This window comes from Bombina bombina, chromosome 2 (assembly GCF_027579735.1).
Source record: "Bombina bombina isolate aBomBom1 chromosome 2, aBomBom1.pri, whole genome shotgun sequence".
Lineage (NCBI taxonomy): Eukaryota > Metazoa > Chordata > Amphibia > Anura > Bombinatoridae > Bombina > Bombina bombina.
The window spans coordinates 817,396,155-817,670,568 of record NC_069500.1 but is presented as its reverse complement, the minus strand read 5'-3'; the positions used below and the strand labels follow the sequence as shown (position 1 = coordinate 817,670,568).

The window sequence follows — 274,414 nt, the reverse complement described above, 5'->3', positions numbered from 1 at the left end:
CATTATGTTTAAGAGGTCAGACAGACACTGAAATACATAATTTTCAAGTTTAACATTTTGTATTTATATTTATGAAATAAATTCATGGGAAATGTACAAATTTATATATGTGTTTAAAAAATATGTTTACATGTAGAAAAATGTATTATATATCTATATTTGGAGAAAAAATATTCAACCCCTTTAGTTATGAAAATGTGTCAAAATAAATATATGCTTCAAAAGGTATTTAAGTTGATTGGTATGGTCTGGTGTATTTTTGGTTCTAGTGAGTTTCCTTGTATTATATAGAAAAGAAAGACCAAGCACTAAGGGAAGAAAAGTACATATAGCTCTGTACAAATGGTTACCTAGCTAACCAGTAAAAGGAATAGAAAAATGGGGTTGTGTAAAGAGCACCTATATATGAAGGCTAAGGTGACTAAAATACAATATATTTAATAAAATATATTTCAAACATAAAAAGTACAGTGGTATAAGCGAATATGAAAACATCAAAAGTCAATGGTTAAAATAAATGAGCAAAACATGAATCCATACATAAAATTACAACATATAGGTGTATGGAAAAAGTTAAAAACACTTAAAACCAATGATTTCACAGTGATATCCTGATAAATTCGATGGTCACTATAAGCAATACTGCATGAGCGTGACTTGGATTGTACACTCCCAGTATTATTCTAAGTGTTGCCAACTATATCGCAGAGATAACCCTAAAAAAGACGATGTGGCTATAAGCAGTACTGCATCTGTTTGACTTGGAATAAATGCTCCTGTTATCTCTCTAAGTAAACAGTGTTGTAACAAATGTGGTGAAATGGGGCTTTGTGCACCTAACAACAGATCAGTGTCCAAAGGTAGTGTCCAAAAACATATATCCGTGGGACATAGATATATGGAATCTCTGAAAAAAGGATGAGCCAGTATGCAGTCTCTGGTGAAAAAATTGAAATATAGTGAAAAAAAGAAAAATGTGTACACAAAAAATCAGATCTATATCCAAATGTAGAAAACACAAAAAACGCAAAAATATGCAAAAGTTGTGAATAAAAATAAAAGTCAAACTTGCTGTGCCTCTGTGATGCAACTATGACCGAGATGATCCCTCTGGTGTACTAGGAATCTTTGTGACAATCTTGAAATATCCTGTGAAAATAAATTACAATAGTGCAGAGTGTTTCCGAAGTTTGTAGTGATATTAAAAATGGGCTTACCAGTTCAAAGTCAACGCGTTTCAGCCTTTATACATAGGCCTTTATTAAGGCTGAAACCTGTATATTACTGGTAGCCTTATATAAAATTAGTTTTTGTCCTTAATTGGCTTGTTTGAGTGCCAAAAGTGTCCGGAGCCGCCCCCTGCTCATCCGGAATCATAAGCTTGAGCGTCACTTTCCTTTTCTACTTATAATTTGGTAAGCAGTTATTTATGGGGATTCCATATCGTAAATTGATGGTTATAGTGGTTCACACATCTCTGGACTCTTCCATATGTTTTAATACTATATGGTCTGAATTTTTCAGATAACAGAGTTTACCGTTAGTGTTTATATCAAATCAGATATCACGCTTCGTCATTTCCGGTCTCCTGTGTATGATCATAATTACAGTGAATGGAAGATATGAGCCTCATTCCTACATTATGTTACTGAATCTATCCTTGTAATGGCTGACATGTCAGAACATATTGCAAACTAAAAGGTATAGATTGGACTAGAAAGTCTAATGTTGTGAAGAGTAGGAGGCTCATTCCAATATTGTGTTGCTGATTATTTAAAACTAAAAGGTGGGAGGCTCATTCCAATATTGTATTACTGAATGTATCCTTGTAATGGATAGCATGTCAGAACAAATTTCAAACTCAAAAGTATAGAATGGGCTGGAAAGTTTAAACGTGTATTTGAGTGTAAAATCCAATTAAAAGAAATTAATTTGATAGTAAAAACAGAATGTAAATAGACGTAAAAGTGTAGCGATTTCTGAGGAGCATAATAAAATTGTGACGATCTCTGAGGAACATAATAGAATTCAAATTCAAATTAAAGTTAAAATTAAAACCTGAGAGAGGACTTATGGAATAAGGTTCTAAGGAGAAGGGAAAGAATATAATATGTTTCTATTAATAATAGAACCGTTGTCGGAAACTATTAATACACCTAGATATATCTGTCATTAATCTATATGAGAAGTTTGGGTTTTTATATATGCATAATGGAATAAACCGATCTGAGAGTCGGTGTGTGAACCATTTGCTAAATTGGGAATTTGTTTCTAATGAATCGTATATTTAGAGATTGGGAGAAGAGAGATTTACCTTAATTTTACAATTATCAGTCTCTACAGACGTCTAACGATTTGACATAGACTTTTGTTTTAGCAAATCATTATATAGAGACAGTTATCAATATAAACTTAATCTAATTGTATTTGGCCTACAGACTGTGCATCTAGTTTGCGATACATGGAATAGTCCAATTTGCAAAAGTGAAGGTATCTAAAATTAGAACTCTCTCCCTATTGTCCAAAGTTAGAGTGTATTAGACAGCTTAGGGCTAGATCCTAGCTATTCAGCCTACGGTCTGTGTGTCTTGTATGTTATCTATAGACCAGTCCTGTTGGGCAATGTGGATGTGTCTAGAAATGGGACTTCCTCCCTTGTAATTAGGATGTGTTAAACAGCTTGGATCTCAAATCTACTTTCATTTTCATCCTCCTACTCCATTAAAAGAGGTTGCCAAATAACTCTCCATGAGGACTAGTATGGTGATCATCGGGGAGCTATATTTGCTTTTTATGTGTCTGGTTTTTATATCTTCATATTTAGGAGATGTGATAGGTCCTCTTTATTATTGACACCTTTAGGGTGTAAACAGTCCAAGTGGAATATCCATTTTGATTCTGGATAAAAAAAACAAAAACTGCTCCAATCCTGATAAATGGGAAGAACAAGCTCTAATACTTAAAAACAGATTCATAGAAAGAGGGTATGAGGAGGACATACTAAATCTAAAAATTGATGAAGTAAGAAAGATTGAAAGTAAAGAACTTAATAAGTATAAGGATAGTACCTCGAAAAAGATGGTTGAGGAGACTATAAATGTCCCTATGATCACAGAATACAGTACGAACAAACATATCATCGAAAAAGATATTTAGAAAGCACTGGTCTTTACGTAAAAATGATGATATAATAGGAGATAAACTGCCCATACAACCAAGGTTTATTTACAGAAAAACAAAAAATCTCAAAAACAGACTGGCACCCAGTATACCGAAACAAAAACCACTGGGAGTAAGTGACTTCAGGGGTAAAAAAAATCAAAGGCTTTTTTCCATGCCTAAGTTGCAAGGCATGCAAACGTGGCAAAAAAATAATAATAATTTCTTCTAAAGATTTGGTGAGTCCACGGGTTTATCTTAATTACTGTTGGGGAATACCACTCCTCGCCAGCAGGAGGAGGCAAAGAGCACCTACAGTAAAATTTGTTAAGTATCACTTTCCTACCCATAAACGCCAGTCATTGTCTTTGCCTCTATGTGCATGGAGGAGGTGAATTTTTTGTGTGTAATTAAAATTATTTTTTCAAAGAAGATTGAGTCTTCAATCAAGCTACAGGGTATAACCTAGCCCACGTTAGTCTTTGCAGGCGAACTGTGGTAATTTTAAAGCAGTGGTGAACTTGCAAAGGGGTGCTTGCTCCATTTCTCTACCTAAGCTGCCCTGATGTTAGATATCTAAGTTTGGTACTTGGCTATCGATATTATCCTAGTCGCTGTGAGGAGAATGTGTCCTCTCGTATTAGGAGCTGTCATCATGTCAGACAGCAGAACAGGTAAGTGCTGTTTTCCTTCCTATGGGGAGGGGGCACTTCAGAATATCTGTTTTATTTAATGTAAGGGATGGATAATGCACTCATGGGATGGGTGTTATTATTAGACATGCTCGCAGGCACAGGTTGAAGAGACATATGAGACTGAAGAGTCTCAAGGCTAATTTTATTGTTTGTGTTTTTAGCTGCACTGCTTATTTTGGTTAAACCGTTTGTTTTTTCTTCAGTTGCGGGCAAGTTTTTAACCACGCCCACCTCCTTGTTCAAACCATGAGAGTGTTTTCGCGCCTTCTGACGTTAGTGACGTCATTGGGCCTGCGCATTCAAGCTCTGTGTGAATTTCTTGCTGCGTAGTAAGGCAGGTTATACATTGCAGAGTTGATCCGCTACAAGTGGTGGTAAGAGCACCTCAGTATACTGAGGTGTGGAGGGAGGTTATTTCTGAGGTCAATTTATTAAAAGTGTTTTTATTAAAGACTTATTCTTTTGAATTGTTTAATTCTTGTTGTTTAATAAATGCTAGAGAGTTTGAATAAATTATAATACCAGTTATGTCTGATATGAATTCCACTAATTTCAATTCCTGTTTATTGTGTTTAGACACACAAATTGCAGCTCCTATGCAGTTCTGTTCTTCCTGTGTAAAACAGGCATTGCAGGGTAAAGACAAGTTTTTTAATGTTGAGCCTTACGTCTCTCTCAGGAGGATGTTGTCCAGGTAATGCCAGGGCCTTCCCCTATCTCATCCCAAGCCTCTATGGCAGCTAACACTGTGTCCTGTGGTTCCTCTTTAACTCCCAGTGGAGCATTTTTAAAGGCAGAGATTGCTGCACAGGTTTCCTCAGCGATATCTGCAGTCTTAGCCAAGTTTCCCAGATTTTCAGGGAAGCGCAAGAGGAAATCCAAGTTTTTAGAGACTAGGGTATCTTTTTCTAAAGCTGACCCTTAGGTTTCTTTAAGATCGGAGGATGAGGAGAATTCTTGCTCAGAAGGTGAAATTTCAGATTCAGACAGTATAATGCCCTTCTCTGATAGTGAAGACTCTTCCTTCAGGTTTATGCTAGAACACCTCCGGGTGTTATTAAAGGAGGTTTTAGCTACTTTGGACGATTCCGATTCTCAGGCAGTAGTAAAGCCTAAGAAGTCCAATAAACTTTGATTGATTCCTTCCTCTTCAGAGGTTTTTCCGGTCGCAGATAGGGTTAAGGAAATCATAACGCAAGAGTGGGAGAAACCAGGAGTGGTTTTTAATCTGTCTCCGGTGTTTAAGAAAATGTTTCCTGTAGATTCTTCCATTACGGAGGTTTGGTCTTCGGTAGGTAGAGGGTGCCATTTCCACTCTAGCCAAGAGGACGACTATACCTATTGAGGATAGTTGTGCCTTCAAGGATCCTATGGATAAAAAGATGGAGGCTTATCTTAAGAAGATCTATGCACATCTTGGTCTCCAATGGCAACCAGTGGTTTGTATTGCTACGGTGACTAGTGCTGCCTCGTACTGGTTTGAGGCATTAACAGATTCTCTACAGGAGGAAACGCCTCTTGAGGAGATTCAGGACAGAATCAGAGCTCTCAGGTTCGTCAATTCCTATATTGCTGATGCGGTCCTCCAAGTCCTTAGATTAGAAGCTAAGGCTTCTGGTTTTGCTGTTTTGGCCAGACGGGCTTTATGGTTGAAGTCTTGGTCAGCTGATGTTTCATCTAAGGCTAAACTAATGGCTCTTCCTTACAAGGGGAAGACCTTATGTGGACCGGGTTTGGCTGAAATAATTTCTGATGTTACAGGAGGAAAAAAGTATTTTCTGCCCCAGGATAAGAGTAGCAAACCGAAGGGACATCAAAGTAATTTTCATTCCTTTTGCAACTTTAGAGGAATCCTCCTCATCTTCGTCCAAGCAGGATAATAATAGGCCAGCCTGGAAACTGACTCAGTCCTGGAATAAGAGTAAACAGACCAAAATGTCAGCTACAGACTCTAAGTCTGCTTGAAGGGGTTGCCAAAGATCCAGGCCTGGATCTAATTGGGGGCAGACTCTCTCAGTTCACTCAAGTCTGGTTCAGAGACGATCCAGACCCATGGGCGGTGGAAATTGTGTCTCAGGGCTACAAGTTAGAATTCAAGGGTTGTCCCCCAGGTTTCACCTTTCCAGGTTATCTACAGACCTGATAAAGAGAGAGGTGTTCTTGAGGTGTATAGAAGACCTCTTGGCCCTGGGGGTGATTGTTCCAGTTCCAAAGTTGGAACAGGGTCTGGGTTTTTATATAAACCTGGTCATGGTTCCCAAAAAAGAGGAAACTTTCCACCCGATTCTATACTTAAAATATCTAAACAAATGCCTCAAGGTTCCATCGTTCAAGATGAAAACCATTTGGACAATTCTTCCTTTGATTCAAGAGAGTCAGTATATGATGACCATAGACTTAAAGGACACTTACTTACATGTTCCCATCCACAGGGATCATCACAAGTTTCTGAGATTTGCATTCCTGGATTGTCACTTTCAGTTTGTGGCCTTGCCTTTCGGCCTGGCCACAGCTCCCAGAATATTCTCGAAGGTTCTAGGGACACTTCTAGCGATGGTCCGGTCAAGGGGTATAGCCGTGTCCCCCTATCTGGATGACATTCTAATTCAGTCTCCCTCCTTTCCAAAGGCAGCATCTCACACAGAATTGTTACTGTCCTTCCTCCAGTCACACGGGTGGAAGGTAAATGTGGAAAAGAGTTCTCTGGTTCCAGCGACAAGAGTAGTGTTCTTAGGAACAATTATAGACTCTGTTCTGATGAAGATTTTCCTGACAGAGACCAGAACAGTTAAGTTCCTATTGACTTGTTGAGTCCTTCAGGAGACACTTCATCCTTCAGTTGCTCAGTGTATGGAAGTAGTTGGACTGATGGTAGTGCCTTTTGCTTGTTTTCATCTGAGAGCCTTACAGTTATGCATGCTCAATCAGTGGAATGGAGATTATCTGGACCTTTCCCCAAAGATAGTGCTGGATCAGAAGACAAAGAATTCTCTTTAGTGGTGGCTTTCTCGGGAGCAACTGTCCAGGGGCACTTGGGTTATAGTGACTACAGACGCCAGTCTGGTGGGCTGGGGGGCAGTCTGGAAATCCCTCAGGGTCTTTGGACTCAGGAGGAGTCCAAACTACCGATCAACATTCTGGAGTTGAGAGCAATTTACAATGCCCTTTTAGCTTGGCCTCTGGTGGCCTTGAACCAGTTCATCAGATTCCAATCAGACAACATAACATCAGTAGCATACATCAACCATCAGGGGGGAACACGAAGTTCCCTAGCAATGAGAGAGGTGTCTCGGATCATTCAGTGGTGGAAGACCACTGTTGTTGTCTGTCAGCCATCCACATCCCGGGAGTAGACAACTGGGAAGCGGATTTTCTAAGCAGGCAGACTTTCCATCCAGTGGAATGGGAACTCCATCCGGAAGTGTTCTCCAAACTGGTATCCAGATGGGGGATGCCGGAGTTGGATCTCATGGCGTCCCACCAAAATGTAAAGCTTCCAAGGTACGGTTTCAGGTCAAGGGATCCTCAGACCTTTCTAATAGATGCCCTGGTAGTTTCCATAGGACTTCTAGTTGACTTATCTGTTTCCTCCGTTTGCCCTCCTGTCTCGGGTGATTGTCAGGAATGAGCATCAGTGATTCTACTTGCCCGAGCTTGGCTTCGGAGAATGTCTAGATTTAGTGGAGATGTCAACTCTACCTCCATCGAAGCTTCCACTGAGAAAGGACCTTCTTCTTCAGGGGCCCTTTCTTCATCCAAATCTTATTTCTCTGAAGCTGACTGCTTGAAGATTGAACGCTTGATTCTATCCAAGCGGGGTTTTTTAGAGTCATTGATTGAGACACTGATACAGGCTCATAAGCCGGTTACTAGAAGGATTTACCATAAGATATGGAGGAAATATCTTTTTTGGTGTGAAGCTAATGGATATTCTTGTAGTAAGGTTAGGATCCCAAGAATATTATCCTTTCTTCAGGAGGGTCTGGATAAAGGCTTGTCTGTTAGTACCCTGAAGGGTCAAATTTCAGCCTTATTAGTCCTCTTACACAAACGTTTGGCAGATGTGCAGGACTTTCAGTCTTTTTGTCAGGCCTTAGTCAGAATTAGGCCAGTTTTTAAGGTGATTTCTCCTTCTTGGAGCCTTAACCTTGTTCTTAAGGTTTTACAACGACGTCCGTTCAAGCCGATGCATTCCCTTGACATTAAACTTTTGTCTTGGAAAGTTTTGTTCTTGTTGGCTATTTCTTCTGCTCGGAGAGTATCTGAACTCTCCGCTTTACAGTTTGATTCTCCTTATCTCATTTTTCATGCTGATAAGGCTGTTCTTCGTACTAAGTTGGGTATCCTACCCAAGGTTGTATCTACTAAGAATATTAATCAGGAAATTGTCGTTCCTTCCCTGTGTCCGAAGCCTTCTTCAGACAAGGAGCGCTTGCTACATAATCTGGATGTGGTTCGTGCTCTTAAGTTTTACTTGGAAGTGACTAACGACTTTTGTAAGTCTTCTGCTTTATTTGTTCATTTTTTTGGGAAGTATAAAGGTTAGAGAGCGTCTTCCTCTATTTTAGCTCTTTGGTTGAGGAGTGTGATTCGCAGAGCTTATGAAACTTCTGGGAAACAGCCTCCAGAGAGGATTAAGACTCATTCCACCAGAGCCATAGCCTCTTCTTGGGCTTTCAAAAATGAAGCGTCCATGGAGCAGATTTGCAAAGCTGCAACTTGGTCGCGTTTGCATACTTTTTCAAAATTTTACAGATTTGATACTTTTGCCTCAGCTGAAGCAGCTTTTGGGAGAAAGGTTCTTCAAGCGGTGGTGCCTTCTGTTTAGCCATGCTGGTTTTTTATCCCTCCCTATTCATCTGTGTACTCTAGCTTGGGTATTGGTTCCCAAAAGTAATTAGGATGAACCTGTGGACTCACCACATCTTTAGAAGAAAACAAAAATTTATGCTTACCTGATAAATTTATTTCTTCAAGATGTGGTGACTCCACGGACCCACCCTTTGTTTTTTGGGTAATTATTTTTAGGTTTTTGACTAAACCTCAGTCACCTCTGCACCTTTTGCTACTTTCCTTTCTCCATTTACTTTCAGTCGAATTACTGGGGTTTATGGGTAGGGAAGTGATACTTGACTGTTTTTACTGTAGGTGCTCTTTGCCGCCTCCTGCTGGTGAGGAGTGGTATTCTCCAACAGTAATTAAGATGAACCCGTGGACTCACCACATCTTGAAGAAATACATTATTTTTTTAGTTTTTTAGTTTTTTATTTCTTTATTAGCTTTTAACAATACAAAATCAATAGATACAAATTGTTGTTTCATCAATTATGAATTCTATAAAAATTGGCTATGTTGATAGCAACCAATAAACTTGTCTCTGATCTTAAGCCCAAAAATGCCTAATGGGCTTTCCTTTGTTGACAGGGGGGGGGGGTGCAGCACACAAAAAAAAAAGAAAAAAAAAGGGGGTGTTGATTCTGTCGACCCTCCAGACCTCTCCCATCCCTGACGATAATTTCTCTAGTTGTTTTGAATCTTTACAATCCGATTAATTTGCTCTATATATTCCTCCCCCATAGATTCAATAAAGATCCCCCATAAATTAGTATATCTCTCGTTTTTTTTTTTAACTAAACCTTTCATGATCATATGCTTCCATTACTGCATCTCTCATCAGTGCCTTTTTAATCTGATTGACATTCGGGGGTTTGCTATTAATCCAATTTTTGAAGATCAGTGCTCTTGTTTTCAAGATCACTACTTGTACAAACAAACAGCTAGATTTAGAGTTTTGTCGGTAAAGACCCACGTAGCTAACGCTGCTTTTTTTTCCCGACGCACCCTTCCAACAACGCTGGTATTTAGAGTTGTCTGAGGGGCTGCGTTAGGCTCAAAAAAGGGTGCGTTGAGCCAAACTTAGCACCACTTCAAGCCTCAATACCAGCGTTGCTTCCGGTAGTGGTAAGCTGGAAAAACATGCTCGTGCACGATATCCCCATAGGAAACAATGGGGCAGTTTGGGCTGAAAAAAAACCTAACACCTGCAAAAAAGCAGCGTTCAGCTCCTAACGCAGCCCCATTGTTTCCTATGGGGAAACACTTTCTAAGTCTGCACCTAACACCCTAACATGAACCCCGAATTTAAACACCCCTAACCTTACACTTATTAAACCTTAATCTGCCTCCCCCGCTATCGCTGACCCTGCATATTATTATTAACCCCTAATCTTCTGCTCCGGACAATAAATGTATTAACCTCTAAAACGCCGCACTCCTGCCTCGCAAACACTATAATAAATTGTATTAACCCCTAATCTGCCCTCCCTAACATCGCCGCCACTTACCTACAATTATTAACCCCTAATCTCCTCTCCGCACCGCCGCCACTACTATAATAAAGTTATTAACCCCTAAACATAACTCTAACCCTAACACCCATCTAACATAAATATAATTTATATTAAACAAAATAATATTCCTAAAATTAACTAAATTATTCCTATTTAAAACAAAATACTTACCTATAAAATAAACCCTAATATAGCTACAATATAATTAATAATTACATTGTAGCTATTTTAGGATTTATATTTATTTTACAGGCAACTTTGTATTTATTTTAACTAGGTACAATAGCTATTAAATAGTTAATAACTAATAGCTACCTAGTTAAAATAAATACAAAATGACATGTAAAATAAATCCTAACCTAAGTTACAATTAAACCTAACACTACACTATCATTAAATTAATTAAATAAATTACCTACAATTACCTACAATTAAATACAATTAAATAAAATATTCTATAATACAAAAACAAACAAACACTAAATTACAAAAAATAAAAAATAATTACAAGCAGTTTAAACTAATTACACCTAATCTAAGCCCCCTAATAAAATAAAAAAGCCCCCCAAAATAAAAAATTCCCTACCCTATTCTAAAATACAAAAGTAATCAGCTCTTTTACCAGCCCTTAAAAGGGCTTTTTGCGGGGCCTTGCCCCAAAGTAGTCAGCTCTTTTGCCTGAAAATAAAAATACAATACCCCCAACATTACAACCCACCACCCACATACCCCTACTCTAACCCACCCAAACCCCCCTTAAAAAACCTATCACTAACCCCCGAAGATCTCCCTACCTTGAGTCGTCTTCACCCAGCCGAGCCGAATTCTTCATCCAAGCGGAGCAAGAAGATTTCCTCCATCCGGTAGAAGTCTTCATCCAAGCGGCAAAGAAGAGGTCTTCCATCCGGGCGATGTCTTCTTCCAAGCGGCATCTTCTATCTTCTTTCTTCCGGATCCATCTTCATCCCGCCGACACGGAACATCCTTCTCCCCCGATGGACTAACGACGAATGAAGGTTCCAAAGCCAATAGAATGCGAGTTCAATACGATTGGCTGATTGGATCAGCCAATCGGATTGAACTTCAATCTGATTGGCTGATTGCATCAGCCAATCAGATTTTTTCTACCTTAATTCCGATTGGCTGATAGAATTCTATCAGCCAATTGGAATTGAAGGGACGCCATCTTGAATGACGTCCCTTAAAGGAACCTTCATTAGTCGTTAGTCCATCGGTAGAAGAGGATGGCTCCGCGTCGGCTCCTTTGAAGATGGCTCCGCTCTGGATGGATGAAGATTGAAGACGCCGCCTGGATGAAGACTTCTCCTGGATGGAGGACCTCTTCTTGCCTCGCTTGGATGAAGACTTCTACCGAATGGAGGACCTCTTCTTGCCCCGCTTGGATGAAGACTTCTACCGGATGATGGACCTCCTCTGCGCACCTTGGATGAAGAATTCGGCTCGGCTGAGTGAAGACAACTCAAGGTAGGGAGATCTTCAGGGGGTTAGCGATAGTTTTTTTTAAGGGGGGTTTGGGTGGGTTAGAGTAGGGGTATGTGGGTGGTGGGTTGTAATGTTGGGGGGGTATTGTATTTTTATTTTCATTCAAAAGAGCTGATTACTTTGGGGAAAGGCCCCGCAAAAAGTCCTTTTAAGGGCTGGTAAAAGAGCTGGTTACTTGGTAATTTAGAATAGGGTAGGGAATTTTTTATTTTGGGGGGCTTTTTTATTTTATTAGGGGGCTTAGATTAGGTGTAATTAGTTTAAACTGCTTGTGACTCTTTTTTATTTTTTGTAATTTAGTGTTTGTTTTTTGTATTATAGAATAGTTTATTTTATTGTATTTTATTTTATGAAATTGTAGGTAATTTATTTAATTAATTTAATGATAGTGTAGTGTTAGATTTAATTGTAACTTAGGTTAGGATTTATTTTACAGGTAATTTTGTACTTATTTTAACTAGGTAGCTATTAAATAGTTATTAACTATTTAATAGCTATTTTACCTAGTTAAAATAAATACAACGTTGCCTGTAAAATAAATATAAATCCTAAAATAGCTACAATGTAACTATTAGTTATATTGTAGCTATATTAGGGTTTATTTTATAGGTAAGTATTTAGTTTTAAATAGGAATAATTTAGTTAATTTTAGGAATATTATTTCGTTTAATTTAAATTATATTTATGTTAGGGGGGTGTTAGGGTTAGGGTTAGAGTTAGGTTTAGGGGTTAATAAATTTATTATAGTAGCGGCGACGGTGCGGGCGGGAGATTAGGGGTTAATAATTGTAGGTAGGTGGCGGCAATGTTAGGGAGGGCAGATTAGATGTTAATACAATTTATTCTAGTGTTTGCGAGGCGGGAGTGCCGTGGTTTAGGGGTTAATACATTTATTATAGTGGCGGCAAGTTCCGGTCGGCAGATTAGGGGTTAATAAGTGTAGTTAGGTAGCGGCGACGTTGCGGGGGGGCAGATTAGGGGTTAATAAATATAATATAGGGGTCGGCGATGTTAGGGCAGCAGATTAGGGGTTGATAGGGATAATGTAGGTGGCGGCGGTGTCCGGTCGGCAGATTAGGGGTTAAAAATTTTTATTACAGTGGCGGCGATGTGGGGGGGCCTCGGTTTAGGGGTACATAGGTAGTTTATGGGTGTTAGTGTACTTTAGAGCACAGTAGTTAAGAGCTTTATATTCACACGTTAGCCCATAAAGCTCTTAACTACTGACTTTTTTTGGCGGTAGGAGTCTTGTCGGTAGAGGGTCTACAGCTCACTTCTCCCAAGACTCCAAATACCAGCGTTAAGCAGATCCCATTGAAAAGATAGGATACGCAATTGGCGTAAGGGGATCTGCGCTAGCCTGGAATCACGGTAGGGAAGTGAGCGTTAGACCCTTTCCTGCCTCACTCTAAATACCAGCAGACGGCCAAAAGCAGCGTTAGGACCCCTTAACGCTGCTTTTGATGGCTAACGCCAAACTCTAAATCTAGCCGCTAGTATTCTTACCCCAAAGTGCCGATTTGGTAAGGAATTTTATATTTACAGCTGATATTGAGATCTTTGTTTTAAGGATGCAGGTTAGCCAGTATCCTGGCTAACCTGTTTAGGGCATTCATATATAATATGTAATAAATCCGGGTTATATTTAGAACATTTTATGCATTTATTTTTTATTTCTTTATACCATTTCAGAACCCTTTTAGGGGTTAAATAGTCTTGATGTATAAGCCTGAGATGTGACTCTCTCATTACCATTGATCTATCTAATTTGTATGATTTTATCCTCCATACAAATAGGTAGGTTGCCTTCCCATTTAATATATAATTCCTCTACCTGTCTTTGCTCAAATGTGGATAAGAGTATCTCATGAATGACTGATAGTGAACCCAGCTTAGTTTTAGGGTGGTCTAAAAGTGGATGTTTTTTGAAAAATAAATCTGGATCGTCTTGAATAACTGATTTTAAATAATGTTTCACTTGCATAAAGTGAAAGCTATCTTTACTTGGAACTTGATATAGTTCTTGAATTTCCTCAAATTTGAACATTTGTTTAGTTCTCCAGTTACACAGATGTCCCAAATTAGTTTTGTTTTTAGCTTAAGTTCTCTCCATCACTGAAATAATTTGTAATTTAAGCCTGGTTGGAATTGGGTGTACCCTACTAGAGGTAACCACTTAGAGTTTCTAGTTTTTACTAGTAACAGTCTCATAGAGGCTCCCCATGCATAAGCATAAGATGTTGATATATTTTCTTCCCTAGTTCTTAATTAGATGCATGTAGAACAAATTCCAGTGCAAGGGGTTTACACAATCTTTCGTCTAGAGAGCATTTTGTATATTTGTTAAAATGGAATACCCAATCTAGCGGGGAATCTTATTAAAGTAGCATAATTATAAAGTAATAGATTAGGTAATGCTAAGCCTCCTCTAGTGTAAGGAAGGTGGAGTTTGCTTAACTTAATCCTGGGTTTCCTTCCCTGCCATAAATTTTGCCGTAGTGCTTTCGTGAAATTTCTAAGATCCTGATGTTTAATCAGTAAAGGAAACATTCGTAAAGTGTATAATATCTTTGGGAGAATAAACATCTTATAGGCTGCTACTCTACCTGAAAGAGAAAGTGGAAAGCTAGACCAGCTTTTTAAGTTGTCAATACAGTTGTTCAAAATCTTTACTATATTGTCTTTATACCAGCTTTCTGGTGAAGAGGACAGGTAAGTACCTAGGTATTTTAAAGTTCCTGTTTCTGAAAATGGATCGTCTATATTAAGTTTAGACTTCTTTAGCCACAATATGCTTGATTTAGAAAAGTCAATTTTATACCCTGAGACTTTTCCATATGTCTCTAGCTGGGTGACCACCTCCTCAATCTGATCATCTGGCATAGATACGCACAGTAGGAGATCTTCTGCAAACAGGGACATCTGGAAAATTTCCTCATCCATCTTACAACCCATCAGTTTACTCCTCAATTTTAAAGCTAGCGGTTCCAGTACTAAAGAAGAAATACATTTATCAGGTAAGCATAAATTTTGTTTTTCGATCATATAACACAAAAGAGGAATATGAGATTAAAAACCTCATAAGATGCCAGGACTGTAATGCTCGTGGTATATTCCACTATCAGACCAAACTTGGCCAGTAGTCTTCTTATCCCGGCGTCAAGCTGAAATTATAGGGAATAACCCAGAGCAGAGAAAGTTTGCAAAATGAGGTAAGCGGTACTCACAGTAGGCAGGGTTGTCTTTGGCGGCAACAGGAGGGAAATCCAGTGGCAGTTTAAGGATAAACCAATAGAAGGTCCGGAAACAGACAGGAATCAGTAACAAAGGAATCCAGTGATATAACAGTTCAAGGATAAACCAATAGAATGTTCAGGCAGGCAGAGTTTGGTAACAATATAGCAATCCAATAGTTCAAGGGTTAAGCAGGCAGAGTGGTCAGACAGGCAGAGTTTAGCAACAGTATGGAAATCTAGAACTTTAGGGTTTAAGCAAGTAGAGAAGTCAGACAGGCAGAGTTCAATAACGTTATGGCAATACAGTACTTTAGGGGTTAAGCAAGCAGAGAAGTCAGACAGGCAGAGTTCAGTAATGTTATGGCAATCCAGTAATTTAGGGGTTAAGCAAGCAGAGTAGTTAGACAGGCAGAGTTCAGTAACGTTATGGCAATCCAGTACTTTAGAGGTTAAGCAAGCAGAGTAGTCAGACAGGCAGAGTTCAGTAACATTTTTTATCAATCCAGCACATAAACATAATAGCACCCAAGAGCACACACAGAAACACCTATGCTTGGGCAGTGTAAGTATGACAAGAAGCTACTTACATAGACCCAGGTTGGCACCAAGGAGGTATCCAGGTGCAGAGAGCGGCAAGTGAGTCGAGCCGTGATGACATCACTGCCATGCTGCAGTAACACCGCCGCATCCCTAGCAACCAGGAGGAGTGCCTGCGTCCATGGCAACGGCCACAGCAGAGCGATGGCATGACAGAGCCCCCTCCTGAAAGGGTACCTCCGGGACCCTACATAGCCTTGGTGGGATGTGCATCATGGAACTCAGAGGTAAGAGAGGGAGCATGCACATGACGAGCAGGAACCCAGGAGCGATCTGCCACCGAGTAACCCTTCCAGTGCACGAGGTATTGAAAGTGCCTGCGTCTGTACCTGGAGTCCAGGATCTTGGCAATCTCATACTCCGGCTCTCCATGAACCAAGAGTGGTGGAGGAGGAGGTCTGAGTCGGGTAAATCTGTTCATGATGTAGGGCTTGAGCAGAGAGACGTGCATGACTGGATGAATGTGCAGGGCTCTGGGTAAAGTCACTTTGTAGGCAATGGGAGATAATCTTTTGAGGATCTTGTAAGAACCAATGTAGCGAGGACCCAATTTGTGGCAAGGCTGATGTAAGTGAATGTGTCAAGTAGAGACCCAGACTCGCTCACCAACGGCAAAGGCACGAATAGTAGCTCGATGATGGTTGGCATGTCTCTTGTATCTGAAAACAGCTGAATGTAACTGAGAGCGTATACGCTGCCAATGGGTAGCAAGGTAAGTGAAACAACAGTCAGCAGCAGGAACACCCGTAGACTGAGCTGAAAGAGGAAAGAGATGGGGTTGATAACCTGCTGCGGCTTGAAATGGAGAGCATCACAGAGATGAGTGCCAATGAGTGTTCCGTGCCAGTTCAGCTAAGGTCAAGAGTCCTGACCAATTGGTATGCTGAGAATTAACATAGGCTCTGAGATAGGCTTCGAGGTCTTGATTCATCCTCTCTGTCAGCCCGTTGGTCTGAGGATGATGGCTAGTAGATAAGGATACAGAGGTCCCAATCAGTTTGCAAAAAGCTCTCCAGAAGGTGGAAACAAATTGAGGCCCTCTGTCAGAGACAATGTTTACAGGTATACCATGAAGGCGTACCACATGAAGAAATAGATTTGATAACTCTTGGGCAGTAGGTAGCTTGACCAAGGGCACAAAATGAGCAAGTTTGGAGAATCGATCCACCACAACCCAGATAACCGTATTATAGTCAGAAGGAGGGAGGTCTACAGCAAAATCCATTGTTATGTGTGTCAAAGGTTGTTTGGGAATGGACAATGTTTGGAGTAAGCGATGATGCATGGATCAGGAAGTCTTATTGGCAGCCATCATGGTCAGACTTCATGGTAGGCCACCATACATGTTGGGAAAGAAGTTTAAAGGTTCTTGTCAAACCACGATGTCCTGATAGTTTGCCGTCATGAGCCCAGGATAACACAGGGGTGCGTAGGTTTGAAGGTACAAAGAAGATATCAGGAGCCACAGGTGCTTCAGGAGGCTTTCTAGACTGGGCACGTTGCAGTCTTTAATGCAGAGAGGTGTTAAATTAAGCAACTACACAGGAGGGAGTATGATGTGTTCAATAGGAACTTCAGAAGAGTCACTAGACTGAGGAAACTGACGGGAAAATGCAACCGTCTTTTTATTCTTGGTCCCAGGAAGATAAGAGACTACAAAGTTAAAATGGGAAAAGAACAAGGCCCGTCTGGGCTGTCAAGGATTGAGTCGATGGGCAGTCTCTAGGTACGTCAGATTCTTGTGGTCAGTGAGAATCTGAATGGGGTTGGCATTACCCTGTAGCCAATGATGCCATTCATTGAGTTCACGATTACTCACATCGTAATCCCTCTCTGCAGGAGTAAAGTGTTTGGAGAAAAAGGCTACAGGGTGCAACTTGGAGGTTAAAGGATCCCTTTGGGTTAAGACTGCTCTAGATCCTATTTCAGAGGCATCAACCTCTAAAGTGAACTGTAGGTCAGGATCAGAATGGCGGAGCACAGGAGCATGACAAAAGACCTTTTTCAGATGAGAGAAGGCATCCACGGCTTCAGGAGGCCAATTCTTGCGGTCTCTGTTCCGTTTAGTCAGCTCCGTGAGTGGAGCAACTATTTGGGAGAAGATCTTTATAAACTTGCTGTAATAATTGGAGAACCCCAAGAATCTCTGTAGTTCCTTTAATGAAGTGGGTTAAGGCCATTCCAGAACTGCGGTGAGCTTAGAAGGATCCATGGCAAAACCCTCCTTTGAGATTACATAGCCAAGGAACTGGATCTGAACTTGATCAAACTCACATTTCTCCAGTTTGGCTACCAGAAAATTGTCTCTAAAACATAGAAGTACCTATCTCACATGTTCATGATTCTCCTCAAGGGTGGAGGAGAAAATAAGGATATCATCCAGGTAGATGATGACAGTGTGATTGATGAGGTCATGGAAGACATTGTTGACAAATGTCTGGAAGACTGAAGGTGCATTACACAGTCCAAAGGGCATTACAAGGTATTCATAATGCCCTGATCTTGAGTTGGCGGTCTTCCATTCATGTCCTGGGAAGATACGAATCAGATTTAACGCCCCACGTAGGTCCAGCTTGGTGAAGTAGCGAGCATTCTGAAGTGAATCATAAAGTTCAGTGTTCAAAGGAATGGTGTGATGAACCAGGGTTATCCAACCCTGCACCAATCACTTATTTGGCACAGAAAGGGTTATTAGACCCCTTCTACTCTCACTAATATGTCACAATCTAGCCACAAAAGACAAGCTTGTGATTTAGTTCAGTGGGTGCGAGGGTTAACAACACTCTCCAGTGTGTACTAGACATAAAAGAAATGCCCAAAACTCCCCTTTAATGCCACCGACACTAAACTAACTACACTATCTAAGCTGCCACCACTTATAATTTATTAAAGGGATAATCCTAACATAAAACTCAGACTTACACATTAACTCTCTGAATACAATTTAGCAGAACATCATCTAAATTATACAGTTCTAATATTCCAGTCTCTTTCAGTAACGTGGTTCAATTATTAGACAAAGGCCAACACTTAATAAAGGAATTATTTATTATGCCAAAAATATTATGCACAATTAATATATATATTAATAAAAAGTTGTTACAAATACAATTACGCACAGCAAACAGGTTAAAATAAAATGAAGAAAATAACAGACCTAATACTTTCCTAGCTTATAAGTCTGCCCCTAGGGAGATGGGCAAGAGAAAATGGTCACTCACGCTGTGGAAGCCTCCCTTGTAGAATGAACAATCTTATAGTTAAAAACTAACGGCTAGATTACGAGTTTTTGTCGGTAAGGCTGTGCGGTGCTAATGCTCTTTTTTTTTTTTACCCGCTCACTTAAGACAGCGCTGGTATTACGAGTTTTCTGCAAGCCGGCGTTAGCCGCAGAAGAGTGAGCATTGAGCAATATTTAGCTCCACATCTCATGGATAAACATGCTTGTGCACAATTTCCCCATAGGAAACAATGGGGCTGAGACGGCTGGAAAAAAAACAAAAAAAAAAAATCAAAAAAGCAGCGTTCAGCTTCTAACACAGCCCCATTGATTCCTATGGGGAAACACATTTTATGTCTACACCTAACACCCTAACATAAACCCTGAGTCCAAACACCCCTAATATTACACTTATTAACCCCTAATCTGCCGCCCCCGACATCACCGACACCTGCATTATATTATTAACCCCTAATCTGCCAGTCCGGACACCACCGCCACCTACATTATACCTATGAACCCCTAATCTGCTGCCCCTAACATCGCCGACACCTACATTTTATTTATTAACCCCTAATCTGCTGCCCCCAACGTCGCTGCAACTATAATAAAGTTATTAACCCCTAAACCTAAGTTTCATCCAGGCGGCATCTTCTATCTTCATCCATCTGGAGCGGAGCGGGTCCATCTTGAAGCCAACCGACGTGGAGCATCCTCTTCTTCCGACGAATTTCAATGACGTCATCCAAGATGGCATCCCTTGAATTCCGTTTGGCTACAATGTAACTATTAGTTATATTATAGCTAGCTTAGGGTTTATTTTACAGGTAAGTATTTAGTTTTAAATAGGAATAATTTATTTAATTGTAGTAATTTTATTTAGATTATTTTAAATTATATTTAAATTAGGGGGGGTGTTAGGGTTAGATTTAGATTTAGGGGTTAATACATTTAATATAGTGGCAGCGACGTTGGGGACGGCAGATTAGGGGTTAATAAATATAGGTAGGTGTCGGCGATGTTAGGGATGGTAGATTAGGGGTTAATAATATTTAACTAGTTTTTGCGAGGCGGGATTGTGGAGGTTTAGGGGTTAATATATTTATTAAAGTGGCGGCGATGTCCAGTCGGCAGATTAGGGGTTAAAAATTTGCGATGTGAGGGGGAGTGTTTGCGATGTGAGGGGGGGCCTCGGTTTAGGGGTTAATAGGTTGTTTATAGGTGTTAGTGTACTTTTTAGCACTTTAGTTAAGAGTTTTATGTTACGGCGTTAGCCCATAAAACTCTTAAGCTACTGACTTTAAAATGCGGTAGGAGTCTTGACAGGAGAGGGTGTACCGCTCATTTTCTCCAACAATCGTAATACCGGCGTTAGGAAAATCCCATTGAAAAGATAGGATACGCAATTGACTTAAGGGGATTTGCGGTATGTTAAAATTGCAGAAAAAAGTGAGCGGTACACCTGTACCTGTCAGACTCGTAATACCAGCGGGCGTTAAAAAGCAGCATTGGGGCCTTTGTTGGCCCTTGTCAACTCCCTCCAAGGACTGTGATGCACTCTTTTACCTTGTCAAATGGCTTCAATATCCTTTTTCCATTGACTTACAATGGCAGACGGGAACAGACACTCATATAGCTACATGTAAATAATAATATTATCACATACATACACCAATCGATACATACAAACAATATACACCACATTACATACACAAATAAGATTTTGATTACGAAATAAATACGATTTAACTACTTTTTCACACAAGACCATGACGTCAATCACTTTACGCTCAAAACCAGTCTTGGATTTTATTTACACACACATTTTTCTCCTCCATTGACTTCTATGGGGAAGACGTGCTTGTGCACGTGACAGACAGATTTACCTAACGCACCGAAAAAGCGTAGACAAGAAAACTCTAAATACCAGCGTTACAATTGTGAAACTAGCTCATGTTTTCCTGCGTTAGTTCCGCTATGACAAATATATCACGAAATGGCTATTTCCCTATGGACTTAAGGCTTTTACTTCTGTGAAATTCACAACATCAAATTGTTTGATGCATTCACATTACATCAACTACAAATCACCATCACTAGTAACAAACATTTTGAATAATTGCATCAGATTTAAACGGACAGAAAAATTATTTGAACATTTCATGATTCACAAACAGTAGACTATTGGAAACACCTATCATTTACCTCTATTATAGCATTTCATTTATTCAACTCATATGCTTGCATGAACAGCATATCTACATAGGCTTAACACATGATCATTAATGGATGCACATACATTACTTTTAGCATTCACTCATACATGTGCATTGATATAATGGGGGAAAAACACATTACATTCTCTCTATGAATCAGGAAACATAAAATAAGGATTTTACTGTCCCTTTAACATCACAATTCACTCAGAATAAACCATTAGGAATTATGTACAATAAGAACATCATTAGAACAGATTACAGCTGTCACTTTTTGGGAAGGAACAACAATGCTATACTGCTTTATAGAAGTTAGCATATGTGGGAGACAATCACAATATATACGTATAGATGTACATAACACGCATCACGCAACCACAAAGCACACATTTATATTTTAATCAGCACACAATAACAATGTAGTAAAATACAACAACTCAATGAGGATTTCATAACTACACAGGTAGGTTGATAATATGATGACATCATTAGAAGCTTCAACCATACACATTATAGCTTTAGGACTGTACCGCCCCTTTCAGAACTTTAGCACTCAATACTACAATACAACATATACGTAAACGACAGTTTGGAACATCATTATTATGGCGATTTTAAAGGGATGCGTACAAATTATTGACAGGTCAAAAAGCAATAATATATACAATATTATAGATGTCAGCCGGAAGATCGTCATTATTATAGCGATTTTAAAGGGACGCGTACAATATTGACATCTCGCAAATCACTTATATATATACAATACTACAGATGTCAGCCGGAAGAACTTCAGTATTATTGCGATTTTAAAGGGACGTGTACAATATTGACATCTCGCAAATAACTTATATATACAATACTATCGATGGCACCCGGAAGATCTTCAGTATTATTGCGATTTTAAAGGGACGTGTACAATATTGACATCTCGCAAATAACTTATATACAATACTACAGATGGCAGCCAGAAGAACTTCAGTATTATTGCGATTTTAAAGGGACGCGTACAATATTGACATCTTGCAAATCACTTATATATACAATAATACAGATAGCAGCCGGAAGATCTTCAGTATTATTGCGACTTTAAAGGGACGCGTACAATATTGTCATCTCGCAAATCACTTATATACAATACTAGAGATGTCAGCCGGAAGATCTTCATTATTATTGCGATTTTAAAGGGACGCATACAATATTGACATTTAGCCAATCACTTGTATATACAATACTACAGATGTCAGCTGTTACTTTATCGTTTACAAACAATATTGCAGCAACATTGATCGATCAGATTCTATGCCATTATACACAACTATGCACTTTCATTCATGTTAGCGTGGACGTGTGCTTTTTACAATAACATCGCGTTTATTAAGTATTTATTACGCATATGAACAAACATTACGAAGGTGCACTGTATATGTTATATTTTATACTTTCACATTGCGATTCATTGGGGGAAAACAACATTGCAGCAAACACCTAAAAAAAACGCCCACTTTGAAAGCATTCGCGCCACTCACATACAAACAAGTGAATACAATCAGCAATCATTACGAACTCACTACCATTGGACTAATTGCGCTATAAATCCCCCAAACAACATGGCCAAAGCGTCCCTTGTGATCGACATTGTATCAATTTGCTTCTGTGTTTTTGCATACCTTGTTACTCCTTGTGTTGTGTTTGCTCTGCTGTTTGGCTTTGTGCTGCTTAGCTTGGCAAATATGGATGACGATTTGGTCGACGTTGCTGCTGGTGCTGCACAAGTAGAGATTCAGAGAATCAGGTGGGCTCGGCGGCTCCGAGTGAGACAAAGGGCTCGTGTCTACAGGGTGAGACCCACCTTGGAAAACATGAGTGACTTCAAGGTTTTTGACAAGTATAGGCTCAATCGCGAACAGCTCATTGGCCTTTACGATGTTCTTACACCTCATCTGGAGCCACATATATGAATAAGGACTGCTGTCCCTGGCATCACCAAGATGCTAAGTTGTATATACTCCCTGGCCTCCGGTAGTTTTCAATCTGGAGAGATGTACATGCATGGCCTGTCTCAAGGTACATTCTCGGTGGTTTTTGATAACTTTCTGGACGCCATGGTACGTGTTAGTAAGCGTTACATAGGATTCCCTCAGAATGATGGTGATTGGAGGTGCCTGAAGAGGGAATTCTTTGCAATCGCTGAATTGCCCAATGTCTTGGGAGCAATAGATTGGACCCACATTGCGCTGCGTGCTCCAGCCGATGATGAGCCCTTCCGAAATCGCAAACATTTCAATAGCCTCAACGTGCAGTATGCTTGTGACGCACGGATGCGGATTATGCACGTGTGTGCGAATTTCGGCGGGGCTTGTCATGATGCCCGCATCCTTAGACAGTTGTCCCTATGGCGGCCGTTTGAGGAAAGAGAGTTTCCCCCTGGGTGGCTCGTTGGTGAGTACTTGTGCACAACATGGTTAATTAGTTAGACAATTGCCACTGTAGTCTTAAAAAACAGTTGTGTTTGTGTAATGTGCAAAATGTGCAGCTATAGGATGCAATTTAACCATTTCTTTCTCTTTCCGCAAATGTCTAGTTTTAGCTCCAAACAGATATGTAGCATGTCTTAGCTTAAATAGGCAGATAGAGAATGCAATTTAACCATGTCATTATCTCTTTCCGCAAATGTCTAGTTTTACTTTTAAACAGATATGTAGCATGTCTTAGCTTAAATGTGCAGATAGAGAATGCAATTTAACCATTTAATTGTCTTTCAACAAATGTCTATTTTTAGCTCCAAACAAATATGTAGCATATCTTACCTTAAATGACCAGATACAGAATGCAATTTAACCATGTCATTGTCTCTTTCTGCAAATGTCTAGTTTTACTTTTAAACAGATATGTAGCATGTCTTAGCTTAAATGGGCAGATAAAGAATGCAATTTAACCATTTAATTGTCTTTCAACAAATGTCTATTTTTAGCTCCAAACAGATATGTAGCATGTCTTACCTTAAATGGCCAGATAGAGAATGAAATTTAACCATGTCATTGTCTCTTTCCGCAAATGTCTAGTTTTACTTTTAAACAGATATGTAGCATGTCTTAGCTTAAATGGGCAGATAGAGAATGCAATTTAACCATTGTGTCGGGTTTATGTGAAATACGCATATGTAGCATGTTTTAGCTTTAATGGCCAGATAGAGAATGCGATTTAAACATATAAATCTTTTTTAAGGAAAATGTTTATTTTAGGGGATTTTCGTGTACACAAATGAAAAGTATTTTAATATAATAATTATAAATAAATTATTAATATTTGTCATTTTGTTATGTTCATTATTTATAGGTGATTCTGGTTACATGAGCCGGCCTTGGCTCATTATGCCTATACGTAACCCCACTGATGAGGCCCAGGAGCGTTACAATAGGGCGCACAAGCGGACTAGGGCTGTAGTTGAGAGGATGTTTGGGCTCCTCAAAATGAGACTCCGATGCCTTGACAGGTCGGGAGGAGCCCTCCAATACAGCCCTAGTAAGGTGGCTAAGATCTTTATAGCCTGCAGCGTCCTGCATAATATTGCAGAGCGGGCTTGGATGCTGCAGGCCGTCCAGGCGCCCCAACACCTCCTCAGAGATGAGGAGGACGAGCCTATTCTAGAGGGGCCATTCCGGGACGAGGGGCTCAATGTCAGAGCAGACATCATCAACCGCCACTTCAGACGGTAAATAATAGAAGTTAGATAGGAGTATTGCCAAAATATGTGAATTCTAGGGAAATGACAAGTAGAGAATTGTGCAAATATGTTAGGATTATTCATCAAATGATTAAAATGTTTAAATTTATTACAATAGGTGATGCTCTGGTCATTGGGTCCTGTAACGACTTTGCCACCTGGTTTTTAAAGACAACATCAGCTGGTAAGTATAAATAATGTAAGGACTGTGGCTGGCGGAAATTTGGCACAAACAGACATCATATGTCATACATTTTACAAACTATTATTTATTTTACACATTACTTGAATTTTGGATACTCAGAAAGGGATCCTCTAGCAAGACTGTGGTTCAAAGTCAGATTCAAAGTCACACATTAGAGGTTAGGTCTGCTCAATATATTACTCATCTTAACACTTGATTGATATAACATAAAACAAGATGCTACACACGCTTAGTAAGCTAGTGTAATGAATCCACTCACTCAGAACCAACAAAATGGTATAAATGTTGCTCTTTTGTATTACTATTCCTGCAAACACTGACTTTGTTTAACAGAAAAAGAAACAGTGAGCAGTTAATAGCCAGTATGATTGGTTACAAAATAATCTCTGATTTTACTAAATCAGAAATCAGCTTAAGCAAAGTTCAGTGAAAAAGTATTTACTTCATAGTTTGCATAGATCCATAGAGAATGTTTTAGTAATTCAGTTTGCTTCACACACATTCACCCATAAAATATATACAGTCTCAATAACTCTAATTGCTTGAATCAGCCTTAGGTTTGTTCACAATAGATTCAGTCTCAGCTACACCGGTAACTATGTTCAGCATTGGTTGCTAATGACTCCAATAACATGTGTGGCAATAACGATCATTATACATGAGTCTTCTATTGTGAAAGTGTAGCAAGGAGAAAGCCAATTTGATATAAGCAATAAACAGCAGTTGGATTTCAGAGAAGTTTTACCTGCGTGTGATGAGAGGGGCTGTCTGTAGCAGGAGTGAAAGGCTTATGGTGAATGCGTGACTCACTTCCGGGTTGTTGATCCAGCGTCAAATAGCTGCAGCGGTACCTGTGTTCAGTGTCTGAGACTGACAGGAGCTGCAGAGGGAGATCCGTTGCGGAGTTTAACCAGAGAGGAAAAAATTAAGGTAGACAGCTGCTGGGCAATAGCGCTTAAGGTTGGATGGTAGGTTCCACTTGGTGTCAACAGGAAAAAAGGAAATAAACTTCAATAACTACTACAGATAGTTATGTATGAGACCTGAAAGAGAGCAATAAGAACAGCCTCAAAGCAATATAGCTTCACAATAATCAGGCGAGGAATGAATGTAGGAGGCTCCCTTTTAAAGGATCAGAGAGCATGCAGGGAGATACCTTAAAGGTATATCACATATCCCCCACCTTAAGGGTGGACATCGGGGGTGTTGAGATAGGGCTTCCCAGGATAACGTTGATGGAATGCGGAGAGCAGATCAGGAGCATGTACATCCCCATATGACTCCCAGGAGTTACTTTCAGGGCCATAACCCTTCCTTTGTATCAGGTACTGCAAGACTCCGCAACGTATCCGGGAGTCAAGAATAGACTCCTCTTCATATTCTAACTGATTCTGGTGATAAATCGTCGGAGGTGGATCCACCTGACGCAGTAAGGGGTTACCTCTGTAGGGTTTGATCAAGGAAACATGAAAAGTTGGATGAACTGTAAGATCCTTGGGCAAAGTTAACCGGACTGCATTCGGGTTCACTATTGCCTCAATTGGAAATGGACCAATATATTGGTTAGCCAACTTTTTACAAGGTACTCGGAGTTTCAGATACTTTGTGGATAGTAGAACTGAGTCACCTATGTCATAGGTGGGACTGGGGGAGTGATGCAAGTCATAATACTTCTTTTGATGTTCTTGTGCTTCCTGTATATGAGTCTTAAGCAACTGAAGTCTATCCTGTAAGGAAGTAGTGAAATCCGTTGCGCCAGGACAGTTCACTGCAGTATGAGATATTGTGATTGTGGTTGGGTGGAAACCATATGTGGCAAAGAATGGCGATACTTTGGTTGAGGAAGAGATTGAGTTATTATAAGAGAACTCTGCCATTGGGAGGTAATCAACCCAGTCATCCTGGAGATGACTTAGATAACAACGTGGAAATTGCTCCAATGTCTGATTCAGGCGTTCAGTCAACCCATTTGATTGGGGATGAAAGGCAGTGGTATATCGTGTATCTATTTGTAAAAGTTTACACAGAGACCTCCAGAAAGCTGAGGTGAACTGAGTACCTCAATCAGTGATTACAGTAGTTGGTAGCCTGTGTAGTTTTACTATATTATCCAAAAAGACCTTTGCAGTAATAATGGCTGTAGGTAAACTTTTTAGAGGAATGAAGTGACCCAGTTTTGTTAAGTGATCTATCACCACTAAAATGGTGGTGTAATGTCGTGAGACTGGTAGATCTACAATAAAATCCATTGATATGGTGGACCATGGCATATCTGGTATTGGCAAAGTTGTTAATAAACCTATAGGTTTTTTATGAGCCACTTTATTTCTTGCACAGGTATCACAAGCTTTCAAGTGGTGTATAACATCTTGTTTTAACTGTGGCCACCAGAAATATCGTTTGATCAAGTCGGTGGTCTTTTGTACGCCTTTATGTCCAGACAAAACATTGTCGTGATAGTGGTTCAATATTGCATTTCTAAGAGCCTTGGGTACGTATATTCTATCATTATGGTACATTAACCCTGATGTGGAATCTCTCACACAAGTTGTAGGGTAATCATTCTCTTTTTGTGTTTCGAGAAGTATTTCTTTTTCTAGATTAGAAAGTGAGCTAATAAATTTATCTTCTGAAATGATTGGATTGAGGGTCTCAGAGGTATTTGCAGGATCGAACATTCTAGAGAGAGCATCAGCTTTTATGTTAGAATGTCCCGGTCTGTAAGTAATCAAAAAGTTAAAGCGATCCAAAAACAGAGACCATCTGACCTGGCGTGCTGAGAGAGTCTTACTTTTTTTTAAATACTCAAGGTTTTTGTGGTCAGTGAAAATCACAAAAGGTTCTTTAGACCCTTCTAATAAATGCCTCCAGTGCTCTAGTGAACTTTTGATTGCCAGAAGTTCTTTATCACCGATGCTATAATTAGTTTCGGCTGGAAGCAAAGTTCTGGAAAAAAACGCCACGGGGTGTGTTTCTTGGTTTTCTTTACTTTTTTGTGATAGAACTGCTCCTATCCCAGTGTTGGAGGCATCAACCTCTAGTATGAATTGAGATTGATAGTCTGGTAATGTCAGAACCGGAGCAGTGGAGAAGCAGTGCTTTAGTTTGTCGAAAGCCTTCTGAGCTTCTTCATTCCAGCGATACCTATGGGACTTCCTTGTGAGTTGCATTAACGCTCTTACGATGGTAGAGAAATCTTTAATGAACTTTCTGTAGAAGTTCGAAAAGCCCAGAAACCTCTGTAGCGCTCGAACAGTACGTGGTATGGTCCATTCCTGGATTGTGTTTATCTTTTCAGGATCCATCTGGATCTTTTTAGGAGATAAGATATAACCAAGGAATTTAATCTGTTTAACATGGAAATTACATTTTTCCAATTTGGCGAATAATCTATGTTGCCGAAGGCGGATGAGAACCCATCTTACATGTTTTTCATGATCTTGTAAATTTGTGGAATAAATAAGAATATCATCTAAATATATTACAACGCATATGTCAGTTAAATCTCGGAATATCTCATTTATAAAGTGTTGGAAAGTTGCTGGTGCGTTACTTAATCCAAACGGCATAACGTTGCACTGGAACAACCCATAACGTGTTCGGAAAGCTGTTTTCCATTCATGTCCTTTCTTGATCCGAATTAAATTATATGCCCCCTTCAGGTCTAGTTTGGTATATATGGTGGCATCAGTAAGTCTTTCCAATAATTCTGGTATCAAGGGCAAAGGGTAACGGTTTTTAACTGTAATCGCGTTTAAGGCTCTGTAATCTATTATGGGTCTTAGACTTAGATCCTTATTTTTAACAAAAAATATACCAGCTGCTGCTGGTGAAGTTGAGTGTGAAATAAAACCTTTTTTAAGGTTTTCATCTAGGTATGTACGTAAATGGATAAGCTCGTCCTGGGACAGGGGGTATATCTTGCCATAGGGTATTTGAGACCCTGGTATTAACTCAATGGGGCAGTCGAATTCTCAATGTGGTGGGAATGATTCAGCCTCTTTCAAATCGAAAACATCCGCCAAATCAGAGTATGCCGCTGGTACACCAGTTTCAATAGAAGATATAGAACAATGTGGATAACACGTATTTGTGCAATATGTAGAGGTTAAGCTAATCTCATCTTTTAACCAATCGATGCTTGGGTTATGTGTCTTTAACCAAGTGTATCCCAAAATAATGGTGTGTCTCTCAATAGGAATGATATCGTAAGTAAGGTATTCAGTGTGACCATCTTTTGTTGTTGTGAGTAAGGGTATAGTGTGGTGTGTGATTGGACCTTTCTGAATCAAAGTGCCATCTATTAATTTCACAAAAACTGGTTGCTGTTTACACACTGTGGGTATTTTATTTTTCTTAACAAATGTAACATGAATATATATTCCTGAAGCCCTGGAATCTATTAATGCATCACTTTGGATGTGGAGACTGTCCCACTGTAGGGAGAGAGAGATAGTGAGTTGGGTAGCAGTAGACAAGTTAAGTAGTGATACTAAATTCTTTGTCTTACCCTTCTTTTGTTTTGATAGGAGGGGACAGGTTGCAACTGTACGCTCCTTGTGAGCGCAGTAAAGACATAGATTTCCTAGTCTTCTCCTAGTTTTCTCCTCTTGAGTCAAAGGACCTTTGATTGCCCCAATCTCCATTGGGGTGCTGAGAGATAGATTTCTTTCTGGGGTGAATGATGAAGGATAGGAACGTCTGATTGACGGGTCATACATGCTTTTTTCTGCTTTTCTTTCCCTCAGACGTCTATCTAATGTGGTACTTAGTTTGATTAAGCCAGTTAGTGTTTCAGGAAGTTCCAGACGAGAGAGTTCATCTTTTAAAGATTCAGACAAACCCAGGCGGAACTGGTTACGTAGGCTTACCTCATTCCATAGTGAGTCAGAAGCCCACATCTGAAAGTCTGTTGTGTATTCTTCTACAGTCCTTTTCCCTTGTTTGAGCGATCAAAGTTTTGTCTCAGCTTGAATTTGGCTGTTTGAGTCCTCATAGAGACTTGTCATGGCTGAAAAAAAATAATTTAGTGAATCTAGGATGGGGTTGTTTTGTTCAAAGAATCTGTTAGCCCAGGTGCGCGGTTCTACCTAGCAGGTATGAAATTGTGGTGCAAACGTTGATCCTGTCTGAGTGGTAGGTGCAATGTTTTAATGAAAATAACAAGTTACAAGCATTTTTGAAATCACGAAACTCAGACCGTTTCCAGAAAAAGGTGTTGGAGTATGTACTTGTGGTTCTGGTATATCCACTTGTTTAGGTGTTATACATTCTTTTAACATCACTTTTATGGCTGTATTCTCAGCCTGGACCTCTTGTAAGGCATGGGCTAAATAGTCCAGTTTCTGATACAAATTAGTGAATTCATTTTTTATTTCTGTGGGATCCATGTTTTAATACTGCAAACAGGATCTAGCAGGCCTGATTATTATGTAATGAATCCACTCACTCAGAACCAACAAAATGGTATAAATGTTGTTCTTTTGTATTACTATTCCTGCAAACACTGACTTTGTTTAACAGAAAAAGAAACAGTGAGCAGTTAATAGCCAGTAGGATTGGTTACAAAATAATCTCTGATTTTACTAATTCAGAAATCAGCTTAAGCAAAGTTCAGTGAAAAAGTATTTACTTCATAGTTTGCATAGATCCATAGAGAATGTTTTAGTAATTCAGTTTGCATCACACACATTCACCCATAAAATATATACAGTCTCAATCACTCTAATTGCTTGAATCAGCCTTAGGTTTGTTCACAATAGATTCAGTCTCAGCTACACCGGTAACTATGTTCAGCATTGGTTGCTAATGACTCCAATAACATGTGTGGCAATAACGATCATTATACATGAGTCTTCTATTGTGAAAGTGTAGCAAGGAGAAAGCCAATTTGATATAAGCAATAAACAGCAGTTGGATTTCAGAGAAGTTTTACCTGCATGTGATGAGAGGGGCTGCCTGTAGCAGGAGTGAAAGGCTTACAGTGAATGCGTGACTCACTTCCGGGTTGTTGATCCAGCGTCGAATAGCTGCAGCGGTACCTGCGTTCAGTGTCTGAGACTGACAGGAGCTGCATAGGGAGATCCATTGCGGAGTTTAACCAGAGAGGTAAAATTAAGGTAGACAGCTGCTGGGCAATAGCGCTTAAGGTTGGATGGTAGGTTCCACTTGGTGTCAACAGGAAAAAAGTAAATAAACTTCAATAACTACTACAGATAGTTATGTATGAGACCTGAAAGAGAGCAATAAGAACAGCCTCAAAGCAATATAGCTTCACAATAATCAGGCAAGGAATGAATGTAGGAGGCTCCCTTTTAAAGGATCAGAGAGCATGCAGGGAGATACCTTAAAGGTATATCACAGCTAGTGACAGACATCGTTTCAGAAATAGGGGGTGGGAGAGGTGTGAAGAAATAATTAACACACTTGTATTAATTATTTGTTTCTCACTTTCTCTGCCATTAGGGAGATGACTTCATCTAAAGACTGAAAGTGAAGAATTCAAGACTGAAAGTGAAGACTCAAGACTGAAAGTTAACAATCCCAGACTGAAAGTGAACAATCCAAGATTGAAAGTGAAGAATACCAATGTGATCATGTTTGGCATTGTCTGTCAAATGTGCTGACCTTGAAAACCATACAAAGACACGTTCACATGGTAAATGGCAACAATTTGATGGACTAAGGCTGTGGATGCATCCTATTGGAGACACTTAGATGTTTTTTTTTTTAAATTTAGATGGTATTTCACAATCTCATTTGAAAATGATGAATAAGACACCTAATGAAGATAAACTGTTATTTTCAAGATAATTGACTTTCAAGGACCATGCATACAGGTTGGTTTGCACAATGCATGCTAGTTACGAATCACAGGAGGAAGAATGTTAAGAATTAGGAATAGTTACATGTCCTAGATTAGAATATTTTAATTTTACATACATTACCCCTACTTTGTGCTACAGAGGAATCACATTCTGACCAATCAGACAAAGGAATACATTTTAGAGTTGATATAGAGGTATATTAGAAGGGACATGAAATATTACATTTATGTTCAGCATACTATATAAATTGTTTTTGAAAATGTTATATGCATTTTTTTATATTTTAAAATGCTGATATTTAAATGTAATATTGATGAGACAATATAATGGTATTTAAAATTATTGATAGGTATAGATGTAATGTATGTTTGTTTGTTTTTTTAATATCTATTGGGGGAAAAAAACATGTTAGAGCATAGACACAAGATGAAATTTAATTTGTTTTACTGAATATTTTAAGACGTGTTCATGAAATAACTAATGTTTATATTTTTTTTTCTTTTTCAGAGTTTTATCTGTTATGAATTACCCTATTTTTGTTATTTATTTATTTTAATTTATTTTATTGTCAATACATAATTTTTTAATACTATTTTTTTTTTTTAATAATCTTTTTTAAAAAAATTCTAATAAATATATCCATCTAATCTGACAAGTAAAAAAAAATACTCCCATGACTGTTAGTTGTCTATTTGACAAGCACATGCCTGATCTAAATTTTTTCATCATGTATTGAATTAATAATATAAAAACAGCTTATTCAGATAATGTTAAAGTCAAGTATCTTTTAAAAATTAATTTGGAGTTAAATCCATACATGTTTTTATTGTGTAATTTATAGATGTTAAAATTAGAAAATATTTATGACGAGGATATGTAGTCTAAATTAGACAGAACAACTTTGTTCTTTTCACTTTTAAGAAAGGAAAGTGGTTAACTTACATTAAAGTGACAGTGTAGTTGATTTTTTGTTGTTGGGGATAATATCATGTATCTTCCTTAGGTATCCAAAAACATTAGTATAATATATATATTTATGTTTAAAATTGTTAGGAAATGTAAAATCATTTTATTTCATATTTAGACCAAGCTAGTTATTGTATGCCATATTGATGACTTTTCTGTTCTAGTGGAGTCATTTGAAGGCTCATTTAACTATAGCTAGCTCATAATATAATGTCAAAAAATTATTCATCTTACCTCTTTGATAGATATCACATATCTATATGTATTTTCGTTCCCCTTTAGTTTCTTTATACAATGTTAAAGGGACACTGAACCCAATTTTTTTTTCTTTCGTGATTTAGATAGAGCAGGCAATTTTAAGCAACTTTCAAATTTACTCCTATTATCATTTTTCTTCGTTCTCTTGTTATCTTTATTTGAAAAATAAGGCATATAAACTTTTTTGGGTTCAGAACTCTGGACAGCATTTTTTGATTGGTGGATGAATTTATCCAACAATCAGCAAGGACAACCTAGGTTGTTCACCAAAAATGGGCCGGAATATAAACTTAGATTCTTGCATTTCAAATAAAGATAGCAAGAGAATGAATACAATTTTAAAATAGGAGAAAATTAAAAAGTTGATTAAAATGTCATGCTCTATCTGAATCACAAAAGAAACAATTTGGGTTCAGTGTCCCTTTAACTCCACATATTTCTAATTGTTTGGTCCTTAAAGGGACATTCAAAAAAGATATTTAGTGAATTATAGACAATACAAATTTAATTGAAACAGCATTTAAATGTATTATTAGTATCTAATTAGATTAATTCTTTAAATATACTTGGTTTTAGAAATATCAATGCACATGGCTTAGATAATGATATAAGGCATCTATGTGCAAACAACAATCAGCATCAAAAGATCCTATCTAGCTATGCTTTTAAGCCAAGAATATAAATTTACAAAAGATAATGAGAGAATAAAACCAAATATAACGTGATTTGAATATTTTATTATCCCTCGAAATCATTAAAAACATATAGCTTAATGTCCCTTTAAGGTGAAGATAGCTAAATACAGCGATTAGAACATATTTCATTCACAGTGGGGCAAACAATCCAGAAGTTTGAGAAAGGGAGGTGCATAGGTTTATGATCATCAAAGCATTATTTGGAAATATCTACTTAAAGGGACATGAAACCCTAATCTTTTCTTTTGTGATTTAAAAAGAGTATGCCATGTTTAAAAATCTTCAATTACTTTGATTATGTCATTATCTTAATTCTCTTGACATACTTTTCTTGAAAAGCATAGCTAGATAGGCTCAGTAGTTGCTGATTGGTTGCTGCACATAGATGCCTTGTGTGATTGGCTCCCCCATGTGCATTGCTATTTATTCAATAAAGGATATCTAAAGAATGATGCGAAATAGATAATAGAAGTCAATTTGGATCTTTTTTAAAATTGTCTTCTCTACTTGAATTATGAAAGAAAATATTTGTGTTTAGTGTCCCTTTAATTGTGGCTGGCCAACAATACATATTTACAATGTTTACACAGATTTATTTAGAGCAAGATTGCATGTCAGCTCCTGAAAGGGACGGAAAATTAACAAGCTTTTAGTTCTGGAATATGAAAAAAATATATAATTTTAAACATTAACATTTAATTCTATCATCTATTTGAAATCATTATTTTGTGGTTATTTGCTTTCAAAACATATCTAGATATGCTCAGTAGATGAAGATTGGTGGATGCACAGAGATGCCTTGTGTGATTTGCTCAACCATGTGCATTGCAATTTCTTCTGTTAAGACTATCTAAATAAAAAGATAAATTGAGTTACATTTCAAAGTCTAAAAATGTATTCTTTCTCCGGATCAATTTTTTAAATTATTTTGGTGTAATGTCTATTTACAAATAAAGATGCCATTGCAAAATAACATATGTGAGCAGTTCAGACAAATACAAACTCGATGTTTATTTACTAATAAGAAACAAACGTGTATTTTAACATTTATAAACAGATTATCCAAGTTACGGACATTATAACCAGAAATTACGCATTTCAGAAATGTCACGTGGGAAACGTATCTTGCAACACGAGAATCGCATATTTACACATTCTAGTCTAATGTCACGCAATAGCACACATTCAATGTGCATTATAAATACATTTAATAGAGCAATGTCAATACTTCACAATAAGTCACGAAATTGATTTAATGAACAATAAATACATACAAAAATTTGTATTACTAAAACGTATTTGTATTAAACAAACAGAACGATATTAAATGTAGAAATATCTACAACATTTAATAATGTGACATTATTATATATTTTTGAAAATTCAAACATCAATATTTAATGGATCACGTATATTAAATCTGCGTCACACATATCCGCATAACAGCCCCATGAGTTACAAATAAGTCTACATGAAAAATGTAGTAACAGCACCCCCAGGAGGTATGTGTATGGAAGTTACTAAGATATGAAACATTAAGGAACGGCCAATCAGAGTTCATCACACAAACACAACTTGAGTCAGGATGGTCTCACAGACATTCTAACAATATTTCAAAATTTTATCCAATCAGATGTCCAGATACCATGTCCCATGGTGCATCTCATGTTTACTTCACCATATAAAAGTCCATTACACGTTGCCATCTTTGTCAGTTCTCTAATGCCTGCAGGCAATATATATATTTACATATTATATTATTATATTAGTATCAAACCGAGCAGGCATGACACCTCCCAGGTTCACCAAGCAGGAGAGTGCTGCACTGGTCAACGCCATCCAGGACTTTTATCCGCAGCTGTTTGGGAACAAGAGGGGGTCGACAGATGTGAAGGTTAAGAAGGCCCTCTGGGCGGCTATCACCAATGAGGTTCAATTGGTGTTGGGGGTCCAGAGGAGCCAGGATCAGATCATGCAGAGGTTCGGAGATATGAGGTTGTGACTGCACAAAAAAGTCGACCTCATAAGGGACTGGGTACAAGCCCGTAAGAGAGATGGCAAGAAAACTAAGCCCAAACGGAAACTATACCTACTCCCTTATGAGGCGACTTTATGCGAGCTCCTCAATCTCCGGGTCCCCAGCAGATTTCAATCCTCTCCATCCTCGGCCGCCTCTTCTTCCTTCCCAGCTGCTGGATCACAAAGTCCGGACCCGGGGGCCAGTGCAGCTGCATCTCCGTCCGGTGGCCTGGGAGGAGCGGACAGAGAATCTGAATCAGATAACTATCCAACTTCATCTAATATATTAATATTTGATTAGACTGTGTATATAGTCATATATTCAACCTATTATAGATCTCACAACATACGTTACATATGATGTTTAGATATCTGAATTTAGATTAGTCACACATGAAATAGGAGTGATGCTTCTTGCACTCTCCAGAATATGCGTCACAGAGTGAAAAGGGAATTGCGCATCCGTGAAATCACTATCATCCGCCATTTCATACATTGACTATCGAATCATAACCCAGTTAGAAATATTCGTTGTTATTGTTCAATATTACCAAATATATGATTTCCATCTCGTAATACACCCAATTGCAAATATATTTGAAGTCTTTATGAAATGATACTCATCACACTACTATATCCAAATTAATTCCGATTCACGGATGCGTAATTCCGCTTGGAATCATTGCGCAATGATCATGAAAAATAGAATTGCGCACACACGTGAACATGTGTTTGCTGTAACTGGCATCGCTTTACACATGTTGGTCAAATGTATATGTTAATTAGTATATATGTGAAGAATACAGTATGCTTATTTTCAATCTTCTACATTCTAAAAACTATACTAGCAAGATCAAAATAAACAATGAACTATGTCCATCAATTGATGAGAATGCAATAACCCAACAAATGAATTAAAGCTACAGTCAACAACATAACAGATTGAAAATAAGAGTATAGGATATATTTTTGATGACATTAATTGAGGAAACAATGAACTCATGTGAATAAAAATTGATTATTAGTTTGTCAATGTAAATTTTTACAACAAATGTTTTTCCCCATGGCCTGATTTGTAGTAATGATATCCAATCCTCATTGAATATTTTACAGATCTGGATGTTGGTGCTGGAACCTCAAGCCAGGGCTTGCCACAGTATGGTATGTCTCATTTTAATTTACATTTGTCTTAGAATCATGGACATAACATTACATAATACATCCACATTGATCGATATTTATATGGATACTCTAATTCAATTTTTTTGTTAGTTTAGTTTGTAATACAAATCTAAAATTTGGACTATTTGAAGATATCCCTTCTATTCTTGATATCTTCATTTTACTGTAAGATTATTTTCATGGCCAATTGATATTCTGCCCCTGTGTAGTGCTTGATATTTTTGGGATACATTTTGACAACAATCACACATTTTTGCATATGTTTAGTTTTTTTTTTTGTTTGAATAATTTTTATTGAGGTTGAAATCACCAAAAACAAATACTGTTACAAATATCACAAGAAAAGACAAAAGGATACAGGGTCATAAGAATCTCAGCAATAAATCAAACCTGTTACATCACATGGCAAAGAAAAAAGAGCAGACCTCACATTTTTTTTTTTTTGTAACCTAAATACAACATAGAATAGAAAAGCACTGGTGTATGTATAATAATAGACAAAAGTACAATCTATGCTAGAAATCAAACACTGTAGTAAGGGAGAGGGAGGGACAATGAAATGGGGGGAATACACTTCAACATATATATAGCTAAAGGGTAGGGTAGATTCAATCTGACCAAAAAATGTTTCAAATTGTATGAACTAGTAAACCGAATTACATAGCAAACTGCACAGTATCTGCAAACACTGTTAAAACATATGCAATAATAAAGTATATCTAGTTGCGTCAAATTGAATAGTACATATATCTTATTGCTAAGTATATATGGCTACATTTAAGCAAATATTTGTAAAGCAACAGCAAGATATAGTAAATGGTCAAAAGACATGAACTATTATATCAAACATTTTACATATCAATACGCACAGTAACTTGAACAAACATTGTTAAATCATACGCCATAGTGAAGCATACCCTAGCAACCTTGAAATAAAGTGTAAATAGGGGAGAAAGGTGCGTTTCACAGGAGGGAGGGGTTAGGGGTAACATTGTGGTATGTTACAAGGAAAACCACTTAAGGGAACCCCTAACACCGTTACACGGCGTCAGGACACCCCAAAAAGGAATGGAATAAGGAAATGGGGAAGGGGGAGGGGGTAGGGAGAGGGAGGAGGAGAGGAAGGGAGAAAGGGGGAGGGAAGGGGATAGGAAATAGGAAGGGGGGTGGAGAGCAATGATATGACATAAGAATTCACCTGGGGAGCTAATAATTGTATATACAAAAGACTAATAAGGATGATGGTACTAATAGCAGTTTAGAAAATGCTCCACACACAACAAATTTCCAATATAGATGAGGGGTTGTAAAAAAAAGCAGATTCAACTTCACATGTACTCCATTATAGTGGTGCACCCGTGTCCACAGAAAAGAGATATAACATAACCTGCAAGAGTATTGCGCCATCAGGTGTATATTAATTTAAGAAAAGGTCAATCCTGCTAGCCGGATGTGGGCCCTACACCCAACAGCAGGAGTACCATATGAGGACACCAGTGTCCATAATCAAAGGGAGAATGATATAGTAAGCACTGTTAATGTTAATACCCAACTAAAAGTGTGAATTAATACGGAGCACCTCATGTATAATCGCTTGGAGTACACAAACAAAACCTCTTTATCACTAATTGAATGTATAAGGTAAATAGGCTTATTAAAGTGGTATTTTTTTGTTTTATTTTGTTTTCCCCCTAATCAAGGGCAAATACCATTTGAAATAATGCTTCTAGAATTATAAGGGGAAATGGATGGGCTGGCACGGAGGGAGGCACAGAATAAAATAAGTTACCAATCGTTCACAAGAGCATCAACCTAATTATAGCCTATAAGAATGCAAAAACTTGCGGGAAGCCTGGAGCCAGCAGCTCCACGTATACTAGACTAAAGGTCTTGGAGAGGATAGAAACGGCAACATTTAGTGGATTATATATAAAAAAGAAAACACTTTAAAGTTATGATGAACAAGTATTAATCAAACCATGCCTCCCCCCAATGTTAGAATATGATATATGACTCTTCTGTCCAGAAATATTAATTTAAAGCCATAATCTGCTGTGTGACCCATAATAATGTGAGCAGCTCAAGTAATATAAGTCTGGAGGGCCTAACAACTAGCAGATAAAGAAACGTCTAAACCAAGAAAACATCAAGTACTTCTGTTACGTGGAACAATATATACACAGACTATAATGAGTAAGCACACAAGCTACAGATTGAAACTGAGGACAAGCCCAGAGGCAGAAACATTTTGGAGCTAGTTAAGCCTTGTTCTAAAAAATTAATAATAATTTGTGACGGGCTATGTATTCTGCGGGTGGTCATATTAATATTGAGCCCCTGGTGTGCGGGAAAAAGCAAACATACATAAAGTCATCCAAACTATTACCTTAAATCAGACATAAATATACATTTACAGGACTGGGGTGTCCATCATTGCTAACATCGTAAAAAGAACCTGTATATGAATAGTTACTGAAAATATATTTCAAACTATACAGCGCAATAAACAAGGACAGAAAAAAAGACTTAGGATTGTCAAACCCATGTCCCTGAAACTTAGCCGCAACAGAATCCCATAGATGGACCAGTACAGCAATATGTCCGAGTTCTGCCATGACTATCCCATTTCATAATAGTTTATATGTAATGTGAGGCTGACTGACAACTTATGTTTTGATTTTAAAAATATACCTTACATACGTTTTTTGTTTCTAGTCATTTAAGGGACATGAAAACTAACTTTTAAATTTACTGATTTAGACACGTGATTTGCAGGAATTTTATAAACATTTGATTAGCTAAATTGCTTCAGTCTATTATTATCGTTATTCTAAAATCATATCTAGGTCGGTTTAGGTTAAGCAATGCATTACTGGGATTAACCGGCTGTTTTTTTGATGCAGAAATTTGCCTATTTTCATAGGTTCAACTCATGTGTTCAGATAACAGTAGTACATAGTTGTTCCTTTAAAAATAAAATATAACACAATGAAGCCAAAAAATCCAAAATAAGTCTATTATCATTTTTTTTAAAATCACAGGCTTGATTTTAATACAAAAATTATCCAATTACACATTTTGAGCTTCATGTACCTTTAAGAGAGGATAATTAAAGAATCTTGATGATATCCTTAAATAACATTTTATATTGTAATTGCATGCTCCATCCCATTCATTGCATCAACATATGGACTCGACAATTCATTAACAGCGACATTGTCAAATCCAGATATTTTAATATTAAAGGGACACTGAGCACAAATTATAACTGTTGTCATTCAAATAGAGCATGCAATATTAATCAACTTTATAATTGACTCCTATAATCATATTTTCTTTATTCTCTTGGTATCTTTATTTTAAAAGCAAGAATGTAAGTTTAGCTGCAGGTCCATTTGTGGGGACCAGCCTGGGTTGTTCTTGCTGATTGGTGGATACCTTCAACGACCAATATTTATTGTTAAAAATAATTGCTTAGCTGCCTTTAATAATAAAAAATTAAAATAAAAAAAATAAAATAAAATATAATAGGAGTCAATGTAAAATTACAAAAAAAACATTTTTCAAAGTGAAATCAATGATTTCTAAAATTGATGTCAGTGTCCCTTTAATAAGCAATAGATTCATTCATCCTTACATTCTTTGGATGAAACAATAATGATATATCAATCACATATTCACTCTTGGACTTACTTTATAGAAATAAGCATACTCTAACAGCACCATGATTACATATTTTGAAGAATAACTTCTGTTTGGTATTGTGATCAATATGTGTTGTGTCCTAAACAAGATTACTGTACATTGCACAAATGGCTCGATGTGCCACATGGCTTTGTTTAGATTTGTCAACAGTTGTTATTCCAAAATGTTGTTTGTGTGTATTTTTTGAAAAACATTGATCAATGGGTATATTTAGATATGCAATAGAATCATAGTAGATGAATTGTCTGTCTAATATAGTCAGAAATTAAACATATGTTAAAGACATCTTTTTCTTCAGAATCACCTTGATTCACTCATGCATTTATTCTTCAGATTAGTACTCTATTCTTCACATTTATTAGTATATTATTCTTAAAAATCGATACTGATGTGATTTAGTGATGTCCAAACTGTGTTCACTAATATATATCTATATCATTCATAGATATAGTTGTTGTGACAAGCCCAGAGGGATCCAGCACTGACGCTAAGCTGCCTTTGCAGTCTTCTGGTAAGTCCATTGACTCATTCATATGTCATTGAAGGGGTATTTGTAATCAATATTATGATCATGATTCTGATGAAGCATTACATTTCCTCTGATTATATATCAATTTTATTTTAATATTGAAAGATTAAGATCTCAAAGCTTCTTAGTCTACACCTTTGTTCTTCATAAGATGGATAGCATATGTTTGTTTTGATTTACAATTTTGACAACAATCATCAAGTGATACACTCATGAGAACTCTTAAATGTTCCATGTACTCTGCTTTTGTGATTTTAAAAATAATACAGACAATAAAATAAAAATCTTACTCATTGAGAATAACAAATCTAATGTCATTTGTATGCTCCATCAAAATGATGTAAATCCATCAAAATGATGTGTGTCTTTGAGCAACAGTAACATATGTTATAATATATGACACAACATGTTATGTTTTACAGCGATTAATGTAACATGTGGGACGGAGGAGGAAGAGGCTCCCTTGGAGTCTGATGGTATGTGAAATATATCTAACATGTATCCAACATGTTTTATTTTTGTAAACATTCTCTGGAAGAAAATCAAAGTCTACAGCTTTGGCACTTTAAAAAGTATTATTCCTTTTCTTTTAGAATACACTACTGCCCCCTTTCTATATCATGCAGCATGAACATATGCTTGGATTATTCTTTCATTTATGTATGATTTGTAATTCATGACATCATGATGTCACATGCATATTCCAGGCCAAACCACAATAATCATTTTCTTATTGTACAGACAGTCATTGCTATTCATCTGAGTGCCTATATGCATACCATATCCTTATGTCATCATTGTTTATAAATTCAAACCCACTTCTAAGTATATCTAAAACATAATCATGTTGAAATGCCTTGATTTGATTTCATGATGTATGAGATATTAATATATTTTTATTATATATTTCAGATGGAACCTCCACTTCTGGGCATAATTTTCCCACCCCGGCCCAGGCCCCTCCCCAGGCCCCTCCACAGGCCCCTGCCCAGGCCCCTCCACAGGCCCAAGCCCCTCCCCAAACAGAAGACCCTCCCGGCCCTTCCCATTTCTCCTGTCCTGTCACTCCCAAAAAATGCCCCTTAGCCCCTCCTGTACAGCTCCCCCACCTGCCCAGCCCCCAACTCACCAGGCCCCTGACTCCCCAGCTGTACGGGCTACCGAAGAGCGGCCACCCATCCCTCCCTAGCCCAATCCCATCCCTTCCGCCTGTCCCAACCTTCATTGTCCTGGGTGTCAGATTGTCCTTCCCAGGCACAGCTGTAAGTATCATTCTAAATCAACATTATAAGATATTTAAAGGGACACTGAAGGCAAGTTGTTTCTATTGTGATTCAAATAGAGCATGCAATGTTAAGCAACTTTATAATTTACTCCTCTTATCAAGTTTTCTTCGTTCACTTGCTATCTTTATTTAAAAAAAGAAAGGCATCTAATTTTTAAAACTATTCTGAACTCTGGACATAACTTTTTTATTGGTGGATGAATTTATCCACCAATCAGCAGGGACAACCAAGATTGATCACCAAAAATGGCCTGCCATATAAACTTACATTCTTGCATTTCAAATAAAGATAGCAAGAGAATTAATTAAATTTAATAATAGGAGTAAATTATAAAGTTGATTAAAATGTCATGCTCTATCTGAATCACAAAAGAAAATATTTTGGTTCAGTGTCCCTTTAATATGATATCACTCCATATACCAATCACCACTACTTGGATACAACAATTGCAAAAAAAAATGTAATACCTTATCTCTTCTATAACCCAGTGGGAGTGTAATTTCTTCTGCTTGCTATGTTTACACAGCTTGGCCTCAAGGCCAAAAGGTTTAAGGATAGGTGTGGATACCACAGTATAAATAAATTATTTAAATTGCCAATGTAAGGACAATGGAAATCCTTTTACAAAATTTTATACACTCAAGCTGGAAAAGAGGATCATTAAAAACCAATTAAATGGGAGAACATGTTTGAGTAAACTGTCCCTTTAATGGTTTATGTCTGAAGAACAAATTTAATGTGTAAATAATCAATCTCAAAAATTTAATTTAAAGAATGATTTGTCTTTATTATTACAATCTATCTTTGCTTAATATTTATTATGTTGTGTAATTATCATTAATATTTTTTAATTTATTTATTTTAGGTTGTGACTCAACATGGCTCATGCTAGAAGCTCTAGCACGTATAGAGCAGGCCGTGTTGAGGAACTCGCTGTTCCTGGGAAGGATGCACGACACCATGCATGCCCAGCTACAGGTTCAGCGTTCGACTCTACAACGTATGATGCGTGTAGAGTCAACGCTTGAATCTGGAGCTGGACATGCACAGGATGATGAAGGTGATGCCCAATAAGTGGAGGATCTGGAGATGCTCCAAGGGCACAGATAAGAATCTTCCATCCACATGTTGCTGTTTTTTTTTTGCTGTTGCCATTTGTCCATTTTTTGTTGATTGTTGTGCCTGTTGCATTCTTTTACCTTGTCAAATGGCTCCAATGGGGCTGTGCTGGCCTTTGTTGGCCCTTTTCAACTCCCTCCAAGGACTGTGATGCACTCTTTCACCTTGTCAAATGGCTCCAATGGGGCTGTGCTGGCCTTTGTTGGCCCTTGTCAACTCCCTCCAAGGACTGTGATGCACTCTTTTACCTTGTCAAATGGTTCCAAAGGGGCTGTTTTGGCCCTTGTCAACTCCCTCCAAGGACTGTGATGCACTCTTTTACCTTTTCAAATGGCTCCAATGGGGCTGTGCTGGCCTTTGTTGGCCCTTGTCAACTCCCTCCTGTTTGTGTAAAGGGTCTTTTCATATGCAAATGAAGGGGTATTGTCTTATTTCCCACTTGGAATGGGCTTTCCAGCTATCTTTTCAACATAGCTAAACAGATTTTCTAAGTAAGTATTTAAACCATTTTCTCATGGATTTTGATATCAGTATGTGGCCATCTGGCTGTTTATAGTAGTATCTATTACATGCAGTTGTCTGAAAATGATTGTATACTGTCTCTTTAATGTAAATGTTGAGTATTGTGTCATGTATGAGTTCCACGTTGTTTAATCTCCAAATATATTAGTGTGAGCATATATTTCTAAATTAACTCATAAAAGGACCTGAAACCATATTCCTTCTAAATTAAATGTCTTACTTAAAAAAATTCAAACACAATAATGTCTCTTTAAGAAAATAGACTTTAACACGTCATTAGAAATCCTATTCCAATATTTTCCTGTTTGAACAAGTACATGTAGATATACCAACAATCAAAGAATTAGCATATGTTAGCATATGTAATTTTTTAAAGGGACAGTCTTGAAAACCAATAATGAATTTAATGTTGAAAAAAGCATTTTTTTTTTAATAAAATGATCTCAAACGTTTCTCACCAATTTATCATAGTTCTCTTGTTATTCTTAGTCGATAGCTAAACCTAGGAGGTTCATCGGCTCATTTCTTAGAGCTTGAAGAGTGCATGTAATCTGAATGAATTTTGACCACTAGAGGGCATTTTGTTCTAAATTTCATATAGAAAACATTGAGCTCATACAGCATAGTGACCCTGCATTGATCAGTGATTGGCTAAAATGTTGGTCTGTCAAAATAACATAAATAAGTGGTAATTTTTCAGAGGCATAGATACAAGGGTAATCACATAAGTCACATGTATATTTCTCTAATTTCTTTTTTTCAAAACGTGTTTTCTTTGTAAACAACAATAATGTTCTGACTGTCCCTTTAAGCTGTGTTATTGGCATTCAAACCGTAATATGCCATCATGTATAATTGTAATGGTCATTTTGTTTGAGATTAGGGAAACAGTTTGGACATCACATCACAGAAACCAATCAATGAAATGAACAAGGATAGGTATGTGATGATGTGGTGTCCACACACTTGTAACCCACACTCTGCAAAAATTCTGCCTCCATGGACCCGGTCCCATAGAAGCAGATTATATGCAGAGTGTGGTCCACAAGTGTAAGAAGACCACATCATCACATACCTATCCATTACACATTGAATAAACAAAAATATATATATCTTCCTTCCCCTCTTCCCCAAACATCTCCCTTGAGAACTCGTTGAAGGGGTCAGTTGCCCCTACCCCCCAGAGCCTTAGTCTCATGGGAAGAGGGGAAGGAAGAGTACTGGGATGACCAGGCTGAGGAGGAGATTGAGGAGTACCAGGAGCAGATGTCCCAGGTTCAGATGGCCCAGTAGCAGATGGCCCAGGTTCAGATGGCCCAGCAGCAGATGGCCCAGCAGCAGATGACCCAGCATGCGCCTCCCGGAGGAACTTAAATAGATCTGTGAGAATCTGCACAAGCCGGTTTTGGCCTTGTATAATTTTTCTTTGTCCTTCTCGAATGGCACGAATATCTTCTGACATCTGGACTCGAGTTTGAATATTTTCCCTCCGGGAGGCACGCATCTGTTCTTGGAAATCCACCAATAACTGCACCTCGGCTATCTCCTCCTCCTCAGGTACTGCTGGTGCACGGCAGGCTGCTGGTGCATGGGGGTCTGCTGGTGCAAGAGGGTCTGCTGGTGCAGGGATCTCTTCGGCAGTGGGGGCGGCTTCTTCTGAGTATAGAGGGATGTCTTCGATGTCTCCCCGAGGTGGCAATTGATCCCCACCACTCTCATACCTGGGTGAAGGAGGAGCCTGTGGTTGCTGTGCTGGCTCCTCCCCAGACTCTGTATATGGCAAAAAGAAAGAAATGTATATATTAGCATAGTTCCAAATAAAGATATAAATGCTTTTGCTTACAATAGAATTACAAATGCAGCCTCATTAATCCACTTTGAAATCTAACAATCAATACGATTTCCGCATTTTCCAAACAGTGTTTTTGATATCTATCTATTTGGTCAATCTGAATGTTTTTGATTTTGTTTTCAGTCTGTTTAAATGCACACCTAACCTGTAGCCTAGATACTAATGTAATCGCAAAGTATTTGTGAATGCGTTTACGTAATAATGTGTAAAAAAGTTTAATAGCATTAATCATATTCTTAAAGGAACATTAAACCCACATTTTTTCTTTCAATGTTCAGATAGAGAATACTATTTTAAACAACATTCAAATGTACTTCTTTTATTTAATTTGCTTCATTCTTTAGATATCCTTTGTTGAAGAAATACCAATGCCCATGGGTTAGCCAATCACACGAGACATCTATGTGCAGCCACCAATCAGCAGTTTCTAAGCCTATCTAGATATGATTTTCAGCAAAGCATATCTATAGAAGGAAGCAAATTAGATAACAGAAGTAAATGATAAAGTTGTTTAAAATTGCATCCCATTAATAGATAAACTCCATCATAAAGAGAAAATTCATATAAATACGGAAGATATCTCTAATATATTCTCAGACTATTTTAGAAAGATCTACTCCTTGAAAAACTCAGACAAGGTCAAATCTGAAGAATTCTGGAGTAAAATCACTCATCCGACACTTAATAGTGAAAAGATGACAATAGTAAACTCTCCAATATCTGAGGAAGAAATCCTAAAAGTTATCCAAGATCTCCCATTAAGTAAAGCATCAGGGCCGGACGCACTGCCCAACGAATTTTACAAAATTCTCATGCCATTGATCGCTCCACCCCTGAGTAAGCTTTTTAATCACATCTATACAGAAGGGAATGCAGTCTCTCCTCAATTCTGTGCCTCCTATACAAGTTTGATCTTGAAGACCGGGAAGGATCCTAACAATAAAGAGTCCTATAGGCCCATAGCACTATTGAATGCTGACTTCAAAATTCTGACCGCCATTATAGCTAAAAGATTGCAGTTGGCACTCCCTGAAATAATCCATAAAGATCAAGCAGGGTTTCTGCAGAACCGGAACTCATCAGCAAAAGTCAGAGAAGTTTTAGTTACAATAAACTATTTTAAGCTCGCAGAGAAGGTGGGATTGGGGAGAGAGGGGGATCCCGCAGATTTAGCAATTGTCTCTATTGATGCTGAGAAAGCGTTTGATTCAATTCATCATGATCATCTGGTCACGTCTCTAGTTAAATTTGGTCTTAAGGGAAACTTTCTTAAATTTGTTGAGAACATATATAATAAGTCACATACAAAGATAATTGTTAATAATATTCTATCTCTCGAGATACCACTTGAAAGAGGGACGCGTCAGGGGTGTCCCCTCTCTCCTCTTCTCTTCGATATTTCAATTGAACCTCTGGCAATAATGATAAGGGATCAAATGGAAGGTATAAAAATAGGTAAAACAGAGCTCAAAATTGCGTTGTACGCTGATGATATTCTTCTATACATTTCCAATACACAAAACAATATACCTATAATTATGTCAATTATAGAACAATTTGGATCCTTCTCGGGCTACAGGATCAATGCGTCCAAGTCAGAGTTACTCTGGATCAGAAAGACCTCGGGCTCCCTTTTAGATATACCCTTCAGAGTCTCTGAATCTTTCAGATACTTAGGGATAATAATATCACCTGATATAGATCAATGTTATGATCTTAATATAATACCAGTGATGAACGAGATCAGGGATAGTATGAAAGTATGGCAGAACCTTCCACTTTCAATCTCAGGGCATATTGCTGCATTCAAAATCATACTTCTCCCGAAATTATTATATATTTTGCAGAATACCTCAGTAATGCTTAAACGGAAGGATGTTGGTAAAATCAACAGCATGATAAGAAACTTTATATGGCAGAACAAAAAGCCCAGAATATTGCTACTGAAACTATCGTTACCTAGAAAGTATGGGGGATTGGCACTGCCAGACATACAATTATATAACCTGGCTTTTCTTGCTCGAATAGTGGCCGACTGGATTTTAAATAAAGATTATACAATAAACAATGAACTTGAAAAAAGTGTAACCTCTCCCTTTCTTCCTTTAGCTTTAATACATTGTAATATCAAATTAATTTCCCAAGAAATCAAAAGACTCAAAACGTTAATGTATCCTTTACAAGCATGGTGGAAGATCTGTAAGATATTATCCATCAAAAGCAGCATTTCTGACTATATGCCAATTAAAGGAAACCCTAAATTTCAAGCGGGACTACAATCGGTTTCTTTTCAGAACTGGCACACCTTAGGCTTGTATAATATTTCTCAGATGATAGATAAGAATAGACTTTGCATTAAAACGTTTGAGAACTTGAAACGAGAATTTAACCTTTGTAACAAAGAATTCTTTGCATATTTACAAATAAGGCATTTTATCTCCAAGATGGTAAATGAATCAGGCTGGAATTGGTCCCTGGGAAAGTTGGAGAACTGGCTTGTGTTAGCAAGGAACGGATTTATGTCAATTTCCCCATGTTATCAATTCTTAATTTCTAACAAAGGGGAAAAAAAATGAGGAAACTTATCAACCGCATGGAATTTAATAATACCCCAAGATTATATAAATGTAAGTAAAATTCATGCTTCCATTTCAAAAGTCTTACAAATTACCTTATCAGCTACATGGAGAGAGACTCATATAAAGCTATTATATAGGACCTACTATACCCTGAAGAAGGGGTCTAGATATGGGAACATTAATTTCTGTAAATGTCCAAAATGTTCATTTTTATCAGCAGATCTCATTCATATGATCTGGGAATGTCCCAGAATCAAATGCTTTTGGCTTAAGATTGAATACTGGATCAATCAAGTATTAAAAATTTCCCCTTTAAAATTAAAAGTGGCTGATGTAATTTTTCTATGGGACGCGACTAAAAATCTGCAGATGTATAATAAAATAGTGAATATGATTATCTTAGCGGCAAGGTACTTGATTTTTAAGAAATGGAAAGGAAGTAGGAACCCTAGTATAAATGAGCTTAAAAACTGTCTAAAAAAACAGTGTATACTAGAGCAAAAAGATACCAATATGGAAAAGGAAACGGATATCGAAGGTTTCTTTAAAAAATGGTCAGTACTTATTAAAACGCTGTCACCGAATGAGATAGAATATATGATTTACCCTTTCAGAAATTCAGAGCTAGTTTTGCTGGGGGTTTGGTAATCCGCTATGCTCAAGCCTCAAACTGATGGGTCAAGATTCCTTCCCTCTCCCCCCTTTTTTTTTGTTTTTTTGTTGTTTGTATGTGATTTGTTTTTTTTGTTTTTTTTTTGTTACTGTACGGTTATTTTTTCTTAAAATTTTTCAGATTACTGTATAGTAAAAGGTCTAATTTGTTGTAATGTTGAGAGAATGGAATAAAAAAGGAAAGAAAAGACTCCAGCAGAGAACATAATTTATTTTAGAATCTATCAGCTATATTTAGAGTTTTGTCGGTAACGACCCGCGTAGCTAACGCTGGCTTTTTTCTGGCCGCACCTTTAAAATAACTCTGGTATTGAGAGTCCACAGAATGGCTGCGTTAGGCTCCAAAAAAGGAGCGTAGAGCATATTTAACGCCACTGCAACTCTCGATACCAGAGTTGCTTACGGACGCGGCCAGCCTCAAAACGTGCTCATGCACGATTCCCCCATAGAAAACAATGGGGCTGTTTGAGCTGAAAAAAAACCTAACACCTGCAAAAAAGCCGCGTTCAGCTCCTAACGCAGCCCCATTGTTGTCTATGGGGAAACACTTCCTACGTCTGCACCTAACACCCTAACATGTACCCCGAGTCTAAACACCCCTAACCTTACACTTATTAACCCCTAATCTTCCGCCCCCGCTATCGCTGACCCCTGCATATTATTATTAACCCCTAATCTGCCGCTCCGTAAACCGCCGCTACTTACATTATCCCTATGTACCCCTAATCTGCTGCCCCTAACACCGCCGACCCCTATATTATATTTGTTAACCCCTAATCTGCCCCCCACAACGTTGCCTCCACCTGCCTACACTTATTAACCCCTAATCTGCCGAGCGGACCGCACCGCTATTATAATAAAGTTATTAACCCCTAATCCGCCTCACTAACCCTATAATAAATAGTATTAACCCCTAATCTGCCCTCCCTAACATCGCCGACACCTAACTTCAAACATTAACCCCTAATCTGCCGACTGGAGCTCACCGCTATTCTAATAAATGTATTAACCCCTAAAGCTAAGTCTAACACTAACACCCCCCTAAATTAAATATAATTTAAATCTAACGAAATTAATTAACTCTTATTAAATAAATTATTCCTATTTAAAGCTAAATACTTACCTGTAAAATAAATCCTAATATAGCTACAATATAAATTATAATTATATTATAGCTATTTTAGGATTTATATTTATTTTACAGGTAACTTTGTATTTATTTTAACCAGGTACAATAGCTATTAAATAGTTAAGAACTATTTAATAGCTAAAATAGTTAAAATAATTACAAATTTACCTGTAAAATAAATCCTAACCTAAGTTACAATTAAACCTAACACTACACTATCAATAAATTAATTAAATAAAATACCTACAATTACCTACAATTAAACCTAACACTACACTATTAATACATTAATTAAATACAATATCTACAAATAAATACAATGAAATAAACTAACTAAAGTACAAAAAATAAAAAAGAACTAAGTTACAAAAAATAAAAAAATATTTACAAACATCAGAAAAATATTACAACCATTTTAAACTAATTACACCTACTCTAAGCCCCCTAATAAAATAACAAAGCCCGCCAAAATAAAAAATGCCCTACCCTATTCTAAATTACAAAAGTTCAAAGCTCTTTTACCTTACCAGCCCTGAACAGGGCCCTTTGCGGGGCATGCCCCAAGAAATTCAGCTCTTTTTCCTGTAAAAAAAACACATAAAATACCCCCCCCAACATTACAACCCACCACCCACATACCCCTAATCTAACCCAAACCCCCCTTAAATAAACCTAACACTAAGCCCCTGAAGATCTTCCTACCTTATCTTCACCATACCAGGTTCACCGATCGATCCAGAAGAGCTCCTCCGATGTCCTGATCCAAGCCCAAGCAGGGGGCTGAAGATGTCCATGATCCGGCTGAAGTCATCATCCAAGCGGGAGCTGAAGAGGTCCATGATCCGGCTGAAGTCATCATCCAAGCGGGAGCTGAAGAGGTCCATGATCCGGCTGAAGTCTTCTATCAACGGCATCTTCAATCTTCTGTCTTCCGGATCCATCTTGCAGACCTCCGACGCGGAACATCCTGCTGGCCCGACGGACTACCGACGAATGAAGGCTCCTTTAAGGGACGTCATCCAAGATGGCGTCACTCGAATTCCGATTGGCTGATAGGATTCTATCAGCCAATCGGAATTAAGGTAGGAAAATTCTGATTGGCTGATGGAATCAGCCAATCAGAATCAAGTTCAATCCGATTGGCTGATCCGATCAGCCAATCAGATTGAGCTCGCATTCTATTGGCTGTTCCGTTTTTGTACTTTAGTTAGTTTATTTCATTGTATTTATTTGTAGATATTGTATTTAATTAATGTATCGATAGTGTAGTGTTAGGTTTAATTGTAGGTAATTGTAGGTATTTTATTTAATTAATTTATTGATAGTGTAGTGTTAGGTTTAATTGTAACTTAGGTTAGGATTTATTTTACAGGTAATTTTGTAATTATTTTAACTATTTTAGCTATTAAATAGTTCTTAACTATTTAATAGCTATTGTACCTGGTTAAAATAAATACAAAGTTACCTGTAAAATAAATATAAATCCTAAAATAGCTATAATATAATTATAATTTATATTGTAGCTATATTAGGATTTATTTTACAGGTAAGTATTTAGCTTTAAATAGGAATAATTTATTTAATAAGAGTTAATTAATTTCGTTAGATTTAAATTATATTTAATTTAGGGGGGTGTTAGGGTTAGACTTAGCTTTAGGGGTTAATACATTTATTAGAATAGCGGTGAGCTCCAGTCGGCAGATTAGGGGTTAATGTTTGAAGTTAGGTGTCGGCGATGTTAGGGAGGGCAGATTAGGGGTTAATACTATTTATTATAGGGTTAGTGAGGCGGATTAGGGGTTAATAACTTTATTATAGTAGCGGTGCAGTCCGCTAGGCAGATTAGGGGTTAATAAGTGTAGGCAGGTGGAGGCGACGTTGAGGGGGTCAGATTAGGGGTTAATAAATATAATATAGGGGTCGTCGGTGTTAGGGGCAGCAGATTAGGGGTACATAAGTATAACGTAGGTGACGGTCGGCAGATTAGGGGTTAATTATTGTAGGTAGCTGGCGGCGACGTTGTGGGGGGCAGGTTAGGGGTTAATAAATATAATATAGGGGTCGGCGGTGTTAGGGGCAGCAGATTAGGGGTACATAAGTATAACGTAGGTGGCGGTCGGCAGATTAGGGGTTAAAAAAATTGAATCGAGTGGCGGTGATGTGGGGGGACCTCGGTTTAGGGGTACATAGGTAGTTTATGGGTGTTAGTGTACTTTAGAGCACAGTAGTTAAGAGCTTTATAAACCGGCGTTAGCCCAGAAAGCTCTTAACTACTGACTTTTTTCTGCGGCTGGAGTTTTGTCGTTAGATTTCTAACGCTCACTTCAGACACGACTCTAAATACCGGAGTTAGAAAGATCCCATTGAAAAGATAGGATACGCAATTTACGTAAGGGGATCTGCGGTATGGAAAAGTCGCGGCTGAAAAGTGAGCGTTAGACCCTTTCCTGACTGACTCCAAATACCGGCGGTAGCCTAAAACCAGCGTTAGGAAACTCCAAATCTAGGCCTAAGTTTTGGTATAATTCTGTGAAATACTGACAACTTTTTTTTATTTTTCTTGTATTGTCTACATTAATTGTAATATGTAACATCAGGCCCTGCGTGGCGCAAAATTTGTAATTTGATTTCTTTTTTTCTCAATATAATGCTGGATTTAAATAAAAGTTTTAAAAAAAATTGCATGCTGTTTCTTAATCTTGAAAGAAAAATTTGGGGTTTCATGTCCCTTTAAATACATTCTTTATTTTTGATGTTGAGAGATTATTAAATGAGCTTACCGTCAGATGAGAGTGGCAGGTTCCCGGTATCGACTCCTCCGATACCGATTATGGCCACCTCGGAGATGCTGGGACGCAACATATCCTCCCATCGGGTATACTTCACGGTCAGTGGAGGCCCGCCACCGGTTGCTGTTGCATGTTGGTACTCCCGAGACATTTTTTTTTCAGCTCCATTTTGCAGTCCTGGTAGCGATGTTTAATGGATTCGACATCCCTGTTGTGGACCCCTACTGCATTAACTGCATCCCTGATCTCCAGCCAGAGATTCCTCTTCTCCTCTCAGGGTGGCCTTCTGAGCTTGCAAAAAAAGTGCTCAAAGTGTGAAAGGAATATAAATAAAAGAGGGTAAGGAGTATTTAACAAACAAAAACGTATAAGAAGACTAAAATGAGGATACGTAAACTAAATGTAAAGATGGGATGGGTATGAGCTTAAAAGGAATGGTGTATGGGATTAGAGGGAATGGGGTATGGGATAACAGGGAATGGGGTATGGGATGAAAGGGAATGGGAATGGGATTACAGGGAACGGGGTATGGAGTGTAGTATGAGAGGGTATGGGGTATGGAGTGTATGTAGTGTTATTGATAAGTGTATGTATGTACTGAATGTGTTTGCGTGTAAATGTCTTACGTATACAGAAAAAGCACTCGCACACTCAACCAAACCAACTCTCGCTCACTACCGCTCTCTTCCTATCTCACACTACAACTAACTAACTCACACAACTAACTAACTCACATTACTAACTAACTCACACTACCACTAACTCACACTACCACTAACTCACACTACCACTAACTAGCTCGCACACTAACAATAACTCTCCCAATAACACTAACACACACTAACTCTCACAATAACTCACTAAATCTCTAATCTCCAAAAACCCACCAGCAACACAGTCAAAGAAGCTATGCTTGTGGCGTGCTTATATACCCTGTGTAAATGATTAATGATGTACCGGTTTGCCTTGTAAATTGTGTTCAGGTGTGCTTTGTTAGTAATTAGTATGTGTGCAATGTGTATTAGTTGTGTGAATTTGCGCATGCTCATATTGAGTTAGTATTTGTGGAATGTGATCGTTTTCCATGACATTGTCCAATAGTAATATGTGTAAATGTAAATGTTGATTTGTGATGGTGTCGTATTTGTGAAGTGTTGTGAATTTTCGTTTGTACTAATATTCAGTAATGTTGAATGAAAGTGTTTTGCTTGTGTATGAGTGTGCATTTATCCTTTTGAACAACAGAGTACAGGTATGGCATTGATTTTAACCTTGAAATTGAAAACAAAAACATGATTGGACACCAAGTACAGTACAGGTCGTTCTCCTTCGGCCTTTTTAGAATAGTGTTCCGGGCCCCCAACAAAAACAACAGCAGGAAAGAGGACATATTGAACAATAGATGACAGGTAAGGCATAGATTTTACAAAGCCATAGATAATTTTTTTGCAACCGTGAAATAAAAAAAAACATTGATTGGACACCCAGCACACTTCTTTATCCTTAGGCCTTTTTATAAGAGGCTCCCGGAGCCTCAACTGAAACAACAGCATGAAAGAGGACATATGGCATCCTTGTGAACAATTGATTACAGGTAAGGCATTGATTTTAGAATCCCAGAGATCATTTATATGACCCGGGAAATAGAAAAAAACATTGATTGGACACCCAGTACACTTCTTTATCCTTAGGCCTTTTTATAAGAGGCTCCCGGAGCCTCAACAGAAAAAACATTATGAAAGAGGACATATGTCATCCTTTTGAATAATAGATTACAGGAAAGGCATTGATTTTAGAATCCCAGAGCTCATTTATATGACCCGGGAAATAGAAAAAAACATTGATTAGACACCCAGTACACTTATTTATTCTTAGGCCTTTTTAATAAGAGGGTCCCGGAGCCTCAACCGAAACAACAGCATGAAAGAGGACATATGTCATCCTTTTAAATAATAGATTACAGGAAAGTAATTGATTTTAGAATCCCAGAGATCATTTATATAACCCGGGAAATTGAAAAAAACATTGATTAGACACCCAGTACACTTATTTATCCTCAGGCCTTTTTAATAAGAGGGTCCCGGAGCCTCAACCGAAACAACAGCATGAAAGAGGACATATGTAATCCTTTTGAATAATAGATTACAGGAAAGGCATTGATTTTAGAATCCCAGAGATCATTTATATGACCCGGGAAATAGAAAAAAACATTGATTAGACACCCAGAACACTTATTTATCCTCAGGCCTTTTTAATAAGAGGATCCCGGAGCCTCAAGCGAAACAACAGCATGAAAGAGGACATATGTCATCCTTTTGAATAATAGATTACAGGAAAGGCATTGATTTTAGAATCCCAGAGATCATTTATATGACCCGGGAAATAGAAAAAATCATTGATTAGACACCCAGTACACTTATTTATTCTTAGGCCTTTTTAATAAGAGGGTCCCGGAGCCTCAACCGAAACAACAGCATGAAAGAGGACATATGTCATCCTTTTGAATAATAGATTACAGGAAAGGCATTGATTTTAGAAACCCACAGATCATTATTTGCAACTGTGAAATAGAAAAAAAATTTTTTTAGACACCCAGTACACTTATTTATCCTTAGGCCTTTTTAATAAGAGGGTCCCGGAGCCTCAACCGAAACAACAGCATGAAAGAGGACATATGTCATCCTTTTGAATAATAGATTACAGGAAAGGCATTGATTTTAGAATCCCAAAGCTCATTTATATGACCCGGGAAATAGAAAAAAACATTGATTAGACACCCAGTACACTTATTTATCCTTAGGCCTTTTTAATAAGAGGGTCCCGGAGCCTCAACCGAAACAACAGCATGAAAGAGGACATATGTCATCCTTTTGAATAATAGATTACAGGAAAGGCATTGATTTTAGAATCCCAAAGCTCATTTATATGACCCGGGAAATAGAAAAAAACATTGATTAGACACCCAGTACACTTATTTATTCTTAGGCCTTTTTAGTAAGAGGGTCCCGGAGCCTCAACCGAAACAGCAGCATGAAAGAGGACATATGTCATCCTTTTGAATAATAGATTACAGGAAAGGCATTGATTTTAGAATCCCAGAGATCATTTATATGACCCGGGAAATAGAAAAAAACATTGATTAGACACCCAGTACACTTATTTATCCATAGGCCTTTTTAGCAGAGGCTCCAGGACCCTCAACAAAAACAAGAGCAGGGAGGTGGGCATAGGAGTACAATGTAGTGTGACAATAATAATGTGAAGGGGAAGATTGCGGAGTTGTGGCATTTTAATTTTGTTATCGTGGGAAGTACTTGCAATGACCTTGCTCTGGTGAATCCATATTGCAAATGTGTTTTTTAAGGCACTGTTTGTCTATTTTTTGAATATCAGCATTTGGTAATTGAAGCTCAACTTAAGGCTGGTGAGAACCGACCTTTCTTCTGGCTGTTTGCAAATGTTGTGGCTCTGGACAAACATGTGAATAAGGGGCCATCAGCCATATTCTGCACGCAACCCCTTTGATGATTGACGATAAACATGTGTCACCTGCAATCAGAGCCCGTTACTTCTGTCTAAATCATCTTCCTGGTATGGACAGGCCACTGTTTCCCACAGCAAGTCCGAAGCTTGAACTACAAGATTGTCTTGAGTATGGTAGGAAACCAAAGTTTATTTAATTATGTACTATCACCACAAAAGCTGAACTTCTTGAACCAAGGAAAATGCAAGCAATTTCATGTGCTTATGGATGACAAGGACGTCCTGTCCTGTGGTGCACAGAGATGGAGAGGATTTTGGGCCTCCCTGTACACTACCCAGATGTCTCGAACATCACCAGAAACACAAGACAGCGACTCTTGGGAAGTTCCTGGAGTGTTCCGGTAGCCATCTCTTTGTGCCCCGAAAGGAATACTTTATCAGTGTTTTTGTATACATCCGACAACAGCTTCGTAGACTGTGGTGACGCACATGTTATTTACTGTTGTTCCAGCTGTGGCAATATCAATTGGCATTAAAAAGGTAAGATTGGGGGGGCGGAGCCTATAGCTGTTGCGGTAGGACGTGTGTTTGAGGAGCTCCAGGTCTTACAAGTTACTTTGGAGTTAGTTTTCAACCTTAATTTAATTTTCTTTTTGGGATTCATAGTCACACTTTCTGGGGCTATCCAAGAGGAGCCTGGTAAAAGCACTAGTCACCCCTTATATCAACGGGTACGGAGACCTGTTTTTTGCCTTTCCAATATGGCGCCGAACACCCCTGAATGAAAAAAAAAGGTAAGATTTGGACTAGTGACGCACATTTTATGCACGCTGTGGCAATTGAAATTTGCATTAAAAAGAATCTGCTAACAACCACTACCTACGACCACACCTGACTCCTGAAGTCATACTTCAGTTATTAACTCAAATTAAATTAAATTTTTTTATTTTTTTATTATGCTCAGCAGATTCAAAACATACCATTCTTCTAGTCATATCACACGACATGTCAAAATGCTGCATGGAAAATGGCAGTGTGCAAAGTCATAATCTTAGTGAACCTAAGTGAAGTGCATTACATTTTCTAAAATAAACAAAAATACAGAGAAAAAAAAAAAAAGGAAAGAGGACATATGGCATCCTTTTGAACAATAGATTACATTTAAGGCATTGATTTGAGAAACCCAGAGATAATTTGTTGCAACCGGGAAATCTAAAAAAAACTGGATTAGATACCCAGTACACTTATTTATCCTTAGGCCTTATTAGTAGAGGCTCCAGGACCCTCAACAAAACCAGCAGCAGGAAAGAGGACATATGGCATCCTTTAGAAAAATAGATTTCTGGAAAGGCATTGATTTTAGAAACACAGAGATCATTAGTTGCAACCGTGAAATCTAAAAAAACATAGATTATACACCCAGTACACTTCTTTATCCTTAGGCCTTTTTATAAGAGGCTCCCAGAGCCTCAACAGAAACAACAGCATGAAAGAGGACATATGGCATCCTTGTGACTAATAGATTACAGGAAAGGCATTGATTTTAGAAACCCTGGGATAATTTGTTGCAACCGTGAAATCTAAAAAAAGATTGATTAGACACCCAGTACACTTATTTATCCTTAGGTCTTTTTTTAGCAGAGGCTCCAGGACCCTCCACAAAACCAGCAGCAGGAAAGAGGACATATGTCATCCTTTTGAAAATTAGATTACAGGAAAGGCATTGATTTTAGAAACACAGAGATCATTAGTTGCAACCGTGAAATAGAAAAAAACATTGATTGGACACCCAGTACACTTCTTTATCCTTAGGCCTTTTTAGCAGAGGCTCCAGGACCCTCCACAAAACCAGCAGCATGAAAGAGGACATATGGCATCCTTTTGAAAATTAGATTACATGAAAGGCATTGATTTTAGAAACACAGAGATCATTAGTTGCAACCGTGAAATCTAAAAAAACATAGATTTTACACCCAGTATACTTCTTTATCCTTAGGCCTTTTTATAAGAGGCTCCCGGAGCCTCAACAGAAACAACAGCATGAAAGAGGACATAGGGCATCCTTGTGACTAATAGATTACAGGAAAGGCATTGATTTTAGAAACCCTGGGATAATTTGTTGCAACCGTGAAATCTAAAAAAAGATTGATTAGACACCCTGTACACTTATTTATCCTTAGGTCTTTTTTTAGCAGAGGCTCCAGGACCCTCCACAAAACCAGCAGCAGGAAAGAGGACATATGTCATCCTTTTGAAAATTAGATTACAGGAAAGGCATTGATTTTAGAAACACAGAGATCATTAGTTGCAACCGTGATTGATTTTAGAAACCCTGGGATAATTATTAATTATAGATTACACTAGAAAAATGATTGAAATTATTTTTTTGGGGGGGGGAATTAAAAAAAGGTTAAACACTTATGAGTTGTGGCTCATAGACTAGGGAGGGCATCAAGTAAACACAGTAGGCTCTGTATGTCAGCAAAACACACAGGCCGGATAGAAAATTATATTAGATTACACTAGCAAACACATTTAAACTTTTTTTTTTTTATATTAAAATTAAGGTGAAGAAGAATAGATATGAGTGCTGGGTGGCTGCCTGGCACAGACCAATTAACCAAAAGACTGAAAAAAATTAGGTATATTAATGCTGAGTGAGCCTGACAAACACAGGCCTGATAGTAAATGTAATTAGATTACACTAGCAAAATATTATTTTTTTTTTAATTTAAAATAATGTTATAAACGGATATTAACACTGGTGGCTGCTGTCTGGCACAGAGCAATGAACCAGAGTATATGCTGTGTGACACTGGCCTGATAGAAAATGAAAAAAAATTACACTAGAAAATAATACAATTTTTTGGTTAGTTAAATTTAAACTAATGTTGTTAGGGAGATATCAGTGGTGGCAGTAGTCACAGCATATGCTGTGAGCCTTAAACACACAGCCTGAAAGCCAGGCAAATGCTAATTAAAAAAACAAACAAAAAAAAAAAATGGCACGAAATATAGCCCTAAAAAGGGCTTTTTGGGGTGCTGTGCTTGCAGCAGAGATGAGTGGAGTCCTTCTGGACTGTAAATACACTAGCCTAGCTATGTTTTTCCTATTAATGTCAGGAGCAAAAACACAACACGTCCTCTCATAAAGAAAGCAAGGTCGTTATGAGTCTAAAATGGCGGATTCCGAGTAGCTGGGAGGGTCTGTGAGGGAGTGTCTGATGTTGATTGGCTCTAATGTGTCAGGTGGCTGTGACATAAAGGGTCAAAGTTTCCACAATGATGACACATAGGGGCGGATCGCCATGTGTTTTCCCACAAACACGAACGCGAACAAGCTATGTTCTCAGGGAACCGTTCGCGGGTGAACAGTTCGGGACATCACTAGTCTTCACCCAGCCGGGCCGAAGTCCTCCAAGAAGCTGGGCAGAAGTGGTCCTCCAGACAGCCAGAAGTCTTCCTCCAGACAGCCAGAAGTCTTCATCCAATCCGGGCAGAAGAGGACCTCCAGACGGCATCTTCTATCTTCATCCATCCAGAGCGGGTCCATCTTCAATCCAGCCGACGCGGAGCATCCTCTTCCAACGAAGTCCAACTGAAGAATGAAGGTTCCTTTAAATGACGTCATCCAAGATGGCGTCCCTTCAATTCCGATTGGCTGATAGATTGGTAGAAGCAGTATGTACCCCAGGAGGCCAACTGTCCCTCAGCCCAGTCGAACTGTGGATTGTGTATGCAAAGCCAAGGAAGACCAAGGATGACAGGCTGTGCTGGGGAATGAATGACATCAAACTGCAACTGTTAGGTACTGTTAGGTATGAAGGACTCCCACAGTCAGGGTTAGGAGTGCTGATTTCAAATGGATTAACCCTGAACTAAGGGGAATGCCATCCCAGCCTGAATCATAAAACGGTGATCCAAAAAATTTCCAGCTGCCCCTGAATCAATGAAGTCTTGAGCATGGACAGAGTTCTGAAGGAAGGTAAGGGTAACAGATACCAGGATCTGAAAGGAGTGAGGGGATTTAGTAGTCTTTCGTTAGCAGTGTGGAGCCGAATTTAAAAAGGAGGTCTGTACAAAGGAGCTGAGAACCATAAGACTGGTAAGATTGTTCCAATAACACAGCTGGTAACACCTCCAAAACGCTGACACGCTATACCTGGGATATATACCATCTATATTGTTTAGACAAAAAAGCCTTAGCTCCTTATGTTCCTTGGGGCCCTCTGAAAAATCTAGGAATAAATAGAACTGCCATACTTATCCAAAAATACTTCCTGCAACAATTAGAACTGTTACTTTTACAGGAATTATTAACCTGTGACTAAAGGCATCTTGAAGAATTTAACTATTTACGGATAAGTGTGTGGTACATATTAGAGTTTGAATTTGTTCAGAAGCAAGACTTTTACCTTTACATTTTATATTTTATTTATATTTTTATGGTCTACTAAAAATGAAATGCTTTGGGGGGCGGAGTTAACTGCCGAGCAAGGTGGACGCATCGAGAAGGAGCTCTGCCAAAGTTTCTCATAAACCTAAGCTTTATGCACTAAATTTGTGATATTCTATCCTGGCTTTGTTCCTGATCATTGATCCGATACTAGCAGAGAACTTATCGGAACTTTATATGGACTTGTAACATGCCAGCAGAACTTGTAAAAACAAAGGAGGTGCAGAGACACTTATACCGAGTAGCAGTCGCCGGAGGGTTGGGGCTCCACTCCGACAACTGTGAATAGGGACTGTGAGACAGACCAAAGGACCAGAACCTACTACCCGGTCATAGGAGGAACTTCTACAAAGTTAGCAAAGCCGCAACGGAGATACGCCACTGGATTGTGCAGGCCAACCTGTGATTAAACAGAAGACAGGATCCACAGCAGAGTAAGGGCTCAGTTTGGAGGGCCGGGGCACCGATCCAAACGAAGAAGTCACCTGTGCTTTCCAGGGAGAGCGTCGCCTGTGCTTTTCAAGGAGAGCCGTCTACTACTACACAGACCGCTCCTAAATTGCTCAGCCGCGCCCGGTCGTGTCTGCTGTAACAGAAAAAAAGGAGACTATCAGACTCAACGAGTAACAAAGTGATCACCGACCACTGCCCAGAGTCATACCAGAAGTCCTTTAGGTAAGCAGATCAGGGGCCTTACACTACACAACCGAGCCAGCACAATAACACCCGGGCCACAAAAGGCACGAAAAGACGCCATTTCCAATTCTGACTAGCAGCTTCAGACAGCCGCAGCTATCAAGTGAGTGGAACACACTAACAAAGGGGTTCTCCTGATCACCAAAAGCTGTCACGTAGTGTAAATGCTGACACCCTAGCCCCTTGTGGAGCACTTTTTTGGGCCTTCTTATATTTATATACCCTAGCTCATACTACCATCCTATTTGGGCCCTGCAGAAGTTTGGGTTAACAGCATGCATAATACTCTGCATTTGATAGCCTATACACTATCCTAGTAACAACTAGACTGACATACCTCATTTTCCACATCAGCAAAGAGACTTTATAGTTCAGCCTGATCTAAACTGCGTCTCATAAGGCAGATAACAGAGACCGGGGGATGTGAGTAATCCTTGGTGAAAAGAGGCACCACACCTTTGCTTCTCTCAGCCCAACATTCTCATAGAGGCTGCTTAACCATTAAAGCAATATTATATGTGCCTATTACCACACCAACTAGGAGCTGGGTCAAATCTCCATACTTGGGCTCTAGGGCCTGATATATTCTACTCTGTAAAATTTATGGGTTTCCAGCCCTGCCACAACTAGTAGGACACCAAAGACTGAGACCCACTTTCCACTTGGGATCCCTGAGGGGCTCTTTTGTTCAGTGGTCCTCTCTGCTGGGCATTTTTAGGAGTGACTGTTTGTACAATCCACTGAATATTAGGAGCCAAAATTAAACCTGCTTTTTTACACTAGGCCAGCCTCAGGCAGAACACCCCAAGATTGTCTACTGACAGTTAAGTAATCCAGTGCCTTCTCAGTTAAGCACAAAAGTCTGGCACCAGATATATATAACACAACTCTACTGCCCATATAACCTGTTCATATGCACTAGATTGTTCTTTAATAAACACTGTTGCTGTGCCACCCTGTATGTTTTGGGCCTTTTTTCTACACAGCCTGACTTGTTACACCAGCTGACTTTACCGTATTGTCAAAATATCGCTGCTGCATCAGCTTATGTTTCTTTGGGCCTAAGCCCAAAGTGGAGTGTTGTATTACCTTACTGTTTGCCTAACAACTTTCATTTATTGCAGGTCCTTCTCATGGTAATAGTCTCACCTGTAAATTAAGCTACTGCATGCCTAAGTGTTAGCTTCCCAAGACTCTCCCTTTCCAGCCTAGCCAGCCTAGGCTGGTCACTTCCACTTCCCCTTTCCCCTTCCTTTGGGTAGTATCCCCCTCCCCTGAGTACTAACAGCCCATTCATACCTCACTAAGCTGTGTTTTATAAACTGTATTTTGTAAAGACTCCCCTCACCTCCCCGCTCCCACCCAGCTTGTCTGGGTGGGTCACTTCCCACTCCCTTTTCCCCTTCCTTCGGGTCGTATCCTCTGCCTTCCCGAGGTGAGAGGGAGGCACCCAGATAACCCAGACAACCCTAGCTTCACTGCACTCCTTATCTTTAGCTGGACTCGCCTGCCACACAGGTTTTACAGGAGCCTACTGCTCCATTAGGAGGGCAGAAATAATATCTGCCATGTACTTATGATTTACTGACTTTCTTTTTCAGCAGAGTTATACGTAATTTAAGCTGCAGAGAGAGCTTGGGTCCCTTGCCTTGCAGGTTTTCGCTATTACTTTACCTCCGCAACATGCCGCACTCAGGCAGAAAGCTCCTCAAGTCATCGTCAAAATCTAAGACGGTCTATGACCACTTTACGCAGCAGCCCAAAGGTTCAAGCATGGAATCCCAAAGGGATATAAGTGATCCTGATTCTCAAGACGAGGAATCTCAATCTAGTATTCATTCTGCGTCTGCTTTGCAGCATTTCATCACTGAAACAACACTAAAGAAGATGTTAGCCTCGCAGACTAAATTCATCACACAAGAAATACAGCGTAGTTCTGCTAAACTCAAAAAAGAGATTTCTGAAAAAGGAGAAAGAGTGGATTCCCTGGAACGGAAACAGGATGATATTGTGGTTCATCAGTCCAATCTACTTGCATATTCAGAAACTCAGTTAGAACTTAAGTTAGCAGATGTCGAGGACAGATCCAGGCGCAATAATATTAGATTCTGTGGAGTTCCTGAGTCGTTGGCTATAGCTGAGCTACAGGAGTTTCTGATGGACTTGTTCCGTGACCTGATAGGCTTGACCAGCACCATGGAACGTGCACATAGGGCATTGCGCCCTAGAACTGTGGCTTCTGATAAGCCACGGGATGTAATAGTTTGCTTCCACAGTTTCCTATACAAGGACAGACTAATGCAAGCAGCCTTCAAGAAGCCATCTCTTAGTGAGAGATTAAAAGATATACAAATCCTTCCCGATCTCTCGGCTCACACCCTTCAACAAAGGAGGCATTACCAACCTGTCACTGTTACCCTGCGTAAAAATAGCATCAAGTACAGATGGGGATATCCCACCAGGCTCATTATTACCAAGGATAACCAAACCTTTGTGGCTGCAACATTGGCCCAGGGCCTTTCTCTTTTAACGACCTGGGGCCTCATACCCAAGCCCCCCCCCCCCCAACGAGATCCTCCTCATCCTAAGCTGCGAGCTTCTGCACCTGAGTGGTCTGTTAAAGAACAGAGAGTTAAAAGGGCTAGGATACCCCTGCCCATGGACGCTGACTGATACAAGTGACCTGCTCTTCTTTTTGCAACTTGAAGACCTGTCTCTCTCTGCAGCGCCTATACAGGCCTAAAATTGCACTATATATTCTGTTTATATATGTTCTGACTGTTTCTCTAAACAAGTTAAGGGTCACTATATGGTTTAAGTGGCCTACGCTTCTACATGTTTATTGTAGGCCTGCTCTATCTGTTACACCTTTGCAGGTCTAAATTTGCACTGCATGTTTTGTTTATGTGCTTCTCAACTGTTTTGCTGAATAAGTTCAGATAAACTGTTATTTATTGATATTTAATAATGTGTAGTTTATGGAGCGGGGCTGATGATGTTCTCAGCCCTATACACATCGGTTTCTCACCTCACACCCTCCGCCCCCACTTAGAAGTCCGTGCTAGGACTCTTTGAGGTGGATTATTTCCACCACAATCTAGGGTTCTCTGTTAGAGCCTGCCCTACCCTTCCACTCTCCCCCTCAAATTCCCTATGCCTCCTTTGTAACACTATTACCTACTACCCCCTATGCCCTCTATTAGGTTATTAACACACAATGTTAGGGGTCTCAACTCCCCCCATAAGGGCAGCCTCTTATTAAGATCCCTGAAGCATCACAATCCTGATGTTGTATTCCTTCAGGAGACCCACTGGTTAGATAGTGAACCCCTCAAACTTGTTTCCATGACCTATACGCACATTGAAACAGCCTCTTTTACCAAAAAAGCTAGAGGAGTGGCGATCCTTCTAGACAAGAGACTTGCCTTTGAGTCAATTAATATTATTAAATATGCTCAGGTGAGATATATCATTTTAATTTGCAAATTAAATCATGTCACCTACACCTTGGTCTCCATATATCTCCCAAATTCCAACCAACCGAGATACCTTAAGCATATCCTCTGTGTCCTTGAATGGGTACAACAAGGTAGAGTTCTTATAGCAGGGGACTTCAACATGGTCTGGGACCACACAATGGACAGAAAAACTACTTTTAGGACTATAGCGCCTTCTCCAGCCAAACAATTATCTAGTAGATTTCGTCATCTAATGTCCTGCTCTGGTTTCTATGACATTTGGAGGGCTATACACGAACTAGATTCTGACTATACACACTTTTCTCACCCACATAAACTGTACTCCTGGCTGGACTACATCTTCTCCTCTGCGGATTCTCTAGACTTAGTCACACAAGCTAGAATTTCCCTCTGCGCTTGGTCTGACCACGACTTAGTGCAGGTTGATATTAACTCTGCTAACAGCACCCGTTTGAGGCCCAATTGGCATCTAACCCATCACATACTTGAGGATGTACCCTTCAGGGAAGACCTTTGAAGGGATATTACCCATTATATACAAGCAAACGATAATGCCACAGTTAGAGATGACACTTTATGGGATGCAGCCAAAGCCACATTTAGAGGTATCCTGATCCAAACAAGTACATCTCCGAAAGCAAGCTGGCCTGACCCTCTCGCACGCCCACATTAAACTGAGACTCTTAGAAGAGCAAAATAGGGGTGCAATTCATGCAGACATTACGTCTCAAATCACTGTGGTCAAGAACCACATTTCTCAACTTGAACTCTGCAGAACTCAGGTCAACCTCACTAAGCTGAAACACATGTTTTATTACAAAGGTAACAAAGCTGATTCATTGCTGGCCAATAAGATCAGAAACAGAACGGGGGCCTCGCAAATCCACTGCATACGAACCTCAGACTCTCATCTCCAAATCCCATCTCACATTGGGGAGGCGTTTGCCGAATATTATACTAAACTGTATAACATAGCCGCATTTGAATCTCCTAGGTCTACACCTGAAGAAGTCCTAGAAACCTACCTGGAGACCTTGTCGCTTCCCACACTATCCCTTGAGCAACACGACATTTTAAGCTCCCCTTTTTCGGTCACGGAAGTCATGACAGTCATTAAAAATGCAAAATCATTTAAATCGCCTGACCAGACGGATACCCGGTTCATTTCTATAAAATGTTTGCTCGTGAGCTCTCTCCCTTATTGCTTAAGTTTTTTAACCTAGCCAGAAGGGAAGGCCGCTTTCAAAAAGAATTTCTTGAAGCCAAAATAGTTACCATCTTAAAACCAAATAAAGACCCAACTCTTTGTGCCAGCTACAGGCCCATCTCTCCGATATATACTGACATTAAGTTTTACTCTAAACTGTTGGCCAACAGACTCGCTCATTTTTTACCCTCCCTAATTGACTCAGACCAGGTGGGTTTTGTGCCCCAGAGGGAGGGCTCGGATAACACGAGACGGCTACTTAATATCCTGACTCTCTCCTCTCGACTACGGAAACCGCTTTTGGTCATCTCTCTTGACGCGGAAAAGGCCTTCGACCGCTTCAGATGGCAATATCTTTCGGCAGTTCTTGAGTGTTTTCGTCTTCCCCGTGATTTTATTGGGGTGATCAGGGCCCTTTACGTGACCCCCACAGCTTTTGTGAGCGGATTGGGCTTTCATTCTCCTGCCTTTGCCATAGCAAACGGCACCAGACAGGGCTACCCTCTATCGTCGCTGTTGTTTGCCTTGTCAATCGAGCCTCTAGCAGAACAAATTAGGACTGATCCTCAGACACAGGGTATTACCCTGTGTGGTACTACACACAAAATCGCGCTTTTTGCGGATGATGTCACACTCTTTGCGACCCAACTCATGCAGAATATTCCTTGACTCTTGGACATACTTGCCTCTTTTGGTGCCCACTCCTACTACAAATTAAACCTGTCAAAAATGGAAGTGTACACACAAGGGTTCACTGGAGAGCAGTTGGCCTTCATGAAAAAAAGTTTTAATTTCACCTGGACAGAACACTCTGTCCTACACCTAGGTGTTAGGCTATCAAGATGCTTTTCCCAGATTATTAAGGATAACTATATTCCCCTTCTCTCCTCGCTCTGCGCCCTGAGAAGGGACTGGAGTGTGCAGCATGTGTCCTGGCTTGGAAGAATTGCTGCCTTAAAAATGTCCTATCTCCCAAGACTTACCTACCTTTTCCGATGCCTCCCTATCAAGATCCCTAAATCCCTCCTGCTCCATTTCCAGAGCGGATTCACGAAGTTTATTTGGCAGAATAAACCTCCCAGGGTGGCACACAAATTAATCCAACTCCCTAAAACTTCTGGAGGTGTAGCATCTCCGTCGGTTTCCAGATACTATGATGGTGCTATGCTAACCCATGTGTCCCAATGGGGAGTTAAACTATCCCATTCTAAGTGGAGAGCGATCGAGCAAGCCTCCTTACCTTATCAAATTAGTCTATGCGACTTAATTTGGACTCCGCCGCATTGCCGTAGAGAACTAGAACTAATAAACACAGTTGTTGCTGGATGTCTTGACTTTTGGGACAAGGTTAGACACCACCCACACATCGCTCCACACCCCTCCCCTGTCTCCTCTATAGCAGGTCTCCTTTCGGGCCTTCAGGACTCCCACCCCAACAAATGGATCCAAATGGGGGTTAATCGGGTGTCAGACCTGTGGTCCGCATCCACTCAAGATTCCTTCAAGCAGCTTCCCCAAATCAGTGGAGACACTCAAATACCTCCCTACTTGCCCTTTGAATTTTATAGAATCAAGAGTTTTTTAAATAGTTGGGGATTTAAGCCAAACCTCGCTCGCCCACTGACCCTTTGGGAGACCATTTGGGATCAGGGCGCCAGGCTCTGCAGGCCCCTATCTCTCCATTACGTGATGCTTGGTGGTACGCAATGCCCTGAAACACCTTCCCATATGGCCATCTGGGAGAAACTCTTGGGGGTGGGTACACCTTCCCATATGGCCATCTGGGAGAAACTCTTGGGGGTGGGTATCCCTCCTGATGTCTGGGAACGTGCCTTCTGTTTAACACAGAAGGCCATACACTGCGTAACGCTCTATGAGGTTTACTTTAAACTCTTATCTCATTGGTACTATGTGCCTACTAGGCTGGCGAAGATGTTCCAAAGTGCTTCCCCTGAGTGTTGGAGGGAATGTGGTCATAGAGGTACAGTGTTTCACATATGGTGGGAGTGCCCTGTGATTCTACCTTTGTGGCAGCAATGTTTCACATCTCTTTCCCATATGGGTGTTCCCCTCCCTAAGTCACCAGCTGTAGCCCTCCTGCACTTACACCTTCATGCCCTCCCTAAACATCACTCATACATCTGTATTTACCTATTTATGACTGTCAAACACTCCATAGCCTATTCGTGGAAAAAAGAGCTCTCTCCTAGTTAGTCCGCAGTTAGTAACACAATGGCATACTTATACACCATGGAGAAGGACATCTTTTATAAACTAAACAACTCTGACCTGTTTGAACTGGTCTGGGCAGACTGGAAAGAACAATATAATACTGACTGTAAGCCAAACATATCTGCTCAGGACACTTGACTGCTGAATCCACCTCTTCCCCTCAGTAAGCGACTTACACGGAGAGATGCTTCTCTAAGCCTACATCACCCCCGCACTTTCTGTATTCTCCCCCCCCCATCCCCCCCCCTAACTTTCCTGCCTCCCCTCCCTCCACTCTAAACATATAAGTGAACTTGAGAGGGTACTTAAACATCCCACTCGTACTACCAAATCATAATTAAACTCCATTCTTTTCATTTTATCATACTGAGTTTACGACCTATAGGTGAGACCTAGAAGGAATTATTGTTTATTTGAGTACCTCCTCCCTTTGCCCCTTCCTTCACTATCCTGGCATAAAATATATATGAGGAGATTGGCCATGATACACAAGACTAATTACTGATCGTTTTATTTCTATATTTGTTCTACACGTGTATACTTGGTCAAAGATATCACATTCTTGTCAGCATACCTGTTGTAACTCACTTGAACTGTAACTACCTTTTAATCATTGTATTTTACATCTTTTGACTTTAATAAAAATATTTGAAAGAAAAAAATGTTTTTTCGCTGATTTTAATGTACAAGCTCAAATAGAATATGTTAAATATGAGTATCTAGGTGAGAGTTGATGATAGAAAGTTAAATTGAATTTTGTGCACATATAATCATGCTCATACAGTTGAAGCAATACATCTTTTTAATTGTTAATTACAAATATTTGTATCATATATGCTCCTCTGGAGCATATTGACCTTTGGAGTCAATAAATTGTTTGTTATATACATATGGTATCACCCTCCTGGTATCTTTGCTTCTTTTAGTGCTTTATTCCTACCCCCATTTTTTTATTGTTTAAGTCTGTATATCTGGGAAGAGATAGATTGGTATAGAGCTTAAAAGATTCCTAATTGAATCGCTATAGTTAATATTTTGAGATTTAGTAGTGATCATGCTTAGAGGTACCCCAGTTTTACCCTCTAAGCATTGGCTTTTCCCGGCCAAATATCACAATTCTTTAGTTGGTGGGAGATAGAACCACATTAAAAGCATAGTCTCAATCTCTGTCTTTCAGACTCTGTGGGTTTGAAGGAGGAGAGATCCATTGGTTCCTCTACCGAGGTTATTGGAGGTGCTGAGGGGGTACAGACCAGACGAGTAGATGGACGAGAGGGAAGGATTCTACGAGTTCTGTCTCTCTCAGCTTGTCTTTCCTGGAAGCAAGAATCTAGACTGATACAAAGTGTTATAAAGTCATCCAAGGAAAAAGGAACATCACGATACGTAAGTTCATCCTTGATGCGTTCATGCAAACCTCTCTTAAAGGCCGCCTTGAGAGCACTGCTATCCCAACTGGTTTCAAGTGCCAAGGTGCGAAACTCAATGGCATATTGTGCAACAATTGTGCTACAGTTCTATTGCTCTGGCAGAGATCCAGGAGAGAGTATTCTGCAGCAGAAGCATGGCCAGAAGTCCCAAACACAGAAGATAATGTAGAAATAAAAGCATCAGCATCATTCAGGAGTTGAGCATTCTGTTCCAAAAGGGGGGAGACCCAGACCAGGACCTTGTCTTTCAATAAGGAAATGATAAAGGTGACCTTTGACTGATGCCACTGGAAGGTGTGAGGATCATTGTGAAAGTGCAGCCTGCACTGGTTAAGAAAGCCCATACAATCAGTAGTACCTTCGTATTTGTCAGGCAATGGTATCCGGGGTATACTTCCAGAAGCAGGGGAAGAAGTTGCAGCGTCAGGAGCAGTGAGCGGCGGTGTAACAACAGGATAATTTCAGCACTAGGAGCAGAGAGCGGTGGTGTAACAATAGGAACGGTATCCTTCACTGCAAGTAGTGATGAGAGCTTAGGAGTTATAGCCTCTAGTTTAGAATCCACACTCTGCAATTGTACGGTATGAGTTCCCAACATCTGTCCTTGGAGATAAACCACTCTTGCTACCTCATTTGGGTCCATGGCTCAAGTATAATGTAATGCTCATGGAATATTCCACTATCAGACCAAACTTGGCCAGTAGTCTTCTTATCCCGGCATCAAGCTGAAATGATAGGGAATAACCCAGAGCAGAGAAAGTTTGCAAGATGAGGTAAGCGGTACTCACAGTAGGCAGGTTAGTCTTTGGTGGCAACAGGAGGAAAATCCAGCGGTATGGCAGTTCAAGGATAAACCAATAGAGGGACAGGAAACCGTCAGGAATCAGAAACAAAGGAATCCGGTGATATAACAGTTCAGGGAAAAACCAATAGAATGGTCAGGCAGGCAGAGTTCGGTAACAGTATAGCAATCCAATAGTTCAAGGGTTAAGCAGGCAGAGTGGTCGGACAGGCAGAGTTCAGCAACAGTATGGCAATCCAGAACTTTAGGGTTTAAGCAAGCAGAGTAGTCAGACAGGCAGAGTTCAGTAACGTTTATATCAATCCAGCACATAAAGAAAATAGCACCCAGGAGCACACACAGAAACACCTATACTTGGGCAGTATAAGTATAACAGGAAGCTACATACATATACCCAGGTTGGCGCCAAGGAGGTATCCAGATGCAGAGAGCAGCAAGCAAGTCGGGCTGTGATGATATTATTACCATGCTGCAGTAACACTGCCGCATTCCTAGCAACCAGAAGGAGCACCTGCATCCATGGCAACGGCCACAGCACAGCGGAGGGGAGCGGAAGCGTGACAAGGACAAAGGAGTCGTATACCTGATGCAATGCACATGCGGACTACAATATGAAGGGCAGATGTCTAGACTGCTAAAAGACAGAATAAGGGAACACCTATTACTCATCGATAAGATGAATATGGAGACACCATTGTATAAACATTTTACCATTAGACATCAAGGTAACATAAAGGAACTGAGTTTTATTGAAATTCAAAAAGTCAGAAGAGATTGGAGAGGTGGAGACTATGAGAAAAAACTTCTGACAGCAAAATCAAAATGGATATTCCATTTGGACTGTCTACACCCTAAAGCTCTTAATAATAAAGAGGACCTATCACATCTCCTAAATATGAAGATATAAAAACCAGACACATAAAAAGCAAATAAAGCTCCCCCATGATCACATGTATCTCCATACTAGTCCTCATGAAGAGTTATTTGGCAACTTCTTTTAAGGGAATAGGAGGATGAAAATTAAAGTAGATTCGAGATCCAAGCTGTTAAACACATCCTAATTACAAGGGAGGAAGTGCCATTTCTAGACACATCCACATTGCCTAACAAGACTGGTTTATACATAACATACAAGACACACAGACCATAGGTGGAATAGCTAGGATCTAGCCCTAAGCTGTCTAATACACTCTAACTTTGGACAATAGGGAGAGAGTTCTAATTTTAGATACCTCCACTTTTGCAAATTGGACTGTTTCATGTATCACAAACTAGATACACAGTCTGTAGGCATAATACAATTAGATTAAGTTTATATTGATAACTGTCTCTCCATAATGATTTGCTAAAACTAAAAGTCTATGTCAAATTGTTAGACATCTTTAGAGACTGATAATTGTAAAATTAAGGTACAATCTCTCTTCTCCCCATCTCTATATATATACGATTTATTAGAAGCATATTTCCAATTTAGAAAATGGCTCACACACAGACTCTTAGATCAGTTTATTCCATTATGGGTATATCAACACCCAAACCTCTCATATAGATTGATGACAGAGATATCTACGTGTATTAAAATTAGAACCTTATCCCATAAATCCTCTCTCAGATTTTTAATTTTAACTTTAATTTGAATTTGAATTCTATTATGTTCCTCAGAGATTGTCACAATTATATTATGTTCCTCAGAGATCGCTACACTTTTATGTCTATTTACATTCTGTTTTTACTATCAAATTCATTTCTTTTGATTGGATTTTACACTCAAATACACATTTAGACTTTCCAGTCCGTTCTATACTTTTGAGTTTGAAATTTGTTCTGACATGCTATCCATTACAAGGATACGTTCAGTAACACAATATCGGAATGTGCCTCCTATTCTTCACAACATTAGACTTTATAGCCCACCTTTTTAGTTTGCAATAATCAGCAACACAATATTGGAATGAGCCTCCTACTCTTCACAACATTAAACTTTCTAGTCCACTCTATACCTTTTAGTTTGCAATATGTTCTGACATATCAGCGAATACAAGGATAGATTCAGTAACATAATGTAGGAATGAGCCTCATATTTTCCATTCACTGTAATTATGATCATACACAGGAGACCGGAAATGACGTAGCGTGATATCCGATTTGATATAAACACTAACAGTAAACTCCGTTATCTGAAAAATTCAGACCATATAGTATTAAACATATGGAAGAGTCCAGAGATGTGTGAACCACTATACACATCAATTTATGATTCCGAATCCCATAAAAGGCTGCATACCGAATTATAAGTAGAAAATAGCGTCACTTCCGGTTTCAGATTCTGGCTTAAGCTTATGACGCCAGATGGGCAGGGGTGGCTCCGGACACTTTTGGTGCTCAAACAAGCCATTTAAGGACAAAAAATAATTCTATATAAGGCTACCAGTAATATACAGTTTTCAGTCTTAATAAAGGCCTATGTATAGAGGCCGAAACACGTTGACTTTGAACTGGCAAGCCCATTTCTAATATCACTACAAACTTCGGAAACCCTCTGCACTATTGTAATTTATTTTCACAGGACATTTCAAGATTATCAAAAAGATTCCTGGGACACCAGAGGGATAATCTCAGTCATAGTTGCATCACAGAGGCACAGCAAGTTTAACTTTTATTTTTACTCACAGCTTTTGCATATTTTTGTGTTTTTTGTGTGTTTTCTACATTTGGATATTGATCTGATTTTTTGTGTACACATTTTCCTTTTCACTATATTTCTATTTTTCACCAGAGACTGCATACTGGCTCCTCCTTTTTCAGAGATTCTATATATCCAAATCCCACGGATATATGTTTTTGGATACTACCTTTGGAAACTGATCTGTTAGGTTTCACCACTGTTGTTACAACACTGTTTACCTAGATAGATAACCGGAGCGTTTATTCCAAGTCAAACAGCTGCAGTACTGCTTATAAGTTATAGCCACATCATCTTTTTTAGGGTTATCTCTGCAATATAGTTGGCAACACTTAGAATAATACCGGGAGTATACAATCCAAGTTACACCCATGCAGTATTGCTTATAGTGACCATCAAATTTATCAGGATATCACTGTGAAATTATTGGTTTTAAGTGTTTTTAACTTTTTCCATACACCTATATGTTGTAATTTTATGCCTGGATCCATGTTTTGCTCATTTATTTTAACCATTGACTTTTGATGTTTTCAAGTTTCCTTGTATTAAGTATTTTGGATGAGTTTTGAGTTTAGGACTACTGCACTACAGAATAAAATAAAAGTTGGTAGTGACAGGGAAGGGGCAGGAGGGAGGGTGAAGGGATGCAAGTGGATGGAGATTTTGGCTCATGTACATGGGCTTTAGGACTAGTATGAACATAAAAGGATATGAGTAAGATATTTTCTTCTAAAGATGTGATGAGTTCACAGGTTTATCTTAATTACTGTTGGGAATACCATTCTTTGCCAGCAGGAGGAGGCAAAGAGCACCTACTGTAAAAACTGTTAAGTATCACCTCCCTACCCATAAACCCCAGTCATTCTCTTTGCCTCTATGTGCATGAGGAGGTGATTTTTTTGTGTGTAATTAAAATTATATTTTCAAAGAAGATTGAGTCTTCAATCAAGCTACAGGGTATAACCTAGCCCACGTTAGTCTTTGCAGTCGAGCTGTGGTGGTTTTAAAGCGGTGGTGAACTTGCAAAGTGGTGCTTGCTCGGTTTCTCTACCTAAGCTGCCCTGATGTTAGATATCTATCGGCTAGATTACGAGTTTGGCGTTAGCTTTAAAAAGCAGCGTTAGGATCCTAACGCTGCTTTTTAACGCTCGCTGGTATTACACGTCTGGCAGGTACAGGTGTACCGCTCACTTTTCTTCCGTGACTTTTCCATACCGCAAATCACTTTACGTCAATTGCGTATCCTATCTTTTTAATGGGATTTGCCTAACGCTGGTATTACAAGTCTTGTAAGAAGTGAGCGGTACAGCCTCTACCTCCAAGACTCCTACCGCATATAAAAGTCAGTAGTTAAGATTTTTATGGGCTAACACCGGAACATAAAGCTCTTAACTACAGTGCTACAAATTACACTATCACCCATAAACTACCTATAAACCCCTAAACCGAGGCCCCCTCACATCACAAACACTATAATAAAATTATTTCTCCCCTGCTATTCCCACCTCCTATAACCTCCGATCCAATAACAGCACATTATTTAGCTTGCCTCAATACAAAAAAAAAGCAGCTCGATCCTCCTTTTCCTACAGAGCGCCACAATTATGGAATGACCTCCCTCACACTTTAAAAACTTCCCCAAGCCTAAAATCCTTTAAGAGATCCCTCTATACATATCTCAAAACAGAATGCTCCTGTCATGGTTGATTAAATATTTCATACCTTCTCTATGTTAAATGTTTGCATATATTGTGTATTATTATTGTTTTTGTATTTTATTGTACCCTATTGTAACAATGCAATGTTTTGTGATCCCAGGACATACTTGAAAACGAGAGAAATCTCAATGTATCCTTCCTGGTAAAATATTTTATAAATAAATAAATAAATAAATTTAACCCCTAATCTGCAGACCGGACATTGCCGCCACCTACATTATACCTATGAACCCCTAATCTGCTGCCCCTAACATCACCGACACCTACATTATATTTATTAACCCCTAATCTGCCACCCCCAACGTCGCCGCCACCTAACAACATTTATTAACCCCTAATCTGCCGACCGGACATCGCTGCCACTATAATAAATGTATTAACCCCTAAACCGCCGCACTCCTGCCTCACAAACACTAGTTAAATTTTATGAACCCCTAATCTGCCGCCCCCAATGTCGCCTCCACCTACCTACAATTATTAACCCCTAATCTGCCGCCCCAACATCGCCGATACTATATTAAATGTATTAACCCCTAAACCTAAGTCTAACCCTAAACCTAACACCCCCCTAACTTAAATCTATTTTTAATAAATCTAAATAAAATTACTATAATTAAATAAATTATTCCTATTTAAAACTAAATACTTACCTATAAAATAAACCATAAGATAGCTACAATATAACTAATAGTTACATTGTAGCTATTTTAGGATTTATATTTATTTTACAGGAAACTTTGTATTTATTTTAACTAGGTACAATAGTTATTAAATAGTTAATAACTATTTAATAGCTACCTAGTTAAAATAATTACAAAATTACCTGTAAAATAAATCCTAACCTAACCTAATATAATGTAAAATAAATCCTAACCTAAGTTACAAATACACCTAACACTACACTATCAATAAATTAATTAAATAAATTAACTACAATTATCTAAAATAAAATAATAATATTATATTTTTGTATGAGACACAAGGCCAACTAAGCAATATAAAATTGATCAATACTGTGATCTTACAAGGGCGTATACTGATACTAGCTAAATTGAAATCTCCACAGGTGCCAAGTATTGCCCAATTTAAAGCAGAAATGATAAATCAGATGATAATGGAACAATATAAAATAAAATTAAAATCACAAAGAATGCTCAAAATGTATATGTACAAATGGCTTAAAGTAATAGAAGCACAACGAAGGATGGTACAAATACAGATTATCACACCACTAGATATGTGCAGGATCGAAAAATTCATTTCGTTTCGGATCGATTCTGAGGTTTTCGAATTTCGTTTTGGATTAATTCGAATTCGGAAAACTTCGAATTAATTTGTTTCGGATTCGTTTCGGATTCATTCGGATTCGAAAAAATTCAGCTGGATTCGGTTCGGTTCGGAAATTCGGAATTTCGGTATGTGTGCTGTGTATTGGACTAGTATTATGTACTGTATATTAGGTGTAACCCATAGCAGAGTGATATAACCTAATATACTGTACAATACTAGTGTAATCCATGTCCATCCGAATTTACCGAATAAATCCGAACAAATTCGGATTTATTTGGTAAATTCGGCAGTATTTTAATTCGGAAATTCGGTTCGATCCGAATCTCCGAATTTGCCGAATTTCCGAATCGAACCGAACCGAATTGCACATGTCTACACACCACTACTAAAATCAAGCCTAGTAAGACACTGGATTTGCTAATGACAAATTGCTGGCTACATGGAAGATACTATTATAGATAAATTAAGGTATATTGGAAGAATGCATGAAGTCTCCATCCCCCCTGAACACCTGGCACGCAGGAAAATACACAAACGGGTAACACTCTCTACTTTTGGGTTACACATAGGATAAATCTTAATATATAAAGATAGTTAAGTTAGAAGGAATATGTAGAAACCTTAGTACAACAAGAGGAAGACAGAGAATAAAAGATGGAGGCCTAGATTTGGAGTTTGGCGGTAGCCGTGAAAACCAGCGTTAGAGGCTCCTAACGCTGGTTTTAGGCTACCGCCGGTATTTGGAGTCACTCAAAATAGGGTCTAACGCTCACGTTCCATCCGCGACTTTTCCATACCGCAGATCCCCTTATGTAAATTGCGTATCCTATCTTTTCAATGGGATTTTTATAACTCCGGAATTTAGAGTCGTTTCTGAAGTGAGCGTTAGACATCTAACGACAAAACTCCAGCCGCAGGAAAAAAGTCAGTAGTTAAGAGCTTTCTATTGGCTGATCGGAACAGCCAATAGAATGCGAGCTCAATCTGATTGGATCGGTGTGATACCCGGTGAGGTGAAGACAAGGTAGGATGATCTTCAGGGGCTTAGTGTTAGGTTTATTTAAGGGGGGTTTGGGTTAGATTAGGGGTATGTGGGTGGTGGGTTGTAATGTTGGGGGGCTTGGGTATTGTATGTTTTTTTTTACAGGCAAAAGAGCTGTATTTCTTGGGGCATGCCCCGCAAAGGGCCCTGTTCAGGGCTGGTAAGGTAAAAGAGCTTTGAAATTTAGTAATTTAGAATAGGGTAGGGCATTTTTTTATTTTGGGGGGCTTTGTTATTTTATTAGGGGGCTTAGAGTAGGTGTAATTAGTTTAAAATTGTTGTAATATTTTTCTTATGTTTGTAAATATTTTTTTATTTTTTGTAACTTATTTCTTTTTTATTTTTTGTACTTTAGCTAGTTTATTTAATTGTATTTATTTGTAGCAATTGTATTTAATTAATTTATTGATAGTGTAGTGTTAGGTTAATTGTAGATAATTGTAGGTAGTTTATTTAATTAATTTATTGATAGTCTAGTGTTTAGGGTTTAATTGTAACTTAGGTTAGGATTTCTTTTACAGGTAAATTTGTAATTATTTTAACTATTTTAGCTATTAAATAGTTCTTAACTATTTAATAGCTATTGTACATGGTTAAAATAAATACAAAGTTACCTGTAAAATAAATATTAATCCTAAAATAGCTATAATATAATTATAATTTATATTGTAGCTATATTAGGGTTTATTTTACAGGTAAGTATTTATCTTTAAATAGGAATAATTTATTTAATAAGAGTTAATTAATTTCGTTAGATTTAAATTATATTTAACTTTTGGGGGTGTTAGTGTTAGGGTTAGACTTAGCTTTAGGGGTTAATACATTTATTAGAATAGCGATGAGCTCCAGTCGGCAGATTAGGGGTTAATGTTTGAAGTTAGGTGTCGGCGATGTTAGGGAGGGCAGATTAGGGGTTAATACTATTTATGATAGGGTTAGTGAGGCGGATTAGGGGTTAATAACTTTATTATAGTAGCGCTCAGGTCCGGTCGGCAGATTAGGGGTTAATAAGTGTAGGCAGGTGGAGGCGACGTTGTGGGGGGCAGATTAGGGGTTAATAAATATAATATAGGGGTCGGCGATGTTAGGGCAGCAGATTAGGGGTACATAGGGATAATGTAAGTAGCGGCGGTTTACGGAGCGGCAGATTAGGGGTTAATAATAATATGCAGGGGTCAGCGATAGCGGGGGCGGCAGAATAGGGGTTAATAAGTGTAAGGTTAGGGGTGTTTAGACTTGGGGTACATGTTAGAGTGTTAAGTGCAGACGTAGGAAGGGTTACCGCATAGGAAACAATGGGGCTGCGTTAGGAGCTGAACGCGGCTTTTTTGCAGGTGTTTGGTTTTTTTTCAGCTCAAGCAGCCCCATTGTTTCCTATGGGGGAATCGTGCACGAGCACGTTTTTGAGGCTGGCCGCGTCCGTAAGCAACTCTGGTATCGAGAGTTGAAGCTGCGTTAAAAATGCTCTACGCTCCTTTTTTGGAGCCTAACGCAGCCTTTATGTGGACTCTCAATACCAGTTATTTTTATGGTGCGGCCAGAAAAAAGCCGGCGTTAGTTTTTCGGGTCGTTACCGACAAAACTCCAAATCTAGGCCGGAATAAGCTAAAGTTAACTGATAAGGTTATAATTTCGTAAAAGTTTTAAAGCACTAACGAACGTAAGGTGGAATACATATATAAATGGTTATGTAAGCGAAACCCAAGGTCTAGAGAATACAGGTTTGTGTTTTTTTCTTCTCTTTTTTTTTTTATTTCTGTTTTTAGTTTTTGGGTTGCGAGTGCGACATGGTTTTTCTTTTCTTTAGTGTTTCCCCTTTATATATATTGCCACTCAAGAGAGACAGATACAATTACAATTGTGAGAAATAAGGTTAAATTATATCTGAAAATGAATAAGCAAGATATTGAACTAACCTGATAGGACATAAGTTAATTAAGTAAGAGAGCAAGTGTAAAAAAGACCTGTTACAATTCAGAGAATGTGTAATTTGATGTTGTATTTACGCAGGAAGTTAGCCTGTTTAGACAACTATGTTTTGTTGTTTATATATTTTTATGTTGTACATTTATACTGGAAAATAAAAAAATAAAATTAAAAAATACCTTTATTTCAACAAGACTGGGTAAAAAAATACAACGTTCTGAGTCAACACCCTTAATCATGTATGTTTGTCTACATTGTTATCACAGGTTAAATACCTTTCATTGCCACTCCTTTTCTTAAAGGTATAATATCTCATACTGTCACCTAGTGGTCATTCATAAGTATATATATATATATATATATATATATATATATATATATATTTTTTTTAACCCTATACTGGCCATATTGAAATCCTATACTTGAAACCTAAGTCACACAAAACTTTTCTGTTCAGAGGTTCAGCCACAAATGGCATGATAGGCTGGGGGCACATTAAACTTAAACTTGCACTAATGATAACACCTCAAAATACAATTATATTATACCTCACATATTTTAGTTAGCATTAAATAGGAAATCAGATACTATTAATAGGATTTATCTCACTATATAATATTACTATAATTTACAAAACTTAGCAAACATTTGCATGAACTATCTAAAGAGAAGAGAGGAACTGCTTTGTTTGTTTTCTGCTCAGTGGTGCTGACGGTCGCACAAAAACCCTTAGAATTTTAAGCAGATTTCTAATTTACTCCCATTATCAATTTATCTTCATTCTCTTGGTATCTTTATTTGAAAAAGCAGGAATATAAGCATAGGAGCCGGCCCATTTTTGGTTCAGAACCCTGGGTAGCACTTGCTGATTGGTGGCTACCAAAAATCCATGGAATATATCTATATTTTTACAGTACGTTTAATAATTTTGTATGTTAAATATTTCAATATACACGTATACATGCATATAACCCAGATCTATTGTAGAGAGCATAAACGTGGCCCATAACAGGAGCAGATCTATCATTTGGTGTAAATAAATCTTGTTGTTAGTGCCTGGAACATCAGGTGGGGCCTTACATTATTTTCCAAGGAAGAGCAGTGTTTTGATACTTGCACAATCTTATCTATCATAATGGCTTATGGGGAGTCTCCTCTTTGCCTAAATTATGAGTAGGAGACAGAACATCCAATTGAATGAGAGGTCTGGTAGGGCAGCTAAATGTTGTGGTGGGGCTTAAAGTTAGTGATGATGTTTGATGTGTGTGGTAAGGGTTAATTATGGTGCTAAGGGTCTGAGTAGACACAACATTGGTTAAATGACCATAAAATGCAGTAGAATTGCATAATCAATAAAGGCATAATTAAAAGGCAATGCAATAGCACTGTAACTGAATTACAATTGAGTATTAGATTTTTTTCTGTATCATGTGACATACATCATCACAAAATGCATATACCTATGTACTGTGAACTCATGAATCATGAAAGTATCAATTTTTATTTTATTGTCTCTTTAATTGTGATAGGGCTGTCACACTTAGAATTAATTATGGTAGGGGAACTAGGTCAGTACATGTAGGGTGTTTGTGGTAAAGGAGATTCCAGTTAGGGGTAATTGTTAAAAGAGGGTTGGGTAGTAATTATAGTACTTTAAAATGTGGTTAAGGGTTTAGGACAACTCTATCAAAAGAGCAGATAATAGCAGGTCAGTGCTTTGTACATTAAGTCAACACTTCAGGCTCGCTGGAAACAGAAGTTATGAAGCAGCGGTCTCCATAACTTGTCCGCCTGCTCTGAGGCCGCGGACAGAAATCAAACATCAGGTTGATTGACACCCTCTGCTAGCGGCCAATTGGCCCTGAATCTACAGGGGGTGGCATTGCACCAGCAGTTCACAAGAACTGCTAGTGCAATGCCACCCCCTGCGGCGGACATGATTCGCTACTTCGTATCATGACCGCTTGCACATTGATAAATATGCCCCATAGACTTCTATGGGGCGCGCTGCAAAATGTAAATTAATTCTATTCAAAACACAATAAAACATTGAAAACTTTTACATTTTAAAACAAAGTTATTACAAATTATATTTCATGTTAAAACAATTGTATTGATATTTCATTGATTTGTTTTATTAAATAGTGTATATTTACAAGAGTTTTTTTTTACAGTCTACACTAGGTCATGCTAATTCTTCTACCGCAGTTTCTGTTTGCGCTGGGGATATGCGTGCTAGTTAGTGAGGTTGTGATATTGCTTATTGCGTCCCGTGCATACATTAACGTGCCACTTGTAATCTAGCCCTATTTGTTTTAAGGTAGTGTTTTTTTAACTTAAGGAATATAATAAACTGACATGAGCAATCAACAATCTCATGCCCTTCATTATTTTCAGTCTTTGAAATACTTTGAATCATAAATGAACAATCAAATGATCAAATTTTATTAGTGTACAAGGCCAATTGATGAAATGAACATCTGGAGTTGCCCTGTTCCTTGTTAAGAGGAGGGTTGCTTTCGTGTTAACTCGCCATAGATCAAGCAACTGAGCTGTTGTTCGTTCCTGGTAGAGCACTTCTCTTAAGGGATTAAATGCCTAACAGTCGCTAGCCGAAGAGAGGGTACATTTAACTACTTACTTCTATAAAGAAAAACACAAACAACTTTTTATGGGTAAATTTTAATGGCACAGGTTAAAAATATTTATTTTCTTAAATAAATAAATATCGAACCAACAAGGACTATGATGGCGGATATAAAGAATGCTACAATGAAAACCCAGCACTGCTGAAGGTAAGCGGCCCAAACGGAATCTGCAGCAGAGCGGGACCTCTGCTCATGAAAAATTGCTACTAAGGGGTTAATGAGATCACATGACCCACCCGCAAGGGGAAGGAGGGGCACCTCATGTGCACTTGAGGCTATCCACCCCTCTCACTTTTAGATTGGTCATCACTCCCCCCGCTCACCCTTTCCAGCGCAACAGGGCCGCTACCTCCCGCCCTGAGGGTGTAAAGAAGGACAACCCCCCAGGAAGGGTATCTGCTACTCAGCCACTACAAACCGGGTAAACAGAAGATGGTAGACACCTATTTTACTGCTCTGGGCTTATTAAGGTTAGCCTGAGTAGGCATACCTTGTGCCTTTACATTTAAACTAAATTTGGTAAAAGCCATCATGTATTAACAGGGAAGGGAGGGAGGGGAAAAAACTTGTCTGCACCGGATTCCAGGAAGAAGAGGGCCAGGAAGCTGTATTCCCCACTTTTTAAGGTGAGCAAGGGGGGCTCCTTCCTCCTAAGCAACATTGTTGCCACTAACCTCCCTAGCCAGCCCTCTTCTCCTATCACTCCCTACAGCCTTAACCCTTAGCTTGCTACACGTCCAATTGTGCCCTACACTGCCTTAAGGGATTAAATGCCTAACAGTCACTAGCTGCAGAGAGGGTACATTTAACTACTTACTTCTATAAAGAAAAACACAAACAACTTTTAATGGGTCAATTTTAACCGTCACAAGTTAAAAATATTTATTAACTTAAATAAATATCGAACCAACAAGGACTATGATGGCGGCTTTAAAGAATGCTACAATGAAAACCCAGCACTGCTGAAGGTAAGCGGTCCAAACGGAATCTGCAGCAGAGCGGGACCTCTGCTCATGAAAAATTGCTACTAAGGGGTTCACTCCCCCCGTTCACCCTTTCCAGTGCAACAGGACCGCTACCTCCTGCCACAAGGTAGCATCGTCATGATAACTGTGCCGCCACAGTACATATAAACCCAACCGGACTTAGAGGAGGGTTGCTATGGCCCTCTGGATATCCTTTATAAAAATATCTAGGGCTACGGTCTCTAAATGTACCCTATCCTGCCTATAAAATTGTACCTTGTCGGCTGTAATAGACTCATGCTTAACTATGAATCCCCTATTACCTGTGACGGTTCTACCAACTGAGGAATTAATCTTTTTTCTAAGTCTATATGCTGTGCTATGGTTAGACATGTGACGCCATTCCAATCTTGGAATTATGTTGGACCATCCGACCAACACGTTTGGTATCCGAGCCCGGATCCAAGCAATGTCTGCCTGCATGATTTTAATCAATTCCAAGACTGGGATGGCGCCCAAATCATTGCCTCCTAAGTGAATAATAATCATGTGAGGGTTACCCCAGCGTACTAGGGCCTCCGAGATGCAGGATGGAAGTGAAGGCCAACACATCCCTCTTTCCCCTAACCATCTCACTGATACTAGAGTAGAGGCGAAGCCCAAATTCTGCCCCCCGGGAAGGGATAGACTGCGGATGGAGGCCCAATGCACATAGGAGTGCCCCACAATCCAAATCCTCTTGGTGCAGCTGGATGTTCCTGTAAAAACACATAGAGTTAGCAATTGAAACAAACAATTAGTCAACAACCGGTCAAATATAACTCTTATACTTATTAGAACGCCATCTGCCCAGATGGCAAATGGTGTCCGCGGAAGAACCCAGCAAAGCGGCATTAGTAGCAGCCCCTATACGGAATGAATGAGGGGCTATTTTAGACACATCAAAACCTGCACAGAAGGCAGCCCTAGCTAGAATTCTGTGGAACTGGAACAGTGATAGAGAAGTTCCATTGGCGTGCATTAAAAGAGGGGCCCTGCTTTGATGGCCTATGCTCTAAAAACTGGTTAATTGAAAGCACCCTCTGATTTTGCTATAGGGATCCACGCACCCTTGACATCCTGATCCATTTTTTATCTTGGCAAGTAAAGCAAAAGAGAATCCGGAGCAGTTCTGACATGGCGGAATTGAACACCCTTATCTGTCCTAGACTTTGATGGCGACACAAGTTCACTTATCCGGAGGGCTGCCGAATAAGCTAACACGAACGCAGCTCTAAATAATAAAAACTCATAGTTAGTAGAGCAAACATGCGCCAAAGCCTCTACCAGCCGCTCAAGCCGGTCATGCGTGATGGGCTCCCTAGAGTCCTTTTGTTGTGGTTGCAGCTTGCCCCAACCTTTCACAACTTGACGCACAAATTTAGAATTGGCCGGATCCGGCAAGGCAAGCGTGTGGTAGAAAAAGGATAAAGTCACTAAGCGTGAGTGAACAGCTCCCTGACGGGTGCCCGCATGCCAAAGACTCACCAGCCAGTCACACAGAGTGACCTGTGACGCCTCTGCTGCCTCAACATTCTGATGACAGCAAAACTCTTCCCATTCCTGCCAAAGTCTCACGTAGGAGCGCCAGGTGTTAGGGGCTAGTGATGCCTGCACTAAAGGGAGCAGGGATATCCAGGATGGAGGAGCTGCCAAAGGAAACCAGGACAAGGTAAGCCTTCAGCGGAAGCCTGAGGAGCTAAACGTCGGAATGTCACGCAATCAAAACTTGATAGAGCGTCCGCTAGGACATTATTAACCCCAGGGACATGCTGCGCTTGAAACTGGATGTTAAGTTCTAGACAGCGTAATACCAGATGTCGCAACAGACAAACCAAAGCCGCTGATGTGGCCGAGAGACTGTTAATGGCGTGTACAACGCTGAGATTATCTGTCCAGAAAATAACTGTCCTACTGGCAAATTGAGTTCCCCAGATTTCAATAGCCAATACTATAGGGAAGAGCTCTAAAAGGGTAAGGTTTCGGGTTAGGCCACTGGCTCTCCAATCTTAAGGCCACGGTCCCGAACTCCACTGACCCCTGAAATATGCCCCATATCCCTTGGATCCCGCTGCATCTGTAAATAAGTGCAACAGTTGACTTGAAATGGGTTCAGACCACCATAATCGAATCCCATTGAACTGCTGGAGAAAGGTTTCCCAAATTTGTAAATCAGCTCTCATACCCTCAGATACCCAAATTTTGTCAGATGGCTTAACTTTGCCTTTTAGTTTAGCTTCCAATCTACGGTTAAAGACCCTTCCCATTGGGATGACTCTACCCGCAAAATTCAGAAGGCTGAGAAGGGACTGCAACTGTCTAAATGTTATTGTTACCTTAGAAAGGCCGCTTTAACCGCCTCAAGCATATTTTGAACTTTACCGGAGGGTAACCTGCAAAGCCTGTCTATGGTATCAATTTCGATACCCAGGAATGTAATGCAAGTCCCTGGGCCCTCAGACTTATCCTCCGCTAAAGGAATGCCAAATTGCAACATCAGACTTCGCATGGACTCTATTAATTGCTGACATTCGTCAGTACCATGCCCTCCTACCAAGAGGAAATCATCAAGGTAGTGAGCTATGTGATCAGTGCCCACCTGCTAATTTACTACCCAGTGCAAGAATGAACTACATTTTTCAAACAAGGCGCATGAGATGGCGCAGCCCATAGGCAGGCACCTGTCCACATAGAAACCACCCTCAAACTTGCAACCCATAAGAGGAAATGAGGAGGGATGCAATGGCAACAAACGAAAGGCAGATTCAATATCAAATTTCGCCAACAAGACACCTGGTCCAACCCTTCATACCAATTCTACTGCAATTTCAAAGGATTGATAACGCACCGAGCTAAGCTCAGGGTCAATTGCGTCATTGACTGAATTGCCTCTAGGGTGGGAGAGGTACTGTATTAGACGAAATTTACCCAGCTCTTTTTTAGGGACTACACCTAAAGGTGATATTATCAAATTTGGCAAAGGAGGGGAAGGGAAAGGGCCTAGGACACGCCCCAAAGTAATTTCCTTTTGAAGCTTTTCCCTGACCACCTCCGGGTATTGATAAGCTGATTTCAAATTACGCTGGCATCTAAAACTCTTAATAGTTGTTGTTACTGGGATATGAAAGCCAGCAGCAAAACCGTTGAAAAGCAGGTTTGCTGCTTGCCGGTCCGGATACACCCTGAGCCAAGGCTCAAGGACGTGTACCCTCACCGGTGTTGGAGCTCTTAGGGACAAGAGCAAGCTTATTTTGTGGTCTGCTGGATGCAAAGTCCCGCTTCTTTGCACATTCGAGCCCTGCATGGGCACCGCTACAATATCTACATGTGTGTCTAAATGCGCATGAACTACCTCTGTCGCATTTATTTTCCTGGAATTCCCAGCAAGTACCCCCCTTCACTTAGCCTTAGAGGAGCGAAAGGACTGATTAGAAGAAGTGTTGGAGGAGGAAAGAGACCCATGAGAGCCAAGGCGTTGCCACAGATGCGTATCTGTAGTATCGAAGGTGAGAACACCAGCCATCTTCTGCCTAAATTCAGCATCATATTCTCTCCATGCTCCTTCACCAAACTTCCTCTGAATCCAGTGTATATTGACTGTATATTTGAGAATGGCATGACACTGGCTAGGGTATTTTTCTAAGTAGCACGATGCAAAAACTCTAAAGCATATCAACCACTCCTCAAAGGTTTCCGGGCAATGAAACCTCTTGGGCCCAGTACCATCTGCGCTTTTTTCCCTCTGTCTACAAGCCTCAGCTGATAACTCAAATATGTTTACATATTTGCCCTGTTGTATCTTCCTAATAGTCTTAGGTTTTAAATGCCCGTGTAAAGAGGGGGTATAAGATGGCAAAAAATTGCCATGAAGAGCTACTTTCCGCTCTGAAACTAAACTAACCGGTGGGCGATGTTCAGCTTGGACACTGCTGGCTTGCAGGGGTTCAGGTGCTGCAATCGCCAGTTGTGGCTGAGTTGTTTTCTTGAATGAACCTGACTGGAATTCCTGCCACATTCTCTTAACCATGGAAAACATGCGTTTTTTACCCTTACCCCTCAACCCCATGGAGGTGTCACTGTCACATTCTGAGTCTGAGAATGATGAGTCATCTAAATCAGGTCTGTCATGAGTAAATGTGGCCGACTTACCGGGAAGGGACACTGTATTGTCTTGTAATTGAGGAGGTGATGTAGAAGCCCTGGGCAAAGGACCACCCTCTTGCTGGTTTGAAGTAGTAGGAAGATCCTGCTGCATGCATGGCCTTGACTGCATTTCAGGGGCTGTAGAAGAGACAGAGTTGCCAGGCATGTCAAGCCTTTGTGGCTCCTATTGCACTGCGCTCTGCAATAGAGTAAATAAATTGCGAGCACTACGGACACAGGGAAAGGAAGGATTAGTAGCCCCCAAACCTGACACATTCTGAACACTCGCACTCACATAATCAGCACCTGAGTCACCCCCAGTCCCCGTGTTAGTAACCTGAGAATTATGTAGCTGATGGGCTCCCCCAACTGCCTGGTGCATGTTAGTGTCCCTTGCAGAATCACTGTTAATTTGAGCATCAACATTATTCACAGGCCCTGTGTGAAATTGCAATGGCACAGTCACATTCATACCTGAATTATTAACATATGTACCTGATGTGACATTCAGACTATGCATATTCAAATTGCCCCTATTTGTGGCTGTCACCAATGCTTCATTCCCTCTTTGAGTAATTGTATGGCTCTGTGCTTGCTTTCGCATCTCACCTATTTTTCCCTGTGCTTGCGTTTGCATCGCATTTATTTGCCCCTGTGCTTGCGCTTGCATGCATCTCACTTATTTGCCCTTGTGCTTGCATTTGCATTGCACTTATTATCCCCTGGGCGTGCATTTGCATCGTACCTATTTGTCTCTGTGGTTGCGAATGCATTGCACTTATTTGCCCATTATTATCATGGCCAGAAATCTGATTCTGATAAGTGGGAATAAATCTGTCTCCCCTGCCCAAAGGGGTTAACATATGGCCCCGAGTGGTGTTGCCCCTTTGCCTTTTAAGCCCTCTGTTAACATTTGTGCCTGTCCCTGCTGGAAGTCTAAGGCCCCTGGCGTTACCGCGGAGTGCCCTTCCCCCAGTTGCCGTGGATCTTGAGGAACCCTTAGCGCCAGCTTTTTGCTACCAAACATTTGCTCCCTTGCGGCCTACTAAGCTTCCCCTGGCCGGCATCCTCTTTTGGTGCTCACCTGCTGAGACATCCAGAGGATCCGACCACTCCCGACGCTGATCTGCCCGATGGACCCGAAACCGGAAGTTGGAGCGCACGTGATTGGCACTTCCGGTTGCGCAGTTGCGGCCTGTGCTGGAGGACTCCCCGTGGATGAGGCCTGCATTGGACCACGAGGACCCGACAAAGACATCACCACCACGATGGATACCAAAAACAAAGACACGGCCAACGCAGCAGAAGGAGTGATCGCGGCGAACAAAGAGGATACCGCAGATTCAGGTAAGATTACCAGAGGAATAGGGGCCACTGGTGGGGGCATGCCAGAACCTAGATGGGCACCAGATGAGGTGCTGGGAGTAGCAGGAGGGCCCATTAGAATGGAAACGGGCCCTGGGGACGCCATGTGGCCTGCCGAGAAGGCCGGAGCCTCATTCAGAGTAGGGCCTATTAGGATTGAAACAGGCCCTGGTGACACCATGCGGTCTGCCGAGTAGGCCGGAGCCTCATTAGGAGTAGGGGGCCTGTCGAATATATGCCTGGTAGTAGGGGGCCTGTTGTATGTAGGCCTGGAAGTAGGAGAGGCCATCGTATTGCCCTCCGAATAGGCCGAAGCCTCAGTAAGCACCTGCATAGGGGGCCTATCTGATGGGGGCCTATCTAACTGAGGCCTAGCAACTGGAGAGGCCATTGCATTTCTTAGATTACCCTCAGGGCTGCCCCTAGTAACTGGAGTCTCTGATGGCATATGGGGGTTAACAATCTGGCCTTGAGGTTGGAGATAGGCCGATTCCTGATCAGGCCTAGCCATTGCAATTAGTGCAGAGGCCGAAGGATCTCCCTAACTAAGGGCATGGATGTCAGCCCTACTAACTGTATGCCTTAATTGCTTTGTGAATGCAGGGGGCCTATTCTCCTGTGTGTATTGTGCAGGTGGTATAATATCATCTAGCTCTTCAATAGTGTCTAGTGAACTTATCTGTTTTTTCTGCTTTTCGGATCCAGGCTTCTTGAACTCCAACTCGTGGAAACGCTGTGGAGGGAGTGTGGAACATCTGGAATGCTGCATTGTCAAGAGACATTAGAAATTTCCCTGAACAATCACAGAAAAAACTTGTCTGCACCAGATTCCAGGAAGAAGAGGGCCAGGAAGCTGTATTCCCCACTTTTTAAGGTGAGCAAGGGGGGCTCCTCCCTCCTAAGCAACATTGTTGCCACTAACCTCCCTAGCCAGCCCTCTTCTCCTATCACTCCCTACGGCCTTAACCCTTAGCTTGCTACAGGCCTAATTGTGCCCTAAACTGCCTTTCTCTATGTATTTGCAATATGACCCTGGGGAAGTCTCCCTAAGGGTGACGAGAAAAACTAAATGTAGGCCCAATGTGCTTAGAGGAATATGGCTGCCCCTCACTGACAAGGCCCAACAAAGGCCGAAACGATTGTCTGGGGTTGCCAGGTTCCTTGTTCAGAGAAGGATTGTCTGGTATTTCGGAGCTGGACTGACCTTGGTATGCAGGATCAAACTGGTGTACTTTAAGAACTCTCTTTGAAAAGCACAAATGGGCTAAAAGAGGCTGCTCTTAGGTGGTAACTCGCCATAGAACAACTATTGAGCACTTCTCTTTCTGTATATAGTTGTGTACAACTGTCTTGGTTTAAAAAGCTGTTTTGAGCTGTTCCTTTACTTTTTATTATACAAAAAGCGATTAAATAAGAAAGTAAAACAAAAAGTTAAAAAATCTGATTGAAACGTGTTTTCTGATGAGTTGGAGTATCACTAGTTGAATTAACTTAATGCAAAGTTTGTTGTGGAGTTAACACTGTGCAAATCCACTGATAGTCATCTGAGTGTTTTATGTTTTTCTAATGGACTAGAATGGTTTTACATTTAACTCATAGTGAAAGTCAGGTGAGATGCGTTCAATTGTTCTAGCAGGTTGGATTAGATCACTTAGCAAGAAAAATGAATTTGTTTAAAAATGAAATGCTTCAATGAAATAGATAATTTTATTTTTACACTAGAATATCTCTTAAACAGAAAATTATAAGTTACATTGACGTGCAGTAACGACATTTCCCAAGAAATACTTAAAATATGCCAAATGCTTAGAATGACAGTAAATGCTGTTTTAACATTTCTGTTTTTCTTTTCTTAATCCCCAATATAAACTAACAGGATATGATGACATATTAAGATTAAGAGTTAGGTGATAGCACGAGTGAAGGTTACATATAACCCATAAGAGGTTCAAATTTGTCAGCAAATAAATCTTCATTCTAGTGACATCTCATTCTGAAGGTCATCTGTCAGGTTCTAAAACTACCCTTATCTCACACAATGTACGCTGAAAATAAATTATTTGTTTAGGTGTGGATATATCCCACAATTGGTCTAAGCCCTTAGGTCATACATATAATATTTAATTCTGAAAACTTTATAAACAAACAGCTATCACACACCTTGTGATGGACCTTATGCTGTTATTCACCCTTTTGTCTGTTGCTGAATGCGGTTGGGCATACTTTTATGTACTATTATGGAAGAAATACTATAGGTCAAATATGCTTGTGCTTAGACCAGGCATGCATTGTTATTGTCAACACAACATTTTTTCTAGGAACATGTATTTAAATGGCATATATTTACAGACTTATTAATAATCTTACCCTTAACTATTGACTAGATCATGTACCACCCATGACTGATAGCAAGAGAGGGTGAAATAACAGAAAAACTATCACTATCAATAGCAGTGGTTCCACCATTACACTCAAGCTGGTCAAAAACAGAGAAGCTCATGCATTATGGCAGCATTTAATTAATTAAGAATGATAGCTATTGTGGTCTATAAAAAAGGCAGTTCCACAGCACCTTGAATAAAATGTCCTTTATTAAACTTTCATGGACAGTATAACATGCGACGTTTCGGGAACGTTATCCCTTAATGATGCATGATTAAGGGATAACGTTCTCGAAACGTCGCATGTTATGCTGTCCATGAAAGTTTAATAAAGGACATTTTATTCAAGGTGCTGTGGAACTGCCTTTTTTGTACATATGTAGAGCTAAATGGTCGCTAGCTCATCCAACATGCACCTGGCCAACTAGCCGCATCCTAGTTTGCTGGATCCACCTACAATTATTGTGGTCTATGGGAGCCATCAGAACATAATTACTGTAAATTAGCAGTTGTGCAACCATTTTTAGGCAGACACATCTCAAGAAGGGGCTTTAATTGAAAATGGTCTTCTGTTTTGGACTAAACAGCAACTGCAAAGTAAAAACACAACTGTAACTATTACCTCTGGGCCGCAGTTAACTCTTACCACCCCTACCTAGTCCCAGATTGCATATAACACTAACAGCTTCTGTCCCAGCTTTAGCTACTGTCTCAGTCCTCATAGTGCAGTTAAACACTAATCACAATCCTGTCCCGCTGCTGTTAGCATCCCGCTTTATGTGATACCCCAGTAGTATGTCTTGTCACTGCACATACCCTGTATAAATCAAACCTCATTAGTATCTTAACATAAGCCTCTCTCCATCACTAATGGCCCCAAAACTTCCCCATTGCAAAATGTTAGTCGCCTAATTACAAAACATAAAAATAAAGTTCCTTAATAAAAAATAATGTAACAATCTCTAAAAAAATAATTAAATGCCCTATCCTCCTGTGTCTTGCTGAACTCTAAACGTAACAGTCATAAAACTGACTGAACCATAACCAATAACTTATAACTTTACATAAAAAAAAACACAGGACACATAATGTAGTAAAAGACCCATGGGTCACGTTTATTGTAGAACATGAGAACCGACTGGAAGTAACCAAACAAAACTTAAAGTGTAAACAACCCCTGCTAGGAAGATGGGCCGCGTCCATGAAAGCCGCCTACAAGAGGAGCTAAGCTGCATGCAGATGGGCTTAGGGAGTTCCCTTCAAATGGGGGATGGACCTCCAGGTGCGCACCTGTAGACTCCACCTTCCCCCTGGGCAGCTGTCACTCTACCTCCTGATGGCAAACCGGGCACGGGCCAACTGCCCAACCAGGATGTGTATTTGAAAAATGCCGGACCAGTAGGACCAGGTGTGACTAGGCGCTTCATTCATGCCACTACTTGGGGAGTCAATACTTCCATCCTTGGACTTAAAGAAACAGGCCGCATAGCCCTCATCAAGCCTCAGACCCCTGCTTAACACCATAGTGATGTTCAACCTAAAGATTGCCGCCTTACCAAATCCAAAGGGGGAGGGAGGGAAGCTGTGAAGACAAGCTGGAAAGAGGGTCTGGGGCCTGAAACCTGACTTCTTATAAGTGAGTCAAATTCCACCCACACAAATGCAACATTGTTGCTACTACACAGCTTGAACACTCATAAAGGCCTTAATCCTTATATTTGTTCCAAACAATTTTGCCCTACCCTGCCTTAAGGAATTAAATGTCCTATCCTCCTGTGTCTTTCTTAACTCTAAACATAACAGTCATAAAACTGACTGAACCATAACGAATAACTTATAACTTTACATAAATAAACACAGGACACAAAGTGTGGGAAAAGACATGTGGGTCACATTTATTGTAGAACATGAGAACCAGCTGGAAGCAACCAAGCAAAACTTATACCAGGTCGCTGCAATCTAGCTAGGAGTGTAAGCAACCCCTGCTAGGAAGATGGGCCACACCCGTGAATGCCGACAACAAGCGGAGCTAAGCTGCACACAGATGGGCTTAGGGAGTTCCCAGCAACTTCAAATGGGGGAGGGACCTCCAAGCATGCAACTGTGGACTCCACCCTCCAACCATCACTCTACCTCCTGATGGCAAACCGGGTCATGGGCCAACCGCTACAAGAGATAGCCCAACAGGCACAGCTCTTTCTGCTACCCTCATAAATGTAGTAATATAGCATGCCTCAAATTACAGAGGAAAGGGTCAATGCCCCTCTCAGTGAGGTGCACCATGTGCCTCCTGTAGAGGCTCCTCTCAGCCATTGTGATGTTCTCATGCTCCCCAACAAAAAACCCTAACTAGGACAAGAAAATCTTAACACCCCTATTCAATTTTTTACAGACCTGAAAGGCCGCCCTGTGGGACTGCATATGGAGCCACTCTATTCTAGGGATGATATTTAACCATCCTATCTTTACATTGGGGATGCAGGTCAGACTGTATCACTGCACTGAGCTGCTTACACGGCAGGAGCCCCATATCATTCCCCATGGTGTGAATGATAATTACATGAGGCTTCTCCCACCGTCGCATAGCTCCCTGCAGTAACTCAGGAAGACCTGACCATTGCAAACCCCTGTGCCCCAACCATCTGAAAGTGGCCCTAGAAGATTGAAATCCTAGCTAGCGTCCGTCTGGTATTGCAATCGCCCTCAGTTCCTCCCAGTATGAGTGTCCCGTGATCCACACACGCAGAGGAGTCGCTGTCGGTCCTGCAAAGAGACAAGAATTACCAAATGAACATCACTAGGCAAATAACATAACAAATTACTCAAGCAGTGGCCTAACGTACAACAAGTACCTCTATGATCTCCAACGCCCTAGTGATCTAATATGGTCTGTTGACCATCCTAACCCTGCAACAGTGGTAGCTGCTCCAACCTTGAATGAGTGAGGGGCGATGACCCTAGGATCGAGTCCTTCCCGAGTTGCTGCCCAGCTCAGTATCTTCCTGAATTGGAATCTAGTTAACATAGATCCGTCTGCGTGAACCAGAAATCCCAAGCAGCCCTTCGGATGCACATACATGTAGGACCAACTAACCTGACTTGGCACCAGGTCACACCCACATGGGCAGGTAAAGAAATCAATGTCTCTCTGCCCTCAGATCAGTCTTTTATCTGGACAGAAAAATGAGTACGGCTGTATCACTAGCTCGTATGTGGGAGGCGAGAAGGCCCCCTGGTTTATTCTTTGAAAGGGAAACTAATTCCCCCACCCTGAGTGCCCCATGAAAAGCCAGCCTGAAGGCTGTTGCGAATAGGGTGGTTTCATAAGGAGAAGAACACACTTCTGGAAAACCATAAGCCCCCAACCCCTCAGCACCTGTCTTACCAAAAAGGTTCTGGAAGAGCCAGCGAGGCCATACAGCTTACAGAAGAAGGACACAATGGCCAGCCTTGAGCTGACCGCTCCCTTGGACACCCATTTACCATGTAGCTCAGCAATCCAGTTTAGGAGACCCCACTGCTCACCAGCACAAAAGGTGACCCATTCAGTCCAATGCCTTGTGTACATGTTCCAGGCAGAAGGAGCCAACGTGGATCTGATCATCCATATCAAGGCTCCCCATCCAACGTCACCTGCCATAAGTAATCAGCGTAAGGAAAACCGTCAGTATTTGCCCTTGGAACTAATTCATAGAAAGCTTCCCACTGAAAGCGGTAGAGCACATATGCAATCTTATTTTGAACCCCTGAGACATGGCGCGCACGGAACACAATGTTCAGGTGCAGACACCTCAGTACCAGCAGTCTCAGGTACCTTACACTGGGGACCACGACGGGAGCTTGCTGATTGCGAATACTGCGCTAATGTTGTCGGTCCAAAAGACTACTTCTTGATCCCAGAGCTGTGTGCCCCAGATCTCGAGGGCCACAACAATGGTAAAAAGCTCTTTTTTTTTAACATGTTTATTTATTTTTCCATCAGTGTCAAGAGAACTATAACACAGCTCATTTGCTCACATTGTGCACCACGCAGGGTAGAAAATTTTTCCAATCATATATACAAAAGAAAAAGTAGATATATAACATTTATGCCTACACAATAACTCTAGATCCATGCCCATTACCTTATGGGCATCACATAGTAAATAAGAATTGTAGGCAGCCCCTAAGGAGCCAAAAAAAACCCCCAAAATACTGTGTTGCACATAGATACTCTTGCTGCATATTATTCTCATTGGCCTGATCAGAATGAAAAAGAAAAGAAAAAAAGAAGGAAGAGAGAAAGAAAAGTGGGGAAGAAGAAGAGAAAGAGAAAAAAAAAAAAACCCAAAAGAGATTTAATTCAACCTCCTCCTCCTCCACCGCCCTGAAAGAGGATATTTTGTGGTCCGACATTTTTCAGAGCCAGGATACTGGAAATAATTCTCTTAATATCAGACCTTCAAAGTAGTCTGTTTTATGGAATGCCTTAGTAAGTATATATTGTACGGGAAGCGGGTATGTCTGTATAACTTTTTCCCATTTATTAAAGAAGCGTTGGGTTGATTTGTTATATAAGCTTAAGGTATTATATTGTTCAAATATAATCTGTTGTCTCACTGCCTCTAGGAATACCTTGAAAGGTAGTGATCTCGTCTGTTTCCAATTTCTTAGGATTAGATTACGACCTATAAGTATAATAGTATTGATCAAATCATAGTTCTGGACTGTTGTATTTAGGAAAAAGATATTTATAGGTTCCAGAACTAGATATTCAGAGCAAAATTTATTTAGCCAGAAGTTGACCTTCTGCCAAAATTGTCTTATTTTTGGGCATAACCAGAAACAGTGCATCAAATCTGCCCTAGGCATTGAACATTTAGAACATATTCCAGTATTTTCCGAAGACCATACTACCAGTCTTTTTGGTGAAATATAAGCATTGTTAAGTAGTTTTAAAAACGATTCATGCCAGGAGGAACGGAGGGGGGCTTCAATCAGCCATTTGATACCCTTCTTAATGTGATCCCAGTTAAGTTCTGGGAAATGTTTTGCCCAATAACCTATGTATTGCTCACTATTTAATTGTCCTTGCTTTGCCAAACAAAATTTTGTATAACAATGATATTGAGTGCTTTCCTTGGTTATATACGTTGATATAATCTCCAATTTGTTCGAAACCTACTGGCCAGTTCCCTAACTTGGCTTTCTTGTTAGCAAAGTGGCGTACTTGAAGTTATGCGAAAAAACTCTTCTTGGGGAGATCAAATTCTCTGGCAATACTCTCAAAGGTTCTTGAGTTAAACCTTTGGTCAAAGATTTGTATTAACTTATCAAGTCCTTTATCCGCCCACTCTTTAAATACCTTACACTCACATCCTGCTATAAACTCGGGATTCCCTCTAATCGGGAGATAATGAGAAATATAAAAATAAATTTTCAGATATTTACATGACATTTGCCATGCTTTAACCACGTTGTACATACTAATAAACCTTTTGATGTTGTCTGGGAGTTCTATAAAAGTGCAATGTAAGATTGCTTTGCATGCAAATGGATATATTAAACTCTCTTCCAAGGTTAGATTAGTTAGTACCTCGGCAGACAAAAGCCAATCCACCCCATTCCGTGCCAAAATGGCCATGTTATATAGCTTAATGTCTGGGAAAGGTAGCCCCCCATGGTCCCTTAGTTGTGCCAGTTTTTTAATAGCTATCATGTGCCGCGACTTGCTCCAAAGAAATTTGGCACATAATTGATTAAATATTTTAATATCTTTTGCCTTGATGAATAGCGGTAAGTTATTCATAATATAAATTATCTGAGGTAATAAGATTGATTTGATCATTGCAATTTTAGCTGACAGAGAAATGGGAAGTAATGCCCATCTTTGCAACTTAGTTTTAAGCCGAGAAAAGAAGGGCGTAAAATTAAGTCTATACCAACAATTAGGATCTTTATGTAACATAATTCCTAAGTATCTAATACTCGTAACCTCTCTTAAATTATATTGTGTCATGCTATCCATATTTTTGTATATCCATAAAATCTCTGATTTGAGCTTATTGACTTTGTAACCAGAAATACTACTAAATAGCTCTAGTGCCTTGATCGCAATTGGGATATTTCTGTGTGTTTGTTGAAAATAGAGGAGTAGATCGTCGGCATATAAGGCCAGCACAAACTTCTGAGATCCAATCTTTATTCCCTCTAATTCTTGTCCAAGATAAATTGCTAGTTGTTCAATGGCCACATTGAATAGAAGGGGTGATAAGGGGCACCCCTGACGCGTTCCCTTCTCTAATTTAAAAAACGAAGATTGAGTATTGTTGACCAGTATCGAGGAAATGGGGTAGTTATATATAGTTTTAATAAATTTGATCAAATTACCTGAGAAACCGAACTTTTCAAGGGAAGTATACAAATGTTCCCATATTATAGAATCGAATGCCTTCTCCGCGTCGACCACAACCATAGCAAGATCGTCATGATATGTTGGTTTTTCCTTATGCAATTTGTTCCAAAAATATTCTATTAACATATATGTTTTGCGAATGTTTTTTGTTGGTGATCTGTCACACATAAAACCAGCCTGATCTTGATGTATAATTTTATGTAATATTTCCTTCAGATGCTTTGCGATTATTGCAGTTAATAATTTATAATCTGTATTCAACAGAGAAATAGGTCTGTATGACCCGGGATCTGATAAAATTTTGTCTTTTTTTGGAATAAGGGTTATGGTCGACGCGGAGAAGAATCGAGACATTGTTTTCCCATCTATGAAATATTCATTAAATAAACAAGTCAATATGGGAGCTATATCTGTCTTCAACAATCTGTAAAACTCCGCCGGGATTTGATCAGGCCCAGGCGCTTTCCCAAGTTTAGAGTCTTCAATTGCTTTTATAACTTCGGCTAACGATATGGGGGCGTTTATTGACTTAGCTTGCTCTGAGGTAATCCGTGGACACTTAATCTTATCCCAGAACATCTTACTCGCATCTATATCTATAGCTTTGGCAGCATATATGTTCTTGTAATAGTCTAGGAAGACCTTACTGATATCATTCGCTTGAGTGTAATTCTGGCCTTCCCAGCTAATATTCCCTATCACATTCTTCTGTTTCCTAGTTTTGTCTAACCTAGCCAAATATTTAACAGATCTCCCGTATCGTCCGCCATATATGGCGTTCATTCTAGCTTCCTATTGTATCATTTTGGAAGACACAAATAGGTCTCTTTCTTGGCGTGCGCTGTGGTACTTGTCCCAGTACTTTTTTAATGGATTGTTTATATAGTTTTGATATGCCTTCGAAACCGTTTTTATCAATTGGTTTTCCCGGGCTCTAATCTTTTTTTTTTGTTAACCATATATAATTTGATCTCCCCCCTTAGGAAGGCCTTTGCTGCCTCCCAAAACACCTCATATTTATTCGTATATTCTTGATTATTTATACAGTATTCTAATAGACAGATGTTTCTCAACAGCCTTTGGTCAATCCATGACTGGTGCCATGGGCCGGTGCTCCATGGACCATTCAAGAAAGCCCTATACCTGTGAGAGCCTGCAACATCTGTGAACAACTGGAGAGCATTGCTAAAAGAAACTTCCTTCCTCCATTGAAGTGAAGAAAAAATTGTTCCCACACTTCAAGGTCCTCAACCATCTCAGGAGTGAAGTGAAATCTGCATGCCTTAGAATGAGCCCTGCACAGCTGGTGCTCGAGTCATCTGAGGAAACCCCTCCCCATAGGGATGACCCTCACGGCAAAATTTAACAGATCCCGTAGGGACTGCAGGTCCCTGATGGACCTATACGACTCCTGTTTAGTGAACCTGTCTGCCTCCAGCATGCGATCGATCTTATCTTGGGGCAAGCCGTATTGCATTGCCACAGATTCTATCTTGATGCCCCGGAAAGTGAGGCAGGAACAAGAACCTCAGAACCAGCCACTGCAGCAATGGTCCAATGGAGGAAACTACCGAAAGCCTCAAAATAGGCACAAGAAATGGAGCAACCCATGGGTAGGCAGCTATCTACGAAGTACTCGCCCTTGAACCAACATCCCATAAGGTGGAAGGACAAGGGGTGAATAGGAAGAAGCCAAAAAGCTGATTCCACATCCAACTTTGCTAGAAGGGCCCTTTTCTCTGCTCTCCTCACTAGTGAGAGATTATCATCAAATAACTGATCAATCACCGAACTAAGTTCAGGGGCAGTTGCATCATTGACAGACCTTCCTTTTGGAAAATAGAGGTGTTAAATGAGCCTGAACTTCCCAGGGTGTTTCTTGGGAACAACCCCTAAAGGAGACATAACCAACGCCGGAATCGGCACTTCCTTAAAGGGGGCCGGCCATACCTCCTTCCCCAACTTTTCTTTCACTACAATGGGGAATTGGTAATTCTGCAAACTGGGGATTCACAGACCCTGGAACTGATGGGTATTATAAATCCCCATAGGAGGCTGGAGCCAAGTAATTCGGCAGCCCTCCTATCTGGGTAAAGTGTTAGCCATTTTTCAATTGCGGCTACCCTCAATGGGGTTGCCGCCTTTTCCAGCGGCGTGGGGCCAAGGCCCGACCCATTTTCCCTGTCTCTCTTGGGAGCACCCGAGATTCTGGCTTCGGTTACATTTTGAACTGGAATGATCCCCGCCATAATACTTGCAGGCATGTTGAAATGCAAACGCCACTCCTTTGTCGCAGAGCTTATCCTAAAAGAGCCAACAAACCCCTACATTTCCACCATCCTTCGTACGTATCTGGCCTCTTGAATATCTTGGGACCCATGCCATCCGCTGCCATTTATTTCTGGCGATAGGCCTCGGCAGAGAGTTTAAAGATTTGGACATATCTACCCTCTTGGATTTTTTTAACCATTTTGCATTTAAGATGTTCATGCAGGTTGAATGAGGACCATAAATACATGTCTCCATACATTGCCACTTTGAGTCCTGGTATCAATTCAGGGCTTGGTACCTCCATTGGTGCAGGAGGTGTTGGCATCATAACAAGGGGTTCCATATGGGACGAACCGGGGGGGAGGGGCAGACCCATGGCCTTTCTCTCTTCCACCAACCACTTCATCATCCTATACATTTTCTTCTAGCCCTTGGCCACCAACCCCAGGAACCTGTTGCTCTCTGACCCTGGATCATCAAAGGATGAACTAAGCCCTTTAAGCCCATAAATCAAAGGTGCCTTACCATGTCCCAGTTGACACTGCACAGTTTGTGGACCAGTGGACATTGAGGGTTGCTCCCTTTGGCCTTGCTCCTCGTCCACCTAGTACCCCTTGCTGGTGTTCGCGGCTGAGATCGATCTGTTTCCTGGCTCCATGACTCCCTGATATTAGATTTGGGAGAGAGGAGTACCACGGTGAGAAATAAAAAGTACATGTTTATCGCTTGAGCAATAAACCCAACTTGCACATAGCAGAACTTAAAGTATCTCAACCGTGTTAACGTGCTCTCCCATTTACTTCAATGGTGAGAGAAAAGTGGGGGAAAATAACTAACACAGATACTCGTGCGCTAACCCAAATTGCCATACGCCCCCTACTATAATATCCCCTTAACCACCGCTTAGCCCACTACAAAGTCCCCACTACACTTCCTATTGGCTAATTTTCATCTTGATATTCAAATAAGCCAATAGAATGAAAGCTTTTTCTATTGGCTGATTTGAATTTGAAAATGGAAATTATCCAATAAAGGAATGCAAGTGTACCCCTATATATAAGGGGTACCTAGCATTCAAAATTCAGTTTTTTGCTTGTAACCGCATGAAGAGGATGTCTATAATGAAGCTCAAAAGATGGATGAAGATAAGAAGATAGAAAGCCGCTGGAATAAAGATGGATCAATACCTGGATGAAGATAAGAAGATCACCGCCTGGATTCATCTTTGATGAGCACCATCTTCGGAGTTTAGTGTTAAGGTTTTTTTGGGTGTTTTTTTTTTTCTGGGCAGCAAAAGAGCTAAATCCCCTTTTAAGGGTAATGACCAGCCAAATGCTCTTTTTAGGGCACTTTTTATATATACTTTTTTGGGGGGGAGGGGGGTTAATAGTAGAGGTTTTTAGGAGTAAAAAAACTAAGACACTTTAAAGCAATGCCCTACAAAAGGCCCTTTTAAGGACTATATTTGTAGTTTAGTCTAAAAATCAAAATTCATTAAAATTATGGTGGAGATAAAAGTCATGTGGCCCAACAATAATTTAACGGTTGTCTAAAACATTGATTGGAGGATGCCGGAATCGTCATTGCTGACGTATGAAGAGGCTTGCGACGGGCTGGAGAAGCGCTGGAGCGGCTTTCAAGAAGAAAAGGTAAGTATTTTAACATAACCAGTGAAATGTAAAGTTTGATGAATGAAAGTGCCCCTGTTTTTCATAGGATTTAAAAAAAATGGGCATGTATTCTGCTAACTTTACATTCACTTGAACTGCACATGTGCAAACAGTGTTCATGCTACATCTACCATATAAAACATTAAACATAGTTTTTAATTATTCCTATGATTTTATAGAATGTGTGTGTTTTATATGTTTTAAATATGTTTCACATTTTTAAATACCAGTCATAAAGGACATTTTAACTCTTTATACTGAGTAGATGCTGCTGAAAATGTTTGGTCATTAATAGCCTAATATGCAAAGCCAAAAGCTGTTAATGAGCTCAGTGGAAACTGTGTGCAAATTATCATTTTCCGCTGTAATAATAAGGCTGAAGAAAAAAAAAAATCTGACAGCTTTATAAACTGCGTGGTAGTGTTATTTGTATTGACCGCCATTTTAATGGCTAATGACCAAATTAAAATTATTAACAACACAGAAACGCAGCCTTAGGGGCCAAATTATCAAGCTGCTCCATAACTTGTCTGCCTGCTCTGAGGCTGCGGATATGAATCCGCCCGATCCTATACGATCGGGCTGATTGACACCCCCTGCTAGCAGCCGATTGACTGTGAATTTTCAGGGGGTGGTGTTGCACAAGCAGTTCACAAGAATTGCTGGTGCAATGAGAAATGCCTGAATAGAATAAATGAATACAGCACCCACTACTCACAGGAGCAGGGAGGAGGCTTACCAAGCCCAAACTGATCCAAATAAAAGGTGATCTCCAGCTATTCACCACAGCTGGAGATCACCTTTTATTTACAATGAGAAATGCTGGCAGCGTATGCTGTCTGCATTTATTGATGTGCGGCGGATATGATACGCTACATTGTATCATGTCCGTCCGCACTTTAATAAATCAGTCCCATAGTGTTAAAGAAATTAACAGCTGTATTCCAATCCTTCAGAAAACTATTTTAAAGCAGATTTTAGGAAGATTTTTGGATTTATTTTTTTTAAATTAAACAGTCTTGAAACTTTTGTTTTTGCCTGTTTTGAGCAGCATTTCCTTGCCTGCTTTTCTGAATATTAAAGCTTTTACATATACTGTACTCAGTTCATATTATGAACAAGCAATTTAAAATAACTTTCTAATATACTTTCATTATCAAAACATACACAGCCTTTTTCTATGCACAATTTCTGAGGCTCCAACTCCTACTGAGCATGTGCAAAAGTACACAGTATATACGTATATGCATTTTCTTACTGGCTTATGGCTGTCACATGATAGAGGGGATGGGAAAATTCAATTAACTTTGAAATTTGCTAGAAAATATTCTACTACTTATTACTGTATTTAGTGGTCCTTAAATAAACACAAACACATTTTAAGCAAATAAACTTCACAGGTTAAATATGCACTTTACAATGTTGATTTATGATACCAATGAGGTACTGTACATTATACAATTACTCAAAATGATATGAAATGGTTGTCATAAATTTATACTATTTATTAGATATGTCCATTTATTCTCAGATGAATGCTAAAAATAAAAAAATGTATTATTTTGCATTAAATATGATATATATGATATGCAGTCCCTTAAACAAAGAAATGCATGTGACAAACTTGTTGATTCATTCAAGGCTTTTTTTTTTGCAGGTGGGAAAAGGCTGATCCCATTAAAAATAAATAAATAAATAAATAAAAGAAGATCTGTGTGTGTAACTGCTGGCTATTAGTAGTAGCACTAGCTACTGCTTTAATTTTAATTAAGCTTAATCTGCTGTACACCTGTGCCCTGAAGAGGTTTCCCATATGAAATAGCTGATTTTTGATAACAAACGTATTTCAAATATTAGACACAACAAAATAAGATTTTTTTTCGTGATGAACAATTCATTCAATTTTTTATATATTAAGTGATTTTTTATATATTAAGTGAAAAAACTGCATGTAAACACATTAGAGATTCATAACCAGTCATTAATCAATTAGCCCCTATGTTTTATTTTGGTTTTGACCACACTTTTTTTATCAAGTACTGGGAATCCTCCTATGAAAACTTCAATGAAACACCTGCTTACTTTTTTATTGTATGCCTAATTCAAGTGGTTTTACTAACTTCTACTGGATTGGAATGGGTTACAAAAGGGTTTATTATAATACCTATAAACTGATTGGATAATTATACATTTTGTTTTTTTTTTTTACCTCAAGGCCCACCGTAGGGTTTCACTCTGATAATTTATGAAATGGCAATCTATCATGAAATTCACTTTGTGGCTTGACACTGGTGGCACATATCCAATTAATTTTTTTTTAGAAGAAAATGCTCTGTATTCCTTTCCATCATAATTTACAGATACTCAGATTTCTCTATTGCATGGCATTTAGAAAATGTCATTATGCATTATTTCATAACAATGCATAAGGGTAGTTTGCACTTTACCATTATGTTTTCTTTCTTATTTTGCTGTTGAAAAAACACTGGTTAGCAAAATAACCATTTTATTGAAGATTCTTATCTGATAATCTCTACTGAAGCTAATTAGGGACAGATATGTTGCAGGGTTAGGTTTGTGATATCTGCCATGTGTGCTTCAAGTTCTCAGAATTGGAAAATTAACAAACCTCAGACTTAAAGGAAACTTTGCCAAAATAAATAATAAAAGTAATTTTACTACACATAAAACATGTCTGCTCAAAAGGGACTATAGACTTCCCCTTCTGAACTAGACTTTGTTCAGTGATTGGTAGTTGTGCACATATTGCCCCTCCTGATTGGATAGCTGACCATATCCTGCTTAGTAGTTGAAGTGTTTCATTCGGGAGAGGACCCTAAATATGCAGACGATCACAATCCTGTAGAAAAGTTTATCAAATAATTTAAATATATATTCCCCTTAGACTTTAATGGTGACTTTTGGAGAATAATCATTAGCTAAACATTTCTACAAGATTAGGAACAACCCCTCTGTGTTTAAACCATTTGCTTGGATTAAACACATGGGGCTCTATTTAACAAGCTCCGTATGGAGCGTGATGGCCCCTGTTCAGACTCGCCAGAAACAGCAGTTATGAAGCAGTGGTTACAAAGACCGCTGCTCCATAACCTGTCCGCCTGATCTGAGCAGGCGGACAGACATCGCCGGAAATCAACCCTATCGAGTACGGGGTTGATTGACACCCCCCCTGTTGGCGGCCGATTGGCCGCGAGTCTGCAGGGGGCGGCATTGCACCAGCAGCTCGAGTGTATTGCTCGCCGTCTTCAGCGAGGTCTGGCGGACGTGATCCCCACTGTCGGATCAGGTCCGCCAGACCTTGATATATAGGGGCCATAGAGGTTGATCACTATTGTTTGATAATCATATTAAAGGGGCAGTAAAGTAATAATTAGACATTCATGATTTAGACAGAACATACCATATTAAACAACTTTCCAATTTACTTCTATTATTTAATTTGCTTCCTTCTCTTGTTATCTTTAGCTGAAAGGTTTATCTAGGTAAGCTCAGGAGCAGCAAATAACCTAGGTTCTAGCTGATGATTGGTGGCTGCATAAATATAACGATTGTTATTGGCTCACTCACGTGTTCAGTTAGAAACCAATAGTGCATTGCTGCTCCTTCAACAAATGATACATAGAGAATGAAACAAATTGAATAATAGAAGTAAATTGGAAAGTTGTTTAAAATTGTATGTTCTACCTAAATCATAAAAGAAAACTTTTGAGTTTCATGTCCCTGATGTCAACATGATCCCAATTAGCGATGTGCAACACACTAAGATCTGTGCAAATCCAGATCTTAGTGTGGTGAACTTTCACAAGATTATATCCGGCTCCGAAAAGAGCCGAATGCCACAAGTGATCACCTTCTTTTGCATTCAGATCTTAACGAAGGATCCAAATGCTCAGCCTTATCACAATCAGCAATTTTGATTCTTTATCAGTAGCATTTTATCCATTATTCTTACTTAACATATGCCAATCTTGTTTTTCTGATTACTTTCTTGATACTTAACAACATAGTTACATGATCATTTCTCATTTATCTAATCCAACAGCTAAAAGGACTTGATAAACCCTAGTCAACACGTTTTGACTTATTACCAAGTACTCCCCAAAAACATTTAATGTTACATTGGTTTTGCACATAATCAAACCACACAGAAATTCCCCAGTGCCATATTAAATGACAACATTACCAGATACAAATACTTCCTACTGGATCAACTAATGTTACAAAAAAAAAAAAAAAAAAGAATCCCTTAGAGAGAAATAGACACATATGGTTTTAGAACAGAAACTGGAAAATAAACAAATAAGTACAACATTCACTTAGTGCAATAGTAGTAAAAAAAATAAAAGTTAATGTGAAAAATAATAAATACAAATATAAGGACATATACGGTCCACAGGATTTTATTCAGTTTTGTGATTCAAGTGGTTTCTTGCCTCAAATAAAACAATAGCAAGAAAATATAGTGTAATACATTTTAGACAAATGGTGATTTCACCCAGGCTCTGGAGTAGACGCACACCTGGTTTTATACTGCCAGGTACCCAGTATAACACCAATCGCAGGTCGCTGTTTGGATAAATAACATTTATTGTAAAACCATATATAAAAGTGTAAAAAGCCACAAAGGGGAGAGGAGGCAGCAGGATTATGAGTGCCTAGGGCAGCACAAAACCTAAATACGCTACTTACTGTATGTGATTATTGTTTATAATCACATACAGTGCATTATATACAGTATGATAATTGGAAAATGTCAACCTTTTTGCAAAAAAAATAAAATAAAAAGTAATGTTTATGTTCATCAAACATTTGACCTTCAGTTAGAACAAATACACGGAGCCAATACTTGCCCATCCCAGTTTATTACTTGCTTCAGTTATGTCAACAATGTTAGCTATGCTTTCTGTCATCTGCAAACATAGAAATACCTTTATCTGAAGGTAGCTAGTAAAATCTGCTATATAAATAATAATATAAACACAGAACAACTTGAAGCTTGCGATTTGTAACCTTCCCCTCATTTTTTACACTTCATTAACTTTGAGTCTTTACTAAGCGTTGAGATTAATCCATTAGTTTATTCGGGGAGGGGGGTATCAAATGTGTTGCTAGCATCTGGATCAAAGTAAAACATGCGGACTGTACCAAGTTTAGCACTTTTCTTTCCTACTTTCCAGTATGCAAATTACCCATGGGGCTTAATCTTCATAAGGGTAATGATAGCAATCATATGTGGCCCCCATGCCCACTGTGCCTTAGAAGTATATACCTGCTCTGATATAACTGATGAGGCATCTAGAGCCCGAAACATACCTCTGAGGGAAGCTGCATAAAGTCAGTTGTTCAAAGTAGAATGACTTGATATTTCTTGGTGGATGGCCCTTTTGCATGAGATCAGTTATTTACTGTGAGAGGCACAAGTGGGCTAAAAGAGACTGCAACCTGGGTGGGTACCTTGTAAGTTATATTAAACATGTTGTTGCCATAACCTTACTAGACATCTAAACAATTATTATAGGTTTTTCAACAATCATGAATTTATAATAGGCAAAGTGTTATACTACTTAAAAAACACAGGTTATATGTATACACGCATAGCCGCTAGGGGGCACTGTCAAGTCCACTTGAATATTAAAGTGCCATACAACATGTTGAAATCTGTGCATATCCTAAAAGGACTAATTAAGTAAAAATAGTTTGCATTACAAAAATGTTTAAAATTGCTGGCAAGTATTTTAAAATAATTTTCAAAAAATCAGCAAAATTACTTACATAGATATGCTGTCTGGATTAGTCTGATCCACCCCCCACCCCCCTTATCAGTGTTTAGCATCAGAAACACAGGCATTGTTTTTCAACTAAGTTTATAGGTAAGAAAAATTTGGACACAAAAAGAAACCAAAAAATTCTAAAATCATAGGCGCTAGTGAAGCTTAAAATAGTGAATAAGATATAAATGTGAATTATCTAATGTTGTAAATATAAATGTGATGCAGCCAATAAAAAATATAACAAATAAGGTGAACGTTACACCGAGTATAATTAAAATATAATGTGCAGAATCTGCATAAATTTAATAACAATATAAAGAGTTGTGTATAAAATGAATATAAAATGAATGAAAATATAGATAAGCAAAAAATATACAAGGTAGCAATTGCATTGATCAGACACAGTTAACAGTGTAGTATACAATTTGCAACATTACTAACAATATTTAAAAGACACATACAAATACCAAAATACAATTAAAATCCATAAAAGCAATACGGAGGAACGGATATATCCTGTTGATGGTTGAAAGGATAAGCTTGTCACGCCCGAAGTTGAATTTTCTCAGGTAAAGCTGGAACGAAATAAGGGACCGATCAAACGGCAGAAAAGGCACCAAATAAAGGTTAACACTTTTACTTACACCGGAACCGGTTATAAGGCGAGTAGATCCCCTCTCTTTGGCAACAATCTCCGACACTGACAAAACCCGCCTGGATGCGGCGTCTCAATATGGCGATAGGGTAGGGTAGAATATTCATCCAAATCACCTTGGCAGACAGGTAGCCAAAGTCAATTTCTACGGAGGCCTTGGAGGGACACAACACTTCAAAGAGTAGAGCAGAGCAACTCGTTTCAACCCGCTAAGGGTCTTTATCAAGCTCTCGATACATTCAAATGTTGGGTATTTAAAGCCATTATAGCAACCTGATTGGCTAAGAATAGTGGGCGTACATGATTATTAACAAACAGAAAATAAAGAATGGTAAAACAGCAAAAGTATCAGTAAATGATATCAAAAGTACTTAGTTACAGAAAATATTTTATAATTAAATCAAGATTGTTACGTTAATATACAAAGATCAACTTGATACAAATATACAATTGAATTAAATGAAATTCATGCAGATCTGCAATAAAAATATATTTATGTATATATGCGTCAGAAAGTTTTAGATTCATGTATGCATACAAAATGTATATATATAAAAATATGTAGAAATTTATGAAAAATATGAGAAAAAATAAAAATAATAAAAATAAAAATGGAAATAAGATAAAAATCAAAATCAAATGTAATAAATATATATGATCCTAAAAAATGTGGTATACAAAAATGTAGTATACAAAAATGTACAAAAAAGAAAAAATATTTATGTATAATATAATTCTGGTAGTACACATAGTTAAAGGTATGGTTTGTTGAATAACTGGACCTGAGGAGAGAGGAGAACCATCAACAACGTTAAATGAGACAGGAGAAGATTTTGCAACAACAGGTATTTTATTGGTCCTTACATATTCAAGGTCAACGAAATTACCACACGCTCCTGTATCAATGAGAGCTTCAGTTTTGACCCTGCGACGATGCCACTGTAAGGAGAGAGGTAAAGAAAAATAAGCGCTGTTCTTGTCTTTCAAGATATGACTACTTATGGGGTTTCTGAACCTACCAGACTTTTGTTTTAATAGAAGGGGGCAAGCCTTAACTTCATGGTCTCTTGCTGCACAGTACATGCAGAGACTGAGAAGGCACCTTCTGTTTTTCTCTTGTTGAGTGAGGGGTCCCTTGATTACACCAATCTCCATTGGAGTATCGACTTCTTGTTCCTTATGAACAACAGATGAAGTAAATTTCCTGGATGTAATGGGATGGCCAGCCTTCTCATGATGGCGTTCCCTGATCCTTCGATCTATGGTGATTGATAGGGTATATAATTCCTCAAGGGATGAAGGTATGCCAATCCTAGATAGCTCATCCTTGATGTCATCTGATAAGCCCAAAAGGAAATTATTCTTCAAGGAAGGTTCATTCCATTGGGAATCCCTTGCGTAAATTTTGAACTGGGCAATGTAATCCTCTACAGGTTGCCTGTTCTGTTTCAACGCTCTAATAGAAGATTCTGCTGAGCTTTGCTTAAAGGGGTCATCGTATAAAGATGACATCTCCTTTAAGAAATCATCTAGAGAATCCAGAATAGGATCTTGAATCTCATAATAGGTGTCAGCCCACGCACGGGGCTCAGCCCTGAGAAATGAAATGATAGTGAGGACCTTTAATCTGTCAGTCCTATATGTATTTGGTTTCAGTTCAAACAGTAATAAACATGAATTTTTGAACTCCCTGAACAGAGTCCTGTTTCCTGAGAATTTTTCGGGCAGACTGACCTGAGGATCAGGTGCCTGCATGGGGGGGTTAACCTTAGTATTATAGAGATCTCCTAAACATGTTTTTACAGTTTCATTGTCACTCTGTAGGTCTCTAACGTTCTGTGTAAGACTGTCAATACGCTGAGACATATTAGCAATTTGTTCTGCCACTTCCTCAGAGGTCATGTTAGGCTAGTTTATTATGTCAGAGACAATTTGCTATCTTAACCTCTGAATTCGGTGTGACACAACTTAGGTACTTTTATGTTGTGTTGTTACACACAGGTAAACACTGGAGGCCCTATAGTGTATAGCTGTGTGTTTTATTGTTGCCCCTGTAACCAAATACTCATATAACTTATGAGCACAACAGTGATGAGGGGCTTGTAAACTGTGAGCTTAATATGTAGAGTGAGACTACAATATAGGAACAAAGAACCAAGCTTACTTAGTTTAGAGATGGTAGAACGGTAAGTATGGGTTTATAAGACACAGTGAAATATGGTAGGTAATATCTATATAACATTTGCAGCTTATTAGTTGTTACATACGACCTGTACCCTCTGTGAGCAAACAGTCTGTCCTGAGGGCGGCGTGGAGCTGGGAGAGCTGAGCGGAACAGCCTGTAGTCAGAGCGGTGTGGACTAGGGAGAGCTGTACTGGCGGCAACAGCTGATGACGTCACCCGCTCAGGCTGTGTCTTGCGAAGTATCTGTGAGAGCTGCAGCGCAGCACAGGAAGGATGCGGTCAGGTTACCGGTAAGTGAAAAGACCGGGAGGCTGGTTTAGGTCCGGAGTTCCTATTAGCTTGAAGAATCAGTAGCTGCTGCAAGTTAGCTCCGGATGGAAGGTGGGCATACAGGAGGTAGTTAGGGCACGATAGACCTCCAGGATGGTGTATCAGGAGTAAAGTAGTGAAGCTTGGCTTGAGACTTCAGTCCTAGAGTGTTGGTACACACACTAGACAGAATAACCTAGCAATGTGTGTAAGACAGGGAGGTGCTTAAATAGCACTAGGTGTGAGTTACAGAGGTGACTCTTAAAGGAACAGTACAAAGGGAAATAACCCTGACACCCACATTTACATTGAATAATATAAATTACACAGCTATCTGAACATCTAATCAGATTTTTTAATTTTATATATCTTCCCTGTCTCATTTGACCTGAACTCTTTATTTTTGGTTGAATGTTCACAAGATTTACAGGTAAGACAGGGAAAAAAAACTTGCACATTGCTACCTTCAATATCTGATTGATTTTATTATTTTTTTGTTTTTATTTTTATTTTCAGTAGGTGCCAAAATTGATTTTAAGTTTGGGGCTTTTTTATATACCATTTGTGGTTTTGGTGGCAAAATGGGTCCTAATAATTCATCATTCCTTAGCAAGTTCCAATGTTTATTAAGGATTTTTTCTAATAGACATTTATTTTGACTATAATTTGTAATAAATGGGATAAAAATGGTCTCCCTCTTTTCATCACCGTTCAAAGTAGTAATGGTCGTTGTTTTATTTTTTGTAGTCAATAGAGAAATTCTATTGACTGATCTTACTTCTTTTAGTGTCTTTTCAATGTTAGTTTCATTATAACCCCTATCTAGAAATTTTTGTTTGAGTAATTCAGACTGTATATCAAAATCTTTTAAATCTGTGCAGTTTTTACGAATACGCAAAAACTGCCCTTTGGGGATATTATCTATCCACTTTCTATGATGACAACTCGTAAAATGTATATAACTGTTAGCGTCAACCTGTTTAAAGAATGTTCTAGCATTAAGTTTATCATCTCTTACAAAAATTTCCAAATCCAAAAAATTAATGGTAAATCTATTGCTTACATGTGTAAATTTAAGATTGACTTGGTTAGTATTTATATCTTTTAGAAATTCATCAAAAGATGAATCACTACCCTGCCAAATGATAATGATATCATCAATAAAATGTCTATAGGACACCAGGCTTGCTCCAAGAGGGTGATTTTGCAAAAAAAGATGTTCCACTTCCCAATAGCTCATAAATAAATTGTCATAACTTGGAGCAAACCTGGTGCCCATAGTTGTCCCTCTCTCTTGATTATAAAAATGGCCATTATAGAAGAAAAATTTATGAGTTAAAATAAAATTGATAGCTTCTAGAATGAAGCATTTTTGTTCATATTTTAACAATATATCCTGTTCTAGGAAAACGTTTACAGCCTTTAGTCCGTCTTTGTGATCAATACAAGTATAGAGAGATGTAACGTTGCAGGAAGACAATAAACAATTGTCCTGCCACGTGACATCATTAATTAGATTTAATACATCTGTAGAATCCTTTAAAAAAGATGGAAGTTGTTTTACAAATTTCTGCAAATAAATATCCAAATATTCTGATAAATTAGCTGTTAAGGGACCAACCCCAGAAATGATAGACCTACCTGGGGGATTGGACAAATTCTTGTGTATTTAATTATCATGTACGCTCACTATTCTTAGCCAATCAGGTTGCTATAATGGCTTTAAATAGCCAACATTTGAATGTATCGAGAGCTTGATAAAGACCCTTAGTGGGCTGAAAGGCCTCTGCTCTACTCTTTGAAGTGTTGTGTCCCTCCAAGGCCTCCATAGAAATTGACTTCGGCTACCTGTCTGCCAAGGTGATTTGGACGAATATTCCGCTCCTAACCTATCGCCATATTGAGACGCTGCATCCAGGCGGGTATTGTCAGTGTCGGAGATTGTTGCCAAAGAGAGGGGATCTTCTCGCCTTTTCACTGGTTCCGGTGTACAGGGAGTGCAGAATTATTAGGCAAATTAGTATTTTGACCACATCATCCTCTTTATGCATGTTGTCTTACTCCAAGCTGTATAGGCTCGAAAGCCTACTACCAATTAAGCATATTAGGTGATGTGCATCTCTGTAATGAGAAGGGGTGTGGTCTAATGACATCAACACCCTATATCAGGTGTGCATAATTATTAGGCAACTTCCTTTCCTTTGGCAAAATGGGTCAAAAGAAGGACTTGACAGGCTCAGAAAAGTCAAAAATAGCGAGATATCTTGAGAGGGATGCAGCACTCTTAAAATTGCTAAGCTTCTGAAGAGTGATCATCGAACAATCAAGCGTTTCATTCAAAATAGTCAACAGGGTCGCAAGAAGCGTGTGGAAAAACCAAGGCGCAAAATAACTGCCCATGAACTGAGAAAAGTCAAGCGTGCAGCTGCCAAGATGCCACTTGCCACCAGTTTGGCCATATTTCAGAGCTGCAACATCACTGGAGTGCCCAAAAGCACAAGGTGTGCAATACTCAGAGACATGGCCAAGGTAAGAAAGGCTGAAAGACGACCACCACTGAACAAGACACACAAGCTGAAACGTCAAGACTGGGCCAAGAAATATCTCAAGACTGATTTTTCTAAGGTTTTATGGACTGATGAAATGAGAGTGAATCTTGATGGGCCAGATGGATGGGCCTGTGGCTGGATTGGTAAAGGGCAGAGAGCTCCAGTCCGACTCAGACGCCAGCAAGGTGGAGGTGGAGTACTGGTTTGGGCTGGTATCATCAAAGATGAGCTTGTGGGGCCTTTTCGGGTTGAGGATGGAGTCAAGCTCAACTCCCAGTCCTACTGCCAGTTTCTGGAAGACACCTTCTTCAAGCAGTGGTACAGGAAGAAGTCTGCATCTTTCAAGAAAAACATGATTTTCATGCAGGACAATGCTCCATCACACGCGTCCAAGTACTCCACAGCGTGGCTGGCAAGAAAGGGTATAAAAGAAGAAAATCTAATGACATGGCCTCCTTGTTCACCTGATCTGAACCCCATTGAGAACCTGTGGTCCATCATCAAATGTGAGATTTACAAGGAGGAAAAACAGTACACCTCTCTGAACAGTGTCTGGGAGGCTGTGGTTGCTGCTGCACGCAATGTTGATGGTGAACAGATCAAAACACTGACAGAATCCATGGATGGCAGGCTTTTGAGTGTCCTTGCAAAGAAAGGTGGCTATATTGGTCACTGATTTGTTTTTGTTTTGTTTTTGAATGTCAGAAATGTATATTTGTGAATGTTGAGATGTTATATTGGTTTCACTGGTAAAAATAAATAATTGAAATGGGTATATATTTGTTTTTTGTTAAGTTGCCTAATAATTATGCACAGTAATAGTCACCTGCACACACAGATATCCCCCTAAAATAGCTATAACTAAAAACAAACTAAAAACTACTTCCAAAACTATTCAGCTTTGATATTAATGAGTTTTTTGGGTTCATTGAGAACATGGTTGTTGTTCAATAATAAATTTAATCCTTAAAAATACAACTTGCCTAATAATTCTGCACTCCCTGTAAGTACAAGTGTTAACCTTTATTTGGTGCCTTTTCTGCCATTTGATTGGTCCCTTATTTCGTTCCAGCTTTACCTGAGAAAATTCAACCTCGGGCGTGACAAGCTTATCCTTTCAACCATCAACAGGATGTATCCGTTCCTCCGTATTGCTTTTATGGATTTTATTTGTATTTTGGTATTTGTATGTGTCTTTTAAATATTGCTAGTAATGTTGCAAATTGTATACTACACTGTTAACTGCGTCTGATCAACGCAATTGCTACCTTGTATATTTTTTGCTTATCTGTATTTTCATTCATTTTATATTAATTTTATACACAACTCTTTATATTGTTATTAAATTTATGCAGATTCTTCACATTATATTTTACTTATACCCGGTGTCACGTTCACCTTATTTGTTATATTTTTTATTGGCTGCATCACATTTATATTTACAACATTAGATAATTCACATTTATATCTCATTCACTATTTTAAGCTTCACTAGCGCCTATGATGTTAGAATTCTTTGGTTTCTTTTTGTGACTAAATTTTTCTTACCTATTCACTTTGTATTTTAGAGGTTGGGGAGTCCTCTTTTTTCATAGGTTTAATAGAGTTTCACAGCGCAGTAACCAATACCTTTTTCACATTCACAATTTCAACTAAGTTCACAGCACCTTATTTGCTTCTAGGCATGCTCCAGCAGATAATGACTGTGCAAGTCTGCATTCTACCAAATCAAAGGTAGATATTTATACAACCATAGAAGGAATTGTGTGGGGGGAGTTCGAGCTGTACAATTTGGAAACTTAAAAGAAAGGGTTAATGGTGTGGCACTGCAGTATAAATTTGCAGGTAAAGTAATTAAAGTATATATTATTATATTTTGTCTCTATACCAACTTGTTTTATATCCCTTTAAATGAACTGTTAATTAACAAGTGAAATTCAAAAGAAAATCTCCTGAAATAGAAAAAGGAGAAAAAGTGTCTAATCCTCCAACACTGTAGATAAATCCCGGCTGTTCTTTGTCCAGAGATGGTCAGTCTCCCAGGAAATGATCTACAAAATAAAATTAAGCACAAAGGGCTCCATGTACTAAAGCATCAATTTTTTCGCCGACAACGTGTCTTCTCGACTCGCTTGAACTCGCAGCTAGCGAGATGTTGCCCGCCCGCCATATGTACTAAAAACTATCCAAAAAAAGGCGCGTCTAATCCGCATCGAGCACTGGCAAATGATTCATACATATGACGCCTCGCTATTTGCGAATGTACTATTAATCGCTTACAACCTGTCAGTCATGTTTGTCCCACGTGATTGCAAGGTGTCAGAAACGTCAGCTTTGTCGCGGGAACATATTGCAGCACTATATAAACTCGATTTTATAAAGTTTTTCAGACTGCATATTTCAAGAACTTGAAGCTTTACTGACTGTTATTCTTATCGATAAATTAAGTATGGCTACTTCTCGATCTGATTCACAGTCCAAATCGAAGAATCCCCACTTTTCACATCAGCAGAACCTGGTTCTTGTCGATATGGTGCTAGACTCGTATGACTATTTATTTGGTTGTCGTGCGAAGCAAACTTCTAGTATCCGTAAAAAAAGTATATGGACCCGGATAAGTGATGCTGTCAGTGCTCAGGGACCTGGGAAAAAGGACGTTGACCAAATCAAAAAACGGTACAACGACATCAAACGATTTGCAAAAGCCAAATTGGCAAAAGAAAAAAATTCAACTCGTGCTACCGGAGGTGGAACAGCTTATGTCGCTGATCTTAATGATTACGAGCAGAGACTGGTGCAGCGTCTAGGCCCAGAAGTAATCGTCGGAATCACAGATGATTGTGATAGCGACCTAAGAGGTAAAACATTTATCGAATTACTATTATTTAAATTGAATGATGATCATATTGTAATTATCCATTAGAGTTGGTTTATCCAAATATCTATCTTGTAAAGATATTTTGTCAAATCAATTTTTTGGTGCGTCAATTTTGATTACGTTAAATCAATGCCGATTACTGCTAGATTTTTGTATAGCTTAACCAATAACGTATGTAATGTAATATTCATGATCACAGATGATTGTGATAGCGACCGAAGATGTAAAACATTAATATAATTACTATTATTTAAATTGACTGATGATCATATTGTAATTTTCCAGTGGAGTCGGTTTATAAAAATATTTAACATTTAATTATATTTTGGAAAATCAATATTTATTGGCGACAATTTTGATTATGCAGAATATAGTCCTAATACTGCTTTATTTTTAAATCAGTTGTAGGCGTTGATCTGATAGACCCTATTGTTTATTATGGTGCTCGCCACCTATTAGCTGGCGAGGGATTTTTAACGAGGTAGGTGCGGATAAATTCACAAGCATATAAATAGATAGTTTAGTACTTACTGTTTTGTGCGAGATTTATGTCGAGCGAGTATTTTCTAGCTACAAAAAAGACGAGAATTCAAGATTTGCGGACAAGTTCGCTCGACGTTTGTTAATATAAGGTTTTCAATGGATTTGTGGCATAGTACATACGGTTATTGATCCGCACGCAGAAATTTAGACGGAAATTGTCACGAAGACCTCGCAGACAGCTTAGTACATGGAGCCCAAAGGCACTAAATGTCTTAGTACAGGTTGACATAGAGATGGGTGAAGATAAAATATACTACTCAAAAGGATAAGGTACCAGATAGGTGCTTGGAAAGCAGACTGGCACTTCACAGTAGTCCAGCTAACTGTATGGAATACATCCACATCAAACAAGGCAACAGTAACAGTTCCAAAGGTGAAATAATTCCTATAGAGAGAAAAACACAACAACACATAGCCCAGCACAGTTTGACTATAAGGCAGTGAGTGTGGATTAAAAACAATTACATAGCAAATGCACAATGATGTGCAAAACACGCAAGCTGGGACTTCTCAGCCTCCCGGCTGACTGCACTCTGATGGTTACAGCAATGGAATCCAAAAGGAGGAAAACATATCCAAAATAGCAAAAGTGTATAAAATGCTTCAATTTATTAAAAACAGCAACGCGTTTCTCAGCCAGCTCTGGGCTGTTTCTTCAGGCTAAATAAACTAAAATAAACTAAACAAAGTATTAAACTATATTCAGCAAGAGACCTAAGATGTTTTTTTCTGTTTTTTTTATATAGGCCTAGATTCAAATTGCTAAGACTTGCCATGCAACAATATTGTTTGACAGGATGTTTTTTCTTATAGTTATCTAAAGCCATTACAATATATTCAATTAGAGAAAAAAAATGAATTAGAAAAGAATGTAACAGCTAATTTACAACACAAACAAATAATAAATAAAAAAACTATAAGAAATGTGGATATCTTAGGCTATTTAAATTGATTTTTAAAATTAGTTTTTAGAAACCGTCATAGAACCAAAAGATAAGATTTGTAGTAATTAATTGAAAAATGCATTCAACACATTGAGATTGTACTATACAAAGTTTTAATTGTCCAACAAAAACACTTTGCAATATTCTTTCATTATTTATTTTTTCCCTATTTCTCTATAATTTAATTCTGAAAATTGTGGTTTTTCCAATTCATGGTGATTCATGTTGATGTGAAAGTGCAGACACCTGACTCAACTATTATACACAGTCATTGGTTGCACACTTAAGTGACCCAGTTACAGCTGTGGCTACTTGGTCTCAGCAGAGAAGGGAAACCTAGGTTACAATATGTCAGCGATCATTGCTTTATGGACACTAAATTATTTTCACGCTAATTTTTGCTTTTACTATATCATTCTGTTTAGCATTTATTTAGTGTTTACTGTCCCTTTAATATCAATTCATATCCATTTTATTGCTTTGATTAATTAATATTCTGATAATAGTATTTATTAGAGAATTTAAAATTGTAAAAGTGTTTCCTTACATTTTTCACACTTGCACATTGTGTGCAAGGAGTCTCCTTGCCCAATGTGCTTAGAGGAATATGGCTGCTCCTCACTGAGAAGTAGGGATGGGCGAATGTTTCTAAAAATTCAAAATTTAAAATGAATTTTGATACATTCATTAGTTTGAATCGAATTTCAAATGTTTATATAACATTCTAACATTCTATTTTCGAATTTTCGTTTTAGAATTTTTCAATAAAATTTGAAAATATTCGTTTGAATAATAGAATGTTTAGCTATGTATTCATTCAATTTCTAAATGTAATATTCGAATTCGAATGTGACATTTAAATTCAAAATAGTATTTCTAGTCTACAACTGTGTTTAATAAATGTAATAACATTCGAATTTGAAATAGTATTTCTAGTCTAATACTGTGTTTTAAATGTAATATTCGAATTTGAAATAGTATTTCTAGTCTAATACTGTGTTTTTTAAATGTAATATTCGAGTTAGAAAGTGAGATTCGAATTCGAATGTGACATTCAAAAACTGTAAATAACATTCGAAAATCGAATTTTTAAGAATATTTTTTCTCATCAACATTCTATTATGTAAATCAAATTTCTACAATAACATTCGTTCTAATATTCGATTTCGAATATAAACACATTCGCCCATCCCTACTGACAAGGCCAAAAGAAGTCAATATAAAGATTCACCGGAGAGCTCATCTTGTTAGGTAAAACTTAGATTTTATTTTCCAGGCATATTTAAAACAAAGTTGAACACAAACATTTGCAAATGTCCACACACTCCGGTGCCGATGGTGTCACGGGTCAGCTGACAGGCTTCAACGAAATCTGTTCTCATGGCTGAATAACCCTCTTGCTATTCAGTCCGGTTCCTAAAATTCTCAGTGCAATGTGATTGGTTTACAAACAATGATGCTTTTTCCTCCTCTCTTATAGAGGTTTATCATTTAATACATTGTTATAATGATTAGTTACTCTGTGCTGCATGCTCGTTTACAATATTATTACAATCAACATGCTTATTACATAGATTTACATGTTGTTATAACCTTATACTTCCCAATATTAGTTCATACATATGTACATATCATTTCATCAATAGATATAATTTTCTCAGAGATTTCCTTATTACGTTTTTTGCCTTGGGTTGGTTCACTGTATTTTATTGTTTCTCAATGCCCTGTATATGCTTATTTAATCAAGATAGTCATTATTCCTATTTCATTATTGTATATGATTTTTTTTATATACCATTATAACTTTATGGGCAAGATTACAAGTAGAACATTATGAGTTTTCTTCGCGCAATGTTGTCTTTTCGCAATCAACTTCCAGTTACGTAATAACATTGTCTAATAAAAAATAATTTAAAAAAAATATTGCACACAAAAGTTATAAGGGCTCAAAGATACGAGATCTTGGGTGTTAGGACAAAAAGCAGACGCAGGGATTTTACATTGTTATACATACACATATATAGAAAAACATGTATAGAGTTATGTTTGACTATGGAGATAATGAAAATATTTCACAATACAATCTTATGCACATTAAAAAAATATCTCAGAGAGATTTTCAAAGAGATTTTCGCATATAGATCTTGAGATATCTAGACATATATATTTATATACATTTCTCGCAATAAATAGATATATCAGTCCAAAAAGCATCACATATATAGATAAATATTTATTTAGAATGAAAAAGAACATATTCTGTTGCGAAAGCATTTCACAATATGAAATTCGCATTTTCATGTACACTGTTCGAGGAAAATACGTCATGGGCTTTGCACAACGGATTAGGGTTTTTGTATTTTTTTTTCTATTTGCCTTCTCAATTGACTTTTATGGGGAATATGTGAACACACAAGCGATTTCGCAGTTTGTATTAAGCGTCTTAACTTGTGTGCAAAATAAGTTATTTCTCAACTTGTAATAGCTGCAAAACTTCAAATGCGAAAAAGTCATAACGCGTGGAGTTTTCGCAACTGATTTGCCGCGCGACTTGTAATCTTGTCCTATATGAGCTATGCTTCATAACTTGCCTTTTTTTTGGCATATTTACACACAACCTGGGTTAGCTAAAAATAATAATAAATTATACTTTAAATGTCCTTTTCTTTGTTTTATTGAACTACCTTAATTGAGACATCAGAAAAACAGTGACTTACATATTTTATATCTCCATTATCAGATTCATTTTTCATAATGGATTAAAGGCCCTAGCTGGAAGTTCTTGGTGTAGTAAATATTCAAAACTTAATAATAAAACACAGGACACATTATGGAGGAAAGACCATGACAGGTCATGTTTATTCAAACATGAAAACATAACCCACTTCAATATGGATGGCGGCAGATGAGTTACTAACTCCTCAAGCTAAAAAGAGGTCAAGGCCATGCAATGGAAAGTGCAGTGGAGCCCCCAATGCTACACCCATGGAAAGAAACAGGGCTTGTAGGGAGTTCCCTTGGCTCACCTACTGAGAGGGACACCCTAAGTATCCACTTAGGATTGTAGACCCCTCCTTTTGGCCCAGCCATCACTCCAACCCATTTATTTAGCCAAAGATGGTAAGGAAAGGGACCAAGACCTCCAACCAGCAGAGTGTGAAAAAATCTCTTTTCCAATAAGGGGACCAGATCCACTGACCGCACAAACCAGCTATCACTGAGAAGAGAAAAATGTTACAAACACGGTCTTACCAAAGGTTATGTCAACTAAACCATGCCATGCTAAGCTAATCAGCCCCCATAGGGGTCATCAGACTCACAGCTGCCATCCTTACAAACCAAACAAAAGGGGAAGAAGGGTAGGCAAACAGGAATCTTCAGCCAACACGGTGGAAAAGAGGCTTTGCGCTTCCTGACAGGACCTTATAAAGGTACGCAAACCCCTCCCTAACAACTGCAACACTGTTGCAACTAATAAGTACATCACCCATACCACAGAGCCATAACCCTTAAGCCTGTTCGAAGCCCATACTGAACTCTATACTATCATTCTATTATGTTACCAATTTTCTTATTAATTATAATTTCCAGATTGTAGGGCTAATAGTACTATCCACTCCTCTTAACAGAGCCAAACCTGCTGTTAATTTTGCTTAATTTTACCCTATAGAGAGAACTTTTCAATTATTGCCAAAAATCTATTAAATCATAAAGCTACGTTTTATCTAACAAGGTGAGCTTCCCGGTGAATCATTATATATATTTCAGTAATTTGCCTGTATCCGGGTAAAGCTAATGGATATACTGAATGGCAAGGGTGAGAAGTGAGGATAAATACAGTTCACATTAACGTATGCTGTCTGCATTTATTGATGTAGGGCGGACATGATCCGCTGCACGACCGAACATGATATATCGACCCCTAAAGGTAATTGCTACATGTGTTATCATGTGAAAAATTCAATTTACACTGAAAGAGTACACTCCTCCCATATATTAAATCTATTGGGGATTATGTCTGTAAAAGGTGCAATGCAGGAGTGGGAATAGGAACAGGGCAATGTATATGGAGGCTCAAAGAAGGCCGAAATGATCATCTTGGGTTGCCATGTTCCTTGTGCAGAAAATTATTATTTGGAATTTCAGGAATAAACTGACCTTGTTAGGGGGGATTAGACTGATAAACCTCAGGAAAGTTCTTCTCTGGGAAAAACACAATTGGGCTAAAAGATGCTGCTCCTAGGCGGTAACTTACCTGAGCTGTTCGTTCCTGGCAGAGCGCTTTTCTTCGTGTATGTATTTGCAACATGACCCTGGGGAAGTCTTCCTAAAGGTGATAGCGGAAACCGAACAGAGCTTGTGGGCCCGTGTTTCTGGCGAGTCTTCAGACTCACCAGAAACACAATTTATGGAGCAGCGGTCTAAAGACTGCTGCTCCATAACCCTGTCTGCCTGCTCTGAGCAGGCGGACAGACATCACCAGAAATCAACCCGATCGAGTACGATCGGGTTGATTGACACCTCCCTGCTGGTGATTGGCCGCGAGTCTGCAGGGGGCGGCATTGCACCAGCAGCTCTTGTGAGCTGCTGGTGCAATGCTGAATACGGAGAGCGTATTGCTCTCTGCATTCAACGATGTCTGTCAGACCTGATCCGCACTGTCGGATCAGGTCCGACAGACATTTGTTAAATTGGCCTCATTGTCTGGGGTTGCCATATTCCTTGTTCAGAGAGTGATTGCCTGGTTTTTCATGGCTGGACATACCTTGTTAGGAGGGATCAGACTGATATAATTCAGGAATGTTGTTCATTCCTTATAGAGTGCTTTAAAAGTGTTTCCTACATTTTCTCACACTTCGTGGAGACATCAACAAACCATTTTTACATCTTTTTTTTTTTAGGGAAACTCATCTTCCCTCATGATAGTGTCTTTGCAAATATAGAAACAATGTTTCACACATTTTCTTAACCAAACTACATTTATCATGACCAATTTATGCCTAGAGAGCAGTGTTTAGAATGTTCAATAAAAAACACTAATAAAACCACATTCTCATCATGGTTGTTCCTGGGACCTGCTGTCTATCAGGGAGTACTTGAACTCTGCCTTTGTATCTTATATTCCACATTGCTACCTGAATATTTAGCCAGTGGTGTCACTAGGGTTGGTGTCACCCGGTGCAGTAAGTTATGGTGTCACCCCCCAGTATTTATTTTTTTTTACTGCAAGAAGAGGATTTCATAGAAAAAAAAACTTCTCCAATGGACAGAAATCAGACACACACAAACACAGGCACACACACATACAAACACTCACACACACACACACAAACACGCAGAGACACACACAAAATCTCAGACACACACAAAAACACTCAGACACACACACACAAAAACACTCAGACACACACACAAAAACACTCAGTTAATTATAAAGCTCATTCCTAGAGCTGCTCCCTGGCTCAGCAGAGTATCAAATTAAATATAAACAGTGCACTCTAAAAATAAATCACTAAAGAAAAGGTTTAGACGTGCAAACTTTAAAAATTCTGCTCTCTGACTCTGTTCCAAGTCTTTCAGTGCACAGCCCCGGGCCGCGTGCCTACCGCTTCTTATGGGCAATCACCTCTGCACTCTGCCCATCCCCAGACCCCGGCCCTCCCCTCCTACAATTGAACCCTTACTGTCTCCAAAGATTTGTATTGGTATAATGACACACTTTATCCATTCCTTTGAGTAACTGCATAAGGTACAGACTTTCCTGTGTAGTCACAGCCAATGCCATGTATTCAGATTCACATGTAGATAAATCTACTGTGGGCTGTTTCTTTGATTTCCATGCAATCAGTGGACCATTCTTGGTTATGCTAAAGCAGTATCCAGTTATACTCCTCCTATCATTCACATCAGAGGCCCAATCTGCATCACTATATGCCTCAAGTTTCAAGTTTTCACTACATTTTCTGTAGCACAACTCATAGTCAATAGTACGGTTTAAGAACTTCATTACATGCTTAGCTGTGGTTAGATGTTGTTCTATTGGCTCTGATAAGTATTGTGACAGTTTGCTGATTACTCCGCTTAAATCTGGCCTTGTACAGGTCATAACATACAGCAAGCTACCTACTATCTCTTGATATTTTCTTGCATCTACGGGATCATTGTGATCACTTTGGTCCAGTTTTTGATCAAATGGTGTCGATCTGGGTTTACAATCTGTCATTCCAAACTTCTCCAGAATCTTTAATATGTATCTCTTTTGATTTATCTTTACCAACCAACCATCAATTTGTTCAAAATCAATATCTTGGAAATATTTAAATCTTCCAAGATCTTTTATCTTAAATTTTGCTGTAAGCATTTTTTTCACGTCATTAAGTACTGTTTCTTCATTGGCACCGATAATTAGATCATCAACCCATATTAACAGTATTACTCTATCATGTCCAAATTGTTTGACATATACGCAGTGGTCTGCTGGATTTTGTTCAAACCCATTCTCATTTAAATAATCATGCAGCATCTTGTTCCAATTTCTACCTGATTGTTTTAGACCATACAATGACTTGTTCAATTTTAAAACTTTCTCATTTTGTTTGCACTTTACCTCAAATCCTACAGGTTGTTCCACATAAATCTCACAATCAATTGGGGCATGTAAGTAGGCTGTTTTCGCATCCATCTGGTGAAGAAGTAAATCATATTGTGCTGCCAGTTGCATAAAAATACGTACTGATGTAATATTTGCAGTTGGAGAAAAAACTTCCTTGTAATCAATTCCCTTTACTTGACTATAACCTTTAGTAACATATCTGGCTTTGTATCTTTCTGATCCATCAAAATTGTTTTCAATACATATACCCATCAACCCCCCCACTGAATGTTTACCTTCTGGTAAAATTGTCAAAGTGAATGTGTCATTCTCTCTCAGTGAATCCATTTCCTCTGTCATAGCATTAAACCAATTCTGTGACTGAGGCGAGCTCATAGCATCTTTAAAGGTTTGTGGTACATCAAACACTCTGTAACAATAATCAATCTACTATATTATGAGTTTTGCGTTAGCCTTAAAAAGCAGCGTTGAGAGGTCCCAACTCTGCTTTTTAACGCCCGCTGGTATTACCAGTCTTGCAGGTACAGGTGTACTGCTCACTTTTTTTCCGCGACTCGAGCATACCGCAAATCCACTTACGTAAATTGCGTATCCAATCTTTTAATGGGATTTTCCTAACGCCGGTATTACGAGTCTTTGAAAAAGTGAGCAGTACAGCCTCTCCTGTCAAGACTCCTACCACATTTAAAAGTCAGTAGTTAAGAGTTTTATGGGCTAATGCCGTAGCATAAAACTCTTAACTAAAGTGCTAAAAAGTACACTAACACCCATAAACTACCTATTAACCCCTAAACCGAGGCCCCCCCACATCGCAAACACTTAAATAAAATTTTTAACCTCTAATCTGCCGACCGGACATCGCCGCCACTTCAATAAATATATTAACCCCTAAACCGGCGCACCCCCGCCACGCAAACATTAGTTAAATTAACCCCTAATCTGCTGTCCCTAACATCGCCGACACCTACCTACATTTATTAACCACTAATCTGCCGCCCCCAACGTCGCCGCAACTATATTAAATGTATTAACCCCTAACCTAAATTAACAAAATTATTCCTATTTAAAACTAAATACTTACCTATAAAATAAACCCTAAGCTAGCTACAATATAATTAATAGTTACATTTGTATCTAGCTTAGGGTTTATATTTATTTTACAGGCAACTTTGTATTTATTTTAACTAAGTAGAATAGTTATTAAATAGTTATTAAATATTTAATAACTACCTAGCTAAAATAAGTACAAATATACCTGTAAAATAAAGCCTAACCTATGTTACAATTCAACTAACACTACACTATCATTAAATAAATTAACTAAATTAACTACAATTAATTACAATTAAATTAAATAAACTAAAGTATGGAAAAAAAAATACAGAAAATAATAAAATAATTACAATTTTTTAAACTGATTACACCTAATCTAATCCCCCTAATAAAATAAAAAATCCCCCCAAAATAAAACTAAATCCCTATCCTATACTAAATTACAAATAGCCCTTAAAAGGGCTTTTTGCGGGGCATTGCCCCAAAGTAATCAGCTCTTTTACCTGTAAAAAAAAAATACAATACCCCCCCAACATTAAAACCCACCACCCACACACCCAACCCTACTCTAAAACCCACCCAATCCCCCCTTAATAAAACCTAACACTAGCACCTTGAATATCACTCTACCTTGAGACGTCTTCACCCAACCGGGCAGAAGTGGTCCTGCAGACGTCAAGAAGTCTTCATCCAGGTGGCATCTTCCATCTTCATCCATCCGGAGCGGCTCCATCTTTAAGACATCCGACGCAGAGCATCCTCTTCTTTCCGACGACTAACACTAAATGACGGTACCTTTAAGTGACATCATCCAAGATGGCGTCCCTTCAATTCCGATTGGCTGATAGAATTCTATCAGCCAATCGGAATTAAGGTAGAAAAAATCCTATTGGCTGATCCAATCAGCCAATATGATTAAAGTTCAATCCTAGTGGCTGATCCAATCAGCCAATAGGATTGAGCTCACATTCTATTGGCTGATTGGAACCGTCATTTAGTGTTAGTCGTTGGAAAGAAGAGGATGCTCCACGTCGGATGTCTTGATGTTCTGCCCTGTTGGGTGAAGACTTCTCAAGGTAGGGTGATCTTCAGGGGGTTAGTGTTAGGTTTTATTAAGGGGGGATTGGGTGTGTTTTATAGTAGGGTTGGGTATGTGGGTGGTGGGCTTTAATGTTGGGGGGTATTGTATTTTCTTTTACAGGTAAAAGAGCTGATTGCTTTGGGGCAATGCCCTGCAAAAAGCCCTTTTATGGAATATTTGTAATTTAGTATAGGGTAGGGATTTTTTTATTTTGGGGGGCTTTTTTATTTTATTATGGGGATTAGATTAGGTGTAATTAGATTAAAATTCTTGTAATTATTTTATTATTTTTTGTAATTTAGTGGTTTTTTTGTTCTTTAGTTTATTTTATTTACTTGTAATTAGTTTAATTTAGTTTAGTTAATTAATGTATTTATAGTGTAGTGTTAGACGTAATTGTAAATTAGGTTAGGTTTTATTTTACAGGTACTTTTGTATTTATTTTAGCTAGGTAGTTATTAAATAGTTATTAGTAATTAGTTTAAAAAAATTAGGGTAGGGATTTTTTTATTTTGGGGGGCTTTTTTATTTTATTATGGGGATTAGATTAGGTGTAATTAGATTAAAATTCTTGTAATTATTTTATTATTTTCTGTAATTTAGTGTTTGGTTTTTTTCGTACTTTAGTTTATTTAATTTAATTGTAATTAATTGTAGTTAATTTAGGGAATTAATTTAATTATAGTGTAGTGTAATTGTAACTAAGGCTAGGTTTTATTTTACAGGTAAATTTGTACTTATTTTAGCTAGGTAGTTATTAAATAGTTAATAACTATTTAATAACTATTCTACCTAGTTAAAATAAATACTTAGTTGCCTGTAAAATAAAAATAAACCATGAGATAGCTACAATGTAACTATTAGTTATATTGTAGCTATCTTAGGGTTTATTTTATAGGTAAGTATTTAGTTTTAATTAGGAATTATTTAGTTAATAATAGTAAATGTATTTATATTTGTTTAAATTATATTTAAGTTAGGGGGGGCGTTAGCGTTAGGGCTAGATATTTATTACAGTGGCGGTGACGTTGTGGGTGGCAGATTAGGGGTTAGAAAATGTAGTTAGGTTGCGGCGACATTGGGGGTGGCAGATTAGGGGTTAATAAATATAATGTAGGTGTCGGCGATGTTGGGGGCAGCAGATTAGGGGTTCATAAGTATAATGTAGGTGTCGGCGGTGTCCAGAGCGGCACATTAGGGGTTAATAATATTATGCAGGTGGCGATGATGTCGGGACGGCAGATTAGAGGTTAATAAGTGTAAGATTAGGGGTGTTTAGACTCGGGTTCATGTTAGGGTGTTAGGTGTAGACATAAATGTATTTTCCCATAGGTATCAATGGGGCTGCGTTAGGAGCTGAACACTGCATTTTTGCAGGGTTTTTTTCAGCCGAATCTGCCCCATTGATTCCTATGGGGAAATCGTGCGCGAGCACGTTTTGCAAGCTTACCGCTACCGTAAGCAGCGCTGGTATTGAAGTGAGATGTGGAGCTAAACTTTGCTCTCCGCTCACTGTTTTGCAGCTAACGCCGGGTTTAAGAAAAACTGTAATACCAGCGTTGTTTGTAGGTGAGCGGTGAGCTGAAACGGCTCATTAGCCCTGCAAGCCTTACCAACAAAAGCTCGTAATCTAGCTGAATGTTTGTTAGTATCGGATCATCACATTCAAAATATGAAACATAGTCTTCCAAGTATTGAAGAGTTTTTCTGTCTCTTTTAGGGTAACAAGTACTATGGTCACTCCCTACCTGTCCATTGTTCTCATTCTTCAAAGTTTCTATTTCAGAAATTTGGACTATCTCTGGACGCTCAATTTCAGCCTGATTAGTCTTTGGTATAGTGGGTGCATAGCCCTCCCTATGACAATCCTCATCATCATGTAACAGATCAGTTTGAGTCTGTCTTTCAACAACTTTCTTTTTGATAAACCTCCCAAGCCTGTGTTTAAGGACCTTTCCAGTGTCTGGATAAAACACTAGATAAGAGGGGCTGTTCTTCTTATATCCAATAAAAATCCCTCTCTTACATTTTGAATCTAGTTTCTTTCTCTCATTTTTGTATTCAAAACATTCTGACCCAAAAACTCTCAACTTAGAAAGGTTAGGTTTCTTTGCCTGTCAAAAGGTAATAAAGGGTTTGTGCTAAGCGGTTATTAAAGCACCTGTTTCAAATAAGAGCGCAGTCATTACTGCATATGTCCATAACTCTTTTGGTAATTTACTCTCAACTAAAAGACATCTTGTCATTTCAAATAGCATTCTCCAATTCCTCTCAGCAGTCCCATTCTGATGGGGTGATTAAGGTGCTGAGGTCTCATGTCTTATGCCTCGCTTACTTAGCAGTGACTTAAAACTATTTGCTACAAACTCAGTACCATTGTCAGATCTTATACATTTTAAGACTCCATAAGGGGCTGTGTCAGCAATAAACCTTTTAGTGGCTAACACTGCATCATTCTTGTTTATCAGAAAATATACAAATACTGCACCAGAATAATCACCTGTGAGTGATATTGTGTATCTGAATCCTTCTCTAGCTTGTGGTTCTATAGGACCTGCTAAATCAATATGTACTAGTTCTAATGTAGCTGTGGCTCGGGTATCAGGTTCTCTGTTCCTACTCTTAACAAATTTTCCTTCAGTGCAAACTTCACAGTTTAGACTAGACATTAATCTTACCTTTAATTGTCATTCCTTCTACCACATTTTGTAGTTTTGCAATATCATCATAACTACAGTGACCTAGGATTTCATGCCACATTTAAATATCTTAACATCCATGACAACTGTCATCATTTTCAATAAAAGTATTCAGATAGTAAAGTCTACTGTATTTCTGGATTGTGAATTTGTTCTTATGAATGAGTTCATTCCTGCCTTGCTGAAAGTTAATTGATGCTCCACTGTTTGTTGCTGTCTCTACAGAAAAGATGTCTTGAGGGTATGTAGGTATATACAACGCATTATTCAGTGTCATCATCATTCGGTTTCCCTCGATGTCAAGTAGACAAACCTCTGCATCGCCTCTTCTCAGTGCCACGCCTGTTATCTTTTTCACATCTGTGCGCTCCATTGTATGTTTCTCTGTTTTAAACAGTTTGTCAAAGTTCGTAAACTTTCCAATATCAGCAATTAAATGGGATGATGCTCCTGTATCAACCATTAGTCATTTTGGTATTTTACAATCTAGTTGGTTATCTCTAATTTTGAAAGCAAATGCGTGTCTGTCGTCTGCGTCATCTGTTGCTTGTCTGACATTGTCTCTCTTTTTGCTCCTGCAATTTGCATCTTTGTGTGTTGAGCTCTTTCAATAGCTACACCACAGTGATTGACCTTTATTTGCATTGTTTGAACAATTTCTGGCCCTGTGTCCCTTTTTGCCGCAATTGTAACAATCAATGTTAGAGTAATTTCTCACTATAAATCTTGAAGTTGTGTTACTCACTTTTAACATATTGGGGCATATTTATCCGTATGGAGCTTGATGCCCCGTGTTTCTGGTGAGCCTTCATGCTCGCCGTAAACACAAGTTATGAAGCAGCGGTCTAAAGAACGCTGCTCCATAACCTTTCCATCTGCTCTGAGGTGGCGGACAGACATCACCAGAAATCGACCCGATCGAATACGATCGGGTTGATTGACACCCCCTGCTAGTGACCAATCTGCAGGGGATGGCATTGCACCAGCAGTGCTGGCGCAATGATAAATGCCGAGAGCTGTCTGCATTTATCGATGTGCAGCTGACATGATCCGCAATATCGGATCATGTCCGCTCGGACAATGATAACTCGGCCCCATTATCTTCATTTGCACTAGTGCAGTATTTTTCTGTATCCTCAAAACTTCTCAACTGTGTTTTAAATTCTGCAAAAGTTGCTTTTCCATCACCCTGTGTAATGTGTATGGCAAATGGTTTAAATGATTTAGGCAAACCTTTCAAAATCATTGCAATCAACAATCAGTCAATGTTTCTCCAGCATTTCTCAATGCAGTAATGGCTGTCCCTGCATGTATAATATAGTCAGACTCTCATTTACAGTTTTCAGAAGAGATGTTAGTTCAGTGTATAAACTAATTATGCGGGGCATTCCTTTACCTGCATAATAGTCTCTCAATATTTGAAGAGCCTTTCTTCCATCATCAGCTGCTTCTTTCATAATCAGAGACAAACGTTTATCCCCTAAACATTGAATTAATTCAGCATATACTTCCTCATTCTTACTGTGATCTTCATCCTCATCTTCTGAGTCTGCAGGCACACTCCGGATGGTTTCTTTCAGCTTCAGCAATCTCAGATGTCCCAAGAATTTAGGGGCCTAGTTATCAAGCCGTCATCTTTACCTGCCTTTGCCGGTTCAATACGCCCGCCTAAGCTCGCCTACCATCGCCGCTGCGGACCTGCAAAATTTCGCCTAAGTTATCAATAAAGCTGTCAAAAAGCCGTGCACCAAGTACGGGGTGATGAGCAGTGGACTGTGAGAGTTATCACTCATCCGATCTCGCTGCTCTTCGGCTTTTTGACAGCTTTATTGATAAGCTGTAACTAAGCACCCACACTAACTACACTGTTCTACCCCCTATACCGGCACCCCCGGAGCCCCCGCAACTAAAGAAAGTTATTAACCCCTAAACCGCCACTCCTAGACCCCGCCGCAACTCTTATAAATGTATTAACCCCTAAACCGCTGCTCCTGGACACCGCCACCACCTACATAATGCCTATTAACCCCTATCCTGCATCCCCTATACCGCCGCCACCTATAATAAACTTATTAACCCCTATCCTGCGGATCCTGGACCTCACCGCAACTAAATAAATAGTTTAACCCCTAAACCGCCGCTCCCGGACCCCGCCACAACTTATATTAAACTTATTAACCCCTAATCTACCCCCCCTCCTACACCGTTGCCACCTATAATACATTTATTAACCCCAATCCTGCCCCCCACACCACCGCCACTGTAATAAAATTATTAACCCCTAAACCTAAGTCTAACACTAACCCAAACACCCCCTAACTTAAATATTAATTAAATAAATCTAAATAATATTTCTCTTATTAACTAAATTAATCCTATTTAAAACTAAATACTTACCTGTAAAATAAAACCTGATATAGCTACAATATAAATAATAATTATATTGTAGCTATCTTAGGATTTATATTTATTTTACAGGCAACTTTCAATTTATTTTAACTAGGTACAATAGCTATTAAATAGTTATTAACTATTTAATAGCTACCTAGCTAAAATAAAGAGAAATTTACCTGTAAAATAAAAAGTAACCTAAGTTACAATTAAACCTAACACTACACCATCTTTAAATAAATTAAATAAATAAAATACAAATACCTACAAATAAATACAAATAAATACACTAACTAAAGTACAAAAAATAAAAAAAGAACTAAGTTACAAAAAATAAAAAAATTATTTACAAACATTATAAAAATATTACAAAAATTTTAAGCTAATTACACCTACTCTAAGCCCCCTAAGAAAATAACAAAGCCCCCCAAAATAAAAAAATTCCCTACCCTATTCTACATTAAAAAGATACCAGCTCTTTTACCTTACCAGCCCTTAAAAGGGCCTTTTGCGGGGCATGCCCCAAAGAAAACAGCTCTTTTGCCTGTAAAATAAAAATACACCCCCGCAACTTTAAAACCCACCACCCACATACCCCTACTCTAACCCAAACCCCCCTTAAATAAACCTAACACTACCCTCCTGAAGATCTTCCTATCTTGAGTCGTCTTCACTCAGCCGAGCCAAAACAGCATTGTGTGGCTGTTTTAGGGTCCCAGGTATTGGAAAGGACCTTGACGAGGTACCTGGGCTTGTCCCATTTGGCCAGATGCGGTAATTAACCTTTCCATTTTTGCTTTTAAATCTTAGCTGAGAGCTTGTAAGTGAGTGCTGGGTTTTCTCTGTGTGTTGTATTAATTTGTTTTGTAATTTTCCCTATGGTTCTTGCACCCAGACCTGTCTGGGGTTAACTGCCTGTGGCTCTGGGGACAGCACAGCTTCCTGTGAGTGCCAGTGGTACCCAGAGCTGAGCATGTTGCAGGGTCATGGGATGTGTACCCGGTCCGGTATGAGAGTGCAGTTCCCTTCCGTGTTTTGTATATGTCTAGGGTGATTACATATGCCTATGCACCCTTCCCTTGTTCCAAGTTAGTTTGGATTTAAAAGCTTGCATTGTGTGGCTGTTTTAGGGTCCCAGGTTTTGGAAAGGACCTTGACGAGGTACCTGGGATTGTCCCATTTGGCCAGATGCGGTAATTAACCTTTCCATTTTTGCTTTTAAATCTTAGCTGAGAGCTTGTAAGTGAGTGCTGGGTTTTCTCTGTGTGTTGTATCAATTTATTTTGTAATTTTCCCTATGGTTCTTGCACCCAGACCTGTCTGGGGTTAACTGCCTGTGGCTCTGGGGACAGCACAGCTTCCTGTGAGTGCCAGTGGTACCCAGAGCTGAGCATGTTGCAGGGTCATGGGATGTGTACCCGGGGGATGTGTACCCGGTCCGGTATGAGAGTGCAGTTCCCTTCCGTGTTTTGTATATGTCTAGGGTGATTACATATGCCTGTGCACCCTTCCCTTGTTCCCAGTTAGTTTGGATTTGAAAGCTTGCATTGTGTGGCTGTTTTAGGGTCCCAGGTATTGAAAAGGACCTTGACGAGCTACCTGGGCTTGTCCCATTTGGCCAAATGCGGTAACTAACTTTTCCATTTTTGCTTTTAAATCTTAGCTGAGAGCTTGTAAGTGAGTGCTGGGTTTTCTCTGTGTGCTGTATTAATTTGTTTTGTAATTTTCCCTATGGTTCTTGCACTCAGACCTGTCTGGGGTTAACTGCCTGTGGCTCTGGGGACAGCACAGCTTCCTGTGAGTGCCAGTGGCACCCAGGGCTGAGCATGTTGCAGGGTCATGGGATGTGTACCCGGTCCGGTATGAGAGTGCAGTTCCCTTCCGTGTTTTGTATATGTCTAGGGTGATTACATATGCCTGTGCACCCTTCCCTTGTTCCCAGTTAGTTTGGATTTGAAAGCTTGCATTGTGTGGCTGTTTTAGGGTCCCAGGTATTGGAAAGGACTTTGACAAGCTACCTGGGCTTGTCCCATTGGGCCAGATGCGGTAACTAACCTTTCCATTTTTGCTTTTAAATCTTAGCTGAGAGCTTGTAAGTGAGTGCTGGGTTTTCTCTGTGTGTTGTATTAATTTGTTTTGTAATTTTCCCTATGGTTCTTGCACCCAGACCTGTCTGGGGTTAACTGCCTGTGGCTCTGGGGACAGCACAGCTTCCTGTGAGTGCCAGTTGCACCAAGGGCTGAGCATGTTGCAGGGTCATGGGATGTGTACCCGGTCCGGTATGAGAGTGCAGTTCCCTTCCGTGTTTTGTATATGTCTAGGGTGATTACATATGCCTGTGCACCCTTCCCTTGTTCCCAGTTAGTTTGGATTTGAAAGCTTGCATTGTGTTGCTGTTTTAGGGTCTCAGGTACTGGAAAGGACCTTGACGAGGTACCTGGGCTTGTCCCATTTGACTAGATGTGGTAACTAAACTTTCAATTTTTGCTTTTAAATCTTAGCTGAGAGCTTGTAAGTGAGTGCTGGGTTTTCTCTGTGTGTTGTATTAATTTGTTTTGTAATTTTCCCTATGGTTCTTGCACCCAGACCTGTATGGGCATTCAGCTCTTTTTAAGCCCATAAAAAATACAAAAAGCCCTAATCTAAAAAAAAACTTACCATTGCTGAAGTCCTGCAATCCATCTTCATCCAGATGGGAAAGGTCTTCATACAGGAAGCTCTATCTTCATCCATCGCGGGACCATCTTCTATCTTCTTGGAAGAGGCTGATCGGCTTTCGGAGCGGAAATGATCGGCAATGCTGAGGTTATCTTCATGCAATCATCCGCCGCACACTAAAGATTGAATGCAAGATACTCCTTTTATATGGGGGTATTTCAAAATATTAAAAATAAGAAAGAAACGGGGGGCGGAGCCTGGCCACGCTTGCTGATGGCCGCACACTAGTTGAGCTCTGAAGCCTTAAAGCTCTTCTATATGGTACTGACTGACCCATAGCTACTTGGAACCGAACAAATCTTTCATATAACTATCCCTGAGGGGGTTTACTACTAAACCTGAGCACTGAGATCCCTGTCTGTGGACCGGAGGGGGTCAGGAGTGCTGGAGACGCAAACAACCGGCATCGATACATAGTGAGAGAGAGTGTGGTGAGAAGCAGTGCTGGAGGTACCTGTAAACATTAGCCGACAGACATCGACAACCTCCGCTTGGATCCTCTGCTGTGAGCAGCTGCAGCTTGCTGTGCGGTCTCTCTGACTATGGAGCGGTAGCGGGACGGACATTGGGGCCTTGTGTAAATTGGGACTCAGCTGCAGACGGATCAGTTTGGCGCGCAGCAGCCCAGAAGGCCACTATCAAAGACACAGAAACCTGCAGTTCCGTTGATCCAGGGGGTGAGTTCTTATCCTTTCCACTATACACTTGAGGTGCACAATGTTTCTTTGGCATAGCTGGTACTTTGAGGCAGCAGAATAGACTACATCAAGGGTGGTGAGCACCGGGCAGTACTCTGATAGCAAATACCCACTGAGCTCATTCACAGAACTACTCCATACGTATTAGAAAGATCAGGAGACAGTCATATCTATAAAGTACTGAACTGGAGGGGATCTGTCTAATTTTGAGCTGTGATCAGAACAGTCATAAAGCTATTTAAAGTTACAAATTTTCAAACTGCAATTCCCTAATATTGTAAAACCAGCTGCAAGTCACTATAAGAATAAGGAAATAGAGGTGGCCCTTACACCTTCTGCTACATTAGGTGTGGAGATGGCTAATAGAAAGGGCCCAAAACCCTCCAAGAGCTCTCAATCTTCCAACATGGAGAATTATTTGATCCCCACTGAGGTGATTGCAGGTACAGCTAGGGAAATTCCTGAAACTATTCGACAGACAGCTGCAGCGCAGGCAGCGTGCTCAGACCCTGTGATGTCTAATTTTGTCACTAAAGAGGATATTAGGCACCTGTCATCTAAAAATGATATCAAAGAGGCAATGATGGATGTGAAGCTCATGTTTGGGGAACTAAAAAAGGACATAGTTGCAGTAGACTGTAGGGTTGCGCAAGTGGAAGAAACCCAAGAAGTTATGCGCTCAGATCTACAGCAACAAGCCAGCTGCATACAATCCCAGGAAGCAACGGTACAGTCACTGACAGAATTGAAGACCTGGAAAACAGAAGCAGGCGGAACAATCTGCGGCTTCGTGGAGTGCCTGAATCTGTGAACCCACCTGATATAAATCATTACATCCAGGAGTTCTTCAAATTCCTTAAAAATACACCTAATGCTGCTGAGATCCAGGTGGAAAGAGCACACCGCGCACTCCGACCTAGGCCACCAGCCAGAGCACCCCCTAGAGACATAATTATAAAACTTCTATCATACAAAGATAAAGAGGACATTCTTCGTCATGCTAGGAACAAGCATCCCCTGCACTTTGAAGGGACAGAAATACAGGTCTTCACTGATCTGTGTCCGGCTACCCTTCAAAAGCGGCGAGATCTACGCTATATTACAACAAGATTTAAGGAGCAACAGATCCCGTATAGGTGGGGATTTCCCACATGCATAATTGCCTCTAAGAATGGTTCATCTGCCATCTTTAGAGCCCCCACTGACCTCCCCGCCTTCAGTCAGGCTCTGGGTATTCAGATCACGCCTCCAAATATAGTGGCGGTTCCAAGACATCTGGAGCCTGAAGCAGATCGGGGAGTGGAGTGACTGCACCCAGCTTAAACCACGGAATGTCTTATTGACCCATTTGTGAGGACCCCTCTGTCTGGCTTGAGGACATCTAGTTTAACTGACGACCCTATGTGGGGAATGCTCATTATTGCAATTTTTAACCCCTGAGCAGTTAACACCTGCCTTCCGTGAGGATTTTATCTTTTTTTATTTTTTCTATGGCTTTCCCTTTTCTGCCTACCTCTCTCCATCTGCACCAAGATTCAAGCTTCATAAGAGACTGATCAGCATGGAACTTTCTATAGTATATTACACTAAAGGTTTATATGTTTGCCTGTTTGTAGATGCATGGTTCACCTTGTTTATGAAACAAACATTTCATATACTGCAAACAAAAGGTTATCTGTTTGAACTTTTTCTAACCTAGCATTAAGATGGCTTTCTGGGCTGTAATATAAGACAATGCCTAGATACGCTATATCATTTAACTAACCATACACTGCATTGTTCTGTATAGATATGTAAGAGATTCTAGCTACTGTCAAGTGGGGTGAAAGGTGTTGGGGTTAATGGGAATTGATATGACAATTGCAAAGCATTGTTCACCAAATGTTTCTTCATTAATGTGTGCTTAATGTTTGTTTCCTTCCTTTGGCATGTTTGGGAAAGGTGGATTGAGATTAGGCAGTTTTTACAGCCCAGCACACTATTATTCCACGTAGGGCTCTAGAGGCCTGTATAGTGCTTTTTGATGAATCTTCTGAAGAGCGAGAAGGTAAGAGCAACACGTTCATTTTAGTTTTGAGGTCTATCCTTCATTAGCAATCTAGGGCTCAGGAATGGCAGAGAGTGGTAAACAAAATGTACCACGACAGCTCCATGTTCAGCACTCCTCCCACAGTGCTTTATAATCTTGGAAGGGGGGGGAGGGGAGGGAGAGAGGGGAAGAAAAGAACATACCCCAGAAAATAGGGAGGGGGTAACAGACGGAGGGAGGAGACTGTTAAAGGAGCAGATATACAAGGGTTGAGTATATGATAATTTATAGGGTCGAGAGCCTTCTATAGTTGGGCCTTCCTCAGGTGGGTGGAGGGATTGCTTCTGTGGTTTTGTTTGCATGAAAGTTCGGTTCTAAGAATCAAGATTTCATATGTATATTAAGTCATGATTACCTACAAAGTTTATTTTTCTGTTGATTACATATATAAGAGTGATGAGGTTACTACCTCCAGTTGATTATTATCTTTGTTTTCTCTTGGCTTGGATACTATCCTTCCAATCTCGAACTTAAGCCCACTTATTTTCATTGGGACAGTTTTGGTCTACATTGGGCCTCTGATTACATTACGCCCTCTCCTTTTCTTTCTATCCCCTTGCACTGTCCTTAACCTCAATTCATTTCTTCCCTAACTGTGACTGAGTTCTTCACTATTTCTGCCGCACATTTTAACTAACCAACCCGCCACTTTCCCCTCTCCCGTTCCCTCTCTTTATTTTTGTATAGTCAACAATTTACAAATGGCTAAGCCAAAAACACCAACTAGGAGTCACACAATTGATCGTATCACTATCAATGTTAAGGGCCTTAACGGCCCAAATAAGAGATCTATAGTTACCCGAGATCTCCATAGGGTGGGAGGTGACATAGTCTTTATCCAGGAGACGCATTTCTCCAAATTGAGGGAACCGAAGTGGTTTGATAGACACTTCCCAGTAGCCTATTTTGCCTCAGGACCATCTAAAAAGAATGGTGTTGGAATATTGTTCTGTCCCACAGTACCCTTTCAGCTAGACCAAATGATAGGAGACCCAAGCGGTAGATATCTAATCCTGACAGGCAAATTATATGGCAGACCCATGACCCTGGCCAATCTTTACCTCCCAAACAAAGCTCAGGACCTGTTCTTTAAAAAAGTGATGCTTAAAATTATGGAAGTACAAAGAGGCACTCTTTACTTAGGAGGGGACTTTAATGTGTCCTTAGATCCTATCTTGGACACCTCTGACGGCCTATCCAGCGCTCCCCATAGGGTAATCAAACATCTCACTAGGTCCCTTGCGGATCTCGTTGTGCATGACGTCTGGCGTACTTTCCATCCTTTATCTAAAAATTACACGTTTTATTCACATCCTCATAGGAAATATACGAGGATAGACTATTTATTCGCAGACTATACTGGACTGGCAGTTACAACAAACAGTACTATCCATACAATCACCTGGTCGGACCATGCTCCGGTCCGATGCACGATTGTTTGGCCAGACTCCCCAATAACGCCTTATATATGGAGACTCGACGAATATCTCTTGGATGACCAGCTCCTGATAAAAGAGCTGTATGAAAAAATAGAAGAATACTTTCGCCTAAACACAGACGACACGGTTGATAGCTTTACTGTCTGGGAAGCACACAAATGTGTGCTTAGAGATATTCTGATGAGGCACTGTGCCGCACTTCGTAGATCTAAAAGAGAGTTGTATGCAAACCTGCTAGCACAGATGGCTCTGAAGGAAACAGCACATAAGAATAGCCCCAATGACAATGGGCGACAGGAGGATCTGGCTGAAGCCAGAGCGGCCTTACTAAGGCATTTGCAAGAGGAGCAACAAAAAAAGGCACTTATACTGCGACAAAGATTTTTTGAACAGGGCAACAAGGCGGGGAAGCTCCTGGCTCGTGCATTGGCACGGAAAAGACTTAACTCTTATGTCTTTGAGTTAATTGATGGCCACGGAGTGGTTCATAAAGATGGGCAGTCAATTGCTAATGATTTCGGGAGCTTTTATAATTCCCTCTACAATATTCACTTGTTTAATGAGGAACGAGACGAGCATCGTATTGATCAAAACTCAGAGCGAGAGATCTGTGACTATTTGGAAGGCATAGATATGCCGCGATTGACGGAAGAGGAGACAGAGCTATTGGAGGCCCCCTTTGTCCCAGAGGAGATTAAAGACGCGATCAAGAGCCTTCAAATTGGTAAAAGCCCGGGCCCTGACGGAATCGGAGCGCGTTATTACAAAATTTTTGCAGAGATTCCTGTGCCTCGTCTGCTCCAATTATTTAACCATATCACAGGGGAGCCGACGTTGCCTCAATCTATGCTGGAAGCTTTTATATCGGTTATTCCCAAACCGAACAAACCAGTGACTCAACCAGGCAGTTATAGACCGATATCTCTCCTTAACGTTGATGTTAAGATCCTGGCGAAGGTCATGGCAAACCGCCTCAAAAAATACCTGCCCCAGCTGATATCTACTGACCAGGCGGGCTTCATCCCCTGCCAGAGAAGCTCGGGATAACGCTCTTAGGGTCCTCCAGCTGACCTCTGCCGCGCATGCCAATTCCGCTCCGTTGGTACTTGTATCGACGGACGCGGAAAAAGCATTTGACCGGGTCAACTGGTCCTTTATGCACCACACCTTGATGAAGGTGGGACTCGGTCCCCGTTTTGTTAATGGAGTATTTTCTCTGTACTCTGACCCGGGTGAATGGGATGCTCTCCATGCCTTTTCCAATTTCCAACGGGACGAGGCAGGGGTGCCCACTTTCCCCCCTGCTGTTTGCCCTCGTAGTGGAAGTCCTGGCTAGCAAGATAAGGGCTAACACGGCTATTCGTGGTCTGCGGGTTGGGGAGACGGAGCATAAATTAATAATGTACGCAGACGATGTACTAATGACCCTTGCTGACAATGGAGCCTCTTTACAGGCGGCTCTGGCGGAGTTTGAGGCATATGGCCGAGTCTCTGACTTCTTGCTCAATCTGTCGAAGTCGGAAATCTTAAATATTACCATGCCACACGAGACTTTCGAGAGGCAATCTCATGGTTGCCCCCTGAAAATAGCTGAGAAACGGTTGAGATATCCCTCACTTAGAGAGATAGTGAACATTAACTATAAAGATATCAGGGATAGCATTGCAAGTGACCTTGCGTCATGGAAAAATAAATCCATCTCTTGGATGGGAAGAATTCAAGTGGCAAAAATGAATGTGCTGCCCAGAGTGCTGTATGTCATGCAAACGTTTCCGCTAGCAGCAGCTGAGCACTTGATACATCAAATCCAAAAGATAATCGAATCTTATATCTAGAATGACTTGAAGCCCAGGGTAAGCAAACGAACTATGTATTTGCCCAGAAACAGGGGAGGTGCGGGAGTTCCTCTGCTAGCTGAGTATCATAGAGCTATGATTCTCCAGCGAATTGTTGAGTGGAGTCACAGATCTGCAGACAAGGCCTGGATAAGACTGGATGGAGAGATCCTCCAGAGAGGCAATGTTGGCGCCTTGGCTTGGATAAGTGCGGGGCATCGGCCTAATTGCATATCATTATATCCTCTCATGGAAGATGTGTTCCGTGAGTGGGATAAACTTGTTAAAACTAGGTGCTACGTCTCCTCAACTACCGCACCGGTCACCCCTGTGTGTGAAAACCCTGATATCGGATTGGCAGATAGGGCGTACTCTCCGGGCCCATCTTATTCACTGTCCGAAGTAACCATATCAAATATAATTGATCGGGATCGTCTTAAGCCGCAGGCAGAGTTGGAGGCCTGGAACCCACAAATGTTTTCCTCGTGGTTTCGAGTGGCTCAGCTGACACATTTTTTTTAATACTACACGGCATAAAGAGTTCTTGTCCAGACAGAAAACTCCATTTGAGGTACTATGTACCTCCCCAATCCTTCCACGCCACCTAGTTTCCTTACTGTACAAACTGCTTATAGAAGGAGATGGAGAAAATAAACCTTCATATGTAGCTGCATGGCACAAGGAACTGGGCATCGAGTTGGACACTTTGGCTTGGCAATCAGTCTTTAGTAAAGCGAGGAAAGCCTCGGTGTCAATGCGACTTCAAGAAATGCACTTCAAATTCTTAAGCAGGTGGTATATGACTCCACAGAGGCTGGGAAAGATATACCACCATTTGAGTGGGGAGTGCTGGAGGGGCTGTGGGGAGGAGGGTTCGTTGCTGCATTTGTGGTGGCGGTGCCCTCTTATACAGCCCTTTTGGGTGGGAGTGTTTGGGGAGGCAAGTAGGCTTTTGAAGATGATCTTACCACCAAACCCCAAGTATCTAATTTATCATGAGATACCAAAAATTACTGAAGAAGCGAAACGGCATTTGTTCCTTCTGTTCTTAAATTGCGCAAAGGGACTTATCCCGAAGCACTGGAAGTCCCCACAGGTACCAACTTTGGGGGAGTGGAGGGCTGGGGTCAGGGACCTGCTGAGTCTGGAGCGGTTCCACTATATGAAGTCTGGCAAAATAGAAACACATGAATATATGATCTTAATTTGGGAAGGCAAAGATATATAGAATTGTGATAGAAAACAGGAATTTGATTGGTTTGACAGGAGTCCAGGGTGATCGCTGGGCTGGATGTACTCCCACCCCCCCTCCCCTGATCCACCCCTTCCCCCCTTATCCATACCCCCCCCCCCCGTTGTTGTTTTTTTTGGGTTTTTTTCGTCCTCTTCCCCCATTTCTTTTTCTTGCTTTTGGTGGTTTCTCTCCATCTGCTTTGTCTTTTCTTCCTTTCCTTCTTTCCTTCTTATAGAAAGCACAGCACTCAGAAATACATGTGAACATTCAGACTGCTATAGTTGGAAAACTGTGTTAGAACAGATCCGGTCTAAATGGTGTCTATTCAAGAAGATACGGATGTTAAGCTACTTTTGAACCTCATTGTTGAACATTATGTTGCGGTTTCCAGCGAGTGACTAACACTAACATTGTTAAATCTGATAATATAATCACTGTAGACTGTAAGATGTCATTAAGCCATTTTATTGTATCTTATTCATGCTGTCAATTTGCAATTGTTCACAAAATAAAGCTTTTTTTGGAAAAAAAAAAACAAGAAAGAAACAGTAGACACAAAAGTAGGTGACTACAAGCAAGACAGGGATTTCAGCATAACTTTTCTTTATTTTTCCAATAAATGGTAAGTGAGGATGATCTAAGCATCCTAGTTATGTACAAAATTTAACGTGACTACAGTGTCCCATATCTCCAATGCCCACATCCAAATAAAGTAATAACAAATTACATAGGTCAATGATTAAACCGTGGTACCATCGCTATAAATACCACAGTATGCAAATAGCATAGAGCGTCTCTGAAAAACTCTAATGAATAAACTTAAGATAGTGCAACACCTCCACCAAAGGGTGGCTTCGCATTTACAGTGAATAAACGGCCACCTTGGTAATCACTGAGGATCTATGCCTATCTTAAAATACTATGTCCAAATAGGAACAATGAGCTACCATCCTATACATAAAGTAGGAAAAATGACATTAATATAACAGACATATGTACAATAGAGACTGGTAGTTAGGTCAGCACCTCCACCAGAGGGTAACTTTGCTTCAGACGCGAATATCTGGTTACCTTGGTGATCCGTGAGGATCTATGCACTCTAAACGATGACTGCAGTAAATTATATATATATATATATATATATATATATATACAGTCAAAAACATTGATATGTATGTATGGATAGGATAGCAAATAACAGCAAATGAGATATATCTTGTATAGGGGTATGTACAACACCTAATTCAGAGGGCAGCACTATAAATTATAGTATCCGGTGTCGTGAATGTATAATTTGGTTTAGGATCTACAGTATGTACACCCTATATAAATGTGATAGGATCATATCTTTACAAATCAGATATATACAACTTATGTGGCAGTTTAATTATCAATACTTAAAGCAACTCATATGTTAACAGTCCAGCATGTATTCATTATACAGTTCGTATTAACCAAACTTCAAGTCCAAGTTCTTAATAGACACAATTAGTGGATAAGATTTTTTACCACTCCCAGCGCTTCCTGCACTTGTTACGTAAATCAGCTTAGCTGGAACCAAGGTACTGCTTAAGTGTTGGGTTAGACGGAATCCGTATATCATCCGTAAATGTAAAGCGGTTCTTCAAAAAAGCACTTTTCCTCAAAAGTAACACCAATGAGCACACAAATGCCCTTTTCGGGGGAATGGGTAGATTCGTTTTATTTATTTATTTATTTTTATTTTGGGCGGTTGGGGGTTGTAACGTTGGGGGTAATGTGTTTTCTTTGCAAAAGAGCTGTTAACTTCAGGGGTTAATGCCCTACAAAAGTCCCTTTTAAGGGCTATTGGTAGTTTAGTTAGAGATTTAACGGGGGTATTAGAATAGTAATATTTTTTTTATTTAGGATAATTTTGTTATTTTCTGTAATTTTAGCTTTTTTTGTGTAATTCTAGATTTTTTTTGTAATCTTAGGTTTTATTATTTTTTGTAATGTTAGGTTTATTTATTTTTGGTAATGTTAGTAATGTTAGGTATTTTTTTTAGTTTAAGCATAGGTTTTATTATTTTTTTCACAGGTAAGTTTTTAATTATTTTAAGGTAAGTAATATATTTTAACTTGTATTTGGTTTAGGGTTTAATAGTTTAATTTAGGCAGTCATGATGTGGGGGGACGGCAATATAGGGGTTAATAGGTTTATTTTAGTAGTCGCGGTGTGGGGGTACGTCAGTTTAGGGGTTAATAGGTTTATTCTAGTAGTTGCAATGTGGGGGTACGTCAGTTTAAGGGTTAATAGGTTTATTTTCATAGTCGCGATGTGGGGGTACGTCATTTTCAGGGTTAATAGGTTTATTTTAGTAGTTGCTATGTTTGGGGATGGCGATTTAGAGGTTAATAGGTTTACTTTAGTAGTCGCGATGTGGGGGCGGCGGTTTAGGGGTTAATATTTTATTTTAGTAGTTACAATGTGGGGGGTGGCGGTTTAAGGGTTAATAGTAAAGTTTATGGGTGTTAGTGTACTTTGTAAAAAATTTTTGTGTTTTGTGAAACTTTTTGGTTTCACAAAACATATAACTACAGGTCTTTGAGTGTGGAATGGATCATTGCGGTATAGGCCATAACGATTGCATTAACGCCATATCGTGCGACTTGTAATAATAAGTATCTGACCATTCCGCACGCAAAGGCCATTTTTCAACCGGTAAAGCCATACCACACAACTTGTAATCCAGGCTATAGTTAGGGATGAGCGAATGTTTCGCAACATTCGAAAAATAAAACTAATTTTAACACATTCGTTTGTTCGTTTTGAATGTTTGTACAACATTCTAACATTCATTTTACGTATTTGAATTATGCAATATTCAAATTCAAAAAATTTGAATTTATATATTTGAAATAGTATTTCTAATGCTTTCTTTAAATGTAATATTCGAATTATGCAATATTCGAAATAGAAACATTCAAATTGATATATTTGTATCTATTATGTTTCAATTGACTAAATTTCCTACCACATGAACTATTGAACTTCTGAATAGTATTTGTTAAATCGAATGTTACATTAAAAATTTTGAATGTGGGGGGCGGAGTCCGGTATGAACGAGAATGGCCGCATAATCTTGTTGCTCTGGTCCTGACTAAGATTTATTCAACCTTATCTATTGTTTCTCGAAGTGTTGAACCCTGAGAAAACCCTTGAGGACACCCTTGACCGTTATATATCAGCTGGCGACAGCCAAATCTAACCTTTGGATTACATTCCTGAATTAGGACCGGAGCCCTAATCTGATTCTGCATAAGCGGCGGCCATCTTTCCATCCTCGTGGCTACAGAATCTTGCAAATTCACCCGGGCTCCCAAGTCAAGTTGAGGACTGTTGCCACCACTTAGACCCCCCGGCGGGTACCCTTTATGGGCCTGTCGTTAGAGAGCAGTGCTACCTCACAAGTCACTGCAATTGAACCTATAATCATTTACACGTCTTAAGGCACCGGTATCCAATATCAAGTTTTTTCCTGCTCAACTATCACGGGCTATCATCTATACTTACCATGGCCGCAAACCTGATTTTAACTGAACTAAGCAGGCTACTGGATTTCTACCAGCAGGCATTCTCTGAAATGCTGAACGCAGCCTTTAGCCCTGTAACCCAACAGTTAACCTGCACGGAGAAGATCCCAAACCCGGCTGAAGAACTTAGCAGGGGTGGGGGGTGTCTTGGGGCCCCAGTACCTGCCGCACACTACCGCTCCCCCTACAGAGTCGGCTGGAGTTCTAGTTACTAATGAGAGTGAGAGTACTAGAGGAGTTCCCCGGTCGACAAATGTTGTTGCAGAAAGCCGACATGGAAGCTGGTATACCTGGGAAGAGCATCTTGTGGAACCAGAGTGCACAAATCTTCAGACTACTCCAGAGGTGACCGGTTCTTTTTTTACTTACCACCAGAGGAGAATCCGGAGGTCTCCATTTTCAGTACCGGGATGGGAGACAACTAATCAGGAACTTTCTACTAGGAGGGGACAACATTTCCCCACAATGTCGAGGGACTTAAATGAAGTAGAGGATAAACTTGAAATCCTGAGTGCTTACATGGTATCTCCCCCAATGACTGCCGCTCCGTGGACACAATATGGCTGGGGAACTTTTGCAGAGGCACTAATATCCCTGTTGTTGCGCAACCGGGTACAATTGAGTCATGTTGAATTTACTTGCACTGGTATTGGCTGAATATACAATGGAGAACTTTTCGCAACTCTTTGAACTTTACCAGCATAATAATCACACTGAAGGAGCCATCTCTGTTAAGTTTTTCCTGTTATACTAATTAGTGTTGAACTTTCTCGTCCCTTTTATACTAGTTAAACTGAAGCTTTGTTGGGCCATTGTCTAGCGTTAGAAATACTTCCTATGTAGTTTACTTTCTCTTAAGCTATCTATATAATGCAATCTTGACCATGCCGTTTATTTTAGCACTAGTATGCCGAAAACAGATTAGGGCTAGCTCACATATTTTTCTTTGATGTGGTGTCTGTAATATCTTTTGCAGGGGGGGGCGGCGGCTTTGCCATCTGCGCCCGGGATGGTGGAGTTGACTGCTCCTATGTAACTGTACTTTGCCACAGTATAAAGCCAGCCAGGTTGTAGCTATGCTAATAAGTAGTCCATTGAATTGAGAATTTGCAATTAATTATTGTTGGTCAGGAACATTATAGAGTCATGTGGGTCTGCATAGTATTTGTTCCCTCCAGTAAGTTTATGGTTTTTAGCTGGTTAAAGAAGTCCAGTCCTGTCATGACATACTGCATATTTAATACTATAAATATATAAGCATCTAATAACTTGAGAGGCGCTGCCAAACTAACTACCTTAACTCTTTGTAATTCTATGCTTATAACTGTTGAAGCTCCAATCCCGCTACCTTTATTTTAGCGCCAGAGACCTGTCCTTAATTTGAGATTTTTACTATTCATTGCCCCTGCAATGTCCATGTATTTAACAGAATATCTTTTATACAGCCCTAGGAAATTTGGTTTATAAGTTTAAAAAAAAAAAAAAAATGTATCCTTTGGTCGTTACTCTTACTCACTTTAAAGTCCCCACATAAGGACAATTATGTTCATATGCTTAGCGGGTGCAAACAGCTTTAGTTTCAATATCAGAAACCAGTTAGACGTGTTACTACAGATATTGACATAAATATTAAAAGAGGTTTGTCATTGAGGCCCAAGAGTGGTCTCTTCAGTTAGTTATAACCTCCTAAACTTTGTATATTTATAAATGAGGCCCAAAAGCGGTCTCTAATGTGAATCTGGAGGTTGTTTGAGCATTAGGCATCTTATACATGTACACTTAATTGTGCATCACTATTGTAACCCAATATTATTTTGTACTATTGTTTCGAGAACCTTGTATGCCGTGTTACAAATCTCAAATAAAAATATATATTTAAAAAAAAAAAAAAAATTTTGAATGTGGACATTTGATCTAATTATGAACATTCGAATTAGAAAGTAGCATTTTTAAGAATATTTGTTCTTATCAACATTCTATTATATAAATCAAATTTCTACAATAACGTTCGTTCTAACATTCAAATTCGAATATAAACACATTCGTCCATCCCTAGCTATAGTGTCTTAGTACGGGGAATATCAAACTGGTTGCTAAGTTCCTGAAAAGATTTCAATGTGTGTGAAGTTGGGTCCAGAAGGTCACCAACTGTTGTTAAACCTCTATCTTTCCAAAAATAAAATGGCATGAAATCTGAGCCCGCTGGTAAAAACATAATTTATGTAAGAACTTACCTGATAAATTCCTTTCTTTCATATTGGCAAGAGTCCATGAGCTAGTGACGTATGGGATATACAATCCTACCAGGAGGGACAAAGTTTCCCAAACCTCAAAATGCCTATAAATACACCCCTCACCACATCCCCAATTCAGTTTAAAGAATAGCCAAGCATTGGGGTGATAAAGAAAGGAGTAGAAAGCATCAACAAAAGAAATTTGGAAATAATTGTGCTTTATACAAAAAATCATAACCACCATAAAAAGGGTGGGCCTCATGGACTCTTGCCAATATGAAAGAAATACATAAATTATGTTTTCTTTCATGTAATTGGCAAGAGTCCATGAGCTAGTGATGTATGGGATAGCAATACCCAAGATGTGGAACTCCACGCAAGAGTCACTAGAGAGGGAGGGATAAAAATAAAAACAGCCATTTTCCACTGAAAAAAAATTAATCCACAACCCAAAAAAATAAGTTTATTCTCATAAAAGAAAGAAAAAAACTTAAATCAAAAGCAGAAGAATCAAACTGAAACAGCTGCCTGAAGAACTTTTCTACCAAAAACTGCTTCTGAAGAAGCAAATACATCAAAACGGTAGAATTTAGTAAATGTATGCAAAGAGGACCAAGTTGCCGCTTTGCAAATCTGATCAAATGAAGCTTCATTCTTAAAGGCCCACGAAGTGAAGACTGATCTAGTAGAATGAGCTGTAATTCTCTGAGACGGGGCCTAACCCGACTCCAAATAAGCTTGATGAATCAAAAGTTTCAACCAAGAAGCCAAGGAAATAGCAGAAGCATTCTGACCTTTCCTAGGACCAGAAAATAAAACAAATAGACTGGAAGTCTTCCTGAAATCTTTAGTAGCTTCCACATAATATTTCAAAGCTCTTACCACATCCAAAGAATGTAAGGATCTTTCCAAAGAATTCTTAGGATTAGGACACAAGGAAGGGACAACAATTTCTCTATTAATGTTGTTAGAATTCATAACCTTAGGTAAAAATTGAAAAGAAGCCGGCAAAACTGCCTTATCCTGATGAAAAATCAGAAAAGGAGATTCACAAGAAAGAGCAGATAGCTCAGAAACTCTTCTAGCAGAAGAGATAGCCAAAAGGAACAACACTTTCCAAGAAAGTAGTTTAATGTCCCAAGAATGCATAGGTTCAAATGGAGGAGCCTGTAAAGCCTTCAGAACCAAATTAAGACTCCAAGGAGGAGAAATTGATTTAATGACAGGCTTAATACGAACTAAAGCCTGTACAAAACAGTGAATATCAGGAAGTATAGCAATCTTTCTGTGAAATAAAACAGAAAGAGCAGAGATTTGTCCCTTCAAGGAACTTGCAGACAAACCCTTATCCAAACCATCCTGAAGAAACTGTAAAATTCTAGGAATTCTAAAAGAATGCCAAGAGAATTTATGAGAAGAACACCATGAAATGTAAGTCTTCCAAACTCTGTAATAAATCTTTCTAGAGACAAATTTACGAGCTTGTAACATAGTATTAATTACTGAGTCAGAGAAACCTCTATGACTTAGTACTAGGCGTTCAATTTCCATACCTTCAAATTTAATGATTTGAGATCCTGATGGAAAAACGGACCTTGAGACAGTAGGTCCGGCCTTAGCGGAAGTGGCTAAGGCTGGCAACTGGACATCCGAACCAGATCCGCATACCAAAACCTGTGTGGCCATGCTGGAGCCACCAGCAACACAAACAATTGTTCCATGATGATTTTGGAGATCACTCTTGGAATGAGAACTAGAGGTGGGAAAATGTAAGCAGGATGATAACACCAATGAAGTGTCAGCGCATCCACTGCTTCTGCCTGAACATCTCTGGACCTGGACAGGTATCTTGGAAGTTTCTTGTTTAGATGAGAGGCCATGAGATCTATCTCTGGAAGACCCCACATCTGAACAATCTGAGAAAACACATCTGGATGGAGAGACCACTCCCCTGGATGTAATGTCTGACGGCGGAGAAAATCCACCTCCCAATTGTCCACACCTGGGATATGCACCGCAGAGATTAGACAGGAGCTGGATTCCACCCAAGCAAGTATCCGAGATACTTCTTTCATAGGTTGGGGACTGTGAGTCTCACCCTGATGATTGACATATGCCACTGTTGTGATATTGTCTGTCTGAAAACAAATGAACGGTTCTCTCCTTAACAGAGGCCAAAACTGAAGAGCTCTGAGAATTGCATGGAGTTCTAAAATATTTATTGGTAATCTCACCTCTTGAGATTTCCAATCCCCTTGTGCTGTCAGAGATCCCAAACAGCTCCCCAACCTGAAAGACTCGCATCTGTTGTGATCACAGTCCAGGTTGGCCGAACAAAAGAAGCCCCTTGAACTAAACGATGGAGATCTATCCAACATGTCTGAGTGTCATACATTGGGGTTTAAGGATATTAATTGTGATATATTTGTATAATTCCTGCACCATTGGTTCAGCATACAAAGCTGTAGAGGTCTCATGTGAAAACAAGCAAAGGGGATCGCGTCTGATGCTGCAGTCATGAGACCTAAAACTTCCATGGACATAGCCACTGTAGGGAATGACTGAGACTGAAGGTGCCGGCAGGCTGCTACCAATTTTAAACGTCTCGTCTGTTAGAGACAGAGTCATGAACACTGAATCTATCTGGAAGCCTAAAAAGGTGACCCTTGTCTGAGGAATCAAGAAACTTTTTGGTAAATTGATCCTCCAACCATGTTTCCGAAGAAACAACACTAGTTGATTTGTGTGAGATTCTGCAGAACGTGAAGACTAAGCTAATACCAAGATATCGTCCAAATAAGGGAACACCGCAATACCCTGTTCTCTGATTAGAGAGAGTAGGGCACCTAGAACCTTTGAAAAGATTCTTGGAGCTGTTGCTAGGCCAAATGGAAGAGCAACAAATTGGTAATGTTTGTCTAGAAAAGAGAATCTCAGAAACTTATAATGTTCTGGATGAATCGGAATATGAAGGTATGCATCCTGCAAGTCTATTGTGGACATATAATGTCCTCGCTGAACAAAAGGCAGAATAGTCCTTATATTCACCATCTTGAAAGTTGGTACTCACATAGCAATTCAAAATTTTCAGATCCAGAACTGGTCTGAATACATTTTCCTTCTTTGGAACAATGAATAGATTTGAATAAAACCCCTAACCTTGTTCCTGAAGACTCCAGGTCTGAAACACACTTCAGGAAAGCCTGAGCTTTTACTGGATTTCCTGGAATACGTGAGAGAAAAAATCTTCTCACAGGAGGTCTTACTCTGAATCCTATCCGATACCCTTGAGAGACAATGCTCTGAATCCATTGATTTTGAATTTATCCAAATATCCTTGAAAAACCTACCAGCTGAGCTGGAATGAGGGCCGCACCTTCATGCGGACTTAGGGGCTGACTTTTATTCCAATTTGAGGAAGGCTTCAAATTGGAAACAGATTCCTTGGGGGGAAGGATTGAGTTTTTGTTCCTTATTTTGACGAAAGGAAAGAAAACGGTTAGAAGCCTTAGATTTACCCTTAGGTTTTTTTATCCTGAGGCAGAAAAACTCCCTTTCCCCCAGTGACAGTTGAAATAATAGAATCAAATTGAGAACCAAATAAATTATTACCTTGGAAAGAAAGAGATAGTAATCTAGATTTAGATGTCATATAAGCATTCCAAGATTTAAGCCACAAAGCTCTTCTAGCTAATATAGCTAAAGACATGGATCTAACATCAATTTTGATAATATCAAAAATGGCATCACAAATAAAATGATTAGCATATTGCAGTAAGCGAATAATGCTAGATGTGTAAGAATCCAATTCTTGTTGCGCTAAATTCTCCAACAAGAAAGTTCATGCAGCCGCAACATCAGCCAAAGAAATTGAAGGTCTGAGAAGATGACCTGAATATAAATAGCCCTTCCTTAGATAAGATTCAAGCTTCCTATCTAAAGGATCCTTAAAGGAAGTACTATCTTCCATAGGAATAGTGGTACGTTTAGCAAGAGTAGAAATAGCCCCATCAACTTTGGGGATTTTTTCCAAAAACTCTATAGAATTTGCTGGTAAAGGATAAAAAAATTTAAACCTTGAAGAAGGAATAAAAGAAGTACCTGGCTTATTCCATTCCTTAGAAATCATATCAGAAATAGCCTCAGGAATAGGAGAAACTCCTGGAGAAACCACAGGAGGTTTAAAAACAGCATTTAAACATTTATTAGACTGAACGTCAAGAGGACTGGTTACCTCAATATCCAAAGTAATTAACACTTCTTTTAATAAAGAACGCATATACTCTATTTTAAATAAATAAGTAGATTTGTCAGTGTCAATGTCTGAGGAATGATCTTCTGTATCAGATAGATCCTCATCAGAAGAGGATAAATTATTATGTTGTTGGTCATTTGAAATTTAATCAACTGAACGAGAAGTTTTAAAAGAACTTTTATGTTTATTAGAAGGTGGAAATGCAGACAAAGTCTTCTGGATAGAATCAGAAACAAACTCTTTAAAATTCATAGGTATATCATGTACATTAGAAGTTGAAGGAACTGCCCCTGGCAATGTATTATTACTGATGGACACACTATCTGCATGTAAAAGTTTATCATGACAACTATTACAAATGACATTCTGAGAAATAATTTCCACTTTCTTACAACAAATGCACTTAGCTTTGGTAGAATCGATGTCAGGCAGCAATGATCCAGCAGAAACTTCTGAGGCAGGATCAGATTGAGACATCTTGCAAAATGTAAAAGAAAAAACAACATATAAAGCAAAATTATCAAAATTATCAGTCTTGAGAAAGGTCAGTGGAGACCGAAACCGGTTGACTGGTAAGGAGTATTTTAATTGTGATCACATTAAGAAGCCATCTGCACTATTGTTTGCCTTTCCTTTTTTGTCAGGTAAGGGACAACATTGCAAGTTGGAATTATTTGTTAACTACCGCCCAAGAAGATTTCTACATAATCAGCAGTTGGGATCCATATTGAGATAGACTATAGCAAGATTCTTATTATCCAATTTGAATATTTATTTGGACTTTTAAGCATTTTATGTTATATCATCTGTTTTTTTAACCCAATGTTGTTATATGGTCTCTTTTAATTAACATCTTTAGGCTCTTTGAGCAAGTCCCTTATATCTAGCTCAGCAACTCTGAGCCCTTTAGATTTGTATTTTAGGGTATCAATCTAGAGCCTGTGTTCAATTTCAATCCAATCACAAAGTTTTGCCACTATTCAGTGTTTATAATAGATATTTGTTCACATCACATCACAGTTTGCAAGCAGAAACACATTTGAACACACGTTAAAGTTGTGCTGTTGTTTTTTGGATTTTTTTTTTTGGTTCTATTTATGCTTTATGTTTGCATTAATTGATTTGTCCAAAATTCACTTGTATATCGTTTTATTTTGAATTCATTGTTTATTTTGAAAATAAGGTTCACACACCCCTGCAATATTTTTCTCACATTTTTTCACTTGTTAGGATTTACAGCCTTTTTGGATAAACACATAGGCACAACCTCAGGTCTTATATTTTGAATTCAGGTTCTAGACATTCCTGTAACATTTTTTGTCCACATGTTAGGATTTACACAATTTTGGATAAACACATAGGCAAAACCCCAATTCAGAGCTACTTACATTTCACACCCACTGGTTTCAAGCAACCTGGAATCTATCCACCTGTGCATTGTAACCCATTGTTTTTATAAATAGAGTGTGCATAAGCGCTCCTAGCATTCACATATTAGAATTTAAGTTTATGCGATAGACATTATTTGTTAGATTTTTTTGTTGTTATTTATTGTTCTACAAGCATTTTTAAATTGTTCCTAGTGTTTCAATATATATTTTAAAGTGTAACATGGATCCATGACTAATTGTTGTATAATTTTAAATGTACCAACTTTTTTATCTTATGTATTAAATCATATTATTTCAACCTAATGTTACCTTTGGTATTTGACTATCTGCCCATAGACCCTGCCTACGTTGTTTGGCGCTCTGATATCCAATCTTAAAGTTTCAGGAATGGGAAAAAATGCAAATAGCATAGCCCTCTGACAGAGAAAAAGGCAAGAGGCAAACATCAATGGGGTATTAAAATAATGAAAAAGTTTGGTGCCAAGTATGACGCACAACGTAACTGAAAACTTTTTTGGTGCCAATAATAACCGGAAATGACACACTCGCGTCACTAATGATGCAACCATGTGTAAGGCTTCAGCGTCAACTATGACGCCGGAAATTACGAAGTTGCGTCATAAACATATTTTTCATGCCAAAAAAATTCCAAGAATGATGCAATAAAGTTTAGCATTTGACTCACCCGCTGACCTAATACCGCCCGCAATTTGCAAGAAGTAGTCAATTGAAAAAAAGACTAAACCCCAGGTAAGAAAAAAAATTCTTAAAAAATGTTTATATTCCCCAAATATGAAACTGACAGTCTGCAGAAGGAAATACATGAACCTGACTCATGGCAAATATAAGTACAATACATATATTTAGAACTTTATATAAAAGCATAAAGTGCCAAACCATAGCTGAGAGTGTCTTAAGTAATAAAAACATACTTACCTAAAGACACCCATCCACATATAGCAGATAGCCAAACCAGTACTAAAACAGTTATTAGTAGAGGTAATGGTAAATTGAGAGTATATCGTTGATCTGAAAAGGGAGATAGGAGATGAATCTCTACGACCGATAACAGAGAACCTATGAAAAAGACCCCCGTTAGGGAAATCATCGTATTCAATAAGTGATACTCCCTTCAAGTCCCTCTGACATTCGCTGTACTCTGAGAGGAATCGGGCTTCAACAATGCTGAGAATCGCATGTCAATGTAGAAATCTTAGCACAAACTTACTTCACCACCTCCATAGGAGGCAAAGTTTGCATAAACTGAATTGTGGGTGTGGTGAGGGGTGTATTTATAGGCGTTTTGAGGTTTGGGAAACTTTGCCCCTCCTGGTAGGATTGTATATCCCATACGTCACTAGCTCATGGACTCTTGCCAATTACATGAAAGAAATATGTGTTTCTAACATTTTTTTAGGAACCGATCCATACTGAAGAGATGTCTTAGATAATTTCACCTGATCTACTAGCTTTTGAATATCACACCTAAAGAGAGAAAAGAAGGAGAGAATTGAGGAATGCATAGGGGATAAGGGAGGATAAGGATTCAGGAATTAATATAACAAGTGGAAATAAATAGAATAATTTTTAAGGGAGAGCATGACAGATTAGTATGGATTAGTAAATTAGTACAAAGAGCTCAAAAAGTTTTATTTTCTTATTCAGGACACTCACTTTCATTATTATTAACTATGCTAGCTGAATGAATGTTTTTTTTTTCTTTCTATTTAAACAAAGTTTTATAATTGGAATGGATGGGGAATCTAACAGCTGACACGAGTAATGAAAAACTATTGGCTTGGTGATGTCTCAGCATTTTCTGGCTGGTAACAGGATACCCCAGTGTCAGGTGCCAGACAAAACTGTAAACGTGTCTGCCTTGCTGGTGCAGAAGATTGAGTAAGGAGTATCAGAGTATCAGCTGCTGCATCACCCACCCAGTAAGACACCAAGGATTGTGCCCTGTTCCAATAAAGACAGCATTTGAGCTGTTCCCTAGGGAGGTAGCATCAACACAGGAGCTGCAGCAGCAGTATGGTTTCTGTTGAGTGTGGTAGTCACAAAACTCATAATCAAGAACAGTAAATTACTTTTGCCAGCATCAAGGCCTAGCAGCGCTCACAGGCCAAGACACACAGTGGCATATTGATTAGGTGTTTGTGTTTGGTGGGACGCCTGCTGGTTTAGTTCACATTTGGCATGACCCTGGCCAGTAACTGGATACCCCGGTTTCGGGTGTGACCTCACTCAGGCAAGATACATATGTGTTTTTTGCATCTAGGCCAGGGCAATGCATGTTTGGCTCTTTTGTTGAACGTGGGTTGAGATATCAATTTACATCCACACAATGACAAATAAGGAGTTTGGCCTGGTGATGTCTCAGCATTTTTATGACTGATTGAGTAAGCAGCAGCATCAGTTTAATTTGAATGATTTCGTCACACACCCAGTAAGACATCGAGGGTGGTGCCCTGTTCCTGGACACAGCATTGGAGCTGTTCACTAGGGAGCTAGAGGCATAAATTGTGTTGTTGAGTGTGGTGATGACAATACTCAACCAGATCATGGTACTGACTAACCAATTATTGCTTGCTCTAATCAATCTCCCTGTAGATACTAAGACAATGATTGTTAATTTGTTTAGCAGAGCTACCGGTGGGAACAGAGTTTAATGAAACAAAGCAATGAAAGACCCCTCCCTACAAAGCCTAAGATCTAAAGTCCTCTGTAGAATGACAGGTGACAAACGGCTAGATTACGAGTTTTGCGTTACGGTTTTAATGCTGAAAAAATGGCCATTTCAGCATAAAAACAGTAATGCAGCCATTACGAGTCGTGTCGGTATAGCTATCCCACAAGCATTTTAGCCAACGTCAATCCCGAACTCAAAGTAATGACATTCTTGCATGGGATTCCCATAGCGCCGGTTTTATAGGTTGTGCGGTGAGGCTAAAATGCTTGCGTTACATCCTATACCGATACGATCCATTCCGCCATCTGAGAGCAGTAGTTATAGATTTTGTGTAACAAAAATGTTTCACAAAACTCATAACTAAAGTGTTACAAAGTACACTAACACCAATAAACTACCTATTAACCCCTAAACCGAGGCCCTTCATTACAATATCCATATCTTAAAATAAATAAAAACTTACCTTTGAAATAAAAAAAAACTAAGTTTAAACTAACAATTAACCTAACATAACTATTATACTAAAATTAAAATAACTACCAATTAAAAAAACTAAATTACACATTAAAAAAACCTAACACTATTAAAACAATTTAAGTCTAAAATACAAAAAAATAACAAACACTAAATTACAAAACATAACAAACTAAATTATCAAAAAGAAAAACAATTACAACTAATCTAATAGCCCTATACCAAGACCCCCCAACAGTAAAACCCACCACACCAACAACCCCCCAAAATAAAAAACCTAACTCTAACAAGAACCTAAGCTACTTATTGCCCTGAAAAGGGCATTTGTATGACCATTGCCCTTCAGCTCTTTTTTTTAAAAAGCCCAAACCCTAATCTAAAAAAAAAAAAAAACACTTAAAAAAAGTTAAACAACTAACACTAACCCCCGAAGATCCACACACAGTTTCTGAAGTCTAGACATCCATCCTCATCCAGGCGGTGAGAAGTCTTTATCCAGGAGGTGAGAAGTCTTCATCCAGATGGCATCTTCTATCTTCATCCCGGCAGGGGGGAGCAAATCCATCCTTGAAGACATCCGGCGCAGAGCGTCCTCTTCATATGGTCACCGCCGTACACTGGATCTTCAATGCAAGGGAGCCTGTTCAAAATGGCGTCCCTTGCATTCCTATTGGATGAAATTAACCCTAAAGCTACCTAAATTAACCCTACAAGCTACCTAATTAACCCCTTCACTACTGGGCTTTTTACAAGTGTGGCGCACAGCTGCAATTAGCGGCCTTCTAATTACCAAAAAGCAATGCCAAAGCAATATATGTCTGCTTATATGTCTGCTGTTTGTCAACAAAGGGGATCACAGAGAAGCATTTTCAACCATTTGTGCCATGATTGCACAAGCTGTTTGTAAATCATTTCAGTGAGAAACCTAAAGTTTGTGAAAGTCAACAATTTTTTTTATTTGATCGCATTTGGCAGTGAAATTGTGGCATAAAATATACCAAAATGGGCCTAGATCAATACTTTGGGTTTTCTACTAAAAAAAAATATATAGTTTTGATAGGTAAATATAAAAAAGCTCTATTTCTGTTTAAATGGAGTAATGGCAAAAAGCTAAAAATTATCTTGTCTTCTGGGGAAGTTTTAGTCTGACATTCCTGGTCCTTTAGGGGTTAAGGGGGTAAACATTGAGTATTTCTAAACTAAGGACCAAATTTAGAAACTATTTAGCATGGGTGTTTTTTGATGGTTGTAGATGTGTAACATATTTTGGGGTCAAAGTTTTTTTTCAATTTTTTTCCTCATATTTTATAAAAATTTTTATAGTAAATTATAAGATATGATGAAAATAATGTTATCTTTAGAAAGTCAATTTAATGGCGAGAAAAATGGTATATAATATGTGTGGGTACAGTAAATAAGTAAGAGGAAAATTACAGCTAAACAAAAACACTGCATAAATGTAAAAACAGCTCTGGTCCTTAACTGTAATAAAATTTAAAAATGGTCTGGTCACTAAGGGGTTAAACAATGAACAATGAATAAATGCCCAGGTTCAGTCATAAAACAAGGAGACAGAGACAGTTCTTCTTTTCTTTAAAGGGATTGAAGTCATAATTTTGTATTTGTTGTTTTGTAAATGTGTTGTATAACAACAACTTTTAAGAAAAAAAAAATTCTCCCCATAGTTTATATCTCACAGATTTTTTTAAATGTTAGCATAAAAGCAGCAAGCCAAAACAACAACAAAACATATTTAGTTACATTTGCAGTAAGGTTTTCAGCTTGTCTTGTCTTGTCATTGTGTCCCACAAATTAAAATGACTGGGGACAAACAGATGGAAGCTAAGTGAGATAGGGTGCAGGGCCCAAGGAATGGCCTCAATTCAGACAATCAATGTGCATACAACAATTGAATTTTTAAGAAGAAAATTGTTAAATTTGGCACAATTGGATGGTTGCAGTCATGCAGAGACATATCCTTTGTTTTAAGGAATTTCAGACAGCCACAGTCTGTAATATCTGTTCCTTTCTCTCTGCACCTTTAAGAAGGTGTCAACCTCAACCTACTGTCTACCAATAAATAGCAGCATTTTTCAATCATGCATTTCTTGGTATTGAAAGCTTTTGTGGGTTTGCTGCTCACATTATCTCCTCCCTTGTGGATTTACCTTCCAAGCCTTTACCTATACAGTGCTGGTTCTTTTATTTAGGACTTTGTACATTTATTTCTTTCTTCTCCGGATCTCCTGCTTGCTTTTCCATCCAGCAATTGTGATTTTGGCATTTGGATCTCCCCACTCTGCTACGTCTACAGGTGACGTCATCACAGCCGCGCTGTTCCTCACCTCTGAGCTCCGACCAGCTACCGGCTGCTTCCAGCGCCTCTCATTAGTGCTGTTTCACTTGGCTGCTGCAGTTCCTGGACGCTCTCTCCTTCTCCTTGTCTGGTTACCGGTAAGCTTACCGAGGTTCACCTACATTTTGATCACTATATATACTGCTTGTAATTACGATTTGTGCACTTATCTTGCCACTCACTGCAGTTTGTATTGTATTTATTTAAATATTATTGGTACTCACACACACACCTCTTGTTAGATCCCTCCTATCATCTCCTAACTATTAAGGACATGTGTGAGTAATCAACATATATTAAATGATCCAGTTTTGGTGTAAGTATCTCCCAGTTCCTTATGCTTATACCTCTGCATAGCAACAAATCTAATATCTACCAGAGTTCCACAGCTGTGATCTTAAACACAAAAAACTTTTTATCACAAACAATACATTTGATCAACACTAGACTTTCTCACCTCTTTGAATAAGAATATTCTGGGTGTTTCATTACACAGTCATTGGTAGTTACCATGTGAGTTTTCAGAAAAATAAAAAGAACTAACTTAAAAAGCTTTTCCATTTGTTGTTTTGTGTTGTTTTTTTTGTTATGTTTTCAGCTTGCATCTAATTACTACTTTTTGGGTTTGATTTATTAAGTGTTGAGCGGACATGATTCGTTATAGCGAATCATGTCCGCTGGACATCACTAAATGCGGACAGCATAAGAATAAGAATATTCTGGGTGTTTCATTACAGAATACCAAGCCCTATATGATAATGGGTCAAGTGGAGTTCACCAACCATGTCATGGCCCTAACCCAAAAAGTAAATCAGCTTATTAAGGGCCTCAGAGATCTCCAAGTTGAGAACCAGACTTTAAAAAATATAATAAAGGAAGGGTTAAGTACAGCTCCTCCTCATATAGAAGCTACACCAGAGACCCCAGTTAGTCCCCCTGGGAATTTTTGAGGAGATAGGAAACTATACAGGCAATTCTGAAACTCCCCTCACACTATTTTTCTCCTTAAAGCCTAAAACCTTTACTGATGAACGTACTAAGGTACTTACTGACATATCCTTCCTAATCTGCTATATGAGCAAAATGAGCCCATCCTAAACTCTGCTAATGATTTCTTTAAAGCTATGTCCTCTCTATATGAGGATCCCCACAAGCAGATTACTGCCGAAAACAAACTAAGATCTTTAAAACAACAGAAGAGACATGTAGAAGATTATATATCTGAATTTAAAATATGGCAAAAAGATTCAGAGTGGAATGAGGTGTCACTAAAAAACCAATACAGATTAGGTCTTTCCGAAAGTATTAAGAATGAGTTAGCCAGAATAGATATTCCTGATACCTTAGACACCCTGATGTTCCTCTCTATAAAGATAGACCGTAGGATTAGAGAAAGGAAGCAAGAGAAATATTTCTCTGATAGCATGACAAAACCTCCTGTACATCGTACTTATCAAACAACCCCTAAAATTACCAATGAGCCTATGGATATAGGAGTCATAAAGGGACCGCTTTCCTCAGAAGAGAAACTTCGAAGACACAACCATAATTTATGCATGTATTGCGCTTCTAAGGAACATACAGTAAATGATTGTCCAAACCTCAAAAGACAAAAGATGGGTAAGCCAGCTACCTATATACCTTGTATGTCTCTAAATAGTTGCCAAACCTCTTACTTCTTACTCCCTGGCTCTTTACAGTGGAACTACCACCACATCAAATTTGACGCTGTTGTGGATTCAGGAGCTTATGCCTGCTAGCTTGATCTTGCTGTTGTAAGAACAAATAAAATCCCGCTTGTTGAAAAAATTAAACCTGTGTGTGTCTCATTGATGGAAAACATTTAGAAACTGGCCCCATCACACACCAAACCATACCACTGCTTGTCACTACAGCTGATAACCACAGAGAATATATATAATTTGATGTCATACCTTCTCTAATTTTTCCCATAGTTCTGGGGTTAGATTGGTTATGTCTACACCAACCTAACATTCACTAGAATGAAAACAAAATAACTTTCCAATCACCATATTGCAACACTACTTGTTACCCCTCTCTCCCTATACTCACTACCACAGAATGTCTCATTCCATTCAAATACAAAGACTTCCAGCATGTCTTTGATTAAAAAGAAACAGAGTCTCTACCACCCCATAGGGCTGTGCTTTCCAAACTGTGTGTCGGGACACACTAGTGTGTCGGCAGCAGTGTGTAGGTGTGTCCCTGCTTCAGCACAATTTTTTTTAAATTTAATTTATTTTTTTTTAAATTGTTTTTTGGTTTCTGACTTTCCACCTGCCTGCTACGCATATCACATGGTTAACACGTGATTGATACCTAGTGGGTCACAGATCATCTTAACCAATTGGCACAGCTCAGTGGGAACTGAAACTATTACCATTGGCGGATTTGGCGGCACATTGGCTCCTGACTGCACATGTAGTCTCCTTAATTGGCTCGTGACTGCAAGTGTAGCCAGTGAGTGGGATAGCAGTGTGTTTGCAGCGCGGGCAGTAGTCAGTCGGACTCACAGAGCTCTGAGGGTGGCAGTTTAAACGCTGAGCTGAAGTCAGCGGGATTTTTTTGCAGCTAGCTCCCAGTAGTGCATTGCTACTCCTGCTCTTGATATATGGATAGGAAGTGGAAGCTTAAAAATGCTTGATGATCAAATGTGAGTGTCTTTATCTAATATTCCACCAAATATTCAGAAACTGTGTTCATCTCATCAGCCTCATACATCCCATTAAAATAGTAAGTAGCTATTGGTGTTATTAAACTTTTTTTTTTAATTCTTGCACATACATACTGTTACTTGTAAATACATTTTGTTATTATATAATTTATGTATGTGTCCGTATCTTTTAAAACAAGTTAGTTTAACCTCCTGTTTGCTAGTACAACTGAATTACTGTGTCGCGAAATTATGTAGGTCTACAAAGTGTGTCACCAACATGAAAAGTTTGGAAAGCTCTGCATGGCATAGGGTATATGATTGCCCTATTAAACTCATCCCCAGTTTAGATATACCATATGGACACATATTCCCTCTTTCTGAACCTGAGCTACAAGAATTTAAAACTTACATTAATGAAAACCTTCGTAAAGGCTTTATAAGACCTTCCACTTCTCCTGCAGGTGCAGTAATATTCTTCGTAAGAAACAAGGATAATTCCCTGCGGCCTATAGTGGATTACAGAGAACTTAACAAAAGGACAGTAAAAAATCATTACCCCTTACCACTCATCCCTGAATTTATAGAGAGATTAAAACACGCCACTATATACACTAAACTTGATCTACGTGGGGCATATAATCTAATAAGGGTAAAACCAGGGAATGAGTGGATTACAGCTTTTCAAACTCACTATGGGTTGTACGAATATACGGTTATTCCGTTTGGGCCATGCAACACCCAAGCCACTTTTCAGAGGTTCATTAACAATATATTTAAAGACCTCCTGGACACATGTATTGTAATTTATCTAGATGACATTCTGATATATTTTCCAAATTTAGATGATGCAAGAACTGTTCTTTCCAGACTACATTTCCACCATTTATATGCCAAACTTAAAAAATGCATATTTCACACTACAGATATAACATTCTTGGGTTACCACATAACTCCAAAAGGTATTCACATGGAAAGTGATAAAGTCAAGGCTATAGAGGACTGGCCTATCCCTAAGACTAAAAAACATGTCCAGAAATTCATGTGATTCGCAAATTTCTATAGAAAGTTTACTAAAAATTTTGCCAATATCACCAAACCATTAACAGACCTAACTAAAAAAAATACAACCTTCACCTGGTCCACATCAGCATACAAGGTTTTTTCATACCTTAAAACCTGTTTCACAACAGCTCCAATACTAAGATTCCCTCTAAGCTTCAGTATGTACTAGAAGTGGATGTATCCAATTACGCAACTGGTGCTATACTCTCACAAAGAGAAAATCTAAATGAACCAATACATCCAGTGGCCTTCTTCTCAAGGGTAATGTCACCCTCTGAACTTAATTACCATGTAGGAGAAAAAAGAACTCTTAGCTATGAAAAGTGCCCTTAAACACTGGAAACATCTTTTGGAGGGTACAACTGGCCCAATTCTAATGTACACAGATCATAGGAGTCTCCAGTACCTTAAAACCAACCAAACCCTAACGGCTAGACAAGTCAGATGGAGTTTGTTTTTATCTAGTTTCTCCTATCTTATAAACTACAGACCAGAAGTTAAAAATGCTAAGGCTGATCTTCTATCCAGAATGCCTAAAAAAACAACTATTCCCTTAAAGGGACAGTCTAGGCCAAAATAAACTTTCATGATTCAGATAGAGCATGTAATTTTAAACAATTTTCCAATTTACTTTTATCCCCAATTTTGCTTTGTTCTCTTGGTATTCTTAGTTGAAACCTTAACCTAGGAGGTTCATATGCTAAGCCCACCTCTTTCAGAATGCATTTTAACAGTTTTTCACCACTAGAGGGTGTTAGTTCACGTATTTCATATAGATAACACTGTGCTCGTGCACGAAAAGTTATCTGGGAGCAGGCACTGATTGGCTAGACTGCAAGTCTGTCAAAAGAACTAAAAGAAGGGGCAGTTTGCAGAGGCTTAGATACAAGATAATCACAGAGGTTAAAAGTATATTATTATAACTGTGTTGGTTATGCAAAACTGGGAAATGGGTAATAAAGGGATTATCTATCTTTTAAAACAATAAAAATTCTGGTGTAGACTGTCCCTTTAAACAAAGCGACTGTAATACCAAGAAAACAATTTCTTGTATTCACTTCAGGAATTTGCCAACTTATTAAAAAAGAACAAACTAATGATATAACAAAAGCTGCCTACAAACTGATTGAACAACGTAATGAAATGTTCTGCTAAAATAACAAACTTTTTATACCTCCCAACTTGAGGTTGTCGTTATTACATAACATACATGAATCTACTCTTGTAGGACATTCAGGTATCCATAGAACTTTAAAACTTCTTAAGAGATCATATTGGTGGCCCAATATGGTAAAAGATACCATTAACCACATACAATTCTGTGAAACTTGTATCTCCTGTAAAACAGAAGACCACCCACAGGATACTTACTATCCCTACCTATTCCAGAAAGACTGTGAAAAAAAATCGCAATTGATTTTATAGTCGACTTACCTATATCAGACAACAACAATACTATTATGGTTGTTGTCAATCTCCTAACAAAAATGGCTCACTTTATCCCTTTTCATAAACTTCCCACATCTCTTGAAACTGTAAGTTTGCTTATTAACAATGTTGTGAAACTACATGGCCTTCCATCCTCCATCACCATGGACAGAGGAACACAGTTTACGTCCAAGCTATGGTGTCAACTCTGTCTGATTCTGAAAATCTAACAGAGATTAAGATCTGCTTTAGACCCACAGACGAACGGCTAAACAGAGAGAACTAATCAGTGGTTAGAAAAATACATACAATGCTGTATCACTCATCAAGAGGACAACTGGTCTACGTTATTGCCATTAGCAGAATTTGCTTATAATAATCTCACCATACCAAAGTAGGATTCCACCCTACTTTCCATCTCTATCCGGAATTACAAAGTTCTTGCCCAGTGGTGAACGACACAACAAATACTATTTCTGAAGCCTTCTCCATCCTATCAGATAATATTAAGGGGGGTAGTTATCAAGCCGTCTACTTTTCTGGCTTCGCCGGCCCAATACGCCCGCCTAAGCTCGCCTACCTTCGCCGCCGCGGACCTTGAATACGTTCGCCTAAGTTATCAAATAAAGCTGTCAAAAAGCCGCGGGGCGATGAGCAGCGGACTGTGACAGTTATCACTCATCCGATCTCGCTGCCCTTCGGCTTTTTCCCAGCTTTATTGCTAGCCTGTCACTAAGCACTCACACTAAACTGCACTGTTCTACCCCCTATACCGGCGCCCCCGGAGCACCCCGCAACTAAATAAAGTTACTAACCCCTAAACCGCCGCTCCTAGACCCCGCCGCAACTCTTATAAATGTATTAACCCCTAAACCGCCGCTCCTAGACCCTGCCGCAACTCTTATAAATGTATTAACCCCTAAACCGCCACTCCCGGACACTGCTGCCACCTACAGTATACCTAGTAACCCCTATCCTGCCCCCCCTACACCGTCGCCCTCTATTATAAAATTATTAACCCCTATCCTGCTGATCCCGCACCTCTCCGCAACTAAATAAATAGTTTAACCCCTAAACCGCCGCTCCATGAACCCACCGCAACCTATATTAAACCTATTAACCCCTATCCTGCCCCCCCTACACCGTCGCCACCTATAATAAATTTATTAACCCCTATCCTGCCCCCCACTACGCCGCCGCCACTGTAATAAAATTATTAACCCCTAAACCTAAGTCTAACCCTAACGCCCCCCTAACTTAAATATTAATTAAATAAATCTAAATAAATTAACTCTTATTAACTAAATGAATCCTATTTAAAACTAAATACTTACCTTTAAAATAAACCCTAATATAGCTACAATATAAATAAGAATTATATTCTAGCTATCTTAGGATTTATATTTATTTGACAGGCAACTTTCAATTTATTTTAACCATGTACAATAACTATTAAATAGTTATTAACTATTTAATAGCTTACCTAGCTAAAATAAAGAGAAATGTACCTGTGAAATAAATCCTAACCTAAGTTACAATTACACCTAACACTACACTATACTTTAATAAATTATTACTATTTAAAAATAAATACTTACCTGTAAAATAAACCCTAAGATAGCTACAATATAATTAATAATTATATTATAGCTATCTTAGGATTTATATTTATTTTACAGGTAACTTTGTATTTATTTTAGCTAGTTAGAATAGTTATTAAATAGTTATTAACTATTTAATAACTACCTAGCTAAAAGAAATACAAAATTACCTGTAAAATAAATCCTAACCTAAGTTACAATTAAACCTAATACTACACTATCATTAAATTAACTAAATAAACTACCTACAAATAACTACAAATAAATACAATTACATAAACTAACTAAAGTACAAAAAATAAAAAAAGCTAAGTTACAAAAAATAAAAAATTAAGTTACAAACATGTTAAAAATATTACAACAATTTTAAGCTACTTACACCTAATCTAAGCCCCCTAATAAAATAACAAACCCCCCAAAATAAGAAAAATCCCTACCCTATTCTAAATTAAATAAATTTCAAAGCTCTTTTACCTTACCAGCCCTTAAAAGGGCCATTTGTGGGGGCATGCCCCAAAAAGTTCAGCTCTTTTGCCTGTAAAAGAAAAATACAACCCCCCCCAACATTAAAACCCACCACCCACATACCCCTAATCTAACCCAAACCCCCCTTACAAAAACCTAACACTAATCCCCTGAAGATCATCCTACCTTGAGTCGTCTTCACTCAGCCGAGCCACCGATGGAACTGAAGAGGACATCCGGAGCGGAAGAAGTTAATCCTCCAAGCGGCGCTGAAGAAATCTTCCATCCGATGAAGTCATCATCCAGGCGGCGCTGAAGAAGTCTTTGATCCGGCCGATGTCATCTTCCAAGAGGCGCTGAAGATGTCTTCTATCCGGGCGAAGTCATCTTCCAAGCCGGGTCTTGAATCTTCCTTCCGCCGACGCGGAACCACCTTCTTCACTGACGGACTATGCAATGTACAAGATACTGCAGTTGTCTGCGCCTGTATCTGGAGTCCAGGATCTTAGAAACCTCATATTCAGGGTCGCCATGGACCAGGAGTGGAGGAGGAGAAGTTCTGAGTTGGATATATCTATTCCTAATGTAAAGCTTGAGTAGAGAGATGTGAAAGACTGGGTGTATGCATGGGGTTTTGGGCAAGGCTACAGGGTGTGACATGGAAGTCAAATGATCCCTTTGAGTTAGAACTGCTCCAGCCCCTATCTTGGAGGCATCAACTTCTAAAGTGAACTTTTGGTCAGGATCAGGATAGCAGAACACAGGAGCAGAACAGAAAGCCTTTTTTCAGACATGAGAAGGCATTTATGGCTTCAGGAGGCCATTTTTAACAGTCTTTGTTCCGTTTTGTCAATTCAGTGAGTGGAGCGACTGTTTGAGAAAAGTTCTTTATAAACTTGCAGTAATAACTGGAGAACCCCAATAACCTCTGTAATTCCTTTAATGAAGTAGGTTGAGGCTATTCTAGAACTGCAGTGAGTTTAGCAGGATCCATGGCAAAACCCTCCTTCGAGATATCATAACCAAGGAATTGGATCTGAACTTGATCAAACTCAATTTTTTTTAGCTTTGTTACCAAAGATTTGTCTCTGAGATGTAGAAGTACCTGTCTCATGTGTTTATGATGTTCATCCAAAGTGGAAGAAAAAACAAGGATGTCATCCAGATAGACAATGACATTGCGGTTGAGGAGGTCACAGAAGACATTTATTGAGAAATGCCTGGAAGACTGCAGGGACGTTACACAGCCCAAAGGGCATTACAAGGTATTCGTAATGCCCAGATCTTGTGTTGAAGGCAGTCTTCCATTCATGGCCTGGGAAGATATGAATCAGATTGAATATCCCACGTAAGTCCAGCTTGATGAAGAAGCGAGCATCCTGGAGTGAGTCATACAGTTCGGTGATCAAAGGAATGGGATAGCGATTCTTGATAGTTATGTTGTTCAAGGCCCTGTATTCGATGCAGGGTCTGAGCCCACCATCCTTCTTACTGACAAATAAGAAGCCTGCCCCTGCTGCAGAGGAGGAAGGGCGAATTAAATCTTTAGCTAGGTTCTTTTGGATGTACTCTTCCATGGATTTGGTTTCAGCTTTGGAGATTGGATAAGTCCTCCCTTTAAGAAGTGGGGCTCCGGGAAATAGGTCAATCTTGCAGTCATAAGGATGGTGGGGTGGCAGCACGACGGCTGCTTTTTTTCTCAAACACATCTGCAAAGTCCACATATACTGAGGGAAGGTTTGGAGGAGTCTGTATACTGGCTATGGGGATGCGGAGCAGAGGAGTGACTTTAGAAAGACAAGAGTGGAAACAGGAGGTACCCCAGGAAGCCAGTTGTCCTTCAGCCCAGTCGAACTGTGGATTGTGTATCCCAAGCCAAGGAAGACCAAGGATGACAGGCTGTGCTGGGGAATGAATGACCTTGAACTGCAGCTGTATGAAGCACTCCCACAGTCAGGGTCAGGGGTGCTGACTTAAAATGGATCAACCCTGAACCAAAGGGGGTGCCATCCAGAGTAGTTATTTTGAGACAATGTCTTTTCTGCAGAAGAGGCAAGCCAGCTTGAATCATAAAACAGTGATCCAGAACATTTCCAGCTGCCCCCTAAATCAATGAAGGCTTGAGTGTGGACTGTATGCTGAAGGAAGGAAAGGGTTACAGGTGCCAGAATCCGAGTGGAATGAGGGGATTTAGTAGAGATCATGCTTAGAGGTTCCCCAGTGTTATCCCCTAAGCATTTGCTTTCCCTAGATGAATGTCACAGTTCTTTAGTTGGTGGGAGTTAGAGCCACAATAAAAGCATTGTCTCAATCTTCTTCTTCTCTGTCTTTCAGACTCTGAGGATTTGAAAGAGGAAAGATCCATGGGTTCCTCTACTGGGGTGGCTGAAGAAGTTGAAGGGGTAGATGATACTGCCAAAACCGGATGAATTGGAGGACGGGAGGGAAGGACCCTCCTAGTTCTGTCTCTTTCAGCTTGTCTCTCCTGGAAGCGAGAGTCCAGACTGATACAAAGCGTTATAAAGTTATCCAAAGAAGAAGGAACATCACAATAAGTGAGTTAATCTTTGATGCGTTTATGCAGACCCCTCCTAAAGGCCACCTTGAGAGCATCACAAGTGGTTTCAAGTGCGAAACTCAATGGCAAATTGTGCCACAGTTCTATTGCCCTGGTGGAGGTCCAGGAGAGAAAATTCTGCAGTAGAGGTACGGCCAGAAGTCCAAAACACAGAAGATAATGCAGAAACGAAATCATCAGAATCATGCAGGAGTGGAGCGTTCTATTCCAAAAGGGGAGAGACCCAGGCTAGGGCCTTGTCCTTCAAGGACCTTGACTGGTGAGACTGAAAGGTGTGAGGATCATTGCGGAAGTGCAGCCTGCACTGGTTAAGAAAACCCCTGCAATCAATAGTACCTTCATACTTGTCAGGCAATGGTATCCGGGGTATACTCCCAGAAGCAGAGGAAGAAGCCACGGTACTAGGAGTAGAGACTGGCGGTACAACAACAGGAACGGTATTCCTCGCTGTAACTAGTAAGGAGAGTTGAGCGGTAATAGCCTCTAGCTTGGAATCCATATTCTGCAACTGTGTAGTATGGGTTTCCAACATCTGTCCCTGAAGATAAACCGCTCGTGCCACCTCATCTAGGTCCATGTCCCAAGTATAATGTAAAGCTTGTGGGATACTCCTCTATCAGACCAAACTCGGCCAGTAGTCTTGTAATCCCGGCGAAAAGAGAAAGTTAGCAAGATGAGGGAAGCAGCACTCACCACAGGCAGGGTAGTCTCCAGCGGCAATGGTAGAGCAGTCCAAGGTAAACCACTAGAATGGTCAGGAAGGCAGGTTTTGGCAACGGTAAAGCAGTCCAAGGGCAAACCACTAGAATGGTTAGGCAGGCAGGGTTTGGCAACGGTAAAGCAGTCCAAGGGCAAACTACTCAAATGGGCAGACAGGCAGGGTTTGGCAACAGAGAGGCAATCCAGAATAATAGGGGTTAATAGAAAGCAGCAGTATAGCAATCCAGCAATTCAGGGGTATAACAGGTAAAGTAGTCAGACAAGCAGAGTTCAGCAGCAGATTTTCAGTTCAGCAATTTAGGGGTTAAACAGGTAGAGTAGTCAGACAAGCAGAGTTCAGCAGCAGTATATCAATCCAGCAATTCAGGGGTATAACAGGTAGAGTAGTCAGACAGGCAGGGTTCAAACACAATAAGGCAAAATAGCAGTAACGATCTATCACACCCAGGAGTACACAAAGTAACACCTATACTTGGGCAGTGATAGAACGTTAATGGGACTTACATAGGTGCAGGATTCACGCCACAGTAATCTGGACCAGCATGGACAGAGGAGCGTGCAGTGATGACATCAGTGCCGCACACATCCGGAACCAACACAGCCCCTGACAACAAGCAGGGAAGGAGATGACGCGCCCCTAGCATTGGCTAGAGCGGTGCGGCGTGACATGAATTCAATAAGCCTGGAAATGTAATGCACTGTATCCCAGCTTAGGCACATTGAATTTCAAGCAGGTCAACAAGGTTTGGGGGTGAACTGTAACTGCTGAGGGTTGATGTTGACTGCCACTTCCTGCCCAATTATCATCCATTCCTCTCTACCCAGAGGGCACATTACCCCAATGTTCTGTTCTAAAGACATGGAGTGTAGTGCCCTCTGCTGTTCTAGGATCTGCTCCAGTGGAATTACATTGCACCGCAACATCTTCAAATTATTCCTCATCAAACTGGACAAGCTTTAATTACATTGACGAAAACATCATCTTACAAGCAATAAAAAAGCTGTGTGCCATAACCTGCAATTTGGATCCTGGCCCAACATTTCTTTTAATAGGATGCATGGACCTCATTGCACCAGTCTTCACCAAAATTACTCTTTAGACAGGGAACTTTCCAACTTTATTAAAACAAGCAGCTCTCCGTCCTCTCTCCTCTTCTAAAAAAAAGCCCTCATTGGATTTCGAGTGCATTGAGAATTTTAGACCTATTTTAAACCTTCCTTTGCAAGAAAAATTCATTGAGAAAGTTGTTGCAACCCAACTAGAAGCATGGCTATCAACAAACAAAAAATATTTATGACTCTTTCCAATCAGGTTTCAGGACAAGGAAATGGGGCCGATTTATCAAGGGCCAAATGGCCCTTGATTCCGAGCGAGCCTTCAGGAAGACCTACTTATTTACACCAGCCTTTCAGAAAGTAAATCTGTAATTTCTAACCCTCTTATGTAAGTATAACTTGTGTAAAGCGCTTTGAGTCCAACCTGGAGAAAAGAGCTATATAAGTTACTATTATTATTATTGTTCTGTGCCTCTTGAGCAGTAATTTAACTATCGGCTAGATTACAAGTTTTGTCGGTACAAACTTGCTGGGCTAACGCTCCTTTTTTTTCCAGCACTTACTTTAAACAACGCTGGTATTATAAGTTTCTGAATGGCTGCATTAGCCTCAGAAAAGTGAGCGTTGAGCAAATTTTAGCTCCAATTCTACCCGTAATACCAGCGTTGCTTACGGTAGTGGTAAGGTGAAAAAACATGCTTGTGCACGATTTCCCCATAGGAAACAGTGGGGCTGAGCTGGCTGAAAAAAAACCTAACACCTGCAAAAAAGCAGCGTTCAGCTCCCAACGCAGCCCCATTGTTTCCTATTGGGAAACACTTTCTAAGTCTACACCTAACACCCTAAAATGAACCCCGAGTCTAAACACCCCTAACCTTACACTTATTAACCTCTAATCTGCCGCCCCCAACATCGTCGCCACCTGCATTATACTATTGACCCCTAATCTGCCGCTCTGGACACCGACGCCACCTACATTATCCCTATGAACCCCTAATTGCTGCTCCTAACATCGCCGACACCTACATTATATTTATTAACCCCTAATCTGCCGCCCCCAATGTGGCCGCCACCTACCTACAATTATTAACCCCTAATCTGCTGACCGGACATCGCCGCCACTATAATAAATGTATTAACCCCTAAACCACCACACTCCTGCCTTGCAAACACTAGAATACATTTTATTAACCCCTAATCTGCCCCCCAACATCGCCGCCACCTACCTACAATTATTAACCCCTAATCTCCCGCCCCCAACGTTGCCGCTACTATAATAAAGTTATTAACCCCTAAACCTAAGTCTAACCATAACACCCCCTTAACTTAAATCTATTTTTAATAAATATAAATGAAATTTCTAAAATTAAATAAATTAATCCTATTTAAAACTAAATACTTACCTATAAAATAAACCCTAATATAGCTACAATATAACTAATAGTTACATGGTAGCTATTTTAGGATTTATATTTATTTTACTGGCAACATTGTATTTATTTTAACTAGGTACAATAGCTATTAAATAGTTAATAACTATTTAATAGCTACCTAGCTAAAATAATTACAAAATTACCTGTAAAATAAATCCCATCCTAAGTTAAAAATACACCTAACACTACACTATCAATAAATTAATCAAATAAATTAACTACAATTATCTAACATAAAATACAATTAAATAAACTAAACTATATTACAAAAAATTTTTTTACAAAAAATAAAAAAATATTGCAAGAATTTTAAACTAATTACACCTAATCTAAGCCCCATAATAAAATAAAAAAGCACCCCAAAATAATAAAATTCCCTATCCTAAACTAAATTACAAAGTAATCAGCTCTTTTACCACCGGGCTTTTTGCGGGGCATTACCCCAAAGTAATCAGCTCTTTTACCTGTAAAAAAAACAAATACAATTCCCCCCAACATTACAACCCACCACCCACACACCCCTACTCTAAAACCCACCCGATCCCCCCCTTAAAAAAACCTAACACTACCCCATTGAAGATCACCCTACCTTGATCCGTGTTCACCCAGCCAGACACAAGTGATCATCTGATCCGTCCAGAAGTCTTCATCCGATGGGGCAGAAGAGGACATCCGGACCGGCAGAAGTCTTCATCCGATCGGGGCAGAAGAGGTCCTCCATCCAGCCTAAGTCTTCATCCAAGCAGCATCTTCTATCTTCATCCATCCGGCACGAAGCGGGTCCATCTTCAAGACATCCGACACGGAGCATCCTCTTCTTTCCGACGACTAACGACGAATGTAGGTTCCTTTAAATGACGTCATCCAAGATAGCGTCCCTCAAATTCCGATTGGCTGATAGGATTCTATCAGGCAATCGGAATTAAGGTAGGAAAAATCCGATTGGTTGATTTAGAATGTGAGGTCAATTCTATTGGCTGATCCAATCAGCCAATCGGATTTAACTTCAATCCGATTGGCTGATTAAATCAACCAATCTGATTTTTCCTACCTTAATTCCGATTGGCTGATAGAATCCTATCAGCCAATCGGAATTCGAGGAATGCCATCTTGGATAACGTCATTTAAAGGAACCATCATTCTTCATTAGGACATCGGAAGAAGAGGATGGCTCCGCGCCAGCTGGATAGAAGATGGACCCGCTCCGCTCCGATTGATTGAAGATAGAAGATGCCACTTGGATGAAGACTTCTGCTGGATGGAGGACCTCTTCTGCCCCGATCGGATGAAGACTTCTGGCCAGATCGGATGAAGACTTGTGCCGGTCCGGATGTCCTCTTCTGTCCCATCGGTGCCCGAATGGCTGAATACGGCTCAAGGTAGGGTGATCTTCAATGGGGTAGTGTTAGGTTTTTTTAAGGTGGGATCGGGTGGGTTTTAGAGTAGGGATGTGTGGGTGGTGGGTTGTAATGTTGGGGGGTTATTGTATTTGTTTTTTTACAGGTAAAAGAGCTGATTACTTTGGGGCAATGCCCCGCAAAAAGCCCTTTTAAGGGCTGGTAAAAGAGCTGATAACTTTGTAATTTAGTTTAGGATAGGGAATTTTATTATTTTGGGGGGCTTTTTAATTTTATTAGGGGGCTTAGATTAGGTGTAATTAGATTAAAATTCTTGTAATATTTTTTTATTTTTTGTAATTTAGTGTTTGTTTTTTTTGTAATATAGTTTAGTTTATTTAATTGTATTTTATGTTAGATAATTGTAGTTCATTTATTTAATTTATTTATTTATAGAGTAGTGTTAGGTGTAATTGTAACTTACATACAAAGAGAGAAGCGCTCTACCAGGAACGAACAACAGCTCAGTGGCTTCTTCTATGGCGATTTACCACCCGGAAGCAGCCTCTTTTAGACCAGTGTGCTTTTCACAGAAGAAAACTTTCCTGAAGTATATCAGTCTGATCCTGCCAAGTAAGGTCAGTCCAGCCCCGAAATAGCAGGCAATTCTCCTCTGAACAAGGAACATGACAACCCCAGACGATCGTTTCGGCCTCCTATGGGCCTCGTCAGTGAGGTGTAGCCACATTCCTCTAAGCACACTGGGCAAGGAGTCCACGTCTAGTTTCCCCCATCACCCATAGGGAGACTTCCCCAGGGTGATAATAATTTGCATACAAAGAGAGAAGCGCTCTACCAGGAACGAACAACAGCTCAGTGGCTTCTTCTATGGCGATTTACCACCCGGAAGCAGCCTCTTTTAGACCAGTGTGCTTTTCACAGAAGAAAACTTTCCTGAAGTATATCAGTCTGATCCTGCCAAGTAAGGTCAGTCCAGCCCCGAAATAGCAGGCAATTCTCCTCTGAACAAGGAACATGACAACCCCAGACGATCGTTTCGGCCTCCTATGGGCCTCGTCAGTGAGGTGTAGCCACATTCCTCTAAGCACACTGGGCAAGGAGTCCACGTCTAGTTTCCCCCATCACCCATAGGGAGACTTCCCCAGGGTGATAATAATTTGCATACAAAGAGAGAAGCGTTCTACCAGGAACGAACAACAGCTCAGTGGCTTCTTCTATGGCGATTTACCACCCGGAAGCAGCCTCTTTTAGACCAGTGTGCTTTTCACAGAAGAAAACTTTCCTGAAGTATATCAGTCTGATCCTGCCAAGTAAGGTCAGTCCAGCCCCGAAATAGCAGGCAATTCTCCTCTGAACAAGGAACATGACAACCCCAGACGATCGTTTCGGCCTCCTATGGGCCTTGTCAGTGAGGTGTAGCCACATTCCTCTAAGCACACTGGGCAAGGAGTCCACGTCTAGTTTCCTCCATCACCCATAGGGAGACTTCCCCAGGGTGATAATAATTTGCATACAAAGAGAGAAGCGCTCTACCAGGAACGAACAACAGCTCAGTGGCTTCTTCTATGGCGATTTACCACCCGGAAGCAGCCTCTTTTAGACCAGTGTGCTTTTCACAGAAGAAAACTTTCCTGAAGTATATCAGTCTGATCCTGCCAAGTAAGGTCAGTCCAGCCCCGAAATAGCAGGCAATTCTCCTCTGAACAAGGAACATGACAACCCCAGACGATCGTTTCGGCCTCCTATGGGCCTCGTCAGTGAGGTGTAGCCACATTCCTCTAAGCACACTGGGCAAGGAGTCCACGTCTAGTTTCCCCCATCACCCATAGGGAGACTTCCCCAGGGTGATAATAATTTGCATACAAAGAGAGAAGCGCTCTACCAGGAACGAACAACAGCTCAGTGGCTTCTTCTATGGCGATTTACCACCCGGAAGCAGCCTCTTTTAGACCAGTGTGCTTTTCACAGAAGAAAACTTTCCTGAAGTATATCAGTCTGATCCTGCCAAGTAAGGTCAGTCCAGCCCCGAAATAGCAGGCAATTCTCCTCCTGCTCTCCTCCAAGTCTCCCTAAGTGTGATGCGGGAATCCAGACGTGGACCCGTTGCTCAGTGTGCCTAGAGGGAAATGGCTGCACCTCACTGACGAGGCCCACAATAGGCCGAAATGTACGTCTGGGGTTTTGCTGTTTCTCTTGTTCAGAGAGGGATTGCCTGGTATTTCGGGGCTGGACTGTACTGTGAAGTCGGGATCAGACTGATATGCTACAGGAAAGTTCTTCTCTGTGAAAGGCACATATTGAGCAAAAAGAGGCTGCTTCTAGGGTGGTAACTAGCCATGGAACAAGCTATTATGCTATTGTTCGTTCCCAGGTTGAGCGCTTCTCTCTTTTTATTTATGCAAATTATGACACTTGGGGAAGTCTCCCTAAGTGTGATGCGGGAATCCAGACGTGGACCCGTTGCTCAGTGTGCCTAGAGGGATATGGCTGCACCTCACTGACGAGGCCCACAATAGGCCGAAACGTACGTCTGGGGTTTTGCTGTTTCTCTTGTTCAGAGAGGGATTGCCTGGTATTTCGGGGCTGGACTGTACTGTGAAGTCGGGATCAGACTGATATGCTACAGGAAAGTTCTTCTCTGTGAAAGGCACATATTGAGCAAAAAGAGGCTGCTTCTAGGGTGGTAACTAGCCATGGAACAAGCTATTATGCTATTGTTCGTTCCCAGGTTGAGCGCTTCTCTCTTTTTATTTATGCAAATTATGACACTTGGGGAAGTCTCCCTAAGTGTGATGCGGGAATCCAGACGTGGACCCGTTGCTCAGTGTGCCTAGAGGGATATGGCTGCACCTCACTGACGAGGCCCACAATAGGCCGAAACGTACGTCTGGGGTTTTGCTGTTTCTCTTGTTCAGAGAGGGATTGCCTGGTATTTCGGGGCTGGACTGTACTGTGAAGTCGGGATCAGACTGATATGCTACAGGAAAGTTCTTCTCTGTGAAAGGCACATATTGAGCATAAAGAGGCTGCTTCTAGGGTGGTAACTAGCCATGGAACAAGCTATTATGCTATTGTTCGTTCCCAGGTTGAGCGCTTCTCTCTTTTTATTTATGCAAATTATGACACTTGGGGAAGTCTCCCTAAGTGTGATGTGGGAATCCAGACGTGGACCCGTTGCTCAGTGTGCCTAGAGGGATATGGCTGCACCTCACTGACCAGGCCCACAATAGGCCGAAACGTACGTCTGGGGTTTTGCTGTTTCTCTTGTTCAGAGAGGGATTGCCTGGTATTTCGGGGCTGGACTGTACTGTGAAGTCGGGATCAGACTGATATGCTACAGGAAAGTTCTTCTCTGTGAAAGGCACATATTGAGCAAAAAGAGGCTGCTTCTAGGGTGGTAACTAGCCATGGAACAAGCTATTATGCTATTGTTCGTTCCCAGGTTGAGCGCTTCTCTCTTTTTATTTATGCAAATTATGACACTTGGGGAAGTCTCCCTAAGTGTGATGCGGGAATCCAGACGTGGACCCGTTGCTCAGTGTGCCTAGAGGGATATGGCTGCACCTCACTGACGAGGCCCACAATAGGCCGAAACGTACGTCTGGGGTTTTGCTGTTTCTCTTGTTCAGAGAGGGATTGCCTGGTATTTCGGGGCTGGACTGTACTGTGAAGTCGGGATCAGACTGATATGCTACAGGAAAGTTCTTCTCTGTGAAAGGCACATATTGAGCAAAAAGAGGCTGCTTCTAGGGTGGTAACTAGCCATGGAACAAGCTATTATGCTATTGTTCGTTCCCAGGTTGAGCGCTTCTCTCTTTTTATTTATGCAAATTATGACACTTGGGGAAGTCTCCCTAAGTGTGATGCGGGAATCCAGACGTGGACCCGTTGCTCAGTGTGCCTAGAGGGATATGGCTGCACCTCACTGACGAGGCCCACAATAGGCCGAAACGTACGTCTGGGGTTTTGCTGTTTCTCTTGTTCAGAGAGGGATTGCCTGGTATTTCGGGGCTGGACTGTACTGTGAAGTCGGGATCAGACTGATATGCTACAGGAAAGTTCTTCTCTGTGAAAGGCACATATTGAGCATAAAGAGGCTGCTTCTAGGGTGGTAACTAGCCATGGAACAAGCTATTATGCTATTGTTCGTTCCCAGGTTGAGCGCTTCTCTCTTTTTATTTATGCAAATTATGACACTTGGGGAAGTCTCCCTAAGTGTGATGCGGGAATCCAGACGTGGACCCGTTGCTCAGTGTGCCTAGAGGGATATGGCTGCACCTCACTGACGAGGCCCACAATAGGCCGAAACGTACGTCTGGGGTTTTGCTGTTTCTCTTGTTCAGAGAGGGATTGCCTGGTATTTCGGGGCTGGACTGTACTGTGAAGTCGGGATCAGACTGATATGCTACAGGAAAGTTCTTCTCTGTGAAAGGCACATATTGAGCAAAAAGAGGCTGCTTCTAGGGTGGTAACTAGCCATGGAACAAGCTATTATGCTATTGTTCGTTCCCAGGTTGAGCGCTTCTCTCTTTTTATTTATGCAAATTATGACACTTGGGGAAGTCTCCCTAAGTGTGATGCGGGAATCCAGACGTGGACCCGTTGCTCAGTGTGCCTAGAGGGATATGGCTGCACCTCACTGACGAGGCCCACAATAGGCCGAAACGTACGTCTGGGGTTTTGCTGTTTCTCTTGTTCAGAGAGGGATTGCCTGGTATTTCGGGGCTGGACTGTACTGTGAAGTCGGGATCAGACTGATATGCTACAGGAAAGTTCTTCTCTGTGAAAGGCACATATTGAGCATAAAGAGGCTGCTTCTAGGGTGGTAACTAGCCATGGAACAAGCTATTATGCTATTGTTCGTTCCCAGGTTGAGCGCTTCTCTCTTTTTATTTATGCAAATTATGACACTTGGGGAAGTCTCCCTAAGTGTGATGCGGGAATCCAGACGTGGACCCGTTGCTCAGTGTGCCTAGAGGGATATGGCTGCACCTCACTGACGAGGCCCACAATAGGCCGAAACGTACGTCTGGGGTTTTGCTGTTTCTCTTGTTCAGAGAGGGATTGCCTGGTATTTCGGGGCTGGACTGTACTGTGAAGTCGGGATCAGACTGATATGCTACAGGAAAGTTCTTCTCTGTGAAAGGCACATATTGAGCAAAAAGAGGCTGCTTCTAGGGTGGTAACTAGCCATGGAACAAGCTATTATGCTATTGTTCGTTCCCAGGTTGAGCGCTTCTCTCTTTTTATTTATGCAAATTATAACACTTGGGGAAGTCTCCCTAAGTGTGATGCGGGAATCCAGACGTGGACCCGTTGCTCAGTGTGCCTAGAGGGATATGGCTGCACCTCACTGACGAGGCCCACAATAGGCCGAAACCTACGTCTGGGGTTTTGCTGTTTCTCTTGTTCAGAGAGGGATTGCCTGGTATTTCGGGGCTGGACTGTACTGTGAAGTCGGGATCAGACTGATATGCTACAGGAAAGTTCTTCTCTGTGAAAGGCACATATTGAGCATAAAGAGGCTGCTTCTAGGGTGGTAACTAGCCATGGAACAAGCTATTATGCTATTGTTCGTTCCCAGGTTGAGCGCTTCTCTCTTTTTATTTATGCAAATTATGACACTTGGGGAAGTCTCCCTAAGTGTGATGCGGGAATCCAGACGTGGACCCGTTGCTCAGTGTGCCTAGAGGGATATGGCTGCACCTCACTGACGAGGCCCACAATAGGCCGAAACGTACGTCTGGGGTTTTGCTGTTTCTCTTGTTCAGAGAGGGATTGCCTGGTATTTCGGGGCTGGACTGTACTGTGAAGTCGGGATCAGACTGATATGCTACAGGAAAGTTCTTCTCTGTGAAAGGCACATATTGAGCAAAAAGAGGCTGCTTCTAGGGTGGTAACTAGCCATGGAACAAGCTATTATGCTATTGTTCGTTCCCAGGTTGAGCGCTTCTCTCTTTTTATTTATGCAAATTATAACACTTGGGGAAGTCTCCCTAAGTGTGATGCGGGAATCCAGACGTGGACCCGTTGCTCAGTGTGCCTAGAGGGATATGGCTGCACCTCACTGACGAGGCCCACAATAGGCCGAAACCTACGTCTGGGGTTTTGCTGTTTCTCTTGTTCAGAGAGGGATTGCCTGGTATTTCGGGGCTGGACTGTACTGTGAAGTCGGGATCAGACTGATATGCTACAGGAAAGTTCTTCTCTGTGAAAGGCACATATTGAGCAAAAAGAGGCTGCTTCTAGGGTGGTAACTAGCCATGGAACAAGCTATTATGCTATTGTTCGTTCCCAGGTTGAGCGCTTCTCTCTTTTTATTTATGCAAATTATGACACTTGGGGAAGTCTCCCTAAGTGTGATGCGGGAATCCAGACGTGGACCCGTTGCTCAGTGTGCCTAGAGGGATATGGCTGCACCTCACTGACGAGGCCCACAATAGGCCGAAACGTACGTTTGGGGTTTTGCTGTTTCTCTTGTTCAGAGAGGGATTGCCTGGTATTTCGGGGCTGGACTGTACTGTGAAGTCGGGATCAGACTGATATGCTACAGGAAAGTTCTTCTCTGTGAAAGGCACATATTGAGCAAAAAGAGGCTGCTTCTAGGGTGGTAACTAGCCATGGAACAAGCTATTATGCTATTGTTCGTTCCCAGGTTGAGCGCTTCTCTCTTTTTATTTATGCAAATTATGACACTTGGGGAAGTCTCCCTAAGTGTGATGCGGGAATCCAGACGTGGACCCGTTGCTCAGTGTGCCTAGAGGGATATGGCTGCACCTCACTGACGAGGCCCACAATAGGCCGAAACGTACGTCTGGGGTTTTGCTGTTTCTCTTGTTCAGAGAGGGATTGCCTGGTATTTCGGGGCTGGACTGTACTGTGAAGTCGGGATCAGACTGATATGCTACAGGAAAGTTCTTCTCTGTGAAAGGCACATATTGAGCAAAAAGAGGCTGCTTCTAGGGTGGTAACTAGCCATGGAACAAGCTATTATGCTATTGTTCGTTCCCAGGTTGAGCGCTTCTCTCTTTTTATTTATGCAAATTATTACACTTGGGGAAGTCTCCCTAAGTGTGATGCGGGAATCCAGACGTGGACCCGTTGCTCAGTGTGCCTAGAGGGATATGGCTGCACCTCACTGACGAGGCCCACAATAGGCCGAAACGTACGTCTGGGGTTTTGCTGTTTCTATTGTTCAGAGAGGGATTGCCTGGTATTTCAGGGCTGGACTGTACTGTGAAGTCGGGATCAGACTGATATGCTACAGGAAAGTTCTTCTCTGTGAAAGGCACATATTGAGCAAAAAGAGGCTGCTTCTAGGGTGGTAACTAGCCATGGAACAAGCTATTATGCTATTGTTCGTTCCCAGGTTGAGCGCTTCTCTCTTTTTATTTATGTAATTGTAACTTAGGTTAGGATTTTTTTTTATATATATATTCGTTTTTATTAAAGTTTTCACAACAACAGATTTACAAAAGAAAACAAAAAGGCACTTATTACATTGTCTCTTTGAGAATGATTGCAGCGTTTATATAACCTTAACTGAGAGTTACAGAGACTCTCAACTCGCCTGAGAACAGTCCATGTGGATTTCTCTCTTTTCATCTGAGCTAAAGTCTTTGGCTATCCATTCTAATTAAAGTTTCTAGTAACACATTCAGTATTGGATGCCTGAGCTCTAGAATACAAGACTGCAACATGTATACATACATCCTTTAACAGCAATGCAAATATTACACACCTCAACTTTACAATGTTAATGAGATACAATATAATAGAAACAATTACAAAATTATAAGTTATAAATAAAAATAAAATAAAATAAATGAATGAAATAGATTAAATAAATGAATGAACGAACCCAGTGTGCCATGACATAAAAATGGTATCTCCTCTATCATTAATTACTTCTGTGTAGGGAGCGATGGTGGCGAAAGAAATTATACTATTATGTAATTTGCACACCTGGCTGACTACTGCTTTAACTCAGTTATGCTCATACCTCAAAGACTCCCAAAGGAAGAGCATATTGTCAAAGAAGTCCAGATTGCCCACCTGTAGATAATGGAACCTCTCCAACATCAAATCCATGTTGACTAACATCCTCCATTCACTTATGTTAGGTATTTTGGTAGATTTCCAGTATCTGGGAATCATTTGTTTTGCTGTATTTATCATAATTTGAAATAGTTGCCTGCGTATTTGACATGCTATCTGCGGTGTGTGTTGAAGCAAAATTACCTCTGGGTTTGGGCTTAATTGTGTGTGGAGTACCATATTGACAACTTTAAAGATCTCTAACCAGATGTTTTTAATAGGTGCGCAGTCCCACCAGATGTGTTTCATATGCCCCACTTGTTCGCATCCTCTCCAACATGTGTCTGAACTTGTTTTATATATATGTTTAAGTTTTGCTGGAGTTAAATACCACCTCATGCATATTTTGATATTAGTTTCTTTTGCCCCTGAAGAATGTGCAGACCTCATTAATTTTTTAAATCTTGCAAGCCATTCCCTATGCAGTGTAGTTGAGGCCATCTCTCTGTCCCACCCTAGCGTGTATGATGGTAGCTTTGGGAACCTATTTTCTAGTACTAGTCTGTATAGTGTTGAGACTGACCTAAGGGATTTTAAATTACTTATGCATGCTTGTTCAAACTGTGTTAGGGGTCGTAGGAGATCAGATTTGCACCTGTGCGATAAAATGAAATGTCTAACTTGGTGGTAATTAAACCATGAGGCAAAGAAAGGGTTAGCCATTGAATCTATTTGCTGTTTTGTTTTTAACTTATTATTGTTTAAAAGTGAGTGTATCTGTATTGACAAAGAGAATGAGGAATCTGCGCTCCTCTCAGCTTTGAGACCTGGAGAGAATTCAGGATTAAATAGTAAATTCGTGAGTGGGGAGTGTTTCGTAGATATTTTTGGGTACGATTTAAGAACAGATGTTGGGGTTTTTTAAGGCTGTAGGGTTCCAGCATTTGTTGCTTAAGTTATTTGTGTCTGTTAAGTGAGTCTCATTCTGTACCTAGCCTTTGGGCTGAGCATCTTCAAGCCTGCACCATTCTATGACTCTTTGAAGGGATATGGATAACTTATACAAACTTAGATGAGGTACCCCTAAGCCCCCCTGAGATAGTAGTTTATAGATTGTGCTTTTATTAATACGTAGCAGTCTGCATCGCCAAATATAATCATTCATGATTTTTTGTAAAATGTCAATCTCTTTGGAGATGTGTTGTATTGGTACAGTTTGTAATATGTATAGTGCCTTAGGCAACAACACCATTTTAGCGGCTTGTATTCTGCCCAGCCATGATATGTTTTTCAGCAACCAAGAAGAGGTCAAGGATTGAAACTCTGTGATCAACTCCCCATAATTATATTTACGTGTGTTATGTTTATCCGAGGTTAGATAAGTACCCAAATATTTAAGATATCTAGGTTGTACTTTCAAAGGGCACTGTGCTTTAATATCCTCGAGCATCTGCTGCGGAATCCCAACCGGCAGGAATTCGGATTTGGACATATTAACTGAAAAATTAGATACCTCACCAAAAGAGTTTAGTTCTGTCAAAGCATGAGTGGTGAAAATGAGGGGATCGGTCAGTGTCATTAATAGGTCGTCTGCATAGATGGCTAGTTTATGATGGCTACCTCCTACTTGTATGCCCTGGATGTAAGGGTTTGCCCTGAGTTTGATTGCTAGAGGTTCTAGTGACAGGATAAATAATAAAGGGGAGAGGGGACATCCCTGTCTAGAACTGTTCCTTATCTCAAAAGCTTCTGATAGCGCCCCATTTACTCTCGCCTGGGCTGTTGGGTTAGTATATAAGGCCATTATTTTTTTAATAAACTGGGTGGGGAAATTAAATCATCTTAGAGTCTCTTGTAGAAAAGTCCAGTCAAGTCTGTTGAAGGCCTTTTTCGGCATCAGTGGAAAGGAACATTGTGGGAATTTCAGTCTTAGAAACGTAGTCTATGAGGTTGAAGACTTTTACAGTGTTATCCTTCGCCTCTCTAGTAGGCACAAATGAAACAAAAAAAGAAAGGGCGCCTCCTAGTGTAGCCAGTATATATAAGGATAAATAGAATGAGATATAGATTTTGTACTCACATGTAGTGAAGGCAAAGATAATGCCTAGATAAGCAGTCTGGAAACTTATCAGTGTCCCAGTTGACTGTGCATTAGAATGCTAGGGCAGCTCCTCTTAGTAGATTTCCAAAATCATCTGAAAAGTAAGAAGATATACAGAGGGCGACTCCTAGTGTGGAATTAGTAAGCAGAGTGTGAACCCACCAGCTTTACCCTTCAGAGATATACTCACAAAGTATAGAGCACACTGTAGTGCTAATGAAGCAAGCTGGGTATATTAAAAGTGGCCCAGCGCACATACCACTCCGGTGAAAGATGGTCCAATGTATTCAGAAGGTTCAGATAAAAAATTCAGGAGACTCCAGATATATATAAAAAACACTTTATATAAAAATATAACAGTGTACAATAAAAATCAGTAGAATTCGCTACGCGTTTCTCAGAGCTACCACTCTGTTTCCTCAGGCAAGTTATACTGATCTAAAACTGAAGTCTCCTATTTATACATCCTCAAATAAATTAAAACATTGGTCACACCCAATTTACCAATTACTTATGCAAATGTTGCTATGGTGACCTTCACAATACAAACTGACTTTTCTTGATACCAGTATGTGAATATATAACTCATTGTATGCATAGATCTACTTTAACATATACAGCTAGTATCAAAACAAGTATATAGCAGATATTACAATATATCTCATAAACATTTCGGAAGAAAACATATATAGTATGCACAATAGTGTTTCAGCAAAAAAACAAATACAGCACTCATATAGTTGGTTCATTAAATTTTCAGCAATCTCTCTTTATGAAAGTGAATGCACTATTTATTTCTATTTTATATGGTTAATAACTTCTTTATTTCCTGAGGATTTCTTTCCTCCCCTTTGTTCATAGTAGAAAGTCTAATTTATTTATTAATTAAAAGCATTAGCTAGTTTGTTTATATCATATATAAAGCTGTCAGCTTGTGGGTGTGTGTCATTAGCCTATCTCACACTTCCATATGTGTGGGTAATGGCTAGTGGGCGTGTATCATTTATCGCCGGTCTTTAAATACAATTCCTCAACTTTCTTCCTAATATATTCTTACCCCTTTTGACATGATCTCCTACAATAAACTGTTTAAATGTTATCTGAATTGTTGTATTGTGCATATCATAAGCTGATTTTATGAAGGGCTATGTCTATTTGTTTAAAGCTCCCTCTCTGATTTCACAATGTCCAATGTGTAGGTGATAATCCGTGGGCGTGTAGCATAAACCAATCACGCGTCACTATGTGTGTGAATCCCAGCTTATAGGCGTGTGTTTTCTATCGTTAAAAAAAAAAAAAAAATAAATCAACTATTGTCTATTTATTTTTTTGGGATATGAACTGCTTTGCTATTATGATATATTTATATATAACCCTATGGCTATGTTCGAGATAGCATCAGCCAATTTGTGTAGCCCTTTGGTATTACTGCTCTGTGAAAGCATATCCTATCCTCACAGTATTCGTCAATTTTTACTGAATCATAACATTCAAAATAATGCCAGTCTCGTAATCATTGCGCTTCAATCGAATAGATGCATATACTCATATATTTTTATATATTGGTAACCTGTATAATGTATATAAATAAAACTATATATATATAAAAAAATATGAATTATAGTCTTCCATTTTTTGTGTGTGCTTTCTGTGCCCTAGTGAATAAATTAATAAATTGTTCTATATGAAAAGACATGTGAAAAAACATATAGAGGAAAATTATGGTTACTATATGCTATAAATAGTGATAATTAGTGAATTCTATGTGTGACTAGTGTTAAGTACTCTAACTATATCTTATTTTATGTAAATAAATATATATAAATAGATGTGCTATTATAAAAACCTATGTGACTAGAGTAATAATATATAAATAATATAACTATAATAATATTATGTGTATGACCATGAATATATCAATTCCTATGTGACTCATATGATTAAATGTGTATAGTGTGACAATGTTAAGTGTTTATAATTAATATAATAAATACTCTATGTGTATGAATATAGACAAATTGTATGTTTATAGTATTCTAAATATACATATCTCCATTAATGTGATTAAATGTGTTTTATAGTGATATGATGCTTGAATGATTGTAAGATGGATAGTAAATACTGAATATATTTTCAAGATGAAACATTACTGGTATATTAAGATATTTACTGGGTGGTGACCTCAGGTGATCTATACTTACATTCCTTCTAAATAATATATATCAATATCAATGAGGATATGATCCATTATATACACATTAATATTAAGTGCACTACTAATGTGAGAGAACAGATATGAAGCTTGTATAACAGAACCCTTAAATTAAAAGATAGAATGAACTGAATGTTTGTACTGGATTGATCTAAAAGGCTGCTGTATCAATTACTTCATTGAGGCCTTCTGGATGTAAAGATGAAAATCTATAGATCCAGAAGGTCTCCCTTTGACGAAGTTTAATCATTCTATTTTGGGAATTACTAGCAGTCACTACCTCGAGTGGGGTTATCTTCATAAGGCATTTGTTAGTGCCATGTGATGCTGTATGATGTCTAGAAGTACTGTATTTATCTAATCCTTTCACAATGCATCTGAGATGTTCAGACCATCTCTGTCTTATCATCCTGCAGGTGCGGCCTATATAATGTAGGCCACAGATGCAGGTGATACAATAGACCACATAAGTAGAACTGCATGTTATTTTTTGTGTTAATGTAAAAGTTTCCCCTGTGTTATTTACTTTGATACTCTTTTGTCCATTGATGGTATATTTACACATACTGCATCTATTTTTGTGACATCTGAAAAAGCCTATTTTTGCACCTTGAGTGCTATCTTGTATGTTTCCTCTATTGAATGGTGCATTTGTTTCCCTTTTGCACATCACTATCTTACTAGGTGCAAGTTTTTCCTTTATTGTTGGGGCTCTCCTAAAAGTGCATATTGGTTTCTCCCCTAAAATGGATCGCAGAACAGGGTCTTTCTTTAATAGTGTCCAATGTTTAGATAAGATCTTTCTAATCTCCCTATGGTTGTCGTTATATCTCGTAATGAATGTTGATTCATATCCTGAATCAAATGTAGATTCTTTCTTCTTTTTACTAGTGAATAATTCATGCCTATTTTGGGCACGTGCCCTATGGTAACTATGTTCAATGAGAGATGCAGGGTAATGTTTTTCTTTAAAACGATCTATGAGGGTCTGGCTTTGGATATCAAATGTATTGATATCTGTACAATTTCTTCGAATTCTTCGAAACTGACTGTATGGTATGTTTATTTTCCAACTGGAGTAATGGTTACTGTGATAGTCTAGTAAATTGTTGCTATCGACTGTTTTGAAAAAAGTGCATGATTCCACCTTATCATCTATGCCCCACATTAGGGAAACATCCAAAAAATCAATTTTATCTATTTGTACGTTCCATGTGAACTTAATCCCCATATTATTCATATTTAATTCATTCTGAAAGGCTGTCAGAGAATCCAATGGACCCTTCCATAAAAAAAGCAGATCATCTATATAACGGCCATAGAAGACCAGATTTTGCTCCCAGTTAGAATCATAGATGTAAATTGATTCAAAATAACCCATGAATAGGTTTGCGAAACTGGGAGCAAATCTGGTCCCCATGGCCGTCCCTTTAATTTGTATATAAAAGTTATCTAAAAACTGAAAATAGATGTAAATTGATTCAAAATAACCCATGAATAGGTTTGCGAAACTGGGAGCAAATCTGGTCCCCATGGCCGTCCCTTTAATTTGTATATAAAAGTTATCTAAAAACTGAAAATAATTATGGGTCAAAATAAAATTGATGAGTTCTAATATGTAATTTTTTTGAAGGTCAGACATATATATGTCGGACCTTCAAAAAAATTACATATTAGAACTCATCATTTTTATTTTGACCCATAATTATTTTCAGTTTTTAGATAACTTTTATATACAAATTAAAGGGACGGCCATGGGGACCAGATTTGCTCCCAGTTTCGCAAACCTATTCATGGGTTATTTTGAATCAATTTACATCTATGATTCTAACTGGGAGCAAAATCTGGTCTTCTATGGCCGTTATATAGATGATCTGCTTTTTTTATGGAAGGGTCCATTGGATTCTCTGACAGCCTTTCAGAATGAATTAAATATGAATAATATGGGGATTAAGTTCACATGGAACGTACAAATAGATAAAATTGATTTTTTGGATGTTTCCCTAATGTGGGGCATAGATGATAAGGTGGAATCATGCACTTTTTTCAAAACAGTCGATAGCAACAATTTACTAGACTATCACAGTAACCATTACTCCAGTTGGAAAATAAACATACCATACAGTCAGTTTCGAAGAATTCGAAGAAATTGTACAGATATCAATACATTTGATATCCAAAGCCAGACCCTCATAGATCGTTTTAAAGAAAAACATTACCCTGCATCTCTCATTGAACATAGTTACCATAGGGCACGTGCCCAAAATAGGCATGAATTATTCACTAGTAAAAAGAAGAAAGAATCTACATTTGATTCAGGATATGAATCAACATTCATTACGAGATATAACGACAACCATAGGGAGATTAGAAAGATCTTATCTAAACATTGGACACTATTAAAGAAAGACCCTGTTCTGCGATCCATTTTAGGGGAGAAACCAATATGCACTTTTAGGAGAGCCCCAACAATAAAGGAAAAACTTGCACCTAGTAAGATAGTGATGTGCAAAAGGGAAACAAATGCACCATTCAATAGAGGAAACATACAAGATAGCACTCAAGGTGCAAAAATAGGCTTTTTCAGATGTCACAAAAATAGATGCAGTATGTGTAAATATACCATCAATGGACAAAAGAGTATCAAAGTAAATAACACAGGGGAAACTTTTACATTAACACAAAAAATAACATGCAGTTCTACTTATGTGGTCTATTGTATCACCTGCATCTGTGGCCTACATTATATAGGCCGCACCTGCAGGATGATAAGACAGAGATGGTCTGAACATCTCAGATGCATTGTGAAAGGATTAGATAAATACAGTACTTCTAGACATCATACAGCATCACATGGCACTAACAAATGCCTTATGAAGATAACCCCACTCGAGGTAGTGACTGCTAGTAATTCCCAAAATAGAATGATTAAACTTCGTCAAAGGGAGACCTTCTGGATCTATAGATTTTCATCTTTACATCCAGAAGGCCTCAATGAAGTAATTGATACAGCAGCCTTTTAGATCAATCCAGTACAAACATTCAGTTCATTCTATCTTTTAATTTAAGGGTTCTGTTATACAAGCTTCATATCTGTTCTCTCACATTAGTAGTGCACTTAATATTAATGTGTATATAATGGATCATATCCTCATTGATATTGATATATATTATTTAGAAGGAATGTAAGTATAGATCACCTGAGGTCACCACCCAGTAAATATCTTAATATACCAGTAATGTTTCATCTTGAAAATATATTCAGTATTTACTATCCATCTTACAATCATTCAAGCATCATATCACTATAAAACACATTTAATCACATTAATGGAGATATGTATATTTAGAATACTATAAACATACAATTTGTCTATATTCATACACATAGAGTATTTATTATATTAATTATAAACACTTAACATTGTCACACTATACACATTTAATCATATGAGTCACATAGGAATTGATATATTCATGGTCATACACATAATATTATTATAGTTATATTATTTATATATTATTACTCTAGTCACATAGGTTTTTATAATAGCACATCTATTTATATATATTTATTTACATAAAATAAGATATAGTTAGAGTACTTAACACTAGTCACACATAGAATTCACTAATTATCACTATTTATAGCATATAGTAACCATAATTTTCCTCTATATGTTTTTTCACATGTCTTTTCATATAGAACAATTTATTAATTTATTCACTAGGGCACAGAAAGCACACACAAAAAATGGAAGACTATAATTCATATTTTTTTATATATATATAGTTTTATTTATATACATTATACAGGTTACCAATATATAAAAATATATGAGTATATGCATCTATTCGATTGAAGCGCAATGATTACGAGACTGGCATTATTTTGAATGTTATGATTCAGTAAAAATTGACGAATACTGTGAGGATAGGATATGCTTTCACAGAGCAGTAATACCAAAGGGCTACACAAATTGGCTGATGCTATCTCGAACATAGCCATAGGGTTATATATAAATATATCATAATAGCAAAGCAGTTCATATCCCAAAAAAATAAATAGACAATAGTTGATTTATTTTTTTTTTTTTTTTTAACGATAGAAAACACACGCCTATAAGCTGGGATTCACACACATAGTGACGCGTGATTGGTTTATGCTACACGCCCACGGATTATCACCTACACATTGGACATTGTGAAATCAGAGAGGGAGCTTTAAACAAATAGACATAGCCCTTCATAAAATCAGCTTATGATATGCACAATACAACAATTCAGATAACATTTAAACAGTTTATTGTAGGAGATCATGTCAAAAGGGGTAAGAATATATTAGGAAGAAAGTTGAGGAATTGTATTTAAAGACCGGCGATAAATGATACACGCCCACTAGCCATTACCCACACATATGGAAGTGTGAGATAGGCTAATGACACACACCCACAAGCTGACAGCTTTATATATGATATAAACAAACTAGCTAATGCTTTTAATTAATAAATAAATTAGACTTTCTACTATGAACAAAGGGGAGGAAAGAAATCCTCAGGAAATAAAGAAGTTATTAACCATATAAAATAGAAATAAATAGTGCATTCACTTTCATAAAGAGAGATTGCTGAAAATTTAATGAACCAACTATATGAGTGCTGTATTTGTTTTTTTGCTGAAACACTATTGTGCATACTATATATGTTTTCTTCCGAAATGTTTATGAGATATATTGTAATATCTGCTATATACTTGTTTTGATACTAGCTGTATATGTTAAAGTAGATCTATGCATACAATGAGTTATATATTCACATACTGGTATCAAGAAAAGTCAGTTTGTATTGTGAAGGTCACCATAGCAACATTTGCATAAGTAATTGGTAAATTGGGTGTGACCAATGTTTTAATTTATTTGAGGATGTATAAATAGGAGACTTCAGTTTTAGATCAGTATAACTTGCCTGAGGAAACAGAGTGGTAGCTCTGAGAAACGCGTAGCGAATTCTACTGATTTTTATTGTACACTGTTATATTTTTATATAAAGTGTTTTTTATATATATCTGGAGTCTCCTGAATTTTTTATCTGAACCTTCTGAATACATTGGACCATCTTTCACCGGAGTGGTATGTGCGCTGGGCCACTTTTAATATACCCAGCTTGCTTCATTAGCACTACAGTGTGCTCTATACTTTGTGAGTATATCTCTGAAGGGTAAAGCTGGTGGGTTCACACTCTGCTTACTAATTCCACACTAGGAGTCGCCCTCTGTATATCTTCTTACTAGTAGGCACAAAGCCCGCTTGGTCCTGGTGAATTAACTGTGGGAGAAACGTATTTATTCGGGATGCTAGAATTTTGGCATAGAGTTTCAGGTTGGTGTTGAGCAGGGAAATTGGTCTGAAATTGGACGGTTTGTCTGGTACCTTCCCCGGTTTTTCTAGGACCGTGATATAAGCTTGTAGCATGGTGTCTGGGAAGGCTAGGGTATCTGCTATATAGTTAAATAAAGAGGTTAAGTAGGGGGCAAGATATTTTGAGAAAGTTTTGTAGTATAGACTAGAAAATCCACCAGGACCTGGTGCCTTTTTTGGTTTTAGCGTTTTAATAATGTCCAACACCTCTTTAATGTTGGAGGGTTGGTCTAAAACTTCTTTTTGTTCTGCACTTAGTTTCGGGACCTGAACTTGATCTAAGTATTGTTGGCATTTATAATGGTGAGTATGACCTAATCTATCCGGGAACAAATTATATAGCCTATGGTAAAACTTCTTAAATTCTTCAGCTATTCTATGAGTGTCCTCAATATGTTTACCTGAGTCGCTCCTAACCGAGTGTATATAGGTGTGTTGTTGTCTTTTTTTTTTAAAGCTCGCACTAACCATTTTCCAGATTTGTTCCCTTCCCTATAGAATGTCTGTTGGAAAGATAATAATTGCCTTTGGGCGTTTATCGGAAGCAACCTATTTAGTTGGTCCTTTTTGGAAGTCAGCTCCTCCAAAATTAGGACATTATCCGGGGATTGTTTATGTAGATAATCTAGGTCAGTTAATTCTTTAGCTATTAAGGTGAATTCCTCCCTCCTTTCTTTGTTAAGTGTGCCTTTGTTTTGATGAGTTCTCCTCTGATTGTGCTTTTATGAGCCTCCCATAGGACCGGCACCTGAACATCTGGAGTATCATTAATAGAGAAGTAATTTTTCCCCATTAATAAGGACTCATCCAATCTCCATTGGAAGGTTTTTAAGGGGACTGAGGGCCATACTAGCCTACAGGATACTAGTGAGTGGTCAGACCATGTGGTGTGTGAGATATCTGCTGCTTTCATGTAGGAAAGGACTAGGTGATCCACCAGAATATAATCTAGTCTAAAATAGCATTTATTTGGATTTGAGAAGAAGGTAAAATCTCTCTTCTGAGGATTCAAATATCTCCAGGTATCATGGATCCCTAACAGTTTAAGATTTTGCCAAATACTATGCATGTTAGGTGTTTTTAATCATGTGTCTGGGTTCGAGCAGTCAATCTGGGGATTAAGGGGGATTTTTAGGTCGCCTGCGATAATCAGAGATCCCTTGGCATGTGTTATGATGGAATTGGTGACCGTGTTAATAAATTTGCTCTGAAATTTATTAGGGGCGTACACATTAACTAATGTAATAGGTTTGCCGTAAAGAAGCCCCGTTAAACATAAGAATCTCCCTTCCTTATTACATTCTAAATGTGTCTTAGTGAAGGAGATAGATTTGTGGATCAATATGCTAACACCGTGTTATGTTAGGTGCAAGTATTTGATATCCTTAACTGCAGGACCACTCAGTCTCACACCAAACCTTTAGGTTCATAAGATGTAATCAAGAACCTAGTTTTTGCTCATAGATCTGAGGGTCACTGCTGCATGGATGCAGAGTGAAAGAAATGAGATTTAAAGATATATTATCCCGATTGCAATAGCAGTTTGCAATATGCAGATAATTATACAGAGAGGAGGAAATGAGATTTAAAGGTATATTATCCCGATTGCAATAGCAGTTTGCAATATGCAGATAATTATAGAGATAGTAGATAAAAGAAAGGTAAATATAGATTAGTGTTAGTATGTGAATGTCAGCCTCAAATAACACAGGTTGCAACCAGGAGGTGTTTCTATATAAATTAAGCAGGAGAGCTCTATAACGGTTATATTGTTTTTAGTTAACAGGCAATCCTTAGTTAGTCTATAACGTTATTAGTATTCATGTAAACAGCAGGCAGTCCTTCACAATCAACAGTATGATATTTGATAATGCACATTGAATATTTAAGCACAGTTCGTCAAGCTGAAGCGATAGATATTACAAGCAATCAGATTGTTAAAGGTAGCTGAATTTGCATAAGCGTCACACTGTATAACATGCAGGAAAGTCCTTTAAAGTAGTAAGTGAGTTAAGGTATATACGTTACCACCTTCAGAGAGTAAGAAATAGTAACGGTTACCGCAGCTTCAAGGTGAGTTACTATTAAGCACAGGAGTTGGTTGTTTGCAGCCAGAGTGAGAGAGAGCTCCTGAGACTTACGGTGACGTCAGACGCCGATACACGGCTTCAATGTATAAGCCGGGAGAAACAGATTTAACAAGTGTAAGATACTTTGAGGATTCCGGTCAAAATAAGGAAACCTGAAATATGACGATCAAAAGTTGAAAAGCACACAGCAATTGAAGTTACTAATAGTAAATTCCTTGGTTAGGAATATCAGCAAGGTGTCTTCGTTGTTGCTCAGCTTATAGCTAAGTGAATACAAATTACCAAGCATAGGTAGACTGGAGGAGGGGCCTTATATAGGAATGTGAATACCTGAACATCCTGACTTAAAGGGACAGGAACATAACAGGACGCCCCCCTAAAAAAGAGCCGCTCCGCGGATCAAGGCTTGGGTCGGTCGGGATGTCTTCGATGGAAAATTGAAAGAAGACGGGGTGCCGACAAATTAGAGTATGGTTCCCAGGAGTCCTCATCAGCCCCAAAACCTTTCCATCGTACCAGGTACTGGAGTTGATTGCGGTATAAACGAGAGTCCAAAATAGAATCCACTTCATACTCAACATCATCCACAACTGGAGGGTTAGTCAATGACGGATGAGGGGGATCCCTTGTCGGAGAGAAAGGTTTCAGGAGGGACACATGGAATGTAGGATGTATCCTGAGAGAGGGAGGTAGCTGAAGAGTCACAGCATTTGGATTAACAACCTTAACTATGTCATAGGGACCTATAAAGAGACTTCCAAGCTTTTTACTTGGAATACAGAGTTTCAAGTGTTTGGTACTTAACCAAACCTTATCCCCAGGTTTATATGGAGGGGGTTTCGAGTGTCTCAAATCATAATGATGTTTCTGTGAAGCTTGAGCTTCTTGTAAGGTTGTTTTGAGAACAGAAAAACCCTCAGCAATAGTATTAACTGTCTGATCAACCGTAGGTAGCAAGGAATCGGTTCTGTGGAAAAGATGGTATGAAGGGTGAAAACCATAATTAATATAGAATGGCGAAGTTTTTGTGGATGCGTTGGTCATGTTATTATGTGCAAATTCTGCAGTAGGTAGCAGAGCGAACCAGTTATCCTGTTGGTTGGTACAATAGCATCTCAGATACTGTTCAAGAGACTGGTTAGTCCTTTCGCACTGACCATTAGTCTGGGGATGATAAGCAGTACTTAATCTCCTAGTAATCTTGAGTATAGAACATAACTGAGTCCAGAACTTAGAGGTGAATTGAGATCCTCTATCAGACGTGATGGAGTCAGGTAGTCCATGTAACTTTACAACATGATTCAAGAACAGTATGGCTGTTTCGGATGCGGTTGGTAAACCCATATGTGGGATAAAGTGTGCCATTTTAGAAAACAAATCAACAATGATTAGAATTGTGTTATGGTTAGAGGATGGAGGTAACTCCACTATATAGTCCATTGCTATGTCCTTCCAGGGTCTTTCAGGAACTGGTAATGAAAGTAGAAGTCCATAAGGACGAGTTCTAGTATGTTTGCAAGTAGCGCAGACAGAACAGGATCGAATGTAGGAAGAGACAGAACTTTTCATATTGGGCCACCAATAGTCTCTTTGTAGTATGCGTAGTGTTTTATGAAGTCCAGGATGTCCTGAAAGGAGAGAATCATGTGCAGAATGCATCAATTCATTTCGTAGAGGTTCTGGAATGTATATCTGGTTTCCATGGTAATACAGATTACTACTGTGTTTTTGTAGATCTGCTAATGGGAGTTTTGGATCTGCTCTCTGATACTCTTTTATAGAGGTTTCAGTGATTGAAGTCAATCCAATGAACTTATTTTGTGGTATGATAGAATCTGGAGGTATATAATGTTGAGGTTTTGGATCCTTCCTTGAAAGCGCATCTGCTTTTGTATTTTTTGAACCTGGGCGGTAAGTGATGGTGAAATCAAATCTTGAAAAGAAGAGGCTCCATCTAACTTGTCTAGATGTTAATGTTTTGCTGGTTTTTAAATATTCAAGGTTTCTATGATCCGTAAATATAAGAATAGTATGTTTAGTACCCTCAAGGAGGTGTCTCCAAAACTCTAGTGCTGATTTTATAGCGAGAAGCTCTTTTTCACCAATAGCATAATTTAGCTCGGCTGAGCTCATTACCCTAGAGTAATATGATATTGGATGTAGTGCTTCCTTGGGTGAAACTCTTTGTGAGAGTACAGCTCCAAGAGCGTACTCAGAAGCATCAACCTCAAGCGTGTACTGTAAACTGGGATCTGGGAATTTGAGTATCGGTGCTGTTACAAACCTCTCCTTTAATACTTTAAATGCGTTCTCAGCATGTATATTCCAAGAGAAACCAGGTTTTTTCTGAGTTAATTTAGTCAAGGGTCTAGCAATCTCAGAAAAGCCCTTGATAAACTTCCTATAGAAGTTTGCAAACCCAAGAAATCTCTGAACATCTTTTTTTGTACGGGGGGTGCTCCAGTTTGTAATAGCTTCCACTTTGTTTGCTTCCATAGCGATACCAGAAGGGGAAACCTGGTATCCTAAGAAGGAGATAGTAGTGGTATTAAAAATGCATTTCTCTAGCTTGGCATAGAGATGGTGTGTACGAAGTCTGGACAAAACAAGCTTGACATGGGTGTGATGGTTTGTTATATTGTCAGAATAGATTAAAATGTCATCTAAATAAATGACCATACAGACATCAAGTAAGTCATGGAATACGTCATTTATAAAACACTGGAACGTTGCAGGAGCGTTGCACAGCCCAAAAGGCATTACTGTATATTCATACAGTCCATAACGTGTGCGGAAAGCTGTTAGCCACTCATCGCCTTTCCTCATTCTTATCAAGTTATAAGCTCCTCTAAGATCTAATTTTGTGTAAATTTTAGCTCCTTGCAACCGTTCTATAAGTTCAGGGATAAGTGGGAGTGGGTACCTGTTTTTCTTGGTACATTTATTAAGTTGTCTGTAGTCAATAATAGGACGAAGTGATCCGTCCTTATTTTTAACAAAAAACATTGCAGCACCTGCTGGAGAGGTGGAAGGTCTTATAAAACCTTTCTTAAGGTTATCCTCTAAGTACTGTTTCAAATGAACCAATTCAGGTTCTGACATAGGATATATATGACCAAAGGGAATGGAACTGCCCGGTAGTAAGTCTATAGGACAGTCATATGACCTGTGGGGGGGTAAGTTCTGAGCTTCTACTTTGTCAAACACATCAGAATATTCTTTATAACATTCAGGTAAAACATGATCAGTCATACAACACACAGAAGCTTTGGGAAAACAGACTTCCTTACAGTAAGTGGAATTGAAATTCACAACACCTTGCTTCCAAGAAATATCAGGATCATGTTTTATCAACCAATTGATACCAAAAATTAATGGGTATAAACTAGAGGGCAAAATGTCAAATGTACATGTCTCAGTATGGCCCTTCTGTGTGATAACTTGTAAGGGTGTGGTATGATGGGTAATAGGCCCTGTATTCATAAGAAAACCATCAACCAATCTTATGGCTTGTGCACTATCTTTTTTTATTGTGGGTATTTTATGTTTTGTTACAAATGCTTGGTCAATGAAATTCCCAGATGCACCAGAGTCAATAATGGCCTGGGTTTTTGTCTTCTGTAGACGCCACTGCAAAAGAACAGAAATTGGTAAATGAGTGGTAAGCGCAGACAATTTATTAAGACAATTTTGGTGTTGAAGATTCTTACCCCTCTTCTGTCTGATAAGCACAGGACAGTCTCTAACAGCATGGTCCTTTGCTGCGCAATATAAACACAAGTTATGTAGCTTCCTTCTGGCTTTTTCCTCTGGTTTTAGAGGACCCCTCATGACAGCAACTTCCATAGGTTCATCGTTTGATTTAGATGGTGCAGTGACCACAGGATGGTATGCTGGGATTTTCTTGACAATAGGATCAGATAGTGCCCTTTCAGATCTACGTTCTCTTATCCTTCTATCAACAGTGATACATAAAGTCATAAGATTCTCTAAATCCACAGGAACTGCACCACGGGCTAATTCATCTTTTAATGTTTCAGAAAGACCTGTTCTGAACTGATTTCTCAGAGCAGGTTCATTCCATTGGGTGTCTGGTGCCCATCTTTTAAAGTCCGTGATATATTCTTCTACTGCTCTTTTACCTTGTCGTAGGTTCCTAAGAGCTGTCTCAGCAGTATTCTGCTTATGATGGTCTTCATATAATAGAGACATGGCAGAGAAAAAGGCATCTAAGGAGTCCAATATGGGGTCATTGTTCTCATAGAAGGCGTTAGCCCATGATTTAGCCTCTCCTCTGAGATATGAGATGACCGTTAGAACTTTGACTCGATCAGATGCATAGGTTCGGGGTTTTAAAGAGAAATACAAAGTACAGGAGTTTTTAAATTCTCTAAACTGAGTCCTGTCACCAAAGAATTTTTCAGGTGGAGATACAATTGGTTCAGGTGTTAAATCAATAGGAGCAGGTTTATCAGATAAATGCACATTAATAAACTTCCTAATGTGATCATTTTCAATTTTAATTTCTCTGAGGCCTTGTAGCATATGGTCCATGCTTTGTGCAAGGGAACCAACACGGTTTGTAAGTTCACTGATATCCATGCTGTAGGATATATGTTAGGCTTGGTAATATGTTATGTTAGGTGCAAGTATTTGATATCCTTAACTGCAGGACCACTCAGTCTCACACCAAACCTTTAGGTTCATAAGATGTAATCAAGAACCTAGTTTTTGCTCATAGATCTGAGGGTCACTGCTGCATGGATGCAGAGTGAAAGAAATGAGATTTAAAGATATATTATCCCGATTGCAATAGCAGTTTGCAATATGCAGATAATTATACAGAGAGGAGGAAATGAGATTTAAAGGTATATTATCCCGATTGCAATAGCAGTTTGCAATATGCAGATAATTATAGAGATAGTAGATAAAAGAAAGGTAAATATAGATTAGTGTTAGTATGTGAATGTCAGCCTCAAATAATACAGGTTGCAACCAGGAGGTGTTTCTATATAAATTAAGCAGGAGAGCTCTATAACGGTTATATTGTTTTTAGTTAACAGGCAATCCTTAGTTAGTCTATAACGTTATTAGTATTCATGTAAACAGCAGGCAGTCCTTCACAATCAACAGTATGATATTTGATAATGCACATTGAATATTTAAGCACAGTTCGTCAAGCTGAAGCGATAGATATTACAAGCAATCAGATTGTTAAAGGTAGCTGAATTTGCATAAGCGTCACACTGTATAACATGCAGGAAAGTCCTTTAAAGTAGTAAGTGAGTTAAGGTATATACGTTACCACCTTCAGAGAGTAAGAAATAGTAACGGTTACCGCAGCTTCAAGGTGAGTTACTATTAAGCACAGGAGTTGGTTGTTTGCAGCCAGAGTGAGAGAGAGCTCCTGAGACTTACGGTGACGTCAGACGCCGATACACGGCTTCAATGTATAAGCCGGGAGAAACAGATTTAACAAGTGTAAGATACTTTGAGGATTCCGGTCAAAATAGGGAAACCTGAAATATGACGATCAAAAGTTGAAAAGCACACAGCAATTGAAGTTACTAATAGTAAATTCCTTGGTTAGGAATATCAGCAAGGTGTCTTCGTTGTTGCTCAGCTTATAGCTAAGTGAATACAAATTACCAAGCATAGGTAGACTGGAGGAGGGGCCTTATATAGGAATGTGAATACCTGAACATCCTGACTTAAAGGGACAGGAACATAACACACCGTTTGTTTTCTTGGTGGCATTGGAGCTGTGGTAGTGCTGTGGGTAGTTATAAGAAGAAAATTTAGGTATGTGTTTAGTTTTGAAATGAGTCTCCTGTAGCATGAGAATATGCCCCCCCTCCCCTTTTGCAGGTCTAGTATAGCCATTCGACGTTTATTTGGGCAATTTAACCCTTTCGTGTTTTGAGTGATAATGACCAGCTCTTGTTGAGCCTCCCTATTCATTGTACCTTCCTATGTAATTTGTTGGGTTGTGTATTAATGTCAGCTTACCAAGCTTTCCTGACTCCAATTCCGGGCACATTGGGCTAAACAAAAGAACATTAGCAACAATAAAAAAAGAAACAAATACAATAAACCAAACAAGAAACCAATTTCTACTTCCAATATATGGAAGGGTTAAGGAAAACATCTAAATTACAGGAGATAATATCTCCCAACTGGCTGAGCACATTGATTTTACAATTAAAAAGCAAAACAGTGCAAACATTTATTCATAAACAGGATTTTTGTAGATAGTGAGGATATCTAGGGGCTGGTGGCCCCAGTTCACAGTTATCTGTTAACACATGAAAGTCCTCCAGGAGTTATACCTAGGAAGAAGAAAGAAACCAACTTAAAAGGAACACAACCACCAATGAAAAAAGGATACATTCTGTCTCGTAGTAATCATCGCTTCTCAGACTCTTGATTTTGGCTACTCGCATACAATCTGTGTGTCTTTTTTTGTGGTACTTGTTGCCAAACTTTCCTCTGAGGCAGCTGAACCCTGCTGGTCTCCTTGCTTTGCTGGTCTTGTGCTTCGAACGTGTTTTCCATCTCTGGTAAAGGGATGTCTAATTCTTTGCAGATCTTGTGTATGCCCCCTGGTGCGGAACAGACGACTATCTTCCGCTGCCAAATGATTAATAAATTCCCCAACTATGCGGGATATTCATTTTCCTAAGTAACAACTTTAGGGGTTTGAGCTCCTTGCACTTTGTCAGAGTTCTCTGTGAAAGATCTGCATACAGCTGAATATCAGCATTCTCATATTTGATTGGCTGTCGTTCGCGGGATGCTTTCATGATATCTTCTTTGACCTGAAAGTTAGTAATGCGTACGATCACATCTCTGGGGGGCTGTGGCTCCAAAGGTTTGGGGCGAAGGGCTCTATGCGCCCTGTGAATATCTATTTTCTGGGGTGTTTCTGCTTGTTTGAGGACATTAAAAATATCCTGCAAATATTGCTCCAAACCAGATGCTGGTATAGATTCAGGTATCCCCCTGATTCTAATATTGTGCCTCCTGCTCCTGTTTTCTGCATCATCTATTTTTTCTTCCAGGTCCTGAATTACATCATTTTGCTTGTGTATGAGCGTGTGCAGATCTGTTAACGCTGACGTGTGGGAATCTTGAGTGTTCTCTACTGCCTCTACCCTGTGACCGATGTCTGAGAGTTCCTTCTTGAGGTCACATATTTCATCCTTAATACATTGTTTTACTTGCAAGACCAAGGTAGAAAAGTCCTTCTTTGAGGGTAGACTCTCAAATAAGGCTTTAGGTACAGTTATAGTGTCAGTCGCCATTTCAGAGTCAGACTCAGAAGAGGAGTATGCTGTGATAGATTCCTAATCCTCTGTGGGATTAAATGTAGCAGATTTAGCTTCCACAGACTTGAAGAAGTCGTTAACTGAGGGTGTAGTATGGCTTTTCTGTTTAGGGACAGTCCCTTTTCTGCCAGGCTTTTTAGGAGACATAGCTAAACTTCTTATTTGCAATATGTCAGGATTGTGTGATTTGCAGTGTCCGTGTATTCCTTTTCCTGACTTCCCTGAGACAGAGAGATCACTGAGTTAATTATTTCTATTATGTGTGAGACAGGAAAACTGCCAGGTTATATTTGCTGAACAGAATTATTAAGTAGTGGCAGCAGAGATTTTAGACTCCATGCGCTTAAGCTTTTGCATTTAGGGCCTTTTCCCTGTTAATCTCTTTCCTTTTTTTTTCTCTAACCTAGCAGAGAGTGAGTTGCCTTTATTAACATTTGAAATAGCTCAAGTTACCTCCCCACGTTTAGATCTGTCTTGCTCTTTTTCTTTTGTTATTTTCTATTATTACATCATTGTATAGGATGTGTGTTTAGTGGTTGTGTGTTAACATTCCCATGCTCTGAATTTACTGAGATTGTGGCATGCTTTGATATTTATTTCATGCCTGCCTGCTACCGCTGGACCTCCTCACTTGCTTTGCAAACTGAAATGGCGCACTTTGCTCTCAGGTCCCCTATGGCCTGTCTAGCCTCCTTAGTTTAATTTGATAAAGAGTACGATTTCTGCCCCACACTACTTCGTCTTACCTCCGCTTCAAGTTTGCCTGCAATTGCGAAGTCCGGGGCGCAGTGTTTTAAGGTTCTGGCGTGGAGCTAGGCCCAAGCAGGTGCAGCGTTTTCCTAACGCCCAAAGGGCGTTATCTGTTCCTTCTCCGGCTTCACATCAGGCTGTCAGGGCGATAGTGAGTCCAATCCTTGTTGCTGGGATTATTTTCCCCACTTCCACGTAGCTATTTGATGCCTCTCAGCCAGATAGGGCTCAGGAGCTCACTTAAGCCGCGGCCATCTCCTAGGCTGGCTAGCTCCGCCCCCCAGGTTAGGATTTATTTTACAGGTAATTTTGTAATTATTTTAACTAGGTAGCTATTAAATAGTTATTAACTATTTCGATAGCTATTGTACCTAGTTAAAATAAATACAAAGTTGCCTGTAAAATAAATATAAATCCTAAAATAGCTACAATGTAACTATTAGTTATATTGTAGCTATATTAGGGTTTATTTTATAGGTAAGTATTTAGTTTTAGGATAGGATTCATTTATTTAATTATAGTAATTTTATTTCGTTTTATTTAAATTATTTTTAAGTTAGGGGGTGTTAGGGTTAGGGTTAGACTTAGGTTTAGGGGTTAATAACTTTATTATAGTAGCGGTGACGTTGGGGGCAGTAGATTAGGCGTTAATAATTGTAGGAAGGTGGTGGCGACGTTGGGGTGGGCAGATTAGGGGTTAAGAAAAATGTATTATAGTTTTTGCGAGGCGGGAGTGTGGCGGTTTAGGGGTTAATACATTTATTATAGTGGCGGCAATGTCCGGTCAGCAGATTAGGGGTTAATAAGTGTAGGAAGGTGGCGGCGACGTTGGGGGGGGCAGATTAGGGGTTAATAAATATAATGTAGGTGTCGGCAATGTTTGGGGCAGCAGATTAGGGGTTCATAGGTATAATGTAGGTGGCGGCGATGTCCAGTCGGCAGATTAGGGGTTAAATAATGTTATTATAGTGTTTGCAATGTGGGGGCCTCGGTTTAGGGGTTCATAGGTAGTTTATGGGTGTTAGTGTACTTTGTAGCACGGTAGTTAAGAGCTTTATGTTCTGGCGTTAGCCCATAAAACTCTTAACTACTGACTTTATATGCGGTAGGAGTCTTGGAGGTAGAGGCTGTACCGTTCACTTCTTCCAAGACTTGTAATACCGGCGTAAGAAAATCCCATTAAAAAGATAGCATACGCAGTTGACGTAAGGGGATTTGCGGTATGGAAAAGTCATGGAAGAAAAGTGACCGGTACACCTGTACCTGCCAGACTCGTAATACCAGCGGGCGTTAAAAAGCAGCGTTAGGATCCCTTAACGCTGCTTTTTAAAGCTAACGCAGAACTCGTAATCTAGGCGTATGTGTTTAACACAGGGTCTCCAGTGCTAAAATAACATTCTCTAACGAATTAGAGCACACAATTTTTTCCCTATAATGGCCCTTTAAGCTTTATCCAGAACAAATGTTTTTTTTTTTTACATATCCTACCACTAAAGTATTAATTAATACAAAGAATGCAGATCTAATTGTAGAACTATGAATAGTTCAATAAACGTATTGTTAAAGGGACAGTATACACCAATTTTCATATAACTGCATGTAATAGGCATTATTATAAAGAAGAATATGCACAGATACTGATCTAAAAATCCAGTATAAAACCTTTTAAAAACTAACTTAGAAGCTCCCTGTTTAGCACTGTTGAAAAGGTTAGGGTGGGACACCCCCTGAAATTGGCTGTAAAACAAAAAGAGCAGACCCTCCCCCCCATCCCATGCATATGAAAAAACCCTTTACACAAAGAGGAGCCAGCTGCTGGAGTAGGTAAACATCAGTATACTTCTAAAACTTTGGGGCTTGGTTAGGAGTCTGAAAATCAGCAAAATGTTATTTTAAAAAAATCAAAACTATAAATTAAAAAAAAAAAAACCTTTATGGGCTATATAAATGGATCATCTACAAGACATTTATGCAAAGAAAAATCTAGTGTACAATGTCCCTTTAAATATTCTTAAAAATAGAACTTGGCAAAAAATGTAAAATAATTTAGAATAAATTGAGGAAAAGGAGAAAGGCATATGTGTGAACCTTCAAAAATACTTCAAACATGTTATGAAATTTGGCAGAAGTGGTTGATTAAACTTGATGGATGAGGATAAGCTAGAGATTGTGATCCAGTCACACACCATAAAATGTAGATATAAATAGTAATATTGAAAGTTGGGAAAAACAGTGATAAATTTCAAATTTATTTTTATGCAGCGTTTTTGGCTTTGAGATATTATCTGTATTTGGAGATGTTGTATTTAAAGGGACAGAAAATGAAAAAAAAATGCTTAGAAATAAGATTATGTTAAAGGGTCAGTTTACTCCAGAAATTTGTTGAAAAAGATAGATAATATGTTTATTACCCATTCTCCAGTTTTGCATAACCAACATGTTTATATTAAAATATTTTAACCTCTGTGATTACCTTGTATCTAAGCCTCTGCAGACTGTCCCCTTATCTCAGTTCTTTTGACAGAATTGCATTTTAGCCAATCAGTGCTGGCTCATAGGTAACTTCACAGTAGTGAGCACAATGCTATCTATATGGCACACATGAACTAGCGCTGTCTACCTGTGAAAAACTGTCAACATGCACTGAGATAATAGACAGCGTTACAGGGCTTAGAAATTAGCATATGAGCCTACCTAGGTTTAGCTTTCAACAAAGAATACCAAGAGAAAAAAGCTAATGTAAAGATAAAAGTAAATTGGAAAGTTGTTTAAAATTGCATGCCCTATCTGAATCATGAAAGTTTAATTTTTACTAGACTGTCCCTTTAATGCTGTTTATTTTGCTTTTGAAGATAACAAGATATGCAACGGGGCAATAAAGTTAAACGTTTTAAAGATTAAAGGCACAATAAAGTCAACATTAAACTTTCATGATTCAGACAGAGCATGACATTTTAAACAACTTTCCAATTCCCTTGTATTATCTTATTGACTTCACTCTCTTTGTATCCTTTGTTGAAAAGCATACCTAAGTAGGCTCAGGAGAAGAAGCTAATTGGTGACGGCACATACATGCTTCCTGTCATTAGTGCACCCGATATGTTCATCTAGTTCATAGAATTGCATTGCTGTTTTTTTAACATAACAAGAGAATGAAGCAAGCTTAAAGGGCCACTGTAAGTAAATATTTTCTATGCCTGTTACTAACTAACTACCCCAAATACGCTTTTTATCAATAGCATTTCATTAACATATCTCTACCGTATATCAGAAATCTTGTCTGCAAATTTAATTGTTTTCAAAACCCACTCTGTGGGTATCCTTTGCTCTGTACCAATCCGTTTACAATACCTAGGTTTCAAAATGGCGCTTTAAACACAAAGTTATTGGTTTAAGTACTTTGAACATGCAGTGCTGAAAATAGTGGGCAGGATAACGTGACATCATCGGCGAATAAAAGATATAACTTTTAGAATGTTATGAAACTTCGTTTTGGAGAAAATATAGGTCAGTAGGTTTTAATTAATGTTTATTAACTTTAATATGTTAGTTGTTTAGCTTAAAAATTATAACAGAAAGTAATCCTTTAATAATACAAGTACATTGGAAAGCTGCTTAAAATGCATACTCTATCTCACTGGTTTTCAACCCTAACAGACCAGATATTCAAGATAAAAAGGTCAAATAATCATGGTTACTGATTATTTCACCTGTGCTCTAGTTCAGATATCCTCGAAATCTGCCCTGTTAGGGAGGTCGGAAGACAGGTTTGAAAACCAGTGCTGTGTCTGAATCATGAAACAATGGGGTGTCATGTGTCTTTTATTTATGTAAATTATGCCACAGACTGAAGCCACCTGTTATTTCTTGCTCATTCATTTGCTAACTGCAATTGTTAATTCCAAAATCTATTTCTGAGAGGGAAATAATTGCCTGAGCCAAACCTATGTTCATTTGACTGAAAAGGACATAAATAAGAAGATATGAGGGCTTAACCTGCATACAGTTTTGGGTGTACAACATTTATTTCTTGTACTTCTTGCTTAGCCTGCTGAACATAGGTAAACACATGCTAAAATTAAAAAAAATTGACATTTACAGGCCCTAAGGTTTTTGTCATGTGACAGGATAAAAAAACCTGCATTGTTCAGTCATCCAAGATATATATATATATATATATATGTTACAGTTAAAGTGCAGAATAAGTTCATGTGCACATTACCTAGCTAATCTGCAGATTAACTGATTTGCTCAGTTAAAGTGCAGACTCTGCACTTTACCTAGGTAATGTGCACATTAACTGCTTCCGTGTAGTTAAAGTTGGAAAAGTTTGTTTCTCTCATGTAAACTGTTTATTGAAAAAGAAGCCGAAGAATGTTCCAATTTCGGCCGAGGGCAGATACACTCCAGAGTGCTCTGTTCTAATCAGAGCCTCGGGTGCTGCAACTGCCTCTGGGAACCTTACCATGGGTCTCAGCCCGCACGTCTTGTAATTCTCTGTCTGGGAAATTATCTATCGAATCTATCTATGTAATTCAAAGTGTCACCAATTTTTAGACTGCACAAATAAGTAAGCAATTGCAAATTCATTTCCTATATCAAATCTAAAAACTGCAATAAAACTATTTGTGACTGCAAATTCATTTCCTAGGTCTAATATTTTAAACCGTTTGATTGTTTGTATTATATTTTTTTAATTATTATAGTTGAATTTAACTAAATAAATAAATAAAGAACATGATGTTAAATAATAACATTATGTTAATTTAATTAATTGTTTGTTATAGTTGAGTTTAACAAAATAAATAAAGAACAGGATGTTAAATAATAGTTGAGTTTAACTAAATAAATAAAGAACAGAATGTTCCGGTTTCGGCCTGGGGCAGATACGCTCCAGAGTGCTCTGTTCTAATCAGAGCCTCGGACGCCGCAACTGCCTCTGGGAACCTTACCATGGGTCCCAGCCCGCACGTCTTGAAATTCTCTGTCTGGGAAATTATCTATCTATCTATCTATCTATCAAATCTATCTATTTATTATAGATTCGATAGATAGATATATAAATAATTTCCCAGACAGAGAATTTCAAGACGTGCGGGCTGGGACTCATGGTAAGGTTCCTAGAGGCAGTTGCAGCACCCTCGGCCCTCGGCCGAAATCGGAAGATTCTGTTCTTTATTTATTTTGTTAAACTCAAATATTATTTAACATCATGTTCTTTATTTATTTCGTTAAACTCAACTATAACAATTAATGAAATTAAAATAATATTATTTAACATCATGTTCTTTATTTATTTCGTTAAACTCAACTATAACAATTAAAAAAATATAATACAAACAATCAAACGGTTTAAAATATTAGATCTAAGAAATGTATTTGCAGTCACAAATTGTGTCTGGAGCGTATCTGCCCTCGGCCGAAATCGGAAAGTTCTGTTCTATATTTATTACATTCTTCGGCTTCTTTTTCAATAAACAGTTTACATGAGAGAAACAAACTTTTCTAAAAAGCTAAAGTGCATATTTTTTTGCACTTTAACTAATGCCTAATAGGTAATGTGCAGATTATCTAGGTAATGTGAGAAATGAAACAATTTTTCTGCACTTTAACTGATCACCCTAGTTAATCTGCAGATTAGCTAGGTAATGTGCACATTAACTGATTTCTGCACTTTAACTGTAACATATATACTGTATATACTGTTATAGTGAACACTGAAAACAAAAATACAGTGGCTCCTCTGATACTACTCTGATACTACTCTGATAAATGCCAGAGTAGTAAATTAGCTCTGCACTTTTTCCAGTTGGGGAATTATTTGTAATGGCTACTCCCTGTTCTTGCTGATAATTTGATTTATGCCACTGCTGTCAGTATAAGGTACTTGAGTAATGAAATATTACAGTACATAGTGGATGGGAAATCACTGATAACACAGCAGTTTCATCTCTCCCACATAAACACTGACCAAGCATTCAGTTCCTGAGCTGTTATCCCAAATGTGGAAAAAGTATGCTCAGCCACTTAATGAAAGTGCACCCTCTTCCCTATTTCTGTGAATAGGATTGTACAGCATTCAACTGGACAGCCCAGTATGTTAGCAATATGTCCAGTAAAATCTTCTAAAGTACTGAACCCCTCAATGTCCATTTTTTTAAAATCCCTGAGTGTTAATTAAATGTAAAATGCCTCCTTGTTCCTCAATGTATTACAAATATGAAGCAGAAAGAAGTGAGGAGCAGTCAAGATGGTCAAATCACTAAAGTTTACATGTATTACTAGCAATCAAACAAGTATAATTATTGATTTAAATGTTACTGGCAGCCAAGGGGTACAACGACTGCTTGGTTGTGAAAAATATACATGGTGGGACCAAGAGTGTGGGCTTTTGCATTGTGTAACTTCATTTACTATTGTGACCAGTCACCTACAGTGGGCCAGAATAAGAGTGGAGCACTAATAGTTACACGCGAGTGATATCAGGTTTGTCACGGCTGTTTGTAAGTGTTGGAAGGAGCGCTCGTATTACAAGTTGAAAGTAAATGCGAACGCGTGAACACAATCGCGATTTACGCTTGGATGATAACCGTGACCTCAGAATAAAATACATTACACTTAGTACAGTTACACTCATAATAACATCTAATAAAAATTATTTAAAACATTATAAGGGCTCAAATATAGGAGGTCTCAGGTATTAGAAAAAAAGGCAGGCAAAGGGCTTTAACATAAAGATACACACATATACATCACTAACTATGAACATTATGTTTATAATATATATATATATATATATATGTGTGGGTGGGTGTGTGTACATATGTATTTATGTATTTATTTTTGTATATATGTATTTAGACACATAAATACATATGCACACACATATATTCATATATATAAATATTTGCAGTTAAGTGGCTGAAAACATGTAAAATATTACAATATTATATTTAATAAAGTGTTTAAGTATGTATGTACTGTAAATATTTCACATTCCAATGTTCTTCATATAGGGAAATATGTTCTATGTATCTTTAAATATATATATATATATATATATATATATATATATCTGTATGTTTATATATCTACACCTATATATCATTTTATAAGAATATATAACGAGTAGCCCTAAAAAAAAGGTTAAACATCATACCGTGTAACATAAAAATATTTAATAATACATAAATATAAATACAAAAAACGCAAATAAAGATACTGAATAGGCTGTATCTATATTTGTGTTTTTTGTATTTATATTTATGTATAATTAAATATTTTTATGTGTTATGAATATTATCCTTATTATTATTATTATTATTATTTCAGTAGTGTACCCGCAAAGTGTATTATGTGTTTAGACACAATAAATATTATGGAACCTCTATATCATTCTGATAGATGTGTGTGGGTGGGTGTACATATGTATTTATGTAAAATGAAAAGAGCAATCAGGGAAATATATTAAATATCATATATATTAAATATTAAATAGTAAGCTAAGAGGACCGCAACATATAAAGGGACATTAAGGTAATAGTAATTAAACACTGCCTGAAAACATAAGTCCCATCACAGATAATCAACTCAGTCCCATAAGCAGTTAGTCATTTAAATAAATGACACTTAATCAGCATAGAAATGATGCGTGGGTATTCAAGCATTACTAGCCCCAAATAAAGTGGAGAACAGCATGGTGAAGCATAGTCCAGAAGTGATGCATAGGTAAAAACCGGAACAGTTCGTCATTAGGTCCTTGGACACAACGTGAGAACAGGTTCCGATACACTCACCCCAGATACAGCGGCAACCAGAGAGGCTTGTGTCACAGAAGAGCCGCGCCATTTCTGCGTTCACAATTAGGGCTAGGTACTTCCGGTATCACGTGACTCGATGTTGCACATGTCACGTGACCGCCTGTCAGCCAATCAAATGCCTTGTAGAGCTGTCACTGAGCCCACGATGCAGCTGGGGAAACCCATGTTAAACACAATACTTCCAGCAATTAACTCGGTATCCTTTTACAAAGATATGTATTTATTTGTGTATATATGTATTTAGACATATATACACATATTAACACATAAATACATATGCACACACATATATTCATACATATAAATGCATTAGAGCCCTTTGCAGTTAAGTGGCTGAAAACATGTAAAATATTACAATGTTATATTTAATAAAGTGTTTAAGTATGTATGTACTGTAAATATTTCACATTCCAATGTTCTTCACATAGGGAAATATGTTCTATGTATTTTTAAATATATATTCATATATATATATATATATATATATATATATATATATATATATATATATATATATATATTATTATCAGGTATTTGTAGAGCGCCAACAGATTCTGCAGCGCTGTAAACATAGTCGGTGTACAGGATAGCTTTTGTAGGGGTCATGTGGGTAGAGGGCCCTGCCGAGAGTTTCACTGTTATAGTCGGTTCTTATGAAGCGATCTGTAAACAGCTGGGCCCATAGGCTTACAATCTAAGGGGTTCAAGGGGAAAGCAATGGCTTTAGGAAAGGTTAGTATTGGTTGTATGCATCCCTGAATAGTAGAGTTTTTAGGGAGTGCTTGAAGCTGTTAAAACTAGGGGAGAGTCTTATGGAGCAAGGCAGGGAATTCCACAAGATGGAGGCCAGTCTGGAGAAGTCCTGTAAACGTGAATGTGAGGAAGTAACAAGAGAGGAGGAGAGGAGGAGATCCTGAGCTGATCGAAGGGGACGGGAGGGAGAGTATCTAGAGACAAGTTCTGAGATGCAGGGGGGAGCAGTGCAGTTGAGAGCTTTATATGTCAGGGTGAGGATTTTATGTTTAATCCTAGAGGCAAGAGGAAGCCAGTGAAGGGCTTGGCAGAGAGGTGCAGCAGATGAAGGGTGACGAGTAAGGAAGATGAGCTTGGCAGAGGCATTCATAATGGATTGTAAAGGAGCTATGCGGCAGCTAGGTAGACCAGAGAGGACGGAATTGCAGTAGTCGAGGCGGGAAAGGATGAGAGAGTAGATTAAAATCTTGGTTGTATCTTGTGTAAGGAAATGTCTAATTTTAGCAATGTTTTTAAGGTGGAAGCGGCAGGCTTTAGTCAAGGACTGGATGTGAGGAGTGAAGGAAAGATCTGAGTCAAGTGTGACCCCAAGACATCGGGCGAGCGGGGTAGGGGTAATGATGGAATTATCAACAGTTATAGAAATTTTGGGGGTAGAGACATTGGAAGAAGGGGGAAAAATAAGGAGTTCAGTTTTGGAGAGATTTAGCTTAAGGTAGTGAGAGGACATCCAAGATGAGATGTGAGAAAGACAGTTAGTGACACAGGTTAGTAAGGAAGGAGGTAGGTCTGGTGCAGAGAGGTAGATTTGGGTGTCATCGGCATACAAATGGTATTGAAACACATGGGACTTTATTAAGGAACCTAGTGATGACGTGTAGATTGAGAAGAGAAGGGGACCAAGGACAGAGCCTTGAGGTACCCCAACAGAAAGTGGTAATGGGGCAGAGGATGCTCCGGAGAAGGCTACACTAAATGTACGGTTAGTCAGATAGGAAGAGAACCACGAGAGAGCTGTGTCACAGATGCCGAAGGATTGGAGGGTTTGGAGCAGAAGAGGGTGGTCAACAGTGTCAAAGGCTGCAGACAGGTCAAGGAGGATAAGCAGAGAGAAGTGGCCTTTGGGTTTTTCTGTAAGTAGGTCATTGGTAACCTTGACGATTGCTGTCTCTGTAGAGTGATGGGAACGAAATCCAGATTGCAGTGGGTCAAGAAGAGAGTTTAGTGTAAGGAAATGGGATAGACGTGCCTAAACTAGCTTTTCAAGGAGCTTTGAGGCAAGAGGGAGTAGGGAAATAGGGCGGTAATTGGAAGGGGAGGTTGGATCAAGGGAAGGTTTTTTGAGGATAGGTGTGACCAGTGCATGTTTTAGAGATGAGGGAAATATACCAGTGCTGAGGGAGAGGTTGAAAATGTGTGTGAGTATGGGGGTGAGGGTAGAACAGAGGGAGGGGAGTAGCTGTGAGGGGATGGGTTCGAGGGGACAAGTAGTGAGGTGGGAGGACAGTATAAGGGCAGAAACTTCATCCTCGTTAACAGGGGCAAAAGAGCTGCATTTTTGGATATTAGGGTTTTGGGTGATCGTGAGCTTTTGAGGGGGTGGGAGATTGGAAGTATGTTGAGAGCTGATTTCACTACTGATGGAGTCAATTTTGTTGTTGAAGTGGCTTGCAAAATCTTGAGCTGAGAGAGAGGTTGTGTTAGGAGGTGGGGGTGGGCGGAGAAGAGTGTTGAACGTGTTGAACAGACGTTTAGGGTTAGAGGAAAGAGTAGAGATGAGATTAGAAAAATATTGTTGCTTATAAAGATTAAGGGCAGAATAGTAGGAGTTCAGGATGAACTTGTAGTGAAGAAAGTCAGCTGAACTCCGAGATTTCCTCCAATGTCGCTCAGCAGTACGGGAGCATCTGCGTAGGTATCGTGTCAGAGGAGTATGCCAGGGCTGAGGATGAGAGTGTGGTTTCTGAGCTAAGGTTGGAGGGGCCAGAGTGTCAATGACCTATGTAAGGGTGGAATTATACTGGCAGATAGATTGGTCAGGGCAGGAAAAGGAGGTGATGGAGAGCTAGCGAGCTGATGCAGATCTAGTGACTTAGTGCTTCTGTGAAGTTTGGTGTGAGGGGTAGAGGGAGGGGGAGTTGTAGGTAGGGAAGTGATGTTGCAAGTTAGGAGATGATGGTCAGAGAGAGGAAAAGGGGAGTTTGTTAAATTTGAAAGAGTGCATCGATAGGTGAAAATCAGATCAAGGGAATGACCATCTTTGTGAGTGGGAGAGTCAGTCCATTGTGACAGGCCGAAAGAGGAAGTCAGTTGAAGAAGTTGTATTGCAGAGGAGGCATTGGGATTGTCAAGAGGGATGTTAAAGTCACCAAGAATGATGGTAGGGGTGTCTGAGGAAAGGAAATAAGGAAGCCAGGCAGCAAAGTGATCTAAAAATTGAGTTGGGGAGCCAGGGGGGCGGTATATGACTGCAACACGTATAGAGAGGGGAGAGAATAACCAAATCATGTGTGCTTCAAATGTTGAAAATGTGAGTGAGGAGAAGGGCTGTATTTGTTGGAAGGTGCAACAAGAGGAAAGTAAAATACCGACACCACCTCCTTGTCTATTGCCAGACCTAGGAGTGTGGCTGAAATGGAGACCCCCATGTGACAGTGCAGCAGTGGATGCTGTGTCTGAAGCAGAGAGCCAGGTTTCTGTAAGAGCCAGAAGGTTAAGAGAGTGGGAGATAAAGAGATCATGGATAGAAGTGAGCTTTTTGCAAACAGAGCGAGAGTTCCAGAGTGCACAAGTGAAGGGGGAGGGGTTTTTAGATGTAAGAGGAATGCGATTAAGGTTACCAGAGTTTAGTTTATGAAGTCTATTGAAAGGCACACAAGTATGTGAAAGGCTAGGTTGGTTGTGAGGGACCAGGATTAAGGGAGATGTCGCCAGCAGCTAGTATGAGCAAGAGGGAGAGTGACGTGAGATGAGAAGCAGATTTGCAGTAAAGATACTGTTGTTTGGCTGAAGTGCAGGGGTGAGAGAGAGTATTTAGGAATAGGTAGAGTTCATGAGTACAAAAGTAAGGTGAGTATAAGAGAGATGGGCTAATGAACAGTGCAGGTGGAGAGGGAGAAGGAGTAAGTGAGTAATGTAGTTTGTTATAGAGACAAGAGGTAGCAAAAAGGAATATGAGGATATTGAGCATTATTCTGAAAGTGGGAACCAAGTAAACACATAAGACACAGTGTTACAGCAGCACTTGCAAAAGGATACATAAAACATAGTATTACAAGAGTACTTGCCTTGTGCCTTGCCCCTTGCCCAATCCTTGTTCAATTCTTGTATAATTCTTAAAAATTATTGCCTCACTTATAAAATGTTCACTTTGAAAATGTGAACATATGCTATTGTTAAAAAGTACACAGCCATGTAAGCAGTGCACCCCTGCTATATATATATCAATCTGTATGTTTATATATGTTTATATATCTACATCTATATATCATTTTATAAGAATATATAACAAGTAGTCCTAAAAAAAAGTTAAACATCATACCGTGTCACATAAAAATATTTAATAATACATAAATATAAATACAAAAAAAAGCAAATAAAGATACGGAATAGGCTGTATCTATATTTGTATTTTTTGTATTTATGTATAAATATTTTTATGTGAAACGGTATGATATTAACCTTTTTTTAAGGTTATGAATATTATCCTTATTATTATTATTATTATTATTTCAGTAGTAGCAAAGTGTATTATGTGTTTAGACACAATAAATATTATGGAACCTCTATATCATTCTGATAATGCAACTCATTATATATATAATAGCGGTGACCAACTTTGCAGGGGCAATATGTGCAATTTAATAACACTCTGAATTATATCATTTGCAAAGGATAATATATATAAAACCTGAATCCTTTTAGTTCTGATTTGTCTATTAATTAAACTGAGACCAGATCAATAAGCAAACTTAGTTTATTAAAAGAATTATTAGAAATAATAAGCATACATCGTTACAATGATTCAATGATTATCAGGTTAACACTAAAGAAAACAATCACTAAATTATTTTACTTGCATTAGAGAAGCAGAAACTTTTGTTATTTAAATTCAAAGCATAGCTGGCAAGAATCAGGTAAACTAATAATTCTGGCAAACCATAAGAAAATTATATTATTACCAGACTCCTGATTGACCCAGTGTTATTGTCGACAGATAAGACCAGGTTAACAGGAATTACTAAACAAAAATATTTGTGACTATAAAGGGCAAACCAGAATTCATTAACTCACCTGATTCAATAATAAAACTTTGAATATAAATTTAAAGAGCATAAATCATATTATCAAAACTGTTTCATATAGGTTTGTTTCATACTTACCATCATTGTGGCACCCTTCACTGGGGTTCAGTGTAAAAAGACCATCTTAGGTTACCCCTGGACCCTCTCTTGCCATTATCCTGACTTGTCTGGTCAGCTTAGCCTCCCATCTCCTCTGGATAGGGTGTGGTCATCATGCATGCTCAGTGTGGCCCCTTGTGCCGTCTGCTTGTGTCCCCCTCCCCCCTTTTGTGGGTGAGTGTGTATTTTATGGAAAGTGCTTAACTCCACCCCAACTGATAAGGTTAGGTTCACATAATTGATTGGCTAACACTAATTACAGATTAATTAACATTTTTGTTAATAAGCAAAGATTTAGCAGTTAGAATATGTTTCCCTCGGAAGATGGCACTCGTCACTAAGCTATAATAGACAAATATGTATTTTGTAAATATATTCTGAAAAACAAGTCAGTATCTCGATTTGACCGTTAACCAAGGTTGAACCCCACTAATGTTTATAGAAAAAGAGACTTACTGGAACCATGTATGAAAAACATGGGGATATTTATGGATATTTATACCAATAATATAATGATAGGAATCATGCAGCTATGTTAGGGACCTTGAATATCATAGTAACAAAACATGGATTATTTTGATAAAGTACAAAAACTTCACAGTAAGCAATTACTGTATATACTGACAAGCAGCACTAGCTAATAGATACATATTAATACTGAAAAATAATATATATGTGTATGTGTACCTGAATATATAAGTAAATACACATGATCAATTGTACCCCTATATTTTATAGCACAGACATATGGGATTAATATGCAATATCAAAATGGTGAATTATACTGGACAATTGTCCTGACAAAGGGCTACTTATTCGTATGTACTTTTTGTCTACCCCTTTTGACACAGAAGGGTTTTGGGTAGTTTACACTATTTTTAGCCTCTTTTGGGTATTAGATACTTCTTGTTTTACTTGCTATATGTAATTATATGTATACACTCACTGGCCACTTTATTAGGTACACCTGTTCAATTGCTTGGTAACATAAATTGCTAATCAGTCAATCACATGGCAGCAACTCAATTCATTTAGGCATCTAGACGTGGTGAAGACAACTTGCTGAAGTTCAAACCCAGCATTAGAATGCAGATTTTAGTGACTTGCTGGTTGTTGGTGCCAGACGGGCTGGTCTGAGTATTTAAAAAACTGCTGATCTACTGGGATTTTAATGCCAACCATCTCTAGGGTTTACAGAAAATGGTTAGAAAAAGAGAAAATATCCAGTGAGTGGCAGTTGTATGGACGAAAATGTCTTGTTGATGTCAGAGGTCAGAGGAGAATGAGCAGACTGGTCGAGATGATAGAAAGGCAAAAGTAATTCAAATAACCACTCGACCATCTCTGAACACACAACACGTCGAACATTGAAGCAGATGGGCTACAGCAGCAGAAGACCACACCGGGTGCCACTTCTGTCAGCTAAGAACAGGAAACTGAGTCTACAATTCACGGAGGCTCACCAAAATTGGACAATAGAAGATGGAAAAAATGTTGTTTGGTCTGATGAGTCTCTATTTCAGCTGCAACATTCAGTTGGTAAGGTCAGAAGGCATGGATCCATCAGTTCAGGCTGGTGGTTGTGGTGTAAAGGTTTGGGGGGATATTTTCTTGGAACACTTTGGGCCCCTTAAAGTACCAATTGAGCATTGTTTAAATGCCATGGACTACCTGAGTATTGTTGCTGACCATGTCCATCCCTTTATGACTACACTGTACCCATCTTATGATGGCTACTTCCAGCAGGATAATGCACCATGTCACAAAGCTCAAATAATAACAAGCTGGTTTCTTGAACATGACAATGAGTTCACTGTACGTCAATGGCCTCCACAGTCACCAGATCTAAATCTAATAGAGAAAATTTGGGATGTGGTGGAATGGGGGAATTGCGTCATGGAACAGGGGATTTGCATCATGGATGTGCAGCCGACATATCTGCATCATCTCAATATGGACCAATATACACCAACATCTCTAAGAAATGTTTCCGCCGACATATCTGCATCATCTCAATATGGACCAATATAGACCAACATCTCGAAGAAATGTTTCCGACACTTTGTTGAATCTATGCCACGAAGAATTAAAGGGACAGTCTAGTCCAAAAAATCTTTCATTATTCAGATAGGGCATGTCATTTTCAACAATTTTCAAATTTACATCTATCTTTTACATCTATCACCAATTTTGCTTTGTTCTCTTGGTATTCTTGGTATTCTCGTGGTAGAAGGTTCATATGCTAATTTCTAAGCCCTTGAAGTCCGCCTCTCATCTCAGGGCATTTTCACAGTTTTTCACCACTAGAGGGTGTTAGTTCATGTGTTTCATATAGATAACACTGTGCTCACACACGTGGAGTTCCTAGGAGCACTGATTGGCTAAAATGCAAGTCTGCGGTATCAAAGAAACTTAGTCACAGCAGAAAGAAGGTGGGTACCCTTAAATGAAAAAAATCCTGGCATTAATTTAAAAACTATTATCTCTTGATGATTGCATAATTTAGTGGGCGTGTGCCTGGCCATGCAAAATTATTGGTATTCTTTAGACAAGCCTTCTTGCCTTGTTACTAATGTATCACTCTTTTTAAACAGTTTAACTCTTTCAGCAGGCTCTTTCAATTTATACTGGACAAAACACAGGTGTTTTTTTTAATTGATAGGAGGGGTGAGGGCTCCTTCCTTTCTCTGTGTTTTGTGCAAATAGCAGCATCTGTATATTACCTCTTGACTCATAGCACCTCCTAAGGTTTCAGGTTCATTGGGTTTCTGGTGAGCTCTGTACCTTAAATTTCTTTTTTGTCTCATATATATATATATATATATATATATATATATATATATATATATATATATATATATATATATATATATATATATATAAAACTGGTTTTTAGAATGAAGGGCACTCTCAGGTTTTGTGATAATTGCGTAACAGCAGAAACATTTTTTATTCTTAGTATCAACACTTGTTCATAGTCAATGTTTTGGCTTTCACAGAAGCCTTCCTCAAGACAAATAACATCTCATATCGGCATCCAGCCGCGCTCACCAAACTGAGAACATCGTATATATATAAAATGTGTTTCCCCATAGGAATCAATGGGGCTGGGTTACTGAGTTTTACGCTGCTTTTTTGCAGGTGTTAGACTATTTCTCACCCGGCTCTCCCCATTGATGTCTATGGGGAAATCATGCACGAGCACGTACAACCAGCTCACCGCTGACTTAAGCAGCGCTGGTATTGGAGTGCAGTATGGAGCTCAATTTTGCTCTACGCTCACTTCTTGCCTTTTAACGCCGGGTTTCAGAAAACCTGTAATACAATAAACTGCTCGTTAGCACTACACAGCTCCTAATGCAAATTGCAAAACTCGTAATCTCGCCGAATGATCCTGATCCTGTATTAACAATTCCTGATCAAAGAACCTTGATCAGGAATGGTCTTTGTGGAAGGGTAGCAGCCAAGAAACCACTTTTTTGGGAAGGGGAACAGGGTGAAAAGATCAAGATATGCTAAAGCTCACAAAGATTGAAATGAAGATCAGTGGAAAAGAGTATTATGGAGTGACAAATACAAGTTTGAGAATTTTTGGTTCCAATCGTCAACAATATGTGAGAAGAGTTGGAGAGAGATGGAAGAATGAGTGCTTGTGCCTTCAGTGAAACATGGTGGAGGATCTGTACTGGAGTGAGGCTGCATTTCTGCTAGTGGTGTTGGCCATATTGTCCGAATTGATGGGATTATGAATGCTTAAAAGTACAGACAGGTTTTAATTCATCATGCCATTTCTTCTAGAAAGCGCCTGATGGGAATGGTTTTATTTTTCAGAATGATAACGATCCCAAGCACACTGTTAATGCAGTGAAATCATATTTGTAGAGAAAAACAGCTGATAAAACACTGACCTTCATTGACTGACCTCCACGGAGTCCAGACCTGACTATATGGCACCTGGACAGAGAAAGAAATAAAAGACAAACTATATCTAAAGAAGAACTCTGGAAAGTGCTGAAAGAAGCCTGGTATAATATACCAAAAGACTACTTCAGTGTGCTTAGTGCCAAGGGAAGTCACACTAAATAATAACTTTTGTCTGAAGAAGCCATTTTGTTCTGAAAATTCATTTTTTTTAATATATTTTCTGTGTACATATTTCCTGTATTTTCTGTTTGTATGCTAATATAGAGACCGACAAATAAATATGGATGGTCATTTAAACTTTGCCAAAACAACAAAAATAATATGGCCTTAGACTTTTGCACAGTACTGTGTGTATATATATATTTATATATATATATATATATATATATATATATATATATATATATATATATATAAATCTATATATATATATATATAAATATATATGTATATACTGTATATGTATCTATCTATCTATCTATCTATCTATATACTGTATATGTATATATATATATATATATATATATATATATATATATATATATATATATAGTAATAAATCATTATCACCTAGATTACGAGTTTTGCGTTAGAGGCTGTGCAGTGCTAACAAGCAGTTTATGCTTACCGCACCGCTCACTTACAGACAACGCTGGTATTACGAGTTTTTACAAACCCGGTGTTAGCCGCAAAAAAGTGAGCGGTGAGCAAAATTTTACTCCACATCTCACCTCACCTTACGTTAGTGGTGAGCTGGTAAAACGTGCTTGTGCATGATTTCCCCATAGGAATCAATGGGGAGAGCCGGCAGAAAAATAGCCTAACAACTGCAAAAAAGCAGTGTAAAGCTCCTAACGCAGCCCCATTGATTCCTATGGGAAAAATACATGTATGTCTACACCTAACACCCTAACATGAATCCTGAGTCTAAACACCCCTAATATTACACTTATTAACCCCCTGCCGCCCCGACATCGCTGACACCTGCATTATATTATTAACCCCTAATCTACCGCTCTGGACACCGCCGCCACCTACATTAGATTTATGAACCCCTAATCTGCCGCCCCCAACACCTACATTATATTTATTAACCCCAAATCTGCCGCCCCTATTTTGCCGCAACCTACCTACATTTATTAACCCCTAAGCCCCCAACGTCGCCACCACTATAATAAAGTTATTAACCCCTAAACCTAAGTCTAGCCCTAACACCCCCTAACTTAAATATAATTAAAATAAATCTAAAAAAAATTACTACAATTAACTAAATAATTCCTATTTAAAACTAAATACTTACCTATAAAATAAACCCTAAGCTAGCTACAATATAACTAATAGTTACATTGTAGCAAGCTTAGGGTTTATTTTATTTTACAGGCAACTTTGTATTTATTTTAACTAGGTACAATAGTTATTAAATAGTTATTAACTATTTAATAACTACCTAGCTAAAATAAATACAAATTTACCTGTAAAATAAAACCTAACCTAAGTTACAATTACACCTAACACTACACTATAATTAAATTAATTACCTAAATTAAATACAATTAATTACAATTAAATAAAATCATCTAAAGTACAAAAAAACAAACACTAAATTACAGAAAATAATAAACATATGACGAGATTTTTAAACTAATTACACCTAATCTAATCCCCCTAACAAAATAACCCCCCCTAAAATAAAAAAAAAGCTCTTCCCTACACTAAATTACAAATAGCCCTTAAAAGGGCCTTTTGTGGGGCATTGCCCCAAAGTAATCATCTCAAAGCATTGCCCCAAAGTAATCAGCTCTGCCCCAACATTAAAACCCACCACCCACACAACCAACCCTACTCTAAAACCCACCCAATCTCCCTTAAAAAAACACTAACCGCTTGAAGATCACCTTACCGGGAGACGTCTTAACCCAACCGGGCAGAAGTGGTCCTCCAGACGGGGAGAAGTCTTCATCCAGACGGCATCTTCTGTCTTCATCCATCCGGCACGGAGCGGGTCCATCTTCAAGACATCCGATGCAGAGCATCCTCTTCTGTCCACCACTGCCGACTGAATGAAGGTTCCTTTAAATGATGTCATCCAAGATGGCGTCCGTTCAATTCCGATTGGCTGATAGAATCAGCCAATCCGAATTAGGGTAGAAAAAATCCTATTGGCTGATGCAATCAGCCAATAGGATTGAATTGGCATTCTATTGGCTGATTGGAACAACCAATAAAATGCCAGCTCAATCCTATTGGCTGATTTTGGATTTTTTCTACCTTAATTCCGATTGGCTGATAGAACTCTATCAGCCAATCGGAATTGAAGGGACGCCATCTTGGATGACGTCATTTAAAAGAACCTTCATTCAGTGGTCGGCCGTGGACAGAGGGGTTAAAATATTTATTTTAGTGTTTGAGATGTGAGGGGGCCTCGGTTTAGGGGTTAATAGGTAGTTTATGGGTGTTAGTGTACTTTTAAGCACTTTAGTTAAGAGTTTTATGCTACGGCATTGTAGTGTAAAACTCTTAACTACTGACTTTTAAATGCGATACCAGGCTTGACAGGAGAGGGTCTACTGCTCACTTTTGGTCAGATTCGTAATACCGGCGCTATGCAAGTCCCATTGAAAATATAGGATACGCAATTGAGGTAAGTGGATTTGTGGTATTTCCGAGTCTGGCCAAAAAAGTGAGCGGTACACCTGTACCTGCAAGACTTGTAATACCAGCGGGCATTAAAAAGCAATGTTAGGACCTCTTAACACTGCTTTTTAACCCTAACGCACAACTCGTAAACTAGGCCTATATTAATAATTTACATTTTTTAATATGTTTACTAATTATCAATTCTAATTAATTTTTTCCAATATTTATATGGAATAAAATACATTACGTACTCCTGTTGGGTTTAGTGCACATGGAGAACTTACACGCTTCAATAGAAATACGTCAGTGCTGCATGTGTGTTATTTCTATTGAGGCACATAAGTTGTTCATGTGTGCTAAACCTGACAGGAGTTCTATTAGGGTGCATAATGTATTTATTTCATATACAATTGGAAATATATTCTTAATTATTAATAATTAGTAAACATGATAGAACATGTAATTCATTATTATAAGGATTTATTACAATTTATAAGAACCTCTAAAGTAATTGTTTATTATTTTTCATTAATAATATTTTTCAATATTTTATATAAAATAAATACATAGCACACCATAATATAACTTGTCGAATTGAGAGCACACTCAGAACTTATGCACTTCAAAAGAAATAACTTACAGCGAGATTATGAGTTTTGCGGTAACAGGGGTGCGGTGCTAACGAGCAGTTTCAGCTCTCCGCTCACCTACAGGCAACGCTGGTATTACGGGGTTTTTTCAACCCGGCGTTAGCCTCTAAAAAGTGAGCGGAGAGCAAAATTTAGCTCCACATCTCACTGTAATACCAGCGCTGCTTACGGTAGCGGTGAGATGGCTAAACATGCTCAAGCACAATTTCCCCATAGGAATAAATGGGGCAGAATCTGCTGGAAAAAAAACCTAACACCTGCAAAAAAGCAGCGTTCAGCTCCTAACGCAGCCCCATTGATTCCTATGGGGAAAGTAAATTTATGTCTACACCTAACACCCTAACATGAACCCCAAGTCTAAACACCCCTAATATTACACTTATTAACCCCTAATCTGCCGCCCCCGACATCGCCGACACCTGCATTATATTATTAACCCCTAATCTGCAGCTCTGGACACCGCCACCACCTACATTATACTAATGAACCCTTAATCTTCTGCCCCCAACATCGCTGAACCCTACATTTTATTTATTAACCCCTACTCTGCTGCCCCCAATGTCGCCACCACCTACCTACACTTATTAACCCCTAATCTGCACCCCCAACGTCGCCGCCACTATAATAAATATATTAACCCCTAAATCGAAGTCTAACCCTAACCCCTCCCCTAACTTAAATATAATTTAAAATAATCTAAATAAAATTACTACAATTAAATTAATTATTCCTATTTAAAACTAAATACTTACCTGTAAAATAAACCCTAAGATAGCTACAAAATAACTAATAGTTACATTGTAGCTATTTTAGGATTTATTTTTATTTTACAGGCAACTTTGTATTTATTTTAACTAGGTAGAATAGTTATTAAATAGTTACTAACTATTTACTAACTACCTAGATAACATAAGTGCAAATTTACCTGTAAAATAAACCCTAACCTAAGTTACAATTACACCTAACACTACACTATAATTAAATTAATTACCTAAACTAACTACAATTAAATTAAATAATCTAAAGTACGAAAAAAAAACACTAAAATACAAAAATAATAAAATAATTACAAGAATTTTAAACTAATTACACCTAATCTAATCCCCATAATAAAATAAAAAAGACCCCCAAAATAAAAAAAAATCCCTACCCTATACTAAATTACAAATAGCCCTTAAAAGGGCCTTTTGCAGGGCATTGCCCCAAAGTAATCAGCTCTTTTACCTGTAAAAAAATACAATACCCCCCCAACATTACAACCCACCACCCACACACCCAACCCTACTCTAAAACCCACCCAATCCCCACTTAATAAAACCTAACACTACCCCGTTGAAGATCACTCTACCTTGAGACGTCTTGACCCAACCGGGCAGAATTGGTCCTCCAGAGGGGCAGAAGTCTTCATCCGATCCGGACAGAAGAGGACCTCCAGACGGGCAGAAGTCTTCATCCAGGCGGCATCTTCTATCTTCATACATCCGACGAGGAGCGGCTCCATCTTGAAGACATCCGACGCGGAGCATCCATCCAGACCGACGACTACCCGATGAATGACGGTTTCTTTAAATGACGTCATCCAAGATGGTGTCCCTTAAATTCCGATTGGCTGATAGGATTCTATCAGTCAATCGGAATTAAGGTAGGAAAAATCCTATTGGTTGATGCCTTCAAGATGGAGCCGCTCCTCGTCGGATGGATGAAGATAGAAGATGCCGCCTGGATGAAGACTTCCGCCCGTCTGGAGGTCCTCTTCTGCCCGGATCGGATGAAGAGTTTAGGGGTTAATATATTTATTGAAGTGGCAGCAATGTCTGGTCGGCAGATTAGGGGTTAAAAATGTATTTAAGTGTTTGCGATGTGGGGGGGGCTCGGTTTAGGGGTTAATAGGTAGTTTATGGGTGTTAGTGTACTTTGTAGCACTTTAGTTAAGAGTTTTATGTTATGGCGTTAGCCCATAAAACTCTTAACTACTGACTTTTAAATGCGGTAGGAGTCTTGACAGGAGAGGCTGTACCGCTCACTTCTTCCAAGACTCGTAATACCGGCGTTAGGAAAATCCCATTGAAAAGTTAGGATACGCAATTGACGTAAGGGGATTTGCGGTATGCTCGAGTCGTGGAAGAAAAGTGAGTGGTACACCTGTACCTGCCAGACTCGTAATACCAGCGGGCATTAAAAAGCAGTGTTGGGACCTCTCAACGCTGCTTTTTAAGGCTAACGTAAGACTCGTAATCTAGCCTTTACTTAGGTGTGCTAAAGCCCAGTAGGAGTAAAAAATGTTTTATGTACGCTAAACCTGACTTGAGTTCTATTTGGGAACGGTATGTATTTATTTCATATCAAATACTGAAAAATATTACTAAAAAGAAACATATTATTATAGAGGTTCTTAAAAATTATAATACATAATTATAATATTTAATTTTAATTTTAATTTTTTAATTTTATTTTATAATAATTATTGAATTTATTAATAATTATAAATATTCTATTTTCAATATTTGTCATGCAGTAAATATATGAAGCACCTTAATATAACTCCTATCAGGTTTAGCGCACATGGGTAATTATTTTATTCCTGTCTAATTGGCATCATAGACTCTTATGTGTCTCTCATCGCTCAATTGCTACCTCTTTGTATGGCCTATAGACTGTGAAATTCCATACTCTTGCACAAACACTTGCTCTCAAGGTTTTTTTTTTTTAAAACTCAGGCTATGGGGGACAGATGGCGGATCACGCAAGGTAAATTGGCATATGTTCTGTTAATAAATGGTCCCATGCAACTTTGGCCTGATGTTTCCTAAATAATTATTTATTTTACAATTATAGATTTGATATATATTAGTGGTGGCAACATGTTAATGAATTGTGGTAATACAAAAATAATGAATCTATGCACATATATAAGGTATTATTTAATGGGGTGTGTTCACATGTTGGCTCACTAGTGGCACTGGAGCCCCTCTAAATATAGCCTACATTAATTGTGTAATACATTTACTACTATAATTATATATGTGATGATGGTTTGCACATTTTTATTTTCTTGAGTGACTTTTTATTATTTGATTTTTTTCCCTATTTTTTAAAACAGACTCTTGCCCTATTGGACCAATTTACTGACCTTCGTTATTATTATTAAAGAGACATTGTACTTTACTTTTTAAGAAAATTATAGTACTGTGATGGAAGAATAGTATGCCATTGAACTAAGTTAACCCCGTTTTATAACGTTTTTAACGTTTTTATTGGTGAATTAATTTATCCACCAATCAGCAAGGACAACCCAGGTTGTTCACCAAAAATGGGACATCATCTAAACTTACATTCTTGCATTTCAAATAAAGATAGCAAGGGAATAAAGAAAATTTGATAATAGGAGTAAAATAGAAAGTTGCTTAACCCCTTAATGACCACAGCACTTTTCCATTTTCTGTCCGTTTGGGACCAAGGCTATTTTTACATTTTTGCGGTGTTTGTGTTTAGCTGTAATTTTCCTCTTAATCATTTACTGTACCCACACATATTATATACCGTTTTTCTCGCCATTAAATGGACTTTCAAAATCTACCATTATTTTCATCATATCTTATAATTTGCTATAAGTAAAATACAAAATATGATGAAAAAATTAAAAAAACACACTTTTTCTAACTTAGACCCCCAAAATATGTTACACATCTACAACCACCAAAAAACACCCATGCTAAATAGTTTCTAAATTTTGTCCTGAGTTTAGAAATACCTAATGTTTACATGTTCTTTGCTTTTTTTGCAAGTTATAGGGCAATAAATACAAGTAGCACTTTGCTATTTCCAAACCACTTTTTTTCAAAATTAGTGCTGGTTACATTGGAACACGGATATCTGTCAGGAATCCCTGAATATCCCTTGACATGTATATATTTTTTTTAGAAGACATCCCAAAGTATTAATCTAGACCCATTTTGGTATATTTCATGCCACTATTTCACCGCCAAATGCGATCAAATAAAAAAAATTGTTCAATTTTTCACAACTTTTTTCACAAACTTTAGGTTTCTCACTGAAATTATTTACAAAGAACTTATGCAATTATGGCATAAATGGTTGTAAATGCTTCTCTGGGATCCCCTTTTTTCATAAATAGCAGACATATATGGCTTTGGCGTTGCTTTTTGGTAATTAGATCGCCGCTAAATGCTGCTGCGCTTCACATGTGTATTATGGCTAGCAGTGAAGGGGTTAATTAGGTAGTTTGTAGGAAGCTTGCAGGGTTAATTTTAGCTCTAGTGTAGAGATCAGCCTCCCACCTGACACATCACACCCCCTGATCCCTCCCAAACAGCTCCCTTCCCTCCCCCACCTCACAATTGTCCCCGCCATCTTAAGTACTGCAGAAAATCTGCCAGTATTAAAATAAAAGGAATCTTTTATTTATCCCTGAATATCCCTTGACATGTATATATATTTTTTTAGAAGACATCCCAAGGTATTAATCTAGACCCATTTTGGCATATTTCATGCCACTATTTCACCGCCAAATGCGATCAAATAAATTTTTTTTTCACTTTTTCACAACTTTTTTCACAAACTACTAAAGTACTAAAATAAAAGGAATCTTTGAATATTTTTTAGCATATTAGCCCCCAACCTCCCTGATCCCCACAAAACAGCTCTCTAACCCTCCCCCTCTGCCTTATTGGGGGCCATCTTGGGTACTGGCAGCTGTCTGCCAGTAACCAGTTTGCAAACAAATTGGGTTTTCTTATTTTTTTTTATTTTTTCCTGTAGTTTTGCTTCCCCCCACAGACCAACATCGCACCAGCCAAACTAATCTTGTTAGATAAAATCTAATCCCCCCATTTTACCCACTTCTAACTATAATATTTCTGTAGTGTAGTGGTTCCCACCCGCTCCCTCCCCGTGCACTCGCCCGCCTCTGCCTCCCCGTGCAGGTGCGCGCATCCGTGTGCGACCCGGCCATCTCCGCCCACGATCTCGCCCCCTCTGCATCACAAGGGCCATCGATGGCTGCCACCCGCCTCCCACACCGGCTCCCACCCACAAACGAACTTAGCCGTCGATGTCCGGTGCAGAGAGGGCCACAGAGTGGCTCTCTCTGCATTGGATGGCTAAAAATGGTTATTGCAGGATGCCTCAATATCGAGGCATCACTGCAATAACAGGAAAGCAGCTGGAAGCGAGCAGGATCGCTTCCAGCTCCTTTCCAAACCGAGGACGTGCAGGGTACGTCCTCCGGCATTAACTGCCTTTTTTTTTTGAGGACGTACCCTGCACGTCCTCGGTCTTTAAGGGGTTAAAATTAGTTTATAGTTGAGGATGTTTCTCATATGAGGCAGTAACAGTTGGATACTAAGGTACAATTTGTGCATAGAAACACCACAAGAAAAATGTCTGTGCACTCGGTTAAGGGAAACAGGTAAACCATAATGTATTAAGCAGACTTACTCAAGGTAGAACTTCTTCCGTGAGTAGTATCCCTCTGCATCACCGCCGCTGTCCCGCTGATGTTGAGTTTTGGCTTTCCGGGTTACGGGTTCACGATCAAATTTTCCCGCTGCAAGTTTCCTAGGAGAGCCCTGTGTAAAAGTCCAATCACAGCCACACAAAAAGAGAATATCCCAGACCGGCTCCTCCTAAAACTTTTATTCCATCATTAAAACAGTTACAGCACATAAATAACAATAGTCACAGACGCACCTACAGGTTAGTGAGTAAAAACTGAATAAGACAAGGTACCCCCTCACATCTGATGCGTTTCGGTGGTGCCCATAATCATAGATGTTTGTGTGTTGTACCTTCTTAACCTTATACTATGTCTCACAATCTGATTGGACAGCTAGTGACATACCCCTAGTTCCTTGATTGGTCTCTCAGTCTCTTAGCGTAATCTGTCATGTTTGTTTTAGATTGCTTAGATTTACTATGTTGCTAGGGGCACTTTGCTTGTAATTATAACTATGCAAAGAGATACTTTGTATCATCAAACTCCGCTAGCTATTTCAAACTTAGCAACGTTTTATCTGACTTATATAGACTAGAATATACAGCTAGACCTTAGATAGATCATGATTTACCTAACCAATCCTGCTAATAAACATTTCATGCATTAGCAATCTCTAATAATAAGAACTGTCATAAATCAAATATATGGGTACATATTTATATGCATACCATTTCTTGGACTCTTAAAGGAACAGTAAGTACGATACAACTTAGAAGGAGACACTAGTGATAATACGTATCTTAACATAATATGTTTCCTGATTGATACAGACTATATTATGCAGCTTAACTTGTAACAAAACATAAAAAACAGTTGCTTAGATTTAACCACATCCATAGTTTACAAACCTGATCGATAATTTCAAAGCATGAATATTAAGTATATATATATATATATATATATATATATATATATATATATATATATATATATATACCTTCTTAAGTGCTGTAAGGAAACAATGAATGTGATGTCGATTGGAAAAATATCCTCATTATAGTACATAACATACCAACATGTGTTATAAGTATACATTTTGTTTATGTTCCCAATGATATTGTAATTTGTTTGCTCAACTAAATTTGTTAGGAACTAACACAACTATATACGTGTGACTATTTATTTATAGAAAATGTAAATATCTCATATCTTAAGGGAGTATCCATGAGGATGGATTAGGAAAACATCTATATCAATTGAGGAAAATGGATAAGTTGGTTAGCTTCCGCTATTTGGAATAGATCTTGAGGTGGATTAGGATCTATTCTTCACTAGCATCTGGTATTATGCTAATAGCAATTGACAGGTATCAAAGTATTTAGGTTATACTATCTAAATATGTTATCTCTGCCTGAGATAAATTATTACTCTCTTGATATATATTGTCTCTGCTTTAGAGCTGGCGATAATCCTATATAGTCTTAGCTGTATTTTTATTTTTTATTTAAAAAGAACAATTTTTCCCAGTGATTTATGAGGTCCCATTCTGAATTAAACCCACTGGGTAATCGTGTATCCAATTTGAATATCCAAAAGGTCTCTCTTTTATAGAGTAACTTCTCTCTATCACTTCCTCTCAAGGGCTGCCTAACATGCTCAATTGCTTGCCATTTGAAGTGTGTTGTGTCTGGTCTGTGTACATGTACGAAATGATACGCCAATGCTGAACATTCATTATTGCATCTGATATTTCTCAGGTGTTCTATTATACGTGACCTCACCTCTCTAGTGCTTAGTCCCACGTATTGACGTTCACAATGTATACAAGATATTAGATAAATTACATATCCCATTGAGCAGTTAATGCATTGAGACGTCTCAAATCTTTGGCCAGTAGTCTATGAGTCAAAGAATCTTGTAACTTTTACTGAGTCACAGACTTTACAAAGTGGGCTATTACATTTAAACGTGCCTTTATGTATCAGCCAAGAGCTCCTATTTGTCTGACTAGGTATTTTTGTAGGTGAAAGCATGTTACCTAGAGTCATACTCCTAGTGTAAGAAAAATTGCAGCCCTTTTCTATTAATGGTTTAAGTTTATCATCTGCTCTTAAAATAGCCAAATTTCTTTTTAACAATATTGAATATGTTTACATATTGATTGCTATGATTTGTGATAAAATATAAACCTTTATTAGTGTTTCTCTTGTCTTTGTTTCTAGGTAAGAGATCATTTCTGGCTACCTTCTCTACTTGTTGTTTTGCTCTCTTAGGCCTAGATTTGGAGTTTGGCGGTAGATGGGCTGTTAACGCTACGCGGGCTTTTTTCTGGCCGCACCATAAAATTAACTCTGGTATCGAGAGTCCAAAAAAATGCTGCGTTAGGCTCCAAAAAAGGAGCGTAGAGCATTTTTACCGCAAATGCAACTCTCGATACCAGAGTTGCTTACGGACGCGGCCAGCCTCAAAAACGTGCTCGTGCACGATTCTCCCATAGGAAACAATGGGGCTGTTTGAGCTGAAAAAAAACCTAACATCTGCAAAAAAGCAGCGTTCAGCTCCTAACGCAGCCCCATTGTTTCCTATGGGGAAACACTTCCTACGTCTGCACCTAACACTCTAACATGTACCCCGAGTCTAAACACCCCTAACCTTACACTTATTAACCCCTAATCTGCCGCCCCCGCTATCGCTGACCCCTGCATTATATTATTAACCCCTAATCTTCCGCTCCGTAAACCGCCGCAACTTACATTATCCCTATGTACCCCTAATCTGCTGCCCCTAACACCGCCGACCCCTATATTATATTTATTAACCCCTAATCTGCCGAGCGGACCTGAGCGCTACTATAATAAAGTTATCAACCCCTAATCCGCCTCACTAACCCTATCATAAATAGTATTAACCCCTAATCTGCCCTCCCTAATATCGCCGACACCTAACTTCAATTATTAACCCCTAATCTGCCGACCGGAGCTCACCGCTATTCTAATAAATGTATTAACCCCTAAAGCTAAGTCTAACCCTAACACTAACACCCCCCTAAGTTAAATATAATTTAAATCTAACGAAATTAATTAACTCTTATTAAATAAATTATTCCTATTTAAAGCTAAATACTTACCTGTAAAAAAAATCCTAATATAGCTACAATATAAATTATAATTACATTGTAGCTATTTTAGGATTAATATTTATTTTACAGGCAACTTTGTAATTATTTTAACTAGGTACAATAGCTATTAAATAGTTAAGAACTATTTAATAGTTACCTAGTTAAAATAATAACAAAATTACCTGTAAAATAAGTCCTAACCTAAGTTATAATTAAACCTAACACTACCCAATCAATAAATTAATTAAATAAAATACCTACAATTACCTACAATAAAACCTAACACTACACTATCAATTAATAAATTAAATACAATTTCTACAAATAACTACAATTACATAAACTAACTAAAGTACAAAAAATAAAAAAGAACTAAGTTACAAAAAATAAAAAAATATTTACAAACATAAGAAAAATATTACAACAATTTTAAACTAATTACACCTACTCTAAGCCCCCTAATAAAATAACAAAGACCCCCAAAATAAAAAAATGCCCTACCCTATTCTAAATTAATAAATTTAAAAGCTCTTTTACCTTACCAGCCCTGAACAGGGCCCTTTGCGGGGCATGCCCCAAGAAAATCAGCTCTTTTGCCTGTAAAAAAAAACATACAATACCCCCCCCAACATTACAACCCACCACCCACATACCCCTAATCTAACCCAAACCCCCCTTAAATAAACCTAACACTAAGCCCCTGAAGATCTTCCTACCTTGTCTTCACCTCACCGGGTATCACCGATCGGTCCTGGCTCCGATATCTTCATCCAACCCAAGCGGGGGCTAGACATCCACTGAAGAAGTCCAGAAGAGGGTCCAAAGTCTTCCTCCTTTCCGGCAAGAAGAGGACATCCGCACCGGCAAACATCTTCATCCAAGCGGCATCTTCGATCTTCTTCCATCCGGTGCGGAGCGGGTCCATGTTGAAGCAGCCGACGCGGATCCATCCTCTTCTTCCGGCGTCTCCCGACGAATGACGGTTCCTTTAAGGGACGTCATCCAAGATGGCGTCCCTCGAATTCCGATTGGCTGATAGGATTCTATCAGCCAATCGGAATTAAGGTAGGAATATTCTGATTGGCTGATGGAATCAGCCAATCAGAATCAAGTTCAATCCGATTGGCTGATCCAATCAGCCAATCAGATTGAGCTCGCATTCTATTGGCTGATCGGAACAGCCAATAGAATGCGAACTCAATCTGATTGGCTGATCAAATCAGCCAATCGGATTGAACTTGATTCTGATTGGCTGATTCCATCAGCCAATCAGAATATTCCTACCTTAATCCCGGGTTTGGGTTAGATTAGGGGTATGTGGGTGGTGGGTTGTAATGTTGGGGGGGGGTATTGTATGTTTTTTTTTACAGGCAAAAGAGCTGATTTTCTTGGGGCATGCCCCGCAAAGGGCCCTGTTCAGGGCTGGTAAGGTAAAAGAGCTTTATTGATAGGGTAGTGTTAGGTTTAATTATAACTTAGGTTAGGATTTATTTTACAGGTAATTTTGTTATTATTTTAACTAGGTAACTATTAAATAGTTCTTAACTATTTAATAGCTATTGTACCTGTTTAAAATAATTACAAAGTTGCCTGTAAAATAAATATTAATCCTAAAATAGCTACAATGTAATTATAATTTATATTGTAGCTATATTATGATTTATTTTACAGGTAAGTATTTATCTTTAAATAGGAATAAATTATTTAATAAGAGTTAATTAATTTCGTTAGATGTAAATTATATTTAAGTTAGGGGGTGTTAGTGTTAGGGTTAGACTTAGCTTTAGGGGTTAATCCATTTATTATAGTAGCGGTGAGCTCCGGTTGTCAGATTAGGGGTTAATGTTTGAAGTTAGGTGTCGGCGATGTTAGGGAGGGCAGATTAGGGGTTAATACTATTTATGATAGGGTTAGTGAGGCGGATTAGGGGTTAATAACTTTATTATAGTAGCGCTCAGGTCCAGTCGGCAGATTAGGGGTTAATAAGTGTAGGCAGGTGTCGGCGACGTTGAGGGGGGCAGATTAGGGGTTAATAAATATAATATAGGGGTCGGCGGTGTTAGGGGCAGCAGATTAGGGGTACATAAGGATAACGTAGGTGGCGGCGCTTTGCGGTCGGCAGATTAGGGGTTAATTATTGTAAGTAGCTGGCGGCGACGTTGAGGGGGGCAGGTTAGGGGTTAATAAATATAATACAGGGGTCGGCGGTGTTAGGGGCAGCAGATTAGGGGTACATAAGGATAACGTAGGTGGCGGTCGGCAGATTAGGGGTTAAAAAATTTTAATCGAGTGGCGGCGATGTGGGGGGACCTCGGTTTAGGGGTACATAGGTAGTTTATGGGTTTTTAGTGTACTTTAGGGTACAGTAGTTAAGAGCTTTATGAACCGGCGTTAGCCCAGAAAGCTCTTAACTCCTGCTTTTTTCCTGCGGCTGGAATTTTGTCGTTAGAGCTCTAACGCTCACTTCAGAAACGACTCTAAATACCGGCGTTAGGAAGATCCCATTGAAAAGATAGGATACGCAATTGACGTAAGGGGATCTGCGGTATGGAAAAGTCGCGGCTGAAAAGTGAGCGTTAGACCCTTTCCTGACTGACTCCAAATACCGGCGGTAGCCTAAAACCAGCGTTAGGAGCCTCTAACGCTGGTTTTCACGGCTACCGCCAAACTCTAAATCTAGGCCTAAATTACATATCTCGGATAACCTCTACAGGGAGTACAGAATTATTAGGCAAATGAGTATTTTGACCACATCATCCTCTTTATGCATGTTGTCTTACTCCAAGCTGTATAGGCTCGAAAGCCTACTACCAATTAAGCATATTAGGTGATGTGCATCTCTGTAATGAGAAGGGGTGTGGTCTAATGACATCAACACCCTATATCAGGTGTGCATAATTATTAGGCAACTTCCTTTCCTTTGGCAAAATGGGTCAAAAGAAGGACTTGACAGGCTCAGAAAAGTCAAAAATAGTGAGATATCTTGCAGAGGGATGCAGCACTCTTAAAATTGCAAAGCTTCTGAAGCGTGATAATCGAACAATCAAGTGTTTCATTCAAAATAGTCAACAGGGTCGCAAGAAGCGTGTGGAAAAACCAAGGCACAAAATAACTGCCCATGAACTGAGAAAAGTCAAGCGTGCAGCTGCCAAGATGCCACTTGCCACCAGTTTGGCCATATTTCAGAGCTGCAACATCACTGAAGTGCCCAAAAGCACAAGGTGTGCAATACTCAGAGACATGGCCAAGGTAAGAAAGGCTGAAAGACGACCACCACTGAACAAGACACACAAGCTGAAACGTCAAGACTGGGCCAAGAAATATCTCAAGACTGATTTTTCTAAGGTTTTTATGGACTGATGAAATGAGAGTGAGTCTTGATGGGCCAGATGGATGGGCCCGTGGCTGGATTGGTAAAGGGCAGAGAGCTCCAGTCCGACTCAGACGCCAGCAAGGTGGAGGTGGAGTACTGGTTTGGGCTGGTATCATCAAAGATGAGCTTGTGGGGCCTTTTCGGGTTGAGGATGGAGTCAAGCTCAACTCCCAGTCCTACTGCCAGTTTCTGGAAGACACCTTCTTCAAGCAGTGGTACAGGAAGAAGTCTGCATCCTTCAAGAAAAACATGATTTTCATGCAGGACAATGCTCCATCACACGCGTCCAAGTACTCCACAGCGTGGCTGGCAAGAAAGGGTATAAAAGAAGAAAATCTAATGACATGGCCTCCTTGTTCACCTGATCTGAACCCCATTGAGAACCTGTGGTCCATCATCAAATGTGAGATTTACAAGGAGGGAAAACAGTACACCTCTCTGAACAGTGTCTGGGAGGCTGTGGTTGCTGCTGCAAGCAATGTTGATGGTGAACAGATCAAAACACTGACAGAATCCATGGATGGCAGGCTTTTGAATGTCCTTGCAAAGAAAGGTGGCTATATTGGTCACTGATTTGTTTTTGTTTTGTTTTTGAATGTTAGAAATGTATATTTGTGAATGTTGAGATGTTATATTGGTTTCACTGGTAAAAATAAATAATTGAAATGGGTATATATTTGTTTTTTGTTAAGTTGCCTAATAATTATGCACATTAATAGTCACCTGCATACACAGATATCCCCCTAAAATAGCTATAACTAAAAACAAACTAAAAACTACTTCCAAAACTATTCAGCTTTGATATTAATGAGTTTTTTGGGTTCATTGAGAACATGGTTGTTGTTCAATAATAAAATTAATCCTCAAAAATACAACTTGCCTAAAAATTCTGCACTCCCTGTATTTTTGAGTTGCAGTGTTAAAGTGCTGCATCCCTGTTTGTATTCCCCTTCTTTGGAACAGTTCCTCTTCATTCTGAGGAACTGTCCTTTAGCTATAGCCATCAAAATGTATTTGGGGTGGTTACTTTTGGCGTGCAGCAAATTATTTTTAGCTATTGGTTTTCTTTATGTTTTGGTGTGAATGAGACCCTTCTCTGGGTCTCCCTGTAGTGTAATATCCAGGTAGTTGTTTTTTTCTATATCCAGCTCCATAGTAAAGGTCAATCCAACCTCATTACATAGTAACATAGTAGATGAGGTTGAAAAAAGACCGAAGTCCATCGAGTTCAACCTATACAAATCTAAAATATATACAAAAAGCTCCAGTTAATCTTAAATAATCACACTAAAAGGTAACCCATTTAATACTAGCAATCATATCCATGAATTTTGTTTATAGACAGAAATGTATCCAAATAATTTTTAAATGTATCTAGGGTATTGGCATTCACTACCTCCTTTGGTAATGAGTTCCAAAATGTTATTGCTCTTACAGTGAAAAAACGTTTCCGTTGCAGGAGATTAAATCTCCTTTCCTCCAACCTTAAATTGTGACCTCTGGTCACAAACAATTTTCTTGGAATAAACAGCGCTTCTGCCATCTCTGTATATGGGCCTTGAATATATTTATATAAAGTAATCATGTCATGTCTTAAGCGCCTTTTTTCTAAAGAAAACAGACCCAGTTTGGCTAACCTCTCCTCATAGGTTATATTCTCCAATCCCCTTATTAGCTTTGTGGCCCTTCTCTGAACTTTTTCTAGTTCTGCAATTTTTTTTTTTGCGATCAGTCCCCAGAACTGCACTCCATACTCAAGGTGAATTCTTACCAGGGCTTTATATAGTGACAGAATAATGCTTTCCTCCCTTGAGTCAATGCCTCTTTTAATACATGCTAGTATTTTATTATCCTTTGAAGCTGCTGCCCTGCATTGTGCACCCATCTTTAGCTTGTTATCTATTACTACTCCCAAATCCCTTTCCTCCTGTGTTTTGCTAAATCTTGTCCCATTTAAATAATACGTTGCCTGCTTATTTTTACTTCCAAAATGTAGAACCTTGCATTTTCCCGTATTAAATCTCATTTTCCATTTACCTGCCCATACTTCTAATTTTTGCAGGTCCCTTTGTAACGAAAGTTCATCCTGCTCTGACCTAATGAGCTTACTTAACTTAGTATCATTTGCAAAAATAGAGATGTCGCTATTTAATCCTAGCTCCAAGTCAATTATAAAAATATTAAAAAGAATAGGGCCCAGCACTGATCCCTGGAGTACTCCACTGATTACCTTTGTCCAATCTGAGTATGATCCATTTACTACTACTCATTGCTCCCTATCTTTAATCCAGTTATTTATCCACAAACTAACATTTTCAGCTATTCCCAGTCCCTTAATTTTGTGCATTAATCTCTCATGTGGCACTGTATCAAACGCCTTTGCAAAATCTAAGTATATCACATCAACTGATTCCTCTTTATCTATATTTTTACTTACTTCCTCATAGAATCTAATTAGATTAGTTTGACATGATCTATTTCTCATAAAACCATGCTGATTAGAACTCATAACCTTGTTTACACGAATATGCTCATCAATATAATGCCTTATAATCCCTTCAAATATCTTCCCCACTATTGATGTCAGACTAACTGGTCTATAGCTTCCTGGATCATCCCTACTTCCCTTTTTGAAGAGTGGCACCACATCAGCTTTACGCCAATCCTTGGGTACCATGCCTGAGGATAATGAGTCTTGAAAAATTAAGAGTAGAGGTTTGCCTATAACAGTGCTAAATTCCCTCAACACCCTTGGGTGTATTCCATCTGGGCCTGGAGTTTTATTTACCTTAATATTATCCAATTTGTTCCTGATATCCTGATATCCTCTATACATAACCCAATAATGGTATGGACTGGCATAATCTATTTTGTTCCAAAGTATCATCCAATGGTTCCTCTCTTGTGTATACTGAAGAAAAAAACTGGTTTAGTATCTCAGTCTTCTCCCTGACACTGTTAATCATGCTACCCTCCCCGCAATTTAAATACTCTAAGAAGTCATGGATTTCTTCCCTTGGGCCATTTAATATAAGGATCAGGTCCTCAATATACCTGCGAAAAAATATTATTCTATCCTTATAGGCGTTTCTATCTCCAAAGATGTGGGACTCCTCCCAAAAACCTAAAAATAGGTTGGCGTACGAAGGGGCAAATTTAGCCCCCATCGCTGTCCCACACCTCTGGAGATAGAAATCACCCTGACACTCAAAATACTTGTGTTCCAACAAGAATTTTACAATACAGATAATAAAAGCAATCTGGTCCCTAGTGTGACTAGTCTTGGTTTTTAAAAATAACTCAATCGCTTCTAGTCCATATATATGTGGGATTCGGAAGTAGAGGGAGACTACATCTATAGTCACCCATATATACGCCTTTCTCCACTCCAGGTCTGTACTAGACATGTGCATGGTGAAAAAATTTGGTTCAGTTCGGATCGATTTGGATTTTTTCGAATTTCGGTTCGGAGCGATTCGAATTCGGAAAAATTTGAATCAATTCGGTTCGGATTTGTTTCGGATTCATTCGGATTTGAATAAATTCGGTTCGGATTTGTTTCTGAATCATTCGGATTCGAATAAATTCGGCTGGATTTGGTTCGATTCGGTTCGGAAATTCGGAATTTCGGTAAGTGTTAGGTGAGATTAGACTAGTATTATGTACTGTACATTAGGTGTAACCCATAGCAGAGTGATATAACCTAATATACTGTACAATACTAGTGTAATCCATGGCCATCCGAATCTACCAAATAAATCCGAATAAATCTGAAGTTATTCGGATTTATTCGGTAGATTTGGCACTATTTTAATTCGGAGATTCGGTTCGATCCGAATCTCAGAATTTTCAGAATTTTCCGAATCGAACTGAACCGAATCGCACATGTCTAGTCTGTACCTAGCTTTAGTAGATGTTTTGTGTCCTGTAGGTAACTCCATAATGTTTTAACAATTGGTTGTAGGATCCAGTATATCCACTCAGATAGGGGCTCTAAAATGGAGCCAATACCTGACACAATAGGTCTGCCACAGATGTTCTCCAAAGTCTTATGAATTTTGGGGAAGAAGTGGAATACTGGAATCTGGGGATGTTCTTTATATCGAAATTCAGCTGTAGCTGCATCCAAAAACCCATTTTCTACCCCATCATCAATAAGAGACTTAGGGGCCTAGTTATCAAGCCGTCAACCTCAAATACGCTGGAATTCCGCAGCGTATTTGTGTCGAAGCTGATACGCCTTAGTTATCAAAGGCTCGAGACCGGCAAAAGTAGAATTTTGTGACGTAAGCTTCGATCCGCCGGACTCAGTCCGACACAGATCGATTCTTACGTCACTCCAGATGTTCCGCACACAAGTGCGGCACAATCTCACTACTTTTGCTAGTTATCAAAAAACTAGCAGGTACGCTCGGCACTTTTACGGCCCAGCGTACCTGGTTTTCAAAGCGCCAGCCTGGAGGCGGCAGATCCCATAGGAATCAATGGGAGTCTGACCATAGCGAAAGTACAAGTTCGCTGCTGACAGACATCCCATTCATTCCTATGGGAGATGTCTGCACCTAACACCCTAACATGTACCCCGAGTCTAAACACCCCTAATCTGTCCCCCCTACACCGCCGCATCTAAATAAAGTTATTACCCCCTAAACCGCCGCTCCCGGAGCCCACCGCCACCTACATTATACCTATTAACCCCTATCCTGCCCCCCTATACCGCCGCCCTCTATAATAACGTTATTAACCCCTAAACCTAAGTCTAACACTAACCCTAATGCCCCCTTTACTTAAATATTAATTAAATAAATCTAAATAATATTTCTATTATTAACTACATTAATCCTATTTAAAACTAAATGCTTACCTGTAAAATAAACCCTAATATAGCTACAATATAAATAATAATTATATTGTAGCTATCTTAGTATTTATTTTTATTTTACAGGCAACTTTGTATTTATTTTAACTAGGTACAATAGCTATTAAATAGTTATTAACTATTTAATAGCTTACCTAGCTAAAATAAAGAGAAATTTACCTGTAAAATAAAAACTAACCTAAGTTACAATTACACCTAACACTACACTATACTTTAATATATTATTCCTATTTAAAACTAAATACTTACCTGTAAAATAAACCCTAATATAGCTACAATATAAATAATAATTACATTGTAGCTATCTTAAGATTTATATTTATTTTACAGGTAACTTTGTATTTATTTTAGCTAGTTAGAATAGTTATTAAATAGTTATTAACTATTTAATAACTACCTAGCTAAAAGAAATACAAAATTACCTGTAAAATAAATCCTAACCTAAGTTACAATTAAACCTAATACTACACTATCATTAAATTAATTAAATAAACTACCTACAAATAACTACAATTAAATACAATTACATAAACTAACTAAAGTACAAAAAATAAAAAAAGCTAAGTTACAAACATTTTACAAATATTACAACAATTTTAAGCTACTTACACCTAATCTAAGCCCCCTAATAAAATAACAAACCCCCCCAAAATAAAAAAATGCCCTACCCTATTGTAAATTAAATAAAGTTCAACGCTCGTTTACCTTACCAGCCCTTAAAAGGGCCATTTGTGGGGGCATGCCCCCAAAAGTTCAGCTCTTTTGCCTGTAAATGAAAAATACAACCCCCCCAACATTAAAACACACCACCCACATACCCCTAATCTAACCCAAAACCCCCTTGCAAAAACCTAACACTAATCCCCTGAAGATCATCCTACCTTGAGTCGTCTTCACTCAGCCGAGCAGCGATGGAACCCAAGTGGACATCCGGACCGGCAGAAGTGATCATCCAAGGGGCGCTAAAGAAATCTTCCATCTGATGAAGTCATCATCCAGGCGGCGCTGAAGAAGTCTTCGATCCGGGCAATGTCATCTTCCAAGCTGGGTCTTGAATCTTCCTTCCGCCGCCGCGGAACATCCTTCTTCACCGACGGACTACGACGAATGAAGGCTCCTTTAAGGGACGTCATCCAAGATGGCGTCCCCTCAATTCCGATTGGCTGATAGGATTCTATCAGCCAATCGGAATTAAGGTAGGAAAAATCTGATTGGCTGATTCCATCAGCCAATCAGATTCAAGTTCAATCCGATTGGCTGATCCAATCAGCCAATCAGATAGAGCTCGCATTCTATTGGCTGATCGGAACAGCCAATAGAATGCGAGCTCAATCTGATTGGCTGATTGGATCAGCCAATCGGATTGAACTTGAATCTGATTGGCTGATGGAATCAGCCAATCAGATTTTTCCTACCTTAATTCCGATTGGCTGATAGAATCCTATCAGCCAATCGGAATTGAGGGGACGCCATCTTGGATGACGTCCCTTAAAGGAGCCTTCATTCGTCGTAGTCCGTCCGTGAAGAAGGATGTTCCGCGGCGGCGGAAGGAAGATTCAAGACCCGGCTTGGAAGATGACATTGCCCGGATCGAAGACTTCTTCAGCGCCGCCTGGATGATGACTTCATCGGATGGAAGATTTCTTCAGCGCCCCTTGGATGATCACTTCTGCCGGTCCGGATGTCCACTTGGGTTCCATCGCTGCTCGGCTGAGTGAAGACGACTCAAGGTAGGATGATCTTCAGGGGATTAGTGTTAGGTTTTTGTAAGGGGGGTTTGGGTTAGATTAGGGGTATGTGGGTGGTGGGTTTTAATGTTGGGGGGGTTGTATTTTTCATTTACAGGCAAAAGAGCTGAACTTTTGGGGGCATGCCCCCACAAATGGCCCTTTTAAGGGCTGGTAAGGTAAACGAGCGTTGAACTTTATTTAATTTACAATAGGGTAGGGCATTTTTTTATTTTGGGGGGGTTGTTATTTTATTAGGGGGCTTAGATTAGGTGTAAGTAGCTTAAAATTGTAATATTTTTAAAATGTTTGTAACTTATTTTTTTATTTTCTGTAACTTAGCTTTTTTTATTTTTTGTACTTTAGTTAGTTTATGTAATTGTATTTAATTGTAGTTATTTGTAGGTAGTTTAATTAATTAATTTAATGATAGTGTAGTATTAGGTTTAATTGTAACTTAGGTTAGGATTTATTTTACAGGTAATTTTGTATTTCTTTTAGCTAGGTAGTTATTAAATAGTTAATAACTATTTAATAACTATTCTAACTAGCTAAAATAAATACAAAGTTACCTGTAAAATAAATATAAATCCTAAGATAGCTACAATATAATTATTATTTATATTGTAGCTATATTAGGGTTTATTTTAAAGGTAAGTATTTAGTTTTAAATAGGATTAACTTAGTTCATAATATAAATATTATTTAGATTTATTTAATTAATATTTAAGTTAGGGGGGCATTAGGGTTAGTGTTAGACTTAGGTTTAGGGGTTAATAAATTTATTACAGTGGCGTCGTCGTAGTGGGGGGCAGGATAGGGGTTAATAAATTTATTATAGGTGGCGACGGTGTAGGGGGGGCAGGATAGGGGTTAATAGGTTTAATATAGGTTGCGGCGGGTTCAGGGAGTGGCGGTTTAGGGGTTAATAATTTTATTATAGAGGGCGACGGTATAGGGGGGGCAGGATAGGGGTTACTAGGTATATTGTAGGTGGCGGTGGGCTCCGGGAGCGGCGGTTTAGGGGTTAATACATTTATAAGAGTTGCGGCAGGGTCTAGGAGCGGCGGTTTAGGGGTTAATACATTTATAAGAGTTGCGGCAGGGTCTAGGAGCAGCGGTTTAGGGGTTAATACATTTATAAGAGTTGCGGCAGGGTCTAGGAGCGGCGGTTTAGGGGTTAGTAACTTTATTTAGTTGCGGGAGGCTCCGGGGGCGCCGGTATAGGGATAGAACAGTGTAGTTTAGTGTGGGTGCTTAGTGACAGGCTAGCAATAAAGCTGGGAAAAAGCCGAAGAGCAGCGAGATCGGATGAGTGATAACTGTCACAGTCCGCTGCTCATCGCCCCGCGGCTTTTTGACAGCTTTATTTGATAACTTAGGCGAACGTATTCAAGGTCCGCGGCGGCGAAGGTAGGCGAGCTTAGGCGGACGTATTGGGCCGGCGAAGCCAGAAAAGTAGACGGCTTGATAACTACCCCCCTATATCTGTCTCAAGAAATATCTAGTAGGATTTGATGGGAGTAGCTCATAGGTTTGGGGATCATGAATTTGACGATTTGCCTCATTTATATAATCCTCTTTTAGCATAACTACAGTGCTCCCCACCTTGTCAGATTTTCTTACTACTAGTTCTGTGTTGTCTTTTAGCTCTTGTAGAACCTGTTTTTGTAACCTATTTTGATTTGGGGTAGTCTTATCTGCCTCTGAATATAATTTAATTAGATCATGTTCAACTGATCATTGGAACATTTCCAGGACTGTTCCCCTGCTTTGAATGGGGTAAAATTTGGATTTGATCTTGATCTATTTCTTCTCATCCTTCCTCTACCAATATGATATTGGGAGGACCTATCCTTCCTATTCCAGATGAACACTTAGTTATTCTTATAGTCATCGTTATCTCTGAGGTATTTGGAGTGTTTAACTGCAATGATATCCTTTTTGTCTCCTCCACTGTATTTCTCAGGATTATATCCATCTCATAACAATCCTGTTTTTTGGTACATTTATCCAATACCAGTTGTAATTCCTTAATTTTGACTCTTGTGTTTGCAAGTTCTGCTGTTTTGTATTTTATTATCAATACCAAGAGTCTTAAAGAACAGTCTGTCAAAACCTCATGCCATTCTTGTATAAAGTCCTCATCATTTACTTCGAATGTGGGGTATTTGTTCAAGCGTAACCCCCTAGGGATCATTTTGAGATTTTGATACCGTTCCAGAGTCCATTTATCAAGTTTGTTCCTTGTTTCTTTAATTTTTAGGCTTTCTATTTCATATAAAAGATCACCTAATGCTGAGTGAGTTTGGCTAGTGAGAATATTTGTTCAAATTCTATATTATCTTGTTCTCTGTCCATCGTTTGTTCCAGAGAGAAAAATGTAACAGTTAACTGTTCCTCCTCCATTCTTGGATAAAGGTGTATTCAAATGCCATTAATATCAAATGTAATACTATACCTGATTATGGGTGCATCTGTATAAAGTGTAATATCAAAAAACCACTCAAATGACTATGATGTGCTGTTTATAAATTAATAATGTCTCAATTTGAAAAGTGATTCAGCGGGGAGTTACTTATCCCTTTAAATCCTGTGCACATTCCCTCCTCCAGACCATGGAAGTAATACAAACAAACACCACAAGAAAAATGTCCGTGCACTCGGTTAAGGGAAACAGGTAAACCACTCAGTGTAATAGACCATAACTATATGTTTGCAGTCCTTCACAGAAGTCATATTTCAGTACAGCTCAGAGACATAAATACAATGTATTAAGCGGACTTACTCGAGGTAGAACTTCTTCCGTGAGTAGTATCCCTCTGCTTCACCGCCGCTGTCTCGCTGATGCTGAGCTTTGGCTTTCCGGGTTACAAGTTCACGGTCAAAGTTTCCCACTGGAAGATTCCTAGGAGAGCCCTGTGGAAAGGTCCAATCACAGCCACACGAAAAGAGAATATCCCAGACCGGCTCCTCCTAAAACCTTTATTCCATCTTTAAAACAGTTACAGCACATAAATAACAATAGTCACAGATGCACCTACAGGTTAGTGAGTAAAAACTGAATGAGACAAGGTACCCCCTCACATCTGACGCATTTCGGTGGTGCCGTAATCATAGATGATTGTATGTTGTACCTTCTTAACCTTATACTATGTCTCACAATCTGATTGGACGACTAGTGACATACCCCTCCTTATGTGATTGGTCTCTCAGTCTCTTAGCGTAATCTGTCATGTTTATTTTAGATTGCTTAGATTTACTATGTTGCTAGGGACACTTTGTTTGTAATTATAACTATGCAAAGAGATACTTTGTATCATCAAACTCCACTAGCTACATGTCAGGATGCCAGAAATCAGACTAGACGAGAAGTGCAAAAATAATCACAACTTTATTAATAGCAAAAAATAATAAAAAGTCCACAAGTTAAATAACAAGCCAGGAATCAAAACCAGAGCTGGTGGTCAGACGAGCCGAGTCAGGAGCCAAAGCGAATAGTTAGACGAGCTGAGTCAGGAGCCAAAGCGAGTAGTCAGACGAACCGGAATCAGGAACAAGGAGAACAACAGAGTCAGGAACAAGCCAGGGATCAGGAACCAGGACGGACGTCAGACAGCCAGGTAATACACAGGAGCTCTCACAAACAGGTCTGAGACAACGCAAGGGCAAAGCATACTGAACAGAGGCCCTTTAAATAATATGTGATGACATCACAATTCTGAGACTGCATCCTGTCTCACACGGATGATGTACACCAGTCTGGCCATAAAAGGAAGTGCAGGAAATGAGTAGCATCACACAGTATGCACCAGAGTCAGCAAGAGAGGTGAGTAAAATGGCTGCCAGCAGCGCATGGCAAACAAAGAGGGAAAAAACCCTAACAGTACCCTCCCCTCAATGACCCCTCCCCGTGGGAGGAAAAAAGACTTATTGGGGAAACAGGCATGGAAGGCACAGAGGAGGGCAGGAGCATGAACATCAGAGGAGGGAACCCATGAACTCTCCTCCGGACCATAGCCCCTCCAGTGAACCAAATAATGTAAGCGGCCCCTGGACATATGAGACTCAATAATGCTGCTAACCCTATACTCCTCATGGTTGTCAACAAAGATAGCACAGGGATGAGGCAACACAGTGGAAACTGATTACAAACCAATGGTTTCAAGAGGGAGACATGAAAAACATTGGAGATGTGCATTGCAGTAGGAAGGTCAAGAGCATAGGCCACAGGATTGACCCGTCGGAGTATTCAAAAAGGACCAACATAACGGGGAGCCAGTTTATTGCAAGGCACACGAAGGTTCAAGTTGTGGGAGGACAGCCAAACTCTCTCACCAACCTGGTAGGAAGGTGCGGACAGACGCCTACGATCAGCCTGGAACTTTTGGCGCTGCATAGAATGATGATCAATCCTGAATCTGCACCCACGTGGAACGGAGTTGCCGGAGATGCTCCTCCAAAGCCGGAATACCCTGAGACATGAATGAATCTGGCAACAAGAATGGTTGAAACCCATAATTCGCCATGAACGGGGATAACTTGGAGGAAGCATTAATAGCACTATTACGAGCAAACTCTGCCCAAGGTAACAGTTCAGACCAATTATTGTGGTGATCTGAGACATAGCAATGGAGGAACTGTTCCAGAGCTTGATTAGACCGTTCCGCATTCCCATTGGATTGAGGGTGATATGCCGAGGAGAAGGAAAGCTGGATCCCCATTTGAGCACAAAAGGAACGCCAAAATCTGGAGGCAAACTGGCTACTCCGGTCCGACACTATCTCCTTGGATAACGAATGTAAACGGAAGACCTCCCAGGCAAAAATTGAAGCAAGCTCCTGAGCAGTAGGCAACCTCTTCAAGGGAATGCAATGTGACATTTTAGAAAAACGGTCAACCTTCATAAGGATAAGAGTATTGCCATTGGAAACAGGGAGCTTGACAATGAAGTCCATGGAAATATGTTTCCAAGGACACTCACCATTAGCAATAGGTTGAAGAAGACCCTCAGGAACATGTCAAGGAGTCTTATTCTGTGCACAAACTGAGCAGGAGGCAACATCAGAATGAAGACCTGGCCACCAGAATTCTTGAGTGACAGACCAAATCATTTGGTTCTTGCCAGGGTGACCTGTGGCTTTAGGATAGTGGTAAGTGTGCAAAAGTTTAGTTAGAAGATTCTCAGGAACAAAACACTTACCACTAGGTTTCTCATGAGGTGCACTGGTTTGTGCAGCCAGGATCTGCACCCCCAAGGGAGAAGTCAAATTAGTATGTATGGTAGCCAAAATATGGTCACGAGGTATAACTGGAGTAGGTACAGACTCCTCCTTGGACAGAGGCGAAAATTTCGAGAGAGGGCATCAGCCCTAACATTCTTACTACCAGGCAGGTAGGAGACCACATAATTAAACCAAGACAAAAATAGCACCCATCTGGCCTGTCGGGGTGACAAACATTTTGCTTCAGATAGATAAGTTAAATTCTTGTGGTCAGTAAGAATGAGCACTGGCACGCTAGTACCCTCGAGTAGATGCCTCCATTCCTTGAGTGCCAAAATTATGGCCAGTAATTCCCTGTCGCCAATTTCATAATTGCACTCCGCTGGAGATAATTTTTTAGAGAAGAAACCACACAGATGCAAAGAACCGTCAGGCATAGGACGTTGAGACAAGAGGGCACCTACTCACGTCTCAGACGCATCAACCTCAAGAACGAAAGGCAGGACAGGGTAGGGTTAGGATGAGCCAGAACTGGAGCGGCAGCAAAGGCAGTCTTAAGACTATCAAAGGCCTTAATGGCAGTAGGTGACCAATGGAGTGGATCATTCTCTTTACGGGTCATGTCTGTGATAGGTTTGACCAAGGAAGAAAAGTTTTTAATAAACTTTCTATAGTAATTGGCGAACCACAAAAAATGTTGAGTAGACCGAAGACCAACTGGGCGAGGCCACTGCAGAACTGCAGATAACTTGTTAGGATCCATGGAGCACCCTGCAACGGAGATAACATAACCTAGGAAGGTTACTTGAGTCTGATGGAACTCACATTTCTGGAGGTTACAAAACAGGCCATTCTCACGTAGTCTCTGAAGAACCCATGTAACATCAGAATGATGAGCCTCAAGTGTGGGTGAGTGTATGAGAATGTCGTCTAAGTATACCACAACACACTGTTCCAACATATCTCGTAGGACATCATTAATAAATTCCTGGAAAACAGCAGGAGCATTACATAGGCCAAAGGGCATTACAAGATACTCATACCGCTCTTTGTGTTAAAAGCTGTTTTCCATTTGTGGCCCTCCTTGATCCTAACGAGATTGTATGCTCCTCTCAAATCAAGTTTAGTAAAGACCGTAGCTCCCTTGAGGTGGTCAAAGAGTTCTCTAATGAGCAGAATAGGGTAAGCATTCTTAATGATAAGATGATTAAGACCCCTATAATCGATGCATGGTCTTAACTCGCCACCCTTTTTCCTCACAAAGAAGAAGCCAGCCCCTGCAGGAAAGCAGGATTTGTGGATGATTCCCCGTGACAGAGCATTGGCAACATACTCCTCGATAGCACAATTCTCCGAAACAGACAGAGGGTAAACCAGGCCCCGAGGAGGAATGGCTCCGGGTTGCAGGTCTATGGCACAATCGTAAGACCGGTGAGGAGGCAACGTACCGGCATGCACCTTGTCAAAAACGTCTAGGTACTCTCGGTACTCCTCTGGCAATTGAGATACCGAAGAAGTGCACAAGGCTTTAACTGGTTTCCAAAGACAAGTGGAAATACATTGCAGAGACCACGACAAAATTTTGGACCTGTGCCAGTCGAGACTGGGATTGTGCTTTTGGAGCCAGGGATAACCCAGAACAACCTGAAAATGCAGAGAGTTTATCACCTGGAACTGGAGGGTTTCAAAATGGAGATCCCCAACAGCCATGGATAACAGAGAAGTTTCGTGAGTAGCCAGTGAGGGCTGAAGGGGCCTGCCATCAATGGCCTCAATAGCAAGCGGAACGGACCGAGGCAAAACAGGAATGGAGTGCTTCGATACAAAAGCAGCTGTCAATGAAATAGCCCGCAGCACCGGAGTCAACAAGAGCCTGGGTGACTATGGAAGAGTCCACCCAGGAAAGGACAACCATGACCAAAGGTTTCTCCTTTAGCAGTTCCAGGAACGAGGATAAACCACCCAAGGTCTGCCCCCGACAGGACCTTAGGTGTGAGCGTTTCCTGGCCGTGTAGGACAAGACTTCAAAAGGTGACCCTGTAACCCACAATAAATGCAGAGCCCCTCCCTCCTCCAAAAGGCCCTCTCCGCCGCAGAGAGACGAGTGAATCCCAACTGCATTGGCTCAGCAGTACCTGGTGACTCGGGACCAGGAGGCATGGGAGGAGAGGGAGGCATGGGTGGGAATGAACATGTAGGAGACAATGGAAAAGGAGGCTTCCGCAAGCACTCCTTGAAAGAGGGCCTCTTTCTGAGTCTGATGTCAATTAGGATAAAAAAAGACACCAATGCCTCAAGATCCTCTGGTAAATCTCTGGCAGCAACTTTGTCTTTAATCGCATCAGATAGCCCATGAAAGAAAGCGACAACAAGGGCTTCATTGTTCCAACCTGCCTCTGCGGCAATCGTACGGAACTCAATGGCATACTGAGCAACAGATCTTGTACCTTGCTGAATGGACATGAGTCGTTTAGCAGCAGAGGAGGAGCGAGCCGGAACATCAAATACCCTTCGAAAGGAGGCCACAAATTCAGGGTAATTTGAAATCACAGGTTTATTAGTCTCCCATAAGGAATTAGCCCAGGCAAGAGCTGTGTCAGAGAGTAACGAGATGATAAAATTCCACCTTAGCTCTGTCAGAGGGAAACGCCTGAGGTAACATCTCAAAGTAAATGCCCACCTGGTTAAAAAACTCTCTGCACTGATTAGCATTGCCTCCATAATGCTGAGGTAGAGGTGCAGAACCGGACATGCTCCTGGTAGGACTAGGTGCAGCAGCGGAAACAGGAGCAGCCTTAACTTGCGGGACACTGTGGTCCAAATGTGCAGAGTGAGTCAGCAAGGCTAGTGCAAATTGATCCAAGCGGTGATCCTGTTCATCCATCCTGAAAATTATGGCAGGTAAAGGTGGATTATTAGCACCATCAGGATTCATGGCTCTTGCGTAATGTCAGGATGCCAGGAATCAGACTGAGACGAGAAGTGCAAAAATAATCACATCTTTATTAATAGCAAAAAATAATAAAAAGTCCACAAGTGAAATAACAAGCCAGGAATTAAATCCAGAGCTGGTAGTCAGATGAGCCGAGTCAGGAGCCAAAGCGAATAGTCAGACGAGCTGAGTCAGGAGCCAAAGCGAGTAGTCAGACGAGCCAGAATCAGGAACAAGGAGAACAACAGAGTCAGGAACAAGCCAGGGATCAGGAACCAGGAGGGACGTCAGACAGCCAGGTAATACATAGGAGCTCTCACAAACAGGTCTGAGACAACGCAAGGGCAAAGTATACTGAACAGAGGCCCTTTAAATAATAAGTGATGACATCACAATTCTGAGACTGCATCCTGTCTCACACGGATGATGTACACCAGTCTGGCCATAAAAGGAAGTGCAGGAAATGAGCAGCATCACACAGTATGCACCAGAGTCAGCAAAAGAGGTGAGTAAAATGGCTGCCAGCAGCACATGGCAAACAAAACACGGAAAAAAATCTGACAGTACAGTTGTTCATTATTTTAAATAAATTCAATCTATATTTACAAGGTAGAAGTTTAGGACCATTTAGTAAATAGATTTTAGGTGAACAAGCTTATGGAAATTCCACAGCCATTTTCATCTCTTGAATCACCCTGTCCCAATAAGGCTGAATGGCAATGCAGTCCCACCCAACGTGTAAAAGTGTCCCAGGCTGTCTGCAAGCCCTCCAACATTTATCAGATACAAAAAAGTAAATAGTGTAGAAGCATTTGGGGGTCACGTACCATCTCATAAATACTTTAATATTGGTTTCTATGGACAGTGTAGATATAAAATACAAAACAAATACAAAGTAATAACTAGTGAATAGTTAAGCACATACAAATTTAGTGTAGATATAAAAGCTTTTTCAGTGGCCCTAATTATTTTTCCCCAATTCATCCCTGGAGATATCCAAATCCAATGCTTGTTCCCATTTTCTACCGTAAGAGAGAGTAATTGTGTATAGGGACTCTTGCACCATTTTGTGTGTAATGGAAAGTATACCTTTTAGTTTAGAGAAACAAATAGACAATTTATCAAAAGACATTAGTGCTGTTTCTTAGAATGAGAGGTGATGTAATCACTAACCTGAAAATAGGATAACCAAGAGAGCCGATTAATTCTATATAAGATTTAAGTGTATCTGTATGACTCACATATTCATTTTTAAAAGAAAACTTCATCTGAAAATTAAGATTTGACATGAATCTTGTGTCGTCATTTATTTTTTTTTTTATTTAAATGTGTTCTGAAAAACACTTGATGTTACATTTATGTTGTCATCTTCTTGAAATGTGTTAATTAAAAAAACAACAGTATTTTTTGGGGTCCTCATGTTCTTTATATTTGTCTTAATAAAAAGATTTGACATAATTCCTTTGTTTTTGTTTTTTATTTTATTTTTACAGATTTTTTTAAATTAATTTATTTACATATGTTAAACATATAGTTTAACATAATTATAATCCTAACAACTTTTTTAAAATTTTCATAGGATTTTTTTTCGTAGTGTTAGGTTTTATTAAATTTGTAATTTAGATATTTTAATTGGTAGTTTTTTTATTTTATTAGAATAGTAAGGTTAGGTTAATTTATAATTTAATGTTAGGTTTATTTTTATTTCACAGGTAAGCTTTTATTTATTTAAAGATAGTTATATTGTAATTTTAATTTAAAGTTAGGAGGTGTTAGGTTTAGGGGTTAATAGTTTAATTTAGTGGTTTTCAATGTGGGGGGCTGGCGGTTTAGGGGTTAATAGGTTTATTTTGTGGAGAAGATGTGGGAGGCCGGAGATTTAGAGGGTGATTAACTTTATTTAGTGGCGCCGATGTCAGGGAGCGGCGGAATAGGGGTTAATAGTTTTTATTAGTGGTGGCGATGTCGGGGCAGCAGATTAGGGGTAAATAACTTTATTATAGTGGTGGCGATGTCGGGGAGCGGCGGAATAGGGGTTAATAACTTTATTATAGTGTCAGCGATGTTGGGAGCAGCGGAATAGGGGTTAATAACTTTTATTAGTGACGGCGATATCAGATATATTATTAAGATGGCGGCAATGTCGGGGCGGCAGATTAGGGGTGTTCAGACTTGGGGTTTGTGTTAGGGTGTTAGGTTTAAATGTAACTTTCTTTTCCCCATAGACATCAATGGGGTTGCGTTACGGACATCGCCATTCCGCGCTTCAGGTGTTAATTTTTTTTCTAACACTCTCTCCCCATTGATGTTTATGGGGGAAAACGTGCACGAGCACGTCAAAGCAGCCCTTGGATTTTGTGCAGTATGGAGCTTAACGCCACCATATCACACGCACAAGGAGGCTTTTCAGAAACTCGTAATGGCAGCGCTATGATGGGTGAAATAACGCAACTTTTGTTGCATTCGTTTTGTACCCTGTTTAGCGCAAAACTCGTAATCTAGGTGAAAGGAAATTGGCCACAGTCTTACCTACGACGATACTGGAAGTATTTAACATATGGGACAATGTTATTTCCAAAACCAATACAATTTTGACAATCCATTCCCCTTTAACACCATCCTCATTTCTTACCCAAATTTCAGCCTGCTATAGAGGCAAATTACAACCCTTTAACATATGTGTCATGCTACACAGTGTTCTCTTTGACAAATTAAAATCAAAGGATGAACTTACTGACTTATACTCATCCGATTTCACTTCTTGGTATTCTTATTTCCAACTATCATATTTTGAGACCAAACATACTGAAAGAAGAAATGTATGTAGACCCTTAACTCCATTTGAACAATTATGCAACTCACAACAACCAATCAAAGGGATTATGGGGCTGATTTATTATGATGCGGGCGATCATGATCCGCTGTAGCGGATAATTTCTGCCCGACATCTTTAAATGCCAACAGCATACGCTGTCGGAATTTAACATTGCACAAGCATTTCTAGTGAAATGCTTGTGCAATGCCGCCCCCTGCAGATTTGTGACCAATTGGCCGCTAGCAGGGGGTGTCAATCATCCCGATCGTATCTGATCGGGATTATTGCTGTCCGTTGCCTTACAGGTGGTGGATAAGTTAAGGAGCAGTGGTCTTAAGACCGCTGCTTCTTAACTTATGTTTCCTATGAGCCTGAAGGCTCGTGCGGAAACTGCTGCATTTGCAGCATGTTAAATCGGCTCCTAAGTCTAAAGCTTATAAAGAACTAATTAAATATCACTCTTAATCTACTCTCATACACTGAGATTTGGAGAGAAAAGTTACAGTTACGTTTAACTGATAAGGAATGGAATTTGATATTCCAATATATGAGCAAAACACCGCTATCCATGCATATCACTGAAACTAACTTGAAATTATTATGCTGATGGTGTCTCACACCACATAGGTTCTCCAATATATATTCAAAATATTCTGGTGTGTTTTGGAGGAACTGTGGACACATTGGTACAATGTCACATATTTGGTGGGAATGTCCTGAAATACAACTATATTGGCAAAACATTAAAAAGGAGTTAGAAATTGTATTATCGTGTACTACTGTATATCTTTAGATCCCATAACTTTATTAATTAACAAATCCCCAAATCTGAAATGTATACTAAGACTGAAACAATTTTATGTTATGATTAGTAGCGCACGCCAACTGATTCCAAGACTATAGAAAAAGTCTACTATTCCCTCTATCCAGAATGGAGACATCAGGTATCTTTGTTCTTGTCCTTAGGAAAATATAGTTTTCAACTAACTAAAAGACACTTATCATTTGATTACATTTATATGGGAGGAATACTTAGCTAAATTAATTTATGGTTGAAGCAGAGATGATTCTTATTCATTACCTTATTTGTATTCAATATATACATTAATGTATATCCAAATGATTTCTATTTGTTTGGTTTATTATTTTTTCCTTAAAACATTTATGTACGCATTGTGAATGTGAATGATTTTATATCCTGTAATTATTTTGGAATCCTCAATAAAAAATGTAAAACAAAAAAAATTCCAATGTATGGTTGTAAATTTTGGTTGTAAGGATAATTGAATCATCTTAACAATTGTTTACATAAATGTTGAAGAATCTGTTTATTACCATACATGGCTTTAAGCAATAGTTAATACAATAATTGACTTGTTAACTTTTAACAATTTTTTATATACTTATATTTATATACTTTTTACTTTACTGATCCAGCCGTGCTTATTTTTCTCTTAGAGTGCTATTAGTGCTCAAGCGAAAAAATAAAAATAGCATGTCACTGGACCAATATTTTTTATTCTGGGCTAGATTACAAGTGGTGCACTATTTAGTTTGAGTTTTAACTTTGCTAGAAGCTTTTTGCACGCATTGGGTAGCGCGTGTATCACAAGCTGAAAGTAAAACGTTTGAGCACAAAGTTTTTGCGAATAATCTATGGATTATTTAGAATTTGCTTCACTATCTATAATAATTTGTAATAATTTTTTTAAATATTTTATATGTATTATTTCAAGAACGCACTTTAAGATATGTCATTTAGGCAATATTTACCTGTGATAATACAGCATATATATGAGACCTAACGGTAGTTTTATATCATTTCAATACTGGTATATACAGTAGTAGTACTGCAAGTACAATACTGTTATCAGAACAGTTTAAAATAAATATAGACTGTTATTTGCTTTTGGAACACAAAAAAACATAACCAAATACACAAGCAGAGAAGATTGTAACTTGCAGGCAGGGAAAAATAGTAATTTTTTATATATATATTTTTTAAAATATTAATTAAAAAGTTTGGATTTCAAAATAAGTATGGATTTTGGTAATCCAGATTTGGGGATTTGTACCTGTACACACACACACATACTGTAGATATATATATACACACATAGTCCTATGCAAAAGTTTAGGCACCCCTGACAATTTTCATGATTTTCATTTATAAATAATTGGGTGTTTGGATCAGCAATTTCATTTTGATCTATCAAATAACTGAAGGACACAGTAATATTTCAGTAGTGAAATGAGGTTTATTGGATTAACAGAAAATGTGGGGCACCCCAACAGAAATGTTGCATTAATATTTAGTAGAGCCTCTTTTAGCAGAAATAACAGCCTCTAGACACTTCCTATAGCCTGAAATGAGTGTCTGGATTCTGGATGAAGGTAATTTGGACCATTCCTCCTTGCAAAACATCTCCAGTTCAGTTAGGTTTGATGGTTGCCCAGCATGGACAGCCCACTTCAAATCACCCCACAGATTTTCAATGATATTCAGGTCTGGGGACTGGGATGGTGATTCCAGAACATTGTACTTGTTCCTCTGCATAATTGCCAGATAGATTTTGAGCAGTGTTTTGGGTCGTTGTCTTGTTAAAATATCCATCCTTGGTGTAACTTCAGGTGGATAAATGTGTGGTCCCTCAGGCGCCTTGCTAACGGAGGCAAGGGGATAGTAATGATGCTAAGTATAAGTTAAACTAGAGATTAAAACTTGAACAGTTTATTACAACAGTTTATACAGGTGTATCACAATTTATTCAAAATCTAATGATATAGTCATGGATCCATGAAAATACTGGTACAAAAAATATACATTAAAAAGTACACGTTAAAAAATGCATATTAAAAACACGCGTTAAAAATACATATGAATTACAACAATGAGGTTAAAGCCAATAGACAAATTCTGATATTACATGGAGGGCTAATATTATCCCGAAGGTATTCAGACCCACGGCGGGGTACAGTACAATGAAGGTAACAGGGCGGTTTAGAATATATAAAAAACAAGTGTAGAGAATTCCCTGGGATTGAAAAAACTCCCTGTTTGATTAAGATAGTCCGCACAAGTCCTCAAATAGTCTGTGAAATCTAATAGTGGTAAAAATAAGTGCAGCAGTAAAATCAAGTGCAGCAGTAAAGTCAAATTGACGTTAAACAATAATTGAGTGCGGCGTGTGGAATCGAAAGTGCAAAAAATCCAAAAGTGCTTTAAAAACAAAGTAGAAGTTACACCAAGAAAGATAAAGAAGCGCTATTGGTCTGCGCCAACCAGGCCCCTATATGCCTAAGGGTGGTGGTACCTAGTTACCACCAAGGGAATGTTTGAGGTGGATAAAAGTGTGGTCCCTCAGGCGCCTTGCTAACGGAGGCAAGGGGATAGTAATGATGCTAAGTATAAGTGAAACTAGAGATTAAAACTTGAAAAGTTTATTACAACAGTTTATACAGGTGTATCACAATTTATTCAAAATCTAATGATATAGTCATGGATCCATGAAAACACTGGTACAAAAAAATATACATTAAAAAGTACACGTTAAAAAATGCATATTAAAAACACGCGTTAAAAATACATATGAGTTACAACAATGAGGTTAAAACCAATAGACAAATTCTGATATTACATGGAGGGCTAATAATATCACAAAGGTATTCAGACCCACGGCGGGGTACAGTACAATGAAGGTAACAGGGTGGTTTAGAATATATAAAAAACAAGTGTAGAGAATTCCCTGGGATTGAAAAAACTCCCTGTTTGATTAAGATAGTCCGCACAAGTCCTCAAATAGTCTGTGAAATCTAATAGTGGTAAAAATAAGTGCAGCAGTAAAATCAAGTGCAGCAGTAAAGTCAAATTGACGTTAAACAATAATTGAGTGCGGCGTGTGGAATCGAAAGTGCAAAAAATCCAAAAGTGCTTTAAAATTAAAGTCTTCCAAGTGTTAATGAGGTAGAGAAAAATCCTAATATTAAGGAATGTTGTACGTGGTTTAGACAATAGAAAAAAGAAAAAACAGTAGATGAAAATAAAAACAAAAAATCACATATCCTTGGGTGAAAAAATAACGTGGAAAAATATATTTATAGTGTCTCACAAAAAGTGTAACATAAATGGTGACTCAAAGCCGGTAGCTCTGAGGTTCCCGGAGTGTTCAAAGTTTAAATTTTTTTTGTGAAAATCCAATTGTGACCTAGATAAAAAGAAAAAACAACAACATTGCACAATAACGTTTTCACAGTATTGGAAATATTGAAAATAGGCTTACCATCCAGTCAACGCGTTTCGGCCCGTAATAGGCCTTTATCAAGACTGTATTTTGGTAGGATCGGCTGCCTTTTAAAGCTTAAGAACCGGAAGTGCTGCTTTAGTGTACTTCCGGTTTCACGATTTTATGTATTTGATTAAAAACCATAAATAAAAGATACTAATTAAAGATGTAAACTTCTTTCATAGTTTATATAAATATATATGAATTCTTTATATTGATAAAAGGGAATCCTGCCCGTTAGTCATCATTACATTGCCATTCCGTTTGTTGTGACGTCACTTCCGGTTTGGTATTATGGAACTTTTAATCGTTCCAACCACTATCTATTGGTTTTCTATATTTCTAATTTAACTATATTAGATTTGATTTCATGGAGGGTCGGATGTTTATTTATCTATCATTTAATTCAGCCGGATTTTTTGGTCCGATATTTGGACCTTCCGATTGGTTGTGACGTCACAATGGGCGTCTGTGGGAGAATATATCTATATTGTCATGCGCTCCAAGGATAATTCTTCTTTTGACATTGATTGTAAATATAACAGTTTAAGCCCCTGCCACAGAGTCAATAGGAGAGTTCATTTAGAAAATACCTAGTCATCAAACTTACGATATATTTCTAAGGGTCATAACATAACAGAAATTTTTGTTGTGTCTATGGAGTTATGATGTTCGAGATATTCCAAGATTCAGGCATTTAATCATAATTATAACATCACTGAATTAATGTTATTGAATTAATTTTATGTCACTAGTCCTGTCCCTCTGGTGGGGTGTTAAAAGTACCTCTGATATTAGATACGATCAGAGGAATCTGATCTCTTTAGTGCTAATAAAGATGTAGAACCACGGCTGTTTCCATGATGGAAAATAGTCGATGTATGAATTACTCGTCATTGCACAAGTCTATGGAAGCGATTTGGAATCGTATATAGTTTTAAGTTAAACAAATGTTTATCTGTGAGAAATTACCCATGATTATATAAAAATATGAATATAAATATAAAATAAAATGTGTGCTTTGCTATTTTCTGTTCTATTATATTCTTGTATTTTCTTTCTCATGTTAGTTGTGGTGTTTGTTATATATAGAGCACGAAAGTGCATATACAGTGTCATATTCCCTAGGTGAATGGGAACAGTCTGGGATTTATCAATCTCTTGATGTAAGGGGGTGTGGAATTCTACTAATTCCTTTTATGTGCGACTTTGTATGGAGGGATAGGCCATTGTGCCTAGGGAAGACAGATTAATTTGTTACCTAAAAGGAGTCATTATGTCCGATCTCTTATAGAAGTTGGATCATCGATTTTTCAAGGGATATAGACCCTGAGTGTTTAGAGCAAAATAGATGTAAAAGCATAGGTTGACTTAGCTCTGAGCATGTTTCAATTACATATGGACAAAGGGATTTATCTAAAGAATTGATATCTTCATTATTTAGATCAAAAGGATTGAATCAAATACAGGGGAGTCATTGAGATCAAAAGGATTGGATCAAATATAGGGAAGTCATTGAGTCTCTGTATATTAGAGTATAATTTAGTAAATCGAACAGTCACTTTTGGACAGTGGAACCTACCTTAGAACTCAGTGTCTATTATGCAGTGGAGGGTTAGATAATCTGACCCTTGTATCAAATTATAACTGGCTTGATAATCTGGCCCTTGTATCAAATTATAGCTGGTTGGTTTCAGCTGTCATATGGGTGAGGTATTTCCCTATGTCCTCATTCTACATATATCTATTCAATTTCCACTTAGAATGATACTGGACGTTGAGTAAGATGGAGGATTGTCATTTAATTATAAATGGTGCTGTAAATGGAAAAAGCTTGGAAGGGTTAGGATAATTTTGAATAATCGCAAAGGCAGCAGGCAGCAGGATTTTCAATAATATTTGAAAATTCAAAGTGATTTTGGATCAATAAAGTGAGAATTTTCAGAGTATATTACAGGCATAATACACGGATAATGTTAATGATAATGATAATATTATTGAAAATCCTGCTGCCTGCTGCCTTTGCGATTATTCAAAATTATCCTAACCCTTCCAAGCTTTTTCCATTTACAGCACCATTTATAATTAAATGACAATCCTCCATCTTAGTCAACGCCCAGTATCATTCTAAGTGGAAATTTAATAGATATATGTAGAATGAGGACATAGGGAAATACCTCACCCATATGACAGCTGAACCCAACCAGCTATAATTTGGTACAAGGGCCAGATTATCAAACCAGTTATAATTTGATACAAGGGTCAGATTATGTAACCCTCCACTGCATAATAGACACTGAGTTCTAAGGTAGGTTCCACTGTCCAAAAGTGACTGTTCGATTTACTAAATTATACTCTAATATACAGAGACTCAATGACTTCCCTATATTTGATCCAATCCTTTTGATCTCAATGACTCCCCTATATTTGATTCAATCCTTTTGATCTAAATAATGAAGATATCAATTCTTTAGATAAATTCCTTTGTCCATATGTAATTGAAACATGCTCAGAGCTAAGTCAACCTATGCTTTTACATCTATTTTGCTCTAAACACTCAGGGTCTATATCCCTTGAAAAATCGATGATCCAACTTCTATAAGAGATCGGACATAATGACTCCTTTTAGGTAACAAATTAATCTGTCTTCCCTAGGCACAATGGCCTATCCCTCCATACAAAAGTCGCACATAAAAGGAATTAGTAGAACTCCACACCCCCTTACATCAAGAGATTGATAACTCCCAGACTGTTCCCATTCACCTAGGGAAAATGACACTGTATATGCACTTTCGTGCTCTATATATAACAAACACCAGAACTAACATGAGAAAGAAAATACAAGAATATAATAGAACAGAAAGTAGCAAAGCACACATTTTATTTTATATTTATATTTATATTCATATTTTTATATAATTATGGGTAATTTCTCACAGATAAACATTTGTTTAACTTAAAACTATATACGATTCCAAATCGCTTCCATAGACTTGTGCAATGACAACGAGCAATTCATACATCGACTATTTTCCATCATGGAAACAGCCGTGGTTCTACATCTTTATTAGCACTAAAGAGATCAGATTCCTCTGATCGTATCTAATATCAGAGGTATTTTTAACACCCCACTAGAGGGACAGGACTAGTGACATAAAATTAATTCAATAACATTAATTCAGTGATGTTCTAATTATGATTAAATGCCTGAATCTTGGAATATCTCGAACATCATAACTCCATAGACACAACAAAAATTTCTGTTATGTTATGACCCTTAGAAATATATCGTAAGTTTGATGACTAGGTATTTTCTAAATTAACTCTCCTATTGACTCTGTGGCAGGGGCTTAAACTGTTATATTTACAATTAATGTCAAAAGAAGAATTATCCTTGGAGCGCATGACAATATAGATATATCCTCCCACAGACGCCCATTGTGACGTCACAACCAATCGGAAGGTCCAAATATCGGACCTAAAAATCCGGCTGAATTAAATGATAGATAAATAAACATCCGACCCTCCATGAAATCAAATCTAATATAGTTATATTAGAAATATAGAAAACCAATAGATAGTGGTTGGAACGATTAAAAGTTCCATAATACCAAACCGGAAGTGACGTCACAACAAACGGAATGGCAATGTAATGATGAATAACGGGCAGGATTCCCTTTTAACAATATAAATAATTCATATATATTTATATAAACTATGAAAGAAGTTTACATCTTTAATTAGTATCGTTTATTTATGGTTTTATTCAAATACATAAAATCGTGAAACCGGAAGTACACTAAAGCAGCACTTCCGGTTCTTAAGCTTTAAAAGGCAGCCGATCCTACCAAAATACAGTGTTGATAAAGGCCTATTACGGGCCAAAACGTGTTGACTGGATGGTAAGCCTATTTTCAATATTTCCAATACTGTGAAAACGTTATTGTGCAATGTTGTTGTTTTTTCTTTTTTTCTAGGTCACAATTGGATTTTCACAAAAAAAATTTAAACTTTGAACACTCCGGGAACCTCAGAGCTACCGGCTTTGAGTCACCATTTATGTTACACTTTTTGTGAGACACTATAAATATATTTTTCCACGTTATTTTTTCACCCAAGGATATGTGATTTTTTGTTTTTATTTTCATCTACTGTTTTTTCTTTTTTCTATTGTCTAAACCACGTACAACATTCCTTAATATTAGGATTTTTCTCTACCTCATTAACACTTGGAAGACTTTAATTTTAAAGCACTTTTGGATTTTTTGCACTTTCGATTCCACACGCCGCACTCAATTATTGTTTAACGTCAATTTGACTTTACTGCTGCACTTGATTTTACTGCTGCACTTATTTTTACCACTATTAGATTTCACAGACTATTTGAGGACTTGTGCGGACTATCTTAATCAAACAGGGAGTTTTTTCAATCCCAGGGAATTCTCTACACTTGTTTTTTATATATTCTAAACCACCCTGTTACCTTCATTGTACTGTACCCCGCCGTGGGTCTGAATACCTTTGTGATATTATTAGCCCTCCATGTAATATCAGAATTTGTCTATTGGTTTTAACCTCATTGTTGTAACTCATATGTATTTTTAACGCGTGTTTTTAATATGCATTTTTTAACGTGTACTTTTTAATGTATATTTTTTTGTACCAGTGTTTTCATGGATCCATGACTATATCATTAGATTTTGAATAAATTGTGATACACCTGTATAAACTGTTGTAATAAACTTTTCAAGTTTTAATCTCTAGTTTCACTTATACTTAGCATCATTACTATCCCCTTGCCTCCGTTAGCAAGGCGCCTGAGGGACCACACTTTTATCCACCTCAAACATTCCCTTGGTGGTAACTAGGTACCACCACCCTTAGGCATATAGGGGCCTGGTTGGCGCAGACCAATAGCTCTTCTTTATCTTTCTTGGTGTAACTTCTACTTTGTGACTGATTCCTCAACATTATTCTCAAGTATCTGCTGATATTGAGTGGAATCCATGCGACCCTCAACTTTAACAAGATTCCCAGTAATGACACTGGCCACACAGCCCCACAGCATGATGAAACATCCACAAATTTTACTGTGGATAGCAAGTGTTTGTCTTGGAACGCTGTGTTATTTTGCCACCATGCATAACGCCCCTTGTTATGACCAAACTCAATCTATGTTTCATCAGTCCACAGCACCTTCTTCCAAAATGAAGCTGTCTTGTTCAATTGTGCATTTGCATACCTCAAGCGACTCTGTTTGTGGCGTGTGTGCAGAAAAGGCTTCTTCCCCATCACTCTCCCATACGCTTAATTGTTGAATCATGCACAGTGACACCATCTGCAGCAAGATGATGTTGTAGGTCTTTAGAGGTGGTCTGTGGGCTGTTTTTGACCGTTCTCACCATGCTTTGCCTCTCCAATATTTTACTTCTGGCCTTAATAAGAACTGTGCCTGTGGTCTTCCATTTTCTCACTATGTTCCTCACAGTGGACACTGGCAGCTTAAATCTCTGCTATAGCTTTTGGAAGCCTTCACCTAAACCATAATGTTGAACAATCTTTGTTTTCAGGTCATTTGATAGTTGTTTTGAGGCCCCCATGAGTCAAAGAGAACAACAACATGTAAATGGCCACCTTAAATACCTTTTCTCATGATTGGATGCACCCGTCTATGAATTTCAAGGCTTAATGGGCTCACCAAATCATATGTGTGTTCCAATTATTCAGTGCTAGGTAGTTACAGGTATTCAAATCAACAAAATGACAAGGGTGCCTAAATTTATAAACCTGTCTAATTTCGTTTTGATGCATATTGCACATTTTCTGTTAATCCAATAACCCTAATTTCACTACAGAAATATTACTGTGTCCTTCAGTTATTTGATAGCTCAAAATGAAATTGCTGATCCAAATACCCAATTATTTATAAATGAAAATCATGGAAATTGTCAGGGGTGCCTAAACTTTTGCATACGACTGTATATATATATATATATATATATATATATATATATATATATATATATTATATATATATATATATATATATATAATTTATTTATTTATTTATTTATTTATTTAGGGGTAGAGAGAGAAGTCCTGTTGATGGAAACTGCTTCAATGAAGCAATATATTCAAAAAGGGTACGTCACAGGATCAATATTGCCTGCAAAATATTCAAAACTGTTGACATCAATGAAGTTAGTCTCTCCAAGTGGTGTATTACAATACATCTCAGTGGGTGGTGAAGCTGGTGATATATTCAAAGCAGCATCACCACATACATTTAAGATGTAATGCAAATGACCCCTTTACACAGTATTGTATGGTAATTCAATTTACATGTGTCATCAGAAACTCAACCCCTTTTGTTACAATACAATAGTGGAATTATGGCATCAATAATACACCTATAGGTGCTGGGAGATTGTGGGTATATGATAGATGAAATATATACGCAATTAATATTTTATCTGTATTGTATTATTTAGTGTTAAAATATGTATGTAAAGTCTTGTGATTGTAAAAAAATGTGTATTTTGCCTTTTGGTGTGTCTTTTTCTTTTTCTAAGAAGCAGATTTTGTGTTGTACTTTTAATATTCTGACAGCACTGTAACAAACGTGTTCTATAAATTTTTAACTCGTTTGTTACAGTGCGGTCAAAATATTATAAGTATAACAAAATATCACCTAGAGTTTTGAGTTAGGGTTAAAAAGTAGCGTTGAGAGGTCCCAATGCTGCTTTTTAATGCCCGCTGGTATTACGAGTCTTGAAGGTACAGGTGTACCGCTCGCTTTTTTGGCCAGACTCGGAAATACCGCAAATCCACTTACCTCAATTGCGTATCCTCTTTTTTCAATGGGACTTGCATAGCGCCGGTATTACGAGTCTGCCAAAAAGTGAGCGGTACACCCTCTCCTGTCAAGACTGGTACCGCATTTTAAAGTCAGTAGTTAAGAGTTTTACACTACAACGCCGTAGCATAAAACTCTTAACAAAAGTGCTAAAAAGTACACTAAGACCCATAAACTACCAATTAACCCCTAAACCGAAGCCATCCCACATCGCAAACACTAAAAAAAATGTTTTACCCCCTAATCTGCCGAACCGGACATCACCGCCACTATAATAAACATATTAACCCCTAAACCGCCGCACTCCCACATCGAAAACACTAGTTAAATATTATTAACCCCTAATCTGCCAGCCCTAACATCGCCGACACCTACCTACATTTATTAACCCCTAATCTGCCGTCCCCAACGTCGCCGCCACTATATTAAATGTATTAACCCCCTAAACCTAAGTCTAACCCTAACCCCCCCTAATTTAAATATAATTACAAATAAATCTAAATAAAATTACTACCATTCACTAAATTATTCCTATTTAAAACTAAATACTTACCTATAAAATAAACCCTAAGATAGCTACAATATAACTAATAGTTACATTGTAGCTAGCTTAGGTTTTATTTTTATTTTACAGGCAACTTTGTATTTATTTTAACTAGGTAGAATAGTTATTAAATAGTTAAAATAAAGACAAATTTACCTGTAAAATAAAACCTAACCTAAGTTACAATTACACCTAACACTACACTATAATTAAATTAATTACTTAAACTAAATACAATTAATTACAATTTAAAAAAATATCTAAAGTACGAAAAACTCCCCCACTAAATTACAGAAAATAATAAAATAATTACAAGATTTTTAAACTAATTACACCTACTCTAATCCCCCTAACAAAATAAAAAAGCCCCCCAAAATAAAAAAAGCCCTACCGTACACTAAATTACAAATAGCCCTTAAAAGGGCCTTTTGCGGGGCATTGCCCTAAAGTAATCAGCTCTTTTACCTGTAAGAAAAAATACAATTCCCCCCAACATTAAAACCCACCACCCACACAACCAACCCTACTCTAAAACCTACCCAAACCCCCTTAAAAAAAATTAACACTAACCCCTTGAAGATCACCCTACCATGAGACGTCTTCACCCAACCATGGCAGAAGAGGTCCTACAGACGGGCAGAGGTCTTCATCCAGACGGCATCTTCTATCTTCATCCATCCGGTGCGGAGCGGCTCCATCTTCAAGACATCCGACACGGAGAATTCTCTTCATCCGGAGTCTTCTTCAACAAATACGGTTCCTTTAAGTGATGTCAACCAAGATGGCGTCCCTTCAATTCCGATTGGCTGATAGAATTCTATCAGCCAACCGGAATTAAGGTAGTGAAAATCCTATTGGCTGATGCAATCTTTTAGCTCTATTGCAGCTCAAAGCCCTAACCTAAAAATAAAACCCACCCAATAAACCCTTAAAAAACCCTAACACTAACCCCTGAAGATCCACTTACAGTTTTGAAAATCCGACATCCATCCTCCACGAAGCCGGGAGAAGTCCTCATCGAAGCGGCAAGAAGTCCTCAACAAAGCCGGGAGAAGTCTTCATCCAAGCCAGGAGAAGTGGTCATCCAGACGGACAGAAGTCTTCATCCAGACGGCATCTTCTATCTTCATCCACCCTGCGCAGAGCGGCTCCATCTTCAAGACATCCGGCGCAGAGCATCATCTTCCAACGAAGTCTTCTTCCCGAATGAATGTTTCTTTAAGTGACGTCATCCAAGGATTGAGCTTGCATTCTATTTTTCTGATTGGAACAGCCAATCAAATGCAAGCTCAATCCTATTGGCTGATTGGATCAGCCAATAGGATTGAAGTTCAATCCTATTGGCTGATTGCATACGCCAATAGGATTTTTTCAACCTTAATTCCGATTAAATTCTATCAGCCAATCGCAATCTAAGGGACGCCATCTTGGATGACGTCACTTAAAGAAACATTCATTCGGGAAGAAGACTTCATTGCAAGAGGATGTTCCATGCCGGATGTCTTGAAGATGGAGCCGCTCCGCGCCGATGGATGAAGATAGAAGATGTCGTCTGGATGAAAACTTCTGCCCGTCTGGAAGACCACTTCTCCCGGCTTGAATGAAGACTTCTCCCGGCTTGGATGAAGACTTCTCCTGGCTTCATTGAGGACTTCTTGCCGCTTCGATGAGGACTTCCCCCGGCTTCGTTGAGGATGGATGTTGGATCTTCAAAACTGTAAGTGGATCTTCAGGGGTTAGTGTTAGTTTGTTTAAGGGTTTATTGGGTGGGTTTTATTTTTAGGTTAGGGCTTTGGGCTGCAATAGAGCTAAATGCCCTTTTAAGGGCAATGCACACCCAAATGCCCTTTTCAGGGCAATGGGGAGCTTAGGTTTTTTTAGTTAGGTTTTTATTTGGGGGGGTTGGTTGTGTGGGTGGTGGGTTTTATTGTTGGTGGGGTTGTTTGTAAAAAAATTTCAGGTAAAAGAGCTGATTTCTTTGGAACAATGCCACGCAAAAGGCCCTTTTAAGGGCTATTGGTAGTTTAGTTTAGGCTAGGGTTTTTTTTTATTTTGGGGGGCTTTTTTTATTTTGATAGGGCTATTAGATTAGGTGTAATTAGTTTAAATATCTTGTAATTTGTTTTTTATTTTGTGTAATTTAGGTAATTTACGGCTAGATTTAGAGTTTGGCGTTAGCCGTCAAAACCAGCGTTAGAGGCTCCTAACGCTGGTTTTGGGCTACCGCTGGTATTTAGAGTCAGTCAGGAAAGGGTCTAACGCTCACTTTGCAGCCGCAACTTTTCCATACCGCAGATCCCCTTACGTCAATTGCATATCTTATCTTTTCAATAGGATCTTTCTAACGCCGGTATTTAGAGTCGTGGCTGAAGTGAGCGTTAGAAATCTAACAACAAAACTCCAGCCACAGAAAAAAACCAGGAGTTAAGAGCTTTCTGGGCAAACGCTGGTTTATAAAGCTCTTAACTACTGTGCTATAAAGTACACTAAAACCCATACACTACCTATGTAACCCTAAACCGAGGTCCCCCCACATCGCCGCCACTCTATTAAATTTTTTAACCCCTAATCTGCCGCTCCGTACACCGCCGCCACCTACGTTATCCCTATGTACCCCTAATCTGCTGCCCCTAATACCGCCGACACCTACATAATATTTATTAACCCCTAATCTGCCGCCCCCGCTATCGCTGACACCTGCATATTTTTTTAACCCCTAATCTGCCGGTCTGTAGACCGCCGCAACCTACATTATACCTATGTACCCCTAATCTGCTGCCCCTAACACAGCCGACCCCTATATTATATTTATTAACCCCTAATCTGCCGCCCCCAACGTCGCCTCCACCTACCTACAATTATTAACCCCTAATCTGCCGACCGGACCTCACCGCTACTATAATAAATGTATTAACCCCTAAAGCTAAGTCTAACCCTAACACTAACACCCCCTAACTTAAATATAATTTAAATCTAACAAAACAAATTAACTCTTATTAAATAAATTATTCCTATTTAAAGCTAAATACTTACCTGTAAAATAAACCCTAATATAGCTACAATATAAATTATAATAATATTGTAGCTATTTTAGGATTAATATTTATTTTACAGGCAACTTTTTAATTATTTTAACCAGGTACAATAGCTATTAAATAGTTAATAACTATTTAATAGTTACCTAGTTAAAATAATTACAAAATTACCTGTAAAATAAATCCTAACCTAAGTTACAATTAAACCTAACACTACACTATCAATAAATAAATTAAATAAGCTACCTACAATTATCTACAATTAAACCTAACACTACACTATCAATAAATTGATTAAATACAATACCTACAAATAAATACAATGAAATAAACTAACTAAAGTACAAAAAATAAAAAAGAACTAAGTTAAAAAAAATAAAAAAATATTTACAAACATTAGAAAAATATTACAACAATTTTAAACTAATTACACCTACTCTAAGCCCCCTAATAAAATAACAAAGACCCCCAAAATAAAATAATGCCATACCCTATTCTAAAATTAAAATAGAAAAGCTCTTTTACCTTACCAGCCCTGAAAAGGGCCCTTTGCCGGGCATGCCCCAAAGAATTCAGCTCTTTTGCCTGTAAAAAGAAAACATACAATACCCCCCCAACATTACAACCCACCACCCACAAACCCCTAATATAACCCAAACCCCCCTTAAATAAACCTAACACTAAGCCCCTGAAGATCTCCCTACCATGAGACGTCTTCACCCAACCATGGCAGAAGAGGTCCTTCAGACGGGCAGAAGTCTTCATCCAGACGGTATCTTCTATCTTCATCCATCCGGTGCGGAGCGGCTCCATCTTCAAGACATCCGACACGGAGAATTCTCTTCATCCGGAGTCTTCTTCAACAAATACGGTTCCTTTAAGTGATGTCATCCAAGATGGCGTCCCTTCAATTCCGATTGGCTGATAGAATTCTATCAGCCAACCGGAATTAAGGTAGTGAAAATCCTATTGGCTGATGCAATCTTTTAGCTCTATTGCAGCTCAAAGCCCTAAGCTAAAAATAAAACCCACCCAATAAACCCTTAAAAAACCCTAACACTAACCCCTGAAGATCCACTTACAGTTTTGAAAATCCGACATCCATCCTCCACGAAGCCGGGAGAAGTCCTCATCGAAGCGGCAAGAAGTCCTCAACAAAGCCGGGAGAAGTCTTCATCCAAGCCAGGAGAAGTGGTCCTCCAGACGGACAGAAGTCTTCATCCAGAAGGCATCTTCTATCTTCATCCACCCTGCGCAGAGCGGCTCCATCTTCAAGACATCCGGCGCAGAGCATCATCTTCCAACGAAGTCTTCTTCCCGAATGAATGTTTCTTTAAGTGACGTCATCCAAGGATTGAGCTTGCATTCTATTTTTCTGATTGGAACAGCCAATCAAATGCAAGCTCAATCCTATTGGCTGATTGGATCAGCCAATAGGATTGAAGTTCAATCCTATTGGCTGATTGCATCAGCCAATAGTATTTTTTCAACCTTAATTCCGATTAAATTCTATCAGCCAATCGCAATCTAAGGGACGCCATCTTGGATGACGTCACTTAAAGAAACATTCATTCGGGAAGAAGACTTCATTGCAAGAGGATGTTCCGTGCCGGATGTCTTGAAGATGGAGCCGCTCCGCGCCGATGGATGAAGATAGAAGATGTCGTCTGGATGAAAACTTCTGCCCGTCTGGAGGACCACTTCTCCCGGCTTGAATGAAGACTTCTCCCAGCTTGGATGAAGACTTCTCCTGGCTTCATTGAGGACTTCTTGCCGCTTCGATGAGGACTTCCCCCGGCTTCGTTGAGGATGGATGTTGGATCTTCAAAACTGTAAGTGGATCTTCAGGGGTTAGTGTTAGTTTTTTTAAGGGTTTATTGGGTGGGTTTTATTTTTAGGTTAGGGCTTTGGGCTGCAATAGAGCTAAATGCCCTTTTAAGGGCAATGCACACCCAAATGCCCTTTTCAGGGCAATGGGGAGCTTAGGTATTTTTAGTTAGGTTTTTATTTGGGGGGTTGGTTGTGTGGGTGGTGGGTTTTATTGTTGGTGGGGTTGTTTGTAAAAAAATTTCAGGTAAAAGAGCTGATTTCTTTGGAACAATGCCACGCAAAAGGCCCTTTTAAGGGCTATTGGTAGTTTAGTTTAGGCTAGGGTTTTTTTTTATTTTGGGGGGCTTTTTTTATTTTGATAGGGCTATTAGATTAGGTGTAATTAGTTTAAATATCTTGTAATTTGTTTTTTATTTTGTGTAATTTAGGTAATTTACGGCTAGATTTAGAGTTTGGCGTTAGCCGTCAAAACCAGCGTTAGAGGCTCCTAACGCTGGTTTTGGGCTACCGCTGGTATTTAGAGTCAGTCAGGAAAGGGTCTAACGCTCACTTTGCAGCCGCAACTTTTCCATACCGCAGATCCCCTTACGTCAATTGCATATCTTATCTTTTCAATAGGATCTTTCTAACGCCGGTATTTAGAGTCGTGGCTGAAGTGAGCGTTAGAAATCTAACAACAAAACTCCAGCCACAGAAAAAAACCAGGAGTTAAGAGCTTTCTGGGCAAACGCTGGTTTATAAAGCTCTTAACTACTGTGCTATAAAGTACACTAAAACCCATACACTACCTATGTAACCCTAAACCGAGGTCCCCCCACATCGCCGCCACTCTATTAAATTTTTTAACCCCTAATCTGCCGCTCCGTACACCGCCGCCACCTACGTTATCCCTATGTACCCCTAATCTGCTGCCCCTAATACCGCCGACACCTACATAATATTTATTAACCCCTAATCTGCCGCCCCCGCTATCGCTGACACCTGCATATTTTTTTAACCCCTAATCTGCCGGTCTGTAGACCGCCGCAACCTACATTATACCTATGTACCCCTAATCTGCTGCCCCTAACACAGCCGACCCCTATATTATATTTATTAACCCCTAATCTGCCGCCCCCAACGTCGCCTCCACCTACCTACAATTATTAACCCCTAATCTGCCGACCGGACCTCACCGCTACTATAATAAATGTATTAACCCCTAAAGCTAAGTCTAACCCTAACACTAACACCCCCTAACTTAAATATAATTTAAATCTAACAAAACAAATTAACTCTTATTAAATAAATTATTCCTATTTAAAGCTAAATACTTACCTGTAAAATAAACCCTAATATAGCTACAATATAAATTATAATAATATTGTAGCTATTTTAGGATTAATATTTATTTTACAGGCAACTTTTTAATTATTTTAACCAGGTACAATAGCTATTAAATAGTTAATAACTATTTAATAGTTACCTAGTTAAAATAATTACAAAATTACCTGTAAAATAAATCCTAACCTAAGTTACAATTAAACCTAACACTACACTATCAATAAATAAATTAAATAAGCTACCTACAATTATCTACAATTAAACCTAACACTACACTATCAATAAATTGATTAAATACAATACCTACAAATAAATACAATGAAATAAACTAACTAAAGTACAAAAAATAAAAAAGAACTAAGTTAAAAAAAATAAAAAAATATTTACAAACATTAGAAAAATATTACAACAATTTTAAACTAATTACACCTACTCTAAGCCCCCTAATAAAATAACAAAGACCCCCAAAATAAAATAATGCCATACCCTATTCTAAAATTAAAATAGAAAAGCTCTTTTACCTTACCAGCCCTGAAAAGGGCCCTTTGCCGGGCATGCCCCAAAGAATTCAGCTCTTTTGCCTGTAAAAAGAAAACATACAATACCCCCCCAACATTACAACCCACCACCCACAAACCCCTAATATAACCCAAACCCCCCTTAAATAAACCTAACACTAAGCCCCTGAAGATCTCCCTACCATGAGACGTCTTCACCCAACCATGGCAGAAGAGGTCCTTCAGACGGGCAGAAGTCTTCATCCAGACGGTATCTTCTATCTTCATCCATCCGGTGCGGAGCGGCTCCATCTTCAAGACATCCGACACGGAGAATTCTCTTCATCCGGAGTCTTCTTCAACAAATACGGTTCCTTTAAGTGATGTCATCCAAGATGGCGTCCCTTCAATTCCGATTGGCTGATAGAATTCTATCAGCCAACCGGAATTAAGGTAGTGAAAATCCTATTGGCTGATGCAATCTTTTAGCTCTATTGCAGCTCAAAGCCCTAAGCTAAAAATAAAACCCACCCAATAAACCCTTAAAAAACCCTAACACTAACCCCTGAAGATCCACTTACAGTTTTGAAAATCCGACATCCATCCTCCACGAAGCCGGGAGAAGTCCTCATCGAAGCGGCAAGAAGTCCTCAACAAAGCCGGGAGAAGTCTTCATCCAAGCCAGGAGAAGTGGTCCTCCAGACGGACAGAAGTCTTCATCCAGACGGCATCTTCTATCTTCATCCACCCTGCGCAGAGCGGCTCCATCTTCAAGACATCCGGCGCAGAGCATCATCTTCCAACGAAGTCTTCTTCCCGAATGAATGTTTCTTTAAGTGACGTCATCCAAGGATTGAGCTTGCATTCTATTTTTCTGATTGGAACAGCCAATCAAATGCAAGCTCAATCCTATTGGCTGATTGGATCAGCCAATAGGATTGAAGTTCAATCCTATTGGCTGATTGCATCAGCCAATAGGATTTTTTCAACCTTAATTCCGATTAAATTCTATCAGCCAATCGCAATCTAAGGGACGCCATCTTGGATGACGTCACTTAAAGAAACATTCATTCGGGAAGAAGACTTCATTGCAAGAGGATGTTCCGTGCCGGATGTCTTGAAGATGGAGCCGCTCCGCGCCGATGGATGAAGATAGAAGATGTCGTCTGGATGAAAACTTCTGCCCGTCTGGAGGACCACTTCTCCCGGCTTGAATGAAGACTTCTCCCAGCTTGGATGAAGACTTCTCCTGGCTTCATTGAGGACTTCTTGCCGCTTCGATGAGGACTTCCCCCGGCTTCGTTGAGGATGGATGTTGGATCTTCAAAACTGTAAGTGGATCTTCAGGGGTTAGTGTTAGTTTTTTTAAGGGTTTATTGGGTGGGTTTTATTTTTAGGTTAGGGCTTTGGGCTGCAATAGAGCTAAATGCCCTTTTAAGGGCAATGCACACCCAAATGCCCTTTTCAGGGCAATGGGGAGCTTAGGTATTTTTAGTTAGGTTTTTATTTGGGGGGTTGGTTGTGTGGGTGGTGGGTTTTATTGTTGGTGGGGTTGTTTGTAAAAAAATTTCAGGTAAAAGAGCTGATTTCTTTGGAACAATGCCACGCAAAAGGCCCTTTTAAGGGCTATTGGTAGTTTAGTTTAGGCTAGGGTTTTTTTTATTTTGGGGGGCTTTTTTTATTTTGATAGGGCTATTAGATTAGGTGTAATTAGTTTAAATATCTTGTAATTTGTTTTTTATTTTGTGTAATTTAGGTAATTTACGGCTAGATTTAGAGTTTGGCGTTAGCCGTCAAAACCAGCGTTAGAGGCTCCTAACGCTGGTTTTGGGCTACCGCTGGTATTTAGAGTCAGTCAGGAAAGGGTCTAACGCTCACTTTGCAGCCGCAACTTTTCCATACCGCAGATCCCCTTACGTCAATTGCATATCTTATCTTTTCAATAGGATCTTTCTAACGCCGGTATTTAGAGTCGTGGCTGAAGTGAGCGTTAGAAATCTAACAACAAAACTCCAGCCACAGAAAAAAACCAGGAGTTAAGAGCTTTCTGGGCAAACGCTGGTTTATAAAGCTCTTAACTACTGTGCTATAAAGTACACTAAAACCCATACACTACCTATGTAACCCTAAACCGAGGTCCCCCCACATCGCCGCCACTCTATTAAATTTTTTAACCCCTAATCTGCCGCTCCGTACACCGCCGCCACCTACGTTATCCCTATGTACCCCTAATCTGCTGCCCCTAATACCGCCGACACCTACATAATATTTATTAACCCCTAATCTGCCGCCCCCGCTATCGCTGACACCTGCATATTTTTTTAACCCCTAATCTGCCGGTCTGTAGACCGCCGCAACCTACATTATACCTATGTACCCCTAATCTGCTGCCCCTAACACAGCCGACCCCTATATTATATTTATTAACCCCTAATCTGCCGCCCCCAACGTCGCCTCCACCTACCTACAATTATTAACCCCTAATCTGCCGACCGGACCTCACCGCTACTATAATAAATGTATTAACCCCTAAAGCTAAGTCTAACCCTAACACTAACACCCCCTAACTTAAATATAATTTAAATCTAACAAAACAAATTAACTCTTATTAAATAAATTATTCCTATTTAAAGCTAAATACTTACCTGTAAAATAAACCCTAATATAGCTACAATATAAATTATAATAATATTGTAGCTATTTTAGGATTAATATTTATTTTACAGGCAACTTTTTAATTATTTTAACCAGGTACAATAGCTATTAAATAGTTAATAACTATTTAATAGTTACCTAGTTAAAATAATTACAAAATTACCTGTAAAATAAATCCTAACCTAAGTTACAATTAAACCTAACACTACACTATCAATAAATAAATTAAATAAGCTACCTACAATTATCTACAATTAAACCTAACACTACACTATCAATAAATTGATTAAATACAATACCTACAAATAAATACAATGAAATAAACTAACTAAAGTACAAAAAATAAAAAAGAACTAAGTTAAAAAAAATAAAAAAATATTTACAAACATTAGAAAAATATTACAACAATTTTAAACTAATTACACCTACTCTAAGCCCCCTAATAAAATAACAAAGACCCCCAAAATAAAATAATGCCATACCCTATTCTAAAATTAAAATAGAAAAGCTCTTTTACCTTACCAGCCCTGAAAAGGGCCCTTTGCCGGGCATGCCCCAAAGAATTCAGCTCTTTTGCCTGTAAAAAGAAAACATACAATACCCCCCCAACATTACAACCCACCACCCACAAACCCCTAATATAACCCAAACCCCCCTTAAATAAACCTAACACTAAGCCCCTGAAGATCTCCCTACCATGAGACGTCTTCACCCAACCATGGCAGAAGAGGTCCTTCAGACGGGCAGAAGTCTTCATCCAGACGGTATCTTCTATCTTCATCCATCCGGTGCGGAGCGGCTCCATCTTCAAGACATCCGACACGGAGAATTCTCTTCATCCGGAGTCTTCTTCAACAAATACGGTTCCTTTAAGTGATGTCATCCAAGATGGCGTCCCTTCAATTCCGATTGGCTGATAGAATTCTATCAGCCAACCGGAATTAAGGTAGTGAAAATCCTATTGGCTGATGCAATCTTTTAGCTCTATTGCAGCTCAAAGCCCTAAGCTAAAAATAAAACCCACCCAATAAACCCTTAAAAAACCCTAACACTAACCCCTGAAGATCCACTTACAGTTTTGAAAATCCGACATCCATCCTCCACGAAGCCGGGAGAAGTCCTCATCGAAGCGGCAAGAAGTCCTCAACAAAGCCGGGAGAAGTCTTCATCCAAGCCAGGAGAAGTGGTCCTCCAGACGGACAGAAGTCTTCATCCAGACGGCATCTTCTATCTTCATCCACCCTGCGCAGAGCGGCTCCATCTTCAAGACATCCGGCGCAGAGCATCATCTTCCAACGAAGTCTTCTTCCCGAATGAATGTTTCTTTAAGTGACGTCATCCAAGGATTGAGCTTGCATTCTATTTTTCTGATTGGAACAGCCAATCAAATGCAAGCTCAATCCTATTGGCTGATTGGATCAGCCAATAGGATTGAAGTTCAATCCTATTGGCTGATTGCATCAGCCAATAGGATTTTTTCAACCTTAATTCCGATTAAATTCTATCAGCCAATCGCAATCTAAGGGACGCCATCTTGGATGACGTCACTTAAAGAAACATTCATTCGGGAAGAAGACTTCATTGCAAGAGGATGTTCCGTGCCGGATGTCTTGAAGATGGAGCCGCTCCGCGCCGATGGATGAAGATAGAAGATGTCGTCTGGATGAAAACTTCTGCCCGTCTGGAGGACCACTTCTCCCGGCTTGAATGAAGACTTCTCCCAGCTTGGATGAAGACTTCTCCTGGCTTCATTGAGGACTTCTTGCCGCTTCGATGAGGACTTCCCCCGGCTTCGTTGAGGATGGATGTTGGATCTTCAAAACTGTAAGTGGATCTTCAGGGGTTAGTGTTAGTTTTTTTAAGGGTTTATTGGGTGGGTTTTATTTTTAGGTTAGGGCTTTGGGCTGCAATAGAGCTAAATGCCCTTTTAAGGGCAATGCACACCCAAATGCCCTTTTCAGGGCAATGGGGAGCTTAGGTATTTTTAGTTAGGTTTTTATTTGGGGGGTTGGTTGTGTGGGTGGTGGGTTTTATTGTTGGTGGGGTTGTTTGTAAAAAAATTTCAGGTAAAAGAGCTGATTTCTTTGGGGCAATGCCCTGCAAAAGGCCCTTTTAAGGGCTATTGGTAGTTTAGTTTAGGCTAGGGTTTTTTTTTATTTTGGGGGGGCTTTTTTTATTTTGATAGGGCTATTAGATTAGGTGTAATTAGTTTAAATATCTTGTAATTTGTTTTTTATTTTGTGTAATTTAGGTAATTTACGGCTAGATTTAGAGTTTGGCATTAGCCGTCAAAACCAGCGTTAGAGGCTCCTAACGCTGGTTTTGGGCTACCGCTGGTATTTAGAGTCAGTCAGGAAAGGGTCTAACGCTCACTTTGCAGCCGCAACTTTTCCATACCGCAGATCCCCTTACGTCAATTGCATATCTTATCTTTTCAATAGGATCTTTCTAACGCCGGTATTTAGAGTCGTGGCTGAAGTGAGCGTTAGAAATCTAACAACAAAACTCCAGCCACAGAAAAAAAACAGGAGTTAAGAGCTTTCTGGGCAAACGCTGGTTTATAAAGCTCTTAACTACTGTGCTATAAAGTACACTAACACCCATACACTACCTATGTACCCCTAAACCGACGTCCCCCCACATCGCCGCCACTCTATTAAATTTTTTTAACCCCTAATCTGCCGCTCCGTACACCGCCGCCACCTACGTTATCCCTATGTACCCCTAATCTGCTGCCCCTAATACCGCCGACACCTACATAATATTTATTAACCCCTAATCTGCCGCCCCCGCTATCGCTGACACCTGCATATTTTTTTAACCCCTAATCTGCTGCTCTGTAGACCGCCGCAACCTACATTATACCTATGTACCCCTAATCTGCTGCCCCTAACACAGCCGACCCCTATATTATATTTATTAACCCCTAATCTGCCGCCCCCAACGTCGCCTCCACCTACCTACAATTATTAACCCCTAATCTGCCGACCGGACCTCACTGCTACTATAATAAATGTATTAACCCCTAAAGCTAAGTCTAACCCTAACACTAACACCCCCAAACTTAAATATAATTTAAATCTAACAAAATAAACTAACTCCTTTTAAATAAATTATTCCTATTTAAAGCTAAATACTTACCTGTAAAATAAACCCTAATATAGCTACAATATAAATTATAATAATATTGTAGCTATTTTAGGATTAATATTTATTTTTCAGGCAACTTATTAATTATTTTAACCAGGTACAATAGCTATTAAATAGTTAATAACTATTTAATAGTTACCTAGTTAAAATAATTACAAAATTACCTGTAAAATAAATCCTAACCTAAGTTACAATTAAACCT

At 39.0% G+C, this 274,414-nt stretch overlaps 2 protein-coding genes across 4 annotated transcripts in view; one reads left to right on the top strand and one right to left on the bottom strand.

Moving 5' to 3' along the window:
- The window catches only part of LOC128649677 (mucin-17-like), a 116,185-nt gene extending 115,947 nt beyond the window's left edge, over positions 1 to 238 (top strand). For all 3 annotated transcript variants that reach the window (XM_053703068.1, XM_053703067.1, XM_053703066.1), the window contains exon 33: positions 1 to 238. This exon is cut by the window's left edge and continues 1,027 nt beyond it. The gene's annotated coding sequence lies outside the window, so the exon portion shown is untranslated.
- Positions 239 to 31,124: 30,886 nt separating this feature from the next.
- On the bottom strand, positions 31,125 to 226,287 carry LOC128647314 (uncharacterized). The gene is made up of 4 exons (XM_053700098.1): positions 225,973 to 226,287; positions 53,026 to 53,320; positions 45,150 to 45,783; positions 31,125 to 31,137 (listed from the first exon to the last, which is right to left on the bottom strand). Exons 2-4 carry the CDS (start codon positions 53,183 to 53,185, stop codon positions 31,125 to 31,127), a joined length of 807 nt encoding a protein of 268 aa, XP_053556073.1. The 5' UTR covers positions 53,186 to 53,320; positions 225,973 to 226,287.
- Between the last annotated feature and the right edge of the window lie 48,127 nt (positions 226,288 to 274,414).

Excerpts from the sequence above, each read along its gene's own strand:
- LOC128647314 (XM_053700098.1), bottom strand. The coding sequence starts at position 53,185 with ATGTCTCGGGAGTACCAACATGCAACAGCAACCGGTGGCGGGCCTCCA. Across the intron at positions 45,784-53,025 it reads CCTGCCACTCTCATCTGACG|AGTCTGGGGAGGAGCCAGCA; the intron begins GTAAGCTCATTT and ends TGCCATATACAG.